The sequence below is a fragment of the Mobula birostris genome, chromosome 6 (assembly GCF_030028105.1).
Source record: "Mobula birostris isolate sMobBir1 chromosome 6, sMobBir1.hap1, whole genome shotgun sequence".
NCBI lineage: Eukaryota > Metazoa > Chordata > Chondrichthyes > Myliobatiformes > Myliobatidae > Mobula > Mobula birostris.
Window position 1 is genome coordinate 97,645,782 of NC_092375.1, and position 288,358 is coordinate 97,934,139.

General features: G+C 43.7%; 2 protein-coding genes and 1 long non-coding RNA gene across 7 annotated transcripts; 2 read left to right on the forward strand and 1 right to left on the reverse strand.

The window, feature by feature from the left end:
* The first annotated feature begins 19,248 nt into the window (after positions 1-19,248).
* Positions 19,249-122,062, forward strand: LOC140199219 (AP-1 complex subunit sigma-2). 3 transcript variants are annotated; one of them, XM_072260913.1, is made up of 6 exons: positions 19,249-19,356; positions 61,906-62,084; positions 78,295-78,403; positions 80,589-80,726; positions 114,087-114,187; positions 121,116-122,062. In XM_072260913.1, the coding sequence occupies exons 2-5, from the start codon at positions 61,906-61,908 to the stop codon at positions 114,132-114,134; spliced, it is 474 nt and encodes a 157-aa protein (XP_072117014.1). In that variant the 5' UTR covers positions 19,249-19,356; the 3' UTR covers positions 114,135-114,187; positions 121,116-122,062. The 3 variants fall into 3 exon arrangements, with proteins under 3 accessions (XP_072117014.1, XP_072117015.1, XP_072117016.1); XM_072260914.1 differs by lacking the exon at positions 114,087-114,187; XM_072260915.1 differs by lacking the exons at positions 114,087-114,187; positions 121,116-122,062 and adding an exon at positions 116,626-121,073.
* A 4,322-nt stretch (positions 122,063-126,384) lies between these two features.
* On the reverse strand, positions 126,385-191,348 carry zrsr2 (zinc finger (CCCH type), RNA-binding motif and serine/arginine rich 2). 3 transcript variants are annotated; one of them, XM_072260907.1, is made up of 11 exons: positions 191,268-191,348; positions 190,904-190,983; positions 188,676-188,742; positions 183,520-183,628; positions 175,756-175,842; positions 161,771-161,809; positions 159,969-160,084; positions 139,190-139,403; positions 136,685-136,740; positions 131,500-131,609; positions 126,385-129,611 (listed from the first exon to the last, which is right to left on the reverse strand). In XM_072260907.1, exons 1-11 carry the CDS (start codon positions 191,300-191,302, stop codon positions 128,728-128,730), a joined length of 1,797 nt encoding a protein of 598 aa, XP_072117008.1. In that variant the 5' UTR covers positions 191,303-191,348; the 3' UTR covers positions 126,385-128,727. The 3 variants fall into 3 exon arrangements, with proteins under 3 accessions (XP_072117008.1, XP_072117007.1, XP_072117010.1); XM_072260906.1 differs by having other exon boundaries at positions 190,904-190,989; positions 191,268-191,340; XM_072260909.1 differs by lacking the exons at positions 183,520-183,628; positions 188,676-188,742; positions 190,904-190,983; positions 191,268-191,348 and adding an exon at positions 178,712-178,854.
* On the forward strand, positions 158,952-161,272 carry LOC140199220 (uncharacterized). Its single transcript, XR_011886377.1, has 3 exons — positions 158,952-159,104; positions 159,490-159,718; positions 160,981-161,272. It is a non-coding gene; the product is annotated as an uncharacterized lncRNA (long non-coding RNA).
* Positions 191,349-288,358: the final 97,010 nt, after the last annotated feature.

Here is a 288,358-nt window from a genome sequence, read left to right on the forward strand (position 1 = left end):
AAACTGCTCAATCTCTCTCAGATTACATGAGTGAACAGCCCTTTTCAAGTCTAGCCACAAAACCTCTATTGGATTGAGGTCTGGACTCTGACTTGGCCACTCCAGGACATTCACTTTGTTGTTTTTAAGCCATTCCTGTGTAGCTTTGGCTTTATGCTTGGGGTCATTGTCTTGCTGGAAAACAAATCTACTCCAAGTCGTGGTTCTCTTGCAGATTGTATCAGGTTTTCCTCCAGGATTTCCCTGTATTTTGCTGCATTCATTTTACCTTCTACCTTCACAAGCCTTCCAGGGTCTGCTGCAGTGAAGTATCACCACAGCATGATGCAGCCACCACCGTGCTTCACGGTAGGGATGGTGTGTTTTTGATGATGTGCAATGTTTGGCTTATACCAAACATAGCATTTAATCTGTTGGCCAAAAAGCTCAAATTTGGTTTCAGAGTCTCCCACATGCCTTCTGGTAAATCCTAGCCAAGATTTTGTGTGAGAATATTTCAACAGTGGCTTTCTTTGCCTCTCTCCCATAAAGCTGCAACAGGTGAAACACCCAGGCAACAGTCATTGTACGTGCAGTCATTTCAACACTGAAGTTTGTAACTCCTCCGTAGTTGTCATAGGTCTCTTGGTGGCCTCCCTCACTAGTACCCTTCTTGCACGGTCACTCAGTTTTTGAGGACGGCCTGCTCTAAGCAGATTTATAACTGTGCCATAGTCTGTCAATTTCTTGATGATTGACTTAACTGTACTCCAAGAGATATTCAGTGACTTGGAAATGTTCTTGTATCCATCTCCTGACTGGTGCTTTTCAATATGCTGTTTGCAGAGTTGCTTGGAGTGCTCTTTTGTCATCATTGTGCAGTTTTTGCCAGGGTGCTAACTCATCAGCAATTGGACCTTCCAGATACAGGTGTATTTTTACTACAATCAATTGAAACACCTTGACTACACACAGGTCTCCAAAAACAGATCTCAATTTAACTAATTATGTGACTTCTAAAACCAACTGACTGCACCAGTGATGATTTGGTGTGTCACATTAAAGACTTATGTAGTCAATTACTTTGTGTTTTATATTTGTAATTAATTTAAATCACCTTGTAGAAATCTGTTTCTACTTTGACATGAAAAAGTCTTTTTCTATTGATCAGTGTCAAAAAAGCCAAATTAAATCCACTGTGATTCAATGTTGTAAAACAGTAAAACATGAAAACTTCCAAATACTTTGTAATCAGCTCTATAACTCCAGGTGTTGATTCATGCCCTGAGCTCACCTGCCTTTCCTATGAAACTTCTTCCATTGAAGTACATTGTTAATGTGAGAAGTAAACGACTCAAATTTTAGACCCTTGGTTACATTTGGATACTTTTTATAGGCACTGTAAATGCATTGACATTTAGAAGTTGCTTTTGTATTCAGGAACCCGAACTGCTCACCAAGAATAAGGCACAGTCTATAGATCATGCTCTTGAAACAGTGTCAGAAAAACATGGAATCTCCTTTCTAAAATCACATTCACTTTCCAAAAGTTTAAATCAATCCATTAGTTGTTAGCCCTTTGCCAAGATCTTTGGTGAGACAAAATAAGTGCATGGATCTTCTCCACAGTTTGGAGTCATCCAGGCAGATCACTCCATAAATAATTACATTGCGGCAATACAAAGGGAAAACAGTGCAGAATGTAGTGTTACAGCAGCTGAGAAAGTTCAGCGCGGGCAGAGGAATAAAGTGCAAGGGCTATGACAAGGTAGATTTGGCGATCGAGAGTTCATCTTTTAGTGTACGAGGGGTTTATTCAACAGAGGGTTAGAGGCTGTCCTTGAGACTGTACATACATTCCCAAGTTCTTGCATCTCCTGCCTGATGGGTGGTGGAAGAAGAAAGAATGGCAAGGGTGGGGTGGGGCAGCTTTGGTTATGTTAACTGCTTTTCCCAGGTGGTGAGCAGTGCAGATAGAGTTCATGGAGAGGAGTCTGGTTTTTGTAATGGATTAGCTGTGTATATAGCTCTCTGCTGTTTTTACAGCCTTCAGCAGAGCAGCTGCCATACCACACTGTGATGCATCTTGAACTGATGTTTATTTTGATGAATATTATGGTGGCGGATACAGAAATGATAGGGAAATAAAAGTCCGGTGCCAACTCTACCTTGAGAGTGATGCCGAGGTACATTTGCCAGTTTGAAGGATGGAGTTCAAAAGCAATAAGCTGCAGCTATAGAAGATCTGAAATAAAAGCGGGAATGCTGCAGGTATCAGCGGGTCAGGCAATATCTGCAGAGAAAGAAATAGGTTAATAAATCAAATCAATAGACAGGAAACAGTGGTTGCAACTAAAATAAGGACAATAAAGTTAAAAGTACACTTACTAACAATGAATACCATACGCTATCAAACTATGAATACTATACACCATCTAACAATGAATACGACACGCCATCTAGAAATCAATACATACACCATCTAGAAATGAATACCATATACCATATAGGAATGAATACCATACACCATCTATCAATACCATCTAGAAATGAATGCCATACACCATCTAGAAATGAACACCATACATCATCTAGAGATGAATACCACACACCATCTAGAAATAAACACCATACACCATCTAGAGATGAATACCACACGCCATCTAATAATGAATACCATACACCATCTAACAATGAATACCATACACAATCCATAAATGAATACCATACACAATCTAACAATGAATACTATGCACTATCTAGAAATGAATGCCATACACCATCCAGAAATGAATACCATACACAATAAAGAAATGAATACCATACACCATATAGAATTGAATACAATACACGGTCTAAGAATGAATACCATACACCATCTTTGTAGAAATGAATACCATGAACCATCTAACAGTGAATACAATACACCATCTAACAATAAATACCATAAACCATCTAGAAATGAATACCATACACCGTTGAGAAATGAATACCATACACCGTCTAGAAATGAATACCATACACCATCTAACAATGAATACCATACACCGTTGAGAAATGAATACCATACATCAACTAGAAATGAATACCATACACCATCTAGAAATGAATACCATACACCATCTAGAAATGAATACCATACACCATCTAGAAATGAATACCATACACCATCTAGAAATGAATACCATACACCATCTAACAATGAATATCATACACCATCTAATAAAGAATAGCATACATGGTCTAGAAATGAATACCATACACCGTTGATAAATGAATACCATACATCGTCTAGAAATGAATACCGTACACCATCTAACAATAAATACCGTACACCGTCTAACAACGAATACCGAAAACTGTCTAACAACGAATATCATACACCATCTTGAAATGAATACCATACATCAACTAGAAATGAATGCCATACACTATTTAGAAATGAATACCACACACCATGGAGAAATGAATACCATACACTGTCGGGGAATGAATACCATGCACCGTCGAGAAATGAATACCCCCATGCACCGTCTAACAACGAATACCATACACCGTCTAAGAACGAGTACCATACACAATATAACAATGAATACCATACACAATCTAACAATGAAATCCATGCATAATCTGGAAATGAATACCATAAACCATCTAACAATGAATACCAAACACCATCTAACAATACCATACTCCATCTAACAATGAATACCATACACCATCTAATAATTAATACCACACACCGTCAAGCAATAAATACCATACACCATCTAGCAATGAATAACATACAGCACCTAACAATGAATACAATACACCATCTAACAATTAATTCCATGCACCATCTAACAATGAGTACCATACACAATCTAACAATGATTACTATACAGCATCTGACAATGAATACCATGCACCATCTAGAAATGAATACCATACATCAACTAGAAATGAATACCATGCACCGTCGAGAAATGAATACCATACACCATCTAACAATGAATACCATACACTGTCTAAGAATGAATACCATATACAGTCTAACAACGAATACCATACACAATCTAACAACGAATACCATACACAATCTAACAATGAAATCCATGCATCATCTGGAAATGAATACCATAAACAATCTAACAATGAATACCAAACACCATCTAATAATTAATATCACACACCATCTAGCAATAAATACCATACACCATCTAGCAATGAATACCATACAGCACCTAACAATGAATACAATACACTACCTAACAATTAATTCCATACACCATCTAACAATTAATTCCATGCACCATCTAACAATGAATACCATACACAATCTAACAATGATTACCATACAGCATCTGACAATGAATACCATACACCATCTTGAAATAAATACCATACACCATCTGACAATCAATACCATGTACCATCTAACAATGAATAACACCATCTAGAAATGAATACCATACACCGTCTAACAATGAATACCATACATCAACTATAAATGAATAACATACAGCATCTAGAAAAGAATACCATTCACAATCTAGAAATGAATACCATACACCATCTAGAAATGAACACCAGACACCATCTAACAATGAATACCATACACCACCTAACAATGAATACCATACACCATCTAGAAATGAACACCAGACACCATATAAGAATGAATAGCATACACCATCTGGAAATGAATACCATACACCATTTAGAAATGAATACCATACACCATCTGACAATGAATGCCATGTATCATCGAACAATGAATAACACCATCTAGAAATGAACACCAGACACCATCTAACAATCAATACCATACACCATCTAACAATGAATACCATACACCATGGAGAAATGAATACCATACACCATCGAGGAATGAATACCATGCACCGTCGACGAATGAATACCGTGCACCGTCTAACAATACCATACACCGTCTAAGAACGAATACCATACACAACCTAACAACGAATACCATACACAATCTAACAATGAAATCCATGAATCATCTGGAAATGAATACCATAAACCATCTAACAATGAATACCAAACACCATCTAATAATTAATACCACACACTGTCTAGCAATAAATACCATACACCATCTAGCAATGAATACCATACAGCACCTAACAATGAATACAATACACCATCTAACAATTAATTCCATACACCATCTAACAATTAATTCCATGCACCATCTAACAATGAATACCATACACAACCTAACAATGATTGCCATACAGCATCTGACAATGAATACCATACACCATCTTGAAATAAATACCATACACCATCTGACAATCAATACCATGTACCATCTAACAATGAATAACACCATCTAGAAATGAATACCATACACCGTCTAACAATGAATACCATACATCAACTATAAATGAATAACATACAGCATCTAGAAAAGAATACCATTCACAATCTAGAAATGAATACCATACACCATCTAGAAATGAACACCAGACACCATCTAACAATGAATACCATACACCATCTAACAATGAATACCATACACCATCTAGAAATGAACACCAGACACCATATAAGAATGAATAGCATACACCATCTGGAAATGAATACCATACACCATTTAGAAATGAATACCATACACCATCTGACAATGAATGCCATGTATCATCGAACAATGAATAACACCATCTAGAAATGAACACCAGACACCATCTAACAATCAATACCATACACCATCTAACAATGAATACCATACACCATGGAGAAATGAATACCATACACCATCGAGGAATGAATACCATGCACCGTCGACGAATGAATACCATGCACCGTCTAACAATACCATACACCGTCTAAGAACGAATACCATACACAACCTAACAATGAATACCATACACAATCTAACAATGAAATCCATGAATCATCTGGAAATGAATACCATAAACCATCTAACAATGAATACCAAACACCATCTAATAATTAATACCACACACTGTCTAGCAATAAATACCATACACCATCTAGCAATGAATACCATACAGCACCTAACAATGAATACAATACACCATCTAACAATTAATTCCATACACCATCTAACAATTAATTCCATGCACCATCTAACAATGAATACCATACACAACCTAACAATGATTGCCATACAGCATCTGACAATGAATACCATACACCATCTTGAAATAAATACCATACACCATCTGACAATCAATACCATGTACCATCTAACAATGAATAACACCATCCAGAAATGAATATAATACACCGTCGAGAAATGAATACCATACACCATCTAACAATGAACACCATACACCATCTAAAAATGAATAACACCATCTAGAAATGAACACCATACACCATCTAACAATGAATAACACCATCTAACAATGAATACCATACACCTTTGAGAAATGCATCTTCTTGCAGGCAGCCATAAAGCAAAGAAGGAATAGAGTCCATGAAAAGCCCCACACCACAAGGACAGACACACATCCATTCCATGAAAAGCCCCACACCACAAGGGCAGACACACATCTAATCTGCGAAAAAGCAAGAACAAATCATGGAAACAGTAAAAAAGCAAACAAGCAATCGACAGAATGTGAACTACAGGATCCCTGAAAGTAAGTTTAGAAAAATAGTTACGGTCTTTGCAAAAACTACATGGAAGAAACTCCTGCTTATCCAGTGTTCGATGTTATAGATAATGGAGGGACTGATTGAGTCAGTGGTAAGTTAAAACTGGCTGCCTTGAATATATGTGTGATGAAAGACACTGTACTCTTCCTTGGGTGACGTAACTGAGGGAACCACATGGATAAAGATGGAATCACCAAACAATTGATATTAGACCGTAGAATCGTCATAGCGATATTTGATTCTGCGCTTTGCGCAGAACTGTACTCCACTTTGTACAAATATAGAATGGTATTAAAGGATTGCAGATTTCATGGTCTCTTCAATATTTTCCTTACTTTACTGGGGAGGTATTATTTGCTGGTGCTGACTAGTATTCCCTCTCATATGTGTCAAGCTTCACAGTAGATTGCAACCTTCTAGCTTGCTATTTTATTCAGATTCAGGGTAACTTCTTCACTGATTCACTGCTGTTTAATTCTTGCCAACCATCATTTACCAATCCAGCTCTAAGTGTGTGCGTTTTCTTTCACATTCCAAAGACAAATGATTCGAGTTACCATGTTGTAGGCATGCTAGGTTGGTGCCAGAAGCATGGCGAAACTTATGGGCACATTTCTTGTGCGTTTGATTCAACACGAGTGATGCACTTCACTGTATATTTAGTACATGTGCCAAATAAAGCTAATCATTAAAATCTTTATCTTTACATGTCTTTAATTTGTTACCCTCTCTAATAACCTCCTTACATTTCCGTACATTAGGAATAATACATTTTAGATTCTGCATCTAGAGTCATGAAAAACTACAGAATAGAAAGAGGCCCCTCAGCCCATCTGGTCCGTGCCGAACTTTCAGTCAGTCTCGTCCCATTCACCTGCACCCGGACCATTGCCCTCCATAGCCCTCTCAACCATGTACCTACCCAAACTTCTCTTAAACCTTGAAGTCCATCTGGCATTCACCACTTGTGCTGGTAGCTCGTTCTGCACTCTTACCGTCCTCTGAGTGAAGAAGTTCCCCCTCATATTCTCTTTAAACATTTCACCTTTCACCCCAACCCATGATCTCTATTTCAGTCTCATCCAACCTCAGTAGAAAAAGCCTGCTTGCACTTAACCTATCTATACCCCTCATAATTTTGTATTCCTTTATCAAATCTCCTCTCAATCCACCACACTCATTAGTGTCCTACCACTTATCCTGTAAGTCCTACCCTGGTTTGTCCTCCCAAAGTGTAATGCTTCACATTTGTCTGCATTAAATTCCATATGGCAGTTTTCAGCCCACTTTTCCAGCTGGTCCGGATCAGTTGCAAGCCATGACAGCCCTCTTCACTGACCTCTACAGCCCTAATCTTGGTGTCATCTACAAATTTGCTGATCCAGTTTACCACATTAACATCCAGATGTCCCGAAACTGGCAACAATGAATATAGAAATGAGTCAGGCTTTATAAACAAATAAGCATTTATTAAACTCTGCTCAAAATTAGTAAAAAGATAAAGAAACGAAAAACCTTAACCGGAAGTAAACTGCTATGCGGCCATTTAACAAACCGCTAAACTCAGTGCTAGTTCTTAAAGCGGTAAATGCGAACACAGTATTAAAGTGGTAAATTGGAACACAGTTCTTAGAATGGTAAATCTGAAAGTCCAAGATATTTATACAGTCAATTAGGAGAGACTTTCCTGAAGTAAAGAATTCCTTGAAGACACGACGTTACTGTCGATCCCAGCCAGACCCTGCCTTGTCCGCAGGATTTATGACAATGGAAATAAAATGGTTTAAGGGCACTGACCTTTTTCTCTGTAGAATAGCCTAGATACTGTACAACCTTTTCTGCTTCTTTTAGCAGAGGTTATCTCATACAGATCATTCTAACTTGAACGAATTCAATAATTGTCGATTCTCTCCAAATCCGCCGAACGATTTCTTCAGGTTCCCGTCTTCACTCTCCAATGTTACTGAAAGGGTACATCAACAAATCTGGCAGCTATTGGTGAAACTGCCGGCCCAACACTTCTGTACCTTACAATAGAAAGTAAAACTCTGTTTTAAAACTATACTGTGTCATGAGACTAATATGCAGCGTAGCGGAGTATCTGATTGACTATTTAAACTGAAAACTAACTGTGTCACCAGCGGTCTACACTCATATACTTGGTGAGAACAGGTCATCACGTGACCTCACATCGGCGGGAAATTTACATCATGTGACATCTGTAAGACCATTACATCACCCTCATAAGACAATCACAAGATATCCATGAAGTATGTAACATAGGGCATTGATATAGATGACAGGATTAAGGAAAGCCCCAAGGCATTCTACAAGTATGGGAAGAGGAAGAGGATAAGATATGAGAGAAAAGGACCAATCAAGTGTGACAGTGGAAAAGTGTGTATGGAACTGGAGGAGATAGCAGAGGTACTTAATGAATACTTTGTTTCAGTATTCACTATGGAAAAGGATCCTGGTAATTGTAGGGATGACTTACAGCAGACTGAAAAGCTTGAGCATGTAGATATTAAGAAAGAGGATAAGCTGGAGCTTTTGGAAAGCATCAAGTTGGATAAGTCACTGGGACTGGATGAGATGTACCCCAAGGTGGAAGGTGAGGGAGGAGATTGCTGAGCCTCTGGCGATTATCTTTGCATCATCAATGGGGATGGGAGAGGTTCTGGAGGATTGGAGGGTTGCAGATGTTGTTCCCTTATTCAAGAAAGGGAGTAGAGATAGCCCAGGAAATTACAGATCAGTTAGTCTTACTTCAGTGGTTGGTAAGTTGATGGAGAAGATCCTGAGAGGCAGGATTTATGTACATTTGGAGAGGCATAATATGATTAGGAATAGTCAGCATGGTTTTGTCAAGGGCAGTCTGTGCCTTACAAGCCTGATTGAATTTTTTGAGGATGTGACTAAACACATTGATGAAGGTAGAGCAGTTGATGTACTGTATATGGATTTCAGCACGGCATTTGATAAGGTACCCCATGCAAGGCTTCCCTTCTTCAGAAGATAACTTGCACTTGGTTCTGTGTGTCCATCAGGCTTCCCCTGGACTTTCACAACAGTCCTTGTCACCAGGATCACCCGATGGGGCAAGAACAATCCAGCAGCCACACCCTGGTCTCTGGAGGTATTTATGCAGCCAGCCCCAATGAAAATCAGCTGCCTCAATTAATGCTGAACAGGAACAGACACAGGGTAGACAGGAAAACGTGGAGCAAGGGTCAATGGACCAGACCGTGAACCGGAATGCAGACTTCACGGACTGGACCATGACAAGTTTGAGTATCATCTTTTCTAGTAGGAAAAGCCTCCACCCATTCCAGGAATGAAACCAATTAGCCAATGCTCTAACCATGCCAGTAACTTCCCCATAATTCCATGGGCTCTTAACTTGGTAAGTAGCCTCAGACTTGCAGCATGGGCAACTGCTGGTCTTCCATACAACCTTGCCCAGGCCTGCGCCCTGGAGAGTGAAGACTTTCCAGGAGCAGATCCGTGGTCTCCCAAGACTAACGGATGTCTTAAAGCCTCGTGTGGCACCTTGTCAAATGCCTTCTGAAAGTCCAAATATACAACATCCACTGCATCCCCTTTATCCATCCTACTTGTAATCTCAAAGAATTCCAAGAGGTCCATCAGGCAAATTTTCCCTTAAGGTCCTATCTTGTCCTGTGTCACCAAGTACTCCATAACTTCAATCTTAACAATGGACTCAAAGATATTCCTAACCACTGAAGTCAGGCTAACTGCTCTATAATTTCCTTTCTGCTGCCTTCATTCTTTCTTAAAGACTAGTGACATTTGCAATTTTCCAGTTCACCAGAACCATGCCAGAGTCCAATGATCCTTGAAAGATCATTACAATCTCTAACGCTACCTCTTTCAAAACCCTAGGGTGCAGTTCATCTGGCTTGGGTGACTTATGTACCCTTATGTCTTTCAGCTTTTTGAGCACCTTCCCCCTTGTAATAGTAACCGCACTCACTTCTCTTCCCTCACACCCTTCAACATCCGGCACACTGCTAGTGTCTTCTGCAGTGAAGACTGATGCAAAATACTCATTTAGTCCATCTGCCAACTCCTTGGCCCCCATTATTATTTCTCCAACCTCATTTACTAGCAATCCTATATCCACTCTCATCTCACATTTATTATTTATATACTTAGAAAACTTTTTTCTATCTACCTTGACATTGTTTGCTAGTTTGCTTTCATATTTCATCTTTTCCCTCCTAATGATTCTTTTGGTTGCTTTCTGTGTTTTTAAATGCTTCCCAATCCTTTATCTTCCAGCTAATTTTTGCTTTGTTGTATGCCCTCTCTTTTGCTTTTACAAACGCAACACGAGAAATTCTGCAGATGCTGCAAATTCAAGCAACACACATCAAAGTTGCTGGTGAACACAGCAGGCCAGGCAGCATCTCTAGGAAGAGGTACAGTCGACATTTCAGGCCGAGACCCTTCGTTGGGACTAACTGAAGAAAGAGCTAGTAAGAGATTTAAAAGTGGGAGGGGGAGGGGGAGGGGGGAGATCCAAAATGATAGGAGAAGACAGGAGGGGGAGGGATGGAGCCAAGAGCTGGACAGGTGATTGGCAAAAGGGCTATGAGAGGATCATGGGACAGGAGGTCCGGGAAGGAGGATGGGGGGGGGGACCCAGAGGATGGGCAAGAGGTATATTCAGAGGGACAGAGGGAGAAAAAGGAGAGCGAGAGAAAGAATGTGCATATATAAATAACGGATGGGGTACGAGGGGGAGGTGGGGCATTAGCGGAAGTTAGAGAAGTCAATGTTCATGCCATCAGGATGAACACTTCCTACTTCTTCGGCAAGGACTCTTCCACCCCCACCGATGACCCCTTCTCCCATCTTCAACCCTCCTCCTCTTCATGGACACCCCGCTCTGGTCTTCTGCCTGCTCTGGATCCCTTTATTGCTAACTGCCGATGGGACATCAACCGTCTCGACTTCACCACATCTTGTTCCAATTCCAACCTCACTCCTTCCGAACGCTCTGCTCTCCACTCCCTCCGCACTAATCCTAACCTTACTATTAAACCCGCCGATAAGGGGGGTGCTGCTGTAGTCTGGCGCACTGACCTCTACGTTGCGAGGCACAGCGACAACTGGCGGATACCTCCTCTTATTTACCCCTCGATTGCGACCCCACTAAGGAGAACCAGGCCATTGTCTCTCACACCATCACCGACTTTATCCGCTCAGGGGATCTCCCATCCACTGCTACCAACCTTATTGTTACCACACCTCGCACTTCCTGTTTCTACCTCCTACCCAAGATCCACAAACCTGCCTGTCCTGGCAGACCTATTGTCTCAGCTTGCTCCTGCCCCACCGAACTCGTTTCTGCATACCTCGACGCGGTTTTATCCCCCCTTGTTCCATCCCTTCCTACCTATGTTCGTGACACTTCTCACGCTCTTAAACTTTTCGATGACTATAAATTCCCTGGCCCCCACCGCTTTATTTTCACCATGGATTTCCAGTCCCTATATGCTTCCATCCCCCATCAGGAAGGTCTCAAAGCTCTCCGCTTCTTTTTGGATTCCAGACCTAATCAGTTCCCCTCTACCACCACTCTGCTCCGTCTAGCGGAATTAGTCCTTAATCTTAATAACTTCTCCTTTGGATCTTCCCACTTCCTCCAAACTAAAGGTGTAGCTATGGGCACCCGCATGGGTCCGAGCTATGCCTGCCTTTTTGTTGGCTTTGTGGAACAAACTATGTTCCAAACCTATTCTGGTATCTGTCCAACCAACACACATCAAAGTTGCTGGTGAACGCAGCAGGCCAGGCAGCGTCTGTAGGAAGAGGTGCAGTCGACGTTTCAGGCCGAGACCCTTCGTCAGGACTAACTGAAGGAAGGTATCTGTCCCCCACTTTTCCTTCGCTACATTGACGACTGCATTGGCGCTGCTTCCTGCACACATGCTGAGCTCGTTGACTTTATTAACTTTGCCTCCAACTTTCACCCTGCCCTCAAGTCTACCTGGTCCATTTCCGACACCTCCCTCCCCTTTCTTGATCTTTCTATCTCTATCTCTGGAGACAGCTTATCTACTGATGTCTACTATAAGCCTACTGACTCTCACAGCTATCTGGACTATTCCTCTTCTCACCCTGTCTCTTGCAAAAATGCCATCCCCTTCTCGCAGTTCCTCCGTCTCCACCACATCTGCTCTCAGGATGAGGCTTTTCATTCCAGGACGAGGGAGATGTCCTCCTTTTTTAAAGAAAGGGGCTTCCCTTCCTCCACTATCAACTCTGCTCTCAAACACATCTCCCCCATTTCACGCACATCTGCTCTCACTCCATCCTCCCGTCACCCCACTAGGAATAGGGTTCCCCTGGTCCTCACCTACCACCCCACCAGCCTCTGGGTCCAACATATTATTCTCCGTAACTTCCGCCACCTCCAACGGGATCCCACCACGAAGCACATCTTTCCGTCTCACCCCCTCTGCTTTCCGCAAGGATCGCTCCCTACACAACTCCCTTGTCCATTCGTTCCCCACCCCCCCATCCCTCTCCCTCCTGACACTTACCCTTGTAAGTAGAACAAGTGTTACACATGCCCTTACACTTCCTCCCTTACCACCATTCAGGGCCCCAGACAGTCCTTCCAGGTGAGGCGACACTTCACCTGTGAGTCGGCTGGGGTGATGTACTGCGTCCGGTGCTCCTGATGTGGCCTTCTATATACTGGTGAGACCCGACGCAGACTGGGAGATCATTTTGCTGAACACCTACGCTCTGTCCGCCAGAGAAAGCAGGATCTCCCAGTGGCCACACATTTTAATTCCACATCCCATTCCCATTCTGACATGTCTATCCACGGCCTCCTCTACTGTAAAGATGAAGCCACACTCAGGTTGGAGGAACAACACCTTATATTCTGTCTGGGTAGCCTCCAACCTGATGGCATGAACATTGACTTCTCTAACTTCCGCTAATGCCCCACCTCCCCCTCGTACCCCACCCGTTATTTATTTATATACACACATTCTTTCTCTCTCTCTCCTTTTCTCCCTCTGTCCCTCTGACTATACCCCTTGCCCATCCTCTGGGTTTTTTCCCCCTCTCCCTTTTCTTTCTCCCTAGGCCTCCTGTCCCATGATCCTCTCATATCCCTTTTGCCAATCACCTGTCCAGCTCTTGGCTCCATCCCTCCCCCTCTTGTCATCTCCTATCATTTTGGATCTCCCCTTCCCCCTCCCACTTTTAAATCTCTTACTAGCTCTTTCTTCAGTTAGTTTGACGAAGGGTCTCGGCCTGAAACGTCCACTGTACCTCTTCCTAGAGATGCTGCCTGGCCTGCTGCGTTCACCAGCAACTTTGATGTGTGTTGCTTTTGCTTTTACCTTAGCTTTGACTTCACTTGTCAGCCATGGTTGTACTATTTTGCCATTTGAGCATTTCTTTGTTTTTAGAATTCATCTATATGCACCTTCTTGATTTTTCCCAGAAACTAAAGCCATTGCTGCTCTGCTGTCATCCCTGCCAGCATCTTTCCAATTTACTTTGACCAACTCCTCTCTCATACCACTGTAATTTGCTTTACTCCACTGAAATACTGCTACATCAGACCTCACCTTCTCCCTATCAAATTTCAAGATGAACTCACTCATATTGTGATCACTGGCTCCTAAGGGTTCTTTTACCTTAAGCTCCCGAATCACCTCCAGTTCATTGCTTATCCCTTCGTAGGGTCAACGACAAACTGCTCTAAAAGCCATCTCACAGGCACTCAACAAATTCATCCTCTTGAGATCCATTATGAATCTGATTTTACCAATCCACCTCCACGTTAAAATCTCCCACGACTATCATAACTTGCCCTTTTGACATGCCCTTTCCATTTCCCATTGTATTCTGTAGTCCACATCCCAGCTACTGTTTGGAGGCCTGTATCTAACACCCATCAGGGTCCTTTTACCCCTGCAGTTTCTTAATTCAACCCACATTTTCCAATTCTATATGACATCAATGCCATTCTTTACCAACAGAGCCACGTTACCCCCTCTGCCTACCTTCCTATCCCTCCGATACAACATGTAACCTTGGACATTCAGCTCCCAGCTACAACCATCCTTCAGCCACAATTCAGTGGTGGCCATAACATTATATCCAACAATCTGTAAGAGTGCAACAAAATCATCCAGCTTATTTCTTACACTCTGTGCATTGAGATATAATGCCCCTCCTTATCTGTCATGTCATTCTGACACTGGAAAAGCCACTTGCAGGACCTCATTAATTCCCCCCCACCATATTATTACACTAAAATATACACCATTACCTGGAATATTCCAATGAGGAACATGTTGCCGGGGAAAGCAACATATGAAAGCAACCTTTAGGAGATATTTAGACAGGCACATGAGCAAGCAGGGATCAGAAAGATATGTATTCTTTACAGGAAGATGGGATTATAGAAGATTGGCATCATAGTTGGCACAGGCATGGTTGGCCCATGGACCTGGTCCTGTGCTGTACCAGGACCAGATTATGATCTCTGTGACCTACGCGTTATGATTTATATTCACCCATCCCCTTCAGTAATGTTATGAGGATGCCTTGTGGTATTCTTAACCCTTAACCTTGATACCAGAGGCAATATATCATCCTGGGATAATGTTTACCATCACAGAAACCCACCTTCCCATCCAACTATAGAATCACTTCTAACCTATAGTCTCATCATTTTGAACGACTGTAATACCCAAGGGGACTCCAAACTGAATTAACAAAAAAAAAGCACAGTGCCATCATTGCTCTCCTGAACTACATGTTTGCACTTTTTCAACCTCCGTTTCACTCCCCACATTAAATCTGAATCTCCTGAAACCTACCCACAAAACACTCCACCTCAAGTGCTCTGGCATGCCTATTTATTTCATTAAGGCCTCTTCTCTCTACAGCATCGATTCCTCTATTTACCAAAATCCGAGTTTTATGCACTTCACTCTATGGAACCCGACTCCACCACCTTCTCTCCGTAGATGTTGCCTGACTCACCTATGCATATTTCCAAATTAATTGGTTCCTCAAGGTTGTTATAGTCAACAGTGGTAATGGGGACAAGCTCCCACTACCTATTAAATGCTCCAAATGGCATGTACCTCTGACAACCAGTCCAGTTCCTGACCTTCACATGTGGCTTAGCTACTAAGCCTGATGGAATAACTAAGCCGTGGTTGATAGGAGAAGGAAAACTCTGATCTCAGAACTCTGTTGCCTTGTGGTTACACCCACTCATGGCTTTGGGAGAAACCCCCAAGGGAAAAGTCTGGAGCTGGAGTCCCTAAAGCAGTCCTACATTGAATTCAATGCTGACTGTCAACTCCTGCAACACTGCTGGTATCCAACTGTATCAGTCTCTGCCATTCCTTTGGGTTCATCAGATGCATGGCGAGGGGGAGCTTGCTACACGGGCACCAGCTTGGTCTCCATGCCATTCTGCTCAGGTTTGCGTATCTAGGCAGCTGGGATGCAATATCCATGGTTAACTCTAACCAATGAAGGCCTCGACAATATTTAGTGAAATATTCTGGGGAACTGGAGGTAAAAAAGGACAGTAAATGCTCAGCAGCTCAGGCAGCAGCTGTGGAGATGGAGAATTGGCCATTACTCACAAGTGAAAGAGGCAAGTCATAATGATTATTCACATATATCAGGATACAGTTAAAAGCTTTTGTTGTATACCAACCAATCAGATTATTCTGTACATATATATCTCAGTAATAAAAAGGCAATCAGCATCCAGAATGCAGTACTACAGTTAAAACGTTCAATTCCGCTAGATAAATAAAGTGCAAGTACAAGAGGTAACGAGAATTAAACGTTTATCTGTCCTTTCAAAAATCTGATCCAGTGCCGAAACCATCCTTGAACCTGGCAGTACCTGTTTTCTGTCAGCAGTCAGGGGAGAAGACAGAATGACTGGGCTGGGAGGGGTACTTGATTATAAGATCAAAAGACATAGGAGCAGAATGAGGCCATTCAGGCCATCGACTCTACTCTGCCATTCCACCATGGCTGATCCCCGATCCCACTCAACCCCATACACCTGTCTTCTCACCATATCCTTTGATGCTCTGACCAATCAGGAAACTATCAAATTCTACTTTAAATATTCCCACAGACTTGGCCTCCACCACAGTCTGTAGCACAGCATTCCACAGATTCACTACTCTCTGACTAAAAAAAAACTCCTTACTTCTGATCTAAAAGATCACCCCTCAATTTTGAGGCTGTGCCCTCTGGTTCTAGATACTCCCACCAGAGGAAGCACCCTCTCCACATCCACCCGATCTAGTCCTTTCAACATTCAGTAGGTTTCAATGAGATCCCCACTGGAATTCTTCTAAATTCCAGAGAGCACAGGCCCAAAGCTGACAAATACTCCTCATATGTTAACACCTTCATTTCAAGAATCATCCTGATGAATGTTCTCTGGACGCTCTCCAACAGCAACACGTCCTTTCTGAGATATGGGGCCCAAAACTGTTAACAACACTCCAGGTGCAGCCTGACCAGTCTCTTATAAAACTTCAACATTATATCTGCTTTTATGTTCTATTCCTTTTGAAATGAATGCCAACATTGCATTTGCCTTCTTTACCACAGACTCAACCTGTGAATTGACCTTCAGGGAGTCTTGCACAAGGACTAAGTCCCTCTGCACCTCTGATGTTTGAACCTTCTCCCCATTTAGATAATAGTCCGCACTATTGTTCCTTTTACCAAAATGTATTATCATACATTTCCCAACACTATATTCCATCTGCCACTTTTTTGCCCATTCTTCCAATTTGTCTAAGGCCTGTTGCATTCGCATTGCTTCCTCAGCACTAGCTACCCCTCCACCTATCTTCGTATTATCCATAAACTTTGCCACAAATCCATCAATTCCATGATCCAAATCATTGACAAACAACGTGAAAAGTAGCAGTCTTAATACTGACCCCTGAGGAACACTGACGGATTATAGTAGCTGAAAGCGGGAAATGCAGAATCGACAGAGCAACACACACAAAATGCTGGAGGAACTCAGCAGGTCGGGCAGCATCCATGGAAACGAACAGTCAACGTTTCGGGCCGAGACCCTTCATCAGGACTGAAGAGGGAAGGAGCAGGGGCCCAATAAAGAAGGTGGGAAGGAGAAGGCTGGTAGCTGCCAGGTGAAAAACCAGTAAGGGGAAAGATAAAGGGGTGGGGGAGGGGAAGCAGGGAAGGGATAGGCAGGAAAGGTGAAGGAGGAATAGGGGAAAGCACAATGGGTAGTAGAAGGAGGCGGAACTATGAGGGAGGTGATAGGCAGCTGGAGGAGGGGCAGAGTGAAACTGGGATGGGGAGGGAATTACCCGAAGTTGGAGAATTCAACGTTCATGCCAAGGGGCTGGAGACTACCGAGATGGTATATGAGGTGTTACTCCTCCAACTTGAGATTGGCTTCATCATGGCAGTAGAGGAGGCCATGTATGGACATATCCAAATGGGAATGTGAAGCAGAGTTGAAGTGGGCGGCAACCGGGAGATCCTGTCTGTTGTGGCGGAGCGGAGGTGCTCGACAAAGCGGTCCCCCAATCTGCGTCGGGTTTCACCGACTTAGAGGAGGCCGCACCGGGAGCAGCGGATGCAATATAAGACCCCAACAGATTCATAAGTGAAGCGTTGCCTCACCTGGAAGGACTGTTTGGGGCCCTGAATGGTGGTGAGATAGGAGGTGTAGCTCTTACACTTGCAGGGATAAGTGCTGGGTGGGAGATGTGGATCAGGGAGTCGCGGAGGGAACGATCCCTGTGGAAAGCAGAGAGGGGTAGAGAGGGAAAGATGTGCTTAGTGGTGGGGTCCTGTTGAAGGTGGTGGAAGTTGCAGAAGATAATGTGCTGGATCCGGAGGCTGGTGGGCTGGTAGGTGAGGACAAGGGGAACTCTGTCCCTGTTGTGGTGACGGGAGGATGGGATGAGGGCCAAAGTGCGGGAAATGGAGGAGAAATGATGTGAGGACATCATTTATATCGGCAGAAGGGAAACCACGATCCTTAAAGAAAGAGGAAATTAAATTAAATTAACCCCTCCCCGTCTCCATTAAATAGAACGGAAAGCCTCATCCTGGGAGCAGATGCAGCGGAGACGGAGGAACTGGGAATAGGGAATGGCATTTTTGCATGTGGCAGGGTGGGAAGAGGTATAGTCGAGGTAGTTACGAGAGTCAGTGGGCTTGTAGAAGATGTCAGTGGACAGTCTGTCTCCAGAGATCAACATGGGATCTGACAGGATTCAACAGGGGAGAGGCTAGTTTGATGTATTAACAGGTGTGAAGCAGAAACTCCCCTCCAACAGCTGCTTTCGACATCAGAATGCTGCTCAAACTCTTGCAAGACCGTTGACCATTCGGCTCATGGATCGAAACTAGCCCGACACATCCCAGCCCCGATTATCCACAGACCACGTGAGCGGCTATGGCACCGCCCCCTCCGCAGCATATGACCAATCATGCTCCTTCTCCGACTCGCCAAGAATTCAATCAACTCCAACCTTCGTGTGACACTGACGGGTATCCACCCCAACCAATCATAGTGCGGAATGCTGCCGGTTGTCCAATTGATCCAATGAGATGAAGGAATACGGAAGCGTAGGCTGTTCTGTTACGGGCAGACGGAGGAGTACCGTCGGTTGAGGGGTGATTGTGGGAGAAACTCTTTGTGAGGTAAATCGGTTGGTTGTGGCTGACAACTCTCGCTGCTGAACTGAGCGCGTCGTGTGGAGGGCTGTCTAGGTGTCTTCCTGGCTGAGTCGTGAGTTGGGACTAGGCCCCAGATTGGTGGCCGTTGAGGGAGCAGCTGAAATCTCATGGCCTCCATTGGTGGTACACTGAGGGGAGGGGAGCGGCGTGTCGTAGTTTGTCATGGGCTGGGCATCAGCGGGGGGACTTGTTTCACTGGTATCAGCCCAGCTTAATTTGAGGGGCCTCGGGTCCCGGAACGTGTGTGTGAGAGATCCGGGAACCTATGGCTGCCCTGCCCTTTGTCCTGATGTTGAATTATACAGATCAGTGATAATTAGTCGGATTCTGATTAAGCTATATTTCCATAGCCTTGTTGCTATTGTAGCAAGTGGAGTTGTTTATCTAGTTGAGTTTCCACCGTTGAATGTCAGAAGCATTTGCGAACTTCATGGCTCTTCTTTTCATGTCTTGATTGTAAGCTTGTTGACATGTGCCTGACAGACTTTCTGGGAGGTAAATACACACAGTTCTCTTTTTATCTAATTATTTTGAATTATAAACAGGCTGAAGCCACAAGAGACTCTCTTGCATTCTCAAGCAACAAGGTGTTGGAAGAGCTGTGGATCTGGCGGGAGGGAACTTAACAGCTGGACATTTTGTGTTGAGTTTCTGGACAGAAGGGAGATGGCCAGTATAAAGAAGAGAAATAACGGAGCAAGAGTGACCAAGTGATAAGTGGATCCCTTCTGTTGTTTCCACTTTTCCCTCCTTTATCTGCCTATCACACCTCACATATCACCTATTCCTTGCTAGCTCTTGATTGAGTTTTTGACAAGGTGATGAGAGATGGATGAAGCTAGAGCAGTCAGTGTTCTCTATATTGATTTTATTAAGGTGCTTGACAAAGTCTGTCATAAGAGGCTGATCCAGAAGATGAGAATGCATGAGGTCTGTGGTGAATTGGCTGTTTGGATTTGGAACTGGCTTGCGCATAGAAGACAGGGAAATGGTCAAATGGTTACTTGAGCTGAGATCTGTAATTAATGGTGTTCTGCAAGGATCTGTGCTGGAACCTCTGTTTGTAATGCATATAAATTACCTGGATGAAAATGTAAATTGATAAGTAAGTTTGTGCATGATACCAAGATTTGTGGAATTGTGGATAGTTTAGAAGTCTGGCAAAGAATACAGCACAATACAGATCAGTTGCAGATATGGACAGAAAAATGGCAGATGGCGTTTAACCCGTATAAATGTGAGGTGTCGCACTTGGTAAAGCAAATGCAAGGAGACAATACATTGTTAAGGGCAAGACCTTTAACAGTGTTGCTAAGTAGAGAGATCTTGGGATCCAAGTTCATAGCTCTTTGAAAGTGGCTACACAAGTCAATAACGTGGTTACGAAGGCCTATGGAATGCTTGCTTTTATTAGTCAAGGCATTGAGTTCTAAAGTCAGGAGGTTATGTTGCAACTTTATAAAACTCTGGTTCGGTCACCTCTAGTGTATGTACAAGTCGAGTTGCCCACGATAGGAAGGATGTTGAGGCTCTGGAGAGGGTGCAGAAGAGGCTCACCAGGTTGCAGCCTGGTTTAGAGGGCATGTGCTGTTATATTCATACTTTATTGATCCCGGGGAAAATTGGTTTTCATTACAGTTGCACCATAAATAATTAAATAGTATTAAAACCATAAATAGTTAAATAGTAATATGTAAATTATGCCAGGAAATAAGTCCAGGACCAGCCTATTGGCTTAGGGTGTCTGACCCTCCAAGGGAGGAGTTGTAAAGTTTAATGGCCAAAGGCAGGAATGACTTCCTATGATGCTCTGTGTTGCATCTCGGTGGAATGAGTCTCTGGCTGAATGTTCTCCTGTGCCCAACCAGTACATTATGTAGTGGATGGGAGACATTGTCCAAGATGGCATGCAACTTGGACAGCATCCTCTTTTCAGACACCACCATCAGAGAGTCATGAGAGGCTGGGCAAATTTGGGTTGTTTTCTCTGGAGCAGCAGAGACTGAGGGGAGATGTGACAGATTTATAAGATTGAGAGGGGTAGATAGAATAGATGGGGTATAGCGTTTTCCCAGGTTAGGAAGTTATAATACCAGAGGGTTTACATTGAAGTGAGAGGGGGTAGGTTGAAAGGGGATGCGAGGAGTAAGTTTTTTACTCTGAGAATGGTGGATGCTTGGAATGTGCTCCCTGTCGGTGGTGGAGGCAAATGCATTAGAGGTTTTTAAGAGACATTTAGATAGGCACATGAAAATAAGGAGACGGAGAAATATGGACATTGTGTATGTAGGAGGGATTAGTTTTTGGGGTTTTTTGATTTACTTTTTAGGTGGTTTGGCACAGCATTGTGAGCTGAAAGGCCTGTTCCTGTGCTGTACTGAATTGAATTGGCTTTATTCACATACATGAGGGGTAAAGATCTTTACGTTATGTCTCCATCTAAATGTGCAGTCATAGTCATTTATAATAAATAGAACAGTCAGTGTAATATAGAGTACACTCAAGTCAGCATGAGTTCATCAGTCTCTTGGCCTGGTGGAAGAAGCTGTCCCGGAGCCTGTTGGTCCTGGCTTTTATGTTGCGGTACCACTTCCTGGATGGCAGCAGCTGGAATAGATTGTGGTTGGGGTGACACGGGTCCCCAATCATCCTGTGGGCCTTTTTTACACACCTGTCTTTGTAAATGTCCTGAATCATGGGAAGTTCACAACTGCAGATGTGCTGGGCTGTCTGCCCCACTCTCTGCAGAGTTCTGCAATTGAGGGAAGTACAGTTCCCATACCAGGCAGTGATGCAGCCAGTCAGGATGCTCTCAATTGTGTCCCTGTAGAAAGTTCTTAGGTTTTGGGGGCCCATACCAAACTTCCACAACCGTCTGAGCTGACAGAGGTGTTCCCTCACTGGCTATTTTCCTTCTGTCTTTTAGTTGAGATGAAGTGTCTCAAGCTGAAATATCAACTGTCCATTTCCCTCCACAGATGCTTCTGTCATCTTGGTGTTGCATGAAGGGTGTTAGTTATTTCTGGTACAGGTGTCCCCCGCTTTTCGAACGTTTGCTTTATGGAACTTCACTGTTATGAAAGACCTACATTAGTTACCTGTTTTCGCTAACAGAAGGTGTTTACACTGTTAGAAAAAAAGGCAGCGCGCAAAAAAAAAGCAGCGTGCGCCCCAAGCAGCCGCTCTCCCCCTGATTCGGAACGGCATTCTCACCGGCATTGCTTAAACACGTGCCTGTGAGCAGCCGTTAGCAAGATAAGTTCTAAGGTATCGGGTGAAAGAGCTCGTAAGTGTGTTACGCTTAGTGTAAAACTAGAGATAATTAAGCGTTTCGATCGTGGTGAGCAAAGTAAGGACAACGTGAGTTTGGCTTGTGGAAGTTGACGAAGATGATGTTGAAGAGGTTTTGGCATCTCATGACCAAGAACTGATAGATGAAGAGCTGATGCAGTTGGAAGAGGAAAGGATAACAATCAAAACCAAATGCAGTAGCGAATGAACCGAAAGTGAAGTCGTCCAGGAACTGAACGTGAAGCAGCTGCGTGAGATTTTCGCTGCAATGATAAAGTATGATTTTAATTTTGAAAGGGTACATCAGTTTAGGATATATTTGCAGGATGGTTTGAGTGCTTACAAAGAACTGTATGATCTAAAAATGCGCGAGGCTAAGCAGTCAAGCAAGCCTTCCACATCAGCCACAGCAGACGACGAACCTCGACCTTCGACATTGAGGCAGGCAAACAAAGAAGAAGATGACCTGCCTGCCCTGATGGAAACAGATGACATTCCGGTCTCCCACCACCCCAACCCCTGGGCCGTGGACAGATACTAAGTCGCCAAGAATGAAGCGGTGGCCGGGACGCACCCAGCACATCTTTAAGAAAAAAAGCCAAAATAAACAAGCTAATTAATTAGGTGCCGCCTGGCACGTAAATGTCGGCCCAGATCAGAGGCGACACAATCGGCAATCGCCTCTGATCTGGGCCAACATTTGCGTGCCAGGTGGCACCTAATTAATTAGCTTGTTTATTTCGGCTTTTTTCTTAAAGCTGTGTTGGGTGTGTCCCGGCTCCCGCTGATTCTCTGTGGTAATGTATCGGTCCGCAGCCCGGGGGTTGGGGTGGTGGGACACTGGGGTGTTATCTCATCATCGTCTGTTTCCATCAGGGCAGGCAGGTCATCTTCTTCTATGTCTGCCTGCCTTGATGTCAAAGGTCGAGGTTCATCATCTGCTGTGGCTGATGTGGAAGGCTTGAAAAACAACAATATGCTTGCCTGCTTAGCCTTGCGCATTTTTCTATCATACAGTTCTTTGTAAGCACTCAAACCATCTTGCAAATATGCCCTAAACCTACGTACCCTTTCAAAATTAAAGTCGTACTTTTCTGCAATCAATGCAGCGAAAATCTCATGCAGTTGCTTCACGTTGTGTTCCTGGACAACTTCACCTTTGGTCTGTTTGCTACTGCATTTGGTTTTGATTGTTATCCTCTCCTCTTCCAATTGCATCAGCTCTTCACCTATCAGTTCTTGGTCATGGGATGCCAAAACCTCTTCAACATTATCTTCGTCAACCTCCACAAGCCAAACTCACTTTGTCCTTACTTCGTTCACCACGATCGAAAAACTTAATTATGTCTAGTTTTAAGCTAAGTGTAACACCCTTATGAGCTCTTTCAGGCTTTCCTGATACGTTAGAACTCATATTGCTAACGGCTGCTCACAGGCACGTGCTTAAGCAATGCCGGCTAGATTGCAGTTCCGGGGGAGGAGCTTGGCTGTTCGGGTCGCGCGCTGCCTTTTTTCATATCAGTAAAAACACCTTCTGTTAGCGAAAACAGGTAACTAATGTAAGTCTTTCGTAACAGCGAGGTTTCATAAGGCGAACGTTCGAAAAGCGGGGGACACCTGTACTGGGCTGTCAAATGCTTGGCTCAGATGTGGGGTCTTGACTTGAAATGTTGACCATCGGTTTCCTTCCACCGGTCCTGTACTGTTAGACCTGTTGGGTACCGTCAGTAGCTTTTTGCTCTTAGTTTGTCAGTTGTCTGTGGATTATTGTGAACTAAACAAATAGGTTGTCTTTGTGAATAAAGTTAGTTACATTTACTATTCTAAAAGAGTAAGTTGGTTTTTTTGTTTAAACAAAAATGGAGCTTTTTCTCCATTTTCTTCAGTTTTCTTGAGTTTCTTCACTCAATTTTCTTCAGTTGTATATTTTTCTGAATATGGCTGTATTGTCCATCCTTAATTGCCTTTGAAGGTGGTGAGGCAACTGCGTGAACCGTGGTGATCCTATAATAGTTGCCAAATTTTTTTCTGTGTGTTGTTTCTGGGTCTTGATGGCATTGGCTTCCAGTTCATTCCTTTGCCAGATACAGACTGTTAAGCAAAGTACTGGCCAGCCAGACACAGTAATACTGACAACACACAAAATGCTGGAAGAACTCAGCAGGCCAGGCAACACCTATGGGGGGAGAAAAGTACAGTCCACGTTTCGGGCTGAAACCCTTTGGCAGGACAGGAGAAAAGAAGGTGGCGGGATGGGAGAAAGAAACACCGGGTGATAGGTAAAACTTGGAGGGGGAGGGATTTAGTAAAGAGCTGGGAAGTTGATTGGTGAAAGAGACAGAAGGCCATGGAAGAAGGGAAAAGGAGGGAGAAGCCCCAGAGTGGGTGATGGTCAGACAAGGAGATGGGAAATGGTGAAGGAATGGGGGGGATGGTGGGGGAGGCATTACCAGAAGTTTGAGAAATTGATGTTTATGCCATCAGATTGTATTTAAAATTTGTTTCTCGCTTCTTAAATGGATGTCCTATTGTTTTTGATGACCTCATCATTGGTAAAAGTTTTTCTCAACTCTATCTATGCCTCTTATCTTGTATTCTTCTATCAGATTATCCCTCAACCATCTCCACTTAGGGAAAACAAGCCCAGCCTATCCAGTGTGTCTCCATTATGCATGTCTTCCAATCCAGGTGAACCTCCTCTGCACTTGCAATCATGACCTTCCTACTGTGCAACGCTGTGTTCTATCTGTGTTTTGTGAAGTTGTAACATACTAATTAACTGTTATTTTCAATATGCCAACTAATGAAGGCATGTGCCATTTGACCTATGGTGCACTTTTTGGAAACTTTGCCTTTGAACTTTAATATGTCTCTGTTTAATGATATTCCTTAGTGTTCGACTTTGCCACGTATGTAGACCCCTATTTGACTTATCAATTTATTTGTTGATTTAAATTCCGCCTGCTAACACTCTGCCCAACTTTCCATCCGATTGATAGCCTGTCGTTGCCTTTGACAATCTTCCTTGCTATTCACAACAATTTTAATGGGCAGACTTGTGTGTTTACATCCAAGTTATTAACATATCTGAAGTGCTATACACTACTGGTCAGTCTTTCCATCCAGGGTCAGACTTTAGGCAGGGCTAGGCTGGGCTGCAGACCAGGAGCCAGAGCTGCAGAGGGGCCCAAAATATGTAGCTATCATCATGGCGGACAAAAAAAAATACGAGAGTGGAGCACAGAAAAGAAAAAAGAAACAAGAAAAAGAGGACCATGAGAAAGAAGCATTTAAAAAGTCATTGAAATTGACAGAATTTTTTAAACCTGTTCTCGATGATGCAGCAGTACTATCGCTCTTGTCACAGTCTGAGACCAGTGGACAAATGGAGACTTGTTCAACAGCTAGTGCTAGCACCAGCGTTAGCACAGGACCACCGTCCTTGCCACAGTTAGCAGCTAACGTTGAAGAGGCAGAGAGCATGACCTTGGGATTCCTGACCACAGAGGCCTCTGACCAACCAGGTCAGGCCGCCATTAATGTTAACGTTACCGCTACTGAGGATCCTTATAGCACTGATCCTGCTTGCTGGGGAAAGGAAACGTTAGATGATTCAGTCCGAGCATACTGGGCTAAGAAAGGGCCGGAGTGCTGCCAGAATAAGGATGTGTATATCAAAGCTTTGGAACGAGTATACATACAGCAGAGACGTTTTTTCTCCAAATTTCACTTCAAACGCAAGCTTGTAAATGGTGAGTACATATCAAGGCAATGGCTCTTATATTCCCCTTCCACCAGCTGTGTGTTTTGTTTTGCATGCTGCATCTTCAGTGATGGTAACTGTCAGTCCATCTTCGAAACTGGCTTTTGCGACTGGAAACATGCCGCTGAGCGCATGGGAGAGCATGAAAATAGCGAACACCACAGGAAATCGATACTGACCTATGTTACACTAGCGTCTGAGAGCGGAAGAATAGATACAGAACTGCAAAAACAGTTCGAATCAGAGTATGTCTACTGGACGAAGTCTGACATATTGAGAAGAGTGGTGGCGGTTGTGAAGTTTTTGGTCGAGAGGGAACTGGCTATCTGAGGTTCCAGTGACATATTTGGCAGGCCTGATAATGGCAACTACATGGGCATTCAAGAGGTAATAAGTTAGTTTGACCCATTTTTGAAGGCGCATATACAGAAATTTGGAAATGCAGGATCAGGTACCCCTTCATATCTTTCACCTAAAACATGTGAGGAGTTTCTTGAGCTCATGAGCGATCGAGTTCTGTCAGAGATCATCAGTGAAGTCAAAATGGCCAAATACTTTTCTATTAGCATCGATTCAAGCACAGATGTTGCACACGTAGATCAGCTCACATTCATTTTACATTATGTGTCAACTGATGGAAACATTCAGGAGTGATTCTTACGATTTTTACCCGTTGAGAGCCACACAGGGGAGGCTTTATGTGAGTCTGCGCTCAAAGTTTTGGGAGAGATGAATATTGACGTAAGCAACTGCAGGGGGCAGTGCTATGACAATGCTGCAAATAAGGCCGGTGCATACAAAGGCTTACAATCTTGCATCAAGGAAATCAATCCACTTGCTGAGTGGGTTCCATGTGCAGCGCACACATTGAATCTCATTGGAATCAACAGTGTCAACTGTTGTGTTGAAACAGATGATTTTTTTCAGCTTCGTGCAGAAAGTGTTCAACTTCTGCTCCAAGTCAACTTCTAGGTAGAAGGTGGTGACCGCAGGACTTCATCTAATGTGAACAAACGCATTGAAACTCTGAAGTCTCTCTCTAATGCTAGATGGGCTGCACATGCAGAAGCCACACAGGCATTGTGCCAATATTCAAGAGTTGTTAAAGAGCATTGTAGATGACATTAATCAGAATGTGGCAACTAGAAATGAAGCAAGGTCTCTATACAAAAAAATGGACAAGCTTGAGACAGCTTTTCTGAGCAAATTGTGGCATTGCATTCTTCAGTGCTTTGAAAGTGCAAGTGTTGCATTGCAAGTTGTAAATCTAGACCTGTAATGCGGTGGATTTGATGAGATCACTACGGGGATACATAGCAAGCTTTCGTGATCAATTTGATGCTTTTGAGACCCAAGCTAAAACAATGTCTCCAACAGTCTCACAAGTGTACAAAGAAGCCACCCAATGAAAAAGAAAACGTAAAGCCATAACATTTGATGTTGGCTTGTCAGCCAGAGAAAAATTCTCAGCTACTGTTTTTTTTGGTCGTGATTACTTGCAGATTTACATCATATCATGACCTTAACAGCACATTTGGCATCCTAAACAATATCCCTTCTCTGTCTGTACAAGATCTGCGCAAGAGAGCATCTGATCTCCAAAGCAGATATTCAGCTGACCTGGACTTGGACTTTGTGGAGGAGGTTGTCCATTTCAGGGAAGTTGTAAGTGGCAAAGATATTTCATCCGCAACAGAGCTTTTATGCTTCCTCAGAGAGAAAAAAAACCTTGCAGGTCATCTTCCCAAATGTAAGCATTGCTTTGAGGCTTTACCTGACTCTCCCTGTCACAAATGCAAGTGGTGAGCCATCTTTCTCCAAGCTCAAGCTAGTAAAGAATAGGCTCAGATCCACAAAGGGACAGGACAGGCTGAATCATCTTACTCTGATGTCACTTGAAACTGATCTTGTTCGGAAACTGGATTTTAGTGATCTGATCAAGGACTTTGCTACGAAGAAATCCAGAACTGGGCTTTAATTTCGAAAAACAAACATCTGACTTTGTAAATATCCAGGCTTGTGTGTCAGTGCTGTTTCTGTTTTCTTGGCAATAGGCTAACAGTTGACTGTTTACAAACCTAGTAAGTAATAAGTAGTCTTTACTCTGCAAACCACACAGCACAGCAATAAGTTAGTATGTGCTAGATCTCATTTTTCGAAAAGATTGTTGGAATATTGTCAAGTTTCCTAGTTTGCCATAGTGCCATCTTTCTTGGCCTTTTTGTCTCTCATTTTCATTTTACTTTCTCAGAACATACGGTTGAGGAAAAATACCTAGATAAAAATGCTTTGGCATTGTTAGAGAAATAAGGCCTATGGTATGTGCAGCAATAGCTAAGTAAAGATTTAAGATTGGGTACATCATACTTCGTCTCCCTCATAACTTTACTAAGACAACTAAGCCTAGGTCAATTTTTGAGTGCTTTAGATGCTGTCCTTCAATGTAAGAATCTGCATTACTTTCTGTCCTCCCTGTCAAGGCCTGTAAGTTTATAGCCTACGTATTGTACTAAACCAATGTCTTGGTCTACAGCTTTGATAGTTAGACCAATACGACCTTTGCTCTTTCCGTACAGCCCTGAAAGGAATCATTAAATATTCCCATTCAGGACTACAGCTGAAATCCACAGTTGCAGCCATGGGTACATCAGATGTTTAAAAATTGTTTCGACCCTCAAAATCTGTGTACCCTGGACTGCAGACATAGGTTGTGAATGTATTTTCCCTAAAGGGAAAAAGGAAATGTGGAAAATGTGCTGGGTTGCAAATAAGATTGAAATGCAAGACCCCCACTTCCTACCATCTTGCTAATGAAAATAGTCTCTGGAAAATAAAATTTGAGACCTTGAAGCAACATTGCAGTACCAGAGGGACATCAGGAGCTGTTGTGTACTTTTCTTCACAGAAATTTTTCGTCTCTACGAGCCCTTGGTATTACAGGAAAGATTCCAGCATGGATAAAACAGTGGCTGGTTGGCAAGAGGCAAAGAGTGGGAATAAAAGGATCCTTTTCTGTCTGGCTGCTGGTGACTAGTGTGTTAGGACTGATTCTTTTTATGTTAAGTGCCAATGATTTGGATGATGGCATTGATGGCTTTGTTGCAGTTTGCAGACTATATGAAGATGGGTGGAAGGGCAGGTAGTTTTGAAGTAGAGGCTACAGAAGGACTTAGACAGATTAGAAAAATGGGCAAAGAAATGGCAGATGGAATACAGTGTTGGGAAGTGTATGGTCATGCACTTTGGTAGAAGAAAGGAAAATGACTGTTTTCTAAATGGAGAGAAATACAAAAACTGAAGTACAAAGGCCAGGATTCCCTAAAGGTTAATTTGCAAGTTGAGTCTGGTGAGGAAGGCAAATGCAATGATAACATTTATTTAAGTAAAACTAGAATATAAAAGCAAAGATGTAATGTTGAAACTTTATAAAGCAATGGTGACACCTCACTGGGTGTATTGAGAGCAGGTTTGGGCCCCTTATATTAGAATGTGTTGAAACTGAAGAAGGTTCAAAGATTCACAAAAACTATTCTGGGATTGAAAGGCTCTTTGCCTGTATTCACTGGAATTAAGAATAATGAGGGGTGACCTAATTGAAATCTATCAAATGGTGAAAGCCCTTGATAGAGTGGGTGTGGGGAGGATGTTTCCTGTGGTGGGAGAGTCTAAGATGAGGCCACAGCCTCAGAATAGAGGGGCGTCCTTTTAGAATGGAGTTGAGGAGGAATTTCTTTAGCCAGAGAGTAGGGAGCACGTGGCCAAATGGTTAAGGCATTGGACTAGCGACCTGAAGGTCGTGAGTTCGAGCCTCAGCCGAGGGAACGTGTTGTGTCCTTGAGTAAGGCACTTAATCACACATTGCTCTGCGACAACACTGGTGCCAAGCTGTATGGGTCCTAATGCCCTTCCCTTGGGCAACATTGGTGTCGTGGAGAGGGGAGACTTGCAGCATGGGCAACTGCTGGTCTTCCATACAACCTTGCCCAGGCTTGCGCGCTGGAGAGTGAAGATTTTCCAGGCGCAGGTCCATGGTCTGGCAAGACTAACGGATGCCTTAAAAGTGAATCTGTAGAATTCTTTGCTACAGACAACTATGGAGGTCCAGCCTTTATGTATATTTAAGGCAGAGGCTGATAGATTCTTTATTGGTCAGGACATGAAGGGATATGGGGCGAATGCAGGAGTTTGGGTCTGAGGAAAATTGGATCAGCCTTGATGAAATGGCAGAGCAGACTTGATGGGCCAATTGCTCCAATTCTGCTCCTATATTTTGTAGTCTTGTGGAAACTTGGCTCACCCCTCCCATTTCAGATGCAGCACTGGAGCCTGAGGGCTTCACCATCCACTATATGGACAGGACAGTGGAGTCTCTTAAAGGTAAAGGAGACAGTGTGCTTCACGATAAACTCATCATGGTGCACAGACGTAGTGATTTTGTCTCGATCCTGCTCACCCGACCTGGCAGTCAAGTGAATTCCATTTTGTCTTCTGGGGGAGTTTCCACCATTATCCTGGTAGGAGTGTACATTCTACCCCTGCCAATGTCAGGCAGGCACTGGAGGAACTGAACATGATGATCAGCAGTAACAAACACTGCACTCTGAAGCCTTTCCAATCCTTGCAGGGACTTTCAACCAGACAAGCTTGAAGTCTGACCAACTACCACCAGTGGAACTGGAGTAGCCAACGTACTTGACTACTGTTAAACCACCATCAAGAATGTTTACCGTGCCATTCTACACCTGCATTTGGACAAGTCTGATTACCTGGCTGTACTACTTCTCCCAGCATACAGCGAGAAACTGAGGACTGCAGTACCTGTGGTGAGGACGGTGAAAGTGTGGGCAAGGGAGGTGGAGGAGCATTTAAAGGACTGCTTTGAATCGGTGGACTGTACAATGTTCAGGAATTCATCTTTGAATCTGAATATGCCACATTTGTCACTGACTTCATTAGTACCTGTGTGGACGATTGTGTGCCTTCGAGAGCATAACGGATATACCCAAACTAAAAGCTGTGGATGAATAAGGAGATTTGCAGTCTGCAGGCTTGTGGCGTTCAAGACTAGTGATCCAGAACTAAACAAGAAGTCCAGGTACAAACTTATGAAAGATTCTTCTAAGAGTAAGAAGAAACAATTCTGATTGAAGTTGGAGACTGAATCACTTGCAAGTCAGCACTGACATAGTTTGCAGACCACTACTTTCTACAAGGCATAACCTAACATCATGAATGGCTATAATGCTTTACTCTCAGATAAGCTGAACACCTTTTGTGCATGCTTTGAAGGGAAGAATAAAACTACAACTGTACAAATTCCTACAGCATCTTGCAACCCTGCAATCTGTCTCAGGGGCTGACGTCAGAACAGCTTTCAAGTGGGTGAACCCTTGCAAGGCATTAGGCCCCAATGGTGTATTTGGTAGGGCACTGAAAACCTGTGCAAACTGGGAGTGTTAAAGGACATTTTCAACTTCTTTTTGCTGTCAGAGGTTCCCATCTGCTTCAAATCCTTCCAATGCCCAGGAAGAGCAGGGTAAGCTGCATGAACAACTATCAGCCAGTTGCACTGCCGTCACTGAAGTGCTTTGAGAGGTTGGTCATGACCAGTGTAAATACCTGTCTAAGCAAGGACCTGAACCTGCTGCAGTTTGCTGATGGGCAAAATAGGTTTACAGCAGATGCAATCTCACTGGCTCTCCGCTCTGCCTTTGACCACCCAAACAACAGTAATATGTACCTCTGACTGCTGTTTATTGATTACAACTCAATGTTCAACACAATACCTCAGTACTAATTAACAAGCTTCAAAACCTGGGCCTCTGTACCTCCCACTCCAGCTTGACTCCCTCATCAAGAGACCAGTCAGTGAGGATTGGAAATAACATGTCCTCGCTGACAATCAACACCAGGTTAAGCACACTCAAGGATGTGTGATTTTCCCACTGCTCTATTCTCTCTACACCCATTACTGTGTGGCTAGGCACAACTCAGATGCCATGGATATATTTTCTAATGACACAATTGTTGGCAGAATATCAGATGGTGCTGAGGTGATGTACAGGAGTGAGTTAAAGTAAATTTCTTATGGAAGTACATTTTTCAGCATGTACAACCCTGAGATTAATTTCCTTTTGTTAATAAAAGAAACAACAAAAAAACCAATCAATATTAATAAGTAAGCAATAAATATCGAGGACATGAAATATTGAGTTCTTGATGGCGAGAACAGAGGTTTTGGGAGCAGTTCAGTGTTGGTGTGAGTGAAGTTGCATGAAGTGAAGTTACTCCCTTAGGTTCAAGAGCCTGATAGTTGAACTGTTCCTGAACCTGGTGGCATGTGTCCTGAGGCTGCTGTACCTCCTTCCTCATGGCAGCAGTGAGAAGAGAACATGGCCTGGATACTGGAGGTCTCTGATGATGGATGCTGCTTTCCTGCGACAGCAGTCCACATTCAAGTCTGCTGTTGAAGTGCAGCAGCTCAGTGGCTTTAATTGTGGACTGGGCTGTATCCACGACTTTTCATAGACTTTTCCATTCCTAAGTATTGGTGTTTCCGTTCTAGGCTGTGGTGCGGCTAGTCACAGTATTCTCCACTGCACCAGAGATGTTTATCAAAGTTTTAGATGACATGCCGAATCTTGCAAACTTTTTAAAAGGTAGAGGTGCTTCTGTGCTTTCTTTATAATGGCACTTGCTTGCTGGACCTAGAAAACATCTTCTGAAATGATAACATCAAGGAATTTAAAGCTGCTGCCCCTTTCCACCTCTGATTCCCTGATGAGGACTGGCTCATGGACTTCTGGTTTTCTCCTGAAGTTGATAATCAGCTCCTTGGTCTTGATATTGAGTGAGTAGATGTGGCAACAGTCAGCCAAATTGTTCATCTCCTTCACCACCTTCGATTTGGCTAAGAACAGCAGTCTTGAATATGCCATTGGAGCTTTGCTTTTCCTCAGTCACAAGTATAAAGCGAGTGGAGCGGAGGGCTAAACATATAGCCATCAACACACGTGCACAAGGCTATTGTGGAGGAGATGTTGCCAATCCAGACTGACTGGGGTCTGCAAGTGAGGAGATCAAGGATCCAAGTGCACAAGGAGGTATTAAGGCCAATGTCTTAGAGCTTAGTTTTGAGGGGATAATTGTATTAAATGCCAAGCTGTAATTAACGGAAAGCATCCTGAAGCATCTTCACTGTCCAGATGTCCCAGGGTTAAGTGAAGAGCCAAAAAAAAAGGCATTTGCGGTTGACCTGTTGTGATGGTAGGCAAATTTCAGCAGTTTCAAGTCTCTCTTTGGGCGGAGTTGATGCTTTCATCACCAACCTCTCAAAGCATTCAGTCGATCTAAGTGTTACTGAATGATGGTCATTGGAGCAGGTTACCATGTGCTTCTTAAGCAAAGGTAATAATTGAAGCCTGCTTGAAAAAGGTGGGTACCTCACTCACTGCTGATGCAAGAGGCTAAAGATATCAGTGAATACTCCAGCTATTTGATCAGTACAGTCTTCAGTACTCGACCAGGTAGCGTGTCTGGGCCAGATGCTTTCTGTGGGTTCACCCTCCTGAAGAAGCTGTCACAGCAGCATGAGGGACTGAAATCACTGGGTCATTGGGGCTGTGGGAGTTCATGACGATGCCTCTGTGTTTTGATGGTCAAAGGGAGCCTTAAAGGCATCGAGCTCACCTGGGAGTGAAACATTGTCAGCTCACACTTGGTCATCACCATTCAACCAGTTGATGAACGCTGTCACAACCTTGCACTCAAGTATCTGTAAGACCAAGAAATTGATTGTGGATTTCAGGATGGTAAGGTCAAGGAAATACGCACCAGTCCACATTGAGGGATCAACAGTGGAAAGGGTGAACAATTTCAAATTCCTGGGTGACGGCATCTCTGTAGATCCATCCTGGGCCCAGCACATTGATGCAATTACTAAGAAAGCATGGCAGCAGCTGTATTTCATGAGGAGTTTGTGGAGATTTGGTGTCTCACCAAAGACTCAAGTTTTTACCGATGTACCATGGGGAGCATTCTAACTGGTTGCACCACCATCTTGTATGAAGGGGCCACTGCACAAGATTGGAAAAAGTTGCAGAAGGGTGCAACAGAGCCAGCTCCATCATAGGTTCTAGTCTCCTCAGCATTAAGGACATCTTCAAAAGACAGTACTCATCATGAAGGACCCAATATATGCCGCCTTCTCATTGCTGCCATCAGGAAGGAGGTACAGGAGCCTGGAGAGACCATCAATGTTTGAGGAACACCTTCCCCTCCACCATTGGGCAATGAATCAACGCATGATTACTACCTCAAACACGAGGAATTCTGCAGCTGCTGGAAATTCAAGCAACACACATCAAAGTTACTGCTGAATGCAGCAGGCCAGGCAGCATCTCTAGGAAGAGGTACAGTCGACGTTTCGGGCTGAGACCCTTCGTCAGGACTAACTGAAAGAAGAGCTAGTAAGAGATTTGAAAGGGGGAGGGGGAGATCCAAAATGATAGGAGAAGACAGGAGGGGGAGGGATGGAGCCAAGAGCTGGACAGTTGATTGGCAAAAGGGATATGAGAGGATCATGGGACAGGAGGCCCAGGGAGAAAGAAAAGGGAGAGGGAGGAAAACCCAGAGGATGGGCAAGGGGTATAGTGAGAGGGACAGAGGAAGAAAAAGGAGAGAGAGAAAAAGAATGTATAAAAATAAATAATGGATGGGGTATGAGGGGGAGGTGGGTCATGCCCCCCATCCCTCCCCACTGATCTCCCTCCTGGCACTTATCCGTGTAAGCGGAACAAGTGCTACACATGCCCTTACACTTCCTCCCTTACTACCATTCAGGGCCCCAGACAGTCCTTCCAGTTGAGGCGACACTTCACCTGTGAGTCGGCTGGGGTGATATACTGCGTCCGGTGCTCTCGACGTGGCCTTCTATATATTGGCGAGACCTGACGCAGACTGGGAGATCGTTTTGCTGAACACCTACGCTCTGTCCGCCAGAGAAAGCAGGAGCTCCCAGTGGCCACACATTTTAATTCCACGTCCCATTCCCATTCTGATATGTCTATCCACGGCCTCCTCTACTGTAAAGATGAAGCCACACTCAGGTTGGCGGAACAACACCTTATATTCCGTCTGGGTAGCCTCCAAACTGATGGCATGAACATTGACTTCTCAAACTTCTGCTAATGCCCCACCTCCCCCTTGTACCCCATCCGTTATTTATTTATATACACACATTCTTTTTCTTTTTCTTTCCCTTTCTCCCTCTGTCCCTCTCACTGTACCCCTTGCCCATCCTCTGGGTTTTTTTCCCCCTCTCCTTTTTCTTTCTCCCTAGGCCTCCCGTCCCATGATCCTCTCATATCCCTTTTGCCAATCAACTGTCCAGCTCTTGGCTCCACTCCTCCCCCTCCTGTCTTCTATCATTTTGGATCTCCCCCTCCCCCTCCACTTTCAAATCTCTTACTAGCTCTTCTTTCAGTTAGTCCTGATGAAGGGTCTCGGCCCGAAACGTCGACTGTACCTCTTCCTAGAGATGCTGCCTGGCCTGCTGCGTTCACCAGCAACTTTGAGATGATTACTACCTCACTTGCTTTCTTTTTGCACTACTTTTTAAATTTAATTTCTTAATATATTTCTTATTGTAATAAGAGTAGAGTTCAGGATCATCTACTTTTGAGTCTATGAACTTGACCATTCTTTTGGATATTGAGAAAGAATGTAATGCTTGAAATGTGGTCTGATTGTGTTGATTTAGTTTCTTATACTAGCTCCTTTGTAGAAAATGAAATGGTGTTATTTGGTGACTGAAGTCCTGTGAGAACTTCAAAGTTTCTGCTGTGAATTCTGATCCATTGTTTGTGATGCCATGTCTACTAAAATCACCTTCGACCATGCAGATGTTTGCCAACAAAAATGTTTTCAGATCTTTATCAGAAATGTTTGGGGGAAGAAAAATCATTGAATGCATCATTCCAGTTAGGTGAAACGCCTCTCATCTAAGTTTTATCCACGACTTGATGAGAAGGGGCATTTTCTATGCTTTCCTTTTCAGAAATTTAGAAGTCTTGTACAGCAACTTTGCAAATACTGCCTAATCTCCCTGTTCATCTTGGCAAATATGTGATTTTGCTTGTATTGCAAAGGCAATACTTATTCCCAGATGTGAGGATTAGTTGGATTACATCACCTTGCTGATACACTGGCATACATCAAAGATATGTCTTTAGCCCACTGCTGTACTCTCTATACCCATGACTGTATGGCTAGGCACTGCTCAAGTGCCATCTATAAGTTTGCTTTTTCTTGCAACTATATATCAATAGTAGGGGTATAGAGGGCTATGCTCCTGGTAGAGGTGGATGAGAGTAGGCAGTTTAAATTGTTTTAGCATGGACTAGGTGGGCTAAAGGGCCTATTTCTGTGTTGTATTTCTGAGTTTTTGTCTTATTCCTTAATACCGATGAGTTGTTCAAGGGGCAGGCTTGAATAATTTCATGTTTTCTGATTCAAAGCTGTGGAAGTTTCAACAAACTACAGCCAGTTCAATGATTCACCTAAATTATGCGGCCTACAAGCTTTTGCAATTAAGTTCGAAATCTCATAAGATGCAAGTAAACCTTTATCTTACCTGCTTTTTCACTAAACATTTGCTTTACTGTTGGTCTTGATTTAAAAATTATCAGGTAGTTTTTTTGAAGTAAATCAGTGTCGTGTTGGTCTTGTCCTTGTACACTGTCTCCAAGTTCTTCAGCTTACATGGCCGCATGCTTTCATTTGAAGATGTGGTCATACAAATTAGACATAGTGGTATCCTTTTGTCTGTGAGGATGGAATAAGATCATGGTTAAGATACTCAATGCATGTGTATGTATGTATATACAATGGCATGCAAAGGTTTGGGCACCCCTGGTCAAAATTTCTGTTACTGTGAATAGCTAAGCAAGTAAAAGATGAACTGATTTCCAAAAGGCAAAGTTAAAGATGACACATCTCTTTAATATTTTAAGCAAGAAAATTTTTATTTCCATCTTTTACAGTTTCAAAATAACAAAAAAGGAAAAGGGCTTGAAGCACACCCTGCATGGCAGTACTTAGTAACACCCTCTTTGGCAAGTATCACAGCTTATAAATGCTTTTTGTAGCCAGCTAAGAGTCTTTCAATTCTTGTTTGGGGGATTTTCGCTCATTCTTCCTTGCAAAAGGCTTCCAGTTCTGTGAGATTCTTGGGCCATCTTGCATGCGCTGCTCTTTTGAGGTCTAAATACAGATTCGATGATGTTTAGGTCAGATGATGTAAAGGCCATGGCAAAACCTTCAGCTTGCGCCTCTTGAGATAGTCCATTGTGGATTGAGGTGTGTTGAGGCTCATCATCCTGTTGTAGAAGCCATCCTCTTTTTCATCTTTGGCTTTTTTTTAAACAAAGTAAATGGCAGGATACTTGTGGAGGAGCAGAGGGATCTGAGGATACATGTCCACAGATCACTGAAAGTTGCCTCACAGGTAGATAGGGTAGTTAAGAAAGCTTATGGGGTGTTAGCTTTCATAAGTCGAGGGATAGAGTTTAAGAGTCGCGATGTAATGATGCAGTTCTATAAAACTCTGGTTAGACCACACTTGGGTACTGGGTCTAGTTCTGGTCGCCTCACTATCGAAAGGATGTGGAAGCATTGGAAAGGGTACAGAGGAGGTTTACCAGGATGCTGCCTGGTTTAGAGAGTATGGATTATGATCAGAAATTAAGGGAGCTAGGGCTTTACTCTTTGGAGAGAAGGAGGATGAGAGGAGACATGATAGAGGTATACAAGATATTAAGAGGAGTAGATAGGAGTGGATAGCCAGCGCCTCTTCCCCAGGGCACCACTGCTCAATACAAGTGGACATGGTTTTAAGATAAGGGGTGGGAAGTTCAAGGGGGATATTAGAGGAAGTTTTTTTAACTCAGAGTGGTTGGTGCGTGGAATACACTGCCTGAGTCAGTGGTAGAGACAGATACACTAGTGCAATTTAAGAGACTGCTAGACAGGTTCTATTTAAAAGGTTCAAAGGAACATCTAAACAAGCCTGATGCATTTTGGAAACAAGTCCTGTGGACTGATGAAGTTAAAATAGAACTTTTTGGCTGCTATGGGCAAAGGTATGTTTGGAGAAAAAAGGTTGCAGAATTTCATGTAAAGAACCCCTGTCCAACTGTTAAACATGGGGGTGGAGCGATCATGCTTTGGGCTTGTGTTGCAGCCAGTGGCACGGGGGACATTTACTGGTAGAGGGAAGAATGAATTCTATTAAATACCAGCAAATTCTGGAAGCAAACATCACACTGTCTGTAAAAAAGCTGAAGACACAATGGACTACCTCAAGAGACGCAAGCTGAAGGTTTTGCCATGGCCCTCACAGTGCCCCGACCTAAACATCATCGAGAATCTGTGGATAGACCTCAAGAGCAGTGCATGCAAGACGGCCCAAGAATATCACAGAACTAGAAGCCTTTTGCAAGGAAGAATGGGTGAAAATCCCTCAGACAAGAATTGAAAGACTCTTAGCTGGCTACAGAAAGCATTTACAAGCTGTGATACTTGCCAAAGGGGGTGTTACTAAGTACTGCCATGCAGGGTGCCCAAACTTTTGCTTTGGGCCCTTTTCCTTTTTGTTATTTTGAAACTGTAGAAGATGGAAATAAAAGTTTTCTTAAAATATTAAAGGAATGTGTCATCTTTAACTTTATGCCTTTTGTGCTTTTCAGAAATCAGTTCATCTTTTACTTAGCTATTGACAGTAAGAGAAATTTTGACCAGAGGTGCCCAGATATATGTATATGTGTGTGTGTGTGTGTGTGTGTGTGTGTGTGTGTGTGTGTGTGTGTGTGTGTGTGTGTGTGTTACGTAACCTGTAACTGGGTTGCCAAACCAGCAGAAATGGACCACTCAGTTGGAGTCTGGATTACTGGAACTAAGAAAGTTTTATTAAAGAAATAAGCAACACAGTACTCTAATAGTAAGGATATAAATGCAACAGGTTAGCAATGAATAAACACACATGTACACAGAACGAGGATAATAGGATCAATCAAGCTCTATCGCAGACTAGGGGTAAATGACCAGTTTCAAGTGACGCAAAGTTCAGTTCAATTGAGTTCAGTTCAGTTTGCAGTAATCACTGTTGTGCCGTTGGGCGGGGAAAAGGAGAGAGAGCGAAAGCGAATGAATTTTCAAAACGGATTCCACACAGACCTTCGATATTCCTCGCAGTTAGCTTTCGGGCGAGTCCTTGGTAATGTCTTCTGAGGTCACCGACTGTGACCCCTCCGTTCCAGACACGATCGTTCTTCAGCGGTGAACCTGGCACCCAGGCAAGGGCGAACACACACCAGGTTCCCGCCGACCGTATCTTTCCACCCTGTGCGTCTCTGGCTGGTACCGCGAGCAGACCTCCAAAAACTCCCACCGACTTGTGGGGGTGCACCGCTTCCAGGGTCTCATTACCTCGTGGTGTCGTGTATGGTGTCTTAGCGAACCTGCCCCTTTTTATCCCCCTGCTGGGGTATCACCTGTCCATCACACTTCAAACAGTTCAGGGTTCAAAAGGAGATATATATATATATACACACACACACTGAACATTTTCAACACCTCACTCATCCAGGCTGCTATCCCTACATGTTTCAATTCTGCCTGTACCAAAGAACTCCACACCTTCAGATCTAAGTGGCATCTGCTTGTAAACTTAAATTTTGACGGACCAAATAATCACACCACACTTAAGTCTTTACTTTAACCTTTTCACTAGTTTATTGTTTGAGCGCAGCCGGCGAGAAAACTCGAAGCGGAACATCAAAGAGACAGATTCTACCTGTCTCTCTGGCGGTTCAAATGAGCTTCTGATTTAAAAAGCTGGAATGCTACAATTTATAGGACTAACAGACAAAGAACACTTAGTTACCATGATATTCCCACCAAGTCAGTTAGAGCAAACGTACTTAATTAGATGAGAGTACACTAAATCACGGGTTTTAATTACAGACAAATTCTTGCCTTATCAGTAAATTTGAATAGACAAAAGGTGGGAACATAGATTAATCTGTGAACTCATAAGACATGATGTATGCAGCATGTGTGAATACAGCCCACAGATTGTTCTCAAAGGGACAGCTGTGAGTTGTTAAAAACACTGAAGGCAGGTTTTTTTCAGTCAAGGACAGTCTCTCCAACTTTTCACAGAACAGAGCATACACAAGCTGGCACCTAATTTTAACCCGCTATTTACCAGAATCAGAGAATCATTTCTTGCTTTCCCAACACCCTTAACCTTCATGCCCAGTGGGACTGATGCCAATTATCATGAAATGCTTCAAATGGCTAGTAATGGCACATATCAAAAACTTCTTTCCAGCCAGGTTGGACACTCACCACCATATCTACCAATAGAACCTTTATGATGATGCCACACGGTCTGTCTTTTACATGGCCCTAACACACCTAGAAAATGAGGACACTTGTGTCATAATGCTGTTTCTGTGCTTCCGTTCAGCATTCAACATGATTGTCCACAGACCCTGATGAACAAATTCCTATTCCTCAGTCTAAATACACCACTGTGCAACAGGTACACTCCCAGGGCTGGGTGCTGAGCCCTTTGCTATACATTCTGCTCACACGTAACTATACTGCCAAACTCCCAAGTAATTAACATTGTCAAATTTGCTGATGACATGACAGTGGTGGGGCTTGTAATTACAAGCTTGAGGCCTGGTACCAGGCAAATACTCTCTTCTTCAGTGTTAACAAAACAAAGGAGATGGTTATCTACTTGACAACTCGCACTACTCACACAATAGTAAAGTAGTTTCAAACTCCTGGGAGTGCACATTTTGCACAAGTTCTCATGGTCCCACAATGCATTCTCTGCAATCAGCAAAGCTCACCAATACCATACTTTCTGAGGAGGCTGAAGAGAGCTGGACTATGCACATCTATACTCACATCATTCTACAGATGTATAGTAGAAAGTGTTATGACATGTTGCATAACTGCAAGGTACGGGAACTGCATTGCGGCAGCCAGGAAGGCTCTACAATGGGTAATCAAAACTTCCCAACACAACACTGATACCAGATACCGACTTGCCATCAAGGACACATGTATAGAAAGGGATGGAAAAGGGTTAGTAACATCATGAAGGATCCTACCCAACCTGCTTATGGACTATTTGTTCCACTTCCATTAGGGAGGAGGGTACATATAGTGCCTATAAAAAGTATTCATCCAATGTCTCCCATCCACTACATAATGTACTGGGTGGGCACAGGAGTACATTCAGCCAGAGACTCATTCCTCCGAGATGCAACACAGAGCGTCATAGGAAGTCATTCCTGCCTGTGGTCATCAAACTTTACAACTCCTCCCTTGGAGGGTCAGACACCCTGAGCCAATAGGCTGGTCCTGGACTTATTTCATAATTTACTGCCATAATTTACATATTACTATTTATCTATTTATGGTTCTATTACTATTTATTATTTATGGTGCAACTGTAAAGAAAACCAATTTCCCCCGGGATCAATAAAGTATGACTATGACTATTAGAAGTTTTCATGTTTTATTGTTTTACCACATTGTATCAATGCATTTAATCTGGCTTTTTTGACACTGATCAATAGAAAAGGCTTTTGTCTCAAAGTGAAAACTCTACAAAGTGATCTGAATTAATTACAAATGTAAAACACAGAATAATTGCTTAAGTATTCACCCCCTTTAATATGACACACCAAGTCATCACTGGTGTAGCCAATTAGAACCATAGAACACGAAAGCCAGAAAACAGGCCATTCGGCCCTTCTAGTCTGTGCCGAAACTTTATTCCGCTAGTCCCCTCCAGACCTCTCCCATCCATGTATCTATCCAATTTATTCTTAAAACTTAAGAATGAGCCCGCATTTACCACGTCAGATAGTAGCTCGTTTCACACTCCCACCACTCTGAGTGAAGAACTTCCCGTAATGTTTCCCCTAAACCTTTCCTCTTTCACCCTAAAGCCATGTCCTCTCATGTTTATCTCTCCTAATCTTAGTGGAAAGAGCCTACTCACACTTACTCTGTCTATACCCCTCATAATTTTGTAAAACTCTATCAAATCCCCCTTCATTCTTCTACGCTCCAAGGAATAAAGTCCTAATTTGTTCAATCTTTCCCTGTAACTCAACTCCTTAAGACCCAGCAACATCCTAGTAAATCTTCTCTGCACTCTTTCAATCTTACTGATATCCTTCCTATAGTTAGGTGACCAGAACTGCACACAATACTCCAAATTTGGCCTCACCAATGTCTTATATACTTTGTACTTTATTGTCGCCATACAATTGGTACTAGAATGTACAATCATCACAGCGATATTTGATTTTGCGCTTCCCACTCCCTGGATTACAAATATTAAATATTAAAAATAGTAAAAATTAGTAAATATTAAAAATTTAAATTATAAATCATAAATAGAAAATAGAAAAATGCAAAGTAAAGTAGTACAAAAAAACTGAGAGGCAGGTCCGGATATTTGGAGGGTATGGCCCAGATCCGGGTCAGGATCCGTTCAGCAGTCTTACCACAGTTGGAAAGAAGCTGTTTCCAAATCTGGCCGTACGAGTCTTCAAGCTCCTGAGCCTTCACCTGGAGGGAAGAGGGACGAAAAGTGTGTTGGCTGGGTGGGTCGTGTCCTTGATTATCCTGGCAGCACTGCTCTGACAGCGTGCGGTGTAAAGTGAGTCCACGGACGGAAGATTGGTTTGTGTGATGTGCTGCGCCGTGTTCACGATCTTCTGCAGCTTCTTTCGGTCTTGGACAGGACAACTTCCAAACCGGGTTATTATGCACCTGGAAGAATGCTTTCTACGGTGCATCTATAAAAATTAGTGAGGGTTTTAGGGGACAGGCCAAATTTCTTTAGTTTTCTCAGGAAGTAAAGGTGCTGGTGGGCCTTCTTGGCAGTGAACTCTGCTTGGTTGGACCAAGTCAGGTCATATGTGATATTGACCCCGATGAACTTAAAGCTTTTGACCTGTTCCACTTGTGCACCACCGATGTAAATTGGGTCGTGCGGTCTGCTACTCCTTTTGAAGTCAACAACCAATTCCTTTGTCTTGCTGACGTTGAGGGATAGGTTATTGTCTTCGCACCATGCCACCAGGTTCTTAATTTCCTGTCTGTACTCAAACTCATCATTACCCAAAATACGGCCTACAATTGCTGTGTCATCAGCAATTTTATATATTGAGTTTGATGGAAACTTGGCTACACAATCATGGGTGTACAGTGAGTACAGCAGGGGGCTGAGTACACAGCCTTGTGGGGCACCGGTGCTCAGAGTGATTGTAGAGGAGAGCTTGTCCCCTATTTTTACAGCCTGGGTCCTGTCTGTGAGGAAGTTGAAGATCCAGCTGCAGACCTGAGTGCTAAGGTCCAGGTTCCGGAGCTTAGGAATCAGTTTATTTGGAATGATGGTATTAAAGGCAGAGCTGTAGTCAATGAAAAGGAGCCTTACGTATGCGTCTTTATTCTCCAGGTGTTCTAAGGAGGAATGTATCCAACCTCACCATAACATCCCAACTCCTATACTCAATACTTTGAATTATTAATGCCAGGATGCCAAAAGCCTTTACAACCCTGTCTACCTGTGATGCCACTTTCAGGGAATTATGTATCTGAACTCCCAGATGCCTTTTTTCCTCTGCACTCCTCAGTGCCCTACCATTTACTGTGTATGTCCTACCTTGATTTGTCCTTCCAAAATGCAACACCTCATACTTGCCTGCGTTAAATTCCATCTGCCATTTTCTGGCCCATTTTTCCAGTTGGTCCAGATCCCTCTGCAAGCTTTGAAACCCTTCTTCGCTGTCCAGAATACCTCCAATCTTAGTGTCATCAGCAAACTTGCTGATCCAATTTACCACATTATCATCTAGATCATTGATATAGACAACAAACAGCAATGGTCCCAGCACAGATCCTTGAGGCACACCACTAGTAACAGGCCTCCAGTCTGAGAAACAATCATCCACTACCACTTTCTGTCTTCTCCCACACAGCCAATTTCAAATCCAGTTTACAACCTCCCCATGGATACCTAGTGTCTGAACCTTCTGAACGAACCTCCCAAGCGGGACCTTGTCAAAAGCCTTACTAAAGTCCATGTAGACAACATCCACAGCCTTTCCTTCATCTACTTATTTGGTAACCTCCTCGAAAAACTCTACAAGATTTGTTAAACACGATCTACCATGCACAAAGCCATGCTGACTATCCTTCATCAGCTGTTGGCTGTCCAAATACTTGTATATCCGATCTCTCAGAACACCTTCCACTAATTTACCTACTACTGATGAAAGGCTCATCGGCCTGCAATTACCTGGTTTTCCGAAATATCGCGGATCCTGGCACCAGGGAGGCAACAGACCATCCGGGATTCTCGATCTCTCCCACAGAACCTCTTATCTGTCCCCCTAACTATCAAATCCCCTATCACTACTGCTCTCCTCTTTTCCCTCCTTTCTTTCTGAGCTGAGGGTCCAGTCTTGGTGCCAGAGACACAACCACTACAACTTGTCCCTGGTAGGTTGTCCCCACCAGCAGTATCCAAAATGGTATACTTATTGTTGATGGGAATGGCCACTAACAGGTGTGACCAATTAGTGTGGTCACACCTTTCCCGTTCCTCCAGTGGATGTGGTATATTTGGATTTTCAAAAGGCTTTTGACAAGGTCCCACACAGGAGATTAGTGTGCAAACTTAAAGCACGTGGTATTGGGGGTAAGGTATTGATGTGGATAGAGAATTGGTTGGCAGACAGGAAGCAAAGAGTGGGAATAAACAGGACCTTTTCAGAATGGCATGCAGTGACTAGTGGGGTACCACAAGGCTCAGTGCTGGGACCCCAGTTGTGTACAATATATATTAATGACTTAGATGAGGGAATTAAATGCAGCATCTCCAAGTTTGCGGATGATACGAAGCTGGGCAGCAGTGTTAGCTATGAGGAGAATGATAAGAGGATGCAGGGTGACTTGGATAGGTTAGGTGAGTGGGCAAATTCATGGCAGATTCAATTTAATGTGGGTAAATGTGAGTTTATCCACTTTGGTGGCAAAAACAGGAAAACAGATAATTATCTGAATGGTGGCCGATTAGGAAAAGGGGAGGTGCAAGGAGACCTGGGTGTCATTATACACCTGTCATTGAAAGTGGGCATGCAGGTACAGCAGGCGGTGAAAAAGGCGAATGGTATGCTGGCATTTATAGCAAGAGGATTCGAGTACAGGAGCAGGGAGGTACTACTGCAGTTGTACAAGGCCTTGGTGAGACCACACCTGGAGTACTGTGTGCAGTTTTGGTCCCCCATCTGAGGAAAGACATCCTTGCCATAGAGGGAGTACAAAGAAGGTTCACCAGATTGATTCCTGGGATGGCAGGACTTTCATATGATGAAAGACTGGATCGACTAGGCTTATACTTGTTGGAATTTAGAAGATTGAAGGGGGATCTTATTGAAACGTATGAAATCCTAAAGGGATTGGACAGGCTAGATGCAGGAAGATTGTTCCCGATGTTGGGGAAGTCCAGAACAAGGGGTCACAGTTTGAGGATAAAAGGGAAGCCTTTTAGGAGCGAGATTAGGAAAAACTTCTTCACACAGAGAGTGGTGAATCTGTGGAATTCTCTGCCACAGGAAACAGTTGAGGCCAGTTCATTGGCTATATTTAAGAGGGAGTTAGATATGGCCCTTGTGGCTAAAGGTATCAGGGGGTATGGAGGGAAGGCTTGTATAGGGTTCTGAGTTGGATGATCAGCCATGATCATACTGAATGGCGGTGCAAGCTCGAAGGGCCGAATGACCTACTCCTGCACCTATTTTCTATGTTTCAGCTCCACCCAGATGGTCTCTGTAGACAAGCCCTCTGGGCTGTCCTGTCTACACACAGCTGTGATATTCTCCTTGACTGGTAATGCCACTCCTCCCCCTTTCACGTCTGAAACAATGGAGCTCCGGGACATTAAGCTGCCAGTCCTGCCCCTCCTGCAACCAAGTCTCACTAATAGCAATAATGTCATAATCCCATGTGCCAATCCACGCCCTAAGTTTACCTGCCTTACCTACAATCCTCCTTGCATGAAATAGATGCACCTGAGAACATTTCTATCACGTACAAACTTTTGATTTCTGTCTGTACATGCAGTCCTCGCATGACCTTTATCCTCTTCCACCTCACTATCTGCTCTAACACTGTTTCCCCTCCCACTGCAAATCTAGTTAAACCCCCCCCAGAGCAGCACTAGCAAATCTACCCGCAAGGATGTTAGTCCCCCTCCAGTTCAGGTGCAAACGGTCCTGTCGGAACAGGTCCCACCTTCCCTGGAACAAAGCCCAGTTGTGCTGAAACATGAAGCCCTCCCTCCTGCACCATCTCCTTAGCCACATATTTAGCTGCATTATCTTCCTCTTTCTAGCCTCACTAGCACGTGACACGGGTAGCAGTCCTGAGATTGCAACCCTAGAGGTCCTGTCCTTCAACTTTGCACCCAACTCCCTAAACTCTTTGCAGGACCTCCTCCTCCTCCTTATCCATGTCATTGGTCCCTACATGGACCACGACATCTGGCTGCTCACCCTCCCTCCTGAGGATACTGAGAACTCGATCCGAGATATCGCAGACCCTGACACCAGGGAGGCAACAGACCATCCGGGATTCTCGATCTCTCCCACAGAACCTCTTATCTGTCCCCCTAACTATCAAATCCCCTATCAGTACTGCTCTCCTCTTTTCCCTCCTTCCCTTCTGAGCTGAGGGTCTAGTCTTGGTGCCAGAGACACAACCACTACAACTTGTCCCTGGTAGGTCGTCCCTGCCAACAGTATCCAAAATGGTATACTTATTGTTGATGGGAATGGCCACAGGGGTGCTCTGCTCTTTCTTTCTGTTCCCCTTCCCTCTCCTGACAGTCACCCAGCTACCTGCCTCCTGACTTTTAGGGGTGACTGTCTCCCTGAAACTCCTGTCTATTTCTGCCTCTGCCTCACGAATGATGCGAACTTCATCCAGCTCCAGCACCAGTTCCCTAACTCGGTTTGTCAGGAGCTGCAGCTGGATGCACCTTTTACAGGTGTAGTCATCAGGAACAATTGTGCTGTCCCTGACTTCCCACATACTGCTTACGGAGCACTTGACTGCCCTAACTGCTGCCTCCATTACCTACTCCGAAGTTAATTAAATTAATTAAAGGAACTTACCCAGCCTTACCTCACTGGGAGTGGGCTCGTCCTCAGCCTCTGCTCGCTGAAGCCTCTCAAGCCAAAGCCTCAAAGCTCCACTCCTACCCTGAGCCTCTCACACGCTGGCCACTCGTCCTCTTCTTCTTCTATTTCCGGCAGTTTAGGCGCATCCAGGCGTATCCCTTACTGCCCTCCGGAGGATGTATAACTAATGATAGCACTTCAAGGAACTCAAATTCTCGAATATAACCTAGAGGCAATATCGAGCCAAGTTGGAAGCCCAGGCTAACCAAAGGGATGCGAGTAGACTATGGCAGAGTCTAAATGAGATCACTGGGCACAAAGAAAAGGCTGGGAATATCAATAACTGTGGCGCTTCTCTTCCTGACGAACTTAACGTATTCTACGCAAGATTCGAACAGAAGAGGAGCGTCCCGCTCCCTCCGGATGAACCGGACCTGGTGGCATCGAGATTCATAGTCACGGAGGAGGACATTAGAAGGGCCTTCCTGAAGATAAATCCGAGGAAGGCGACGGGCTCAGATGGCGTCCCAGGACAGGTTCTCCGGGCCTGTGCAAGCAAGCTAGCTAGAGTGTTTGCTGACATCTTCAACTGCTCCTTGGTTCAGTCTAAGATCCCCTCGTGTTTTAAGAAGGCAACGATAATCCCAGTGCTGAAGAAGAGCAAGGTGGCATGCCTGAATGACTGTCGACCTGTGGCTCTGACATCAATTGCTATGAAGTGCTTCGAGAGATTGGTTATGGCACACATCAACCACAGCCTACTGGTCAACCTCGACGCTTTGCAATTCGCCTACCGGAGCAACAAGTCAACGGCAGATGCCATCTCTCTGGCCCTACATTCCTCCTTGGAACACGTGGAGAATAAAGACGCATACGTAAAGCTCCTTTTCATTGACTACAGCTCTGCCTTTAATACCATCATTCCAAATAAACTGATTCCTAAGCTCCGGAACCTGGGCCTTAGCACTCAGGTCTGCAGCTGGATCTTCAACTTCCTCACAGACAGGACCCAGGCTGTGAAAATAGGGGACAAGCTCTCCTGTACAATCACTCTGAGCACCGGTGCCCCACAAGGCTGTGTACTCAGCCCCCTGCTGTACTCACTGTACACCCATGATTGTGTAGCCAAGTTTCCATCAAACTCAATATATAAAATTGCTGATGACACAGCAATTGTAGGCCGTATCTTGGGTAATGATGAGTTTGAGTACAGACAGGAAATTAAGAACCTGGTGGCATGGTGCGAAGACAATAACTTATCCCTCAATGTCAGCAAGACAAAGGAATTGGTTGTTGACTTCAAAAAGAAAACGACCCAATTTACATCGGTGGTGCGCAAGTGGAACAGGTCAAAAGCTTTAAGTTCTTCGGGGTCAATATCACAAATGACCTGACTTGGTCCAACCAAGCAGAGTTCACTGCCAAGAAGGCCCAACAGCACCGTAACTTCCTGAGAAAACTAAAGAAATTTGGCCTGCCCCCTAAAGCCCTCACTAATTTTTATAGATGCACCGTAGAAAGCATTCTTCTAGGTGCATCACAACCCGATATGGAAGTTGTCCTGTCCAAGATCGAAAGGAGCTGCAGAAGATCGTGAACATGGCGCAGCACATCACACAAACCAATCTTCAGTCCGTGGACTCACTTTACACCACACGCTATCGGAGCAGTGCTGTCAGGATAATCAGGGACACGACCCACCCAGCCAACACACTTTTCGTCCCTCTTCCCTCCAGGAGAAGGTTCAGGAGCTTGAAGACTCGTACGACCAGATTTGGGAACAGCTTCTTTCCAACTGTGATAAGACTGCTGAATGGATCCTGACCTGGATCTGGGCCATACCCTCCAAATATCCGGACCTGCCTCTCGGTTTTTTTGCACTACCTTACTTTCCATTTTTCTATTTATGATTTATAATTAAAATTTTTAATATTTACTAATTTTTACTATTTTTAATATTTAATATTTGTAATCCAGGGATTGGGAAGCGCAGAATGAAATATCGCTGTGAAGATTGTACATTCTAGTACCAATTGTTTGGTGACAATGAAGTGTAAAGTATAAGTTTCACGTATAAACTGAATAATAAACTCTTCAATTAGATGTTGGTTCTCTTGATGGCCAAACAAGGATTTAATAGAAAACCAAAATACATTTAAGCTAGACAGCCTCTTGAACAATATGCTTCTTTCAATTTTATATCGGTGACAGCTCAGCAAAACATGTTAGACTGTCTCTGGACTACCACAGTCACATAATCCAGTAGGATGTTTTCCTAATACCTTTAAATAATAGTTTAGCCCACAATGCCTCAACCTAAGTCTTGTTAATTTTACCATATCTCTATGATTTAAAAGGTAACAGTCTGAGATCTTTTTGATTAATGAGTGACTGGAAAACTAATGCCTGCCCCTTAATTCATTTTTCCAATCTTCCTGCCACTTCTCAAAACCTTATTTTTAATCCTACTGCTCAATTCTGCTCTGCCTAGGGGAACTCTAATTTCTACTTGCCTGCTCTGTAAGGAAGACTTTGCAATGCCATCCACAATTTCATTTCCCTCCACCCCAGCATGCCCAGGTATCCATGGAAATCTGACTGCACAACCCATCTTCCCTACTCTAAACAACACTAAGAGAATCTCAATAACTATGTCAGGATGAACTTTCGATTTATTCCCTTTTATAGAACCATAGAACCATAGAAACTACAGCACAGAAACAGGCCCCTTGGCCCTTCTTGGCTGTGCCGAACCATTTTCTGCCTAGTCCCACTGACCTGCACACGGACCATATCCCTCCATACACCTCCCATCTATGTATCTGTCCAATTTATTCTTAAATGTTAAAAAAGAACCCGCATTTACCACCTCGTCTGGCAGCTCATTCCATACTCCCACCACTCTCTGTGTGAAGAAGCCCCCCCCCCAATGTTCCCTTTAAACTTTTCCCCCCTCACCCTTAACCCATGTCCTCTGGTTTTTTTTCCCCCTTGCCTCAGTGGAAAAAGCCTGCTTGCATTCACTCTGTCTATACTCATCATAATTTTATATACCCCTATCAAATCTCCCCTCATTCTTCTACGCTCCAGGGAATAAAGTCCTAACCTATTCAACCTTTCTCTGTAACTGAGTTTCTCAAGTCCCGGCAACATCCTTGTAAACCTTCTCTGCACTCTTTCAACCTTATTTATATCCTTCCTGTAATTTGGTGACCAAAACTGAACACAATACTCCAGATTCGGCCTCACCAATGCCTTATACAACCTCATCATAACATTCCAGCTCTTATACTCAATACTTCGATTAATAAAGGCCAATGTACCAAAAGCTCTCTTTACGACCCTATCTACCTGTGACGCTACTTTTAGGGAATTTTGTATCTGTATTCCCAGATCCCTCTGTTCCACTGCACTCCTCAGTGCCTTACCATTAACCCTGTATGTTCTACGTTGGTTTGTCCTTCCAACGTGCAATACCTCACACTTGTCAGTATTAAACTCCATCTGCCATTTTTCAGCCCATTTTTCCAGCTGGTCCAAGTTCCTCTGCAGGCTCTGAAAACCTTCCTCACTGTCTACTACACCTCCAATCTTTGTATCATCAGCAAACTTGCTGATCCAATTTACCACATTATCAACCAGATCATTGATATAGATGACAAATAACAATGGGCCCAGCACTGATCCCTGTGGCACACCACTAGTCACAGGCCTCCACTCAGAGAAGCAATTCTCTACCACCACTCTCTGGCTTCTTCCATCGAGCCAATGTCTAATCCAATTTACCACCTCTCCATGTATACCTAGCGACTGAATTTTCCTAACTAATCTCCCATGCGGGACCTTGTCAAAGGCCTTACTGAAGTCCATGTAGACAATATCCACTGCCTTCCCTTCATCCACTTTCCTGGTAACCTCCTGAAAAACTCTCAACAGATTGGTCAAACATGACCTACCACACACTCTCCCTAATAAGCCCCTGTCTATCCAAATGCTTGTAGATTCTGTCTCTTAGTAACTCTCCAATAACTTACCTACTACTGACGTTAAACTCACCGGCCTATAATTTCCCGGATTACTTTTTGATCCTTTTTTAAACAATGGAACAACATGAGCCACTCTCCAATCCTCCAGCACTTCACCCGTAGACAGCGACATTTTAAATATTTCTGCCAGGGCCCCCGCAATTTCCTTATAGCCTCTAAGGCAGCAGCAGAATCTGAACAGATGATAACTGTACATGGTTGAGAGTCTCCCATCCACCATAAGGCCCAGAGGATTGCTAATAATTCTGTTGCAAAGACAGAAACACCATCTGAAACCTGGTGACCAATCTTAACTCCAAGTTGAGACACATACATCCCAAATCCTGCAGTACTTCTCTCTGGGTCCACTGAGCCATCAGTAAAAATCTTCAGATAAGATCCCTACTTATTATTTAAATATTCATTTGTGATCAACGCTGATGAATTTGCTCTGTTTCCTTGAAGCTGAAAAAGGAGGAATAGGTCTACTTCTCGTTCTGGCAAGCAAATTTGGTCAACTATTGTCTTCCTCAGTCATTTTCAATTTCACAGCCCAGTTATTAACCAAATCTAAAAATGGATATCTTTGCTTGTTCGAGTTTTTATGGCACTTGGCATCCACACTGTTGCATTACTGCCATCTTCAGGATTTATTGTCCCTCATTGTCCATTCGCTTTAAGGCCGTCTTTCCAGTCCCGTCACCCCTAAAAAACTAAACATCTATTTCCTCCCCTGATTACTCTCCCCACATTCCAATAAACCTGTAACACTGTTCTCTACTAGTCCTATTTTGCGTAATTGTTGTAACATCTGTTGCCTTTCCTGTGCAAATTTCCGGCTTGAAATAAGGATATGCTCTACTGTTTCAGTCTCCTGACATAGATCGCAAAAACCTGTTGGATGCTTATTTATAATGGCCAGAGTGCCACTAAGGTTGCTGTGCCCAATTCTCAGTCTACCTTTAATTACTTGCTCTTTCCACTTTACTCCCCTACTTCTTCCCATATCTACTCTGTTCTGAATTGAATGTAAATGTCTTCCTTTTATTGCTCTATCCCAGTGCTGCTGCCTCTGTTGATTTATCCTTCTCCACACTATGCTCTCCCCCTCTGATTTTGATAGTTTAATATTGACCTCTATAGATCCTTTTTTGACTGCTGCATTTGCCAGCCTATCTGCTGTCTCATTTCCCATAATACCGGAATGTGCTGGAACCCACATGAATGCGATATTTTTGCCTTGTCTAGCCAGTCTTGAATTTGCAAACAGGATTTCATAAAGCAGATCCTGGTGACCTCTAGCTGTACCCGCCTTAATACTTGCAAGGGCCGATACAGAATCACTACATATCACAATATTATTACAATCAACCTGCTCACTCCATTCTGGTGCTAACAATATGGCAAACATTTCAACTGCATATACGCTCAAGCAATCAGGTGTTCTCTTGCTAATTTCCACTTGATAACTTGGTACAACAATTGCAGACCCTGTTGCACCTCTTCGTGGATCTTTTGATCCATCTGTAAAAATCTGTACGCCTTTGTACTTACATTCTCTATAACTATGATATTCACCTAGTCACTCCTCTTCAGTTACCCCTCCTTTTATTTGTCCCTGCCAATTATCTCAAGTACTCCCTCTAATCAACTAATCAACAATCTGTTTAACCCTTCACGCTCCTTTTAAAGCACACTCACCTCAGCTCCTCAGCTGCTTCCCAGCACTCAGCGCTCTCCCGAGTCCCCGCTCCTCCTCCTGCTGTGACAGTCCCGCGATCGCACAATTCACAGTTGGTGTACAAAATTACTTAAATGGAGACTACACCCTATCCTTGTTATATATGGGGGATATGTTTCTTGCAGTCGACGCATAGTATGGACAACGCATAATGTGAATAATTATTTAAATGGAGAAAATAGGGATGCGTTCTGGAGGGCTTCCTAAATATGTTTTATCTGTAATTTATTCACGTTTTCATACCAATATGATACAAAAGCAGTACCACAAGGCAACATTCATATTACATTTCATCAATTTAAGGTAATATTCAACGTAATAAATCATAGAAAGTTAACATACTAGGGTGTACAGTACTCACCAACAGTGGCAGGTGTGTTGGCTCTGGGAGATGAGTGGTTGTGCAGTGGTGTCGGGCAGCTTTACATGGATGAGGTGGATGGTTATGTGTCCTCAAGATCATTAAGGACAGCAAGGGGTGAAGGAAGACTCTCAGAACTACCGGCAGCAGGAGATAACACCAGTTTGAAGAAAGTGGTGAGGGTTGTTTGCTTGGCAGAATTTTGTTTTTCAGCATAAATTTGCTTGTAGGGAAGAAGGATTGACTGCAGGGAATGACTGAAATGCTGACTCAGTTCTAAACTTGGGTCCATGTCCTTGAAACCTGACGCAGTCTTTTCATCCTTAGTTATGGCATACGCTTCCAAAAAGCCCGGTCTTGTCTGCATTAAACACCTGCTTTGGTGTGATGCCTAACTCAGCTATCATAGCCCGCAACTGCAAAGTTCAGCAGCTTTGTGGTCAGCACTAGCTTGCTCACCACACACAGCTGTGAAGCCTGTGACGATTAATAAACTTAGAAAACCATCCCCTACTTGCATTAAAGCTAAGAATATCACTTGACACTTCCTCACTAGCCTCTGAACAAAGGCGACCATAAATTTCCAAAGCTTTCACATGAAGATGATCAGAACTGAGTGTTGTTTTTTTCTTTGTTTCATGCTCAATGTACAAACTCAACATTTTCTCCTATTTTTGTCATAATCGGGTTACGCACTTTGGTAACAATCTTTGAAGACACTTGTGATGAATCAATCACTGCACTTTTTATTTTCTCAGCATTTTTCTTTGTTTCTGATCGTGGACTCACCCAGGCCGAAGTAGCATCCCAGAGCTGTGTTACCTTCACCTGATGCGGCCCTGTTTATAATTTCCAACTATTTTTCAAGTGTTAAAGCGGTTCTCTGCCGCTTGGCTGATGGCCCAGGACTTGACATAGGACGCCTAAGAGGCATAGTTAAATATTTCAAGTACAAAATCAGTGCACTGCAGGTAATAACAACAAAAGTTTAAGAGCGCAAGATCGCACATCCACACGCTGCCAAAACCAATGCGAGACTGGCGGGAGTGAGACTGTGAAGCGTGCGCACGTGACTTGTATTGGCAGGAAAGCGGTGCTTCTCATCCCAACAGCCTCGCATAACTGAGAGTTTTGGACGCATATAAGGACAAGGTGGTAGAAATAGGTTCAATGCATAACTGTGAATCCGCATTGTCAAGACACATGTAATGAGGATAGGGTGTATCTGTGTGCCGTCAAGGTGTTTCAACTGATTGTAGTAAGAAGTACACCTGTACTTGGAAAGTCCAACTGCTGGTGAGTCAGTATCCTGGCAAAAGCTACACCATGAAGACAAAAGAATACTTGAAGAAGCTCCGCGTAAAGGTTATTGAAAAGCACAAGTCTGGAGATGGATACAAGAAAATTTCCAATTCACTGAATATCCTTTGGAGTACAGTTAAGTCAATCATCAAGAAATGGAAAGAATATGTCAGCTGTACATCTGCCGAGAGCAGGCAGTCCTCAAAAACTGAGTGACCGTGCAAGAAGAGGACAAGGGAGGGAGGCCACCGTGAGATGTATGACAACTCTGGAGGAGTTACGAGTGGAGATGGGAGAGATTGTACATTCAGCAACTGTTGCCCAGGTGCTTCACCAGTCGCAGCTTTATGGGCAAGTGGTAAAGAGAAAGCCACTGTTTGGGGGGAGGGTTGGGGGGGGGGTGGAACTCATTTGAAATCTCTGCTGGGGTTTGCCAGAAAGCATGTAGGAGACTCTGAAGTCAGCTGGAAGGTTTTATGGTCTGATGAAACCAAAATTGAGCTTTTTGCCATCAGACTAAATGCAGTTTGACATACAAGAGGAGAGGCTGTACTTGATGTGGTATTGGGAAATGAACATAGTCAGGTGTCAGACCTCTCAGTGGGGGAGCATTTTGGAGGTAGTGATCATAATTCTATCTCCTTTACAATAGCATTGGAGAGAGAGAGAGAGAGAGAGAGAGAGAGAGAGAGAGAGGAACAGACAAGTTAGAAAAGCGTTTAATTGGAGTAAGGGAAATTATGAGGCTATCAGGCAGGAAATTGGAAGCTTAAATTGGGAACAGATGTTCTTAGGGAAAAGTATGGAAGAAATGTGGCAAATGTTCAGGGGATATTTGTGTAGAGTTCTGCATAGGTACATTCCAATGAGACAGGGAAGTTATGGTAGGGTACAGGAACAGTGGTGTACAAAGGCTGTAATAAATCTAGTCAAGAAGAAAAGAAAAGCTTACAAAAGGTTCAGAGACCTAGGTAATGTTAGAGATCTAGAAGATTATAAGGCTAACAGTAAGGAGCTTAAGAAGGAAATTAGGAGAGCCAGAAGGGGCCATGAGAAGTCCTTGGTGGGCAGGATTAAGGAAAACCCCAAGGCACTCTACAAGTATGTGAAGAGCAAGAGGATAAGATGTGAGAGAATAGGACCGATCAAGTGTGACAGCGGGAAAGTGTGTATGGAACCAGAGGAAATAGCAGAGGTACTTAATGAATACTTTACTTCAGTATTCACAATGGAAAAGGATCTTGGCGATTGTAGTGATGACTTGCAGCAGACTGAAAAGCTTGAGCTTGTAGATATTAAGAAAGAGGATGTGCTGGAGCTTTTGGAAAGCATCAAGTTGGGTAAGTCTCTGGGACTGGGCGAAATGTACCCCAGGCTACTGTGGGAGGTGAAGGAGGAGATTGCTGAGCCTCTGGTGATGATCTTTGCATCATCAATGGGGACGGGAGAGGTTCCAGAGGATTGGAGGGTTGTGGATGTTGTTCCTTTATTCAAGAAAGGAGAAATAGCCCAGGAAATTATAGGCCAGTGAGTCTTACTTCAGTGGTTGGTAATTTGATGGAGAAAATCCTGAGAGGCAAGACTTATGAACATTTGGAGAGGTATAATATGATTAGGAATAGTCAGCATGGCTTTGTTAAGGGCAGGTCGTGCCTTACGAGCCTGATTGAATTTTTTTGAGGATGTGACTAAACACATTGATGAAGGAAGAGCAGTGGATGTAATGTATATGGATTTCAGCAAGGCATTTGATAAGGTACCCCATGCAAGGCTTTTTGAGAAAGTAAGGAGGCATAGGATCCTAGGGGACATTGCTTTGTGGATCCAGAACTGGCTTGCCCACAGAAGGCAAAGAGTGGTTGTAGACGGGTCATATTCTACATGGAGGTTGGCGACCAGTGGTGTGCCTCAGGGATCTGTTCTGGGACTCTTACTCTTTGTGATATTTATAAATGACCTGGATGAGGAAGTGGAGGGATGGATTAGTAAGTTTGCTGATGACACAAAGGTTGGGGGTGTTGTGGATAGTGTGGAGGGCTGTCAGAGGTTTTAAGGCATCCGTTAGTCTTGCGAGACCATGGATCTGCGCCTGGAAAGTCTTCACTCTCCAGGGCGCAGGCCTGGGCAAGGTTGTATGGAAGACCAGCAGTTGCCCCTGCTGCAAGTCTCCCCTCTCCACGACACCAATGTCGCCCAAGGGAAGGGTATTAGGACCCATACAGCTTGGCACCAGTGTCCTCGCAGAGCAAAAGCAGAGCAATGTGTGATAAGTGCCTTGCTCAAGGACACAACATGTTCCCTCGGTTGGGGCTCGAACTCATGACATTTCAGGTTGCTAGTGCAATGCTTTAACCACTTGGCCACATGCCGACACTGTCAGAGGTTACAGCAGGACATTGATAGGATGCAAAACTGGGCTGAGAAGTGGCAGATGGAGTTCAACCCAGATAAGTGTGTTGTGGTTCATTTTGGTAGGTCAAATTATGCAGAATGTAGTATTAATGGTAAGACTCTTGGCAGTGTGGACGATCAGAGGGATCTTGGAGTCAGAGCCCATAAGACGCTAAAAGGACATGCGCAGGTTGACTCTGTGGTTAAGAAGGCATACGGTGTATTGGCCTTCATCAGTCGTGGAATTGAATTTAGGAGCCGAGAGGTAATGTTGCAGCTGCAGTCGGCCCTCCTTATCAGTGGGGGATTGGTTCCAGGACCTCCCGCGGATACCAAAAAACACGGATGCTCAAGTCCCTTATTTAACCTGTCTCAGTGCGGTGGACTTCAGGACCCGCCGCCCATGGCTGCTGCTGAATCCGCAGTGTTTCTGTTCCATTGATGGAAAACGATCACGATTGAAAATAAAGTGGAAATAATAAAGCGATTGGAAAGAGGTGAAACATCTCTTCATCAGTCATTGGAAAAGCGTTAGACTACAGTCGGTCAACGATCGGAACAATTTTAAAGGATAAAGTGAGAATAATGGAGCATACGAAAGGTCCCTGCCCCAATGAAAGCTACAATTATTACTAAGCAACGCAGTGGTTTAATTATTGAAATACATACGTTTCTTTAGTGTTTTATATGCATAGAAAGGTAAAATATATACTAAGACAAATGTTTGTCTGACGCTAAATAATACTGGATGTACTTGTTCCGACTTACGTACAGATCTAATTTAAAGACTGCCTGTACTTTAAATCATCTCTAGATTACTTATAATACCTAATACAATGTAAATGCTATGTAAATAGTTGTACTGTATTGTTTAGGGAATAATGACAAGAAAAAAAAGTCTGTATCTGCTCAAACAATGAGTATTGGAGAGAGAACTTCTGTGTTTTCTCGATCCGCGGTTGCTTGAATACGCGCATGCGGAACCCGCAGATAAGGAGGGCCGACTGTATATAGGATCCTGGTCAGACCCCACTTGGAGTACTGTGCTCAGTTCTGGTTGCCTCACTACAGGAAGGATGTGGCAGCCATAGAAAGGGTGCAGAGGAGATTTACAAGAATGTTGCCTGGATTGGGGAGCATGCCTTATGAAAACAAGTTGAGTGAACTTGGCCTTTTCTCCTTGGAGCGACAGAGGATGAGAGGTGACCTGATAGAGGTGTATAAGATGATGAGAGGCATTGATTGTGTGGATAGTCAGAGGCTTTTTCCCAGGGCTGAAATGGTTGCCACAAGAGGACACAAGTTTAAGGTGCTGGGGAGGAGTAGGCACAGAGGAGATGTCAGGGGTAAGTTTTTCACTCAGACTGGTGAGTGCATGGAATGGGCTGCCGGCAATGGTGGTGGAGGCGGACACAATAGGGTCTTTTAAGAGACTTTTGGATAGGAACATGGAGCTTAGAAAAATAGAGAGCTATGGGTAAATCTAGTAATTTCTAAGGTAGGGACATGTTCAGCACAACTTTGTGGGCCGAAGGGCCTGTATTGTGCTGTAGGTTTTCTATGTTTCTATAGGCAAAACACCTGACATCACCAAAAACACACCATCCCTATCATGAAACGTGATCGTGGCTGCATCATGCTGTGGGGATGCTTCTCTGCAGCAGGCCCTGGAAAGCGTGAAAGTAGAGGGTAAAATGAATGCAGTAAAATGCAGGGAATTCCTGGAGGAAAACCTGATACAGTCTGCACGAGAACTAACTCGGGAGAAGAATTGTTTTCCAGCAACATGACAACATAGGAAGGGCTTAAAAACAACAAAGGTAATGTTCCGTAGTGGCTAAGCCTGAGTCCAGACCTCAATCCAATTAAGAATTTGTGGCTGGACTTGAAAGGGGCTGTTCACTCACAATCCCCATGTAATCTGACAGAGCTTGATCAGTTTTGTAAAGAAGAATGGAGAAAATTGCAGTGTCTCGATGTAATTGCTGCCAAAGGTGCATCTACTAAATATTGACTTGAAGGGGTTGAGTAATTATGCAATCAATTATTTTGTTTAATAATTGTAATAACTTTAGACCAATTTGTAGAAATTTGTTTTCACTTTGACACGAAACAGCCTTTTCTGTTGATCAGTGCTAAGAAAGCCAAATTAAATCCACTTTGATTCAATGTTGTAAAACAGTAAAACATGAAAACTTCTAAGAGGGGTGAATATTTTTTAGGCACTGTAACATTCATGCCAGCAGCACCAGACTCAAAAATAGTTGCTTTCCCCAAGTAGTAAGGTTGATCAACTCTCCACCCACTAACCCACCCCTCCATGCTCACCATCACTATCAGTTCCTGTCAGTCACCTTGTGTACAGACACCCTCCTGTGCCTAGTGTCACTTCATGGATATGCAATCAATCTTATATATATAGAACAGTACAGCACAGTACAGGCCCTTTGGCCCACAATGTTGTGTTGACCCTTAAACCCTGTCTCCCATATAAGCCCCCAGCTTAAATTCCTCCATATACCTGTCTAGTAGTCTCTTAAACTTCACTAGTGTATCTGTCTCCACCACTGACTCAGGCAGTGCATTCCACGCACCAACCACTCTCTGAGTAAAAAACCTTCCTCTAATATCCCCCTTGAACTTCCCACCCCTTACCTTAAAGCCATGTCCTCTTGTATTGAGCAGTGGTGCCCTGGGGAAGAGGTGCTGGCTATCCACTCTATCTATTCCTCTTAATATCTTGTACACCTCTATCATGTCTCCTCTCATCCTCCTCTCCAAAGAGTAAAGTCCTAGCTCCCTTAATCTCTGGTCATAATCCTGGTAAATCTCCTCTGTACCCTTTCCAATGCTTCCACATCCTTCCTGTAGTGAGGCAACCAGAACTGGACACAGTACTCCAAGTGTGGCTGAACCAGAGTTTTATAGAGCTGCATCATTACATCGCGACTCTTAAACTCTATCCCTCAACTTATGAAAGCTAATACCCCATAAGCTTTCTTAACTACCCTATCCACCTGTGAGGCAACTTTCAGGGATCTGGGACATGTACCCCCAGATCCCACTGCTCCTCCACACTACCAAGTATCCTGCCATTTACTTTGTACTCTGCCTTGGAGTTTGTCCTTCCAAAGTGTACCACCTCACACTTCTGTGGGTTGAACTCCATCTGCCACTTCTCAGCCCACTTCTGCATCCTATCAATGTCTCTCTGCAATCTTTGACAATCCTCTACAACACCACCAACCTTTGTGTCGTCTGCAAACTTGCCAACCCACCCTTCTACCCCCACATCCATGTCGTTAATAAAAATCACGAAAAGTAGAGGTCCCAGAACAGGTCCTTGTAGGACACCACTAGTCACAATCCTCCTATCTGAATGTACTCCCTCCATCACGACCCTCTGCCTTCTGCAGGCAAGCCAATTCTGAATCCACCTGGCCAAACTTCCCTGGATCCCATGCCTTCTAACTTTCTGAATAAGCCTACCGTGTGGAACGTTGTTAAATGCCTTACTAAAATCCATATAGATCACATCCACTGCACTACCCTCATCTATATGCCTGGTCACCTCCTCAAAGAACTCTTTATCAGGCTTGCTAGACACGATCTGCCCTTCACAAAGCCATGCTGACTGTCCCTGATCAGACCATGATTCTCTAAATGCCCAGAGATCCTATCTCTAAGAATCTTTTCAACAGCTTTCCCACCACAGACATAAGGCTCACTGGTGTATAATTACCCAGACTATCCTTACTACCTTTTTTGAACAAGGGGACAACATTTGCCTCCTTCCAATCCTCCGGTACCATTCCCGTGGACAACGAGGACATAAGGATCCTAGCCAGAGGCTCAGCAATCTCTTCCCTCACCTCGTGGAGCAGCCTGGGGAATATTCCGTCAGGCCCTGGGGACTTATCTGTCCTAATGTATTTTAACAACTCCAACACCTCCTCTCCCTTAATATCAACATGCTCCAGAACATCAACCTCACTCATTTTGTCCTCACCATCATCAAGTTCCCTCTCATTGGTGAATACCGAAGAGAAGTATTCATTTGAGGACCTTGCTCACTTCCACAGCCTCCAGGCACATCTTCCCACATCTATCTTATGTATTTATATATTTTATTATTGTGTTCCTTATTATGTTTTTTTTTGTGCTGCATCGGATGCAGAGTAAAATTTATTTTATTTTCCTTTACAGTTGAGTACTGGAAATGCATTTAAACTAGCTTTAATCTTAATGCAGGCCCATTGGGTCAAATGGTTTTGTGCAAAGTGTTAATTAAAGCCAGAAGATTTTGGTAGCTGTGGAGGCTCAAAGCCATGTTACCTTTTAATACTTTCTTTTAACAGATGCAATTTATGCTGCTGTTTAGTCGTCAGGGGAAACTTCGACTACAAAAGTGGTATGTTCCCCTTTCGGACAAGGAGAAGAAAAAAATTACAAGGGAGCTGGTTCAGACAGTCCTAGCACGTAAACCGAAGATGTGCAGCTTTTTGGAATGGAGAGATTTGAAGATTGTGTATAAAAGGTTTGAATTCAATATTCTGTTTTAACTGGTTTGGATATGTGCTCACGATGGAAGTGAGTTACTTTTTTTTTTACATCTCTAAAAATGGTTTTAAATACAATTATTAAGAGTCACTAATGTAAAAGAGATGTGGAGTAAACTTAAATATGCAGTGCAGCTGACAGATAGAAAAGTGGTAGGTGTATGGCAGTAATGCATGGAGAAAAAAATATGTAGCATTACGTGGAAGGATCAGCCAGTGGGCGTAATTGGATGATTGATCTGTTAGAAATACAGCAGTGGGTTACAGACTAGAATTTAATTGAGTGGCTTGGGGTTTGTATATAGAATAAGAGTGCCCGTTATTTTCCTGCTTTGTTCCTAATTAACTGCTGAAGTTATAAACCTACTATACAGTTTTTTTAAAAATTTGGCATGGAACATAGAATGCTGTGAATATACAAGTTAGAGCCGTTATGAACCTAAGGGCTTCACTCACTTGCGTGCCTCTGGATGGATGTGAGATGGATGGCAACAGAATATGTTTTAGAAAAAATGTGCATTACCTGCTGTTGGCAAGGTACCTAGTGACATGTTCATTTATATTAAGGAAACTGAGGCTCCGCCATTGAAAGCCTGGAGTTAAAAGTATTATCTGACAATTATTCCCTAATAAATGTAGAGATATGGCAACATTTTTTAAAAACTAGATACTGGAAAAATTTGTTTTAAAATTAGTCTCAAGGTAAAATATGTTAAAGGAAAAGTTAAGTATGTATGTACAGTATGTCTTGCACTGATGGCAATTATCATTTTTAAGTCTGAAGTAAATGATAGGTGACAAATTCTGGGGTTTATCCACTTCTACAACAGACTAGAATCCTTGAGCAGTTTTCCATAGGACTATAAGATATTAGTCTATTCAGCCCATTGAGTCTGCTCAGCTGTTTGATCATGGCTCGTTTATTTTCTCTTTGCTTCCCCCCCCCCCCCACTAATTAAGAACTTGTCAACTTACTCTTTAAGTATACCCGGTGACTTGGCCTCCACATCAATTTGTGGCAGTGGATTCCAGAATTCGCCACCCTCAGGCCACCCTCAGGCTAAAGCAATTCCTCCTCGTGTTTGGTCTAAAGAGGTGCTTCTATTCTGATCCTAGACTCTCCCACTACTGGAAGCTGTTCTTGATGTTCTCTCTATCTAGCCTTTCAATATTTGCTAAGTTTCCCCTCATTCTTCTGAAGTCCAATGAGTATGGGCCCAAATCTCTCAAAAGTTCCTTACTTGTTGAGAGTACACTGAAAATTCAGAAGGATGTGCTGGGACTGGGAGATCTGAATTATAGGGAAAGGTTGAATAGGTTAAGACTTTATTCCCTAGAACACAGGTAGAAGGAGGGGAGATTTGATAAGAGTTGTACATAATTATAAGTATAGATAGGTTAAATGCATGCAGACTTTTTCCACTAACTAGAAGTCGTAGGTTAAGGGTGAAAGGTGAACTATTTAAGGGGAACCTGAGGGAGGAACATCTTCATTCAGAGGGTGCTGTTAATGTGGGACAGAAATGGTGGATGCAGGTCAGATCACAAAATTTAAGAGCGGTTTGGATAATTACGTGGATGGAAGTGGTATGGAAGGCTATAGTCCAGGTGTGATTTGGTGGGATTAGGCAGAGTAAGTTTGATACAGACCAGATGGGCTGAAGGGCCTGTTTCTGTGCTGTAGAACTCGTAACTCTAATCCTCGTATTTCTGGGACTATTCTTGTAAACTTCCCGTAGACACATTCCAATGCCAGCACATCCTTTCTTAGATATGAGGCCCAAAATTCTTCACAATACTCCCAATTATTTCTGATCAATGCCTTATAAAGGGACGTAATTTACATTCTAGTCCTCCCATAATGAAGGTTAACATTGCATTTGCCTTCCTTACATATTTTCAAACTGCAAGTTGATCTTCTGCACTAGAATTCCCAAGTTCTTTTGCCCCTCTGTTTCTGAATTTAATCTCTGCCTTTATTCCTCTAGCCAAAGTGCATGACCATACACTTCCCGACATTGTATTCCCTCTGCCACTTCTATGCCCGTTCTCCTAATCTGTCAAATCCTTCTGCAGCCTCCCTGCTTTCTCACCACTACCTGTCCCTCCAACTACATTTTAAATCATCCACAAACTTGGCCACAAACCCATCAATTCCATCATCCGGATTGTTAGCATATGAAATGAAAAGTCGTGGACTCAACACTGACCCTTGTGGAACACCACTAGTTACCAGCAGCCAACCAGAAAAGGCCCCCTTTATTCTGTCTTTTTGCCTTGTGCCAGTTAGCTAATCTTCTGTTCATGCTAGTATGTTTCCTGTAATACCATGGCTCTTGCTTAACAGCCACATATGTGGCACCTTGTTAAAGGCCTTCGGAACATCCAAGTAAACAACATCCATTGGCTCTCCTGTATCCATCCTGCCTGTTATTTCCTCCCTAACAGTTCAGGAAAAGTTATTACCCCCCAACCATCAGGCTGTTGAACCAGTGGAGATAATTTCATTTGTCCCATCACTGAACTGTTCCCACAGCCTATGGACTCTTCTCATGTTCTCGTATTTATTGCATTATTATTATTATTATTTTCTTTTGTATTTGTATAGTTTGTAGTCTTTTGCGCCTTGGTTGTTTGACTACCCTGTTGGGTGCAGTCTTTCACAGATTTTATTATGGTTCTTGGATTTACTGAATATGCCTGCAAGAAAGTGAATCTCAGGGTTATACACGGTGGCAAATATGTACTTTGATCATAAATTTACTGTGAGCTTTGAACTTTGAACAGATTTGTCAGGCAAGGTACCCCTTAAGAAAACTATGCTGACTTTGGTCTACTTCATCATGTGCTTCCAAGTGCCCTTGAAACCTCACCCTTAATGTACTTTAACACCTTGCTAGCCACTAAAGTCAAGCTAACTGGTCTAGAATTTGCCTCCACCCCTTCCTGAAAGGTCACTACTAATGCATTCACAATCTCTTTAGCTACCTCTTTCAGAACACTGGGGTATAGTTAATCTGGTCTTGATGATTTATCTGTCTTCAAACTTCAGCTTCCCAAGCTCCTTTTCCTTAGTAATAGTGCCTATACTCAATTCTATCACTCTTGACTTTCTGGCATAGTGCTGGTGTCTTCCACACTGAAGGCTGGTGCAAAGTACTTGTTTTGTTTGTCCACTATTTCTTTGTTCTCCATTACTATCTCTCCAACATTATTATCCAGTGATGTCTGGTCTTATCTCTTTTTTTTGGTTCTTTATACGAAAGAACATTTGGTATCCTCTCTTATATTATTGCTAGCTTACCTTCATATTTCATCCTTTCTCTTATTGCTTTTTTTATTTGCCTTCTGTTGGTTGTGGTTTTTTTAAACTTCCCCCAATCTTCTAGCTTCCCAGTAATTTTTGCTATATTGTATGCCCTCTTGCTTTTGTACTGTCCTTGACTTCCCTCATCAACCACGGTTACCTCATCCTAGTTTTAGAATGCTTTCATTTTGGGATGAACCAATCCTCCATCTTACAAATTACTCCCAGAACCTCTAGCCATTGTTACTGTCATCCTTGCCTGTGTCCTCTTTCAATCAATTTTTGCCATCTGCTCTGTGATTACCTTCACGCATCTGTAATACTGTTCCATATGATTTTAGCCTCTCCCTCTCAAACTGCAGAGTGAACTCTATCATTATGATCACTGCCTTCTAAGGTTCCTTTAACTTAAGCACCCTCATCAAATCTGGGACATTACATAAAATGCAATCCAAAATGGCCTTTTCCCTAGTGGGCTTGACTGCAAGCCATTTCATAAATATTCAATAAATTCTTTCTCTTGGTATCCAAAACCAACCTGATTTTTCCAATCTGCCTGTGTATTGGAATATCCCATGACAATCATAACATTGCCCTTTTACAAGCCGCACAACTTCATACTTGCTGAATTCTAACCGTGCTACAGGATGATCTGTCTTATTTTGTTAACTGTGTGTATTCAGATAGAACCCCTTTAATCCTATATTCAAACCTTTTTCAGTTTCGTCTCCTTGTTGCCTAAAGTTAAATCCTTATCCCTTTCTCACCTTTTTCTCTTATTCTTTGTTCTGGAGACTTTAGTAACTTCTCCTGAACTCTCCTTCCCATTTACTTTATCCAGTAAAAGTTAAAAACTTTTTGGATCAGGACTACAGAGCGACGTGGGAGCTGAATTCTGAAGGAAGGCAGTTTTTTAAAAAACTTCTTCGAGTGCAAGAAGGACGAGACTGTGCAGGCGCGTGACAGAACAGGACAGCGCAGAGAGTTTAAAAATGAAGATTGTTTCCAACAGCTTTCTTTTGGATCGGGACTACAGAGCGGCGTGGGAGCTGAATTCTGAAGGAAGGCAGTTTTTTAAAAAACTTCTTCAAGTGCAAGAAGGATGAAACTGCGCAGGCGCGTGACATAACAGGACAGCACGGAGAGTTTAAAAAGGAGACCACCCTATACAGCGGGCAGCGGAGTGAGTGGTAGCAGAGTGTAGGGCTTTGACTTCAATGGGCTTCGGTGGTAAATGGGAAGAGGCGAGAGCGAAGCACCAACTCTTTTTTTTCTCTTCTCCCCCCTCCGCCACTTTCGCGAATTGGCCCAGACAGACAGGAACAGCAGGGCTCTCACAGCTAACGGTACGAGCTAACGGTTTAAACGGTTTGTCTGTTTGGCGAGGTAAGTGGGTGAGTAGACTTATTTTTCCTGTTTCATTCCTGTAGAATTAGATAGCATGCCTGCAGGGTTAGTACTTTGTTCAGGGTATCAGATGTGGGAATCCTGGGAGATCTCCAGCCTCCCTGATGGCCACATCTGCGCCAGGTGCACCGAGATGCAGCTCCTCAGAGACTGTGTTAGGGATCTGGAGCTGCAGCTTGATGACCTACTGCTTATCAAGGAAAGTGAAGAGGTGATAGACAGGAGCTACAGGGAACTACAGGGTCCTAGGCTACAGGGGTCAGAAAACTGGGTCACTGTCAAGAGAGGGAAGTGAAATGCCTGGATAGCGGAGGGCACACCTGTGGCTGTTCCCCTCAGCAACAAATATTTTGTTCTAGATGCTGTTGAGGGGGATGACCTGACAGGGGACGCCCACGGTGACCGGATCTCTGGCACTGAGCCTGGCGCTGTGTGCAGGTGGGAACGAGGGAGAAGAGGAATGCGGTAGTCATAGGGGATTCCATAGTCAGGGGAACGGACAGGAGATTCTGTGAGCCTGATAGAGATACCTGCATAGTGTGTTGCCTCCTAGGTGCCAGGGTACGGGATATCTCGGATCGGGTCCAGAATATTCTGAAGGGGAAGGGTGAGCAGCCAGTTGTCTTGGTACATGTTGGTACCAATGACATAGATAGGGCAAAGGAGGAGGTCCTGAAGAGAGATTTCTGGGAGTTAGGAAGGAAGCTGAGAAGCAGGACCTCCAGGATAGTAATCTCAGGATTCCTACCTGTGCCATGTGCTAGCGAGGGCAAGAATAGTCGGATCAGGCAGATGAATGCATGGCTGAGCGATTGGTGCAGGGGACAGGGCTTCAGATTCTTGGATCATTGGGATCTCTTCTGGGGGAAGTATGACCTGTTCAAAATGGACAGGTTACACCTGAACCCGAAGGGGACCAATATCCTGGCGGGAAGGTTTAATAGAGCTGTTAGGGAGGGTTTAAACTAATTTGGCAGGGGGATGGGAACCGGAATGATAGAGTGGAGGAAGGGGAAAACAGAAATAAATCTAAAATAGTGAGCAGTAAAGATGTCAGGAAAGACAGACAGGTGATGGGGCAAATTTGTAGCCATTGGGATGAGATGCAGGGCAATGAAGTTGCAGTGAAATCAAAGCGAAAGGTACCAAATACTGGCCTTAAGGTGCTATACTGCATGCAGCATAAGGAATAAGGTGGAAGAGCTTGTCGTACAGCTACAGATTGGCAGGTATGATATTGTGGCCATCACTGAGACGTGGCTAGAGGATGCAAGTCTCTGGGAGCAAACGTCCAAGGATACACAGTGTATCGGAAGGATAGGAAGGTAGGCAGAGGGGGAGGCGTGGTTTTATTGGTAAGAAATGCTATTAAATCATTAGAAAGAGGTGATATAGGATCGGAAGGTGCAGCATCTTTATGGATTGAGCTAAGAAATCGCAGGGGTAAAAGGACCCTGATGGCAGTTATTTATAGGCCTCCAAACAGCTGCAGTGATGTGGACTACAAATTACAACAGGAAATAGAAAAGGCTTGTCAGAAAGGCAGTGTTATGATAATTCTGGGCAATTTTAACATGGGAGTGGATTGGGGAAATCAGATCGGCACTGGATCTCAAGAGAGAGAATTTGTAGAATGTCTGCGAGATGGCTTTTTAGAACAGCTTGTTGTTGAGCCCACTAGGGGATCGGCTGTACTGGATTGGGTATTGTGTAATGAACCGGAGGTGATTAGACAGATTGAGGTGAAGGAACCCTTAGGAGGCAGTGATCATAACATGGTGGAGTTCACTGTGAAATTTGAAAAAGAGAAGCTGAAATCTGATGTGTCGGTATTTCAGTGGAGTAAAGGAAATTATAGTGGCATGAGAGAGGAACTGGCCAAAGTTGACTGGAAAGGGACACTGGCGGGAAAGATGGCACAGCAGCAGTGGCTGGAGTTTATGCGAAAAGTGAGGAAGGTGCAAGACAGGTATATTCCAAAAAAGAAAAAAATTTCAAATGGAAAAAGGATGCAACCGTGGCTGACAAGAGAAGTCAAAGCCAAAGTTAAAGCAAAGGAGAGGGCATACAACGAAGCAAAAATTAGTGGGAAGACAGAGGATTGGGAAGTTTTTAAAAGCTTACAAAAGGAAATTAAGAAAGTCATTAAGAGGGAAAAGATTAACTATGAAAGGAAGCTAGCAAATAATATCAAAGAGGCTACTAAAAGCTTTTTCAAGTATATAAAGAGTAAAAGTCAGATGAGAGTAGATATAGGACCCATAGAAAATGATGCTGGAGAAATTGTAAGGGGAGATAAGGAGATGGTGGAGGAACTGAACGAGAATTTTGCATCAGTCTTCACTGAGGAAGACATCAGCAGTACACTGGACACTCAAGGGTGGCAGGGAAGAGAAGTGTGCGCAGTCACAATTACGACAGAGATAGTACTCAGGAAGCTGAATAGTCTAAAGGTAGATAAATCTCCTGGACCAGATGGAATGCACCCTCGTGTTCTGAAGGAAGTAGCTGTGGAGATTGCGGAGGCATTAGCGATGATCTTTCAAAAGTCGATAGATTCTGGCATGGTTCCGGAGGACTGGAAGATTGCAAATGTCACTCCGCTACTTAAGAAGGGGGCAAGGAAGCAAAAAGGAAATTATAGACCTGTTAGCTTGACATCAGTGATTGGGAAGTTGTTGGAGTCGATTGTCAAGGATGAGGTTACAGAGTACCTGGAGGCATATGGCAAGATAGGCAGAACTCAGCATGGATTCTTTAAAGGAAAATCCTGCCTGACGAACCTATTACAATTTTTTGAGGAAATTACAAGTAGGCTAGACAAGGGGGATGCAGTGGATGTTGTATATTTGGATTTTCACAAGGCCTTTGACAAGGTGCCACACATGAGGCTACTTAACAAGATAAGAGCCCATGGAATGATGGGAAAGTTACATACGTGGATAGAGCATTGGCTGATTGGCAGGAAACAGAGAGTGGGAATAAAGGTATCTTATTCTGGTTGGCTGCCGGTTACCAGTGGTGTTCCACAGGGGTTCGTGTTGGGGCCGCTTCTTTTTACATTGTACATCAACGATTTGGATTATGGAATAGATGGCTTTGTGGCTAAGTTTGCTGACGATACGAAGATAGGTGGAGGGGCCGGTAGTGCTGAGGAAACGGAGAGTCTGCAGAGAGACTTGGATAGATTGGAAGAATGGGCAAAGAAGTGGCAAATGAAATACAATGTTGGGAAGTGTATGGTTATGCACTTTGGCAGAAGAAATAAATGGGCAGACTATTATTTAAATGAGGAGGGAATTCAAAGTTCTGAGATGCAACGGGACTTGGGAGTCCTCGTTCAGGATACCCTTAAGGTTAACCTCCAGGTTGAGTCGGTGGTGAAGAAGGCGAATGCAATGTTCGCATTCAGTTCTAGAGGAATAGAGTATAGGAGCAGGGATATGATGTTGAGGCTCTATAAGGCGCTGGTGAGGCCTCACTTGGAGTACTGTGGGCAGTTTTGGTCTCCTTATTTAAGAAAGGATGTGCTGACGTTGGAGAGGGTACAGAGAAGATTCACTAGAATGATTCCGGGAATGAGAGGGTTAACGTATGAGATACGTTTGTCCACTCTTGGACTGTATTCCTTGGAGTTTAGAAGAATGAAGGGAGACCTCATAGAAACATTTTGAATGTTGAAAGGCATGGACAGAGTGGATGTGGCAAAGTTGTTTCCCATGATGGGGGAGTCTAGTACGAGAGGGCATGACTTAAGGATTGTAGGGCACCCATTCAGAACAGAAATGTGAAGAAATTTTTTTAGTCAGAGGGTGGTGAATCTGTGGAACTTGTTGCCACGGGCAGCAGTGGAGGCCAAGTCATTGGGTGTATTTAAGGCAGAGATTTATAAGTATCTGAGTAGCCAGGGCATCGAAGGTTATGGTGAGAAGGCGGGGGAGTGGGACTAAATGGGAGAATGGATCAGCTCATGATAAAATGGCGGAGCAGACTCGATGGGCCGAATGGCCGACTTCTGCTCCTTGGTTTTATGGTCTTATGGACTTTGAGAAAGGACATCAATATTCTTGTTAAAATGATTAGTTGAAAATCCAACTAAGCTATTTCATTTTTCAAGATGTTTGCTGTATTCCTATAACCTTAAGTTGGGGGCAGGGTGGCCCAAGATATTCTATTCTATTTGAAATTTAGAAAGCACAAGTCTCATTTTGATTAATGACTGATCTTTCAGAAAACTTATTCAATTAAATTGCCCTTTGAAATTTATTCTGAGCTTCTGATGTGATGCACAGGATAATTTAAACACTACGAAATATAATCTTGAATCTTTCTACTTGTGCAAGTGAGAGAGGCATCTTCCTTCACTGAATCAGAATAGTTCAATGTCCGTTCCTTCGAGGGAAGATGGAAATTTAAGACCTTATCACAGAATTGACAAGTATTTCAAATAGTTAGTACTTCCTTGCTGCTTTTCCAGGAATTTGAGAGCTTGGGAGAATAAAAATTAGGAGAGTTATAAATGATATTTGGCACAAACTCTGTTCCTAAGTCATGGTTGGGTGCTGTATACATCAGGAAACTGTTAAATTTAGTTAGTTTGATTTGTCAAAGTTCTTTAGGGTGCTTTCTAATTTTTTTCCATCACGTGTGTTACACATAAGAAGTGTATCTAGCAGCTTTATCCACGTCCTTCAGTTGAATGTTACTTGACCATGTGCTTTAAATACCCTGCCACATCAAAAAATGTGATACAAATTTTCATAAATGTAGGTGTATTAGCAGCTTTCAGAACACATAACATGTGAATAACTACATTTGATTTGCTATGTTCATAGAGAATTTAAGTGTGAAACTTTAAAATTGACTTTGATAGAAACATAGGAACATAGAAAATAGGTGCAGGAGTAGGCCATTCGGCCCTTCGAGCCTGCACCACCATTTATTATGATCATGGCTGATCATCCAACTCAGAACCCCGCCCCAGCCTTCCCTCTGATCCCCGTAGCCACAAGGGCCATATCTAACTCCCTCTTAAATATAGCCAATGTACTGGCCTCAACTGCTTCCTGTGGCAGAGAATTCCACAGATTTACCACTCTCTGAGTGAAGAAGTTTTTCCTAATCTCGGTCCTAAAAGGCTTCCCCTTTATCCTCAAACTGTGACCCCTTGTTCTGGACTTCCCCAACATCGGGAACAATCTTCCTGCATCTAGCCTGTCCAATCCCTTTAGGATTTTATACGTTTCAATACAGTTTCACAGTAGCATTACAAGTACACAGATATACAAGATATTAGAAGAGGAGTAAGAAAGAATAAAAAAAAAGTTGCCTTAAAAATAAAGATTTATGTCAAAGATTATAAGATTTCCAAGTTCATACCGATAATCCTTGCACTTTTACAGTAATGGGTGTGCATTCCCACTATCCAGACAAGAAGTGCTGGTAGTATTGCACAGGGTGTCTGCAATCAGGGTGTGGTAAAGAGGTTAATAAGTCTAACGGGGAGGGGGTTGTTTTCACTTCTTCAGCTATAGATTGAGTCGTTTACAGAGCCTAATGACTGAGGGTAAAAATGACGTCGTATCATGCTCTTTGGAGCAGCACAGTTGTCCTAGTTTATTACTAACAGTGCTCCTCTATTCAGCCAAGGTGGTATGCAGAGGGTGAGAAACATTGTCCAGAATTGCCAGTATTTTCTGTAGGATCCTTTGTTACAGGAATCAAACTGGACACACTGGAGACTGTGGTAGAACAGAGTCAGCCTTTCTAATCAGTTTATTGAGGCTGTTAGCATCACCTGTGATGCCATTGCCCCAGCACATCACCGCATAAAAGATTGTACTGCTAACAACATATTGGTTGAATATTGGATGCAGATGTCAATATTATTGGTTTTTATTCATCATTTTGAATTTTCTTCAAAAGATGTAAAATAGTGTGGTTATAAAGTTGTCACACACCTTTTAGTTTTGCCCTTTGCTGACTGGCTTTTGGTCCAAAATATCTGACTGGTACTCAAAGGGCTATAAAAGATAGAGCCATAGAACATTACAGCACAAAAACAGGCCTTTTGGCCCTTCTAGGCTGTGCCGCATCATTTTTCTGCCTAGTCCCACTGACCTGCACCTGGACCATATACCTCCATACACCTCTCATCCATGTACCTGTCCAAGTTTTTTCTTAAATTTTAAAAGTGAGCCCACATTTACCACTTCATCTGAGCTCATTCCACACTCCCACCACTCCATGTTCCCTTTAAACTTTTCCCCCTTCACCCTTAACCCATGTCCTCTGGTTTTTTTTCTCCCCTAGCCTCAGTGGGAAAAGCCTGCTTGCATTCACTTTATCTATATCCATCATAATTTTATATACCTCTAACAAATCTCCCCTCATTCTTCTACGCTCCAGGGAATAAAATCCTAACCTATTCAACCTTTCTCTGTAACTCAGTTTCTCAAGTCCCAGCAACATCCTTGTAAACCTTCTCTGTATTCTTTCAACCTTATTGATATCCTTCCCGTAATTTGGTGACCAAAACTGCACATAATACTCCAAATTCGGCTTCACCAATGCCTTATACGACCTCACCATAACATTCCAACTCTTAAACTCAATACTTTGATTTATAACGGCCAATGTACCAAAAGCTCTCTTTACGACCCCATCTACCTGTGACACCACTTTTAGGGAATTTTGTATCTGTATTCCCAGATCCCTTTGTTCTACTGCACTCCTCAGTGCCCTACCATTTACCTTGTATGTTCTACCTTGGTTTGTCCTTCCAAAGTGCAAAACCTCACACTTGTCTGCATTAAATTCCATCTGCCATTTTTCAACCCATTTTTCCAGCTGGTCCAAATCCCTCTGCAAGCTTTGAAAACCTTCCTCTCTGTCCACTACACCTCCAGTCTTTGTATCATCAGCAAATTTGCTGATCCAATTTACCACATTATCATTCAGACCATTGATATAGATGACAAATAACAATGGACCCAGCACTGATCCCTGTGGCACACCACTAGTCACAGGCCTCCACTCTGAGAAGCAATCTTCCACTACCACTCTCTGGCTTCTTCCATTGAGCCAATGTCTAATCCAATTTACTACCTCTCCATGTATACCTATTGACTGAATCTTCCTATCTAACCTCCCATGCGGGACCTTGTCAAAGGCGTTACTGAAGTCCATGTAGCCAACATCCACTGCCTTCCCTTCATCCACTTTTCTGGTAACCTCTTCGAAAAACTCCAATAGATTGGTTAAACATGACCTACCACGCGTAAAACCATGTTGACTCTCCCTAATAAGTCCCTGTCTATCCAAATACTTGTGGATCCTATCTCTTAGTACTCCTTCCAATAATTTACCTATTACTGATGTCAAATTTACCGGCCTATAATTTCCTGGATTACTTTTAGAGCCTTTTTTAAACAACAGAGCAACATGTGCTATCTCCCAATCCTCTGGCACCTCACCTGTAGATACCGACATTTTAAATATATCTGCCAGGGCCCCTGCAATTTCAATACTAGTCTCCTTCAAGGTCCGGGAGAATACTCTGTCAGGTCCTGGGGATTTATCTACTCTGATTTGCCTCAAGATAGCGAGCACCTCCTCCTCTTCAGTCTGTATAGGTTCCATGACCTCACTACTTGTTTGCCTTATTTCCATAGACTCCATGCCAGTTTCCTTAGTATATACAGACACAAAAAACCCATTTAAGATCTCCCCCATTTCTTTTGGTTCCATACATAGCCGACCACTCTGATCTTCAAGAGGACTAATTTTATCCCTTACTATCCTTTTGCTGTAGAAGCTCTTTGGATTATCTTTCACCTTGACTGCCAAAGCAACCTCATGTCTTCTTTTAGCCCTCCTGATTTCTTTCTTAAGTTTTTTTTTGCACTTTTTATACTCCTCAAGCATCTTATTTGCTCCCTGTTTCCTATAGATATCATACAACTCTCTCTTCTTCTTTATCAGAGTTCCAATATCCCTTGAGAACGAAGGTTCCTTATTCTTATTCACTTTGCCTTTAATCCTGACAGGAACATATAAACTCTGCACTCTCAAAATTTCTCCTTACCAATCACAACCTTGCCATAGAACAACCTGTCCCAATCCACGCTTTTTAGATCCTTTCTCATTTCTTCCAATTTGGCCTTTTTCCAGTTTAGAACCTCAGCCCGAGGACCAGATCTATCTTTATCCATGATCAAGTTGAAACTAATGGTGTTATGATCACTGGAACCTAAGTGTTCTCCTACGCACGCTTCTGTCACCTGTCCTATCTCATTTCCTAATAGGAGATCTAATATTGCATTCTCTGTAGTTTGTACCTCTATATATTGATTTAGAAAACTTTCCTGAACACAATTTACAAACTCTAACCCGTCTAGACCTTTAACAGTATTGGATTCCCAATCAATATGTGGAAAATTAAAATCCTCTACTATCACAACTTTATGTTTCCTGCAGTTGTCTGCTATCTGTCTGCAGATTTGCTCCTCCAATTCTCGCTGACTACTGGGTGGTCTATAATACAACCCCGTTAATGTGGTCATACCTTCCCTGTTTCTCAGCTCCACGCATATGGCCTCGGTAGAAAGCCCTCTAATCTGTCCTGCCTGAGCACTGCTGTAACATTTTCCCTGACTAGCAATGCCACCCCCCCTGCCCCCACTTCATTCCTCTGCCTGTATCATGTCTGAAACATCGGAACCGGGGAACATTAAGCTGCCAGTCCTGCCCCTCCTGTAGCCAAGTTTCACTAATGGCTATAATGTCATAATTCCATGTGTCAATCCACGCCCTCAGCTCGTCTGCCTTCCCCACAATACTTCTTGCATTGAAATAGACACGTCTCAGAAGATTATTACCACCACTCACAACCCTTCTATTTGTGACTTCGCATGAACTTTTAACATCATTTATTTTCACTCCCATTCCACTATCTGCTCTGGCACTCTGGTTCCCATCCCCCTGCAGATCTAGTTTAAACCCTCCCCATTAGCACCAACAAACCTCCCTGCAAGGATATTGGTCCCCTTGTAGTTCAGGTGTAACCTGTCTCTCTTGTACAGGTCCCACCTGCCCCAGAAGAGGTCCCAATGATCCTGAAATCTGAAACCCTGCCCCCTACACCAGTTCCTCAGCCACGTGTTCATCCGCCAGAGCATCCTACTCTTACCCTCACTGGCACGTGGTACAGGTAGCAATCCTGAGATACCACCCTCGAGGTCCTGCTTTTTAATGTCCTACCAACTTCTCTATACTCACTCTTCAGGACCTCCTCACTCTTTCTTCCTGTGTCATTGGTACTGATGTGCACCATGACATCTGGCTGATCACCCTTCCACTTCAGAATGCTGTGCTTGCGATCAAAGCCATCCCTGACCCTGGCACCCAGGAGGCAACAAACCATCCGGGAGTCTCTGTCATGACCACAGAACCTCCTGTCTATACCTCTAACTATCGAGTCCCCATATCACTGCCGCTCTCCTCTTCTTCCACCCTTCCTTCTGCACTGCAAAACCAGACTCAGTGCCAGAGATCCAGCTGCCGCAGCTTGTCCCAGGTACGTTATCCCCCCCAACAGTATCCAAATCGGTATACTTGTTGTTGAGAGGAATGGCCACAGGGGAACCCTGCTCTGCCTGCCCTTTCCCCTTCCCCCACCTGACGGTAACCCAATTACCTGTGCACTGCTCCTTCAGCGTAACTACCTCCCTGAAGCTAGTATCTATAAACTACTCATTCTCCGAATGATCCGGAGGTCATCCAGCTACTGCTCCAGTTCCCTAATGCGGTTTGTCAGGAGCTGCAGCTGGATGCACTTCTTGCAGGTGTCATTGTCAGGGACACTTTATACTTTATACTTTATTGTTGCCAAACAATTGATACTAAAACATACAATCATCACAGTGATATTTGATTCTGCACATCCCGCTCCCTGAATTACAAATCGATAGTAAATATTAAAAATTTAAATTATAAATCACAAATAGAAAATAGAAAAATGGAAAGTAAGGTACTGCAAAAAAACCGAGAGACAGGTCTGGATATTTGGAGGGTATGGCCCAGATCCGGGTCAGGATCCGTTCAGCAGTCTTATCACAGTTGGAAAGAAGCTGTTCCCAAATCTGGCCGTACGAGTCTTCAAGCTCCTGAGCCTTCTCCCAGAGGGAAGAGGGACGAAAAGTGTGTTGGCTGTGTGGGTTGTGTCCTTGATTCTCCTGGCAGCACTGCTATGACAGCGTGCGGTGTAAAGTGAGTCCACGGACGGAAGATTGGTTTGTGTGATGTGCTGCGCTGTGTTCACGATCTTCTGCAGCTTCATCCGGTCTTGGACAGGACAACTTCCATAGAATGCTTTCTATGGTGCATCTATAAAAATTAGCAAGGGTTTTGGGGGACAGGCCAAATTTCTTTAGTTTTCTCAGGAAGTAAAGGCGCTGGTGGGCCTTCTTGGCAGTGGACTCTGCTTGGTTGGTCCAAGTCAGGTCATTTGTGATAATGTGATGATAATGTGGTAAATTTGTGATTTGGGACACTAGAGGTCTCCCTGACTTCCCACATCCTCAAGAGGAGTATTCCAGCATCCTGCCTGGCATTCTCTCTACTCTAAACAAACAAAAACAAAAATCCTCTGCCTGTTCACGCCGAAGCCTGTTGAGCCAAAGCCGTCCCACTCTGCTCCTTCTCACTCCGCTGCCCGTTGTATATGGTGATGTTTTTTTAAACCTTTGGTGCTCTACGTCACGCGCCTGCACAGTCTAACCTCTTTTCCCCGAGCAGTGTAAAAAAAAAATGACTTCTCTCCAAGATTCCTTTACTCCTTCATTCTCAGCCTCTTGCTCTGATTTTAAAAAAGACCGTTGGAAGTTCCTCTCCTTTTTAAACCTTCCCCTTGGAAGCTGGTCTCACCATCTTTGGCTGTTCGCAATCCAGTCTATGCTTCTCTACAGCCATACAACAGTCTCTGATGCTGGGGATGACTGTTGCTAAAAGGCTTATCTTGAGGGAATGGAAATCATCCTCTCCCCTTCCTTCTGGAGATGGATGGCTGACATGATCTCAGTCATACAGATAGAGAGATTCAGGTTCTTGAGAACCAATTCAGTTATAAAATTTTTGGCTATCTGGGATCTATTTCTTGCCTACCTAGACGAGGCCGGGGGCAGATGAACAATCTTCCCTCAGCTAATCTCTCATGGTCCTCATTTGAGACTTAATGTTTAGCACTTTTGAGCACTCTGTACAGCAGGCATCTCTCTAATGTTATGTCCTTTTTTTTCTTTTTTTTTGCTCATTTTATTTTCACACGTCTGAGCTTATATGTTCTTGTTGATTTTATTGTTTTTTGAAAATTTTGAAAATAAAGTATTTAAAAAAAAATCTGTCATTTGATGGGGTACAGAGGCAATCATGCAATGGATTTAATAATAAGTGATCAAACTGTTTTGTTTGTATAGGTATGCAAGTCTTTATTTCTGCTGTGCTATTGAGGACCAGGACAATGAGCTCATAACACTTGAGATTATTCATCGTTATGTTGAACTTCTAGACAAGTATTTTGGAAGTGTGAGTTGAAATACTTAAATTCATTGCACATCTGACATCAGCCTTCCTTAACTGCAGTTTATCCCTATATGTGTTGTGTGGTGATTTTGGTAAAGAAAAGTCTTAATACAAAGCATTAATATAATACTGGAGGAACAAACTCACTCAGCATGTCATATAGATGGGAATAATTTCGGGCCAAGACCCTCATCAGGACTGTTTATTCCCCTCCATAGATGCTGCCTGACTTGCTGAGTTCCTCCAGCATTTTGTATGTGCTGCTCAAGATTTTCAGCGTCTATAGAATCTCTCGTATTTAATCTTAATTCAAAGCAAGGTTTTCATTAAATTTCTCACAATGCAACATCAGAATGGGCACTAGGAATACTTAGCAGGGCAGATAGCAAATGTGGAGAGTGGAATCTATTTCAGGTCACTGACCACTCATCGGAACAATCACGCTCATTTGTCTCTCCATTGATGCATCTTCTTCTTAGATCATTATGATGTTATTTAAAGCAGGAGAGTTGACCTGCAGACTAAGAATTGCGTTGTGCAGACAATGTACCAGACTCCCTAGTCACAATTCTTGGACTACTGTGTTTCACTGACTGGAAAGAGCCTTCAAGGCAGTTGGTACAAGTACTATTACCTTATTTATGTCCCTAGGGTGTCCTCATGCTGTGCAATAGAGGAAGAAGGAAACTTTTGCCATTCACTGAAATACAAACCTTTACCATAGTAATTGTATCTTGCCCAATATGACTTGGTGGCACCAATACTGAGTGAAATTGGTGGAACTTTGAAAGACGTAGCTGCTGGTTTAGGTATGTGGCAATTGATGAAGACAACAGCAGAACCGACCTGACACTGTCCTTTTTGACTAAATATGGCAGCACTAATAGGAATGGTTATCATCATTTGTATTCTTCACTTTCTATCATGACTGAGCCAGGAAAGTGACCCTACAGTGAAGAATGCTACATCTTCCATGTATAACAATTAAGTTTCAATTTGCTGGAGGTGTTTCTTCTCAATCTCTTTTGCCAATGGAAAACAATGTATCCAAGAATTGTGATAATAGAGTCAGGTATGTTGTCTGTACAGTATGATTCTGTAAGTAAGACTTGTCAGACTATTGGTCATACATTTGTGTATTCACCAAAAATAATGAGTGGCAAAATGATTGCTCAGGTACTGGGTCAGGTCAAAACTCTGCTGTCCTGCGAAATCTGTTTCTATTTCTCAGGATTAAATTCAATTTGCATTCATGTAACCCATTCATGAATGAGAACTGTGATCAGACTTGGAATCAACTGCAAACTTTACCATGCCTTGCACACTTGCTCTAAATCATTAATAGCTATTCACAAAGAAAAGTTCAGGATACTGAGCTGTGTCACTTTCTCGTACCAACCTTCTAGTTTCCTGCCATCAAATTGTCTTTAAATTCCTACTGTTAGTATTTTTCCTTAGATTTTCTTTTTTGATTTGCTTGTCAAGTTGGGATTGTATCAAATCCTTGCTAAAATTCATGCACCCAAACAAAAATTAAGTCATATCTGTTAGGCATTACCTTCCTTTAACAGATCCTTGTTGACTGTGATTAGTTTATGCTTTTCTTAATGGATGTTTATATTGTTCGTAAGGATAGGTTGCAGTAATTTATTCATCACTGAAGTTACTAATTGCCTATAATTGTCTTCTCCCTTTCTGTCTTTAGCATCCACGTTTTAGAATTCTCCTAGGTGTTCAGTGTTGTTTCTCTCGTAGCTAGGGAAGATTGAAAAATTACATTGTGAATCTCCAATTTTTTCCCATACCTTTTAGTACCTGGAAATAATTTCATTTGATTTACCTGTTTTCAAAGATGCCAAAGTTCTTAATACTTTCTTCATGGAACTACTTTTGGAAGTAATTACTATGTTTCTCATATTTCATTTTTCACAATGTTAAAAAGAAAGTAAAACATAACAATGCTCATTGTAATTATGCGCTTTTACATGCACCCTAGAAATTTATCTTTTATTATTTGGTGCTGTGTGAAATATCTGATGTGATCATACACAGCTAATTAAATTGGTAACTGTCTGAGTAGAATAAATGAATTACTGAAATTAAGTTACCTGGACTGAGTTCTAAATACAGTTACATTGTAGTATCTACACTTGGGTAACACATTTATCTTTATTTCCACTTTTTGAAGGTCTGTGAGCTCGACATTATCTTTAACTTTGAAAAAGCTTATTTTATCTTGGATGAGTTCCTGTTAGGAGGTGAGGTTCAGGAGACGTCAAAGAAGAATGTACTCAAGGCAATCGAACAAGCTGATCTGTTACAAGAGGTAAGAATTAAAGAATGTCTTGCCAGGAGAAATTGTCACCTTTAGTACTAACCCAAATTTGAAAGTAGGACTTAGATTGCTGAGCACCATCTTTGTTAATCGCTTTGTTTGGATTTGTGATTTGTGCATGATTTAAAGTTATGTGTTTGTCTTGTGACAAAATATAGAGGCACAAGTAGAATTTATTAAAATTCTTTGTATATGTGTAAAGGGACACGAGTCTGGGTCTGATCAATCGGAGCAGTTGGACCTTCAGATGAGTGCAATTATCTTTGGGGGTGAAGTCTCATTATGGAACAAACAATAGATTGTACTTTTGCCTTTACGTCTGCCGCTATTTATTGTCTTTTCACTAAGAACTTTGCTTTTTTGGATTTGACATGTTAATTTAGTTCCAGTGTAATTAATCTCACTTTGCTGTGTTGTACCAGTGTTGAAATTCGGGAGTCAGATTCCCAGATAGTCTATATTCTGTGCCGTTGAGTAGGGCTACAACTTTTGAGCAAATCAGTCGTCAAGGCAACTTGGTAACTAATCATTACTGCATGCCTTATGCAGAGTTTAGACCCTTCTGTAGTGCAATCCCTTAGTTATTACCACTAGATTTTTGCATGAAAACATTAAAAAAGTGGACTGCAGTCTCATTACTTACTTTCTGCCTGTTGAGGCATAAATATTCTGCTTGACCCAGAACTGTGACAAGTTCTATATCTCATCTATCATTTATTCTTCCTAAGCAGCATCAGCTTCATTGTAACCTGATTAGTGCTAGAAGCTTAATGATTTTGACTGGCTTCTGCTTGCTGAGCTCCAAGGGTTCTATTCTACTGTTCACCCCATTACTCATCCTCTCTCTTTGCCTTTGGCCATTATTGATCTCTAGTTGACTTGGATTGATACAAATACTTCATGACGCTATTCCAAGATGAAAAAGGATCTAGTGCTTTCCCAGTGTATATGACGAATAAACTCTTCTTAGGCTTTCAGCCATGTTCGGATATCAATTATAACTGATGAAGGTGGCAGAGTTTGTCATCGAAACATCAATTATAATTGATACCTGTACCCGGCTGGAAGCCCGAGAAGAGTTTATTCGCTATTCTAAGGTATTTAATTGAATTGACTTTTATTTCTTACTTCCTTCATGAGGAGTAAAAATCTTTATGTCTCCATCTAAATGTACCATTTGTAGTAATTTGTAATAAATAGTATGTACAACAGGACAGTCAATATAACATAGAAATACAGTTATCAGCATGAATTAATCAGTCTGATGACCTGGTGGAAGAAGCTGTCCCGGAGCCTGTTGGTTCTAGCTTTAATGCTACGGTACCGTTTCCGGGATGGTAGCAGCTGGAGCAGTTGTGGCTGGGGTGACTCGGGTCCCCAAAGGTCCTTTGGGCCCTTTTTACATACATGTCTTTGTAAATGCCCTGAATAGTGGGAAGTTCACATCTACAGATGTGCTGGGCTGTCTGCACCACTCTCTGCAGATTCCTGTGATTGAGGGAAGTACAGTTCCCATACCAGGCAGTGATGCAACCAGTCAGAATGCTCTCAATTGTGCCCCTGTAGAAAGTTCTTAGGATTTGGAGGTCCATACCAACTTCCTCAACTGTCTGAGGTGAAAAAGGCACTGTTGACTATGTGAGATCCTCAGTGATGTTTATGCTGAGGAACTTAAAACTGTTCACCCTCTCAACCCCAGATCCATTGATGTAAATAGGGTCCAGTCTGTCTCCCTTCCTCCTGTAGTCCACAACTAGCTTCTTTGTTTTTGCAACATTGAGGTAGAGGTTGTTTTCTTGACACCACTGTATCAGGGGAGGTTCCTCTTGTATCGAATCTTGAGAATTGTTGCTGTACTGTCGTGGGGAGCTTGTTGCACAGTGGTTGGCATATTTCTTGCATAACAGTGATTTTTTTTTGGTTTTATGGCAGTTAAAGATGTGAAAGCATAATTTCACAAATGCATGTGTTTTCAAATAATGGTTGGCAGTGAATAAAGGCCGTGCAATTAATAGTCAGTCCTGACCTTGGGTTAGTATTGTTAAAGATTGATACAAATACACAAAATACTATAGATGCTGAAAAATACTCAGCAGGTTAAGTATCATATGGGAAGAGTGATTTAGAAGTTAATGTTTTAGCACTCATACTGGAGAGGTTGTTTCCTTTTGGTCTAAAAGCTTCTCGACTCTTGGATCACAAACAAAGTCCATAAGCTTAAAAAAAAATAGGAGAAAATTGTTAAATCTAGATAAGTTATCTATTGGCTTTGTTATGCCAGTCTTTGATTTTAGACCAGAGTCAAACCAATACAAAATTAAATGAAAATATATAGTTAACAGCTTAAAGAACTATTTGCGTTCATACTTGCCTTTAACAAAGACACTGAAGAACAGGTTAGATTAGATTATTCGATTAGATTATGAGGACACTGAGTCTTCGTTTATTGTCATTTAGAAATGCATGCATTAAAAAATGATACAATGTTCCTCCACAATGATATCACAGAAACACACGACAAACCAAGACTAAAACTGACAAAACCACATAATTATAACATATAGTTCCAACAGTGCAAAGCAATACAGTAATTTGATAAAGAGCAGACCATGGGCACGGTAAAAAAAAATCTCAAAGTTCCGATAGCCTCATCATCTCACGCAGATGGTAGAAGTGAGAAACTCTCCCTGCCGTGAGCCTCCAAGCGCCGCAAACTTGCCAATGCCACACCATTGGAAGCACCCGACTGCAGCGGACTCTGAGTTAGGTTAGGAGGCAGATTTTGGAAAGGTGCAAAAATAACTGCGTTGTTGTCATCAGTAACTTCCAATTTCCTGAAGATTGATTATTACCTCTTTAGTGCAAAAGGTTAAGATGGAGTGGAATTTGTTAGGTGTTTTCAGAAAGGATTGCTGACACGATATGTAGTTAGATGTACGAGAGGGGAAGCTATACTGGATCTGGTGCTAGGAAACAAACCAGATTAGGTGTTAGATCTCTCAGTGGGTGACCATTTCAGAGACTGTGACCACAGCCCTGACCTTTACCATAGATTTGGAGAGGGACAGGCAGTATGGGAAAGTATTTTAGTGGGGGAGGGTGAATTTTGATGCTATAGGCAGAAACTTGGGAGGATAAAATGGGAATGGATGTATTTGGGGGAAATACACAATGGAAAGATGTAGGTTGTTTAGGGAGTATTTGCATGGGGTTTTGGTTAAGTTTGTCCCATGAAGCAGGGAAAGGATGGTAGCCTTACAGAGCCATGATTGACAAGGGATGTGGAACATGTAGTTAAGAGGAAGAAAGAAGCTTATTTAAGGTTTAAGAAACAAGGGTCAGACAGTGTTTTAGCATTAAAAGTTAGCCAGGAAGGAGGTTAAGAATGGACTTTGGTGAGAAGGCGTTGGCAAGTAGGATTAATGAAAAACCCTAGGATTTCTTCTACATGTATGTGAAGAATAGGAGGATGATTACTGAGGGTAGGGCTAATTAGCTATAGAAGAGCAAATATGCCTGGAATTGGAAAAGCTAGAGGAGGTCCTCAATGAATACTTTGCTTCAGTATTCACCAGTCAGAGGGACATTGACATGAGGAAAAGTCTGATATCATAAAAGCCAAAGATGAAAAGAGGATGGCTTCTACAACAGGATAATGAACCTCAAAATCCACAATGGACTACCTCAAGAGGTGCAATCTGAAGGTTTTGCCATGGCCCTCACGGTCCCCTGACTTAAACATCATCGAGAATCTGTGGATAAAGCTCAGAAGAGCAGTGCGTGCAAGATGGCCCAAGAATCTCACAGAACTGGAAGCCTTTTGCAAGGAAGAATGGGTGAAAATCCCCCAAACCAGTATTAAAAGACTCTTAGCTGGCTACAAAAAGCATTTACAAGCTGTGATACTTGCCAAGGGGAGTGTTACTAAGTACTGTCATGCAAGGTGTCCAAACATTTGCTTCGGGCCCTTTTCCTTTTTTGTTATTTTGAAACTGTAAAAGATGGAAATAAAAAAGTTTTCTTAAAATATTAAAGAAATGTGTCATCTTTAACTTTATGCTTTTTGGAAATCAGTTCATCTTTTACTTGCTTAGCTATTGACAGTAACAGAAATTTTGACCGGGGTGCCCAAACTTTTGCATGCCACTAAGTCCCTGGTGATATACTCTAGTTTACTACGGGAACTGAGGGAAAAGATTGCTGAATCTTGAGATGATCCTTGCATCCTCACTGGGTACAGGAGTAGTACCAGATAATTGGAGGTTGGCAGATGTTATAAATGTTATTCCTTTGTTCAGTAAAGAGAAGGGATGACCCTGGGAGTTGTCACAGCTATAACCTTGCACTCAGTGTCAGTAAGACTAAGGAATTGATTGTGGATTTCAGGAAGGACAAGTCGAGGTAACGCACCCATCCTCATCGAGGAATCAGCAGTGGAAAGGGTGAGCAGTTTGAACTTCCTGGGTGTCAACATCTCTGAGGATCTATCCTGGGCCTGACATATTGATGCAATTATAAGGAAGGCTATATTTGAAGAGATTGGTATGTCACCCAAGACGAGCAAATTTTTACCGATGTACCAGGGAGAGCATTCTAACTGGTTGCATCACTATCTGGTATGGAAGGAACTCTGCACATGATTGGGAAAAGCTGCAGAAGGTCATAAACTCATGCCTTCTTATTGCTAACAATCAAGGAGGAGGTATAGGAGCCTGAAGACATACACTCAGTGACTTCCCTTCAGCTACCTTATTGGATTTCTGAATGGACAATAAACTCATAAACACTACCTTAGTACTTTTTTACCTCTCTTTGCCCTACTTTTTTTTATAAGTGCTTATTGTAATTTGGTTATTTATTTCACTGCTGCTACAAAACATGAAATTTCACAACATATTCTAGTGATATTAAATCTGATTTTTGAATAATAGAGTATTGAGTCTTACTTCAGTGGTGGGCAAATTATGGGAGAAGTTTCTCAGAGACAGGATTTATTTGTCAAAGCATAACCTGGTTAGAAATGGTCAGCATGGCTTGGTGAGGGGCATGTCATGCCTCATGATCCTGCTTGAATTAATTGAGGACATGACAAAGCACATTGATGAAGGTAGAGAAGACGGTGCAGTGTATCTGGAATTTTCTAAGGTGTTTGATAAGATGCTGCATAGTAGGCTTATTCAGAAAGTCAGGAGGCATGGGATCCAGGGAAAGGGAAACACGGCTGTGTGAGTTCAGAAGTAGCTTGCCTATGGAAGGTGGAGGGTGGTAAAATGTGGAGCATCTTCTGCCTGGAGGTTGTTAACCAGGGGTGTTTTGGATCAGAACACCATAAGACATAGGAGCAGATTGTTACAAGGATTTACGCCTTAGTAATAATGATCAGTCAGGCACAGAGAAGATCTGTATTTATTGAAAAGTACCTTTTTTGTCTCAGCTATAAAGCACATAAATTTACATAACCAACTACCTGTGTGCATACCTACCAAGTCTCCCTGATCCTCGTGAACAGTCAAAGAATAGAAAAGGTAATACCCGGGAAAGAAGTCTATGTTCTGATGTGGTGTCCTCCATGTTGATGATGGTTGGCCTCCGCAGAGCTCCCCAAATCATCTATTTTTATACTTTTCCTTATCATGTCAGTCTATGACCTTTCAGTTTTGTTGGCTTGGTCATCTGACTGACCTGTGTCAAATACTCATTGGATGTAGCCTCGGACTACAAGCAGTATTGTTCACCTTCACCTTCAACTTCGTACCATGTGACTACTGTTCTTTTCAACTCTGACTGTTTCAAACTAGTCAAACTGGGTGACAAAGGCATTGGGCCTAGATGAGGAAATTGCTTCTCCCATTTTATGCAAACAGGTTCTTATTTGACAATGGCTCGAGGTTTATCATTAGCAGAAACTCTTTGTGTCCGTGTTCAGTTGCTCTGATTAAGATATCCGAGAGCAAGAATCAGTTCATAAAACAGTTCTCAATATGGCACCTGCAAGGACAGTCTCAGAAAATGAGACTGATTCTTTTCCTGTTCGCTGATTGTCCAACAAGGCTTAGGCCTTTCAGCCCTTTAGGTCTGCTCCATCATTTCATTATGACTTACTTATTTTCCTTATCAACTCCATTCACCTGCCTTTTCCCCGTACCCTTTGATGCCCTTACTAATCAAGAATCTATCAATCTCTGCATAAAGTATACCCAATAACTTAGCCTCCATAGCCGTCTTTGGTAATGAATTCCACAGATTAACCACCCTCTGGCTAAATAAATTCCTCCTCATCTCTGTTCTAAAAGATGTCTCTCTATTCTGAAGCTGTGCCCTCAGGACCTAGACTCCCCCCACTCTAGAAAATATCCTCTCCACATCCACTCTATGTAAGCTTTTCAATATTTGCTAGGTTTCAGTGAGATACTTCCCTCATTCTTCCAAACTCCAGTGAGTACAGACCAGAGCCATCAAATGTTCCTTGTATGTTAGTCCTTTCATTCCCAGATCATTCAAATAATCCTATGGATCCTCTTCTACACGAACAGCTCTTTCCTAAAATATGGGGCCCAAAACTGCTCAGAATACTCCAAGTGTGGTCTGACCAATGCTTTATAAAGCCTTAGCATTACATCCTTCAGCTTCAGACAAGGCTATAAGCAGCACTGAAACCCCCACAGGGGACTGTCTTGGTTCCCTTTCTGTTTACCCTAGATACAACACTGAGTCATGTCATCTGCAGAAATTCTCTGATGACTCAGCAATAGTTAGATGTATAAAAGGAGAATGGGAGAATGAATACAGGGCCCTGATGGAGGACTTGTCAAATGGTGCAAGCTGAATTATCTGCAGCTCAATATTAGTAAGACGAAGGAAGACTAAGCTTGCATTGCTCCCTGTTGATGGTGAGGACATGGATGTGGTGAGGACCTACAAGTACTGGGGAGTGCACCTGGATGATTGACTTGAGTGGAGCAGTAACATAGAGGCTGTGTACAAGAAGGGCCAGAGTCGCCTCTATTTCCTGAGGAGACTTGGGTCCTTTGGAGTATGCAGGCCTCTTTTTCACTGTTGTCGCCAGTACAGACTTCTATATGCAGTGGTGTGCTGGGGCAATGGCATCAACAGGGGTGATGTCAACAGGCTCAATAAACTGATTAGAAAGGCTGGCTCTGTTATAGGAGTCAAACTGGACACACTGGAGGCTGTGGTAGAACAAGGGACCCTATGGAAAATCCTGGAAATTCTGAACAATGCTTCTTGTCCTCATGCCTCCTTGGTGTACAGAGGGGCACCTTTAGTAATAGTCTAAGCCAACTGCACTGCTCCAAAGAGTGCTAGATGAGGTCATTCTTGTCGTCTCCCATTAGGCTCTGTAATGAGTCAACCTATAGCCGGGGAAGTGATGAACCCCCTCCTCTTCGACTGTTTGAGGTAATTTTTTTTATACTTTCTTCTCTTTTGATATTTGTATATCTGTGCACTTGTAATACTACTGTGACACTGTAATTTCCTCAGTGAAGTATCTATTTTGTAGTCTTCGCAAAGTGAATGTTGACATTGCATTTGCCTTCCTTGCCAGCAACTTAACCTGCAAGTTAACCTTTGGGGAATCCTCCTTTTCACCTGCATATAAAAAAAGGAGGGATATGGATATTGTGTAGGCAGAAGAAATTATTTAGCCATGATTATTAATTTAATTGGTTAGGCACAAATTTGTGGGCCAAATGGCTTGTTCCTGTGATGTACTATTCCATATTCTAGCTCTAATTTCTGAATTTTCTCTCCCTTTAGAAAGTAGACTTTGCCTTTAAACCTTCTACCAAAGTGCATGACAATACAGTTCCCAACACTATCTGCTACTTCTTTGTCCATTCTCCTAATCTTTCCAAGTCCTTCTGGAGACTCACTGGTTCCTCAACACAACTTGCCCATACACATATCTTCATATCATCTTCAAACTTGGCCACAAAGCCATCAATTTTGTCATCCAAATCATTGACATATAACATGAAAAGAACAGTTTCCAACATCGACCCCTGTCAAACAGGCAGCCAACCAGAAAAAAAAAACCCTTTATTCCTACCCTTCACTTCCTGCCAGTGAGCAAATCTTCCAGTCATATTTGTATTTTTCCTGGGATACCATGGGCTGTTGTATTGTTTAGCAGCCTCATGTGCAGCACCTTGCCAAAGACCTTCTGAAAATCTAAGAAAGTAGCATCCAGTGACTCTCCTTTGTCTGTCCTACCCGTTATTTCCTCAAAAAATTCCAATAGGTCTGTCAGGCAAAGTTTCCCCTTGAGAAAACCATTCTGACATTATCTTATTTTATAATGTTTCTCCAAGTACTCTAAAATTTCATCCTATGGACTCCAGCATCTTCGCAATCACTGAAGTCAGGCTAACTGGGATATTATTTATCACAAATGAGAGAAAATTTGCATATGCTGGAAATCCAAGCAACACATCTTTTTTCCTCCAACTGTGATGAAGGGTCTCGCTGCGAAATGTCAACTGTTTACTCTTTTCCATAGATGCTGCCTGGCCTGCTGAGTTCCGCCAGCATTTTGTGTGTGTTGCTATTAACGATGATCTTTCAACCACCACTCAGTGATGCCCACAATGTCACACCTGCCAATCTCTAATTGTGCTATAAGATCACCTGCCTTATTCTGTATACTGCATGTATTCAAATATAACACATTCAGTTCTGTATTCATCATCCTTTACATTTTTATCCCCATGTTACACTTCAGTTCACAGGCAAAGAAGTGGCAGATGGAATACAATGTGAGCAAGTGTATGGTCATGCATATAAAATGAAAGAGTTGACTATTTTCTGAATGGAGAGAAAGTACATAAAACTGAGACACAAAGGGATTTGGGAGTCCTTGTACAGGATTCCCTAAAGGTTAATTTGCAGGTTGAGGCTGTGGTGAGGAAGGCAAAAGTGATGTTAGCATTCAATTCATGATTCCAGGATTGAATGGCTTGTCATACGAAGAGCATTTCATTGATCTGGGCCTGTATTCACTAGAACTCAAAAGAATGAGGGACGACCTAATTGAAACCTATCGAATGGTATTGATAGAGTGAATGTGGAGAGGCTGTTTCCTATGTGAGACAGTCTAAGACCAAAGGATATAGCCTCAGAATAGCGGGGTGTCCTTTTGGAATGGAGATGAGGAATTCGTTTAGCCAGAGATTGGCAAATCTGTAGAATTCATTGCCATTGGTAGCAGTGGAGACCTAGTCTTCATGTATATTTAGGGCAGAGGTTTATAGATTCTTGATTTGTCAGGGCATGAAGGGATATGGGGGCAAGGCAGGCGATTGGGGCTGAGAGGGGAAAATGGATCAGCCATAATGAAATGGCAGAACAGACTTAATGGGCTAAATGGCCTAATTGTGCTCCTATATGGTCTTGTGGGATCATCCCACCTACTGCAATCTTGCCCTATCACCATCTGCCTGTTCTTCCTAACAGTCTCACTACACACTGCATCTACTTGTAGACCAACTGCCCCATCCTCAGTCCTATCCCTCCAGTTTCCAACCCCCTGCCAAATTAGTTTAAACCTTGCCCAACAGCTCTAGCAAACCTGCCTCCAAGGATATTGGTCCCGCTCAAGTTCGGGTGTAATCTATCCTTTTTATACTGGTCATACCTTCCTCAAAAGGGTTCCCAATGATCCTGACATCTGAAACTTTGTCACAGTACCAACCTCTCAGCCACTCATTCTTCTGCCAAATCATCCTATTCTTACCCTCACTTGCTCATGGCACAGGTAGCAATCCAGAGATGCTACCTTTGAGGTCCTGTTTTTCAGCTTTCTACCTAACTCCTTATATTCTCTCTCTAGATCTCATCCCTTGTTCTACCTTTGAGTTGGTCCCAATATGTACTACAACTTCCAATTGTATACTTTAGACTGCTGGGACATCCCTGCCCCCTGGGAGCTAACATACCATTCTCTTTCTCGTCCACAGAATATCCTGTCTGCTCCTCCAGTTATGGAATCCCTTATCACGATTGCACTCCTCTTATTTACCCCCCCCCCCCCACCCCTCCTCTCTGAGCCACAGAGACATGTTCAGTGTCAGAGACCTGGTTGCTGAGCCTTCCCCCTGGTAGGGTGTTCCCCCAATGATATTCAGTGTGCTACATTTATTATTGAGGGAAACAGCCACAGAGGTTCTGTGCAATGGCTGCCTCTTCTCTCACCCTCTCTTTACAGTTAACCAGCTACCAGCCTCCTGCAAGTTACCATTGACTTCCATAGAAAACCATAGAAAAACTACTATACTTTATACTTTATTGTCGCCAAACAATTGGTACTAGAACGTACAATCATCACAGCGATATTTGATTCTGCGCTTCACACTCTCTGGATTACAAATATTAAATATTAAAAATATTAAAAATAGTTAAAATTAGTAAATATTAAAAATTTAAATTATAAATCATAAATAGAAAATAGAAAAATGGGAAGTAAGGTAGTACAAAAAAACCGAGAGGCAGGTCCAGATATTTGGAGGGTATGGCCCAGATCCGGGTCAGGATCCGTTCAGCAGTCTTATCACAGTTGGAAAGAAGCTGTTCCCAAATCTGGCTGTACGAGTCTTCAAGCTCCTGAGCCTTCACCTGGAGGGAAGAGGGACGAAAAGTGTGTTGGCTGGGCGGGTCATGTCCTTGATTATCCTGGCAGCACTGCTGTGACAGCGTGCGGTGTAAAGTGAGTCCACAGATGGAAGATTGGTTTGTGTGATGTGCTGCACCATGTTCACGATCTTCTGTAGCTTCTTTCGGTCTTGGACAGGACAACTTCCATACCAGGTTGTGATGCACCCTAGAAGAATGCTTTCTGTGGTGCATCTACAAAAATTAGTGAGGGCTTTAGGGGACAGGCCAAATTTCTTTAGTTTTCTCAGGAAGTAAAGGTGCTGGTGGGCCTTCTTGGCAGTGAACTCTGCTTGGTTGGACCAAGTCAGGTCATTTGTGATATTGACCCTGAGGAACTTAAAGCTTTTGACCTGTTCTACTTGCGCACCACCGATGTAAATTGGGTCGTGCGGTCCGCTACTCCTTCTGAAGTCAACAACCAATTCCTTTGTCTTGCTGACGTTGAGGGATAGGTTATTGTCTTCGCACCATGCCACCAGGTTCTTAATTTCCTCTCTGTACTCAAACTCATCATTACCCGAGATACGGCCTACAATTGTTGTGTCATCAGCAAACTTTTGGCCCTTCTTGCCTGTGCCGAACCATTTTCTGCCTAGTCCCAGTGACCTGCACACGGACCATATCCCTCCATACACCTCCCATCCATGTATCTGTCCAATTTATTCTTAAATGTTCAAAAAGAACCAGCATTTACCACCTCATCTGGCTGTTCATTCCATACTCCCACCACTCTCTGTGTGAAGAAGCCCCCCCTAATGTTCCCTTTAAACTTTTCCCCCTTCACCCTTAACCCATGTCCTCTGTTTTTTTTCTCCCCTTGCCTCAGTGGAAAAAGCCTGCTTGCATTCACTCTATCTATACCCATCATAACTTTATATACCTCTATCAAATCTCCCCTTATTCTTCTACGCTCCAGGGAATAAAGTCCTAACCTATTCAACCTTTCTCTGTAACTGAGTTTCTCAAGTCCTGGCAACATCCTTGTAAGCCTTCTCTGCCCTCTTTCAACCTTATTAATATCCTTCCTGTATGGTGACCAAAACTGAACACAATGCTCCAGATTCAGCCTCACCAATGCCTTATGCAACCTCATCATAACATTCCAGCTCTTATACTCAATACTTTGATTAAGAAAGGCCAATGTACCAAAAGCTCTCTTTAAGACCCTATCTACCTGTGACGCCATCTTGTAGCTCCTGTCTATCACCTCCTTGTTCTCCCGAATGAGCCAAAAGTCATCTAGCTGTATCTCCAGTACCCTAACAACTTGTAAGGAGCTAAAGCTCAATGAACTTTTTGCAGATGTAGTTATTGGAGATGTTGGAGGTCTCTGGGAGTTCCAGCATCTCACATAAAGAACATGCCACTGACCCTGGGCCCATTCTCACTGCACTTGCTATGTACTAATAGAAGAAGAAAAAAGATCTGACGAGAAACTTACTAGAAACTTCTCCTCACCTAAACTTCTTCAGCCAAAGCCTGACCACTTTAATACTGGCACTCACACAATGGCAGCTCCACTTACAACTCGCTTCTTTTTATTGGCCTTTGCCAAGTCTCTAATAGATTGTTTTGATTGAAGCCCACTTAAAAATCACGAAAGATCATGAGCTCTCTTTAAACCTCACGTCACCTCTCCACCCAGCAGTGATCTGTTCTGGGGCTCCTGTTCTTTATTATATTTATAAATAAATTGGATGAAGATCAAAGGTGGGTTGGTAAGTTTGCAAATGACATGAAGATTGTTGATGTTGTGGATCAGACAACACTGATAGCATGGAGTGCTGGACTGAAGTGGCTGATGGAATTCACCCCATAAAAGTGTGAAGTGGTTCGGTGTGGAAGGTCAAATTCGAAGGTAGAATACAGGGTTCATGGCAGGATTCTTAGCAGTATGAGAAACGGGAGATCTTGGGGTCTAGTTCTGGTTGCTTCATTACAGAAAGGATATGGAAGCTTTAGAGAGGGTACACAAGAGATCTACCAGGATGTTACATGGATTAGCAAACGTGAGGCTTTTCTGTTTGGAGTAGTGAGGATGAGATGTGTTCTGATAGAAGTGTACAAAATAAGAGGTGCAGTTTGAGTGGATATCCAGAGCCTTTACCAGGCAGAAATGAATAATATATAATTTTAATGTGACTGGAGGAAAGCATGTGGGAGAGGGGAGAATATCAGATGGTTTTTTTTATACAGATTGTTGCAGGTGCGTGAAATGCACTGCCAGTGGTGGCAGAATCATTAAAGACTAGCTTTATTTGTTACACGTGCATCAAAAAAAACATGCAATGAACTGCGTCGTTTGCATCAAATTAGTGAGGATTGTGCTCTAGGCAGCCCACAATTGTTGCTTCGCTTCTGGCACCAACGCGGCATCCCCACAACTCACTAACTGTACGTCTTTGAAATGTGGAGGAAACAGGTCCACCCAGAGAAAACCCACACCATGATGGGGAGATCATACAAGCTCCTTACAGACAGCAGTGTGAATTGGACCCCGATCGGTGATCACTGGTGCTTTAATGTGATTGTGCTAATTGCAATAGTACTATACTGTTCCATTTAACAATTGGGGGAATTTAAGAAGTTCTTAGATAGGCACATGTTTGATAGAAAAATGGAGGATTGTGTAGGAGGGAAGGGTTAGCTCAATTTTGGAGGAAGTTAAAAGGTGCACTGCACTATGCTGTACTTTGTAAAGGCAGAAATGGACGTAACAGAGCAGTAAAATGTTGACGGCTAGACATTATGAACAATTCTTGATTATGTCCAGACAACGTAGGAAATTATTTTGAAGGGATCCTACTAAATGATCTAATTTAGTAACCTTGTCTCCAGATTCTGGGTGCAGAATTGTGATTTTTTTTTATTATAAGAGAAGATGGCAAGGTGCATAAGAGCAAAATAAACTAACTGCTGGAGGAACTTGGTAGGTAATGCAACTTCTATGGAGGCAGAAGGATGTTGACATTTTGAGTCAAGACCCTTCATCAGAGCTGAGTGTAATTTGGAACAAATGAGAGAACCTGATTGATTTTGTTTGCTTTGTAAGTTGACTGTGGAGAATACAAAGTGAAGAACTAACCCAGCTGAGTGATAAATTCACTCAGCTTTTTAGTGCACTGAAATAAGGGGAACGTCTTTCAAAGTTGTACAGTTGACTATTGAATAATATTTCAAACGGCAATGTCTTTGTTCTAATTTTTTGTTGTGTAGTATCCTCTGATGAATATAACTGCAGCTATTTAATGAATTGTGCTGGAACACCAGAAAAATCCTGTTGCAACACAGCTGTACGCATCCTGCCCCTTAGGGGTTTCATGCACCTTTTCTATAAAGCAGATGTGTTGAATACCATGGAGTAACCAGTGCTAGAGATCAATCTGATTTAATGTGGGCATAATTGTTGTATTATCCTTCTCTTGAGTACTTTGACTATAGTTCTTCCAAATGCAAATTTTAAATCTAAATATCTGAAAGGATTGTCAAAAATCGTCAGTGGCAGAAAACATTTTTTGTATGGTATTCCTATTCAGTTCCCAGTGTTCATCTTTCTATTAACTTTTCCTCCCACGTATATTCTATTCTTTGGCATTTGAAGGACATTGGAAGCAGGAGCAGGCCACTTGGCTCCTTAAGCCTGTTCTACTGTTCAGTAATTGTAATGCTGATTCCATATTCTAGCTGAATGCCCTCTGGCTCTCTCTCAATTACTCCTCATCAAGAATCGGGCTTTAAAAATATTTAAAGACTACTAGACAACTGGGTGACCCGTTGGGGCACCTTTTGAGAGAAAGGTAGTGTGATGTGCTTTGGAAATTAAAGAAGAAGAACTCAGTGTATTTAAGAAGAAAGACACATAGCAAGACAAATATTGCTCTGCTTCGTTTAACGAAGGACACTTTTTATGACCACATTTCTGATTGATCTGCCACCCTTCAGGAATACTCTACCATTTTCATTTTTTCTTCCCCGGCTTAAAGCCACATACAGCTGACCATGCGGGAATACTGGTTTCTCCAGATAAATCAACACATTCTCCATGGTTTGGCCTTGCGCCTTATGTATAGTCATGGCAAAACATGACTGTATCGGGAACTGGCTCCGCTGAAGAGGGTCATTTTCCCCTTCTGATAAATTGAGAGTAATTCTTGGGATCATGACATTTTTGAATGCACCAATGTTTATCTTTGCTACGATGAGATTGTCGTGCAGTTCTTCCACCATCTTTCGCATTCCATTGCAAAGCCTTGGTGGATCCAAGTTCCTCATTGAAATGATGGGAGATCCCCTCTTCAATTCCAGTTTATGTGGTGGCAATCCAGAGTTCGACCGAATCAAGGAATTCGGTAGTGTTTCTGTAAGTGGTGTTCGCTCCTTCACTTATGGCATTGAAGGAACAGTATTCTTTCATGATTCCAGAGAAGTGTCTAATGCATGTGAAGTTTATTTTTCGCATCATTTCATTAAGAGGAACCAAGATAGAATTCCTCGAAGAGAGTTCTGCAGGATTGTCGAATGTCAGATAGATGAAATCAATGCATTCTTCCATAGTTGTTGCTGGCAGAATCATACCTTCAGGTAATTTGATTTCATTGTTTTCATTTTTCTCAACCTTGTCTTCTCCAACATCCAATAAGAACTGAGAATATCATCCCTTCTCCCTCACTCAATCACATGTTTCTCTTCAATTGAAACTTGATGAAGCTTCTCCATAAGTATAATTTTTTTTAATGCATGAATTCTCCACATCAGGATCATTTCCGCATTTCACAACTGCTAGAAGCTGACGGAAATTGCCACAGCAAATGGTTAAAATACTCCTGAAGGCCTCGTTCTTACTGCATACATCACGAAGAGTGTGGTCCACGGCTTCAAAGCTCTCCCTCCTAATCATGGGGCACTCATCCCAGACAATAAGCTTCGCATTTTGGAGTAAATTTGCAGTATTGGTGTTTATATTGATGTTACAAAGGGCAACCTCATTGACTTTGAGTGGTATTTTGAATCGTGAATGCACTGTCCTACCACCAGGCACCTCTGTCTCTTCCTCTCTCCTCCTTCTCTGCCTGTTTTTGTCATTCTGGAGACGTGCAGCCCTTTCATCCTTCGTCTCTTTATCTCTTCTACCATTTGTTCTTTCTTTCTGAACTTGGAGTCGTGCGGCCATGGCCTGATCGGATTCTTGTTCTCTCCTCCATCTGTGCCTATTGTTGTCATTTTGGAGACGTGCATGCCTGTCCTCCTCTGTCTCCTCTTCTCTCATCTTTTTTGTCCTAACTCCTTGATCCTGGAGTCGTGCGGCCCTGGCCTCATCCGATTGTTGTTCTCTCCCTCTCCTTGCCGCTTCCCAACGATGTTTAGCGTCAACTCTTGACCATAATGTCCCCCTTCTCTTTCCACTCGGCGTAATTAGGCTATCCATATATTTTTACCCTAATGCTTGATAGAAGATAGGAAGCAGTAACACCAAAGCCTCCAAGATGCTGTTGTTTCTTGATGATGTGGTTGGCGCTCTACTAAATGGACGTGATATTGTCACCGCTGTCCTTTGACTGCAGCAAAGGGTTTTATGGGTGTCTCGAAGTACGTCATTATTATCTATCTATATACTACTAAAACTCTCATGCTCTGTCTGTCTTTGTTTGTTTGAGACCTCCAATTAGCTCAAACGGTGCATTACAGCGGCACTTTTTTTGGCTAAATCGAATTAAAATATGCTAACTTACAGAATGCTGGCAAAGTGAAGAGTAGGCTATCTGTTGGATGGAAGTGACCAACAGCTCTGATAGAGGCAGATGCCAAGTTTTTAAGCTCACCAGTGGGAGATGGTGCTTTAGCACTGCTGGCCCACCACCTCGAGGGAGTCTTGATCATAAGCGGGCCGAAACTCCTGAAGACAGCTGGCAGATCAACTGATGATCCCACTGGTGATAGCACAGGACAGTTTACACCTTAGTCCACGTGTATTTTGTAACTCTACTAAAACACTCATGCTCTGTCTGTTTGTGACCTCCAATTAGCGCAAACGGTGCATTACAGCGGCACTCTTTTTGGCTAAATCGAATTAAAATGCGCTAACTTACAGAATGCTGGCAAAGTTCAGGGTTATATATTCGTATAAAATTGCTCATTCGCCAAAAATCAACAGGCTGGCTTTCACCTGAGAGCCGATCCGCCATCATGGAAATCGGGACGCGACAGCCCGACGCATGCGCACGGTCAGCCTCAGCAGCGACACCTACCAGAGCAAAAGGGCAGGCCAGCTCTATTTTGAGGGATCACATTCTGCTAATCATCATCAGCATGTGCAGGATTGGGACAGATCTAACTGCCACCCATCAATAAGAGACAATTAAATCTTATTGTAATGACATACTTCAAGACACCCATAAAACCTTTTGCTGCAGTTTAAGGACAGCGGTGACTATATCACGTCCATTTAGGAGAGCGCCAACCACATCATCAAGAATAATCAGCATCCTTTGGTGTTAGTGCTTCGTATCTTCTATCCGGCATTAGGGTAAAAAAAAAAATGGTCAGCCTAATTATGCCACGTGGAAAGGGAAGGGGGACATTATGGTCAAGAGATGACGCCAAACGTTGTTGGGAAGCGGCAGGGAGAGGGAGAGAACAAGAATCAGATGAGGCCAGGGCCACACGACTCCAGGATCAAAGAGTCAGGACAAAAGAAGATGAGAGAAGAAGAGACAGAGGAGGAGAGGCATGCATGTCTCCAGCATCAGAGACAAACAACAAACAGCAGAAGAGATGAAGAGACTGGGGATGAAAGGGTTGCACGTCTCCAGAATGACAACGAGAGGCACAAGAGTGGCAGAGCAACACTCACGTCACGCTGGAGGAACTCAGCAGGTCGGGCAGCATCCGTGGAAATGATCAGTCAATGTTTCGGGCCGGAACCTTTCGTCAGGACTGAAGATGGAGGAGACAGAGGCCCTGTAAAGGAGATGAGGGGAGGGTGGGAAGGAGAAGGCTGGTAACTGCCAGGTGAAAAACCAGTAAGGGGAAAGATAAAGGGATGGGGGAGGGGAAGCAGGGAGGGGATAGGCAGGAAAGGTGAAGGAGGAATAGGGGAAAGCACAATGGGTAGTAGAAGGCGGAAACATGAGGGAGGTGATAGGCAGCTGGGGGAGGGGGCAGAGTGAAACAGGGATGGGGGAAGGGAGGGGGAGGTAATTACCAGAAGTTGGAGAATTTTATGTTCATGCCCAGGGGCTGGAGACTACCCAGACGGTATATGAGGTGTTGCTCCTCCGACCTGAGTTTAGCCTCATCCTGGCAGTAGAGGAGGCCATGTATGGATATATCCAAATGGGAATGGGAAGCAGAGTTGAAGTGGGTGGCAACTGGGAGATCCTGGGAGCGGAGGTGCTCGACGAAGTAGTCCCCCAATCTGCGTCGGGTTTCACCGATGTAGAGGAGGCCGCACCGGGAGCACCGAATGCAATAGATGACCCCAACAGACTCACAAGTGAAGTATTGCCTCACCTGGAAGGACTGTTTGGGGCCCTGAATGATGGCAAGAGTGGAGGTGTAGGGACAGGTATAGCACTTACGCTTACAGGGGTAAGTGCTGGGTGGGAGATCCGTGGGGAGGGACGTGTGGACCAGGGAGTCACGGAGGGAACAACCCCTGTGGAAAGTGGAAAGCGGAGAGGGGTGGAGAGGGAAAGATGTGCCCAGTGGTGGGGTCCTGTTGAAGGTGGTGGAAGTTGCGGAGGATAATGTGCTGGATCCGGAGGCTGGTGGGGTGGTAGGTGAGGACAAGGGGAACTCTGTCCCTGTTGTGGTGACAGGAGGATGGGGTGAGGGCCAAAGGGTGAGAAATGGAGGAGATGCGGGTGAGGGCATCATTGATGATGACAGAAGTGAAACCATGATCCTTAAAGAAAGAGGACATTTGAGATGTCCTGGATGGCAGATAAGCCAGAAATGATGCCATCAAAAGTGTCCTTCGTTAAATGGGGAGCAGCTATATTTGCTTTGCTACGCATCATTCTTCTTTAATAAACTGAGGTTTTCTACTTCAGTTTTCAAAGCAAAGCGATACCAATGGCATTCAGGAAAATTTTTTTTTTAATTTTATTTTTATTTGGATAAGGAATCCACAAATATCATGTACTTTTTTCACACATATAACCTTTTCCATTTTTTTATATGTATAAAACTACAATTATTTATACGTTCTTAAGTACACATTGAGATGATATAAAAGGAAAATAAACATTTAAATAGATAATTATGTACTGTGGTAAATCTAACCTATTAGGCTAAGTAATGGAATTAGTTGTTAAGAAAAATGGTAATAATAGTTTCCATATAACCCTTCTGGACCATTTCCACTGGTCCAAAATGTTGTATATAAGCCTATGTATCAACCATTGTAGGTGTTTATATCCTAATTTGTTCATGCTTGCTCCTGCCCGCAGACATAATTATCCAATCCCTATGTACTTATTTACTTAATTTTTTCATTTTTTTATCCCTTTCCCAAATCTTTCCCTTTACTTGTGTTAATTCTCTATTTTCCAAAAGAAAACAAAAACAAACAAACATTTAGACTAGGGGTGCTTACGTTAGCAATATTACTGTGTTGATGAGAAGAGCAGTATAAATCATTAGGAGAGTCATCTAAAGTCTGTTCGCATTGGGGTTATATATTCAATCCATTTATTCCAGATTTGATAAAATTTTTCTTTTTGAGTTCTCAGGGAGTAAGTCAACTTTTCCATTTTAAATATTTCCAAGATAATTTCGTACCAATCTTCTAATGTAGGTGGTATTGGATTTAGCCATTTTCTAGTGATTGATTTCTTACTTGCCACTAAGAGGGCCTGCAGCAACTTTATATCTTCCTTCTGTTCAAGAAACAATACATGCCCCAAATAGAGCGTCTCAAAGTTCAGAGGTATCTGGGACCTAAGTGCCTTAACTAATGTTCTATGAATACCTTCCCAAAATAGACTTAATTTAGGGTAATCCCAAAAAATATGAAAATGATTTGCCTCCTTGGAGCCGCACCTTCTCCAACACATCACATTTGTATCTTCATATTTTTCCTGATATGGGGTCTTGGAGTATCTTATAATGTTTTTCCAACAATGTTCTCTCCAAGTCAAAGAATTAGTTGAGGACCATTGAAAGCTGCAGATTTTCTCCCAAGCCTCCTCTGAAAGTACCAACCCCGCTTCTTTCTCCCACTTCTCTTTAATATACAGCGTATTTACATTTTTAGCATGGGAGAGTGCATTATATAATCGAGAAACTGATTTACTAGGTATTGAACTGCAAGCCGAATTCAGAATCTTGAAAAATTCTAATTCTACTGTTGATAGGTCTGTATATCTACAACTCTGGTTAACATAGTTTCGTACTTGAAGGTACCTAAAAAAGTCATTATGTTCTAGGCCATGTTTGTCCTGCAGGATTTGGAAACTTTGTAATACTCTTTTATCTATAAATGAGAGGTAGGTTGTAAGACCTTTCTTTATCCATAGCTCAAATCTTTTATCTCCTCTGTTGGGAAGGAATTCGGTATCATATGCACACCATCTAAAGAGTTTTAACATGTTATTAATTCCACATGAATTAACCACCTTCTGCCATACTTTTAATGTAAGATTTATCCAAGCGTTTTTAAATTTTTCCAACTGGGCCATCAATCCTTTGTCAGCTATTGAGGCCTGAAGAGGAAAACTGTCAACTAATCCAAATTCTATTTCCTTCCATCTAGCCTTATATTCCCTATTACACCAATATAACAGAGGGGTTATCTGTGAGGCATAAAAATAATTTCTCAGGCAAGGAAGAACCATACCTCCTCCTTCCTTCCCTAACTGTAAGGTGTTATATCAAATTCTAGGTTTCTTTCCTTGCCAAGTGAAGCGGGAAATTCTGAATTGATTATCATCCACCTCCACCGGTAAAGTACGGAAAAGATACAATAACCGAGGAAGAATATTCATTTTTATAGTATTTATCCTTGAATTTAAACTTAAAAAGGGGATAAGATTCCATCTATGCATATCTGCTTTTATCTCTGAGATTAATGGCCCATAATTTACCTGTGACAGTGTTGAAAGATCCTTCGGCAGGGTTATTCCTAAATATTTTAATGATTTAGCTTCCCACTTAAGATCATATGTATCCTGCAATTTTTTGGATGGTGTTCTTTACATTTATTTTATAACCTGATATTTTCCCAAGTCATCCAACAGTGTAAACAATCCTATAAATGATTTTTCTGGTTCACTCAGATAGACCAAAACATCATCTGCGAATAACGCCACTTTCTGTTCAACCCCTGCCACCTTGATACCTTTTACGATTTCGCTCTGTCTTATTAGTTGGGCAAGCGGTTCAATATATAGCGCAAAAAGGAGAGGAGAAATTGGGCATCCCTGTCTAGTGCCTCTCTCTAAGATGAAGGAGTCAGAGAGGTCCCCATTTATCTTAATTCGGGTTGTAGGGCTGTCATATAGAGTCTGAATTACTTTAATAAACTTTTCTTGAAAGCAGAATCTTCCTAACACTCTGTATAGGAATGCCCAACTAACCGAATCAAAAGCTTTCTCAGCGTCCAATCCTACTACCATTGTCTCTGTCTCGTTCTTATTAACCTGTTCTAATATGTGCAGAGTTCTCCTTATGTTGTCCTGTGTTTGTCTTTGTTGAATAAATCCAGTCTGGTCTAAGTGGATTAGGCCAGGTAAAAGCTTTTCCAATCTGCGCGCTATTATAGATGTAAATAGTTTGTAATCTAAATTAAGAACACTAATTGGCCGATAATTGCCACATTCTAGTTTATCTTTACCCTCTTTAGGAATAACTGAAATAATCGCTTCTCTCCAGGAAGGTGGAGTTTTTCCTCTCTGCAAGATCCAATTAAAGGTGTTAAGTAGTAATGGGGCTAACTGTGTCTTCAGGGACTTGTACCACTCTGAGGTAAACCCATCGGAACCCGGGGACTTTCCAGCCTTTAGCCTGGAGATGGCCACGTTCAGTTCTTTGACAGTTACTGGTTCTAATAAACTTTCATTTTGTAAATCTGTAAGTTTAGGTAGATCTAAAAAATTCAATACACTGTCTATATAGGGCTCATTGGGGGCCCGGGGTTGGGAGTACAGCTCTCGATAATATGTTTCAAAACTCTCTTGAATTTTCCCTATTGTACTCTCCACAAGCTTTGTCTTTGGATTCTTTATTTTATGAATTGTATTGTCTGCTTGTTGTTTTTGTAATTTATATGCTAATAATCTAGCTGATTTACCTCTTACTTCATAATTCTTTTGTCTCAGGTAAAGAAAATTTCTTTGAGTTTCCAACGTATAAATATCGTCAATTTCACTTTGCAATTTCCTAATTTCCTGTTTTCGATTTGAATTACTTTTGTTGCTATCCACAACTTGAAGTTGTTTTAATTTTCCTTGAAGGTCTGCTAATTTTTGTGCATTGATTTTTTTCATGTGAGTGGTAATGGAAATAATTTTCCCCCTCAATACAGCTTTCAATGTATCCCATAAGATCACTGGTGATATTTCTCCCGTGTCATTAAGGTCTAGATATTCTTTGATTTCTCCCCTTAATTTCTCCATTACTTTCGGATTATTGAGTATATGTGAGTTTAGCCTCCATAGTGTTTTCCTCATTTTCCTTTCCAGGATTAGAGACATAGAGACTGGGCTATGATCCGACAGATCAATTGTTGCAATATTACAGTTTTTTATCCTGAGTCTATCTGTATTAAAGATAAAGAAATAGTCTATCCTTGAATAGGCTGAATGAGGGAAAGAGTAATATGTATAATCTTTACTAGTAGAGTGTAATTCCCTCCAGACATCTATAATTCCCAACTCCTCCATCAATGAATTCACTTTCCGAGTCAGAGGTTTATTCTGAGTAACTATTCTTGAAGAATCTAATATAGGATTTAATCTAATATTAAAATCCCCTCCACAAATTACTACCCCTTGAGAACTGACCATTAGGTCAAAAATGTGTCTATAAAATGACCATTCACAACCTGGAGGAGCATAAACATTCAGCAATGTTATTTCTGTACCTTCTATTCTTCCTGTGATTTTTACGAACCGTCCTTCTTTGTCTCTAGTCTCTGAAATATGTTCATAATTAAGAGTACTTGATATTAAAGTAGCTACCCCTCTTTTGTGACTCAATTTATATGATGAATAAAATGCATGCTTAAAGCCCATTCTTTTTAATTTTCCATGTTCAGATTGGCTCATATGTGTTTCCTGGAGGAAAGCTATTTGTGCCCTCTCTTTTTTCAATTTAGACATAATCTTATTTCTTTTAATTGGATTCAAAACCCCATTAACATTATAGGAAATTATTTTTACCAATTCAGTTTGCATTTTTCTCTAGTAGAAAAAAAAAGTCCTTTTCTAACCAAACAGTAAGCAATCCCTTCTCAACAGTAAACCAAGACATATAACCACACCCTAGACATTTTTGAACGTGCAACATTTGAAAATTTTTCCCGACTTCCCACAGTGAGGCCTGAGCACTGACCCGCCTTAGTTCAGAGCGATAACCTCTATCTTCACCCTGTGTTAGAGGGCCCTCAGCAGTTTGAATAATCATAGAGAATTTTCTCCTATTTATGTCTCGACCATATTGCTATCATTCAAGTTATTCCGTCTAGTTTATTTTCAGTTACCAGTTTTCATTTTACCTTTAAGTCCGATTTACTCTTTTCAGTCATTTCTCTTAATTAATCTGTGTTCTCTGTACATTCGCGTCTGAATATTTGCAGCTTTTCCTTGTAGTTTGACACTCTGGTTCGAGTGGAGCGTCCTCGCCCCACTAACTGCCACGACTTCTGCCGAATCCTCTCCAGTAGCGACCCCGGTTGGGTGATAACTTTAATAGGTAGTCCCCGGTCCGCCAGGTCCAATGTTGCCTCCTCCACCGTAGCGTAAGTTTTTGTCCCTTCGTCGTAAAAGACTCTCAGCCGAGCTGGATACAGGGTCTGGAATCTGATGTTGTTTTCCTTCAGGACTGTCCGTGTTTCCGTATATTCCTTCCGTCTGGCAAGAATCCCCGGTGCGTAGTTGTGGTCTAAACTGATTTTACAGTTGTTCCACATGAAACCTTTCTTTTGCCATGCCCTTTTAAGCACCTCTTCCTTCGTTCTGCAACTGAGAAATCTGACCAGAATCGATCTGGGCTGGGCGCCTGCTGGAGGCTGTGGTGCCAACGCGCGGTGAGCTCTTTCTATCTGTAGGTCTTTTGCGGCCGGTATATCAAGGTTCTCTCTAAGTAGCTTCTCCACGAAGGGAATCATCAATCCGGGTTTACCTTCAGTTCCTTCGGGAACTCCGTAAATCCTCACATTTTCCCTTCTCGAGCGGCCTTCTTGATCTATTAGTTTCCACTGGAGCTGGTCTTGCAGCTTCAGCATTTCTGCTATCACCTCCTCTGCGTTTTGTAGCTTCTCTTCAATTCCAACAATCCTCGCTTCAGCTTCATCTATCCGCGAGTTAGTTTTTACTATTTCTCCTTTAATATCTTCCAGCTGTTTGCTGTTATCTTGTCGGAACTCGCGAATCTCTCCGAGAATCAAGGACAGAGTCACAGATTCCCCCTCATTATCTCCGTCCTGGCTTGCCGTGGGGGAACTAGGCCCGTCGCCTTGCTGCGTCTCTTTATGTTTATCAGCCTTCGGAGCGGACTTTTTAATCTTGTTCTTAGACATCATCCTTGCCCCTTTTATTAATATAGTTATGCAATATTAAGTATTTGTCTAAATTCGATTATGGGGCAGTTTACCTTTTTTGTCGAGAGACCTTTTCCTTACGCCGCCATTCCCTTGATGATCCGGAAGTTCCCCCCGGCATTTAGGAAAATTTAATGTTCATTCTGGTCACATCAGGCTGCACTACCCTTCTCTCAAAGGCTGACCCAATCTTAATGATGGGTGGCAGTTAGATCTGTCCCAATCCTGCACATGCTGGTGGTGATTAGCAGAATGTGACCTCTCAAAATCCCTCCCCCTCTCTTCCTCCATCCCAATATCCCTCCCCCTCCCTTCCCCATCCCAGTTTCACTCTGCCCCCTCCCCCAGCTGCCTATCACCTCCCTCATGGTTCCGCCTCCTTCTACTACCCATTGTGTTTTCCCCTATTCCTTCTTCACCTTTCCTGCCTATCACCTCCCTGTCTCCCCTCCCCCACCCCTTTATCTTTCCCTTTACTGGTTTTTCACCTGGAACCTACCAGCCTTCTCCTTCCCATCCTCCCCCCACCTTCTTTATGAAGCCCCTGCCCCCTCCCTGTTCAGTCCTGACGAAGAGTTCTGGCCCTAAACGTTGACTGATCGTTTCCATGGATGCTGCCCAACCTGCTGAGTTCCTCCAGCGTGTTGTGAGTGTTGCTTTGACTCCAGCATCTGCAAATTACTTTGTGCCCTTGAAATAGAGCTGCCCTGCCCTTTAGCTCCGGTAGGTGCTGCTGCTGAGGCTGGCTGTGCGCATGCATCGGGTTGTCGCATCCCGATTTCCAGGATGGCCGATTGGGTCTCGGGTGAAAGCCAGCCTGTTGACTTTTGGCGAATGAGCAATTTTATATGAATATATAACCCTGAACGTTGCCTGCATTCTGTAAGTTAGCACATTTGAATTCGATTTAGCCAAAAAGGTGCTGCTATAATGCACCATTTGCGCTAGTTGGAGGTTACAAACAGACAGACAGAGCATGGGAGTTTTAGTAGTATATAGAAGATAGATCTGTCCATTGTCCTTCAAGAAGTAGTTCCAAAAATGTACTGGACTCCTTTGTGTTTTAAAAGGCAATTCCTTGTTTTTGAACATTGATCCCTAGATCTCTCTGCATTTTCTCGCAAAAGTAAACTGTTTCTATTGATTGGGGCCATTTAAGTCCCCTGTTATTTTCCTTAACTAACATGATAATTGAATTGACTTTATTTCTTACCTCCATCACATACATGAAGAGTAAAAATCCTTATGCCTCCATCTGAATGTGCAATGTGCAAATTATAGTAATTTGTAATAAATTGTATGTACAGTAAGATGTACAACAGAAAGGTTAATATAGCCTAGCGATAAAATTGTGTCAATGTGAATTAATCAGTCTGATGCCCTGGTGGAAGAAGCTGTCCTGGATCCTGTTGGTCCTGGCTTTAATGCTGCAGTACTGTTTCCTAGATGGCAGCAGGGGGAACAGTTGGTGGTTGGGGTGACTTGGGTCCCCAATGATCCTTAGGGCCCTTTTTAACACCTGTCTTTGTAATGTCCTGAACAGTGGGAAGTTCACATCTACGGATGTGCTGGGCTGACTGCACCACTCTCTGCAGAGTCCTGCGATTTGAGGGAAGTACAGTTCCCATACCAGGCAGTGATACAAGCAGTCAGGATGCCCTCAATTGTGTTCTTGTAGAAAGTCCTTAGGATTTGGGGACTTGTGCATAATAAGCCTGGTAAGGGCCTGGTAAGGTTGTCGAAGCAGAAAGGTTGGATTGGATATTCCAGATTTTATAAATTAACAATACTGGTAGGGTGGCCAGGGGATGGGCTGAGAGCAGGCATGTGTGAAATGGAAGAGATGCAGCTGAGGGCAATGTTCATGGTGAAGAAAGGTCCTCCCTTTCTTTGAAGGAGGAGGACATCTGCTTCATTCTGGAATGAAAAGCCTCATCCTGAGAGCAGATGTGGCAGAGACCAAGGAATTGAATCCATTTCACACAGGGGTAGGGTTCCTCTTGTCCTCACCTACCACCCCACCAGCCTCCGTGTCCGACATATAATTCTCCACAACTTCCGCCATCTCTGGGGTCCCATCACTAAGTACATCCCCCCCACGCGACTCCCTTGTCTATTCGTCCCTCCCCACTGGTCTCCCTCCTGGCATTTGCAAGTGCTGCAACTGCCCCCACACCACCTCCCTCACTACCATTCAGGGCCTCAAACAGTCCTTACAGGTGGTGATATTTCGCCTATGAGTGTTGGGGTCATGTACTGTGTCCGGCCTGCCTGTGTGGCCTCCTATATATCGGTGAGATCTGACGTAGACTGGGAGACTGCTTTGCTGAGCACCTACGCTCTATCTGCCAGAAGAAGTGGGGTGTCCCAGTGGCCACCCATTTTACTTCTATTTCCATTTCCCATTCCCATTCCAATTATGTCTATCCATGGCCTGATGAGGCCACACTCAGGTTGGAGGAACAACACCTTGTATTCCAACTGGGTAGCCTCCAACGTAATGGCATGAACATCGACTTCTCGAAATTCTGGTAATGCTCCCACCCCCAGCCCGTCACCATTCCCTATCTCCTTTTCCCTCTCATCTCCCTCTGATGCTCCTCCCGCCCCTTTTTCTCCCATGGCCTTCTGTCCTCTTCTGTCAGATCTCCTTCACCCCCCCCCAGCCCTATATCTCCTTCACCAAAAAACTGTCACCGATCACCTTGTGCTTCTCTCTCCTCTCGCCCCACCTTTTTTAATCTACTTCTCAGCTTTTTTTCCCCCCCAGTCCTACCAAAGGGTCTCGACCTGAAATGTCGACTGTACTCTTTTCCATAGATGCTGCCTGGCCTGCTGAGTTTCTCATTTTGTGTGTGGTGTTAATGTTTTCTGTTTTTATTTTAGATTTGCAGTTTCTGCCGTTTTTATTATTTTTCAATCTAGATATTAATCCATTGGACCTTGTAATGTCATTGTCTAAGATGTTTGAGTCTGTCTAAACTTCAAGCTCAGCAAGTTCTCATCAGATAGATTTTTAAAATTATATTTTCCCTGCCAAATAAACAATTTCACATTTTCAGTGGTACTCACAAATGTGCTGGAGAGGCCAGCAGCTCAGGCAGCATCTATGGATGGGAATAAGCAGTCGAAGTTTCGGGCCAAGACCCTTCATGTGGTATTCCATTTGCCAGATCTTTGAACTATGACTTCTCTGTCCCCTTGTAGCTTTCTTGTGTCCTCTTCATAACCGTGTCATCAACAAATTTAGCAATCATATCTTTAGAACACTCATCCTAATAACTGAGATCCCAGCTGTGACCAGAGGTGTGCCACAGGCAAGCGAAAGGCATGCACTGTAAATGAGAACAGAGACCAAGGGGTACAAATATATACTTTACTCAAAGTGGTGACACAAATAGACAAATTGACACATGCAATACCTGACACTTGTCTGTTTTCAACTCCATCTGCCATTTTTCAGCCCATTTTTCCAGCTGGTCCAAGCCCCTCTGCAGGCTCTGAAAACCTTCCTCACTGTCTACAACACCTCCAATCAGCAAATCATCATCAAATTTAGGATGTAATTTTGGCGATGTAATGGGCAATCGTCTCTGATCTGGGCCAACATTTACGTGCTGGGCGGCACCTAATTAATTAGCTTGTTTATTTTGGCCTTTTTCTTAAAGACGTGCTGGGTGCTTCCCGGCTACCACTGCATTCTCCGCGAATCGGTATCTGCGGCCCGGGGGTTGGGGGTGGTGGGACACTGAGGTGTCGTCTGTTTCCATCAGGGTAGGCAGGTCATCTTCTTCTATGTCTGCCTGCCTCGATGTCGAAGGTCGAGGTTCGTCGTCTGCTGCGGCTGATGTGGAAGGCTTATTTGACTGCTTAGCCTCGTGCATTTTTTTTAGATCATACAGTTCTTTGTAAGCACTCAAACCATCCTGAGAATATATGCCCTAAACCGACATACCCTTTCAAAATTAAGGTCGTATTTTATCATTGTAGCGAAAATCTCACGCTGTTGACTCACGTTCAGTTCCTGGACGACTTCACTTTTAGTCCGTTCGCTGCTGCATTCAGTTTTGATTGTTATCCTTTCCTCTTCCAATTGCATCAGCTCTTCATCTATCAGTTCTTGGTCATGAGATGCCAAAACCTCTTCAACATCATCTTCATCAACTTCCACAAGCCAAACTCGCTTTGTCCTTACTTCGTTCACCACGATCGAAACGCTTAATTATGTCTAGTTTTACGCTAAGTTTAACACCCTTACGAGCTCTTTCAGGCTTTTCCGATACCTTAGAACTCATCTTGCTAATGGCTGCTCACAGGCACGTGTTTAAGCAGTGCCGGCGGGAGTGCAGTTCCGAATCCAGGAGAGGAGCGGCTGCTCGGGGCGCGCGTTGCCTTTTTTGCGCGCTGCCTTTTCTCGTAGCAGTGAAAACACCTTCTGTTAGCAAGAACAGGTAACTAGTGTAGGTCTTTCGTAACAGTGAGGTTTCATAAAGTGAATGTTTGAAAAGTGGGGAACAGCTGTATAAGATTTTTTTCATTAATTCATGCTTAGGATCTAGTGATAAGGTCTGAAAATGGTTGCCTTGAGTGAAAATAGATGGTTTTCCCCTTTCTACTAAGATTTCAAGATAAAATTTTTTTTTAAATGTTAAGACTTTTAAATGTGGGTCACTTTCTCCTAAGTCACAAGTTCTTAACCTTGTTTATGCCATGGGCTCCTTTGACAGTCTGGTCAAATCTATGGACTCCTCCTCAGAATAATAATAATAATAATAATGTTTTTTTATTGATCCTGAATGGGAAATTATTTTGTTATAGCAGCAACATTTAAAAACACACTTGGTAATAATAATAAATATAATAAACTAATAAAGTACAGAATATACACAATAACTTACCACTGCAGTAATGTATGAAATAATAAAACAGACTATTATACTATGATGTGTATTCTCCTGTTGCACAGAATGAGCTGTTGTATTTGCTTATTACATTTGGTAGGAAAGATTTTCTGTAACGATCCTTGTGACAGTAGAGCAAAATGAGTCGGTTCAAGAGACTCATTCTGCTTATTCAGTAGGTCATGGAGAGGATATGCCAGATTGTCCACAATGGATAAGTTTGTTTAGTGACCTCCTCTCCACCACTAACTCAAGAGAGTCCAGGTTAGTGGTCGCCAACCTTTTTAAGCCCAAGATCTCCTACCTCAGCCTTAGTGAAAGGCAAGATCTACCAACTAAATCGTTTAGAGAGAAAACAACTCAGCTTGTACTTCCAATTTGAGGTCTTTTATTTGGGCTAATTGTATTTGAATTACATAAAGTGCTTTTGTCAAACTTTCAAATTAATTCAACCAAGGAAACACTGTAACTAGCATATCAAACAGGCCATAGCTGTCTTTCTTTAAGAATATTACAATACTTCATACCTTTTGTAGTAATTTCTACTTTGAAACAGGACCACTGGACAACTTCATGTCCAAAGGAACAACTTTATCTGGGACAGCAAAACCAATGCAGCGGAGGGGCTTATACACACATGTGCAGGAAAGACCGGAAGTAAAACCCCACAACCCCGGAAACAACCTCTGTTTACAAATAGCTTTCTGTAGCGGGAGTATTGCTATATTACTATTATCCTAATTGGTATTAATTTATCCTTATAATGCTCACATTACAACACTTCTCCCCCTTTAAATTCCAATTTTCCCCAAATGTAAAAGAACTGGGAAACAAAAAACAGTGATGTCATTATCTTGTGTACCTCTGAAACTTATACTAATGTCTCAGTAACAGTTTACCAATACAAAACACCTGAAAAACGTGGCAGATTCAACATTCAGTCTAACAAAGGAAATTGTCCATTCAAATATTCAGTCTGTCAGGAGGTTTGCGAGGGTACTGTGCTGCAACAAATGAAAATTATTAAATCTAAGTACAGGAGCTGTCTTACTGACAGACACCTCACAGACTGTCTCAAACTGGCTGTCTGTAGTTATGAGCCAAATTTCAGGGAACTAGCAGAAAGTATTCAGCTCCAGTCATCACACTGAGTGCAGCAGTCAATTTTTATTCATTTATTTTTCATGTTGAAATAAAATTAAATAATGAAGCATAGAATTAAAGGTGTTGTAATGTGAGCATTATAAAAATAAGTAATACTAATTATAGTATTTCCGGGTTGCGGGGTTTTACTTCCGGTCTTTTCTACCGCAGTGCATGGCGGGGGAACTATACACACATGTGCATTGGGCAGAAAGAACGGAACTAAAACCCCGCAACCCAGAAACAATCTTTCTTTACAAACAGCTTTCAGTAGTGGAAGTATTGCTGTATTACCATTATCCTAATTAGTATTACTTATTTTTATAATGCTCACATTACAGCAGTATTTTTCTTTTTTTTCGGGATCTACTGCGACAGTCTCAAAGATCGACTGGTTGGTGACCACTAGTCCAGGTTATAACCATGGATGGATCCAGCCTTCATGAGTTTTATTTACTCTTCTTGCATCACCAGCACCGATGCTGCTCCCCCAAAATAAAGCCACAAAGAAGATTACACTTGCTACAACAGACAGATAAAGATCTCCAACATCCTGCTGCACACATTGAAGGATCTCAGCTTCCTTAGAAAACAGAGTCTGCTCATCCCCTTCTTGTAAACAGCCTTGGTGTTGGTTTTCCAGTCAAAAGCCTGTCCAGTTGAACACCTAAGTATTTGTACTCCTCCGCCACCGCAACATCTTCTCTCAGAATGTATACAGGACTCGTCACAGTCCTCTTCCTCCTTTAAAAATAAATAGATAGATTGATCACCATCTCCCTGGTTTTGGCCATATTCAGGAGTAGGTGATTTCCCCCCGCACCACTCCACATACTTGTCCAACACTTATCTGTACTCCAACTTCTGCTCGTCTCTGAAGCACCCAACTACCGCAGAGTCATCAGAGAACTTCTGCAAGTGACAGGACTAGATTTCTACTGAAAGTCTGAGGTGTACAGTGTGAACAGAAATGGAGACAAGACAGTCCCTTGTGGGGCTGTAGTGCCACTCACCACCATCTCAGACACAGAACTCCCCAGCCATACAAACTGGGGTCTACCTGTCAGCTAGTCAGTAATCCAAGAGATGGTGGATTTGTCTAATGTATTTAAATATGTAAAATAAAATGCATAAGATTACAAAATAAACTAATTATATTGAAATATAGTTATCAAAATATTTAAAAAATAAATAATTGAAGGAGATGGTAAATCTCAAGGTTAGTGAAAATAAAGAAATAATTTTTTTTCCCTATCCAAGTTCACACACCCCCTGGAATCTATCCATGGATCCCAGGTTAGGAATCCCTGTCCTGAGTTGTATTTGTACTCTGTTTATCATAAAAAATGCTGTCTTGCTCACAGGCCGAGTGAGTGATGCTGTTTACCCATTAAGCTTAAAGTTCAAAGTAAACGTATTATCAAAGTACAAATATGCCAGCATTTACTGTCCAACTCAAGATTAATTTTCTTGCAGGTATGCTCAGTAGGTCCAAGAAGCATAATAGAATCTATGAAAGCCCATACCCAACAGAGCAGACAAACAACCAATGTACAAATACAAAAGGAAAAAGAAATAATAAATAAACAATAAATAGCGAGGATGTGAGAAGGGTCCTTGAAGGTGAGTCCATAGGTTGTGGGAAGTTCAGTGAAGGGGCAAGTGAAGTTGAGTGCAGTTATTTCCACTGATTCAAGAGCCTGATGGTTGAGGGATAGGATTTTCCATTCAAGGGTGTTGGTGATTCCATACCAGGCTGTGATGCAACCAGTCAATATACTCTCAACCTCACATCTATAGAAAGGAAACAAGATCCTGTTAGTCTGCAATGTTTTGAAGTTATTCATAAGGACAATGAATATGGGTTTGAATCCATTAGAGCAAAAACTATGTAAAATGTCCACAAGTAGGAGAGACTTTCAATTGAATAATAGTCTGGTAACAGGGAGATAAGAAAGGAAGATGCATGGCCATTGGAAAATGGGTTCGGGCCAGGTGAACAAGAAAACAAATGATAACGGGAGGAAAGAATTTTTTTTTAATGCAAAAGGTTCAATCCTGGAACACGGGGTTGCATAAAGATACCATAGTGTGGTTAGTGTGGGTTTTCAACCTGGACTTTAAATGCAGTGTGGATTGACACTGTATGGTTTACAGCTGCAGAATAAATTTCTGCATGAGTTTTGGTGCCACAGCAGTGGCAGGTGGTTCTACCCTCTACTCTGAGCTTGGCAGCCTTTTTCTGGAAAATGTATGGGTTGCATCTTTTTTAAATTTGCAGTAATTATTGTTGACCAACCTTTGTGAACTAAGTGAATGCAATCTGAGATGTGTCTTGTGATTTTTTTTGCCATATTTTTCTGTGTTGAAACGTGCAAAATTGATGTCAGATGGTTTGCATGAAATGCATTCCTTGGGTTTGTTACGTAGTGATTCCGACCCAATGTTCCACGTTTTCATCCTCTTGCCTTTTATTTTCTAGATAGCCGGGTGTTTGCATAAAGTTGTGGTTATACCCCAGTTATGCATTAATGTGCAGACCCTAGAATGTTCAAAAATAATTATTGATGGATTAATTTTTCACAGAATGCCAATCCATTCTTCATGTTCTGACTTTAATTGGTATTACTGCAACATGTGTACAATGAAATAAAATGTATAGGATAACTCTCATTCCAGCACTAATGTGAAATACGGCTTCTGATTTATCTTGCTGAAGACTAGTTCAGTTGCAGCAATGTTATAAGGAAAGAGTGTTGCATGATCTACAACTGTATGAGATTTGTTTTTTTTGTGTGTTGATAATGGTACTCCTGTTCCAGGGATGTATTGGAGGAATTTGTTAATTCTCACATGCTGCTTAATTTTGTGTTTTAGAACCAAAATGAAGACTGGGGAAGTTTGTCAGCTGACGATATCTTATGATTGAAAGAAATCTTAGGCTATTGGCCTGTTATGACTCCCCATCCAGACCTTTGGTAACTATTTTCCCATTTGAGTGGCATGGGTATAATTTGGAAGTATAATGAATGATGCACGTTTGCAAAATTGCCATGGCATTAATTGCTAAATTGCCTGATGTAGGGAAAAGCTGAAAATAAAATACTCTAAACCAAAGTAGATGGTGATGGGGTTGATCCTAATTGAAATTTGCATGATTGCAATGCCTTGGTGCTGCTTCTGTTTTTTTGAAGCTAACATTGTTAAAAGGCAGTGCTTAACTTGCAGGCTTTCATTTCAAAGAAAAGCGCTCTTAGCTATTTAACATTATCGTGAAGTAACAGTGCATCGAAATTAAGTATCTGAAATAGTTGCACATAGTTCTACACAAGTGACAGAGATCTTGTTCTTTGATGCAAAAAGGAAAGGCAGGGTTTTGTGTAAAATATAGTTTTTGAACTATTTTGCCATTTTGATTGACCATGAAATACCTCATTGAGGTGGAAAATTAGGGAGGATAATCTTAAACTTGTCTTTGAAATATTGTGATTGCAGAAGATGTGAATCAGTATTGCTGATCTCTTGTTTCCTTAATTTAAAAGGAGTATCTCCTGAGTGGCTATTTTTTGTCAATGTGTACTTGGATGTCAGGCAAAGAAAATAATTTGAAGTTGCTTCCTGCAACAATGTAATTCAGAGTTGGCTTGTGTGTGAGATGTCTTGTTGCTTCGAGACTCTAAAAATGTAAGTTTTGTTAATCAGCCTATCCATATTTCATGAACCCTTTGAACTTGAATAAGAATACTTTGGCTTATTGTGATGGGAATAAACTAGGCAAGATGAAGTGGTGTAGAACTCATCAGTGTAATCTCATTTAAGCTGTGATTTACGGAATAAAAGCACAAGGCACATTTGAAATTCTCATTGCCAAAGTTTGGCTGTTCTGAGAGTCAGTCTAGCTGGTCTTGGATTTTACATAGTCACTAAACGAGTTTTGTTTTTCAAGAAGCAAATTCTGGACAAGGCAAAGCTAATCAACATCAAATTTGGATTTAGCCCCAACAGCGGCATGCGCCATTGTATACTTATCTCCAAAACTAAGACCAGAGTTATGCTAACAGGACAAATTGTTTTATTGCGTGATATTCTGAATCTTTGTGAGATACAGCTTTACTTTGAGTTGTAAGAGCAATGTCGCTATTATTTAATTATTTTAAAGACATTTTAATTATTTTAAAGTGTTGGGTAAACAGCTGCTTGAGCTTTGACTTTGGGTTTTACTTTGTGCCTCTGCTTCTGCATCTGAATGCTTGTAGCCTGTTCCTCTTTCCTTCAATGGAGCTGGGCTAAGATGAATGAATCCACAGTGCTGAGGACCCTAATCAGCTGAAGGAACTCAGTAGGTCAGGTCGAGCAGTATCTGTGGGGAGGAAAGGAATAGTTTTGAGTTCAAACCTTGCATCAGTCCTCTTTCTCCACACCCCACCCCCCAACAGATGCTGCCTGACCTTCTGAATTCCTCCAGCAGACTGTTATTCCATATTCCAGCATCTGCAGTCTATTGTCTCCACTTGAAGCCCTAAACTCTGTAACTACCTAGGATTGCTTCAATGTTTTTTCAAGAATTGACAGAGCAAAAGGAAGCTGTTTATTGCATCACAAGTCCATGTCAGTGGTTATGCTTCACAAGCTCTTTTAAACACCAGATGTCTCATGTTCTCAGCATAGTCATTTATTCTTTTCTCTCTTGTAATTATATAGCTTTCTCACAAGTGTCTGTTGTACTCAACTTTAATCACTTTAAAATTTGCCCTGTGATAATGGCCACCTAGTTTTGGGTTCCTACCAGTAGTAAAACTCCTAGCATTTCTATCATAATCAAACTACTTCATGTTTTAGTGACTTTGATTTGGGCTTGCCTTTATGCATTTTTATGACCGAATACAAATCTTACCTGCACCTTCTCCAGTATCTTATTGACAAATTGTATTTGTGGACATTCTTTTTAGAAGAGACTATTTGAAATTGGTATGAAGTTGTGATGGTGGAAAAAAATTGAGATATTTACTGTTTCCCAGTCTTCTTGCCATTCAACTGCAATGTACCTTCCTGCTGTTGTCTTTTAAATGTGAATGTGGCAAATAACTGCTTGATCATTCTTTCTGTTGGTGATTTGCTTTCTGTTAACTAATGTAAGCTGTTTTTGTAGAATATCTACAAAATACTTTGTGGTTAAGCAGCACCCTTGTCCCAGCATGTTTGTTTGTTGGATGTCATTTAATACTTGCCAATTTGCATTCCAATTTGAGACCCCATGATAATAACCTTCAGCATTCTGTGTATGGATTTGGATGTAACATCCACTTGTTTCTATACTGACACTGAATTTCATTCTACAGTTATTAAGTGTTTTTTTTATGAAGTCTGCATGCTAGAAGATGTTGGCATTTTGTTTTCTCCCCCCTGCCCCCTGTAGCCACGCCATGAATATTTTAATGTTCCTGTATATTAATACCTTGGCTCATCTTGCATGGTGAATCAGAGGAGGTGACCATGTCTGCTTGCTGTTGGAATGCTTTCCTGGGCTTCCTGGGCTCTGAAGTTTACGTCAATGTTGTACAAATGAAATGTGACAGAAACATCAGCACTTTGTCATCTAGCTGCCTGGTGTTGTACTCATATTTGTGTTCAGTTCATTTTAACTTTGTTCACTGCTATCCTAGTTCCAATTGTACACTATAAAATTTGAGTCTGTACCTTTTGGGTTTAACATTTGTTTTATTGTGCATCAAGCAGCTCTGAAATCAAACTAAATTTAATACCAACGTCATTGAAGGAAACTGACTCGTGTGTAACATGCAGAATATAGAAAATGGTGCCTGGAAATGGTCTCAGTTGTAGCTGAAGTAAGAACTGGAAGTCCCAGACTGCAGAAATAACTAGTTACAGATTTGTTAATTATGTAACCTGCTTCAATCAATTACACCCATATATTATTTGCTACGATTATACTAGTGGGGTGAAGAAAAGTTAATCAAACCTTGGGCTGTTTAAATCCATTTCACTCCTATAAGGTGATTTGTAGTTATCATAAACTAATCATTTTTCATGTGTGTATCCAGCTGACCAGGTACATTTAAGATTAATGTTGAAACACAGTTCCACCCCTGTTTATTGCATAAATCAGTATATATTTTGCAATGGATGCTTTTGTGTCTGTATTGTGACCTACCCCTTGCCCATCTGGACAGCAAGTGAGAAGATTGTTGATTTGAGGTCCATGCATACTTAAGGGTAGGTTCAGGTAGGCTGAGGGACAGAAAGATGAAGCTTACAACAGTTTTTGTTTACACATGCTTTTCTTTCGGGGGAAAATAAGGCCATAGTGGGATTCTTTTTACTCTCCGGTGATGGAGTATCAGATTAGAGATGAATGACTCTTTTCTCTATTTGTCACAACTCTGGAATATTTCCCAGTGCAAGGTGTTTCTAATTTTTGCTGATTAGCATTGCAGTATAAATTACTTCTGTTGTAGGAGAAAAGATTTCTGATACAGTTGGTTGTCCAAAGCTTGGCAGTTAGCAATGTTCTGATGCCCACATGGCTGTCATCATGTATGGGTGCTTGTGGTATGTTGAGAATGAGAGAACATGAATAAAGCTGCTTAACAACATGACACCAATTGGAGAATTTGCTGCCACCATTCTATTTTTGGGTTTGATTTTTGAGAGCCATGTTGACTTGCATGCAGTTTAAATTTTAATAAATTAACTCTGCTCTGGTCTTTTCAATCCTAAAGCAATTTCATGTTTATTAGGTGAAATATGAAGCTGGGCAAAACATTTTGTTTTAATGGAGGTTCATAATTTATGCTGCCAGCCAATTTGTTTGTGTAATTTTACAGTGTTAGTCATGTGTCGTTCCTGTGCTTTATGATTTTTCCTCTCCTGACAGAGGAAATGAATATTCTTTCAAGGATGGACAATGGAAACTAATGCAATCAGTGAGTTGCACAGGAGTTCACAAGATGGTGTGATTAAAGTATCAGGAATAGAAAGTTGAAGGGCTAAGCTTAGTAAAAAGCAGAGAGAATGATCAGTGTTAGAGCTGCAATATTAAGGTTAGTTGTCAAGAATTGCTCAACTTGAGCTGTATTTCATACGTGGTCTTTCAGAATAAACATACCATTTGAGCAATTCTACACATTAAACAAGTTTGTAAAACGTTCCAATTGAAGTAGTGTGACAGGAGATGTCCATTTTCCTCCCTGCCTCCTCCTGTGCAAGGGAGCATTAATTTGAACCTGCCCTGACCAAAATTATTAACTTCTAATTTCCTAAAAAAGGATCACAGTATCCAATTGGCAGGAATCATCCCGGCCTATTGTATACATCTTGTATTATGTATTTTTCTTAACTAACATTTTTGGTGCTTGGTGTATCTAGATGTTCTCATTTTGACAGCTTTCATGTATTAACGATATAAACTGAGTCCCATTCTTTTGGAATATGTAATGTAATTGTATTTGTTTGAAATTGCCACCCAGCCCTAGAAATTGTGGATAGAGTTTGTCAAGTTAAATCTAAAGCCAGTTCAAGGGAAATTGCTGCCTTTTCAATTTGATCTAACAACTGGTGCCCTTCAGGAAATCCAACCAGACATGCTTGCCTTTTTCAGGCTGTCATTCAGACAAGTGTCAACAAGTAACCCATGAAAGTGGAAACCTCATGTATATTTTACTGTATTCTGCTCCCACGAGTGTGCCACATTTAGCTCGTTTCCATCTTTTAAGAGACGAAGTGGCCTTGAACTATTTCTATAAATTTACAGACTACATATTCCCATGAAACCCCCAACTAATCAAATGAACACTAAATCATAGCACTTCAATAGTGACTGGCTGTTTAAATATGAATTGTTTGCTGAACATCATTTGACTTTCTGTAGACTTCCATAGTCTGCTGTTTAGAAACATATTGATTATTCCTATGTTTGTAATTTGTGCTTCAGAAACAAGTATATTTAGCTTTAATTATTTGTATTGTGATTGGGGGCAACTCGTTTAGGCACAGTCTGATTAAAAAGATGGCAATACTTCTGCTATCAAAATTCAATAGTTTACACTAACTGGTATGTTGGCTTTTGTTGCTATGCATTAAGCTGACTGAAATTGTGATTTTATTTGTAATTGTAAAATTGCTTGCTTCGAAAGTGCATGTTTCTGGCATGTTATAAATAAAACAGTGCTGCATGCATCAAGGCTGTTTCCTGTGGCTATATTTCCTGTCTCTCCAAACTTCTGATGGCTGATGTATATTTTAGGTATTCTGCTTTTGCTTTAATAGTAAAATAGTAAGAAGATCATAATAAAACAATTAACTGGAAAGTCAGTGATTGAACACCGGCCAAATTCAATGAGTCACCATTAGGTCTGTATCTATATTTTTGCCAATTTGACATTGGCCAGCAGTACCAGTACTGGGTTGTTTCTCTGATTTTAAGCTGGTTATTTCCCTCCCATAAACTTCAGCTTCAATCTTGACTGGATACCAGAATAATTTTTTTAAACAATGTTTATTTACCAAAAGAATTGTGTTCCACATAGCATTTGCTTTACTTTTTGCACCTGGCTGTACATTCTTTCACAGTTTTAACAATTGGATTATAATTTAATGCGATCATATTACACATTCTAGTATATAAAATTGGAAATTTGGCCTGGAGTATAATTTCATGATGAACTGAAGAAGAGAATTTCAATCTTTAGATTGCCTTGGGTTAAATAGGAAAATTAACTGGATTTACACATCAGGGTTACTTGGCGAAAGACTCACAGTAGCAAAGCTGCTAAAACTGACTCATTTATGAAGCAGTTCTCTCTATGATCTGTAATTTCTTCTGCTGTTAAACTAACTGGTTCAATTTCAATTTGGTATGAATTCTTAATGAAGTTTATACTCAATGTTGTGGGTTTGTTTATGTCTTAAACATTTTGGTAACTTTGACTAGACATTTAGAAAAATGTTTTGCTGTGGATGTACCTTACCCTGTCAGCTCTCCAGATTTCATTTGCAGCTCCTGCATTCCAATCTTCTAATTCTGTCTTGGAATTCCCATATTCATGATCTGTCTGTGCCACAGGGAAGAATTGGGTACGCACCATACAGGAGCGTTTTAGATTCTTATTCATCCGGTGATTGTTGCCTACCAGACCATTCAGCCTTCTTTGCCCCTGTAGAAATGTTGCATCCAAGATAGGTCCTTACAGATATTGACACCCAAGAATTTGAAATTACTCTGTCCCCACTTCATCTTTTCCATCTCAAACTGTGTTGAATTTAACTGCTGAGGTGCTAATTAAAGTAGATAATTGGTAACGTTTTCCATCCATCTGCAGCGTACAATTCTCTTTTGCCATACCCTAATTAGGTTGTCAAAGTAAGTTGTAATTATTGCGTTTTAAAAACAAAATTGCACCTTGCTCCTTCTGAATAACTCTAAAATGTTGTTTTTGCAAACCTTTGTTATTTTGTCACATCTACCTTCAGCAATGCATTTAGAGTGCACTGGCCCACCTGTAGCTTCAGTTATATCCAGATTTCAATTCATTTTGGCCAGATCATGCAAGGGGAAAATACAAAGCAAAAACCAGATTCTGAGTGGCTTGAAAGAAACTAATAGGAAATAGCAACACACTGAAGTTTTATACCTCCTGTGGATAAGAAACTTCCCAGCATTCATCAGGAGTTGGTGCTGCATTGCATTAAATGGGAGGAGGTACCCATTAAATTGAAGATGGGTACATTTTTGCAACTGGAAACGACTTCCACAAATGCACAAATCTTTTACTAATGTTTTGCTCTTGTATTTGGCCATTTTTATCTTTTACCTTTTGAACACTGACTGCTATGCTAATTCTTTTTATTTAGTTTTGATTACCAAAGTGTTTAATTTTGCCTCCGCAGGAAGCTGAGACTCCTCGTAGTGTTCTTGAAGAAATTGGACTGACATAAGTCTTCAGTTAAAGTGAACGATGTCCCAAATATTCAAAATTAGATTTCACTGCTTTGATTGTTGATGTATGGCTAACATTGTACGATGCTGCCCTTTTGGATTTTTGTTTAGTTGAAGATGTCATTTATTAATTATGCTTGAAACAAAGGGAAAACTGAAAACAAAATGAGTCAAATAGAGACTTGGTTTAAATTGGGTTGTCAAAACTTATTTTTCCCAAAAATGCAATGAATACAAAATAATTGTAAGTATGACCAATTGCAATGTGGATGAGAGAAGTCACTAATGAGCTGGCATCTCTCCATTGTGTATCATTTGCCAGCTTGAGAAATTGGATCATTTTATCTCACTTTTGATGTAAATGAACATTTTGTTCTATGCTAAAGTGCAAAATCTCTTGAAGTATGGTTAATCATCAGGATTTTGTACATAAAGCACATTTGTTTTAAATCTGTCACTACTATGTCAATGCAGTCAGTGTCAACAGCTATTGAGGTTTGAAAACACAAATCTGTTTTTAGATTGGCATAGTTATACAGTCGTGTACTTAAATTTTGTTTGAACTTTTAATCTAGAACTTGAGTATTGGAAAATCATTGCCTTTTTAAGGATTACTGTGATCATGATGCAATACAAGGATGTGAAAGGGATTTAATTCTGCAATATACTGTAATCATGTAAAACTAAAAGCCAGTTTTCAATGATGTGGAATAACTGCTGGTTTACTACCTGGCATCACTGCCCCACATCAGATATAATTGCTGAGGCTTCATTTAGTGACCAGTGTTCGGATCTCTTCAGTGTAGTATTACCATTCCAAGTGTTCTTCACCAAATATCCTGTAATTATTTCACCTAGACATTTACGTATATCTATAAAATATCTTGGTATTACTGTGGTTTACTTCAACAATGTGTATTCATTTGCAAAAAATCTTATTCCTCAAGTTAAAAAGGTTGATCAACTTGGTTTGTTTGCAGTCACTTAAATGTTATTTTCAGTTTAAAGTAAATTTATTATGGAAGTGCATATTGTCATATACTACCTTCAGATTCATTTTCTTGCAGGCATTTATAGGAAAGAAATATACAAAGACTGATAAACACCACTGTGCAAAAGACAAACTACAAATAAAAATAATATTGAGACCATGAGTTGTAAAGAGTCCTTTAAAGTGATTATGTAGAATCAGCTAGTGGTGACTGAAATTATCCACGCTAGTTCAGGAAAATAATGGTTGTAAGGTAGTGATGGATCCCACACCACCTAGTTCAGGAACAAAGGCCTCCTGTGGTACAGGTTGAGTGCCACTTATCCAAAACCCCCAAAATCTTTGAGTGCTGACATGACATCACAAATGGAAAATTCCATAAGGTGCTGGTTAAGTTTCCCAATGATGTACAGGTCTCTACTCACCAATCAATTCTGAGAAGTGACTTCATGTATGTTATGAACAGGTTAATGAATAATATATAACTGTCTAAAATGAAGATCTCAACCATGTATTGAAAGAGTGGATTTGGCAGCATCACATGAACAGTTGATCATGAAACAATCAAAAATCTATCATGGCATATTAAATATTGAAGATAATGGTGAATATTCAGCAGGCTGGTTGCATAATTTTAAAAGGCACAGCATTAAATTTAAATATTTAAAATATTTCCAAGATGAACATTTGCTGATCACAAAGCAGAAAAACTCATTGCCGCTGATGAAAATCAACACCAGAATAAGTCTACAAAGCTGATTGTGTTTATACCTTACATAAAACCTAAAAAAGTAAAATACAAATAGTGTACTGTTATCCTTTAATCAAAACATGACTATGGGTGAAGACTGAAAGCCTGCTGTTGTTTATTGTTGATCAACAGCCAATTCAGGTATTCTCCCAATGCTACTCTTTTTTTTACTCTGCATCATTATTTTCATTATTATAATAGTATGTAATTTTTACTAAGAACATGTGTGATAAACAAGTGTAAGTGTAAGACTTACCAGTAGCACTGATTTATGATTAAAACGACGAGTGCTTTTATATAGACCCCTTGATTTGCACTTTAATTGTAGGTGGTTTGCCAATTCATTCACTCTGGTAAGTTAATGGACACTTATAAGAATATGCCTCTGCTCTGGTTATTGTAATTGATGTATAATCTCAATAACCAAAAAAATACATATTCCATTGGTAATGGTGAAAAGATACTATAGTTTGTCAAAAGGGACAGACAATGAGTAAAGATGACCATGGACAGCAGGATAAAAATATTGCACAATTCAGGTTGAAGACCCTTGACATCAAGGCTGGGAAGACAAAGGATCTTAAATTGCAGGGAGGAAAATAGGATATAACTGGGGGTGAGGTGTGAAAATAGTTATGAGGTCAGTGAGGGAATGGAAGCAGAGAACACAGACTATCTGGCATGGAAACAGGCCTTTTGACCCATGTACACCTCTAGGTCTTTTCTATCCATGTCTCTTTTAAACATTGTAATTATACATACCATTGCAGTTTGTTCATTACCACAATCATGTATGGAAAAAATTGCCCTTTGGGACAGTTTTAAGTTTTCTTCCTCTTTCACCATAAATCTATGCCCTCTATTTTAAACTGATCTACAAGGAGGAGTTTAAAACTGACCATTTACTTTTGTATGTCACTTATTATTTTATCTAGCTCTATAAGGACACCCCTCACAGTCTCCTACACTCCATCAAAATTTGCTTTGCCCCAATTTAGAAGTTTCTCTTACAGACTAGTTTTGCTTTCCGTAACTAAAACTAATGGAATTGTGGTCACTGGTCCCAAAGAGATTGCCCATTGACAGCCACTTGCCCTGCCTCATTTCCCAATAGAAAGTCCAGTGCTGCCCTTTCTCTGGTAGGGTTGTCCACGGTTTGAGAAAACTTTCATGGACACAACATTCAGCCCCACTCAAGCTCTTCACACTTTGGCAGTCCTGGCCAATATGAGGCAAGTCAAAATCCACTACTATTCAACTATTCCTGCAGCTCTCCACAAACACAGTTGTCCCTCTACTTCTGATGATCCTATAGTATAACCACCTTGCTCATCCCACTCTTATTTCTAGGTTCCACCAATATAGCTTCAAAATATTTTAAGTACTGCTGTGATGTTCTCTGTAATCAAAAATGCTGCTGTGCTTCAGATCTTACCAGTCCTACTCCTGTCTGAACTATCTTTCCATTATGGCAATAGTAGCTCAGTCTCATATACCCAATCCATCATTACTGGTCAGGCTTCTTGTATTAAAATAAATACAGTCTAGACTATCAGGCCTCCCTTGCATGCCCTTCCTCAACTTCCTCATTATAACAGACCAATACATCGTGCGAGTGCGGAGTGTAAAGTGGTAGACAATGGGAAAGGAATCTGCCTGGTTTTCCCCAATATTTACAAAACCAGGTCATGGACACAATTCCAGTACACTAGACTGGAAGTAGTTCAAGTCTATTATCAGCATTTTCTTTATTTTTCAGCAGGAACTCATCAACAGTGTGGAATGAAATATTGCTTATAAGGGTTATTGAAATACAGCAGATGCAGTGGCCCACTCTATCAAGCAAATGCCTTTTTCACCAATTCTGTTGTGCATTTTTTATTCTCCCTATATTGCTTTTAACACTTTACCAATATCTTCTCCCCACCCCCAAAAAAATAAATACACATTAGGAGCAATTTCTAGAAGCCAACTATCTTTGCATCAAGCACATCTTTGGCCTGTGAGGCAACACCACACAGCAGCATAGGTAGAATTGAATTGGGTTGATAGGTAGTGGTAATTCCACATGCAAGAAAGATTTAATAATTATGGAATCAAACATACAGCATAGAAGCAGGACCCTGTAGTCCACATCATTAACTGTTTGCCAACACACCTTGGATCCTTTGTGCCTTAATCTCCTGAACCAGCCTACCATGCAGGACCTTGTCAAAAGCCTCACTGAAGTCCATATAAACCAGTTTTTAACAACTTCCTTAGTTACCCCACTTAAAAACTCATTTGTTAGACATGATCTCCTTTGCACAAAACAATGCTGTCTTACCCTAACTAGTCCCTGCCTTTCCAAGTGACCATAAATCCTGTCCCTCAGAATCTTTCACAAGTTCCCCAACACTGACCTGTTGTTTCTAGGGTTATCCCTACTGCCCCTTTGTCCATCTTTGTGTGCTCCAGTACTTTAACATAGAAACATAGAAAATAGGTGCAGGAGTAGGCCATTCGGCCCTTCGAGCCTGCACCGCCATTTATTATGATCATGGCTGATCATCCAACTCAGAACCCCGCCCCAGCCTTCCCTCCATACCCCCTGATCCCCGTAGCCACAAGGGCCATATCTAACTCCCTCTTAAATATAGCCAATGAACTGGCCTCAACTGTTTCCTGTGGCAGAGAATTCCACAGATTCACCACTCTCTGTGTGAAGAAGTTTTTCCTAATCTCGGTCCTAAAAGGCTTCCCCTTTATCCTCAAACTGTGACCCCTCGTTCTGGACTTCCCGAACATCAGGAACAATCTTCCTGCATCTAGCCTGTCCAGTCCCTTTAGGATTTTATACGTTTCAATCAGATCCCCCCTCAATCTTCTAAATTCCAAGAAGTACAAGCCCAGTTCATCCAGTCTTTCTTCATATGAAAGTCCTGCCATCCCAGGAATCAATCTGGTGAACCTTCTTTGTACTCCCTCTATGGCAAGGATGTCTTTCCTCAGATTAGGGGACCAAAACTGCACACAATACTCCAGGTGTGGTCTCACCAAGGCCTTGTACAACTGCAGTAGTACCTCCCTGCTCCTGTACTCGAATCCTCTGGCTATAAATGCCAGCATACCATTCGCCTTTTTCACCGCCTGCTGTACCTGCATGCCCACTTTCAATGACTGGTGTATAATGACACCCAGGTCTCGTTGCACCTCCCCTTTTCCTAATCGGCCACCATTCAGATAATAATCTGTTTTCCTGTTTTTGCCACCAAAGTGGATAACTTCACATTTATCCACATTAAATTGCATCTGCCATGAATTTGCCCACTCACCCAACCTATCCAAGTCACCCTGCATCCTCTTAGCATCCTCCTCACAGCTAACACTGCCACCCAGCTTCGTGTCATCCGCAAACTTGGAGATGCTGCATTTAATTCCCTCATCCAAGTCATTAATATATATTGTAAACAACTGGGGTCCCAGCACTGAGCCTTGCGGTACCCCACTAGTCACCGCCTGCCATTCTGAAAAGGTCCCGTTTATTCCCACTCTTTGCTTCCTGTCTGCTAACCAATTCTCCATCCACATCAATACCCTACCCCCAATACCGTGTGCTTTAAGTTTGTACACTAATCTCCTGTGTGGGACCTTGTCAAAAGCCTTTTGAAAATCCAAATATACCACATCCACTGGTTCTCCCCTATCCACTCTACTAGTTACATCCTCAAAAAATTCTATGAGATTCGTCAGACATGATTTTCCTTTCACAAATCCATGCTGACTTTGTCTGATGATTTCACCGCTTTCCAATGTGCTGTTATCACATCTTTGATAACTGACTCCAGCAGTTTCCCCACCACCGACGTTAGGCTAACCGGTCTATAATTCCCCGGTTTCTCTCTCCCTCCTTTTTTAAAAAGTGGGGTTACATTAGCCACCCTCCAATCCTCAGGAACTAGTCCAGAATCTAACGAGTTTTGAAAAATTATCACTAATGCCATTAACTTTTCCATTCTGCTGCAGACACACTCTAGAATATCATTAAATACATTTAGAGTTAAAGATGATCTTGGTATCCAAGTTCTTTGAAATTAGGCTTCTTCCCTCGAGTCTAAAATGTTTTTTTTGGATTGGGAATACTAGTCTGTCTGTCCAGTACTGTGGGAATTTTATAGGTTTCTTCCAGATTCTTTCATTCTATAATCAAGGGCTGAGTTTTCCTTTGGGTTAATGTCATCATGCTATGTATTAGTCTTGTGACCCTTTATGACAGGACCAAGACTGTGCATACATTTTCAAGATGGGGCATACCAAGACCTTGCTTTGAATTCAAATAGTCTTGATGGAGGACAATGGAGCATTGGCCTTCCTATCTGCTTTCATTGATTGTTGTGCAAGAACACCCTGGTCTCATTGAATCTTCCTCCTTCCTAATCCATCTGTATTTTACAACTAAGGTTTATAACCCCATATTCTTCAATGTTAACGTCACCTACCATATATTCACTCAATCTAACTTGTCTATTAACATCACCAAAGAACCTAGTAAATTTGTTAAGCATGATTTCCCTTTCAAAAACCTATGCTGTCTTTGCCTATTTCTGTTAGTGCTTACTTATATTCTTTAATTGCATCTTTTCTCAGACTACAGTTCTTTTACCCAATATTGCATGTCGCAATTGCTCTGGGCTAAATAAAATTAAATCTTGTAAATTCAATTTTATAGAGTTCTGGTATTAGATTTAAAATTTACAGAATAGCATAAAAGTTAATTCCATAGCTGTTAGCACAGTTTGGGGTATCAAAGTTCGGAGTTCAATTCCGGCACCCTCTTAAGAAAGCTCGTACGTGAAGCGCGCGGGTTTCTCCCGGTGCTCCGGTTTCCACCCACAGTCCAAAGGCATACTGGTTAGGTTAAATTGCCCTGTGATTAGACTGATGGACAGCATGGCTCAGTGGGCTGGAAGGGCCTGTTTCCACACACTACCTCTAAATAAAAAATACTGAGCACACTGTGGGACACTTATAAGCAAAATGGATATTGAATGAGAAAGATAGCGACGTGTATGCTGGCTATGTAATCCACATTGATAATTAACCATTGAAATAAAGGCCAGCTTCAGTTGCGGCACAAGTCCCAACTTCATTAACAAGACAGTAAGCTTCCTTTATAAATCCATATATACAAGAAACTGACTAAAATATAACATGTATGATTAACAACTGTATTTCAATTTACATTCCATCTATAGTACTGGCAGCCACGGTCCCAGTACTGGTTCAAGCAGGCAAATATGGCACGTGACAGAAGTTTCATCTCATTCTGAAACCGCAATGATAACACACTATTACAGTTGCTCAACATGCGCAACAAAACTAGTGCCAAACTGATCTTAACTCCCAAAATACAAAGGATTCTGCATTCTTTCAAGATACTCCCAAGTGCAAAGAGCATGCAAATTCCGACCAGTCTTTACAGTCCTACAACAGGAGAGCAGTTCCCTATGGGAACCAAAGACAAAGCATCTTGCAGCACTTCACCTGGAAGGAAGATAATGTAATGGAATACTGAATAAAAACTTTACATCAGTACCTATGCTGCAAGTATGCCATTCCCACTTATATCTTTGCTGTTACCCACTCTGCTCAATCCCTCCTTCCACCCATTTCAGCCTCAAGAAGCCCATCAGCTGATCAGTCCACCTCCCTGCCACTTTCACCAGTAGAATCCAGACATCCTGCATCCATTCAAGACAAGGAAAATGAAGGATTTTGCAAAACATTCTGATAGTCCTTGTTTTGTAACCTTGGATAAGTCTGTGTTTAAAAAAAATTATCTTCATTCGTCAACTGCTTCTTCAATTGTTTCATCCAATTTGGCAGGTGTTGTGGTATCACTTTCAGAACTCTTCGCACTAGGGGATGTGGAGAAGCTTCTCAGATCAGGATGATCTAAAGTGACTTGTGTTTCCTTTGCTATTGAACTAGCTGGCAAGTGTTTATGATCACACTCTAGTCTTTTTGTTTTGGAGTCTTTTGATTTGTTTTCAGACTTGTTCTTGGTTTTTTTACCTTTCTTTGCTTTCTTTTTACTTCTTTTCTCTTTGCTTTCTAATTCCCTCTTGCTTTTCTTGTTCCACCCATGATAAGGACTTCGACTTCTTGACCGTGATCTCTCTGTCTCTGGGTCCTTGATATTGGACTGGTCTTGACTATTACTCCTGGATCTAGACCGACTTCTGCTCAATGACCGATCTAGGCTCCTGCTCCTTGACCTATATCGACATCTCTCTCTACTTTTGGACCTCCTTCGGTCTTGACTCCTGCTCCGGGACCTCTGTGATTTGCGAACTTCTTTACTCCAGCTCCTGCAATACCTCTCTCTGCTTCGGGACCGTTTTCTGTCCTGGCTCCTACTCCTGGACCTCTGCAGCCATCTCCTATCTCTGCTTCTGCTTCTCTTCCTTTTCCTTTCAGGCTCTCCAGACCTCTTCTGCTTCTTGTCTGGACTACAACTATACTTCCTCCTGGATCCACTGTGATTATCATAACGATGGCTCATTCGTTCTCGCCTCTCAGAATACTTGTTAGAATGGAACTTCCTGCGCTCCGGTGACATACAAAGATCTCGATCAGCCTCCCAAAATTCACTGTTAGGATTCCTGAACACGTGAAGGAAGTTGCAGTGTTTGCCTCTAGGGCACTTGCGTCTCTCGTAAAGTCCTGTTGAGAGAATTATTAATAGTAACCGTCACAAAAATGCAGCTAGTTCCTGACAGCATGCCAATGTTCAACAAAAATGCAGTCCGTCCTCAGGTTACAAACACCCCACTTAGAGACTTACAGACAAATGAGCTCACATAATGTTATGAAATTCAAGTTGTGTGTACAAATATGTTTGTTCCTCCAAATGGCAGAACTGTTTTTTATTCTCTCCATTTTTAATAATCGTTTAAAAAAAATTTGTGGTATTTTTGATGCCATTCATTATGATACTGTGGAGAAATGATTAACTGTATCAAGTGGCCTGTCAGCATTTCCCAACTTATAGAACATAGAACAGTATAGGTCCTTCGACCCTCAATGTCATGTCCTTTTAACATACTCCAAGATCAATCTAGCCCTCCATTTTCCTTTCATCATGTACCTAAGAATCTCTTAAATGCCCCTTATGTATTTATCTCTACCACCCTCCTGAGCAGTGTGTTCAAGGTACTTCCACTTTGCAAAACCTACCTCTGACATTGCCCCCTATACTTTCCTCCAAAAACCTTACAAGTATGCCCTATTGTATGCCCCATTGCTGCCCTGGGAAAAAGGCACTGGCTGTTTACTATCAAATCATATCTCGTCCTCCTTCACTCCAAACAGAAAAGCCCTAGGTCTCTAGACATACTTTCTAATCCAGGCAGCATCCTGGTAAATCTCCTCTGCACCCTCTCTAAACCTTCCACAGCCTTCCTGTCATGGGACAACCAGAAGTGAATGCAGTACTCCCAGGTGTAATGTAATCAGAGTCATATAGATCTACAATATTACATCATGGCTCTTGAACTTAGAGCCCCCCCCCCCCACAACATCTATAATGCTTTCTTAACCACCCCAACAACTTGCACATCAATCTTGAGGGATCTATGGGCTTCAATCCGCAAGATCCCTTCTTTCTCCACACTGCTAAAAATCCTGCCATTAACCTTATACCTTGACTCATGTTCGACCTCCGAAGCAAATCGCTTCACTCTTCAGACACTAGTGAAATAACATTTACCACTCTCCAATATTCTGAAACTACTTACTCCTATGGCCAGTGAGGACACAAAGATCATCACCAACAGTGCAGCAATCTCTTCCCTCATTGTCCTGTCCGTCCCAATGTTTTCCCAAAAGTTCCAGCATTTAGCCTGCTCTATGCTGTCCTCACATTCATTAAGGCGCCTCTCACTGGTAAACACTGAAGCACCAAGTATTCATTAAGGATCTCCATAATCCCTGTGACTCCAAACACATTTCCTTTAAGTTCGTCTGATGCCCTTTCTAGCTGTAATTCCACTTTTAAACACCCTCCTGGCTACCTTACAACTCTCAAGAGCCCTGTCTGACCTTCCTCTTCACTAGATGTTATACATCTCGTCAACCTCTTGCATTCATCCTTTCCCTGCCTCAATGGAACAAACCTATCCAAAACCCATGCAAGTGGTCCCTGAACAACCTCCACATTTCTATTATGTATTTCCTGGAGGACATCTGTTCCCAATTTACATTCTCATGTTCCTGCCCAATAGCACCATAATTAGCCCTCTCCAAATTAAATACTTTCCCATAGTGCCTGCTCCTATCTCTGTCTAAGGCAATATTGAAGGTCAGGGAGTTATGGTCAGTCTCTGAAATGTTTACTGCTACAAAAATGGAACCTGTTCATCACCTGAGGTCAACCTGTAATTGATTTTGTATGGACAAGCCTAATGAAAACTTATAATACGATAAAATGTTAATCCTATTAGCTAGATTGGCAAATTTTATTGTACAATAAAACAAAATGAAGCTAGACAGCCAATGATAAGATTTAATTGATTATTATGAGAAACTATTTACAAAAACAAACAGAACAAACCACATATTGCTGTTTTCCATCGGGTTACTGGTGAGAATTCACACTGCAACTGTTTGCCTGCGTACCAACGCCCATTGAATAATGCAAAGGCCTGCTGGCATTCCTCCTCTCTGCAGCAAAACAAACTCTTGTTAGCAACATCTGGTGACACTGAGTACATCTTAATATCATACAGGGTTGACAAATATTTTACAAGACAGCAGAATACTGGATATATAAATAGAATGGCAAAATAAGCTTCCAAATGAACAAGGGAGTGACCCATTAATATGTATCTCCCCCGGAGAAAAGAAAATCAACTGAGGAACCAAGCTAGTTTGTCAGTTTTTCTCCCATCTGATTAGAAGCTTCATCTCAATATTGCTGCTAATTCTCTCCCTGATATCAAAGGAATGATACACAATGGGACGAAATCCCTGACAAGATCATAAAATAACAGTAGTTTGCCTGTTCACACCAACTTAAGTGTCCCAAAAAACATCTGAAGGGCAAAGGAGATCACCCAACCCCTCAACATCAACCCCTTCATTGGCTAGTGATTTAACTCAGGTTGCAATAATTCCTCAGTGAATAGAAGTGACTTAACCAAAAGTGACCAGTGTGATAGTCATATACCACAGAAATAGCCCCTTCAGGCCAACTCGTCCACGCTGTGTTGCTCAGCAACCTGGTTCCAGCTGCCCTCTTAACCTGTTTCTATACAATTATCTAAATTGTTTCTAACATGACTGTCAACTACTACTGACAGTTCAACATATACAACCGTTCATCTCTATGAAAAGTGTACATTAGTGTCTGCTTTATTATTTTGTACATTGGTACACTATTATTACTACTTTTATTATTATTCTGTATTTATTATTAAGCACAGTGCGAAGTGTGTTATCAAATGTTGCTGCTGTAATGAAAGAATTTCCCACTTGGGATCAATTAAGTATTATTATTCCAAATACATGCCATCCTATGCATGAAGTTGTCTCTGTTTTCCCTTTTTAACCATATATAACCATATAACAATTACAGCACGGAAACAGGCCATCTCGGCCCTTCTAGTCCATGCCAAACTCTACTTTCACCTAGTCCCACCGACCTGCACTCAGCCCATAACCCTCCATTCCTTTCCTGTCCATATATCTATCCAATTTAACTTTAAACGACAACATCGAACCTGCCTCAACCACTTCTGCTGGAAGCTCGTTCCACACAGCTACTACTCTCTGAGTAAAGAAGTTCCCCCTCATGTTACCCCTAAACTTTTGCCCTTTAACTCTCATGTCCTCGTTTGAATCTCCCCCACTCTCAATGGAAAAACCCCATCCACGTCAACTCTATCAATCCCCCTCATAATTTTAAACACCTCTATCAAGTCCCCCCTCAACCTTCTACGTTCCAAAGAATAAAGACCTAACTTGTTCAATCTTTCTCTGTAACTTAGATGAAACCCAGGCAACATTTTAGTAAATATCCTCTGTACCTCTCTCAATTTTATTGACATCTTTCCTATAATTCAGTGACCAGAACTGTACACAATACTCCAAATTTGGCCTGAACCAATGCCTTATACAATTTCAACATTACATCCCAACTCCTATACTCAATGCTCTGACTAATAAAGGCCAGCATACCAAAAGCTTTCTTCACCATCCTATCCACGAGATTTCACCTTCAGGGAACTATGCGCCATTATTCCTAGATCCCTCTGTTCTACAGCATTCTTCAGTGCCCCACCATTTACCATGTATGTCTTATTTTGATTAGTCCTACCAAAATGTAGCACCTCACATTTTTCAGCATTAAACTCCATCTGCCATCTTTCAGCCCACTCTTCAAACTGGCCTAAATCTCTGCAAGCTTTGGAAACCTACTTCATCATCCACAACGCCACCTTAGTATCATCTGCATACTTACTAATCCAATTTATCACCCCATCATCCAGATCATTAATATATATGACAAACAACATTGGACCCAGTACAGAGCCCTGAGGCACACCGCTACACACCGTTCTCCAATCTGACACACAGTTATCCACCACTACTCTCTGCCGTCTCCCATCTAGCCACTGCTGAGTCCATTTCACTACTTCGATATTAATGCCTAATCATTGAACCTTCCTAACCTTCCATGTGCAACCTTGTCAAAGGCCTTACTGAAGTCCATATAGACAACATCCACCGCTTTACCCTCGACAACTTTCTTAGTAACCTCATCAAAAAATTCAATAAGATTTGTCAAACATGACCTTCCACGCACAAATCCATATTGACTGTTCCTAATCAGACCCTGTCTATCCAGATAATTATATATAACATCTCTGAGAATACTTTCCATCAATTTACCCAACACTGACGTCAAACTCACAGGCCGATAACTGCCAGGTTTACTCTTAGAAACCTTTTTAAACAATGGAACCACATGAGCAATACGCCTGTTTCTAATGACATTTGAAATATTTCTGTCAGAGCCCCTGCTATTTCCACACTAACTTCCCTCAAGGTCCTAGGGAATATCTTGTCCGGACCCAGAGACTTAATCCAGTTTTATATTCCTTAAAAGCGCCAGTACTTCCTCTTCTTTAATTGTCATACTTTCCATAACTACCCTTCTTGTTTCCTTTACCTTACACAATTCAATATCCTTCTCCTTAGTGATACCGAAGAAAAGAAATTGTTCAAAATCTCCCCCATCTCATTTGGCTCCGCACATAGCCGTCCACTCTGATTCTCCAAGGGACCAATTTTATCCCTCACTATCCTTTTGCCACTAACATAACTATAGAAACCTTTTGGATTTGTTTTCACCTTACTTGCCAAAGCAACCTCGTATCTTCTTTTAGCTTTTCTAATTTCTTTCTTAAGATTCTTTTTACATTCTTTATATTCCTTGAGCACCTCATTAACTCCAACCTGCCTATATTTATTGAAGATCCCTCTCTTTTTCTGAACCAGGTTTCCAATATCCCTTGAAAACCATGGCTCTCTCAAACTTTTAACCTTTCCTTTCAACCTAACAGGAACATAAAGATCCTGTACCCTCAAAATTTCACCTTCAAATGACCTCCATTTCTCTATTACATCCTTCCCATAGAACAAATTGTCCCAATCCACTCCTTCTAAATCCTTTCGCATCTCCTCAAAGTCAGCTTTTCTCCAATCAAAAATCTCAATCCTAGGTCCAGTCCTATCCTTCTCCATAATTACACTGAAACTAATGATATTGTGATCACTAGAACCGAAGTGCTCCCCAACACATGCCTCCGTCACCTGCCCTATCTCATTCCTTAACAGGAGATCCAACACTGCCCATTCTCTCGTTGGTACCCTATGTATTGCTGCAAAGAACTATCTTGCACACATTTGACAAACTCCAAACCATCCAGCCCAAGCCCTTTTACAGAATGAGCTTCCCAGTCTATGTGTGGAAAATTAAAATCTCCCACAATCATAATCTTGTACTTACTACAAATATCTGCTATCTCCTTACAAATTTGCTCCTCCAGTTCTCAGTCCCCATTAGGTGGTCTATAATACACCCCTATAAGCGTCACAACACCTTTCCTATTCCTCAATTCCACCCAAATAGCCTCCCAAGACGAGTCCACTAATCTATCTTGCCAGAGCACCACTGTTATATATTCTCTGACAAGCAATGCAACACCTCCCCCTCTTGCCCCTCCTATTCTTTCACACCTGAAGCAACGTAATCTTGGAATATTTAGTTGCCAATCACACCCCTCCTGCAACCACTTATCACTAATAGCTACAACATCATATTTCCAGGTATCAATCCATGCTCTGAGCTCATCCACCTTTCTTACAATGCTCCTAGCATTAAAATAGATGCATTTAAGAAACTTTCCACCTCCCATTCTCTGTTTATCCTTAATGAAGCAAACAACTGTTATTTTTTTCTTCCTTTTCCCCTACATCTTTGGTCTGATTGCTCCTGATCTCTGTCCCCTGCCTAACCTCCCTCACACACCGCGTACCTGCCATCTCCATTTGTGAACCAACCTCCCCTCTCCTAGTCTCCTTAATTTGATTCCCTCCCCCCAATCATTTTAGTTTAAATTCACCTCAGTAGCCCTAGCAAATCTCCCTGCCAGGATATTGGTCCCCCTAAATCTCTTGCCTCTGATCTTAAACCCATGCCCTCTTGTTTTTGCTACCCTTCCCTGGGAAAAAGATTTCATACTTTTACCGTTTGTGCCCCCTCATGTTCTTACATTCACTCCTCAATCTCCTACATTCCAGGGAGTAAAATCTGACTCTACACAACCTCTCCTTGGAACTTAGACCCCTAAGTCCAGGCAGCAAACTGTTAAATCTTTTCTGTACTCTGTCTAGTTTATTAATATCTTTCCTGAAAAGAGGGTAACCAAAACTACACAATAGTCAATGATGAGCGCAGCTTCATTAACATACATCTGCAATACAGCTTGCCAACTTCTATATCCAAGTTGAAGGCCAGCAAATAAAATACTGTCTTCACCACCCTATTTAGCTGCAATGCAGTTTTCTGCAAACCATGCACTTGCATTCCAATGTTCCTCTTCCATTACTCTCTCCAGTGCCCTATCTTGATTTGATCTTCCAAAATGCAATACCTTACATTTATCTAGATTGAAAGCCATTTGCTAACCCTCAGCCCACATAACTGATAAAAATCCCTTGTAATTTTTCGTAACCTACGCTAATATTCAACACCACCTATTTTAGCATCACCCACAAACTTACTAAGCATGCCTTGTACATTCATATCCAAAATGTTCATATAAATTAAAATGTAGCAATAAAATATTTTGGTGTACAGTACCTGGAATAAAGTAAGTAAAGGCATCTGTTATTCTTGCGAGACCATGGATCTGCACCTGGAAAGTCTTCACTCTCCAGGGCGCAGGCCTGGGTAAGGTTGTATGGAAGACCAGCAGTTGCCCATGCTGCAAGTCTCCCCTCTCCACGACACCAATGTTGTCCAAGGGAAGGGCACTAGGACCCATACAGCTTGGCACCACTGTCGTCGCAGAGCACTGTGTGGTTAAGTGCCTTGCTCAAGGACACAACACGTTGCCTCGGCTGGGGCTCGAACTCAGGACCTTCAGGTCGCTAGTCCAATGCCTTAACTACTTGGCCATGTGCCCACATCTGGAATGTATTTACTATAATGCAAAAGTGTATAAACTTACTTTTGATACTGAACATATACATTTCCTCTGAGATGTGGCTCATAATTGCAACTGACCTGGAAAAAGAAGGACATTACAGCTTTAGGTGCAAAAATACTCACTTTGGCTGCCAATGCCTAATGTTATCAACTGGAATTTGGCTACATGACCTAACTGATGGGATCTGAATATGCTTTGATTAAAAAGCATGCCCTCCGGCTCCAGCCCTGATTCCTCAGACCAATGTTTGTATACTACCTGAGCACGTGCTGGGAGGCTAGAAGGCAGCCTTGGGCTGGATAGGTAGGTAAGGAATGTGACTGGGGGCAAGGCAGGGTGCACTGCTGACAGGAAGCACAGTGACACTAATGGAAAACTGCAAACTGATGGAAGCCAAAGCCATAAAGCAGCTCTTCCACTTCACCTGGGGCTACCCAACTCCATCTGACTACATCATTTAGATTCAGTTTAGCAATCAGGTCCTTGGGGACAGGGGCAAGTTCAGACTGACTGTGGCAAGGCCAAGCATTACTTTTGATACTTGAACACTGCCAGAGACCAGTGAGTAAAACTATAGTCATAGTAGCCATAATCATACTTCTATTGATCCCGAGGGAAATTGACTTGATTTCTGAATAACAGTAATTTTGATATAATATCTGCTACCTTATAGATTTTAAGCCATGAAAGCATTATTTCCACTTCTGTGCAGCAAGTGTATGGAAGGTTTTGCAGAAAGAAAATTAACTGGATGTTTCTGGGCTGATTATAGTCACAATAATCTAGGAAGTTAGACTGAAAAAAACATAAGTGGTCATTGCTTTGATAGTAATGGGTTTTAGGTAGTTGGAGTATTGTCTGCAATTCCAATTGCTGTAATAGAAATATGGAAGCACTGAAAATCATTCAATAATTATGAGTGATAACAAAACAAACAGACTAAGGCTGACAAGAATAAGGCTTTTTGGAAAAGGCAGCTGAAACATCACCCAACTGATATAAAATTCTGTAGCTGTGATCAGGTAGATGTAGTATTCTAGTTCCCTGTTTTCAAGTAGAGAATGTTAAAAATTGTTCAAAACACAAAATTAATCACTAATAAATACAACAGGAAACAAAATGAGAATGCAGTGCTGATTATCACAGGTAGCAAAGGCACATAGTGGTCTGCCTTTAATTAGATTAGATTAGATTAGATTCAACTTTATTGTCACTGTGCTGAGTACAGATACAAAGCCAATGAAATGCAGTTAGCATCTAACCAGAAATGCAAAGAATAGTGTTATTTACAAAATAACTGCAAATAAAAAGTAAGTGCTACGTCACAAAAATATAAAAGTACTGAGACAGTACAATATGGATGCACTCTGATGTGAGGTTCAGCAGGGTCACAGCCTCAGGGAAGAAGGGGAGTTGGAAAAACAATGCTTTAAGGAATAGATGCGAGACAAGTAAAACAGAATGAGAACTGCCTGAGAGCATAAATGGCAGCACTGATCAGCTGTCCCAACTATAAATGGTGCGCATGCGCCGGTCGTGCATGCAGCTTGGTACAGCCGTTCCAATCTATTCTTACTTTCTTCTTCTTACTTCTTAATTTACGTTATTTTTTGTATTTTTTTTTTCTCTCACGGTAACATGTCGAAGCTGCACCCTCTCTAACATGCTGGTAGAGAGGGTTTTATTTGGGTTTTCTTTAGTGCTGGAAATGGTTACATCCCGACACGCGGGACAGAAGCAAGGTCGCATTGTGTATTCCACGGACCAGCAAATACCGGCCGGTTTAGCGAGCAGAGCGGCGGACACCCCTGCGGAAATCTGGAGGAAAACACACAGAGGATGCAGAGGAGGATCACAAAGCCGAGGAAAGAGGACCAGGTCGAGACAACAAAGACTTATGGAGAAGAGGAGATCGGTGGGTAATACCGTTCTGGCTGACCGGAAGTGCACTGAGAGCGGTAAGCGTAAAGGAGTTGGGTGCTTACTGATCTGGTTAACAACAGATGGTTTAATCCGGGGCATATTATGATCGAGGAATGTGTTTGCAGACTGGATACTGAACTTTTTAACTGTTGGACTTCGGCCACATTCCACCGTGATACAACACGTGGCGGCACGAGAGGTCGTTCCTGCTTGTGGCCATCGAACGTTCAGCTCCTCCCGTGGACGGTCACACCCTGAGCCAATAGACTGGTCCTGGACTTATTTTCCATCTAGCATAGTTTGCATTTTGTTGTTTGATTGTTTGTGGTTTTTGTATTGCTATATTTATGTTCTATTCTTGGTTGGTGCGGCTGTAACTAAACCAAATTTCCCTCGGGATTAATAAAGTATATCTATCTATCTACATATTAGAACAAATGAATAACTTAAACAACAGGAATTCTGCAGATGCTGGAAAATCAAGCAACACACATCAAAGTTGCTGGTGAATGCAGCAGGCCAGGCAGTACCTCTAGGAAGAGGTACAGTCGACGTTTCAGGCCGAGACCCTTCGTCAGGACCCCTTAGTCATGAATAACTTACCTTGAATTGTATAACTTTTCCAATGCTCTTAAATTCAGGCAACACATCTTCATAGAAATCTATAAACTGCTGGTAAATGTCCTCTTCACTGTGCTCCAGACCAGAATCAGTGTCATAGTCGTCTCGCCTACTTTCCTCCATGCCAAAAGTAATAAACATGGCCCTGATAAGAAGAGTCTGACTTGACGCTGGATAAACATGTTTACGAGAGCATCTGTATGAGGAAGTATATAATCACATATATAAGTGAGCTGTTAAAAAAAAAAATCAGCATTTCTGACCTTTATCATTTTAAATGAAAATGTTAAAAAAAATCAGTAGGGACAGGAAATGCAAAATAAATTAAAAAGCGGGAAACACTCATCAGGCCCTCATAGGATGAAAAAGTGAACAATGTTTCAGACTGAAATCTCTTCAAATCCTTCAGTCTTCAAGCAAATTCCCCCCCAAACTGCTCTGTTCTAAGGAAAATGAGGCCAGCCTGTCAGTGAACATCCTGATGACTCTCCTCTGCCCTTTCTCCAGTCCAATCACTTCTTGTGGTGTGGTGCTCCAAACTGTACATAGTACTCCAGTAGCCTAACCAATGTATTAGAAAGTTGCCCTCTTATATTCTATATCCATTCTGTCAGAGTTTGATTTACATTCATCCCATGCCAATTCTGTGCATTTTTTCTAATCTTTAAACATGTCACTTGAATCCTCCAACCCTTTAAAACCCATTGTGATTCGTCAGAACAATGATTCCAGATTGTTTCAAATGAAAGCTATGACAACAAAATAGCTCTTTCCCCAGTACAGGTGTCAGTTCCCTGTAATCAGAACCAATTTCTCCTTGTGTACAGGGTAAACAGAATGCATATAGGCTATTTGACTGATCAATTAACATATGGAATAAAAGAGCAGCAAGGCCATGCTCAAAGTGCATGAGATCTCCACACTATACTACTAAGAGGACATAATGACAATAAAGAGGGATTTATTGCATATTGCCTACAAAGCACTCTGGATGTTCTGAAAGGATTGAAAGGGCAGAGGAGATTGCAAAGGAAAAGAAGCTCCTAGAATCTGCTAAAATGGAATCAATTGAACTCTGATTTCCTCCCATCCCCAAAGGTATTCTGATAGGATATTTGACTACCCTAAGTTATTATTATTGTAGCTAAGAGGCAAAACCATCAGAATTCTTTCCCATCCATCACCTTCCCACTCAGTCTTCACACAGATCTCACTCTGAACATTACCCAGTACAGATGAAAGGTATCAAGCCGAAGCAAGAACTGTTGGAAAATTTAAACAAATTTGGCAGGTGTATGGGAACCGGAGTGATAGGGAAGAGGACGGGGAAGTTGATATAGAAATAGATATAGTGTGTAGAGAGACTAAGGATATACAGTTGAAAGGGCAAAATTGCAGTCAGTGGAATGGGTTGAAGTGTGTTAAAATTGTAGTTTCAGTTAGGAAAAGTGAGGATAAAGTAAAAGGGAAGGGAGTGCAGAAGAGGTTACGACAGACTCCAGAATAAATAAAAAGGCAAAAAGCTTTGAAAGGCATAAGAATTTAACTTCTGATAACATGGGGGTAAAATTGAAAAGGCTGATAAATACAGGTCTGAAGGTGTTCTGTTTGAATGCACGCAGCAGACGGAATAAGCTAGGTAATTTGTAGCAGAGATTGGTATGGCTCTGTGGGCAACACTGAATCGTGGCTGAAAAAAGGTCACAGCTGTGAGCTGAACATCCCATTGTACTGAAATGACAGGTTGGTAGGCGGAAGGGGTGGGGTGGCCCTGTTGGTAAAAAAAATGAAATCAAACCTTTAAAAAGAAACAACATTGGACCAAAAGATGTAGAATTATTGTGGATAGAGTTAAGAAACTGCAAGGGTAAAAAACTGTATATAAACTCCCTAAAGGGAGATATGTACAGGCCTCTGAACAGCAGGCAGGGTGTGGGGGGTACAAATTACACAGGAGATAGAAGACATGTAAAAAGCGCAGTGTTAAGATAGTTATGGCCAAGTTCAATATACAGGGAGTTCGGGGAAATCAGCTTGGTGCTAGATCCCAAGAGAAGTAGAACAGCTTGCGGTTGAGCCCATAAGAGAAAGGCAATTATGGATTCAGTATTGTGTGATGAACCAGATTTGATTAGGGAGCACAAGGTAAAGGAATCCTCAGGAGACTGATCATAATATGATAGAATCACCCTGCAGTTGGAGAGGGAGAAGCTAAAATCAGATGTATCAGTGCTACAGTGAAGTAAAGGGAACTACAGTGGCACGAGAGAAGAGCTGGCCAAAGTTGATTTGAAGAAAACTCTAGCTGGGATGACAGCATCACAGTAATGGTTGGAGTTTCTGGAAGCAATTCGAAAGGTGCAGGATAAGTGCATCCCAAAGGAGTAGTATTCTAAAGAGAAATGGGGCAACAATGGCTGACAAGGTTTGAACGGGGCATGACTATGCAAGCGTGTGGAGGTCGGCCAGTGAGAACAGCGGGAAGAGTTTAAGAGGAAGACAGATTTACAGAGTGGGCGTCGGAGTAGTGGGAGACAGAGTAGGAAGGCTTTGGCTCAACGGGGCTTAGGCGATAAAGGGTCGAGGCCAGTAGGTTATCTGTTTAAAATAAAGACAAAGTATGCGTGTGAGGCCGGTTTTCTGTGCTCAGTGTCAGATGTGAGAGGTCCTGGAGACTTACATCCTCCTGGATGACCACATTTGCACCAGGTGCGTCGAGCTGCAGCTCCTTAGAGATTGTGTTAGGGAATTAGAGATGCAGCTCAATGACCTTTGTTTGGTCAGGGAGGTTGAGGAGGTGATAGAGAGGAGCTATAGGCAGGTAGTCACCTTGAGACCATAGGAGACAGAGGTGGGTAACAGTCAGGAGAGGGAAGGGCAAGAATCAGGTACTAGAGAGTACTCCAGGGGCTGTCCCCCATAACAATAAGTATTCCTGCTTGAGTACTGTCAGTGGGGGGGGGGGGGGGGGGTGGGGGGGTGGACACAGCCTACTTGGGGGAAGCAACAGTGGCTGTGCCTCTGGCACAGAGTCTGGCCCTGTGGCTCAGAAGAGTAGGGAAAGGAAGAAGATGGCAGTAGTGCTAGGGAACTCTATAGCTAAGGGGTCAGATAGGCGATTCTGTGGATGCAGGAAAGAAACACGGGTGGTAGTTTGCCTCCCAGGTGCCAGAGTCCGGGATGTTTCTGATCACATTCACAATATCTTGAAGTGGGAAGGAGAACAGCCAGAGGTCGTGGTACATATTGGTACCAACTACACAGGTAGAAAAAGGAAGGAGGTCCTGAAAACAGCCTACAGGGAGTTAGGAAAGAAGTTGAGAAACAGGACCTCAAAGGCAGTGATCTCGGGATTACTGCCTGTGCCACGTGACAGTGAGTATAGGAATAGAATGAGGTGGAGGATAAATGCTTGGCTGAGGATTGGAGCAGGGGGCAGGGAGACAGTTTTCTGGATCATTGGGACCTCTTCTGGGGCAGGTGTGACCTGTACAAAACAGATGGGTTGCACTTGAATCCAAGGGGGACCAATATCCTGGCAGGAAGTTTTGCCAAGGCCATTGGGGAGAGTTTAAACTGGAATTGCTGGTGGATGGGAACAGGACTGAAGTGATGGAGGAAAGGAAGGTTGGCTCACAAATAGTGATAGAGAAGGGAGGTGCTCAATCCAACGGTTTGAGATGCGTCTATTTTAATGCGAGGAGTATCATAGAACATAGAATAGTACAGCACAGTACAGGCCCTTTGGCCCACATTGTTGTGCCAACCCTCAAACCCTGCCTCCCATATAACCCCCCCCCACCTTAAATTCCTCCATATACTTGTCTAGTAGTCTCTTAAATTTAACTAGTGTATCTGCCTCCACCACTGACTCAGGCAGTGCATTCCACGCACCAACCACTCTCTGAGTAAAAAACCTTCCACTGATTTTAGAACTATTCAAGGATGTTGTCTATATGGACTTTAGTAAGGCCTTTGACCAGGTTGCACACGGAAGGTAGTTAGGAAGGTTCAATTGTTAGGCATGAATATTGAAGTAGTAAAATAGATTCAGCAGTAGCTGGATGGGAGATGCCAGAGAGTTGTGGTGGATAACTGTGTGTTAGATTGGAGGATGGGGTGTAGCGGTGTGCCTCAGGGATCTGTACTGGGTCTAATGTTGTTTGTCATATATATTAATGATCTGGATGATGTGGTAGTAAATTGGATTAGTAAGTATGCAGATGATACTAAGATAGGTTGCGTTCTGGATAATGAAATAGGTTTTCAAAGCTTGCAGAGAGATATAGACCAGTTAGAAGATTGGGCTGAAAGATGGCAGATGGAGTTTAATGCCGAAAAATGTGAGGTGCTACATTTTGGTAGGACTAATCAAAATAGGACATACATGGTAAATGGTAGGGCATTGAAGAACGCTGCAGAACAGAGGGATCTAGGAATAATGGTGCATAGTTCCCTGAAGGTGGAATCTCATGTGGTTAGGGTGGTGAAGAAAGCTTTTGGTATGCTGGCCTTTATTAATCAGAGCATTGAGTATAGGAGTTAGGATGTAATGTTGAAATTGTATAAGGCATTGGTCAAATTTGGAGTATTGTGTACAGTTCTGGTCACTGAATTATAGGAAAGATGTCAATAAAATTGAGAGAGTACAGAGGATATTTACTAAAATGTTGTCTGGGTTTCATCTCCTAAATTACAGAGAAAGGTTGAACATGTTAGGTCTTTATTCTTTGGAGCATAGAAGTTTTGAGGGGGGACTTGATAGAGGTATTTAAAATTATGAGGGGGATTGATAGAGTTGACGTGGATAGGCTTTTTCCATTGAGAATGGGGGAAGATTCAAACAAGAGGACATGAATTGAGAATTAAGGGGCAAAAGTTTAGGGGTAACATGAGGGGGAACTTCTTTACTCAGAGAGTCGTAGCTGTGTGGAACGAGCTTCCAGCAGAAGTGGTTGAGGCAGGTTCGATGTTGTCGTTTAAAGTTAAGTTGGATAGATATATGGACAGGAAAGGAATGGAGGGTTATGGGCTGAGTGCAGGTCGGTGGGACTAGGTGAGAGTAAGAGTTTGGCATGGACTAGAAGGGCCGAGATGGCCTGTTTCCATGCTATAATTGTTATATGGTTAATATCCCCCTTGAACTTCCCACCCCTTACCTTAAAGCCATGTCCCCTTGTATTGAGCAGTGGTGCCCTGGGGAAGAGGCACTAGCTATCCAATCTATTCCTCTTAATATCTTGTATATCTCTATCATGTCTCCTCTCATCCTCCTTCTCTCCAAAGAGTAAAGCCCTAGCTCCCTTAATCTCTGATCATAATCCATACTCTCTAAACTAGGCAGCATTCTGGTAAATCTCCTCTGTACCCTTTCCAATGCTTCCACATCTTTCCTATAGTGAGGTGACCAGAACTGGACACAGTACTCCAAGTGTAGCCTAACCAGAGTTTTATAGAGCTGCATCATTACATCACGACTCTTAAACTCTATCCCTCAACTAATGAAAGCTATCACCCAATAAGCTTCCTTAACTACCCTATCTACCCGTCAGGCAACTTTGAGGGATCTGTGGGCATGTTCCCTGGATCCCTCTGCTCCTCCACACTACCAAGTAACCTGCCATTTACTTTGTACTCTGCCTTGGAGTTTGTCCTTCCAAAGTGTACCACCTCACACTTCTCCGGGTTGAACTCCATCTGCCACTTTTCAGCCCACTTCTGCAACCTATCAATGTCTCTGCAATCTTCGACAATCCTCCACACTATCTACAACACCACCAACCTTTGTGTCGTCTGCAAACTTGCCAACCCGCCCTTCTACCCCCACATCCAGGTCGTTAATAAAAATCACGAAAAGTAGAGGTTCCAGAACCGATCCTTGTGGGACACCACTAGTCACAACACTCCAATCCGAATGTACTCCCTCCACCACGACCTTCCGCCTTCTGCAGGCAAGCCAATTCTGAATCCACCTGGCCAACTTCCCTGGATCCCATGCCTTCTGACTTTCTGAATAAACCTGTGTGGAACCTTGTCAAATGCCTCACTAAAATCCATAGATCACATCCACTGCACAACCCTCATCTATATGCCTGGTCACTTCCTCAAAGAACTCTATCAGGATTGTTAGACACGATCTGCCCTTCACAAAGCCATGCTGATCAGACCATGATTCTCTAGATGACCACAGATCCTATCTTTAAGAGTCTTTTCCAACAGCTTTCCCACCACAGGCGTAAGGCTCACTGGTCTATAATTACCTGGACTATCCCTACTACCTTTTTTGAACAAGGTGACAACATTTGCCTCCCTCCAATCCTCCGGTACCATTCCTGTGGACAACAAGGACATAAAGATCCTAGCCAGAGGCTCAGCAATCTCTTCCCTGGCCTCATGGAGCAGCCTGGGGAATATACCATCAGGCCCAGGAACTTGTCCATCCTAATGTATTTTAACAACTCCAACACCTTCTCTCCCTTAATATCAACATGCTCCAGAACATCAACCTCACTCATATTGTCCTCACCATCATCAAGTTCCCTCTCATTGGTGAATACCGAAGAGAAGTATTCATTGAGGATCTCGCTCACTTCCACAGCCTCCAGGCACATTTTCCCACCTTTATCTCTAATCGGTCCTACCTTCATTCCTGTCATCCTTTTGTTCTTCACATAACTGAAGAATGCCTTGGGGTTTTCCTTTACCCTACTTGCCAAGGCCTTCTCATGCCCCCTTCTTAAGCTCCTTTCTTGCTACCCTATATTCCTCAATAGACCCATCTGATCCTTGCTTCCTAAACCTCATGTACGCTGCCTTCTTCCACCTGACTAGATTTTCCACCTCACTTGTCACCCATGATTCCTTCACCCTACCATTCTTTATCTTCCTCACTGGGACAAATTTATCCCTAACATCCTGCAAGAGATCTCTAAACATCAACCACACGTCCGTAGTACATTTCCCTGCAAAAATATCATCCCAATTCACACCCAAGTTCTAGCCTTACAGCCTCATAATTTGCCCTTCCCCAATTAAAAATTTTCCTGTCCTCTCTGATTCTATCCTTTTCCATGATAATGCTGAAGGCCCGGGAGCAGTCGTCACTGTCCCCCAGATGCTCACCCATTGAGAGATCTGTGACCTGACCCGGTTCGTTACCTAATACTAGATCTAGTATGGCATTCCCCCGGTCGGCCTGTCAACATACTGTGACAGGAATCCATCCTGGACACACTTAACGAACTCTGCCCCATCCAAACCCTTGGAACTAATCATGTACCAATCAATATTAGGGAAGTTAAAGTCACCCATGATAACAACCCTGTTATTTTTGCACCCTTCCAAAATCTGCCTCCCAATCTGCTCCTTGGTATCTCTGCTGCTACCAGGGGGCCTATAGAATACTCCCAATAGAGTAACTGCTCCCTTCCTGTTCCTGACTTCCACCCATACTGACTTAAAAGAGGATCCTGCTACATTAACCACCCTTTCTGTAGCTGTAATAGTATCCCTGACCAGTAATACCACCCCTCCTCCTCTTTTACCCCCCTCTCTATCCCTTTTAAAGCACTGAAGTCAGGAATGTTGAGAATCCATTCCTGCCCTGGGGCCAGCCAAGTGTCTGTAATGGCCACTACATCATAATTCCATGTATGTATCCAAGCTCTCAGTTCATCACTTTTGTTCCTGATGCTTCTTGCATTGAAGTACAAGCACTTTAGCCCTTCTGCCTTCCTACCTTTACACCCTTTATTCTGCTTCTCTTTCCTTAAAGCCTCTCTATATGTTAGATCTGACTTTACTCCATGCACTTCTTTCACTGCTCTATTGCTCTGGATCCCACCCCCTTGCAAGTTAGTTTAAACCCTCCCGAACCATGCCAGCAAACCCACCTGGAAGGATATTGCTCCCCCTCGAGTTCGGGTGCAACCTATCCAATATGTACAGGTCCCACCTTCCCCAGAAGAGATCTCAATGATCCAACAATCTAAAACCCTGGCCCCTGCACCAACTCCTCAGCCACACATTCAACTGCCATCTCCTCCAATTCTTACCATCACTATCACGTAGCACTGGCAGCAATCCTGAGAACGCCACCCTTGAGGTCCTGTTCTTTAGCCTTCTGCCTAGTTCCCGAAACTCACACTCCAGGACCTCATCCCTCTTCCTGCCTATGTCGTTGGTGCCAACATGTATCACGACTTCTGGTTGCTTTCCCTCTCGTACCAGGATGTCGTGCACCCGGTCAGAGACATCCCAGACCCTGGCACCCGGGAGGCAACAAACCATGCAGCTGTCCTTCTCACATCCACAAAATCTCCTGTCTGCTCCCCTGACTATAGAGTCTCCAATGACGACAGCTCTCCTCTTCTCCGTCCCACCCTTCTGCACCACAGGGTCAGACTCAGTGCCAGAGGCCCTACCACCGTGGCTCACACCTGGCCGGTCATCCGTATCCAGCAACAGTATCCAGGACGGTAAACTTATTATTCAGGGGAATGGCTACAGGGGTGCTCTGCACTACCTGTCTACTCACCTTTGCTTTCTCCCCTCTGACTGTCACCCAGCGACCTGCTTCTGGCAGCCTAGGTATGACTACCTCCCTGTAGCCCTCATCTATGACTGCCTCATTTTCCCTTACGAGTTGAAGGTCATCTAGCTGCTGCTCCAGATTCCTAACGTAGTCTTCCAGATCGCCCAGCCGCATGCACTTCTGGCAGATGTGACTCTGTGGGAAAGGGGAGTTCCCCCACGACTGCCACATCTCACATGAGAGGCACATCACTGTCTCAGGAGGCATTGTAAAGACCAACTGGGAACAAGCTCGTCCTCCGCCTTTTCTCGTCGAAGTCTCTCGAGTCAAAGCCTCAAAGCTCCACTCCTTCACTAGATGGCTGGCTGGCTGGCTCACTCACTCACTGGCCGCTTTCCACAGGCCGCTCCGCTTGAGCTACCTCTCTATTTATCTGTTTGAGCTTTTCAAAATGCTTGGTCACCTGACCTCAATTGCCCAATCAGCTGCTTTCTGCTGAGTCTGAGCTATTCAAATCTTGATTGACTTGACTGCACAGTCCAACTGCCAAAACTGCCAGAATCTCTTGAGTCAAAGCCTCAAAGCTCCACTCCTTCACTGGCCCACTCACTCACTGGCTGCTTTCCACATGAATAAAGCGGATGAGCTTAGAGTGTGGATCAACACTCGGAGCTATGATATTGTGGCCATCACAGAGACTTGGATGGTGCAGGGGCAGGAATGGCTACTTCAAATGCCAGGCTTTAGATATTTCGGAAAGGACAGGGAGGGAGGCAAAAGAGGTGGGGGCGTGGCACTGTTGATCAGAGATACTGGATGTTTTGTTTTATAGACCACCCAATAGTAACAGGGACAAAGAGGAGCAGATAGGGAGACAGATTCTGGAAAGGAGAAATAATAACAGGGTTATTGTAGTGAAAGATTTTAATTTCCCAAATATTGATTAGCATCTCCCTAGAGTGAGGTGGAGTTGTTAGGTGTGTTCAGGAAGGTTTCTTGACACAATATATAGATAAGTCTACAAGAGGAGAGGCTGTTCTTGATCTGGTATTGGGAAGTGAACCTGGTCAGGTGTCAGGTCTCTCAGTGGAAGAACATTCTGGAGATAGTGATCACAATCCTTCCTCCTTTACCATAGCATTGGAGAGGGATAGGAACAGACAAGTTAAGGAAATGTTTAATTGGAGTAAGGGCAAATATGAGGCTATCAGGCAGGAACTAGGAAACAAATTGGAAACTGATGTTCTCAGGGAAATATACGGCAGAAATGTGGCAAATGTTCAGGGGTTCTGAGTAGGTATGCTCCAATGAGACATGGAAAGGATGGTAGGCTACAAGATCCGTGGTGTACAAAGGCTGTTGTAAATCTAGTCAAGGAGAAAAGAAGAGCTTACGAAAGGTTCAAAAAACTAGCTAATGATAGGAATCTAGAAGATTATAAGGCTAGCAGGAAGGAACTTAAGAATGAAGTTAGGAGAGCCAGAAGGGACCATGAGAAGGCATTGGCAGATAGGATTAAGGAAAACCCCAAGGCATTCTGCAAATATGTAAAAAGCAAGAGGATAAGACGTGAGGGAATAGAACCAATCATGTGTGGCAGTGGAAAAGTGTGTATGAAACTGGAGGAAATAGCGGAGGTAGTTAATGAATACTTTGCTTCAGTATTCACTACGGAAAAAGATCTTGGCGATTGTAGGGATGACTTGCAGTGGACTGAAAAGCTTGTGAATGTAGATATTAAGGAAGAGGATGTGCTGGAGCTTTTGGAAAGCATCAAGTTGGATAAGTCACCAGGACTGGATGAGATGTACCCCAGGCTACTGTGGGAAGCGAGGGAGGAGATTGCTGAGCCTCTGGCAATGATCTTTGCATCATCAATGAGGACGGGAGAGGTTCCGGAGGATTGGAGGGTTGCGGATGTTGCTCCCTTATCCAAGAAAGGGAGTAGGGATAGCCCAGGAAATTATAGGCCAGTGAGTCTTACTTTAGTGGTTGGTAAGTTGATGGAGAAGATCCCGAAAGGCAGGACTTATAAACATTTGGAGAAGTATAATATGATTAAGAATAGTCAGCATGGCTTTGTCAAAGGCAGGTCGTGCCTTACGAGCCTGATTGAATTTTTTGAGGATGTGACTAAACACATTGATGAAGATAGAGCCATAGATGGAGTGTATATGGATTTTAGCAAGGCATTTGATAAGGTACCCCATGCAAGGCTTATTGAGAAAGTAAGGAGGCACGGGATCCAACAGGACATTGCATTGTGGATCCAGAACTGGCTTGCCCACAGAAGGCAAAGAGTGGTTGTAGACAGGGCATATTCTGCATGGAGGCCGGTAACCAGTGGTGTGCCTCAGAGAACACACATAAAAGTTGCTGGTGAATGCAGCAGGCCAGGCAGCGTCTCTAGGAAGAGGCACAGTTGACGTTTCAGGCCGAGACCCTTCGTCAGAGGCTCCCTCTTCCTAGAGAGTCCTGACGAAGGGTCTCGGCCTGAAACGTCGACTGTACCTCTTCCTAGAGATGCTGCCTGGCCTACTGCGTTCACCAGCAACTTTGATGTGTGTTGCTTGAATTTCCAGCATCTGCAGAATTCCTCTTGTGTGCCTCAGGGGTCTGTTCTGGGACACCTACTCTTGGTGAGTAAATGACCTGGATGAGGAAGTGAGGGATGGGTTAGTAAATTTGCTGATGACACAAAGGTTGGGGGTGTTGTGGATAGTGTGGAGGGCTGTCAGAGGTTTGATAGGATGCAAAAGTGGGCTGAGAAGTGGCAGATGGAGTTCAACCCAGATAAATGTGAGGTGGTTCATTTTGGTAGGTCAAATATGGTGGCAGAATATAGCATTAATGGTAAGACTCTTGGCAATGTGGAGGACCAGAGGGATCTTGGAGTCCAAGTCCATAGGACACTCAAAGCTGCTACGCAGGTCCACTCTGTAGTTACGGTGCATTAGCCTTCATCAATCGTGGAATTGAGCTTAAGAGCCGAGAGGTAATGTTGCAGCTGTATAGGACCCTGTCAGATCCCACTTGGAGTACTGTGCTCAATTCTGGTCGCCTCACTACAGGAAGGACGTGGAAACCATAGAAAGGGTGCAGGGGAGATTTACAAGGATGTTGCCTGGATTGGGGTGCATGCCTTAGTTGAGTGAACTTGGCCTTTTCTCCTTGGAGCGACGGAGGATGAGAGGTGACCTGATAGAGGTGTACAAGATGATGAGAGGCATTGATCATGTGGATAGTCAGAGGCTTTTTCCCAGGGCTGAAATGGCTAGCACAAGAGGGCACAGTTTTAAGGTGCTTGGAAGTAGGTACAAAGGAGATGTCAGGGGTAAGTTTTTTTTAAATGCAGAGAGTGGTGAATGCGTGGAATGGGCTGCCGGCAGCGGTGGTGGCGATGGAAACAATAGGGTGTTTTAAGAAACTCCTGGATGGCTACATGGAGCTTAGAAAAATAGAGGGCTATGGGTAAAGCCTAGGTAGTTCTAAGGTAGAGACATGTTTAGCACAGCTTTGTGGGCCGAAGGCCCTGTATTGTGCTGTATGTTTTCTATGTTTCAAGGACAGCATAAAGGTGCTTGGGAAGTTGAAAGGTCTGAAGGCAGGTAAGTTACCTGGACCAGATGAACTACACTCCAGGGTTCTGAAAGAGGTAGCTGAATAGATTGTAGAGGCATTAGTATTCTGGAACTGGAAAATTAATAATGTCGCTGCACTCTTTAAGAAGGTTGGAAGGAAGAAGAAATTACAAGCCATTTAGTCCAACTTCAGTGGTTGGAAAAATGTTGGAGTCTATTATTAAGGATGATGTTTCGATCAAGGGAATGGCGGCGTAAGGAAAAGGTCTCTCGACAAAGAAGAAGGTAAACTGCCCCATAATCGAATTTAGACAAATACTTAATATTGCATAACTATATTAATAAAAGGGGCAAGGATGATGTCTAAGAACAAGATTAAAAAGTCCGCTCCGAAGGCTGATAAACATAAAGAGACGCAGCAAGGCGACGGGCATAGCTCCTCCACGGCAAGCCAGGACGGAGATAATGAGGGGGAATCGGTGACTCTGCCCTTGATTCTCGGAGAGATTCGCGAGTTCCGACAAGATAACAGCAAACAGCTGGAAGATATTAAAGAAGAAATAGTAAAAACTAACTCGCGGATAGATGAAGCCAAAGCGAGGATTGTTGGAATTGAAGAGAAGCTACAAAACGCAGAGGAGGTGATAGCAGAAATGCTGAAGCTGCAAGACCAGCTCCAGTGGAAACTAATAGATCAAGAAGGCCGCTCGAGAGGGAAAATGTGAGGATTTACGGAGTTCCCGAAGGAACTGAAGGTAAACCCGGATTGATGATTCCCTTCGTGGAGAAACTACTTAAAGAGAACCTTGATATACCGGCCGCAAAAGACCTACAGAGAGAAAGGGCTCACCGTGCGTTGGCACCACAGCCCCCGGCAGGCGCCCTGCCCAGATCGATTCTGGTCAGATTTCTCAGTTACAGAACGAAGGAAGAGGTGCTTAAAAGGGCATGGCAAAAGAAAGGTTTCATGTGGAACAACTGTAAAATCAGTTTAGACCACGACTACGCACCGGGGATTCTTGCCAGACGGAAGGAATATACGGAAACACAGACGGTCCTGAAGGAAAACAACATCAGATTCCAGACCCTGTATCCAGCTCGGCTGAGAGTCTTTTACGACGAAGGGACAAAAACTTGCGCTACAGTGGAGGAGGCAACATTGGACCTGGCGGACCGGGGACTACCTATTAAAGTTATCACCCAACCGGAGTCGCTAATGGAGAGGATTCGGCAGAAGTCGTGGCAGTTAGTTCGGCGAGGACGCTCCACACGAACCAGAGTGTCAAACTACAAGGAAAAGCTGCAAATATTCAGACGCGAATGTACAGAGAACACATTAATTAAGAGAAATGACTGAAAAGAGTAAATCTGACTTAAAGGTAAAATGAAAACTGGTAACTGAAAATAAACTAGATGGAATAACTTGAATGATAGCAATATGGTCGAGACATAAATAGGAGAAAATTCTCTATGATTATTCAAACTACTGAGGGCCCTCTAACACAGGGTGAAGATAGAGGTTATCCCTCTGAACTGAGGCGGGTCGGTGCTCAGGCCTCACTGTGGGAAGTTGGGAAAAATTTTCAAATGTTGCACGTTCAAAAATGTCCAGGGTGTGGTTATATGTCTTGGTTTACTGTTGAGAAGGGATTGCTTACTGTTTGGTTAGAAAAGGACAGTGTTTTTTTTTCTACTAGAGAAAAATGCAAACTGAATTGGTAAAAATAATTTCCTATAATGTTAATGGGGTTTTGAATCCAATTAAAAGAAATAAGATTATGTCTAAATTGAAAAAAGAGAGGGCACAAATAGCTTTCCTCCAGGAAACACATATGAGCCAATCTGAACATGGAAAATTAAAAAGAATGGGCTTTAAGCATGCATTTTATTCATCATATAAATTGAGTCACAAAAGAGGGGTAGCTACTTTAATATCAAGTACTCTTAATTATGAACATATTTCAGAGACTAGAGACAAAGAAGGACGGTTCGTAAAAATCACAGGAAGAATAGAAGGTACAGAAATAACATTGCTGAATGTTTATGCTCCTCCAGGTTGTGAATGGTCATTTTATAGACACATTTTTGACCTAATGGTCAGTTCTCAAGGGGTAGTAATTTGTGGAGGGGATTTTAATATTAGATTAAATCCTATATTAGATTCTTCAAGAATAGTTACTCAGAATAAACCTCTGACTCGGAAAGTGAATTCATTGATGGAGGAGTTGGGAATTATAGATGTCTGGAGGGAATTACACTCTACTAGTAAAGATTATACATATTACTCTTTCCCTCATTCAGCCTATTCAAGGATAGACTATTTCTTTATCTTTAATACAGATAGACTCAGGATAAAAAACTGTAATATTGCAACAATTGATCTGTCGGATCATAGCCCAGTCTCTATGTCTCTAATCCTGGAAAGGAAAATGAGGAAAACACTATGGAGGCTAAACTCACATATACTCTATAATCCGAAAGTAATGGAGAGGTTAAGGGGAGAAATCAAAGAATATCTAGACCTTAATGACACGGGAGAAACATCACCAGTGATCTTATGGGATACATTGAAAGCTGTACTGAGAGGGAAAATTATTTCCATTACCACTCACATGAAAAAAATCAATGCACAAAAATTAGCAGACCTTCAAGGAAAATTAAAACAACTTCAAGTTGTGGATAGCAACAAAAGTAATTCAAATCGAAAACAGGAAATTAGGAAATTGCAAAGTGAAATTGACGATATTTATACGTTGGAAACTCAAAGAAATTTTCTTTACCTGAGACAAAAGAATTATGAAGTAGGAGGTAAATCAGCTAGATTATTAGCATATAAATTACGAAAACAACAAGCAGACAATACAATTCATAAAATAAAGAATCCAAAGACAAAGCTTGTGGAGAGTACAATAGGGAAAATTCAAGAGAGTTTTGAAACATATTATCGAGAGCTGTACTCCCAACCCCGGACCCCCAATGAGCCCTATATAGACAGTGTATTGAATTTTTTAGATCTACCTAAACTTACAGATTTACAAAATGAAAGTTTATTAGAACCAGTAACTGTCAAAGAACTGAACGTGGCCATCTCCAGGCTAAAGGCTGGAAAGTCCCCGGGTTCCGATGGGTTTACCTCAGAGTGGTACAAGTCCCTGAAGACACAGTTAGCCCCATAACTACTTAACACCTTTAATTGGATTTTGCAGACAGGAGAAACTTCACCTTCCTGGAGAGAAGCGATTATTTCAGTTATTCCTAAAGAGGGTAAAGATAAACTAGAATGTGGCAATTATCGGCCAATTAGTGTTCTTAACTTAGATTACAAACTATTTACATCTATATTAGCGCGCAGATTGGAAAAGTTTTTACCTGGCCTAATCCACTTAGACCAGACTGGATTTATTCAACAAAGACAAACACAGGACAACATAAGGAGAACTCTGCACATATTAGAACAGGTTAATAAGAACGAGACAGAGACAATGGTAGTAGGATTGGACGCTGAAAGCTTTTGATTTTAGTTGGGCATTCCTATACAGAGTGTTAGGAAGATTCTGCTTTCAAGTAAAGTTTATTAAAGTAATTCAGACTCTATATGACAGCCCTACAGCCCGAATTAAGATAAATGGGGACCTCTCTGACTCCTTCATCTTAGAGAGGCACTAGACAGGGATGCCCAATTTCTCCTCTCCTTTTTGCGCTATATATTGAACCGCTTGCCCAACTAATAAGACAGAGCGAAATCGTAAAAGGTATCAAGGTGGCAGGAATTGAACAGAAAGTGGCGTTATTCGCAGATGATGTTTTGGTCTATCTGAGTGAACCAGAAAAATCATTTATAGGATTGTTTACACTGTTGGATGACTTTGGGAAAATATCAGGTTATAAAATAAATGTAAAGAAAATGCAGGTTATGTCCCTAAATTATACACCATCCAAAAAATTGCAGGATACATATGATCTTAAGTGGGAAGCTAAATCATTAAAATATTTAGGAATAACCCTGCCGAAGGATCTTTCAACACTGTCACAGGTAAATTATGGGCCATTAATCACAGAGATAAAAGCAGATATGCATAGATGGAATCTTATCCCCTTTTTAAGTTTAAATTCAAGGATAAATACTATAAAAACGAATATTCTTCCTCGGTTATTGTATCTTTTCCGTACTTTACCGGTGGAGGTGGATGATAATCAATTCAGGGAATGGGACAAATGGATTTCCCACTTCATTTGGCAAGGAAAGAAACCTAGAATTCGATATAACACCTTACAGTTAAGGAAGGAAGGAGGAGGTACGGTTCTTCCTTGCCTGAGAAATTATTTTTATGCTTCACAGATAACCCCTCTGTTATATTGGTGTAATAGGGAATATAAGGCTAGATAGAAGGAAATAGAATTTGGATTAGTTGACAGTTTTCCTCTTCAGGCCTCAATAGCTGACAAAGGATTGATGGCCCAGTTGGAAAAATTTAAAAACGCTTACATTAAAAGTATGGCAGAAGGTGGTTAATTCATGTGGAATTAATAACATGTTAAAACTCTTTAGATGGTGTGCATATGATACCGAATTCCTTCCCAACAGAGGAGATAAAAGATTTGAGCTATGGATAAAGAAAGGTCTCACAACCTACTTCTCATTTATAGATAAAAGAGTATTACAAAGTTTCCAAATCCTGCAGGACAGACATGGCCTAGAACATAATGACTTTTTTAGGTACCTTCAAGTACGAAACTATGTTAACCAGAGTTGTAGATATACAGACCTATCAACAGTAGAATTAGAATTTTTCAAGATTCTGAATTCGGCTTGCAGTTCAATACCTAGTAAATCAGTTTCTCGATTAAATAATGCACTCTCCATGCTAAAAATGTAAATACGCTGTATATTAAAGAGAAGTGGGAGAAAGAAGCGGGGTTGGTACTTTCAGATGAGGCTTGGGAGAAAATCTGCAGCTTTCAATGGTCCTCGACTAATTCTTTGACTTGGAGAGAACATTGTTGGAAAAACATTATAAGATACTTCAAGACCCCATATCAGGAAAAATATAAAGATACAAATGTGATGTGTTGGAGAAGGTGCGGCTCCAAGGAGGCAAATCATTTTCATATTTTTTGGGATTACCCTAAATTAAGTCTATTTTGGGAAGATATTCATAGAACATTAGTTAAGGTACTTAGGTCCCAGATACCTCTGAACTTTGAGACGCTCTATTTGGGGCATGTATTGTTTCTTGAACAGAAGGAAGATATAAAGTTGCTGCAGGCCCTCTTAGCGGCAAGTAAGAAATCAATCACTAGAAAATGGCTAAATCCAATACCACCTACATTAGAAGATTGGTACGAAATTATCTTGGAAATATTTAAAATGGAAAAGTTGACTTACTCCCTGAGAACTCAAAAAGAAAAATTTTATCAAATCTGGAATAAATGGATTGAATATATAACCCCAATGCGAGCAGACTTTAGATGATTCTCCTAATGATTTATACTGCTCTTCTCATCAACACAGTAATATTGCTAATGTAAGCACCCCTAGTCTAAATGTTTGTTTTTTTTTTGGTTTTCTTTTGGAAAATAGAGAATTAACACAAGTAAAGGGAAAGATTTGGGAAAGGGATAAAAAAAAATGAAAAAATTAAGTAAATAAGTACATAGGGATTGGATAATTATGTCTGCGGGCAGGAGCAAGCATGAACAAATTAGGATATAAACACCTACAATGGTTGATACATAGGCTTATATACAACATTTTGGACCAGTGGAAATGGTCCAGAAGGGTTATATGGAAACTATTATTACCATTTTTCTTAACAACTAATTCCATTACTTAGCCTAATAGGTTAGATTTACCACAGTACATAATTATCTATTTAAATGTTTATTTTCCTTTTATATCATCTCAATGTGTACTTAAGAATGTATAAATAATTGTAGTTTTATACATATAAAAAAATGGAAAAGGTTATATGTGTGAAAAAAGTACATGATATTTGTGAATTCCTTATCCAAATAAAGATAAAATTTTAAAAAAAAGGATGATGTTTCAGAGTACTTGGAGGCACATGATAAAATAGGCCAAAATCCTCATGGTTTCCTTAAGAGGAATTCTTTCCTGACAAATCCATTGGAATTCTTTGGCAAATAATGGCAGGATAAACAAAGGAAAGTCAGTGAATATTGTTTACTTGGATTTTCAGAAGACCTTTGACAAGGTAAAACACCCAAGATGCTGGAGGTACTAAGTGTTCAGGCAGCATCCATGAAAATGAACAACCAGTCAAAGTTTCGAGCCAATACTGGAAAGGAAGGGGAAGACACCAGAATTAAAAGGTGAGGGGTGGGAAAGGAGGATAGCTAGAAGGTGATAGGTGAAGCCAGGCGGGTCGGAAAGTGCAGTGAATTGTATGGTCGTGCATTTTGGTAGAAGGAATAAAGGTGTAGACTATTCTCTAAACAGACAGAAAATTCAAAAATCAGGTAAAAAGGGACTCGGGAGTCCTCATACAGGATTCCCTAATGGTTAAGGAAAATAATTGCAATGCTATCATTCATTTCAAGAGGAGTAGGTAACAGCAAGGACGTAATGCTAAGACATTGGTCAGATCACACTTGGAGTACTGCGATCAGTCCCCCTTATCTAAGGAAAGATGTGCTGGTATTGGAAAGGATTTGGAGGAGGCTGACGAAAATGATTCCAACGAAAGGGTTAATGTATGAGGAGCGTTTGATGGCTCTTGAGCCTGTACTCGCTGGAGTTTAGAAGAATGTTAAGAGTTTGATGCTACGTTTAAAGGTTGGAGACCATTTGAGTGATGCAGCACTTTGCTGTCTCCGAGAAGATTCCACGAAGCAAACACATACTTGGATGACCTCAATGCGAAGAAATTTTGAGATGGGGCATGAGCTGATGTTCAACTCCATTTCACTGTTTACAGCATCTATTAATCGCCAATTAAAGCATTGATGCAGATTGAGACATTGAAGCAAACGCGGCAGCGAGAGTTTCAGCGCCGACTGCCTGCCTTTTGATTGCTACTGGAGAAGGAGTCTGTGAGTGGCCTATGGCTGTGTGGCTCAATGAGACAGGTGGGTAGGCCTCTCTGCCTCGTGTAGTGTCCCTCTCTTTCGATGAATGTTGGTGATATCAGAGGATGGTATCATGTTTCTGCGTTTATGGTTTGGACTATTGTGTTTATGAACTGTGGCCTTTTCCAGACTTGTGGTTTTTATATTCTGTTTTATTATAAATTGCTCGTCCCTGTTCCATTTTGTTGTGCAAGGGGAAGGTGCTCGGGTGGTAATGTTCTGTTAGTTTTTTGTGTGGGGGGAGGGGTTGTTTGGGGTCTATGTTCCTGTTCTATTTTGAGTGGGGAGGGTTTTTGGGGGGGGGGGGGGGGAATGATGATTGTGATGCCATTTGTTTTTGTGAAGGAGAGTGGATTTGATGTTTCTGAACGACTTTCACATTCTTTGCTTTTGTGGCTATCTGGAGAATACAAATTTCAAGTTATATAGACGCATGATTTGATAACAAATGAACTTTTGAATGGGGTAGGGGATCTCATTGAAACCTATTGAATTTACCCATGGACCTGCCCTCCACTGCAGTCTGTGGCAGAATATTCCACAGATTCACTACTTTCTGGCTAAAAATATTCCTCTTTACCTCTGTTCTAAAAGGTCGCCCCTCAATTTTGAGGCTGTGCCGTCAAGTCCTGGATACCCCCACCAGAGGAAACATCCTTTCCACATCCAGCCTAGCTAGTCCTTTTAACATGTGGTAAGACTTCTGTTATTCTAAATTAGAGGATCTTGTTGATAGTAAAGCAAAGAATTATAAAGAGATCTTTATCAGTTAACGAATGGGCTGAGGAATGGCAAATGGCTTTCAACTTTGGTTAAGTGCAAGAAGGTGCATTTTGGACAGTAAACAGAGCAGGATGAATGGCAGAGCACTGTCGAGTGTTGTGGAACAAATGGACCTGGGAGTACAAGAGCAGTCTTCACTGAAAGTGGCAGCACAAGCAGACAAGGTGGTGAAGAAGTAGTTTAGCAAGCTGGCATTCATCAGTCAGAGCACTGAGTTTAGGAGTACAGACATATGCTGCAGTTATACTATACAAATACTTGGAGCACTGTGTACAGTTTTTGTCATCCTGTTATAGGAAAAACATTATCAAGCTGGAGAAGATACAAAAGAAATTTACGAGAAAGCTGCCTGGACTAGAGGCCCCAATTTGTGGAGAGAGGTTAATCATGCTGCAGCACAGAACAAAAGACGTCCTCATAGCAGTTTTTAAAATCATAAAGGTGGACCGCCGTAGTCTTCTCTCCAAGCTTGAGAAGTACAAATCTAGAGGTCACAAAAGGAGCAAGATTTCAGAAACCCAAGAGGTAATATCTTTACACAGAGGGTAGTAAGTATTTGAAATGAGCTGCCAAAGGAAGTGGTTGAGGTGGGTGTAACTGCAATATTACGAGGCATTTGGATAGGTACATGAAGGAGAGGGGATTTGGAGGGCTGCGGGCATAATGCAGGCAACTGATCTAGTAAGGAAGATGCTGTTGTTGGCATGACCGTACGATCTGTTTCCATGCTCTCTTACCTTACTGACTTTCGAAGCACAAGAAACATTTTACTCACCTATCACCAAATCTGCAAGACCCAGTCTTAAGAAAGAATGGACAATATGACTTATCCTTTTCTGTCCCATAATCTTCTGGTGCTTCTGGATTATGCCACATGCCACCATTCTCAATCTTTTAGCAAAATAAATAGCAATAATGCAAGTGGTTAAGGATGAGCATTTTTGAAAAATTAATAAGGTAGCATGATGGTAATTATAGTGATAGACAGAATTAACATGCATGTGATCAGACTGAAAGCAGAGGCACGAATAAACAGCGAGTTATGGTCCACAAGATGACTGCTCTTACTTCTTCACAGATGTTCAAGGTTCAGTCCCAGGGCCACAGCTTAATGATTTACACCTGGCAGTATAGGTCAGCCCATCTGCTAGCCCTCCTGACCCTTGTCAGAAGGTTGCAGGTTCAAGTCCTAACCAACAGCATGTTAACAAATGTACACTTGTTAAATCAAGGTCCTGTTGACTTTTAGGCACTATTATTAATAAGGGAATTTAAGTTTCAGTGAACATCAAATAGTCAATGAGATTACAGATAGGGCAGAATGTTGTGGTAATGGGAAGTTTAATCAAACAGAATGAGAAAGCAGTAGGAATAAAGTAGGACTATTGCAGGTACTTGATGGTCGGCGCAGTGGGCTGAGGGCTCCTTATCATTCTGTATGATTCATGACTTGACATGGAGAAGATGAAGCTTGGGACACATCAGTCGTGATCACTTTGAATTGTTGTCCAGGTTTGAGGCCAAGTGGCCTATTCCTGTTGTTGAGTATCCTTGTGATTATTATGCCTGCATCGGTGTTAATGACAGCTTGCCATGCATTTCCCATATCACACTTTCAAGCTACCCCATCAATTATTAAATGCTTTATGGACAAATTTGGTATTTTGAATGACTTTTCATTACAGACCTTTAAAATAAATGTTGGAGGACATAAAATTTAGAAAAGGAGGCAGCTGTGGGAGATTTCAGTTGAAGCGAATAATCTTATGAATAACCTATTTCTCTAGGAAGAAGAGTCAACTAGGAGGCAAAGGTTTAAAGCAATTGGAAGGATTTAAGGAGATCTGAAGAGGGTGGTGTTTGATCAAATGGTTTTAATTGTCATTTTCTTTGCAGTTTAACAATTAATTATCTGTTTGTATTTTAAGTAGCCTTTATATACACAACAGTTTAATATGCCTCTAGTGGCTATACAAAGTATAACTCGAAAGCGTTTTTGTTTTTTCATTAAGTGGCTGGTATTTTCTCATTGATCAATTTTACCACAGTATTAAATAAGTATTTTCTAATTGGAATATTGTTATCTATGGAATTTTCTTATCTTTTTGGTATAAAAGTAGCCAGCCGTTTTATGCTTGGCACCATCTTTAGATCCTCTCTTCAAGTAGTAAGACCCCCTGTCATTGTTCTATTCTTATTCTCTTTGTTCGATTAACCCTTAATAAAATGATTATGAAGTAACAAGTTTTATGCCTTGTTCCTGACTTCTAAAAGAACATTGGATTTAAACATCAGAATCCAACAGTAGTAGGGTTTTGTAGAGACACAAACCATCATTAAACTAGCTGAAATACCATGGCCTGCAGGGCTATGGATTCACAACTATAAAGTGGGATTGCTTGATAGTGCTTTGATCAATGCAAATACCATGGGCTGAAGAGCCTCCCAGTGTAGATTAGATCTTTTAATATCTATTCAACTATAAATAAGACTTTACCAAATAGTTTCCATTGTAACTTAAAATACAAGTTCAAATAACAGTTCAAATTGCATAATTGTTCAAAAACCAGACAGTACCTGACTTTCCGCCTGATCCAGCATTTTCTGAACAGCTTCCTACAAATGGTGCAAACATAGTACTGGTAAAAATCCTACAGTATGTCTGCTACATATCTGATTATACTTGTTAAGATTGCGAGTTTTATAAAGTGAATTCCCGACCGTCAAAATGCCCGTTACTTTAAAAGAACAAAATTAAAAATACAAATACAAAAATACTATCATTTCAATCCATTTACCAAAAAGTGAAACAAAGAAAAGTCCAGCCATATTGCTACAAAGTGCCTGGTATTAAGACTAGCTCAGACCTTATTTGCTAGATGCTCAATATTGCAGCACAGATCCATTGAAAAATACCAAAATCACAACAGGAAATGATTTCCTTTATTTATGCATATATGACAGAACCACTTCTGTATAAATTTGGCTCCAGCAGTTAATATAAAGCACATTGCAAGATTTGACTAAACTGGTCATAATTAAACACCAAGGTTTGAGACAAAAATGTTTCCGCAGGTAAATCTTTCACAGTTTACATGGGGCAAGGTGACATTTTAAAGAAAGAATCTAGGAAACAATTGCTAATTGCATATTAAGTATTTTGAAAAAGATACGTCTTGATGAATTAGTAAGAATGAGCGGTGGATGCTCTTTTGTACAGGACTGTTAAGGAATATTGTTTGTTTTGGTCCAGATAATTTTCATTATGTAAATACAATGCTGATACAAAAAAACTAAATTGTAAGGAATATTGCAGTTTCTATAAAATTGCTAAGGTTCTTTGTACTACATTAGCATAACTTTGAAAAACATTGGAATCTTTGCAACTTTTAATCATGATGTTCTCTCAAAACTGAACCACAGACCTACATCTACCAACCATGCTCCCCAATAAAATATGGAATAGTGTCATCTTATGATCACACACTGCACAAGAAAAATGACAGAACTTATTGAAGTATTTCCTGGTGCATTATTTAAAATAAGGTAACTAAGTTTTAACAGACTGCAATTCAAACTTGTTGCTATCAGATTTAATCCACCCAATCCAAACAAATACCTTACAGAGCTAACTAGTTGGCTTTTCACTATGGAGAAACTAAACTAACAGTTCATTATATTTTATTTAACAGATTTTCTGGCTCTATATGACCAAAATTGGAAAAAACTGTTCCATAATAAATTCGAATTACAATAGATTTAAAATGCAATCTATCCAACTCATGTTTATCTCCTGGTTGTCAACATTTCTGAAGATCTATCCTACTAGCCCAACATATTGATGCAATTATGAAGACATCAGGAGTCTGAACAGATTTGGTATGTCACCCAGATGTACCGTGGAGGGCATTTTGACTGATTACATCATGACTGGTACAGAGGCACTAACGCACAACACTGGAAAAAGTTGTAAACTCAGCCAGCTCCATCATAGGTACCAGCCTGCCCGCTATCCAGAACATCTTCAAAAGATGATGCCTCACGAAGGACACTCATCATCCAGGATATGCCCTTTTCTCATTACTGCCATCTGAGAGGTGGTATAAAAGGTACCTGAAGACACAGCCAATGTTTCTTTCCCTCTGATATCACAGATTTCTGAACAGTCCACCTCACTATTTTGCTCTCCTTTTCTGCTACTTTTTTTATATTTATTGTAACTTGGCAATATTTTATGTATTGCACTGTACTGCTCGTGCAAAACAAAACAATTCGTGACATATGACAGTGATAATAAACCTGATTTTTATTCATTACTACACACTGAGACATTCCTACCACTATTGCCTTTGACATGATGAAAATACCATTACCAAATTCACCTGTTGTTCAAAACAATGGACTGAAATGGATATACTTTATCTCAAAATTTAAGAACAATTCGTAAGTACAAAAGTGGTATGTTAATTCAATCAGAAATGAAAAGATCATGCCGACCTGAAGCTCAGTGGTGGAAATGAAACAAAATCACTGCAAACATCAAGTGGATTTATTTCTCAAAAGTAATTTTGAGATACAATAATTTGGCATTTTAATGAGTATTCCACTAATGTTAATTGCTAACAGGCTGTTCATTAGACTGGTTGAACTGTGAAGCAGGAAAGTATTCACTCTTTTAAAGGAAAAGTCTTTTAAATATTTTGGAACAACCCAGGTCAATGCTCTGAATGAAAGCCTTTTTACTTGCCTCAACCGCATTCAAATTCAGTTAGAACTAATAGACAGCAGCCCTGACTGGAGTCTTGACTGCTTGAAGGCCTGTGAAAGAATACGGCTCCCAAGATGGCAATCTCACACTGAATAGGTGGTGAGAGATAACACTAATGTAGGACGTTACTAGAGCTGAATTAGGTTATTCGGCCCATCAAGTCTGTTCTGCCATTCAAACATGTCATTTTCATATGACCCATTCTCCACGTCTCCCTGTAACCCTTAACTACCTTACTAATCAAGGACCTCTCAATTTCTGCCTTATAAGCAGAATTACTGCCATAATAAAACTCTTTATCGGTCGGCGATGACTATGGATGTTGTGTCCTAGCTGTCCAAAGTAATATACAAGCCAGGCCTGTATGATATGCAGAGCAAGCTGTTGCCCGTGCAGTAGGCTCCCCACTCTCCATACAGCTGATGAATCCAAAGCAACAGCAGAGACAGATAGTCTGGCACCAACAGCATTGCAAGAGCTGCCAGTCAGTATTGAACTCAACATAGAACTGCCGTAGGGATTCCCGCTTCAGATTTTTCCATAGGGTTTACTCCCGAAGGCTTCCCCTTGGGTGGATATAGCCGCAAGGCGGTGGAGATTTTCCTTCTCCCAGATGAGCTGCCAACAACACCTAACCCTCATAATCTCAAGGTCTTATTCAGTACCACAAATTCTGTCATTTGTCCCGCCCCTAGCATCAGCTTAGATGTGTCCCCTGCTAAGTGTGTAGAATTTTAAAAATTCCCCATTGGCAAAGTTGAGGACATTAGAATGAACATTTCCCCTCCCCCCACCCAGCTGTCTCACTGGTTTGTTCATCTAAACTGGTCTGCTTCCAACCCATCACACTTCCCTTCCTTACAAAGATTGTGTCCACCATGAAACCTGCAACCCGTCCCCTTGACATTGTTCCTACTGCCCTCTTGAAGGATGTCTTTGACATAGCCGGTCAATAGACAATAAGTGCAGAAGTAGACCATTCGGCCCTTCGAGCCTGTACCACCATTCTGAGATCATGGCTGATCATCTACTATCAATACCCGGTTCCTGCCTTGTCCCCATAACCCTTGATTCCCCCATCCATAAGATACCCATCTAGCTCCTTCTTGAAAGCATCCAGAGAAATGGCCTCCACTGCCTTCTGAGGCAGCGCGTTCCACACTTCTACAACTCTCTGGGAGAAGTTGTTCCTCCTCAACTCTGTCCTTAATGACCTACCCCTTATTCTTAAACCATGCCCTCTGGTACTGGACTCTCCCAGCATCTGGAACATATTTCCTGCCTCTATCTTGTCCAATCCCTTAATAATCTTATATGTCTCAATCAGATCCCCCCCAATCTCCTTAATTCCAGCGTGTACAAGCCCAGTCTCTCTAACCTCTCTGCGTAAGACAGTCCGAACATCCCAGGAATTAACCTAGTGAACCTACGCTGCACCTCCTCCACAGCCAGGATGTCCTTCCTTAACCCTGGAGACCAAAACTGCACACAATACTCCAGGTGTGGTCTCACCAGGGCCCTGTACAAATGCAAAAGGATTTCCTTGCTTTCGTACTCAATTCCCTTTGTAATAAAGGCCAACATTCCATTAGCCTTCTTCGCTGCCTACTGCACTTGCTCATTCACCTTCAAAGACTGATGAACAAGTACTCCTAGATCTCTTTGTATTTCTCCCTTACCTAACTCCACACCATTTAGATAATAATCTGCCTTCCTGTTCTTGCTCCCAAAGTGAATAACCTCACACTTATTCACATTAAATGCCATCCGCCAAGTTTCTGCCCACTCACCCAGCCTATCCAAGTCACCTTGAATTCTCCTAACATTCTCATCACGTCACACTGCCACCCAGCTTAGTATCATCAGCAAACTTGATGTTATTCACAATGCCTTCCTCTAAATCATTGACGTAAATCGTAAACAGCTGTGATCCCAATACCGAGCCCTGTGGCACCCCACTAGTCACCACCTGTCATTCCGAGAAACACCCATTTACTGCTACACTTTGCTTTCTATCTGCCAGCCAGTTTTCTATCCATGTCAATATCCTCCCCCCAATGCCATGAGCTCTGATTTTACCCACCAATCTCCTATGTGGTACCTTATCAAATGCCTTCTGAAAGTCAAGGTACACCACATCCACTGGATCTCCCGCGTCTATCTTCCTGGTTACATCCTTGAAAAACTCCAATTGATTAGTCAAGCATGATTTGCCCTTGGTAAATCCATGCTGGCTCGGCCCAATCTTATCACTGCTATCAAGATATGCTGCTATGTCATCTTTAATAATGAACTCTAGCATCCTCCCCACTACTGATGTTAGGCTAACAGGGTGATAGTTCCCTGTTTTCTCCCTCCCTCCTTTCTTAAAAAGTGGGATAACATTAGCCATTCGCCAATCCTCAGGAACTGATCCTGAATCTAAGGAACATTGAAAAATGATCACCAATGCATCTGCAATTTCCAGAGCCACCTCCTTTAGTACCCTAGGATGCAGACCATCTGGACCTGGGGATTTGTTAGCCTTCAGTCCCATCAGTCTACTCATCACCGTTTCCTTCCTAATGTCAATCTGTTTCAGTTCCTCTGTTACCCATGTCCTTGGCCCATCCATACATCTGGGAGATTGCTTGTGTCTTCCCTAGTGAAGACGAATCCAAAGTATTTATTAAATTCGTCTGCCATTTCTCTGCTTCCCATAACAACTTCTCCCAATTCATTCTTCAAGGGCCCAACATTGTTCTTAACTATCTTCCTTCTCTTCACATACTAAAAAAACTTTTGCTATCCTCCTTTATACTCCTAGCTAGCTTGCGTTCATACCTCATTTTTTCTCCCCGTATTGCCTTTTTAGTTAAGTTCTGTTGCTCCTTAAAAATTTCCCAATCATCCGTCTTCCCACTCGCCTTAGCTCTGTTATCCTTTTTTAATGCTATGCTATCTCTGACTTCCTTTGTCAACCACTGTGGCCACTTTCCCCCCTTTGAACCCTTCCTTCTCCGGGGGGATGAACTGATTTTGCACCTTGTGCATTATTCCCAAGAATACCTGCCATTGCTGTTCCACTGTCTTTTCTGCTAGGATATCCGACCAGTCAACTTTGGCCAGCTCCTCCCTCATGGCTTCATAGTCTCCTTTGTTCAACAGCAATATTGACACTTCTGATCTGCCCTTATCCCTCTCAACTTGCAGATAAAAACTTATCATATTATGATCACTACCTCCGAATGGCTCCTTTACTTCAAGATCACTTATCAAATCCTGTTCATTGCACAACACTAAATCCAGAATAGCCTTATCTCTGGTCGGCTCTCATCCAAGCTGCTCCAAAAATGCATCCCGTAGGCACTCTACAAACTCCCTATCCTAGGGTCCAGTACCAACCTGATTTTCCCAGTTCACCTGCATGTTGAAATCCCCCATAACTACTGCGACATTTCCTTTGCCACATGCCATTGTTAACTCCCTGTTCAACTTGTACCCAATATCCATGCTACTGTTTGGGGGCCTGTAGATAACACCTATTAGGGTCTTTTTGCCCTGACTGTTCCTCAGTTCTATCCACACTGACTCTACTTCTCCTGATTCTATGTCCCCCCTTGCAAGGGACTGAATCTCATTCCTCACCAACAGGGCCACCCCACCCCCTCTGCCCATCTTTCTGTCCCTTCGATAGCACGTATACCCCTGTACATTCTATTCCCAGGTCTGATCCCACTGCAGCCATGTCTCCATTATCCCAACAACATCATAGTTACCCATTCGCACCTGAGCTTCACTTCGCGCATTCAGATATAGAATTTTTAACCCATTTCTCCTCTCTCTGTTTAAATCGCTACCTGTTGTGCATAACCCAGCTCCCCGAACTCCCAGCATCCTCTCTATTATCAACAGCTCCCTAGCCACTGGTACCGTTCCAACCTGCTTTAAGCATGCCGTGGTCCAGCCCCTCCTGAATAAAACCCAACTTAGACCCTATCTTACCTAGTAACTACAGACCTATTTCTAAACTTCCATCCCTGTCAAAGGTTCTCGAAAAGGTTATTCTCAGTCAATTGCTGCCCGACCTACACCAAAACAACATCTTGGAAAGATTTCAGTCAGGTTTTAAGGCTTATCATAGCACAGAGTCTGCCCTGCTGAAAGTGTACAATGACCTGCTCCTCTCTATTGACTCAGGCGACTGCCATTCTAATTCTTCTTGACCTCAGCGCAGCTTTCGATACCGTGGATCATGCCATTTTAATAGACCGTCTCCAATACGGGGTTAGTGTTGATGGCACTGCCTTGACCTGGTTTATATCCTACCTCAAAAATAGAAGCTTCTCTGTCAACATAGGCAAATTCTCTTCTCCCCCAGCTAGTCTCTCCTGCGGGATCCCACAAGGTGCCATCCTAGGTCCCATTCTTTTCTATATATTTGCAATAACACGAAGCTGGGAAAAAAAATATACATACATACACACACACTTCCCCTCAGCCAAACTATTCAAAAATATGACATTTCATTCCACTGTTATGCTGATGACACACAGCTTTATCTCCCCCAAACGACCAGTCAAAACTAGTCAGCCTCATGACAAAGTTTTGGATGGCACAAAACTTCTTACAGCTGAATGAAGGCAAGTCTGAAGTTGTCTTATTTGGCCCCCCTGACTCCATCAAGGTGATTACCAAGTCTTGGTAACTTGTCCACCCTTGTCAAACACCATGTTAAATTCCTTGTTGTGATACTTGATTCCACCTCTTAAGTTTGACAAGCAAGTTAATGTAGTAGTAAAAAGCCAGTTTTTTTCAAAGTGAATGCATGAAAAGATAATGTCTACCCTCCCCCCTGATATATACACCTACCTGAAAAAAAAAGAAAAAAAAAAAAAACTGCCTGGATATTGGAAGATTTACACATGCTCCATGGGATTCAAAATAAATTTAGTATATTTATTTATTATTTTCCCCAAGGGACCAAGATCTTTATCATTGGAGCAACTAAATATGCCATCCTATCTTTTGTAAATAAGGGCGCCAAATATTCAAAGATGTTTCATATTTATCTCTTAAATTACAAGTAATTTTTTCAAGTGGAATAGAACTAGCCATTTCATTGTTCCAACGATTCATACTTAAATACGAATCGGATTTTCAAGTAACTGCTATAGCCTTCTTAGCTACTGCCAATGCAATTTTTATGAATTCTTTCTGATATTTATTCAATTTAAGTTTTGGCTTTATCCCTTCAATATCACAAAATAGAAATACAGGGTTATGTGGAAGTTGAGTTCCAGTAATTTGTTCCAATAAGACTCTTAAATTTATCTAAACAGGTTGAATTTTAGAACAAGACCAAGTAGAATGTAAGAAAGTACCAATTTCTTGATTACACCGAAAGCATTGATCAGATAAATTTGAACTTAATCTATTTATTTTTTGTGGTGTAATATATAATTGCTGTAAAAAATTATATTGTACTAATATAAGTCAAACGTTTACTTTATTTGTCATACTGTCAAGACAGTCTTGACCAATTTGTTTCATCAATATTAATATTCAGATCCGTTTCCCATTTGTTTTGACTTGTGGATTCCTTGTTTAATTGTCTGTTTTTGAATCAAATTATACATACAAGAAATAAATTTTTTAATTTTTCCTTTTTGAATTAAAATTTCAATTTCATTGGGTTTTGGCAAAAACATTGTTTGACCGAGTTTGCCTTTTAAGTAAGCCCTTAATTGAAGGTAACAAAAGAAAGTGTTATTTGATATTTTATATTTATTCTTTAGTTGTTCAAATGACATCAATATACCTCGTTCATAACAGTCTCCTATAGATTTAATCCCTTTTTGGTACCAATTATATAAAAGTTGATTATCCATTGTAAAAGGACTAAGTCTGTTTTGGAACAAAGGTCTCCTTGCTAATAAAGATTTCTTTATTTCATTATCAACATTTATCTTATTCCATAGATCAATCAAATGTTTTAATATAGGAGATACTTTCTTTTCCCGTATCCATTTAGATTCCCATTTATATATAAAATCTTCAGGTATATTTTCTCCTATCTTATCTAATTCTATTCTAATCCAAGCCGGTTTTCGATCATCAAAGAAAGATGCAATAAATCTGAGTTGATTTGCTTGATAATAATTCTTAAAGTTTGGACGTTGTAATGCTCCTAACTCAAATTTACATGTCAATTTTTCCAATGATATTCTTGACATCTTACCTTTCCAAAGAAATTTTCTCACACATTTATTTAACTCTTGAAAAAATTTCTGTGGCAATTGTATTGGTAATGTTGGAAACAAATACTGTAATCTAGGAAATATATTTGTTTTTTACAACATTGACTCTACCCGCTAATGTTATTGGTAGTATCATCCATTTGTCACGATCTTCTTGAATTTTTTTCAATAGCGGTAAATAATTAAATTTATATAAATTCTTTACATCATTATCAAGTCTTATACCTAAATACTTTATACTATTTACCGGCCATCTAAATTGGGTTGCTAGTCGACATTGGCTATAGTCTCCTTTAGTAAGAGGTAAAATTTCACTTTTATCCCAATTTATTTTATACCCTGGTACTTTCCCATATTCATCCAATCTAGAAGATAATTTATGTAACGAACGCTGTGGTAAATCAAAACATCATCAGCAAAAAGATTAATTTTATATTCCTCCTGATTAACTCTAAAACCCATAATATCTGGATCAATTCTAATTAGTTCTGCTAATGGCTCTATCGCCAGTACAAATAAAGCAGGTGATAATGGACAACCTTGTCTAGTTGACCTTTTTAATTGGAATGGTGTTCAAATTTGAGTATTTGGCACTACTTTAGCGTTAGGGTTAGTATTTAAAGTTTTGATCCAGTTTATAAAAGATGTTCCTAACCCATATTTTTCTAATACTTTAAATAAACATCCCATTCCAATCTATCAAATGCTTTTTCTGCATCCAAGGCTACTACTATACTCATCTCGTCCCTTTTTTGTGCCAAATGAATTATACTGAGTAGCCGAGTTACATTATCTGCCAATTGTCTATTTTTAATAAATCCTGTTTGATCCACATGTATTAATTTTGGTAAATATTTAGATAATCTATTCGATAAAATTTTTGCTATTATTTTATAATTCGTGTTCAACAAAGAAATAGGCCTGTATGATGCTGATTTTAAAGGATCTCTGTCTTTTTTCGGCAATACAATTACAATCGCTGTTGGAAAAAGATTCTGGGAGTTTGTATTTTATCTGCTTGACGTATTAACTCCATGAACGGAGGAGATAATAAATCTTTAAACTTTTTATAAAATTCAGGTGGAAAACCATCTTCTCCTGGAGATTTATTACTTTGGAGTGATCCGAAAACTTCTTCAACCTCTTTTAATGTAAAAGGCATATCTATTCCCTTCTGTTCTTCCGAATTCATTTTTGGAAGAGTTACTTGTGATAAAAACCTTTCTATCTCATTAACATCATTTTGTGATTCTGATTGATATAATTCAGAATAGAAACTTTTGAAGGTTTCATTAATTTCTACAGGTTTATAAGTAATTTTATTTGCACTTGTTCTAATTGCATTTATCGTTTTGGAAGCTTGTTCTGTTTTCAACTGCCAAGCAAGAATTTTATGTGCTCTCTCACCTAATTCATAATACCTTTGCTTAGTTCTTATGATTGCTTTTTCCATTCTATATGTCTGAAGCGTATTATATTGTAACTTCTTATTGACAAGTCGCCTTCGTTTTTCTTGTCGTTATCTTTGAGATTCTTTTTCTAATTTTGTAATCTCTTTTTCCAATTGATCTAGTTCTGCCATATATTCTTTCTTAATTTTAGACATATAACTTATTATCTGACCCCTCAAATATGCTTTCATCGCATCCCATAGTATAAATTTATCATCCACTGAGAGTTTGTATCCAAAAAAATTGGATCTGCTTTTTCATAAAATCACAAAAATCTTGACGTTTTAATAATGTTGAATTAAATCTCCATCTATAAGCCACTTCTTCCTTATCAGTCATTATTATTGTCATTAATAGAGTAGAATGATCTGACAATATTCTTGCTTTATATTCCATATTTTTCACTCTGTGTTGAATATGCATTGATAATAGGAAGAGATCTATCCTTGAATAAGTTTTGTGTCTATTAGAATAGAACGAATAATCTCTTTCTTTAGGATTAATTCTTCTCCATATATCAGTCAAATTTAAATCTTTCATCAATGATAAAGTTAGTTTTACTACTTTCGATTTTGTGACAGCCTTAGTTGATCTATCTAAGACTGGGTCTAGGCAAAAATTAAAATCTCCTCCTGTTAATATTTTTTCACGTGCATCAGCCAAATTCAAAAAAGCTTCTTGTATAAATTTTGCATCATTTTCATTTGGTGCATAAATATTCATGAAAGTCCATAATTCAGAAAAAAGTTGACAGTGTATAATCACATATCTCCCCGCAGAATCGGTTATTACATTTTGTATTGTAATTGGTAACGTTTTATTGATCAAAATTACTACTCCCCTCGCTTTTGAATTAAATGAAGCTGCAACAACATTACCCACCCATCTCTCTTTAATTTCTGATGTTCTGTTTCTGTTAAATGCGTTTCCTGTAAGAAAGCTAAATCTACCTTCATTTTCCTAATATGTGTTAAGATTCTTTTTCTTTTCACCGGTCCATTAAGCCCGTTAACATTAAAACTCAAAAAATTCAATAAATGAGTCATTATTCTTAACAAAGTTACTCCAATCTAAAACATTACTTAGCTTCTCAACTCTCATAGTTCCTTGGGGAATCTCTTTAAACTTCACCATGTTGCTATGTGTTTCCCTCCCAATCATCCAGGCAAGAAGAAATAAAAGATAGATATGATACAAAAAGAGAAATAACAAACTACCCCCCTACTAATGTTGTGAATGAAAAGATACACAACACTATCCCCTCTCCATTTTGCAGGTCGTGGCTATTGCCACGCTTGCACACATGAATAGCGTAGCGATTGGTCAGTATTTCTTCCAGCTCCCCCGTAACAAAAAAATTGTGTGTATGTGTGTGTGTGTGTATGTATATTATATATTATATATATATATAAAAATATAAATTAATGTCACTATTCCCAACTAATATTCCTCAAGTTTTAACCTTTCTTCTCCTCCCTCATATAATTAGTAATAATTATAATTATTATAATATATATAATTATTTATATATTTATCCACCTTTAAAAATCCAGGTCTATTCCTTGACCCAGTCTTCATCTTCAATCCATCTCATTCCCCTGGGTTTGTTCTTGTATCTGGTGAATATTCAAAGAATCTCACACAAACTCCTCCGCTTTCCGGTAATCGTCAAAAAAATCTTTTTTTCCGCCAGCCAAAAAAATGTTCAAGGTTGCTGGATAGCACAGTATAAATTGATAACCGTGATCCCATAGGACTTTTTTCACTGGATTAAATTTCTTCCTTCTCTTCAAAAGTTCATAACTTATGACAGGGTAGAAAAAAGTTTTGTTCCCTTCTGTCATCAATGGCCCTTTTCTATTCTTGGCAGCTTGGGCTGTCGCCCGTAGGATCCTTTCTTTGTCTTGAAATCTTAAGAATTTTATTAAAATTGATCGTGGATATTGGTCATCTTCTGGTTTTGGTCTTAGAGCTCTACGTGCCTGCTCAATTTCAATTGATCGGTCTTCCTCTTTCATTTGCAAAGTTTCCAGGATCCATCTTTGAAAAAATTTCTATTGGATTGTCTCCTGCTATACCTTCTTTAAGACCAACAATTTTAATGTTATTTCGTCTACTAAAATTTTCCAACATGTCCACTTTCTCCAACAGTCGATTTCTTTCCGTTTTCCAAACATATCATTTTCTGTTTTTTCCACTCTATCGTTAATATGCTCCACTGTTCTTTCCAACTTTTGAAGTTTCTCATCCATTTTGTCCTGTCTTTTCATAGCTTTATCATAGCACATCTTCATGTCTCTAAGCTCTGTTCTTAATTTTCTTAGCTCAGCCATTACTTGCAATAAAGCCTCTCTAATATCTCCATCGCATCCTTTACTTCCAGTTCTTCATCCTCTTCATCTGTATTCTCTGCGGAATCCAATTCTGACTCCGAGTCACTTTCACTTGCAGTGGCCATCGGTTCTTGTAGTTTGAGTTGTATCGATTTGCGCATGCGCAATTCCGGCATCTTCTTCCCAGGGACCGCTACCATTGCTCCCTGTTCTTCTATGCCAGAGACAAAGTGCGTCTCCTCCGAAGGAGATCCAACCTGAATCCGAGGCTCCATCGCTGCCGTAGGCCTCTTTTTCTTCCCATCTTGTGGCGACTTCGCAACAACAGATTTCTTCTGTTGCGGCATATCGTAAAATAGTCTTGAGAAGCTTATAAGTAGTTTTCGGAAAGTATTTATTAACTTTGCTTTGTTTAAACAGTACTTTGCTGATTTTTTACGGGAAAGCTGGATTTACACGTCTCAATCCCATGTCATCACGTGACATCCCTTGGTGTGATATTTGATTCCACCTCTTAAGTTTGACAAGTTAATGTAGTAGTAAAAAACCAGTTTTTTTCCAGCTTCGTGTTATTGCAAAAATCAAGCAGTTTCTCTCTTTCAGACATCTTCAGAAAGTCATCTACGCCCTTATATCCTCCCGCTTGGACTACTCCAACTCTCTGTATACTAGGATTAGTCAGTCGTCCCTGTCCCATTTGCAAATGGTCCAGAGTGCCACAGCCAGGCTCCTGACAGGTGCCCGGAAGAGAGACCATATTACTCCTATCCTGTCCTCCCTCCACTGGCTGCCAGTACAGTCCAGGATTGATTCTAAAATTCTCCTGTTTGTTTATAAAGCCCTAAATGGACTGCCCCCCTTTATATCACCGACTTTCTAACTCCTTATTCTACTTCCAGATCCCTCAGGTCAGCTGACTTGGGGCTCCTGGCTGTCCCGCGATCTAAACTTAAGCTCAGGGGTGACCGCGCCTTTGCTACTGTAGCCCCAGACTGTGGAACAGCATTCTCTTCCCTATCAGATCTTCCCCTTCCATCGACTCTTTTAAATCCAGGCTCAAAACTTACTTCTATTCACTAGCGTTTGAACCCTCCTGACATGGCTGATTTTTGGCTTGTGCCTAGGCCTTTGTGTTGTTTCTTTTGTACCTACAAGCTGTTTGCCTTGTTGGTTATGTCTGTGTTTCTTGTATTTGTGATTTTAGCTATCTGCTCTGATCTGTACAGCACTTTGGCCAACATGGGTTGTTTTTAAATGTGCTCTATAAATAAATTTGACTTGACTTACGTTCCCTCATCTGTGCAAAGTGACTGGTTTTAAGTCATGATTAGCCTGCTTTTGCCCCTTCTCCTCTCAGTAAAAATGTTTCTGCCATCTTAGTAACTATGCCGCACACGAAGGCCAGCAGCTAGACTTCTTTGTCAGAAGCTATTTGAGATACACAACATTAGGAGCATTTAGTAGATAGCGGGAGCTTATTCCCACTACCCACCCTTCTTGGTTATCGCAACTTTAAGGAACCACTATCATAACAGGACATTGAAATGTATCCTGCTACTAAATATACTTTAAGTGACTTTGAAGTTCTTAAGTTCTGACCTCAGATACATGAGCTATTCCATTTGCAGGACCCAGTTTCAAAAGTATGTACTGCATTATCTTTGTCCACAAAGCCCTATTTCAAGTCTAAATGCAGAAATGTTAAGATCCCAAAATACATTTTAAAGAGGATATATATGATGTGAATTTATCCTCCAAGTGCTGGAATCACCTCTCGTTCTCTTCGCTCCTGACGTTTGTGCTCTACTTCCTCCTTTTCTCTCATCTGCTGCTGTTCCCATTCTTCTCGAATTTTCCTCTGGAGACAGAAAATAAGCACATTGGTGGCAGACCACATTGCACAAACATACATTAATGATGAAAGTATCATGTTTAAGGTACATGTCACTTTTCATTTTCTAAATACAAATTTGAATTTTGAATTTGAACAGAGCAGGGGTTCCCAGCCCGGGGGCCATGGACCCGTTGCTTAATGGTACTGGCCATTGGCATAGGAAAGGTTGGGAGCCCCTGGACTAGAATATTTTGTCATTCTCTAGAACAGTATTACTATAATGGAAATAACTTAAACTTAGGTTTTTTTCCTGGTACAAAAAGACTGACAAAGCTGGGAATGACAATATAAAGTGACTAATTGACACCATTAATCCATGTACAAAAGCAAGATCTCCTTTCATGATTGAATGCATATTGCATTCTTCTCTGCAGAGACATCATGATTAGTATTTCATTTATTAAGATATTTTTTCCTCCCAAGACACTATTCATGAAACTTAATAGTCAGTCCTTTTTGGAGCTGATCTGATGCCTGGAATTACTGCCAACAGTCACTGCCTACCTGCATTTGAAGTTCAAAGTAAATTTTTAGCAAAGTAAATATATGTCACCATATACAACCCTGACATTCATTTTCTTGTGGGCACACTCAATAAATCTATAAATAAGCATAACAGAATCAATGAAAAACTGCACCAAATTGGGCATCAACCTGTGTGCAAAAGACATTTGCAAATACTAAAAGAAAGAAATATTAATAAATAAGCAATAAACAGAGAACATGAGATGAAGAGTCCTTAAAAGTGAGTCTACTGGTTGTGGGAACATTTTAATGATGGGATGAGTGAAGTTGAGTAAATTTCTAGCCTCTGGTTCAGGAACCTGATGGTTGAGGGGTAATAACTGTTCCTGAACCTGGTGGTGCGAGTCCTGTGGCTCCTGTACCTTCTTCCTGATAGCAGCAGCCAGAAGAGAACATGGCCTGGATGTTGGGGTTCCCGATGATGGATGCTGCTTTCCAGTGATAGCGTTTCATGTAGATGTGCTCAGTGGCGGGGAGGGCTTTATCTATGATGGACTGGGCCATATTCATTACTTTTTGTAGGATATTCCGTTCAAGGGCCTTGGTGTTTCCGTACCAGGCTGTGTTGCAGCCAGTCAATATACTCTCATTTATAGAAGTTTGTCAAAGTTTTAGCTTGTCACGCCGAATCTTCACAAACTCCCTAGAAAGTAGAGGCACTGCTGTGCTTTCTTCATAATTGTGCTTACCTGCTGGGCCCAGAACAGATCCTCTGAAATAATAACATTGAGGAATTTAAAGTTGTTGACCCTCTCCACCTCTGATCCTCCAGTGAGGGCTGGCTCATCAACCTCTGATTTTCTTCTCCTGAAGTCCTTGGTCTTGCTGACATTGAGTAAGAGGTTCTTGTTATGGCACCACACAGCCAGATTTTCATCCTCCCTCATCTATGCTGATTCATCCTTTGATTTGGCCTACGACGGTAGTGTCATCAGCACACTTAAATATGGCATTGGAGCTGTGCTTAGCCACACAGCCATAAGCATAAGATGAGTAGAGCAGGGGCAAAGCACAGAGCCTTGTGGTGCACCTGTGCTGATGGATCGTGAAGATGATGTTGTTGCCAATCTTAATTGACTGAGGTCTGCAAGTGAGGAAATAGGGGATCCATTCGCACAAGTAAGTACAAAAGCCAAGGTCTAGGAGCTTACTGGTTATGTTTGAGGGGTTGATGAGCTGTAGTTGATGAAGAACAGCCTGATGTATGCATCTTTGCTGTCCAAATGTTACAGGGTTGAGTGAAGGGCCAATAAGACAGCATCTGCTGTGGACCTGTTGCTCCATTAGGCAAATTGGAGTTGATCTAAGTTACTTGTCAGGTAGGAGTTGATATGTTTCATCACCAACCTCTCAATACTCCAAGGATGTAAGTGCTACTAGATGATAGTCATTGAGGCAGGTTATCACATTCTTCTTAGGCACCATTATAATTGAAGCCTGCTAGAAACAGGGGACCGCAAACTGCCGAAGTGAAAAGGTAAAAGATCTCAGTGAACACTCCAGCCAGTTGATCACAACAAGTCTTGGCCATGAACCCAATTTTTAGGCCAGGTGTTTTTTGTGGGTATACCCTCCTGAAGACCGCTTGCACGTTGGCCTGAGTCTGAAATCATAGGATTTCAGTCATAGGATGGAGGCTGTGGGAGTTCATGATTGTTCCTCCATGTTTTGATGGTCAAAACAAGCATCTGGAAGTGAAATCCTGTTGTCACCTATGTCGCTTGATTTATAAGAGGTGATAGTTTTTAAGCCCTGCCACAACTGCCGAGCATCCTTCATTGATTCAAGTTTAGTCCAGAATTGCCACTTCATCCATGAGATGGCTTTCTGGATATCGTACCTGGACCTCTTGTAACTTCCTGGTCAGCAGACTTGAATGCCCCTGACCTGGCTCTCAGCACCCATGGTTCATCCAGAGCTTCTAATAGGGGAAGACCGAATGATTTTGTGCGGACACACTCATCTACAACTATTGTATTAAAATCTGTTACAACCATAGTATATTCATTCTCTGGAACATGGCCCAGTCCACTGACAAGATGCAATCCCTTAGCTGCTCCTCTGCCTCCCGCAACCACTCCTCGGCTGTCCCCATCTCTGGAGTTTTGCTCTTTACTCTCTGCCTGTCTGCAGGAGGGCAGTCAAGTGATCAGATTTACCAAAGTGCAGTCTGGACATACAATAATAGGCATTTCTTATCTTAGTATAATAGCGTCTAGTGCTTTGGGACCTCTAGTGCTACAAGTTATATGCTGATGGCAAAACTGCCATTTTGAAGATCATTGAGAGTTTATCATGAAACACTCACCTCTACCTTTTGCCTTTTCCAAACCAGCAGTTTGGTCCTTTTGGTAAAGTTCAAAGTACATCTTATTATCAATACGCCATCATAAACAACCCTGAGATCCATTTTCTAGTGGACATAGTCAATATATCTATAGAATAATAACCATAACAAAATCAATGAAATGTCTTTTCCAAATCAGCAGTTCAGTCCATATGGAAAACCGAGAAGTCCTCTGGTTTGACCACTGTGTCTGGCACGCTGGGAGACAACCAAGCTCGGTGAGAGAGTACAACAGTCCCTCATTTCCACTCAATAGAGCAATCTCGCCCTCAGGTCCATCGACTGCACATTTGCTATCGAGATGCTGGGTAGAGGAGACATAGAACATAGAATAGTACAGCACAGTACAGGCCCTTCGGCCCACAATGTTGTGCCGACCCTCAAACCCTGCCTCCCATATAAGCCCCCACCTTAGATTCCTCCATATACCTGTCTGGTAGTCTCTTAAGCTTCACCAGTGTATCTGCCTCCACCACTAACTCAGGCAGTGCATTCCACGCACCAACCACTCTCTGAGTAAAAAAACCTTCCTCTAATATCCCCCTTGAACTTCCCACCCCTTACCTTAAAGCCATGTCCTCTTGTATTGAGCAGTGGTGCCCTGGGGAAGAGGCGCTGGCTATCTATTCTATCTATTCCTCTTATTATCTTGTACACCTCTATCATGTCTCCTCTCATCCTCCTTCTCTCCAAAGAGTAAAGCCCTAGCTCCCTTAATCTCTGATCATAATGCATACTTTCTAAACCAGGCAGCATCCTGCTAAATCTCCTCTGTACCCTTTCCAATGCTTCCACATCCTTCCTACAGTGAGGCGACCAGAACTGGAGACAGTACTCCAAGTGTGGCCTAACCAGAGTTTTATAGAGCTGCATCATTACATCGCGACTCTTAAACTCTATCCCTCGACTTATGAAAGCTAACACCCCATAAGCTTTCTTAACTACCCTATCCACCTGTGAGGCAACTTTCAGGGATCTGTGGACATGTACCCCGAGATCCCTCTGCTCCTCCACACTACCAAGTATCCTGCCATTTACTTTGTACTCTGCCTTGGAGTTTGTCCTTCCAAAGTGTACCACCTCACACTTCTCTGGGTTGAATGCCATCTGCCACTTCTCAGCCCACTTCTGCATCCTATCAATGTTTCTCTGCAATCTTTGACAATCCTTTACACTATCTACAACACCACCAACCTTTGTGTCGTCTGCAAACTTGCCAACCCACCCTTCTCCCCAAAACATCCAGGTCGTTAATAAAAATCACGAAAAGTAGAGGTCCCATAACAGATCTTTGTGGGACACCACTAGTCACAATCCTCCAATCTGAATGTACTCCCTCCACCACGACCCTCTGCCTTAATAAAAATCACGAAAAGTAGAGGTCCCATAACAGATCTTTGTGGGACACCACTAGTCACAATCCTCCAATCTGAATGTACTCCCTCCACCACCACCCTCTGCCTTCTGCAGGCAAGCCAATCCTGAATCCACCTGGCCAAACTTCCCTGGATCCCATGCCTTCTAACTTTCTGAATAAGCCTACCGTGTGGAACCTTGTCAAATGCCTTACTAAAATCCATATAGATCACATCCACTGCACTACCCTCATCTATATGCCTGGTCACCTCCTCAAAGAACTCTATCAGGCTTGTTAGACACGATCTGCCCTTCACAAAGCCATGCTGACTGCCCCTGATCAGACCATGATTCTCTAAATGCCTATAGATCCTATCTCTAAGAATCTTTTCCAACAGCTTTCCCACCACAGACGTAAGGCTCACTGGTCTATAATTACCCGGACTATCCCTACTACCTTTTTTGAACAAGGGAACAACATTCGCCTCCCTCCAATCCTCCGGTACCATTCCCGTGGACAACGAGGACATAAAGATCCTAGCCAGAGGCTCAGCAATCTCTCCTCTCGCCTCGTGGAGCAGCCTGGGGAATATTCCGTCAGGCCCTGGGGACTTATCCGTCCTAATGTATTTTAACAACTCCAACACCTCCTCTCCCTTAATATCAACATGCTCCAGAACATCAACCTCACTCATATTGTCCTCACCATCAAGTTCCCTCTCATTGCTGAATACCGAAGAGAAGTATTCATTGAGGACCTCGCTCACTTCCACAGCCTCCAGGCACATCTTCCCACCTTTACCTCTAATCAGTCCTACCTTCACTCCTGTCATCCTTTTTTTCTTCACATAGTTGAAGAATGCCTTGGGGTTTTCCTTTACCCTACTCGCCAAGGCCTTCTCATGCCCCCTTCTTGCTCTTCTCAGCCCCTTCTTAAGCTCTTTTCTTGCTTCCCTATATTCCTCAAAAGACCCATCTGATCCTTGCTTCCTAAACCTCACGTATGCTGCCTTCTTCCTCCTGACTAGATTTTCCACATCACTTGTCACCCATGGTTCCTTCACCCTACCATTCTTTATCTTCCTCACCGGGACAAATTTATCCCTTACATCCCGCAAGAGATCGCTAAACATCGACCACATGTCCATAGTACATTTCCCTACAAAAACATCATCCCAATTCACACCCGCAAGTTCTAGCCTTATAGCCTCATAATTTTGCCTTTCCCCAATTAAAAATTTTCCTGTCCTCTTTGATTCTATCCTTTTCCATGATAATTATAAAGGCCAGGGAGCGGTGGTCATTGTCTCCCAGATGCTCACCCACTGAGAGATCTGTAACCTGACCCGGTTCATTACCTAGTACTAGATCTAGTATGGCATTCCCCCGGTCGGCCTGTCCACATACTGCGACAGGAATCCATCCTGGACACACTTAACAAATTCTGCCCCATCTAAACCCTTGGAACTATTCAGGTGCCAATCAATATTAGGGAAGTTAAAGTCACCCATGATAACAACCCTGTTATTTTTGCACCTTTCCAAAATCTGCCTCCCAATCTGCTCCTCTGTATCTCTGCTGCTACCAGGGGGCCTATAGAATACCCCCAGTAGAGTAACTGCTCCCTTCCTGTTCCTGACTTCCAACCATATTGACTCAAAAGAGGATCCTGCTACATTACTCACCCTTTCTCTAGCTGTAATAGTATCCCTGACCAGTAATGCCACCCCTCCTCCCCTTTTTCCGCCCTCTCTATCCCTTTTAAAGCACTGAAATCCAGGAGTATTGAGAATCCATTCCTGCTTTCATACCTCATACTCCTGCTTTTCAGCCTGGCTTGGAGTCCTCCCCTCCTGCCTAGCCTCCAGCCGCGGCAATGAACCTTCGTCCCCTTAAAGGTGCCATGCCTGATGAGGCCTTCAGACAATAGTGAAATCTGTAGATCATTAAGTTGATTTAGAGGGAAACTTCATACTGCAGATTGTAGAGAGTAATTCGAAATAGGTGTATTTAACAGTATATTTAGAAGTATTGTCCTCAATCCACAGAACTTCGTTGTGGTTCACCAGTGCCAGAGTGATGATGTCATTCTACATTCACTTGCACTAATAGAGCACAACAAATCCTGCTGGCTTCTGCATCTAGGACTAAGGGAATAAAATCTAGACAGCCAGCAAGTTCCAGACACCATCCTGGAATGTCCATGTTAGAATACAACGATGGGGTATCAGGAGAGGTTGTTTAGTCCTTGGAGCTTAGGAGATGGAAGGGTAAACTTACAGAGGTATTTAAAGTCATCAAGAGAAAAGAGAATCAAAAACTAAAGTACAAAGGCTTAAGGTGAAAAGGGAAATATTTGAAAGGGACCTGAAAGACAACCTTTTTCCATCCAGAAGGTAGTTCTTACATGGAATGAGGAAATGGGGAAATGGGAAAATTGTGTTGTGGTGATTTACTATGATACCAACACAAGACCATACATAACAGTACTGCTGAACTGAAATCTGAAATACAACTAAACCCACATCGTTTTCACCCTATGGCTAGTTACAGTTTAAGTATAATTAACTTTTCATTCAATGCTTAAATGGAATGAGATGCTAGAGGAAATGGATGAGGCAGATACAATATCACTTAAATGACTCTTCGACAACTACATGGATAGAAAGGTTTGGAATGTCAACAGCTCAGATGAGCATCTCGGTCAGCATCAACAAATGAGACCGAAGGGCCTGAATTTCTCCATCATTCTACAAGGCATTCCAGACCCTAACCAATCACTGTAAAAATTATTTCTTCACATCACTTTTTGCTTTTTTGCCTAACACCTTTATTCTGAGCTCAATTCTTAACCCTTCCGCCAATGGAAATAGCCTCTCACTACCAACTTCCCAATTTCAAAGGCATTAACTCCAGCTTCTCCAGTTTGTCCTCATAAATAAAGCCTGAATTCCTATTATAATTTTGGTAAATTTTCTCAGCTATGGATTGCTCCCATTTTTGACAGGCCTTATTTCTGAGTGGAATGTATATTTATTAGAATGTTGGCAAGCATTTAAATATGTTTATTTCTAAGCAAAGTTTTGCATCTAATTTTCCAAACTACTTTAGACATTACATTCTTCATACTAACAATGTTAAATTCCTTTCCAACTGACTCATTGTCAAATTCCATTTAAAATTAAATTATTTATGCATATAAGCATTAGTCCTCCCTACAAGATCCCTTATTAACTAACCCACACTTTGTGCAACAGCAGGAAGTTTATACAATCTGAAGCCACAAGCAGTATTTGAATTATGAACTACACATCCAGTTTTACCCAGTTTATCCTCCGAGCAAATGAGGTAGAATGCCATTCTAATCCCACTGTTCTCAAAGTAATCATTTCAAGGAGTTGAAATCAGATTACCTCCTCCTCTTCCTGCCTTTTCTGTGCTGCTGCTTCCTTTTCCTTTTTTAGTTGGAACTCCTCCTGTGCCTTCTTTTCTTTCTCCAACCATTCTAAATGCAAACGCTCCCTAGAGGGGGAAAGATGTGTTGTGGTAATTTACTACAGCTATCAACACAAGACCATAACAGCAGTGCTGAACTGGAATCGGAAATACAACTAAACCCACATCATTTTCACCCTATGGATAATTACAGTTTTAGTATAATCAACTTTTCATTCAATATAATTTATTTCAATTGAAACAGAAAATATACATTACTTAATTACTCACATGGAGACAGAGAAGAATTGATGGAGATGATGAATACTGATAGTAGGCACTCATCTATTATTTCTGAAACCCAAGACTACAAGAATATATTGCTAAAGGAGTCAATATGGCCCTTTATCACTATTTAGCAAGATGATGCTGATCCTGGAAGACAATTACCCCACCCAATCCTTTGATCACTCAATTCCCCTTGAGTCTAAGAAATCTCCTGATCTTAAGTGAATGTACGCTATACCTGAAATTCCAAAAAAATTCCCAAAGTAATTTTTCATCTTGCTTCTAAAATGTTCAACTATGTTTTCTAATTTTATACGCTCAGCACCCATTTATCCTTTTTAAAACTAAGCTTTAATGATATCTTCTCACATTCTTCTGAACCCTAAGCATGCTGTATCATTCTATTAAATATTGTAGATATGAATTACCCTCATCCAGTTATCAACCCAATGATACTCTACTCCTCCACTTTGAAAGCACACTTGGACATCAAAACTAAATTCACCATGCTGTCCAAGCCATAATAATCCCTGTAGATTAAAAATCTATCACGACTTTATATATAAACAACAGGAATTCTGCAGATGCTGGAAATTCAAGCAACACACATAAAAGTTGCTGGTGAACTCAGCAGGCCAGGCAGCATCTCTAGGAAGAGGTGCAGTCGACGTTTCAGGCCGAGACCCTTCGTCAGGACTAACTGAAGGAAGAGTGAGTAAGGGATTTGAAAGTTGGAGGGGGAGATCCAAAATGATAGAAGAAGACAGGAGGGGGAGGGATGGAGCCAAGAGCTGGACAGGTGATAGGCAAAAGGGATACGAGAGGATCATGGGACAGGAGGTCCGGGAAGAAAGACAAGGGGGGGTGGGAACCCAGAGGATGGGCAAGGGGTATATTCAGAGGGACAGAGGGAGAAAAAGAGTGAGAGAAAGAATGTGTGTATAAAAATAAGTAACAGATGGGGTACGAGGGGGAGGTGGGGCATTAGCGGAAGTTAGAGAAGTCGATGTTCATGCCATCAGGTTGGAGGCTACCCAGACAGAATATAAGGTGTTGTTCCTCCAACCTGAGTGTGGCTTCATCTTTACAGTAGAGGAGGCTGTGGATAGACATGTCAGAATGGGAATGGGATGTGGAATTAAAATGTGTGGCCGCTGGGAGATCCTGCTTTCTCTGGCGGACAGAGCGTAGATGTTCAGCAAAGCAGTCTCCCAGTCTGCGTTGGGTCTCGCCAATATATAAAAGGCTACATCGGGAGCACCGGACGCAGTATATCACCCCAGCCGACTCACAGGTGAAGTGTTGCCTCACCTGGAAGGACTGTTTGGGGCCCTGAATGGTACCGGACGCAGTATATCACCCCAGCCGACTCACAGGTGAAGTGTGGCCTCACCTGGAAGGACTGTTTGGGGCCCTGAATGGGACCCTCCTGGCACTTATCCGTGTAAGCGGAACAAGTGGTACACATGCCCTTAAACTTCCTCCCTTACCACCATTCAGGGCCCCAAACAGTCCTTCCAAGTGAGGCAACACTTCACCTGTGAGTCGGCTGGGGTGATATACTGCGTCCGGTGCTCCCGATGTGGCCTTTTATATATTGGTAAGACCCGACGCAGACTGGGAGACCGCTTTGCTGAACATCTACGCTCTGTCCGCCAGAGAAAGCAGGATCTCCCAGCGGCCACACATTTTAATTCCACATGTCTATCCACGGCCTCCTCTACTGTAAAGATGAAGCCACACTCAGGTTGGAGGAACAACACCTTATATTCCGTCTGGGTAGCCTCCAACCTGATGGCATGAACATCGACTTCTCTAACTTCCACTAATGCCCCACCTCCCCCTCGTACCCCATCCGTTACTTATTTTTTACACACACATTCTTTCTCTCACTCTCCTTTTTCTCCCTCTGTCCCTCTGAATATACCCCTTGCCCATCCTCTGGATCCCCCCCCCCCCACCTGTCTTTCTTCCCGGACCTCCTGTCCCATGATCCTCTCGTATCCCTTTTGCCTATCACCTGTCCAGCTCTTGGCTCCATCCCTCCCCCTCCTGTCTTCTCCTATCATTTTGGATCTCCCCCTCCCCCTCTCAAATCCCTTACTCACTCTTCCTTCAGTTAGTCCTGACGAAGGGTCTCGGCCTGAAACATCGACTGCACCTCTTCCTAGAGATGCTGCCTGGCCTACTGCGTTCACCAGCAACTTTTATGTGTGTTGCACGACTTTATATATACTTACTGTATTAATAGGATCAAACATTCTCCCAGGTACAAGTTGTCAATTTTCAGCTTCATCTCAATTGTAAACTGCTGATCCCTTGTACTAACACCTACCATCATAGTACTAATCTCCTCCACTAGAAGTATTCAGATAACACCCATCTTGTCATGCCCTCTCTGAATCTTATGAATATCAGATACCTCCAGAGCTTCTGCCATTCAATTCAACTTATCCCCAAGGGACAATCCCATTCACTGTAGGAAGTGAATTTGCTGAAACTATTGCTTGCTGGCTGCCTCAAAGCAAGGTTAAAAAAGTTAAAGTCTGTCCCGAGCCTTTTAACCCTGAATATGGAGGCCACAAAAATTTATCCAGTACTCCAACACAGTATTGCTGTGGGGTAACTTCCTAAGCACTGTACCTACATCCTAGGCCTCAATTACTGGGAACACCAGCTTTACATTCATCGTACAAGAATATCTGGGATTTCTGAACATCAATATTTTAATAACACACACTGGAGGAGCTCAGGTCAGATAGCATAAACAGTCAACGTTTCAGCCCGAGACATTTCATCGGAGCTGGAAAGGAAGAAGAAAGAAGGTGGAGAAGGGAGTAGTACAAGGTGGAAGGTGATAGGTGAAACCGGGAGAGTGGGAGGGGTGAAATAAAGAATTGGGATGTTGATTGGTGAAAGAGATAAAGGGCTGGAGAAGGGGGGAGCCTGATCAGAGAGGACAGAAGAACATGGAAAAAAGGTAAGGGGGAGGAGTGTGAGAGGGAGGTGATGGGCGGGTAAGGAGAAAAGATGTGAAAGGGAAACAGGAATGGGGAATGGTGAAGAAGGGGCAATTACCAGAAGTTCAAAAGTCAATGCTCATGCCATTAGACTGGAGGCTACACAGATGGAATACAAGGGTGTTGCTCCTCCAACCTGAGTGTGGCCTCATCGTGGCAGTAGAGGCGGCCATGGACTGACATGTCGCAATGGGAATGGGAAGTAGAATTGAGATGGCTGGCCACCAGGAAATCCTGCTTGTTGTGATGTAAAGTGGAGATGCTCAAAGCAGTCTCCCAATCTACAGGAGGCCTTGCTAGAAGCATTGATACAGTATATGACCCCAACAGACTCACAGGTGAAGTGTCGCCTCACCTGGAAGGACTGTTTGGGTCCGAAATGGTAGATGGTAGTGAGGGAGGAAGTGTAGAGACAGGTGTGGCACCTGTTCAGCTTGCCGGGAGGGAGATCAGTGGGGAGCAACAAGTGGTCAAGGGAGTCACATTGCGAGAGATCCTTATGAAAGGCAAAGGGAAGGAAAAATGTGCTTGGTTGTGGGATTCCGTTGACAGATAGCAGAAGTTACATAGGATTATGTGCAGGATACGGAGGTTTGTGTGGTGGTAGGTGAGTACATGAAGAACCCTATCCCTGGTGGGGTGGCGTGTGGATGGGGTGAGGGCAGATATATGTGGAATGGAAGAAATGCGGGTGAGGGTAGCGATGATAATGGAGGAAGGGAAGCCCTTTTTTTGAAAGAAAACATCTCAGTAGTTCTGGAATGAAAAGCCTCATCCTGAAAACAAATGCAGTGGAGATGGAAGAATTGAATTCTGGAATGCAAAGGATCATCCTGAGAACAGATTCTGGATTAAAAGCTTTATCAGTTCCTTCATCTCCACATCTGTCAATTGCCACCCCACTTCACCATTCCCCATTCTTGTTTCCCTCTCATACCTTCTCTTCTTACCTGGCCATCACCTCCCTCTGGTGCTCCTCCTCTTCCCCTTTTTCCCCATGCCTTTTACCTCTTCCACCAATCAACTTCACCCCTCCCCCCTCCCATTTTCACTTATCACCTGATACCTTGTACTCCTTCCTCCCCCCACCCCACCTTTTTTTTTGTCTTCTTCCTTCTTTTCCAGTCCTGAAGGGCCTTAGCCTGAAATGTCAACTGTTTATTCTCATCCACAGATGTTCCCTGGCCCCCAGCACCATGTTTATTGCTCTAGACTTCCAGCATCTGCAGTACCAAGTGTCTAACATTTTAATAACACTGTTTTCTATTCTAATCAAATGTTCACCACCTCATATTTTATCACTTTATAAGCCTTTGGGCTTAAGCTAAAACCATCCTTAACAAACAAGATGATGGAGCTCCAGATTCCAGCATCTGCACTCTCATGTGTCTCAGGTTGATACAAATGGAACAAGAGCTCCTTATTCCTCAGATGTTATTGTGTGCACAGAGAGTACGATGAAACTAGGGTAGTGAACAGAATACTGATATAGATTACTCCTAGCTGATTCCCATATTCAGACATTGCTGACACATAAAAAGGTACAGAGGATTACATTTTGGTCTTTACACTGTAATGCTACAAAAATCACCTCAATTTAACTATCAGGCCTGCTCTGGCAAGTACAGTACACAAAGTACAAAAGAATGACAATGCCAATCATCCGGTCTTTTTAAAACAAAAATTAGTTACTGATTTGCTTTTAAAGTAGTTTTCTACTAATATTTCCAATAACTTGATAACTCTCTCACTTTAACAAAAGTGAATGTAACTCAGTTTTTGCATTAAAAATGAAAATATCTTCTTCACCACAGAAGACCACTTACCTTTCAGCCTCCAACTCTTCTTCTTCAGGCTCTTCTGCCTCTTCTACCTCATCTTCACAAACTAATTCTGTAATTTGTTGAATATAATTAGATTCTTGAAACTTTACAAGCAGATGCAAGTATAAAATTCAAATGCACAGCTCAACAGTGTTAGTAATTTTATATCTAGGCCACTAGTGACGAATAAATCTGCAATCAGGCATTTTACAAAATCCACTGAAATCACAGTTCCATAGAAATTCTCAAAAAGGTACTAAAATGTTAATATTTTGCAACATGCCAGAGTTATAGAAAAGTACATCACAGAAACAAACCCTTTGGCCCATCTATTCTATGCCAAAACCACTTAAACTGCCTACCATTATTACTGTTGAGCCGAGTGCACCCTGTCACACTCACCTCAATAAGCAAATGCTTTGACAGGCTGGTCAAGGATTACATCTGCAGCTTGCCACCACCCACACTGGACCCCCTACAGCTCATCTACTGACATAACCGATCAACAGATGATGCATAGCCACAGCTCTACACTCTTTCCTTATACTTCTGGAGAAGGAGAATGCTTATGTGAGAATATTGTTCTTGGACTACAGTTCAGCATAAAACACCGTAATTCCCTCCAGACATGACAAGAAGCTCAGCGACCTCGGTATTCACCCTGCCTTGTGCAGCTGGATCCTGGAGTACCTGTCAGGTCACCAGCAGGTGGTAAGAGTGGGCTCCCTCACCTCTGCCCCTCAACACAGGAGCACCCCCCCCCCCCGGGCTGTGTCCTAAGCCCCCTCCTTTACTCTTTATGCACCCATGACTGTGTTGCCACCCACAGATCTCAACTGCTAATTAAATTTCCAGGTGACACTACACTAATTGGCCTAATCTACAGAGAAGTAGTCATCACCCTGATGCAGTGCTGTCAAGATAACAACCTCTCCCTCAACGTCGCAGAACAAAGGAGCTGGTTGTGGATTACAGGAGGAACAGAAACAGGCTAGACTTTATTGACATCAATGGATCTGGGGTTGAGAGGATGAACAGCTTCAAGTTCCTCAGCATACACATCACCAAGGATCTCACATGGTCTGTACATACCGGCTATATGGTGAAAAAGACAACAGTGCCTCTTTTACCTCAGACAGTTGAAGTTCAGCGTGAGTCCCCAAATCCTAAGAATTTTCTAAAGGGGCACAATTGAGGGCATCCTGACTGGCTGCATCACTGCCTGGTACGGGAACTGTAACTCCCTTAATCGCAGGACTCTGCAGATAATGGTGTGGACAAGTTAATGTGAACTTCCCACTATTCAGGACATTTACAGTGACAGGTGCATAAAAAGGATTATTGGGAACCCAAGTCACCCTACCCAAGAACTGTTCCAGCTGCTACCATCCGGGAAACAGTATCATAGCATAAAAGCCAGGACCAACAGGCTCCGGAACACACAGTTATCCACCACAACTCTCTGGCGTCTCCCATCCAGCTACTGCTGAATCTATTTTACTACTTCAATATTCATGCCTAACAATTGAACCTTCCTAACTAACCTTCCGTGTGCAACCTGGTCAAAGGCCTTACTAAAGTCCATATAGACAACATCCTTGAATAGTTCTAAAATCAGTGGAAGGCTTTTTTTACTCAGAGAGTGGTTGGTGCGTGGAACGCACTGCCTGAGTCAGTGGTGGAGGCAGATACACTAGTGAAATTTAAGAGTCTACTAGATAGGTATATGGAGGAATCTAAGGTGGGGGCTTATATGGGAGGCAGGGTTTAAGGTCGGCACAACATTGTGGGCCGAAGGGCCTCTACTGTGCTGTACTATTCTAAGAAAGATAATCCCAAATTTAAGACAATTACTTCATAGTGATGAATGGGTGTTACTCGTGCACTAACTTATTAAGTCATACTAAATCTAGATGAGGGTCTAGGCCCAAAACGTCAACTGTTCGTTCATTCCATAGACGCAGCCTGACCTGCCGAGCTCCTCCGGCATTTTGTGTGTTACTCTGTACCTATATATTTACCCAAGTAGTAAATCATAATTATAATCTTACAGTAGCAACCAATCCAAATAAATTCTCACTGTTACAGAAAAGTTATTATATGTTAACGCAGAAAACTATTTGACACCCCCATCCCATACTAATTGACGGGGAATTGAGTATTTAATTTGGATTGACATTCTTAATTTTCTAGTGAACTGTAAGCCTAAAATAAGCATGACGACCACCGACCTTCGTCTCTCTGTTTAGCCGCTGCCTGGCGCTTTCGCTTACGTTTTTCTTTCTTAAGTAAGGCTCTGAACTTCTTGTGACTGTAACTAAAACAAAACAATGAAAGAAAGAGGCACAGAATCCAAAAACTCTCCAATCATCTTCAGTTCCACCCACATCTCCATTCCCATTCTCACCGACTCCACTTTCCCTCACGCATACCAAAGACCAGCCTTCAGTGCTCACACGGGCTTAATTCTGAGAACCACAACCATCACCGGTGTTGCTAGGTTACCCCACTCCGACCGCCACATAACTAAGCCCCTGCGACCCAACCAGTATGCTTCTCCTGCCAGCAGGAAGACTAAACTAGAAACTCCCGCACCTCAGCCTCTGAATAGGCCCCGCCACTGCCGCCATCTTGCCGCTTCGCTCGGCGTGAGTCACGTGGGGCAGAGACGCTGGCTTTAGGATCACGTGAACGACGCTGCCGTCTTCGGAGCCACGTGAACAAAGACGTCGTCTTCATGGTCACGTGAACAACGGCGGCGTCTTCGCGATCACATGAACAATGAGACGCAAACATTAGAATCGTTTGCCTAGAATAGGCCGTCTGGCCGGCAGGGAAAGAGTGGAAGGAGCGCGGGTTTGGAAAGAGTGAGCTTTGTAGGTCCGGTACCGGGAAAAACGGGTGTTCGAGTGAACGAGCGAAAAAAATTGATTGCCAGGAAAAGCAAGTGTCGGGTTGAGGGAAAGAGTGGAGAAGGAGTGTGATAGGGATTTGGGATCAGAGGTAGGCAGCTGAGGAGAAATGGATTATTGTGAAGGGAATGAGGAGATAGTGAGGGGACGGATGAATGAAAACCGAGACAAAGGGAATAAAAGAATAAGAAATGACAGTGGAGGGAGCTCTGAAAGTGAGGAAGATGAACAAGTTCAGTTATGCTGTCATAATTAGGTTTAATGAGAAGGCTCAGGGACATATGAAGAAAATTAACCCCTTTGTGCTAACAACAACTCTGGCAAATAAGATAGGGGAAATAGTATTTGCAAAAGTCCTTAATGATGGCAACCTATTGGTGAGATGTGCGAATGAGGAACAACTTGAGAAAGCACTCAAGCTAAGAGAGTTAGGAAAATGCAAGGTGGAATACACAGGGAGGGTGGGAGCACGAAATAGTGGTTGTAAAGGAGTGATCACAGGGGTACCATTGAGTATAAATATGGAGGAGTTAAAGAGGACTATCAAAGGAGGAAACGTAATGAATGTTCAAAGACTGAAAACAAAGGAGAGAATGAAAAAGGAAAGTGAAACAGTATTGATTGAATTTGAAGAAGAAAGAGTGCCAAGGAAGGTGTTCCTGGGTTTCATGAGTTACCCAGTAAGGGTGTATGTGCCAAAGCCATTGAGGTGCTATAATTGTCAAAGGTTTGGACACATAGCTAAAAACTGTAAAAGGCAGAGGAGATGTGCTAGATGTGGGGGTGATCATGAATATGGAAAGTGCAGAACGGGAGTGCAACCAAAATGCTGCAATTGTGGAGGAGCCCATTATGTGGCATATAGTGGGTGTGAGGTTATGAGACGGGAGAATAAAATTCAATAAATAATAGTGAAAAGAAAGATCACTTATGCAGAAGCTATAAGAATGTCAAGAGAACAGAATAATGCTCCTAATGAACAGGGAGCAATAGGGATGCGGGAGATGCAACAAAGAACAAATGACAGGATTTATGTAGACAAAAAGGCTCTTGTAACACTCATTGCAGGAGTGATTAATAGTATGGCTGAGGTAATGTCAAAAAGTGACAAAATTCAGCTGGTGGTCAAAGTAGCAGTGAACCATTTAGGGTTAGTAGGACTGACATGGGAAGAAGTGAGGGAGAACCTCACTAATCAGTCAAGCCAGGAAGTGTCATGGGTTGGTTAATACTAATTATGGCGATTGTTTTGCAATGGAATGCAAGGAGCTTACTGGCCAATAGCCAGGAATTCAAGCACTTTATTAAAGAAATGGTTGTAAAACTGGATGTAGTGTTTATTCAGGAAACTTGGTTGAAACCAACTTTAGACTTTGTGGTATATGGGTATACAATGATAAGGAAAGATAGAAATCTAGGGAGGAGGGGGTTGTGCTATGTTGATCAAGCAAGGTATACCATATAGGGTACTGGAAAAAGGAGATGATCAGGAATACATAGTGGTGGAAGTGTGGGAGAGAGGGGAGGGAGTGGTTATAATTAACTACTACAATCCCTGTAAAAGGTTGAATTTGTACAGCCTATTAGGATACAAGGACAAAACAGACATAAAGTAGTGTGGTGTGCAGATTTCAATGCTCACAGCACAATGTGGGGGAATCCGATTACAGATTCAAAAGGAAAGGTAATTGAAGATTTGATGGAAGAAAGGAATTTAGTGTGTATGAATGCAAACAACAGGAATTCTGCAGATGCTGGAAATTCAAGCAACACACATCAAAGTTGCTGCCTGGCCTGCTGCGTTCACCAGCAACTTTGATGTGTGTTAGTGTGTATGAATGACGGAAGAGGAACAAGGATAAACATAATAACAGAACTGAAGTCAGTATTAGATATTACGTTAGTGTCTAATACCTTGGCTGGCATTAGTAACTGGGGAGTTTGGACTGCTTCAACAGTAGGCAGTGATCACTACCCAGTTTTTTGTTCAGTGGGTGAAAGAGTTGAAGTAAGACCAGGTGGTGGAATCTCAAAAGTGGGTGTTTGGAAAAGCAGATTGGGCTAAGTTCCAGAAGTTGAGTGAAGAAGCATTGACAAAGAGTGACATTGCTGGAAATATAAATTAAACAGTCAGGTGACTTCAGCAATTATGGCAGCAGAAGGAGCTATACCCAGGAGTAAAAATAGGGTGAATAGAAAACTGGTACCATGGTGGACAGAGGAATGTTGTCAGGCTGTAAAAAAAAAACAGAAATAGAGCATTCGGGCTAGTTGAAAGAACCCATAATATGCAGCATTTGATTCAATATAAGAAGGCACAGGCAGTGGTAAGAAGAGCTATACATCAAGCTAAAAGGGAGGAGTTTTTGCAACAAAATAGGAAGAGCAGCACCTGTGGGAGAGTTATGGGGAATGATTAGAAGGATGGGGGGAGATAGAAGGGAATGGGAATATCCAGTAATGACATCTGAGGAGGAAACAGCAGTCTCCAGTAGGGATAAGGCTGAGATCATGGCCAAGTCGTTTGTACAGATACACTGTTCAGAAAATTTTTCTTGAAGAAGGGAGAAGGAGAAGGGAAAGAACAATGAGTCAACACCCAGGTGTGTTAAACAGGAGGGAAGAAACTGATGATATAATTGATGATCCATTTAGGTTGGCAGAAATGATGAGAGCAATAAAGAGATTGAGACCAACCTCCCCAGGGAAAGATCTGATACGCTATGTTATGCTAAAAAATCTAGGAGAAGGAGCGCTCTTGAAATTGCTGCATTTTTATAACTGAGTGTGGAAAGGGGGAAGATTACCAAGTGCATGGAAAGAAGCAGTAGTAATTCCAATAAGGAAACCTGGCAGGAATCCGTCAAAACCCACCAGCTACAGACCAATAGCATTAACAACAAATATATGTAAGATATGAAAGGATGATAACAGAAAGGTTATCGTATGAGCTTGAGAAGAGGGGAATGCTGGCAAGTTACCAGGGTGTTTTAGGAAGGGAAGGAGTTCCATGGACCTAGTGATAAGGTTAGAGACTGAAATAAGAAAGGCCCAGGCAAATAAAGAGTCAGTAGTTGCAGTGTTTTTTGACATAGAAAAGGTCTACGATATGATGTGGAGGGAAGGATTGTTAATTAAACTGCACAAGATAGGTTGGTGGGAAAGTTTTTAATGGGATTAAAAATTTTTTGTTTGGTAGAAAAATTCAAGTTCGGATTGGATCAGAATTATCAAATCAGTACACAGTGGAAAATGGCACACCTCAAGGTAGTGTGATTAGCCCGTTACTTTTCAGCATTATGATCAATGATGTCTTCACAAAGGTACCAGTGGACATAGGTAGGTCACTGTTGCGGATGATGGGGCCTTGTGGAAAAGAGGCAGGAACATGAAGCATGTAATCAGGAAACTACAAGGAGAAATTGATGAAGTGGTGGAGTGGGGTTATGATTGGGGATGTAGATTTTCAGTAGAAAAAACTCAAACTGTATTTTTTATTACCAGGAAAAGAATTGAGGTAGGGAAGAAGTTAAGGATGTATGGGATTGAATGAGAAAGGGTTGGATCATTTAAATTTCTGGGAGTTATATTTGATTCACGATTAACATGGTGTGACAAAAAACCAAGTTAACAGAAAAATTGATGCTGATGAGAGAGATAAGAGAGACAAAGGGAGAAGCGTTCAAAATGTTAATGAGAGATGAGAGAGATTAACGGAAAGAGACACAGTTCCGAGTATTGACAGACCGGTTGCTTTGAACCTGAACTGTTTGAAGTTTGATGGACAGGCGATACCCCAGCAGGAGGATAAAAGGAACAGGTTCGCTAAGGCAAGAGACACACCACGAGATAATGAGACCCTGGAAGTGTGGTGTGCCCCCTCAAGTTGGTGCGAGTTTGGAGGTCTGGTCGCGGGACCGACCATAGACGCACAGGGTGAAAAGGTACGATCGGCGGGAACCTGGTGTGTGTATCCGCCCTTGCCTGGGTGCTGGGTTCACCGCGGAAGAACAATCGTATCCGGAACGGAGGGGTCACAGTCGGTGATCCGAAGACATTAAAAGGGCTCGCCCGAAAGCTAACTGCGGGGAACATCAAAGGTCTGTGAATCGAAATTTGCATTCTCTCTCTCTCTATCTATCTCTCTCTCTCTCTCTCCATCTCTCTTCTCTCCCCCCCCCCCCCCCCACGGCACAACAGTGATTACTGCGAACTGTACTCAGCTGAACTGAACTCTGTGTCACTTGAGACTGAACATTTTACCCCTAGACTGCGATAGAGCTTGATTGATTCCTATTATCCTAGTTCTGTGTACATGTGTGTTTTATCATTGCTAACCTGTTGCATTTATATCCTTACGATTAGAGTACTGTGTTACTTATTTCTTTAATAAAACTTTCTTAGTTCCGGTAATCCAGACTCCAACTAAGTGGTCCATTTCTGCTGGTTTGGTAACCCAGTTATGGGGTACGTAACATAAGTGCGGTTCTCGTCCGCGATTTTGAACGCTAAATTTGGGACTGGGTAAATTGATTGGGTTAAAATTCCTGAGAGAAAGAAAAGGCAAACAGCAGAAATGGAGATTGAGGAATTTCTAAAAGCACCAACCTTGGAGGCATTAGAGGATGCCAGGAAACCAGAATTGGCAACTGTGGCCAAATGGTTGAATCTTTTTAAGGGCAAGTCGACAATGAGGAGAGCGGAGATGCACAGAGCTATCATAGAGCATTATGTATCTAAATGTGTGTTTCCCCAAGGGGAGCTGGAGGTGATAACTATTGGAAAACCTGGTGGAGACGCAGTACAGCTGCAGATTGAAAAATTGAGACTCGAGCACGAGTTCTGGGTAAAACAGTTGGATCGAGAAGAGAGGGACAGGCAGTTAGAACGCGAAGAGAGGATAAAACAGCTGGAGCGAGAGAAGAGGGACAGGCAGTTGGAGCGAGAGGAGAGGGACAAGCAGTTGGAGTGAGAAGAGAGGGACAGGCAGTTAGAACGCGAAGAGAGGATAAAACAGCTGGAGCGAGAGGAGAGGGACAGGCAGTTACAGCGAGAAGCGAGAGAGAAACAGAGGGAAAGGGAATTTGAGCTGGAGAAGTTAAAGATGACGATAGTGCAGGGGCCCATGCCAAACCAAGGTGGAGGGTTCAGGGCGACCCAGGAGGTTAGGCTGGTTCCCCCGTTTGAGAAGACCGATGTTGATCAGTACTTTCTCCATTTTGAAAAAGTTGCTGCAAGTCAGGACTGGCCGAGGGATAAGTGGGCTGTTTTGCTTCAGAGTGTACTTAAAGGAAAAGCCCAACAAGCTTACTCGGCCTTGTCCGCGGAAGATGCCCAGAGATATGATGTGGTGAAAGAGTCCATACTCATGATTTATGCGTTGGTCCCGGAGGCATACCGGCAGAGGTTCTGGAATGCGAGGAAGTAGTGGGGCCGCACGTATTTAGAGTTTGCCCCTGAGATGTAGACATATTGTGAGCGTTGGTGCACCTCGAAAGGGGTCAATGGGGATTATGACAGACTGCTACAGCTAATCCTGATTGAACAGTTTAAAGGTTGTGTCCCGGAAGGTATGAGACCCTACCTAGATGAGAAAGAGGCAGACACTTTAGCCGCAACTGCTAAGTTAGCGGATGAGTACACGTTGACACATAAAACGAAGTTTACCCCGAGTAAAGGCTACCAGAAGGGTAGTCAATACGGCGGGGAGAATCCACCAGAAAAGCCAGGAAGTAAGCCGGGGACTAGTGAGAGGGATAAGGTAGACAGGAAGCAGTTTGGTAGGAAGTCTCCTGGGGTCGTATGCTATAATTGTGGGAAAGCCGGTCACTTTGCGTCCAGGTGCTTCGCCCCAAAGAAGGAGACGGAGAAAGGAAAAATGATGGTTCCGACTGGCTGTATTGAGCTGGTAAACAAACCGCTAGGGGAGGAGAGGTCTGATAAAGTTCAGGAAGGGCGCGAGAGGTTTATCTCGGCCGGATTGGTGTCGGTGAAGGAGGGGTTAAACCCAGTTCCAGTACGGATCTGGAGAGACACTGGAGCTTGTCAGTCATTGATATTAAACAGTGTGTTAGACTTTAGTTCAGAGACCCAGACTGGGGAGGTCAGGGTGATAAAAGGCCTTGGGAAAGGGAGTGAAGCAGTACCTTTGCACCAGATACACCTAGAAAGCGACTTGGTCTCCGGACTGGTCACGATCGGGGTGAGGCCCGAACTACCGATAGAAGACGTGGAGTTCTTACTCGGTAATGACCTCGCCGGTGGAGAGGTGTACCCAGCAGTAAGATTGACAAGCCAGCCTGCCAGCATTGAGACCCCACCCATGGACTCAGAGGTTTATCCTGTTTGCGCAGTGACTCGGCGCATGTCCAGAAAGGCTGCAGAAGTGAATATAGATTTAGCTGAGACGTTTTTACCAGCATTGTACCGGGGGGGGGGGGGGGGTTAGGAAGTGAGAAGCAGCGTAGTGAAACGGAAGTTGAGGTAGACTTATCATTAGCAAGGAAGGATTTTGTACAGGCACAGGAACGAGACGAGGAGCTGATAGTTTTGACGGAGTCAGCTCTCTCCAAAGCAAAATTAAAAAGGGAGCCAGTGGGCTATTATGTGAAGGAGGGAGTACTAATGAGGAAATGGAGACCACGTACCGTGCCCACAGACGAGGAATAGGGGGTTGTACACCAGGGGTGGTGGTGCCGAAAATTTATAGGGGCGAGATTTTTAACCTGGCCCACAAGATACCCCTCGGTGGACATTTTGGGGTGAGGAAAACAGTCGGTAGAATCATGAAGGAGTTCTACTGGCTGCACAGGAGGAAGGATGCTATTGACATTTGTAGATGTGAGCTAACACAATTACAGGCTATTGATATGCTAACAGCTTACCATGATCAGAAAACAGACCTAGTCAGTGTTATCACGAAAATTAATGAGGCTAAGGTGCTACCTGATAAGGGGAAAACCCATTTCAAAAAGATAAGTATGGTGCTGACCAGATGGGAGAAGTCTATTGTTTTGGCCAGCTTTGCTGATAAGGTCTCTCCCTTAACCCCCGAACAGAGCGACCCACCAATAAAGCTAATTAAACGGTATGCACACGTATGTCCGGATGTCCTGAGGTGATGCAAAGAGCCGGGACATGGTGTTGTTGTCACATCAGGTCAGCCTAGTGAGCAACACCCCTATAGGATGATTAATTCAGTGACAATAGGGCTACAGAATGCAGAAGCATATATTGGTGATGTAGTGGTCTGGAGTGACACGTGGGAGGAGCTGTTTAAAAAGCTGTTTGAAGCCAGCCTGACAGTGAACCTCGCAAAAAGTGAATTCGGCCATGGAAAGATCACTTATCTGGGATTTGTGGGAAGACAGGGGCAGCTGGCACTGATGCAGGCTAAGGTGCGGGCTATCTCTGAAGTCCCCACCCCGACAGACAAGAGAGCCCTGAGAAGGTTCTTGGGGATGGTGGGGTACTATTGGAAGTTTTGCAAAAACTTTGCGGATATTACCCTCCCTCTTACTAAGCTCTTGCCAAAGAATGCTAAGCTGGTGTGGGACGACCCTTGTTATCTTTGTCCGGGACAAAAACCACTGAGAGGTTACACTGATCACAACTCATTAGTGTTTTTGGCCAGTATGAAGTTTGCTAAGTTGGAGCCTGGTCTTAGAGGATATCAAAATAACACATATAAAAGGAACGGAAAGGTGATTGCTGACTGTCTGTCAAGGTGTTGACAACTTGAAATTCTCTGTATTAGCCAAATAGCTGATGACCATGTATATTTGTGTGTATCTAATAATGTATTCATGCCTATAATTTTTACCCCGGTAAAAATCCTTTGAAGGATAGGGGTGTGACGAAAAACCAAGTTATCAGAAGATTGATGCTGATGAGAGAGATAAGAGAGACAAAGGGAGAAGCGTTCAAAATGTTACTGAGAGACAAGAGAGATTAACGAAAAGAGATACAGTTCCGAGTATTGACAGACCGGTTGCTTTGAACCTGAACTGTTTGAAGTTTGATGGACAGGCGATACCCCAGCAGGAGGATAAAAGGAACAGGTTCGCTAAGGCAAGAGACACACCACGAGATAACGAGACCCTGGAAGTGCGGTGTGCCCCCTCAAGTTGTTGGGAGTTTGGAGGTCTAATCACGGGACCGGCCATAGACGCACAGGGTGAAAAGGTACGATCGGCGGGAACCTGGTGTGTGTGTCCGCCCTTGCCTGGGTGCCGGGTTCACCGTGGAAGAATGATCGTATCCGGAACGGAGGGTCACAGTCGGTGAATCGAAATTTTCTTTTTCTCTCTCTCTCTCTCTCTCTCTCTCTCTCTCTCTCTCTCTCTCTGTCTCTCTCTCTCTCTCTCTCTCTCTCTCCAACAGCGATTGCTGCGAACTGTACTCAGCTGAACTGAACTCTGCGTCATTTGAGACTGATCATTTTACCCCTAGACTGCGATAGAGCCTGATTGATTCCTATTATCCTAGTTCTGTGTACATGTGTGTTTTATCATTGCTAACCTGCTGCATTTATATCTTTACGATTAGAGTACTGTGTTACTTATTTCTTTAATAAAACTTTCTTAGTTCCAGTAATCCAGACTCCAACTAAGTGGTCCATTTTTGCTGGTTTGGCAACCCAGTTACGGGGTACGTAACAATGGGCAGACCATATCAGGAAAGTTGAGAAATGTAAAAAAGTAATAGATGTGATGAGATGTTTGACTGGTAGGAAAGTTGAGAAATGTAAAAAAGTAATAGATGTGATGAGATGTTTGACTGGTAGGGAATGGGGAGCAAGTTGTTCAGCGTTGAAGAGAACATATGTGGCTTTAGTAAGATCTGTTTTGGACCATGGAAATATAGCATATGGATCAGCAGCTAGGTCTCTTATAAGGAAACTGGATATGATTCAGGCTCAGGCTTTGAGAGTGTGCAGTGGGGCTTTTAAAACGTCACCAGTGTCAGCCCTACATGGGAATAATGCCTTTGGAACTAAGAAGGATGCAATTGATGGCAAACTACTGGGCTAATTTGCAGGGGCACAATGATTCTCACCCTGCAAAAGGAGTGTTGCAGGAGTACTGGGAAAATGGGAGGTTTCAGAGAGATAACTTTAGTTGGGTAGGGGATGATATTGTTAAAGAATGTGGAGTGTTTGATCTAAGGATAAGTCCTTCAGTAGTTTAGCCGGTTGTAGCTGCATGGAAGATTGTATGGCCTGACATAGACTGGCATTTGTTAGAGGTAAAAAGGAAAGGAAAATATAAAACTGATTTGGTAACTGCATTTAATTGTCATGTGATGGAAAAGTACAGTGATTATATTCAGATTTATACGGATGATGCGAAGGAACCTGAAACAGAAGTGACAGTTTGGGGTGGCAATACCAGCAAAAGAAATTGGAATCAGCAGAAGAACATCTAATAAGTTATACTTTATACTTTATTGTCACCAAACAAGTGATACTAGAATGTACAATCATCACAGCGATATTTGATTCTGTGCTTCCCGCTCCCTGGATTACAAATATTAAATATTAAAGACAGTGAAAATTAGTGTAGCCCCCCTGGCCAGCCTCAGGGTCGCTCAGCTCGCTGTCGTCTAGGGAAACAACCCTCGGCCCCGCCAAAATGGGTAATAGTTTGTGTGGATGCTGTGTGATGTGCCCCACCCCACCCAAATAACAGACAATACACCAGATACAATTAACTGATTTACAGTTTATAGTTATTACTGGAACTATATAATTAATAGAGAATCAAATATAAAAGGAAAATAAAAGGCACCACACTTATCAAAGTTCAACCTCTTTGTGCACAGTTGGAGCTTGGGACCCTTCTTCTTCACCCTGCGACCCCTCGGACCACCTCAACCGGCCGCCTGGGACCAACAACGGTGGTCGACCAGACGCTCCACATGAGTCCGTCTCCGTCTCCTCGCCAAACGCCCTCCTTGGGGTCCGACCCTGTTAGCGGACATCACAGCACCTGGTCCATTCTCTGTCTCTCTCTCCCACCTTTTGCCCCAAAACCCCACGCGAACAGTATCTTCAAATACACCAAAACCATAACAACTGTCCCAATTGGTTCATAACATCTTCTTATCAGTAACGTCATTCAACAAACTGCTAGCGGGAAGGACTTCCTCAGCGTTTAGCATAACAAAGAAGCCATTTTAAATTTAACATACAAAAAAGAAAGACCCCGTACATTAGTAAATATTAAAAATTTAAATTGTAAATCATAAATAGAAAATAGAAAAATGGAAAGTAAGGTAGTGCAAAAAAACCAAGAGGCAGGTCCGGATATTTGGAGGGTACGGCCCAGATCCGAGTCAGGATCCGTTCCGCAGTCTTATCACAGTTGGAAAGAAGCTTTTCCCAAATCTGGCCGTACGAGTCTTCAAGCTCCTGAGCCTTCTCCTGGAGGCAAGAGGGATGAAGAGTGTGTTGGCTGGGTGGGTCGTGTCCTTGATTATCCTGGCAGCACTGCTCAGACAGCGTGCGGTGTAAAGTGAGTCCAAGGACGGAAGATTGGTTTGTGTGATGTGCTGTGCCATGTTCACGATCTTCTGCAGCTTCTTTCGGTCTTGGACAGGACAGCTTCCATACCAGGTTATGATGCACCCTAGAAGAATGCTTTCTACGGTGCATCTATAAAAATTAGTGAGGGTTTTAGGGGACAGGCCAAATTTCTTTAGTTTTCTCAGGAAGTAAAGGCGCTGGTGGGCCTTGGCAGTGAACTCTGCTTGGTTGGACCAAGTCAGGTCATTTGTGATATTGATCCCAAGGAACTTAAAGCTTTTGACCTGTTCCACTTGCACACCACCAATGTAAATTGGATCGTGTGGTCCGCTACTCCTTCTGAAGTCAACAACCAATTCCTTTGTCTTGCTGTCATTGAGGGATAGGTTATTGTCTTCGCACCATGCCACCAGGTTCTTAATTTCCTCTCTGTACTCAAGCTCATTACCCGAGATACAGCCCACAATTGTTGTGTCATCAGGAAACTTATATATTGAGTTTGATGGAAACTTGGCTACACAATCATGGGTGTACAGTGAGTACAGCAGGAGGCTGAGTACACAGCCTTATGGGGCACCGGTGCTCAGAGTGATTGTAGAGGAGAGCTTGTCCGCTATTTTTACAGCCTCGGTCCTGTCTGTGAGGAAGCTGAAGATCGGCTGCAGATCTGAGTGCTAAGGCCCAGGTTCCGGAGCTTAGGAATCAGTCTATTTGGGATGATGGCATTAAAGGCAGAGCTGTAGTCAATGAAAAGGAGCCTTACGTATGCGTCTTTATTCTCCAGGTGTTCTAAGGAGGAATGTGGGGCCAGAGAGATGGCATCTGCCTTTGACCTGTTGCTCCGGTAGGCGAATTGCAAAGCATCGAGGTTGACCGGTAGGCTGTGGTTGATTCGGAGAAGGAAGTCTGAGAGTGCGGAGGAAGCCATTTTTGAATTTTTCATTTTTTTTTCCTTCGGCGTTCAGAGAGGCGGGACTGCGCAGGTGTGTGATGTTGGGCAGTGAAGCGCGGAAGTTTTAAAAGGAACAGAGCCTTATACAGCGGGCAGCATAGTTTGTGGGCTGCGGAGTGAGCCGGGAGCAGAGAGAAGGCTTAAGGGCTTTGGCTCAACGGGCTTTGGTGGAAACGGGCGAGGCGAGGAAGGTTTGGTATTCATTTTTTGTTATTTGAAGAGAGGGGTGGTATGAATGTAAGGGCAGCTTGTTGTTCTCGGTGCCAGATGTGGGAGGTCCTGGAGCCTCCAAGCCTCCTGGACGTCCACATCTGCGCCAGGTGCACTGAGATGCAGCTCCTAAGGGACCGCGTTAGGGAACTGGAGCTGCAGCTCGATGACCTTCATCTGGTCAGGGAGAGTGGGGAGTTGGTAGACAGGAGTTACAGGCAGGTGGTCACACTGGGGCCACGGGACGCAGATAAGTGGGTCACGGTTAGGAAGGGGAAGGGTCAGGTACCAGAGAGTACCCCAGTGGCTGTGCCCCTTGACAATAAGTACTCCTGTTTGAGTACTGTTGGGGGGACAGCTTACCTGGGGGAAGCGACAGTGGCCGTGCCTCCTGCACAGAGTCCGGCCCTGTAGCTCAGAAGGGTAGGGAAAGGAAGAGGAGGGCAGTAGTAATAGAGGATTCGATAGTAAGGGTGATTCTGTGGACGCAGTCCAGAGACCCGGATGGTAGTTTGCCTCCCTGGTGCCAGGGTCTGGGATATTTCTGATCGCGTCCAAGATATCCTGAAGTGGGAGGGTGAGAAGCCAGAGACCGTGGTACATATAGGTACCAATGACATAGATAGGAAAAGGGAAGATGTCCTGAAAGGAGAATATAGGGAGTTGAGAAAAAGGACTGCAAAGGTAATAATCTTGGAATTACTGCCTGTGCTACGCAACAGTGAGAGTAGGAATGCAGTGAGATGGAGGATAAATGCGTGGCTGAGGTATTGGAGCAGGGGGCAGGGATTCAAGTTTTTGGATCATTGGGATCTCTTTTGGCGCAGGTGTGACCTGTACAAAAAGGACGGGTTACACTTGAATCCTAGGGGGACCAATATCCTGGCGGGGAGATTTGCGAGGGCTACCGAGGTGACTTTAAACTAGAATGGTTGGGGGGTGGGAATCAAATTAAAGAGACTCGGAGAGAGGAGGTTAGTTCACAACAGGGGGATGGGAACAAGTGCAGAGAAACAGTGGGGTGTAAAATGAGGGTAGAGGCAAAAAGTAGTAAGGTAAAAAGTGAAAGTGGCAGGCCGGCAAATCCAGGGCAAAAATCAAAAAGGGCCACTTTTCAACATAATTGTATAAGGGCTAAGAGTGTTGTAAAAGCAAGCCTGAAGGCTTTGTGTGTCAATACAAGGAGCATTCGTAACAAGGTGGATGAATTGAAAGTGCAGATTGTTATTAATGAATATGATATAGTTGGGATCACAGGGACATGGCTCCAGGGTGACCAAGAATGGGAGCTCAACATTCAGGGATATTCAATATTCAGGAGGGACAGACATGAAAGAAAAGGAGGTGGGGTAGCATTGCTGGTTAGAGAGGAGATTAATGCAATAGAAAGGAAGGACGTTAGCCGGGAGGATGTGGAATCGATATGGGTAGAGCTGCATAACACTAAGGGGCAGAAAACGCTGGTGGGAGTTGTGTACAGGCCACCTAACAGTAGTAGTGAGGTTGGGGATGGCATTAAACAGGAAATTAGAAAAGTGTGCAATAAACGAACAGCAGTTATAATGGGTGACTTCAATCTACATATAGATTGGGTGAACCAAATTGGTATGGGTGCTGAGGAAGAGGATTTCTTGGAATGTATGTGGGATGGTCTTTTGAACCAACATGTCGAGGAACCAACTAGAGAGCAGGCTATTCTAGACTGGGTATTGAGCAATGAGGAAGGGTTAATTAGCAATCTTGTCGTGAGAGGCCCCTTGGGTAAGAGTGACCATAATGTGGTGGAATTCTTCATTAAGATGGAGAGTGACATAGTTAATTCAGAAACAAAGGTTCTGAACTTAAAGAAGGGTAACTTTGAAGGTATGAGACATGAATTAGCTAAGATAGACTGGCAAATGACACTTAAAGGGTTGACGGTGGAAATGCAATGGCAAGCATTTAAAGATCGCATGGATGAACTACAACAATTGTTCATCCCAGTTTGACAAAAGAATAAATCAGAGAAGGTAGTGCACCTGTGGCTGACAAGGGAAATTAGGGATAGTATCAATTCCAAAGAAGAAGCATACAAATTAGCCAGAAAAAGTGGCTCACCTGAGGACTGGGAGAAATTCAGAGTCCAGCAGAGGAGGACAAAGGGCTTAATTAGGAAAGGGAAAAAGGATTATGAGAGAAAACTGGCAGGGAACATAAAAACTGACCGTATAAGCTTTTATAGATATGTGAAAAGAAAAAGATTGGTTGAGACAAATGTAGGTCCCCTACAGACAGAAACAGGTGAATTGATTATGGGGAACAAGGGCATGGCAGACCAATTGAATAACTACTTTGGTTCTGTCTTCACTAAGGAGGACATAAATAATCTTCCGGAAATAGTAGGGGACAGAGGGTCCAGTGAGATGGAGGTACTGAGAGAAATACATGTTAGTAGGGAAGTGGTGTTAGGTAGATTGAAGGGATTAAAGGCAGATAAATCCCCAGGGCCAGATGGTCTGCATCCCAGAGTGCTTAAGGAAGTAGCCCAAGAAATAGTGGATGCATTAGTGATTAGTTTTCAAAACTTTTTAAATTCTGGACTAGTTCCTGAGGATCGGAGGGTGGCTAATGTAACCCCGCTTTTTAAAAAAGGAGGGAGAGAGAAACCGGGGAATTATAGACCAGTTAGCCGAACATCGGTGGTGGGGAAAATGCTAGAGCCAGTTATCAAAGATGTGATAACAGCACATGTAGAAAGCGGTGAAATCATCAGACAAAGTCAGCATGGATTTGTGAAAGGAAAATCATGTCTAGCGAATCTCATAGAATTTTTTGAGGATGTAACTAGTAGAGTGGATAGGGGAGAACCAGTGGATGTGGTATATTTGGATTTTCAAAAGGCTTTTGACAAGGTCCCACACAGGAGATTAGTGTGCAAACTTAAAGCACATGGTATTGGGGGTAAGGTATTGATGTGGATAGAGAATTGGTTGGCAGACAGGAAGCAAAGAGTGGGAATAAATGGGACCTTTTCAGAATGGTAGGCAGTGACTAGTGGGGTACCGCAAGGCTCAGTGCTGGGACCCCAGTTGTTTACGATATATATTAATGACTTAGATGAGGGAATTAAATTCAGCATCTCCAAGTTTGCGGATGACACGAAGCTGGGTGGCAGTGTTTGCTGTGAGGAGGATGCTAAGAGGATGCAGGGTGACTTGGATAGGTTAGGCGAGTGGGCAAATTCATGGCAGATGCAATTTAATGTGGATAAATATGAGGTTATCCACTTTGGTGGCAAAAACAGGAAAACAGATTATTATCTGAATGGTGGCCAATTAGGAAAAGGGGAGGTGCAATGAGACCTGGGTGTCACTATACACCAGTCATTGAAAGTGGGCATGCGGGTACAGCAGGCGGTGAAAAAGGCGAATGGTATGCTGGCATTCATAGCAAGAGGATTCGAGTACAGGATTAGGGAGGTACTACTGCAGTCGTACAAGGCCGTGGTGAGACCACACCTGGAGTACTGTGTGCAGTTTTGGTCCCCTAATCTGAGGAAAGACATTCTTGCCATAGAGGGAGTACAAAGAAGGTTCACCAGATTGATTCCTGGGATGGCAGGACTTTCATCTGATGAAAGACTGGATTGACTAGACTTATACTCGTTGGAATTTAGAAGATTGAGGGGGGATCTTATTGAAATGTATAAAATCCTAAAGGGATTGGACAGGCTAGATGCAGGAAGATTGTTCCCGATGTTGGGGAAGTCCAGAATGAGGGGTCACAGTTTGAGAATAAAGGGGCAGCCTTTTAGGATCGAGATTAGGAAAAACTTCTTCACACAGGGAGTGGTGAATCTGTGGAATTCTCTGCCACAAGAAACAGTTGAGGCCAGTTCATTGGCTATATTTAAGAGGGAGTTGGATATGGCCCTTGTGGCTAAAGGGATCAGGGGGTATGGAGGGAAGGCTGGTACAGGGTTCTGAGTTGGATTATCAGACATGATCATACTGAATGGCGATGCAGGCTCGAAGGGCCAAATGGCCTACTCCTGCACCTATTTTCTATGTTTCTATGTGTGCCATAACCAATCTCTCGAAGCACTTCATAGTTAGTGGTGTATACAGTAGAGATGCTGGCAGTGTTGGTTGCGTTGCAATGGGTGGAGAAAACTAGACAAGTCAAAGTGTTGATATGCTCAGATTCATCCTCAGTTCTAACAAGTTTAAGGTCTTTTCACTCAAACAGTTGGCAAGATGTACTTTGTGAAGTCCTTCAGTCAGTCACAAGAATTGCAAATCAGAGAGGTCAGGTAAAATTTCTATGGGTTCCAGCACATGTCGGGGTGAAGGGGAATGAGAGGGTGGATGAGTTGACAAAGAGGGTGTTAAAGAAAGAAAATATAGAAATGCACATTTGTATCAGTAAAGCAGAGGTTAAGTGTGTAATCTGGGAGAAAAATCAACCAAATGTGGTAAGAAAGATGGGACAGGGAGTGGAAAGGGAGGCACTTGTATCAAATACAAAAAGTGTTGCAGGTACTAGGGTAGGTAGTGGATACAGAAGAGAGGAGACTGTGTGGACTGGGTTAAGGCTGGGGCACTGTACATTAAACAAAACATTGAAAATGATAGGGAAACACCAGACAGGATAGTGTGAGGAATGTCCGGAAGAGGAGTCAGTAGAACATGTAGTTCTGAGCTGTAAGAAGTATGGGATACAGAGAGAGATGATGAGGATTAATCTAAGGGAATTGGGGGTGCAGGAATTCACATTAAAAGGGTTGCTGGGCATGGGTGAGAGGGCACAGGTCAGGGTATTTTTAGCTTTCTTAAGGGATACAGGGTTTTTTTTATATGGGATATGATGGGTAAACAGGAATAGGGTACTAGAATGGCCAAAGATGGGAGAATAAAGTGTAGGTTAGGGTGTGTGTGTGTACGTGGATTTAGCATGTAAGTCTATTGTACATTCCGGAGCAGAAGGTGGCAGTAATGCACCATTCAGCTGGGTGCCAACCACTGTAAAACAAGACTGAGAAGAAGGCCAATCAGCCCAAAAAAGCTTGCAAAATTCCTGTTCACATAGAGTGTTGAAATAACTATCTAGTTTAGGTTTGAACATCTCTAAGGTACTACTCAACTACACAATTAGGTAGTTTGTTCTATGTGTCCACAACTCGCTGTGTAAAGAAGTGCTTCCTGATGTTAGTCTGAAATCTCCGTTTAACCTGTCTCCACCTATGGCCCCATGTCCTTGGCCGGACCTGCCTGTCCTGTATTGTCCTCGTCAGCCACCAGCGAGCCTGCAGCAGACGTGGCAGCCCCCTTCCTAAATCTTCGCTCGCGAAGCCAAGCCATGATTATGATGAGCAGCTGGCATCCACCTTACTTATACCCTTAATGATTTTGAGTTAAGTGTATCCACTATGTTCTTTTCCGCATAACTTAACACTCTACTATTATTCCTAATACACTTAACTTTCTCCTTGACTTTTTTCCCTACTAAAGCATTGAAAATATCCCTCAGAATCAATGTTAGCATTATCAGCAATATCCTTCTCAACCTACCTTTTGGCAATCCAAATTTCCCTTTTGATTATAGCTTTCATATATTCATATGTCCTATGGTTAACATCATTACTATTTTTTCTGTATTCCTTATATAGGTGTCTTTTCCTCAATAATTTTTATGAATATCTTTATTCATCCATGTAGTTGATTTATGGGTTTTTTATTGCTTCTCCTGACCTTGGGTATGAACATTTCCTGCAGTGCGCATATTAACTGTTTAAATTGACCCTGTTGTTCCTTAACTGACTCAATGTCAAGCAGTTCCTTCCAGTTTACCTTCTGAAGTCTTTGTAGGTAAAGAATTTCAAACCTTGCCTTTTTGAAGATCAATTTAATGGCTTTGGTTTTTACTGATAGACTCTCCCAAAAAAATTCAAGACTAACAATGTTATCATCACTTGTTCCTAAAGGCTCAACAACTTCTGTACTTAAAATTCTATCCCGATTGTTACAGAAAATCAAATCTAGACGGGCCTCCCTTCTTGTTGGTGTAGAAACAGGCTGGATCAAAAAACAATCATTCAACAGTTCGATGAATTCACTTTCCTATAATTCACTAGGTTCTCCCACTCAATATTTGAGAAATTAAAGTCTCCCAAAACTATAACATCACCCTTAGAATTTGCTTTTTCAATATTCCAAAGGAGTTTTTACTAAACTCACTATCAGCATTGGCGGGGGCGGGGGGGGGGGGCTCTATAACATACATCCAATGTTATTCCTTTATCCTCATAGCTTTCAATTCTCACCCAGATATCTTCTCAGTATATCTAAGAAGATATCTTTATATCTTAAGTCTCAATTCACTCCCTATCATAACCAGCCTCATGTTTTAATTCTCTCATGTACATGGCTACTCCTCCACCTTTATGATTCCTATCTTTCCTTTAATACTATATACATCAGCATCCTTTGAGGTCTGCCAGGTCTCAGTCATTGCTATTATATCACATTTTTACACACTTACATATAATTCCAGCTCGGTTATTTTACTCTGCCGGTGATCTAACAGGAAGTCCAGGAACCAGCTACACAAGGCAGGGTGAAGGCCAAGGTCTCGAGCTTGAAGGAAATTATGGTGTCGAATGCTGAACTGTAGTCCAAGGACAGCATTCTCACATAAGCATCCCTCTTCTCCAGGTGAGTGTGGCACTGCAGAGAGTTGTGTGGACAGTCCAGCACATCTGTGGTTGTGAACTTCCCTCTATTCGGGACATTCACAGAAGCAGGTGTGTAAAAAGGGCCCGAGGAATATCCAGCCACCCCAACCACAGACTGTTCAGATGCTTCCATCTGGCAAATGGTACCACGGCATTAAGGCCAAAACAATTATGTATACGATCTTAGTGTGTGGGCAATATCCTCCCACATTTCCCTTCCCTATCACTTGTACATAGCTATGGAGACACACCATAAAGATTTTTACTCCCTCATGCTGTGAGATGGATGTAAGAAATAAAATTCTAATTCTTATTGCATTTATACAGGTCATCCTTACTGATGCTTTTCATCCTATTCCGACCCATTTTTACAATTTTGAAGCCTATAATGGGTTTATATTCTGATGTGTTATTCTCCACTAAAGTGTTTAAATAGTTGAATCTGGTCTGTTCTAATTCTCCCTCTCCCCCCCGCCCCCCCGCCATCTATTTCCTAGTTTAAACAGTCCTCAACTAACTGAAGCATACGCCTGCTCAGAGCATTAGTGCCCCTCCGGTTCAAATGCAGCCTGCCCCGGCAGTACAGGTTCCATCTGTCCCATAAACCCACTCCCCTCCAACCAACACCATGATTAGAGCCATACATTCAACCTTCTGATCTCCTCCATCTTACATGGACTGGCGCAGGGCACAGGCAGAACTTACGAGAAGACTACCTTGTCAGTTCTGTCCCAAAGTTTCCCCCCAAACTCCTTAAATTTGTCTGGCAGAACTGACAGCCTGCCCTTTACCTATGTCATTTGTTCCAGTGTTGGCAATGACTACTGATCCACCCCAGCTCTGGCCAGGAGCTTATCTACTCGTCCAGGGAGCTCTCCTACTTGTGGCTCCTGCCCAGGGAGGCCTCCTACTTGTGGCTCCTGCCCAGGGAGGCCTCCTACTTGTGGCTCCTGCCCAGGGAGGCCTCCTACTTGTGTTGCTGCTAGGCAATACACCATAGCAGACTCCTTGTCAGTACACACCTGATTCTCAATCTCCCTGATAACTGAGTCCCCGACTATCAGTACTTCCTTTCTACAGGGTTTAGGATTGGAGAGGGTCCTGCGGGACTCCTCTGTCTTGCCTACCACCAGAGTTTCATAGTTGTTGTCGTGAATCGCTAGTTGTTCAAAATGGTTGGAAACTTCCAGCTCTGGGTTGATGCACCCAGACAGTGTGCACCTCTTACCTGCGCTTTCATTCTGGTCCAGAGTCTCAACCCGTGGCTCTCTTGGTGTGCGCATCATCTCCCTAAAGGATATCTGGAGCTAAGCTGCCAATTCTCTATGACATCGCAGGTCAGGCACCTTGTTGGATTAGCTGACTATTTCTCACATACGACCGACCTCTTGGGGGGTGGGGGTTCATGAATCCGAGCGTAGGCAAGACTGGCAATGCAGAGGCTACATTATTATAGTTTTAGGGGGAAGAACTATTGAACGACTTAAGATTAAGTGATTGTATTTATTTAAATTCTTAAAAGTAAACTACTATTTATTCCACTGTTTCTACTTTGCTCATGATGTACCAGATGTGCTGACCTTCCCCGGACTTCCTAGGTTTGTGTTCCTGATCGATTTGCTTTTTCTGCCGATAAACCAGAGCGCGAAGCGAATCTTGGTCATGTCTTGTCAGGCCTACAACTTCACCAATTTCACCTGCTGTTTTGTCGAAAATGCAACACTCACAACATGCTGGAAGAACGCAGCAGGTTGGGCAGCATCCGTGGAAACAATGAGTTGATGTTTCGGGCCGGAACCCTTCATCAGGACTGAAGAGGGAAGGGGCAGAGGCCCTATAAGGAATGTGGGGGGAGGGTGGGAAGGAGAAGGCCGGTAGGTTCCAGGTGAAAAACCAGTACGGGGAAAGAGAAAGGGGTGGGGGAGGGGAAGCAGGGAGGTGATAGGCAGGAAAGGTGAAGAAGGAATAAGGGAAAACACAATGGGTAGTAGAAGGAGGTAGAACTATGAGGGAGGTTATAGGCAGCTGGGGGAGGGGGCAGAGTGACATAGGGAGGGGGAGGGAATTACTGGAAGTTGGAGAATTCTATGTTCATACCAAGGGGCTGGAGACTACCTAGACGGTATATGAGGTTTTGCTCCTCCAACCTGAGTTTAGCCTCATCATGGTAGTAGAGGAGGCCATGTATGGACATATCTGAATGGGAATGTGAAGCAGAGTTGAAGTGGGTGGCTACCGGGAGATCCTGTCTGTTGTGGTGGACGGAGCGGAGGTGCTCAATGAAGCGGTCCCCCAATCTGCGTTGGGTTTCACCGATGTAGAGGAGGCTGCACTGGGAGCACCGGATGCAATAGATGACCCCAACAGATTCACAAGTGAAGTGCTGCCTCACCTGGAAGGACTGTTTGGGGCCCTGAAAGGTGGTAAGAGAGGAGGTGTAGGGACAGGTGTAGCACTTACGCACAGGGATAAGTGCCGAGTGGGAGATCCGTGGGGAGGGACGTGTGGACCAGGGAGTCGCGGAGGGAACTATCCCTACAGAGAGGGGTGGAGAGGGAAAGATGTGCTTAGTAGTGGGGTCCTGTTGAAGGTGGCGGAAGTTGCGGAGGATAATAAGATAATGTCTTATTGAATTTTTTGATGAGGTTACTAGGAAAGTTGAGGGTAAAGTGGTGGATGTTGTCTATATGGACTTCAGTAAGGCCTTTGACAAGATGCCACACGGAAGGTTTGTTAGGAAGGTTCAATCGTTAGGTATTAATATCGAAGTAGTGAAATGGATTCAGCAGTGGCTGGATGGGAGACGCCAGAGAGTAGTGGTGGATAACTGTGTGTCATATTGGAGGACGGTGTCTAGTGGTGTGCCTCAGGGATCTGTACTGGGTCCAATGTTGTTTGTCATATATATTAATGATCTGGATGTTGGGGTGGTAAATTGGATTCTTAAGTATGCAGATGATACTAAGATAGGTGGAGTTGTGGATAATGAAGTAGGTTTTCAAAGCTTGCAGAGAGATTTAGACCACTTAGAAGAGTGGGCTGAAAGATAGCAGATGGAATTTAATGCTGATAAATGTGAGGAGCTACATTTTGGTAGGACTAATCAAAATAGGACATACATGGTAAATGGTAGGGCATTGAAGAATGCTGTAGAACAGAGGGATCTAGGAATAATGGTGCATAGTTCCCTGAAGGTGGAATCTCATGTGGATAGGGTGGTGAAGAAAGCTTTTGGTTTGCTGGCCTTTATAAATCAGAGCATTGAGTATAGGAGTTGAGATGTAATGTTGAAATTGTATAAGGCATTGGTAAGGCCAAATTTGAAGTATTGCGTACAGTTCTGGTCACTGAATTATAGGAAAGATGTCAATAAAATTGAGAGACTACAGAATTTACTAGAATGTTGCCTAGGTTTCATCTCCTAAGTTACAGAGAAAGGTTGAACAAGTTAGGTCTTTATTCTTTGGAGCATAGAAGGTTGAGGGGGGATTTGATAGAGGTATTTAAAATTATGAGGGGAATAGATAGAGCTGATGTGGATAGGGTTTTTCCATTGAGTTTGGGGGAGATTCAAACAAGAGGGCATGAGTTGAGAGTTAAAGGTCAAAAGTTTAGGGGTAACATGAGGGGGAACTTCTTTACTCAGAGAGTGGAGGCTGTGTGGAATGAGCTTCCAGCAGAAGTGGTTGAGGCAGGTTCGATGTTGTCATTTAAAGTTAAACTGGATAGGTATATGGATAGGAAAGGAATGGAGGGTTGTGGGCGGAGTGCAGGTCAGTGGGACTTGGTGAGAGTAAGAGTTCAGCATGGACTAGAAGGGCAGAAATGGGCTGTTTCCATGCTGTGATGGTTATATGGTTATATGGATCCGGAGGCTGGTGAGGTGGAAGGTGAGGACAAGGGGAACTCTGTCCCTGTTGTGACGGGAGGATGGGGTGAGGGCCGAAGTGCAGGAAATGGAGGAGATTTGGGTGAGGGCATCACTGATGATGGCCACGAATCCATATCCAAACTGTCCTGTACTGTACTGCTCCATGACTCCATAACCACACTGTCCTGTGCTCCACTGCTGCATGACTCCATATCCACACTGTCCTGTACACTACCTCTCCATGACTCCATAATCACATTGTCCTGTACTCTACTGCTCCATGACTCCATATCCACACTTTCCTGTACTCCACTGCTCTATGACTCCATACCCACACTGTCCTATACTCCACTGCTCCATAACTCCATATCCACACAGTCCTGTACTCTACTGCTCCGTGAATCCATATCCACACTGCCCTGTACTCCACTGCTCCATGACTCCATATCCACACTGTCCTGTACTCTACTGCTCCATGACTCCATATCCACACTGTCCTGTACTCTACTGCTCCACGACTCCATATCGAACCTGTCCTGTGCTGCACTGCTCCATGACTACATATCCACACTGTCCTGTATTCTACAGCTCCATGACTCCATATCCACACTGTCCTGCACACTTCTGCTCCACGACTCTATATCCACACTGTCCTGTGCCCTACTGCTCCATGGCTCCATATCCACACTGTGCTATACTCTACTGCTCCTTGACTCCATATCCACACTGTCCTTCACTCTACTATACCACGACTCCATATCCACACTGTCCCGTACTCTACTGCTCCATGACTCCGTACCCACACTGTCCTGTAGGCTACTGCTCCATGACGCCATATCCACACTGCCCTGTACTCTACTGCTCCATGACTCCATATCCACACTGTACTGTGATCTACTGCTCCATGACTCCATATCCACACTGTTCGATACTCTACAGCCCTATAACTCCGTATCGACACTGTCCTGTACTGCTCCATTACTCCATATCCACACTGTCCTGTGCCCTACTGCTCCATGGCTCCATATCCACACTGTGCTGTACTCTACTGCTCCATGACTCCATATCCACACAGTCCTGTACTCGACTGCCTCATGACGCCTTATCCACACTGTCCTGTACTCGCTGCTCCACAACTCAATATCCACGCTATGCTGTGTTGCTCCATAGTTCCATATACACAATGTCCTGTTCTCTACTGCTTCACGACTCCATACCACACTGTCATGTACTCTTCTGCTCCATGACACCATATCCACACTGTCATGTGCTCTACTGTTCCTCAACTCCATATCCACACTGTCCTGTACTCTGCTGCTCCATGACTCCATATCCACACTGTCCTGTACTCTACTGCTGCATGACTCCATATCCACACTGTCCTGTACTGTACTGCTCCATGACTCCATATCCACACTGTCCCTTGCTATACTGCTCTATGACATGATATATCAACACTGTCCGGTGCTCTGTTGCTCCACGACTCCATATCCACACTGTCCTGTACTGCTCCATGATTACATATCCACAATGCCCTGTTCTCTACTCCTTCACGACTCCATATCCACACTGTCCTGTAGGCTACTGCTCCATGACGCCATATCCACACTGCCCTGTACTCTACTGCTTCATGACTCCATATCCACACTGTACTGTGATCCACTGCTCCATGACTCCATATCCACACTGTTCTGTACTCGACTGCTCCACGACTCCATATCCACACTGTCCGATACTCTACAGCCCTATAACTCCGTATCGACACTGTCCTGTACTGCTCCATTACTCCATATCCACACTGTCCTGTGCCCTACTGCTCCATGGCTCCATATCCACACTGTGCTGTACTCTACTGCTCCATGACTCCATATCCACACAGTCCTGTACTCGACTGCCTCATGACGCCTTATCCATACTGTCCTGTACTCGCTGCTCCACAACTCAATATCCACGCTATGCTGTATTGCTCCATAGTTCCATATACACAATGTCCTGTTCTCTACTGCATCACGACTCCATACCACACTGTCATGTACTCTTCTGCTCCATGACACCATATCCACACTGTCATGTGCTCTACTGTTCCTCAGCTCCATATCCACACAGTCCTGTACTCTGCTGCTCCATGACTCCATATCCACACTGTCCTGTACTCTACTGCTGCATGTCTCCATATCCACACTGTTCTGTACTGTACTGCTCCACGACTCCATATCCACACTGTCCCTTGCTATACTGCTCTATGACACGATATATCAACACTTTCCGGTGCTCTGTTGCTCCACGACTCCATATCCACACTGTCCTGTACTCTTCTGCTCCATGATTCCATATACACACTGTCCTGTACTCTATTACTCCATGACGCCATATCCACACTGTCCTGTACTCTACAACTCCTCATCCACACTGTCCTGTGCTCTACTGCTGCATGACTCCACATCGAGACTGTCCTGTACTCTCCTGTTCCATGACTCCATAACCACACTGCCCTGTACTCTACTGCTCCATGACCCCATATGCACACTGTCCTGTACACTACTGCTCCTTGACCCCATATCCACCCTTTCCTGCACTCCACTGCTGCACGACGCCATATCCACACTGTCCTGTACTCTACTGCTCCATGACTCCATACACGCACTGTCCTGTAGGCTGCTGCTCCATGACGCCTTATGCACACTGTCCTGCACTCACTGCTCCACAACTCCATATCCACACTGTGCTGTATTGCTCCATGGTTCCATATACACAATGTCCTGTTCTCTACTGCTTCACGACTCCATACCACACTGTCATGTACTCTTCTGCTCCATGACACCATATCACACTGTCATGTGTTCTACTGTTCCTCGACTGCATATCCACACTGTCCGGTACTCTACTACTACATGACGCCATATCCACACTACTGTATTGCTCCATGGTTCCATATGCACAATGTCCTGTTCTCTACTGCTTCACGACTCCATACCACACTGTCATGTCCTCTTCTGCTCCATGACACCATATCCACACTGTCATGTGATCTACTGTTCCTCGACTCCATATCCACACTGTCCGGTACTCTGCTGCTCCATGACTCCATATCCACACTGTCCCTTGCTATACTGCTCTATGACACGATATATCAACACTGTCCGGTGCTCTGTTGCTCCATGACTCAATATCCACACTGTCCTGTTCTGCTCCATGATTACATATCCACAATGCCCTGTTCTCTACTCCTTCACGACTCCATATCCACACTGTCCTGTACTCTGCTGCTTCATGACTCCATACCCACACTGTTCTGTACTCTACTGCTCCACGACTCCATATGTACACTGTCCCTTGCTATACTGCTCTATGACACGATATATCAACACTGTCCGGTGCTCTGTTGCTCCACGACTCCATATCCACACTGTCCTGTACTCTAATGCTCCACGACTCTATATCCACGCTGTACTGTACTGCTCCATGATTACATATCCACAATGCCCTGTTCTCTACTCCTTCACGACTCCATATCCACACTGTCCTGTATACTTCTGCTCCATGATTGCATATCCACACTGTCCTGTACTCTACGACTACATGACGCCATATCCACACTGTACTGTATTGCTCCATGGTTCCATATGCACAATGTCCTGTTCTCTACTGCTTCACGACTCCATACCACACTGTGATGTCCTCTTCTGCTCCATGACACCATATCCACACTGTCATGTGATCTACTGTTCCTCGACTCCATATCCACACTGTCCGGTACTCTGCTGCTCCATGACTCCATATCCACACTGTCCTGTACTCTACTGCTCCACGACTCCATATCCACACTGTCCCTTGCTATACTGCTCTATGACACGATATATCAACACTGTCCGGTGCTCTGTTGCTCCATGACTCAATATCCACACTGTCCTGTTCTGCTCCATGATTACATATCCACAATGCCCTGTTCTCTACTCCTTCACGACTCCATATCCACACTGTCCTGTGATCTACTGTTCCTCGACTCCATATCCACACTGTCCAGTACTCTACTATTACATGACGCCATATCCACACTGTACTGTATTGCTCCATGGTTCCATATGCACAATGTCCTGTTCTCTACTGCTTCACGACTCCATACCACACTGTCATGTCCTCTTCTGCTCCATGTCACCATATCCACACTGTCATATGATCTATTGTTCCTCGACTCCATATCCACACTGTCCGGTACTCTGCTGCTCCATGACTCCATACCCACACTGTCCTGTACTCTTCTGCTCCATGACACCATATCCACACTGTCATGTGCTCTACTGTTCCTCAACTCCATATCCACACTGTCCTGTACTCTGCTGCTCCATGACTCCATATCCACACTGTCCTGTACTCTACTGCTGCATGACTCCATATCCACACTGTCCTGTACTGTACTGCTCCATGACTCCATATCCACACTGTCCCTTGCTATACTGCTCTATGACATGATATATCAACACTATCCGGTGCTCTGTTGCTCCACGACTCCATATCCACACTGTCCTGTACTGCTCCATGATTACATATCCACAATGCCCTGTTCTCTACTCCTTCACAACTCCATATCCACACTGTCCTGTAGGCTACTGCTCCATGACGCCATATCCACACTGCCCTGTACTCTACTGCTTCATGACTCCATATCCACACTGTACTGTGATCCACTGCTCCATGACTCCATATCCACACTGTTCTGTACTCGACTGCTCCACGACTCCATATCCACACTGTCCGATACTCTACAGCCCTATAACTCCGTATCGACACTGTCCTGTACTGCTCCATTACTCCATATCCACACTGTCCTGTGCCCTACTGCTCCATGGCTCCATATCCACACTGTGCTGTACTCTACTGCTCCATGACTCCATATCCACACAGTCCTGTACTCGACTGCCTCATGACGCCTTATCCATACTGTCCTGTACTCGCTGCTCCACAACTCAATATCCACGCTATGCTGTATTGCTCCATAGTTCCATATACACAATGTCCTGTTCTCTACTGCATCACGACTCCATACCACACTGTCATGTACTCTTCTGCTCCATGACACCATATCCACACTGTCATGTGCTCTACTGTTCCTCAGCTCCATATCCACACAGTCCTGTACTCTGCTGCTGCATGTCTCCATATCCACACTGTCCTGTACTGTACTGCTCCACGACTCCATATCCACACTGTCCCTTGCTATACTGCTCTATGACACGATATATCAACACTCTCCGGTGCTCTGTTGCTCCACGACTCCATATCCACACTGTCCTGTTCTGCTCCATGATTACATATCCACAATGCCCTGTTCTCTACTCCTTCACGACTCCATATCCACACTGTCCTGTACTCTGCTGCTTCATGACTCCATACCCACACTGTTCTGTACTCTACTGCTCCACGACTCCATATGTACACTGTCCCTTGCTATACTGCTCTATGACACGATATATCAACACTGTCCGGTGCTCTGTTGCTCCACGACTCCATATCCACACTGTCCTGTACTCTAATGCTCCACGACTCTATATCCACGCTGTACTGTACTGCTCCATGATTACATATCCACAATGCCCTGTTCTCTACTCCTTCACGACTCCATATCCACACTGTCCTGTATACTTCTGCTCCATGATTCCATATCCACACTGTCCTGTACTCTACGACTACATGACGCCATATCCACACTGTACTGTATTGCTCCATGGTTCCATATGCACAATGTCCTGTTCTCTACTGCTTCACGACTCCATACCACACTGTGATGTCCTCTTCTGCTCCATGACACCATATCCACACTGTCATGTGATCTACTGTTCCTCGACTCCATATCCACACTGTCCGGTACTCTGCTGCTCCATGACTCCATATCCACACTGTCCTGTACTCTACTGCTCCACGACTCCATATCCACACTGTCCCTTGCTATACTGCTCTATGACACGATATATCAACACTGTCCGGTGCTCTGTTGCTCCATGACTCAATATCCACACTGTCCTGTTCTGCTCCATGATTACATATCCACAATGCCCTGTTCTCTACTCCTTCACGACTCCATATCCACACTGTCCTGTGATCTACTGTTCCTCGACTCCATATCCACACTGTCCAGTACTCTACTATTACATGACGCCATATCCACACTGTACTGTATTGCTCCATGGTTCCATATGCACAATGTCCTGTTCTCTACTGCTTCACGACTCCATACCACACTGTCATGTCCTCTTCTGCTCCATGTCACCATATCCACACTGTCATATGATCTATTGTTCCTCGACTCCATATCCACACTGTCCGGTACTCTGCTGCTCCATGACTCCATACCCACACTGTCCTGTACTCTTCTGCTCCATGACACCATATCCACACTGTCATGTGCTCTACTGTTCCTCAACTCCATATCCACACTGTCCTGCACTCTGCTGCTCCATGACTCCATATCCACACTGTCCTGTACTCTACTGCTGCATGACTCCATATCCACACTGTCCTGTACTGTACTGCTCCATGACTCCATATCCACACTGTCCCTTGCTATACTGCTCTATGACATGATATATCAACACTATCCGGTGCTCTGTTGCTCCACGACTCCATATCCACACTGTCCTGTACTGCTCCATGATTACATATCCACAATGCCCTGTTCTCTACTCCTTCACGACTCCATATCCACACTGTCCTGTAGGCTACTGCTCCATGACGCCATATCCACACTGCCCTGTACTCTACTGCTTCATGACTCCATATCCACACTGTACTGTGATCCACTGCTCCATGACTCCATATCCACACTGTTCTGTACTCGACTGCTCCACGACTCCATATCCACACTGTCCGATACTCTACAGCCCTATAACTCCGTATCGACACTGTCCTGTACTGCTCCATTACTCCATATCCACACTGTCCTGTGCCCTACTGCTCCATGGCTCCATATCCACACTGTGCTGTACTCTACTGCTCCATGACTCCATATCCACACAGTCCTGTACTCGACTGCCTCATGACGCCTTATCCATACTGTCCTGTACTCGCTGCTCCACAACTCAATATCCACGCTATGCTGTGTTGCTCCATAGTTCCATATACACAATGTCCTGTTCTCTACTGCTTCACGACTCCATACCACACTGTCATGTACTCTTCTGCTCCATGACACCATATCCACACTGTCATGTGCTCTACTGTTCCTCAACTCCATATCCACACTGTCCTGTACTCTGCTGCTCCATGACTCCATATCCACACTGTCCTGTACTCTACTGCTGCATGACTCCATATCCACACTGTCCTGTACTGTACTGCTCCATGACTCCATATCCACACTGTCCCTTGCTATACTGCTCTATGACATGATATATCAACACTGTCCGGTGCTCTGTTGCTCCACGACTCCATATCCACACTGTCCTGTACTGCTCCATGATTACATATCCACAATGCCCTGTTCTCTACTCCTTCACGACTCCATATCCACACTGTCCTGTAGGCTACTGCTCCATGACGCCATATCCACACTGCCCTGTACTCTACTGCTTCATGACTCCATATCCACACTGTACTGTGATCCACTGCTCCATGACTCCATATCCACACTGTTCTGTACTCGACTGCTCCACGACTCCATATCCACACTGTCCGATACTCTACAGCCCTATAACTCCGTATCGACACTGTCCTGTACTGCTCCATTACTCCATATCCACACTGTCCTGTGCCCTACTGCTCCATGGCTCCATATCCACACTGTGCTGTACTCTACTGCTCCATGACTCCATATCCACACAGTCCTGTACTCGACTGCCTCATGACGCCTTATCCATACTGTCCTGTACTCGCTGCTCCACAACTCAATATCCACGCTATGCTGTATTGCTCCATAGTTCCATATACACAATGTCCTGTTCTCTACTGCATCACGACTCCATACCACACTGTCATGTACTCTTCTGCTCCATGACACCATATCCACACTGTCATGTGCTCTACTGTTCCTCAGCTCCATATCCACACAGTCCTGTACTCTGCTGCTCCATGACTCCATATCCACACTGTCCTGTACTCTACTGCTGCATGTCTCCATATCCACACTGTTCTGTACTGTACTGCTCCACGACTCCATATCCACACTGTCCCTTGCTATACTGCTCTATGACACGATATATCAACACTTTCCGGTGCTCTGTTGCTCCACGACTCCATATCCACACTGTCCTGTACTCTTCTGCTCCATGATTCCATATACACACTGTCCTGTACTCTATTACTCCATGACGCCATATCCACACTGTCCTGTACTCTACAACTCCTCATCCACACTGTCCTGTGCTCTACTGCTGCATGACTCCACATCGAGACTGTCCTGTACTCTCCTGTTCCATGACTCCATAACCACACTGCCCTGTACTCTACTGCTCCATGACCCCATATGCACACTGTCCTGTACACTACTGCTCCTTGACCCCATATCCACCCTTTCCTGCACTCCACTGCTGCACGACGCCATATCCACACTGTCCTGTACTCTACTGCTCCATGACTCCATACACGCACTGTCCTGTAGGCTGCTGCTCCATGACGCCTTATGCACACTGTCCTGCACTCACTGCTCCACAACTCCATATCCACACTGTGCTGTATTGCTCCATGGTTCCATATACACAATGTCCTGTTCTCTACTGCTTCACGACTCCATACCACACTGTCATGTACTCTTCTGCTCCATGACACCATATCACACTGTCATGTGTTCTACTGTTCCTCGACTGCATATCCACACTGTCCGGTACTCTACTACTACATGACGCCATATCCACACTACTGTATTGCTCCATGGTTCCATATGCACAATGTCCTGTTCTCTACTGCTTCACGACTCCATACCACACTGTCATGTCCTCTTCTGCTCCATGACACCATATCCACACTGTCATGTGATCTACTGTTCCTCGACTCCATATCCACACTGTCCGGTACTCTGCTGCTCCATGACTCCATATCCACACTGTCCCTTGCTATACTGCTCTATGACACGATATATCAACACTGTCCGGTGCTCTGTTGCTCCATGACTCAATATCCACACTGTCCTGTTCTGCTCCATGATTACATATCCACAATGCCCTGTTCTCTACTCCTTCACGACTCCATATCCACACTGTCCTGTACTCTGCTGCTTCATGACTCCATACCCACACTGTTCTGTACTCTACTGCTCCACGACTCCATATGTACACTGTCCCTTGCTATACTGCTCTATGACACGATATATCAACACTGTCCGGTGCTCTGTTGCTCCACGACTCCATATCCACACTGTCCTGTACTCTAATGCTCCACGACTCTATATCCACGCTGTACTGTACTGCTCCATGATTACATATCCACAATGCCCTGTTCTCTACTCCTTCACGACTCCATATCCACACTGTCCTGTATACTTCTGCTCCATGATTGCATATCCACACTGTCCTGTACTCTACGACTACATGACGCCATATCCACACTGTACTGTATTGCTCCATGGTTCCATATGCACAATGTCCTGTTCTCTACTGCTTCACGACTCCATACCACACTGTGATGTCCTCTTCTGCTCCATGACACCATATCCACACTGTCATGTGATCTACTGTTCCTCGACTCCATATCCACACTGTCCGGTACTCTGCTGCTCCATGACTCCATATCCACACTGTCCTGTACTCTACTGCTCCACGACTCCATATCCACACTGTCCCTTGCTATACTGCTCTATGACACGATATATCAACACTGTCCGGTGCTCTGTTGCTCCATGACTCAATATCCACACTGTCCTGTTCTGCTCCATGATTACATATCCACAATGCCCTGTTCTCTACTCCTTCACGACTCCATATCCACACTGTCCTGTGATCTACTGTTCCTCGACTCCATATCCACACTGTCCAGTACTCTACTATTACATGACGCCATATCCACACTGTACTGTATTGCTCCATGGTTCCATATGCACAATGTCCTGTTCTCTACTGCTTCACGACTCCATACCACACTGTCATGTCCTCTTCTGCTCCATGTCACCATATCCACACTGTCATATGATCTATTGTTCCTCGACTCCATATCCACACTGTCCGGTACTCTGCTGCTCCATGACTCCATACCCACACTGTCCTGTACTCTTCTGCTCCATGACACCATATCCACACTGTCATGTGCTCTACTGTTCCTCAACTCCATATCCACACTGTCCTGTACTCTGCTGCTCCATGACTCCATATCCACACTGTCCTGTACTCTACTGCTGCATGACTCCATATCCACACTGTCCTGTACTGTACTGCTCCATGACTCCATATCCACACTGTCCCTTGCTATACTGCTCTATGACATGATATATCAACACTATCCGGTGCTCTGTTGCTCCACGACTCCATATCCACACTGTCCTGTACTGCTCCATGATTACATATCCACAATGCCCTGTTCTCTACTCCTTCACAACTCCATATCCACACTGTCCTGTAGGCTACTGCTCCATGACGCCATATCCACACTGCCCTGTACTCTACTGCTTCATGACTCCATATCCACACTGTACTGTGATCCACTGCTCCATGACTCCATATCCACACTGTTCTGTACTCGACTGCTCCACGACTCCATATCCACACTGTCCGATACTCTACAGCCCTATAACTCCGTATCGACACTGTCCTGTACTGCTCCATTACTCCATATCCACACTGTCCTGTGCCCTACTGCTCCATGGCTCCATATCCACACTGTGCTGTACTCTACTGCTCCATGACTCCATATCCACACAGTCCTGTACTCGACTGCCTCATGACGCCTTATCCATACTGTCCTGTACTCGCTGCTCCACAACTCAATATCCACGCTATGCTGTATTGCTCCATAGTTCCATATACACAATGTCCTGTTCTCTACTGCATCACGACTCCATACCACACTGTCATGTACTCTTCTGCTCCATGACACCATATCCACACTGTCATGTGCTCTACTGTTCCTCAGCTCCATATCCACACAGTCCTGTACTCTGCTGCTGCATGTCTCCATATCCACACTGTCCTGTACTGTACTGCTCCACGACTCCATATCCACACTGTCCCTTGCTATACTGCTCTATGACACGATATATCAACACTCTCCGGTGCTCTGTTGCTCCACGACTCCATATCCACACTGTCCTGTTCTGCTCCATGATTACATATCCACAATGCCCTGTTCTCTACTCCTTCACGACTCCATATCCACACTGTCCTGTACTCTGCTGCTTCATGACTCCATACCCACACTGTTCTGTACTCTACTGCTCCACGACTCCATATGTACACTGTCCCTTGCTATACTGCTCTATGACACGATATATCAACACTGTCCGGTGCTCTGTTGCTCCACGACTCCATATCCACACTGTCCTGTACTCTAATGCTCCACGACTCTATATCCACGCTGTACTGTACTGCTCCATGATTACATATCCACAATGCCCTGTTCTCTACTCCTTCACGACTCCATATCCACACTGTCCTGTATACTTCTGCTCCATGATTCCATATCCACACTGTCCTGTACTGCTCCATGATTACATATCCACAATGCCCTGTTCTCTACTCCTTCACGACTCCATATCCACACTGTCCTGTAGGCTACTGCTCCATGACGCCATATCCACACTGCCCTGTACTCTACTGCTTCATGACTCCATATCCACACTGTACTGTGATCCACTGCTCCATGACTCCATATCCACACTGTTCTGTACTCGACTGCTCCACGACTCCATATCCACACTGTCCGATACTCTACAGCCCTATAACTCCGTATCGACACTGTCCTGTACTGCTCCATTACTCCATATCCACACTGTCCTGTGCCCTACTGCTCCATGGCTCCATATCCACACTGTGCTGTACTCTACTGCTCCATGACTCCATATCCACACAGTCCTGTACTCGACTGCCTCATGACGCCTTATCCATACTGTCCTGTACTCGCTGCTCCACAACTCAATATCCACGCTATGCTGTGTTGCTCCATAGTTCCATATACACAATGTCCTGTTCTCTACTGCTTCACGACTCCATACCACACTGTCATGTACTCTTCTGCTCCATGACACCATATCCACACTGTCATGTGCTCTACTGTTCCTCAACTCCATATCCACACTGTCCTGTACTCTGCTGCTCCATGACTCCATATCCACACTGTCCTGTACTCTACTGCTGCATGACTCCATATCCACACTGTCCTGTACTGTACTGCTCCATGACTCCATATCCACACTGTCCCTTGCTATACTGCTCTATGACATGATATATCAACACTGTCCGGTGCTCTGTTGCTCCACGACTCCATATCCACACTGTCCTGTACTGCTCCATGATTACATATCCACAATGCCCTGTTCTCTACTCCTTCACGACTCCATATCCACACTGTCCTGTAGGCTACTGCTCCATGACGCCATATCCACACTGCCCTGTACTCTACTGCTTCATGACTCCATATCCACACTGTACTGTGATCCACTGCTCCATGACTCCATATCCACACTGTTCTGTACTCGACTGCTCCACGACTCCATATCCACACTGTCCGATACTCTACAGCCCTATAACTCCGTATCGACACTGTCCTGTACTGCTCCATTACTCCATATCCACACTGTCCTGTGCCCTACTGCTCCATGGCTCCATATCCACACTGTGCTGTACTCTACTGCTCCATGACTCCATATCCACACAGTCCTGTACTCGACTGCCTCATGACGCCTTATCCATACTGTCCTGTACTCGCTGCTCCACAACTCAATATCCACGCTATGCTGTATTGCTCCATAGTTCCATATACACAATGTCCTGTTCTCTACTGCATCACGACTCCATACCACACTGTCATGTACTCTTCTGCTCCATGACACCATATCCACACTGTCATGTGCTCTACTGTTCCTCAGCTCCATATCCACACAGTCCTGTACTCTGCTGCTCCATGACTCCATATCCACACTGTCCTGTACTCTACTGCTGCATGTCTCCATATCCACACTGTTCTGTACTGTACTGCTCCACGACTCCATATCCACACTGTCCCTTGCTATACTGCTCTATGACACGATATATCAACACTTTCCGGTGCTCTGTTGCTCCACGACTCCATATCCACACTGTCCTGTACTCTTCTGCTCCATGATTCCATATACACACTGTCCTGTACTCTATTACTCCATGACGCCATATCCACACTGTCCTGTACTCTACAACTCCTCATCCACACTGTCCTGTGCTCTACTGCTGCATGACTCCACATCGAGACTGTCCTGTACTCTCCTGTTCCATGACTCCATAACCACACTGCCCTGTACTCTACTGCTCCATGACCCCATATGCACACTGTCCTGTACACTACTGCTCCTTGACCCCATATCCACCCTTTCCTGCACTCCACTGCTGCACGACGCCATATCCACACTGTCCTGTACTCTACTGCTCCATGACTCCATACACGCACTGTCCTGTAGGCTGCTGCTCCATGACGCCTTATGCACACTGTCCTGCACTCACTGCTCCACAACTCCATATCCACACTGTGCTGTATTGCTCCATGGTTCCATATACACAATGTCCTGTTCTCTACTGCTTCACGACTCCATACCACACTGTCATGTACTCTTCTGCTCCATGACACCATATCACACTGTCATGTGTTCTACTGTTCCTCGACTGCATATCCACACTGTCCGGTACTCTACTACTACATGACGCCATATCCACACTACTGTATTGCTCCATGGTTCCATATGCACAATGTCCTGTTCTCTACTGCTTCACGACTCCATACCACACTGTCATGTCCTCTTCTGCTCCATGACACCATATCCACACTGTCATGTGATCTACTGTTCCTCGACTCCATATCCACACTGTCCGGTACTCTGCTGCTCCATGACTCCATATCCACACTGTCCCTTGCTATACTGCTCTATGACACGATATATCAACACTGTCCGGTGCTCTGTTGCTCCATGACTCAATATCCACACTGTCCTGTTCTGCTCCATGATTACATATCCACAATGCCCTGTTCTCTACTCCTTCACGACTCCATATCCACACTGTCCTGTACTCTGCTGCTTCATGACTCCATACCCACACTGTTCTGTACTCTACTGCTCCACGACTCCATATGTACACTGTCCCTTGCTATACTGCTCTATGACACGATATATCAACACTGTCCGGTGCTCTGTTGCTCCACGACTCCATATCCACACTGTCCTGTACTCTAATGCTCCACGACTCTATATCCACGCTGTACTGTACTGCTCCATGATTACATATCCACAATGCCCTGTTCTCTACTCCTTCACGACTCCATATCCACACTGTCCTGTATACTTCTGCTCCATGATTGCATATCCACACTGTCCTGTACTCTACGACTACATGACGCCATATCCACACTGTACTGTATTGCTCCATGGTTCCATATGCACAATGTCCTGTTCTCTACTGCTTCACGACTCCATACCACACTGTGATGTCCTCTTCTGCTCCATGACACCATATCCACACTGTCATGTGATCTACTGTTCCTCGACTCCATATCCACACTGTCCGGTACTCTGCTGCTCCATGACTCCATATCCACACTGTCCTGTACTCTACTGCTCCACGACTCCATATCCACACTGTCCCTTGCTATACTGCTCTATGACACGATATATCAACACTGTCCGGTGCTCTGTTGCTCCATGACTCAATATCCACACTGTCCTGTTCTGCTCCATGATTACATATCCACAATGCCCTGTTCTCTACTCCTTCACGACTCCATATCCACACTGTCCTGTGATCTACTGTTCCTCGACTCCATATCCACACTGTCCAGTACTCTACTATTACATGACGCCATATCCACACTGTACTGTATTGCTCCATGGTTCCATATGCACAATGTCCTGTTCTCTACTGCTTCACGACTCCATACCACACTGTCATGTCCTCTTCTGCTCCATGTCACCATATCCACACTGTCATATGATCTATTGTTCCTCGACTCCATATCCACACTGTCCGGTACTCTGCTGCTCCATGACTCCATACCCACACTGTCCTGTACTCTTCTGCTCCATGACACCATATCCACACTGTCATGTGCTCTACTGTTCCTCAACTCCATATCCACACTGTCCTGTACTCTGCTGCTCCATGACTCCATATCCACACTGTCCTGTACTCTACTGCTGCATGACTCCATATCCACACTGTCCTGTACTGTACTGCTCCATGACTCCATATCCACACTGTCCCTTGCTATACTGCTCTATGACATGATATATCAACACTATCCGGTGCTCTGTTGCTCCACGACTCCATATCCACACTGTCCTGTACTGCTCCATGATTACATATCCACAATGCCCTGTTCTCTACTCCTTCACAACTCCATATCCACACTGTCCTGTAGGCTACTGCTCCATGACGCCATATCCACACTGCCCTGTACTCTACTGCTTCATGACTCCATATCCACACTGTACTGTGATCCACTGCTCCATGACTCCATATCCACACTGTTCTGTACTCGACTGCTCCACGACTCCATATCCACACTGTCCGATACTCTACAGCCCTATAACTCCGTATCGACACTGTCCTGTACTGCTCCATTACTCCATATCCACACTGTCCTGTGCCCTACTGCTCCATGGCTCCATATCCACACTGTGCTGTACTCTACTGCTCCATGACTCCATATCCACACAGTCCTGTACTCGACTGCCTCATGACGCCTTATCCATACTGTCCTGTACTCGCTGCTCCACAACTCAATATCCACGCTATGCTGTATTGCTCCATAGTTCCATATACACAATGTCCTGTTCTCTACTGCATCACGACTCCATACCACACTGTCATGTACTCTTCTGCTCCATGACACCATATCCACACTGTCATGTGCTCTACTGTTCCTCAGCTCCATATCCACACAGTCCTGTACTCTGCTGCTGCATGTCTCCATATCCACACTGTCCTGTACTGTACTGCTCCACGACTCCATATCCACACTGTCCCTTGCTATACTGCTCTATGACACGATATATCAACACTCTCCGGTGCTCTGTTGCTCCACGACTCCATATCCACACTGTCCTGTTCTGCTCCATGATTACATATCCACAATGCCCTGTTCTCTACTCCTTCACGACTCCATATCCACACTGTCCTGTACTCTGCTGCTTCATGACTCCATACCCACACTGTTCTGTACTCTACTGCTCCACGACTCCATATGTACACTGTCCCTTGCTATACTGCTCTATGACACGATATATCAACACTGTCCGGTGCTCTGTTGCTCCACGACTCCATATCCACACTGTCCTGTACTCTAATGCTCCAGGACTCTATATCCACGCTGTACTGTACTGCTCCATGATTACATATCCACAATGCCCTGTTCTCTACTCCTTCACGACTCCATATCCACACTGTCCTGTATACTTCTGTTCCATGATTCCATATCCACACTGTCCTGTACTCTACGACTACATGACGCCATATCCACACTGTACTGTATTGCTCCATGGTTCCATATGCACAATGTCCTGTTCTCTACTGCTTCACGACTCCATACCACACTGTGATGTCCTCTTCTGCTCCATGACACCATATCCACACTGCCATGTGATCTACTGTTCCTCGACTCCATATCCACACTGTCCGGTACTCTGCTGCTCCATGACTCCATATCCACACTGTCCTGTACTCTACTGCTCCACGACTCCATATCCACACTGTCCCTTGCTATACTGCTCTATGACACGATATATCAACACTGTCCGGTGCTCTGTTGCTCCATGACTCAATATCCACACTGTCCTGTTCTGCTCCATGATTACATATCCACAATGCCCTGTTCTCTACTCCTTCACGACTCCATATCCACACTGTCCTGTGATCTACTGTTCCTCGACTCCATATCCACACTGTCCAGTACTCTACTATTACATGACGCCATATCCACACTGTACTGTATTGCTCCATGGTTCCATATGCACAATGTCCTGTTCTCTACTGCTTCACGACTCCATACCACACTGTCATGTCCTCTTCTGCTCCATGTCACCATATCCACACTGTCATATGATCTATTGTTCCTCGACTCCATATCCACACTGTCCGGTACTCTGCTGCTCCATGACTCCATACCCACACTGTCCTGTTCTGCTCCATGATTACATATCCACAATGCCCTGTTCTCTACTCCTTCACGACTCCATATCCACACTGTCCTGTGATCTGCTGTTCCTCGACTCCATATCCACACTGTCCGGTACTCTACTACTACATGACGCCATATCCACACTACTGTATTGCTCCATGGTTCCATATGCACAATGTCCTGTTCTCTACTGCTTCACGACTCCATACCACACTGTCATGTCCTCTTCTGCTCCATGACACCATATCCACACTGTCATGTGATCTACTGTTCCTCGACTCCATATCCACACTGTCCGGTACTCTGCTGCTCCATGACTCCATATCCACACTGTCCCTTGCTATACTGCTCTATGACACGATATATCAACACTGTCCGGTGCTCTGTTGCTCCATGACTCAATATCCACACTGTCCTGTTCTGCTCCATGATTACATATCCACAATGCCCTGTTCTTTACTCCTTCACGACTCCATATCCACACTGTCCTGTACTCTGCTGCTTCATGACTCCATATCCACACTGTCCCTTGCTATACTGCTCTATGACATGAAATATCAACACTGTCCGGTGCTCTGTTGCTCCATGACTCCATATCCACACTGTCCAGTACTCGACTGCTCCACGACTCCATATCCACACTGTCCCTTGCTATACTGCTCTATGACACGATATATCAACACTGTCCGGTGCTCTGTTGCTCCATGACTCAATATCCACACTGTCCTGTACTCTACTGCTCCACGACTCCATATCCACGCTGTACTGTACTGCTCCATGATTACATATCCACAATGCCCTGTTCTCTACTCGTTCACGACTCCATATCCACACTGTCCTGTACCCTGCTGCTCCACGACTCCATATCCACACTGTTCTGTACTCTACTGCTCCACGACTCCAAATGTACACTGTCCCTTGCTATACTGCTCTATGACACGACATATCAACACTGTCAGGTACTCTGTTGCTCCACGACTCCATATCCACACTGTCCGGTACTCTGCTGCTCCATGACTCCATACCCACACTGTTCTGTGCTCTACTGGTCCATGACTCCATATCCACACTGTCCTGTACTCTACGGCTCCACGACTCCATATCCACACTGTCCCTTGCTATACTGCTCTATGACACGATATATCAACACTGTCCGGTGCTCTGTTGACCATGACTCAATATCCACACTGTCCTGCTCTGCTCCATGATTACATATCCACACTGTCCTGTTCTCTTCTGCTCCATGATTCCATATCCACACTGTCCTGTACTCTACTACTCCATGACGCCATATCCACACTGTCTTGTACTCTACTGCTTCACGACTGCATATCCACACTGTCCTATACTCTACTGCTCCATGACTCCATACACATACTGTCCTGTAGGCTGCTGCTCCACGACTCCATATCCACACTGTCCCTTGCTATACTGCTCTATGACACGATATATCAACACTGTCCGGTGCTCTGTTGCTCCATGACTCCATATCCACACTGTCCGGTACTCGATTGTTCCACGACTCCATATCCACACTGTCCCTTGCTATACTGCTCTATGCCATGATTTATCAACACTGTCCGGTGCTCTGTTGCTCCATGACTCCATATCCACACTGTCCTGTACGCTACTGCTCCACGAGTACATATCCACACTGTCCTATACTCTACTCTCCATGACTCCATACACATACTGTCCTGTAGGCTGCTGCTCCATGACGCCATATCCACACTGTCCTGTACCCGACTGCCTCATGACGCCTTATCCACACTGTCCTGTACTCACTGCTCCACAATTCCATATCCACACTGCTGTATTGCTCATGGTTCCATATACACAATGTCCTGTTCTCTACTGCTACACGACTCCATACCACACTGTCATGTAGCCTTCTGCTCCATGACACCATATCCACAATGTCATGTGATCTGCTGTTCCTCGACTCCATATCCACACTGTCCTGTGCTCTTCTGCTCCATGATTCCATATCCACACTGTCCTGTACCCTACTGCACATTGAATCCATTCCACACTGTACTGTACTGTACTGCTCCATGACTCCATATCCACACTGCCCTGTAGTCTACTGCTCCATGACTCCATATCAAGACTGCCATGTACTCTACTGCTCCATGACTCCATAACCACACTGTCCATTTCTCTGCGGCTTCACCACTCCATATCCACACTGTCCTGTACTCTAATGCTTCACGACTCCATATCCATACTGTCCTGTACTGCTGCATGACTCCATATCCACAGTGTCCAGTACTCTACTGCTCCACGACTCCATATCCACACTGTGCTGTATTGCTCCATGATTACATATCCACAATGCCCTGTTCTCTACTCCTTCACGACTCCATATCCACACTGTCCTGTACTTTTCTGCTCCATGATTCCATATCCACACTGTCCTGTACTCTACTACTCCATGACGCCATATCCACACTGTCCTGTGCACTACTGCTGCATGACTCCATATCGAGACTGTCCTGTGCTCTACTGCTCCACAACTACATAACCACACTGCCCTGTACTCTACTGCTTCAAGACTGCATATCCACACTGTCCTATACTCTACTGCTCCATGACTCCATACACATACTGTCCTGTAGGCTGCTGCTCCACGACTCCATATCCACACTGTCCCTTGCTATACTGCTCTATGACACGATATATCAACACTGTCCGGTGCTCTGTTGCTCCATGACTCCATATCCACACTGTCCGGTACTCGATTGCTCCACGACTCCATATCCACACTGTCCCTTGCTATACTGCTCTATGACACGACATATCAACACTGTCCGGTACTCTGTTGCTCCACGACTCCATATCCACACTGTCCTGTACTCTAATGCTCCACGACTCTATATCTACACTGTACTGTACTGCTCCATGATTACATATCCACAATTCCCTGTTCTTTACTCCTTCACGACTCCGTATCCACACTGTCCTGTACCCTACTGCTCCACGACTCCATATCCACACTGTCCCTTGCTATACTGCTCCATGACACGATATATGAACACTGTCCGGTGCTCTGTTGCTCCATGACTCAATATCCACACTGTCCTGTTCTGCTCCATGATTACATATCCACAATGCCCTGTTCTCTACTCCTTCACGACTCCATATCCACACTGTCCTGTACTCTGCTGCTTCATGACTCCATACCCACACTGTTCTGTACTCTACTGCTCCACGACTCCATATTTACACTGTCCCTTGCTATACTGCTCTATGACACGATATATCAACACTGTCCGGTACTCTGTTGCTCCACGACTCCATATCCACACTGTCCTGTACTGCTCCATGATTACATATCCACAATTCCCTGTTCTTTACTCCTTCACGACTCCGTATCCACACTGTCCTGTACTCTTCTGCTCCATGATTCCATATCCACACTGTCCTGTACTCTACTGCACATTGAATCCATTCCACACTGTACTGTACTTTGCTGCTCCATGACTACATATCCACACTGCCCTGTAGTCTACTGCTCCATGACTCCATATCCACACTGTCCATTTCTCTGCAGCTCCACGAGCCCATATCCACGCCGTCCTGTACTCTACTGCTCCACGACTCCATATCTGCACTGTCCTGTATTGCTCCATGGTTCCATATACACAATGTCCTGTTCTCTACTCCTTCTCGACTCCATATCCACACTGTCCGGTACTCTGCTGCTCCATGACTCCATACCCACACTGTTCTGTGCTCTACTGCTCCATGACTCCATATCCACACTGTCCTGTACTCTACTGCTCCACGACTCCATATCCACACTGTCCCTTGCTATACTGCTCTATGACACGATATATCAACACTGTCCGGTGCTCTGTTGACCATGACTCAATATCCACACTGTCCTGTTCTGCTCCATGATTACATATCCACAATGCCCTGTTCCCTACTCCTTCACGACTCCATATCCACACTGTCCTGTACTCTACTACTCCATGACGCCATATCCACACTGTCTTGTACTCTACTGCTTCACGACTGCATATCCACACTGTCCTATACTCTACTGCTCCATGACTCCATACACATACTGTCCTGTAGGCTGCTGCTCCACGACTCCATATCCACACTGTCCCTTGCTATACTGCTCTATGACACGATATATCAACACTGTCCGGTGCTCTGTTGCTCCATGACTCCATATCCACACTGTCCGGTACTCGATTGCTCCACGACTCCATATCCACACTGTCCCTTGCTATACTGCTCTATGACATGAAATATCAACACTGTCCGGTGCTCTGTTGCTCCATGACACCATATCCACACTGTCCAGTACTCGACTGCTCCACGACTCCATATCCACACTGTCCCTTACTATACTGCTCTATGACACGATATATCAACACTGTCCGGTGCTCTGTTGCTCCATGACTCAATATCCACACTGTCCTGTACTCTACTGCTCCACGACTCCATATCCACGCTGTACTGTACTGCTCCATGATTACATATCCACAATGCCCTGTTCTCTACTCGTTCACGACTCCATATCCACACTGTCCTGTACCCTGCTGCTCCACGACTCCATATCCACACTGTTCTGTACTCTACTGCTCCACGACTCCAAATGTACACTGTCCCTTGCTATACTGCTCTATGACACGACATATCAACACTGTCAGGTACTCTGTTGCTCCACGACTCCATATCCACACTGTCCGGTACTCTGCTGCTCCATGACTCCATACCCACACTGTTCTGTGCTCTACTGGTCCATGACTCCATATCCACACTGTCCTGTACTCTACTGCTCCACGACTCCATATCCACACTGTCCCTTGCTATACTGCTCTATGACACGATATATCAACACTGTCCGGTGCTCTGTTGACCATGACTCAATATCCACACTGTCCTGCTCTGCTCCATGATTACATATCCACAATGCCCTGTTCCCTACTCCTTCACGACTCCATATCCACACTGTCCTGTACTCTTCTGCTCCATGATTCCATATCCACACTGTCCTGTACTCTACTACTCCATGACGCCATATCCACACTGTCTTGTACTCTACTGCTTCACGACTGCATATCCACACTGTCCTATACTCTACTGCTCCATGACTCCATACACATACTGTCCTGTAGGCTGCTGCTCCACGACTCCATATCCACACTGTCCCTTGCTATACTGCTCTATGACACGATATATCAACACTGTCCGGTGCTCTGTTGCTCCATGACTCCATATCCACACTGTCCGGTACTCGATTGCTCCACGACTCCATATCCACACTGTCCCTTGCTATACTGCTCTATGCCATGATTTATCAACACTGTCCGGTGCTCTGTTGCTCCATGACACCATATCCACACTGTCCGGTACTCGACTGCTCCACGACTCCATATCCACACTGTCCCTTGTTATACTGCTCTATGACACGATATATCAACACTGTCCGGTGCTCTGTTGCTCCATGACTCAATATCCACACTGTCCTGTACTCTACTGCTCCACGACTCCATATCCACGCTGTACTGTACTGCTCCATGATTACATATCCACAATGCCCTGTTCTCTACTCCTTCACGACTCCATATCCACACTGTCCTGTACTCTTCTGCTCCATGACGCCATATCCACACTGTCCTGTACTCTACTGCTTCACGACTGCATATCCACACTGTCCTATACTCTACTGCTGCATGACTCCATACACATACTGTCCTGTAGGCTGCTGCTCCACGACTCCATATCCACGCTGTCCCTTGCTATACTGCTCTATGACACGATATATCAACACTGTCCGGTGCTCTGTTGCTCCATGACTCCATATCCACACTGTCCAGTACTCGACTGCTCCACGACTCCATATCCACACTGTCCCTTGCTATACTGCTCTATGACACGATATATCAACACTGTCCGGTGCTCTGTTGCTCCATGACTCAATATCCACACTGTCCTGTTCTGCTCCATGATTACATATCCACAATGCCCTGTTCTCTACTCCTTCACGACTCCATATCCACACTGTCCTGTACTCTTCTGCTCCATGACGCCATATCCACACTGTCCTGTACTCTACTGCTTCACGACTGCATATCCACACTGTCCTATACTCTACTGCTGCATGACTCCATACACATACTGTCCTGTAGGCTGCTGCTCCACGACTCCATATCCACGCTGTCCCTTGCTATACTGCTCTATGACACGATATATCAACACTGTCCGGTGCTCTGTTGCTCCATGACTCCATATCCACACTGTCCGGTACTCGATTGCTCCACGACTCCATATCCACACTGTCCCTTGCTATACTGCTCTATGACATGATATATCAACACTGTCCGGTGCTCTGTTGCTCCATGACTCCATATCCACACTGTCCAGTACTCGACTGCTCCACGACTCCATATCCACACTGTCCCTTGCTATACTGCTCTATGACACGATATATCAACACTGTCCGGTGCTCTGTTGCTCCATGACTCAATATCCACACTGTCCTGTACTCTACTGCTCCACGACTCCATATCCACGCTGTACTGTACTGCTCCATGATTACATATCCACAATGCCCTGTTCTCTACTCCTTCACGACTCCATATCCACACTGTCCTGTACCCTACTGCTCCATGACTCCATATCCACACTGTTCTGTACTCTACTGCTCCACGACTCCAAATGTACACTGTCCCTTGCTATACTGCTCTATGACACGACATATCAACACTGTCAGGTACTCTGTTGCTCCACGATCCATATCCACACTGTCCTGTACTCTAATGCTCCACGACTCTATATCTACACTGTACTGTACTGCTCCATGATTACATATCCACAATTCCCTGTTCTTTACTCCTTCACGACTCCGTATCCACACTGTCCTGTACCCTACTGCTCCACGACTCCATATCCACACTGTCCCTTGCTATACTGCTCCATGATACGATATATCAACACTGTCCGGTGCTCTGTTGCTCCATGACTCAATATCCACACTGTCCTGTTCTGCTCCATGATTACATATCCACAATGCCCTGTTCTCTACTCCTTCACGACTCCATATCCACACTGTCCTGTACTCTGCTGCTTCATGACTCCATACCCACACTGTTCTGTACTCTACTGCTCCACGACTCTATATCTACACTGTACTGTACTGCTCCATGATTACATATCCACAATTCCCTGTTCTTTACTCCTTCACGACTCCGTATCCACACTGTCCTGTACCCTACTGCTCCACGACTCCATATCCACACTGTCCCTTGCTATACTGCTCCATGATACGATATATCAACACTGTCCGGTGCTCTGTTGCTCCATGACTCAATATCCACACTGTCCTGTTCTGCTCCATGATTACATATCCACAATGCCCTGTTCTCTACTCCTTCACGACTCCATATCCACACTGTCCTGTACTCTGCTGCTTCATGACTCCATACCCACACTGTTCTGTACTCTACTGCTCCACGACTCCATATGTACACTGTCCCTTGCTATACTGCTCTATGACACGATATATCAACACTGTCCGGTACTCTGTTGCTCCACGACTCCATATCCACACTGTCCTGTACTCTAATGCTCCACGACTCTATATCTACACTGTACTGTACTGCTCCATGATTACATATCCCCAATTCCCTGTTCTTTACTCCTTCACGACTCCGTATCCACACTGTCCTGTACTCTTCTGCTCCATGATTCCATATCCACACTGTCCTGTACTCTACTGCACATTGAATCCATTCCACACTGTACTGTACTTTGCTGCTCCATGACTACATATCCACACTGCCCTGTAGTCTACTGCTCCATGACTCCATATCCACACTGTCCATTTCTCTGCAGCTCCACGAGCCCATATCCACACCGTCCTGTACTCTAATGCTTCACGACTCCATATCTGTACTGTCCTGTATTGCTCCATGGTTCCATATACACAATGTCCGGTTCTCTGCTCCTTCTCGACTCCATATCCACACTGTCCGGTACTCTGCTGCTCCATGACTCCATACCCACACTGTTCTGTGCTCTACTCCATGACTCCATATCCACACTGTCCTGTACTCTACTGCTCCACGACTCCATATCCACACTGTCCCTTGCTGTACTGCTCTATGACACGATATATCAACACTGTCCGGTGCTCTGTTGACCATGACTCAATATCCACACTGTCCTGTTCTGCTCCATGATTACATATCCACAATGCCCTGTTCCCTACTCCTTCACGACTCCATATCCACACTGTCCTGTACTCTACTACTCCATGACGCCATATCCACACTGTCCTGTACTCTACTGCTTCACGACTGCATATCCACACTGTCCTATACTCTACTGCTCCATGACTCCATACACATACTGTCCTGTAGGCTGCTGCTCCACGACTCCATATCCACACTGTCCCTTGCTATACTGCTCTATGACACGATATATCAACACTGTCCGGTGCTCTGTTGCTCCATGACTCCATATCCACACTGTCCGGTACTCGATTGCTCCACGACTCCATATCCACACTGTCCCTTGCTATAGTGCTCTATTGCATGATATATCAACACTGTCCGGTGCTCTGTTGCTCCATGACTCCATATCCACACTGTCCGGTACTCGTCTGCTCCACGACTCCATATCCACACTGTCCCTTGCTATACTGCTCTATGACACGATATATCAACACTGTCCGGTGCTCTGTTGCTCCATGACTCAATATCCACACTGTCCTGTACTCTACTGCTCCACGACTCCATATCCACGCTGTACTGTACTGCTCCATGATTACATATCCACAATGCCCTGTTCTCTACTCCTTCACGACTCCATATCCACACTGTCCTGTACTCTTCTGCTCCATGATTCCATATCCACACTGTCCTGTACTCTACTACTCCATGACGCCATATCCACACTGTCCTGTACTCTACTGCTTCACGACTGCATATCCACACTGTCCTATACTCTACTGCTCCATGACTCCATACACATACTGTCCTGTAGGCTGCTGCTCCACGACTCCATATCCACACTGTCCCTTGCTATACTGCTCTATGACACGATATATCAACACTGTCTGGTGCTCTGTTGCTCCATGACTCCATATCCACACTGTCCGGTACTCGATTGCTCTACGACTCCATATCCACACTGTCCCTTGCTATACTGCTCTATGACATGATATATCAACACTGTCCGGTGCTCTGTTGCTCCATGACTCCATATCCACACTGTCCAGTACTCGACTGCTCCACGACTCCATATCCACACTGTCCCTTGCTATACTGCTCTATGACACGATATATCAACACTGTCCGGTGCTCTGTTGCTCCATGACTCAATATCCACACTGTCCTGTTCTCTACTGCTCCACGACTCCATATCCACGCTGTACTGTACTGCTCCATGATTACATATCCACAATGCCCTGTTATCTACTCCTTCACGACTCCATATCCGCACTGTGCTGTACACTTCTGCTCCATGATTCCATATCCACACTGTCCTGTACTCTACTAGTACATGACGCCATATCCACACTGTCCTGTACTCTACTATTACATGACGCCATATCCACACTGTACTGTATTGCTCCATGGTTCCATATGCACAATGTCCTGTTCTCTACTGCTTCACGACCCCATACCACACTGTCATGTCCTCTTCTGCTCCATGTCACCATATCCACACTGTCATGTGATCTATTGTTCCTCGACTCCATATCCACACTGTCTGGTACTCTGCTGCTCCACGACTCCATATCCACACTGTCCCTTGCTATACTGCTCTATGACACGATATATCAACACTGTCCGGTGCTCTGTTGACCATGACTCAATATCCACACTGTCCTGTTCTACTCCATGATTACATATCCACAATGCCCTGTCTCTACTCCTTCACGACTCCATATCCACACTGTCCTGTACTCTTCTGCTCCATGATTCCATATCCACACTGTCCTGTACTCTACTACTCCATGACGCCATATCCACACTGTCCTGTACTCTACTGCTTCACGACTACATATCCACACTGTCCTATACTCTCCTGCTCCATGACTCCATACACATACTGTCCTGTAGGCTGCTGCTCCATGACGCCATATCCACACTGTTCTGTACTCTACTGCTCCACGACTCCATATCCACACTGTCCCTCACTATACTGCTCTATGACACGATATATCAACACTGTCCGGTGCTCTGTTGCTCCACGACTCCATATCCACACTGTCCTGTACGCTAATGGTACACGACTCCATATGCACACTGTACTGTACTGCTCCATGATTACATATTCACAATGCCCTGTTCTCCACTACTTCACGGCTCCGTATCCACACTGTCCTGTACTCTGTTGCTCCATGACTCCATATCACACTGTCCTGTACTCTACTGCTCCATGACTCCATATCCACGCTGTACTGTACTGCTCCATGATTACATATCCACAATGCCCTGTTCTCTACTCCTTCACGACTCCATATCCACACTGTGCTGTACACTTCTGCTCCATGATTCCATATCCACACTGTCCTGTACTCTACTAGTACATGACGCCATATCCACACTACTGTATTGCTCCATGGTTCCATATGCACAATGTCCTGTTCTCTGCTGCTTCACGACTCCATACCACACTGTCATGTCCTCTTCTGCTCCATGACACCATATCCACACTGTCATGTGATCTACTGTTCCTCGACTCCATATCCACACTGTCCGGTACTCTGCTGCTCCATGACTCCATATCCACACTGTCCTGTACCCTACTGCTCCACGACTCCATATCCACACTGTCCCTTGCTATACTGCTCTATGACACGATATATCAACACTGTCCGGTGCTCTGTTGACCATGACTCAATATCCACACTGTCCTGTTCTGCTCCATGATTACATATCCACAATGCCCTGTCTCTACTCCTTCACGACTCCATATCCACACTGTCCTGTACTCTTCTGCTCCATGATTCCATATCCACACTGTCCTGTACTCTACTACTCCATGACGCCATATCCACACTGTCCTGTACTCTACTGCTTCACGACTACATATCCACACTGTCCTATACTCTCCTGCTCCATGACTCCATACACATACTGTCCTGTAGGCTGCTGCTCCATGACGCCATATCCACACTGTTCTGTACTCTACTGCTCCACGACTCCATATCCACACTGTCCCTCACTATACTGCTCTATGACACGATATATCAACACTGTCCGGTGCTCTGTTGCTCCACGACTCCATATCCACACTGTCCTGTACGCTAATGCTACACGACTCCATATGCACACTGTACTGTACTGCTCCATGATTACATATTCACAATGCCCTGTTCTCCACTACTTCACGGCTCCGTATCCATACTGTCCTGTACTCTTCTGCTCCATGATTCCATATCCACACTGTCCTGTACTCTACTGCTTCAAGACTACATATCCACACTGTCCCTTGCTATACTGCTCTATGACAGGATATATCAATACTGTCCGGTTCTCTGTTGCTCCATGAATCAATATCCACACTGTCCTGTTCTGCTCCATGATTACATACCCACAATGCCCTGTTCTCTACTCCTTCACGACTCCATATCCACACTGTCCTGTACTCTTCTGCTCCATGATTCCATATCCACACTGTCCTGTACTCTACTACTCCATGACGCCATATCCACACTGTCCTGTACTCTTCTGCTCCATGATTCCATATCCACACTGTCCTGTACTCTACTGCACATTGAATCCATTCCACACTGTACTGTACTGTACTGCTCCATGACTCCATATCCACACTGCCCTGTAGTCTACTGCTCCATGACTCCATATCAAGCCTGCCATGTACTCTACTACTCCATGACTACATATCCACACTGTCCGATACTCTACTGCTCCATGACTCCATGCACATACTGTCCTGTCGGCTGCTGCTTCACGACTCCATACCACACTGTCCTGTACTCTACTGTTCCACTACTCCATATGCACACTGCCCCTTGCTATACTGCTCTATGACACGACATACCAACACTGTCCAGTGCTCTGTTGCTCCACGACTCCATATCTACACTGTCCTGTACTCTTCTGCTCCATGATTCCATATCCACACTGTCCTGTACTCTACTACTCCATGACGCCATATCCACACTGTACTGTACTGCTCCATGATTACATATCCACAATGCCCTGTTTTCTACTCCTTCACGACTCCGTATCCACTCTGTCCTGTACTCTTCTGCTCCATGATTCCGGATCCACACTGTCCTGTACTCTATTACTCCATGACTCCATATCCACACAGTCTTGTACTCGACTGCCTCATGACGCCTTATCCACACTGTCCTGTACTCACTGCTCCACAACTCCATATCCACACTGTCCCTTGCTATACTGCTCTATGACACGATATATCAACACTGTCCGTTGCTCTGTTGCTCCATGACTGAATATCCACAGTGTCCTGTTCTGCTCCATGATTACATATCCACAATGCCCTGTTCTCTACTCCTTCACGACTCCATATCCACACTGTCCTGTACTCTTCTGCTCCATGATTCCATATCCACACTGTCCTGTACTCTAATGCTTCATGACTCCATATCCACACTGTCCTGTACTCGACTGCTCCACAACTACATATCCACACTGTCCTATACTCTACTCTCCATGACTCCATACACATACTGTCCTGTAGGCTGCTGCTCCATGACGCCATATGCACACTGTCCTGTACCCGACTGCCTCATGACGCCTTATCCACACTGTCCTGTACTCACTGCTCCACAATTCCATATCCACACTGCTGTATTGCTCCATGGTTCCATATACACAATGTCCTGTTCTCTGCTGCTACACGACTCCATACCACACTGTCCTGTACTCTTCTGCTCCACGACTCCATATCCACACTGTCCTGTACTCTCCTGCTCCATGACTCCATATCCACACTGTACTGTACTGCTCCATGATTACATATCCACAATGCCCTGTTCTCTACTCCTTCATGACTCCGTATCCACTCTGTCCTGTACTCTACTGCTCCACAACTCCTCATGCACACTGTCCTGTGCTCTACTGCTCCATGACCCCATAACCACACTGTCCCTTGCTATGCTGCTCTATTGACACGATATATCACCAGTGTCCAGTGCTCTGTTGCTCTACGACTCCATATGTACACTGTCCTGTACTCTAATGCTCCACGACTCAATATCCACACAGTACTGCACTGCTCCATGATTACATATCCACAATACCCTGTTTTCTACTCCTTCACGGCTCCGTATCCACACTGCCCTGTACTCTTCTGCTCCATGACTCTATATCCACACAGTCTTGTACTCGACTGCCTCATGACGCCTTATCCACACTGTCCTGTACTGGCTGCTCCACAACTCCATATCCACACTGTGCTGTATTGCTCCATGTTTCCATATACACAATGTCCTGTTCTCTACTGCTTCACGACTCCATACCACACTGTCATGTACTCTTCTGCTCAATGACACCATATCCACACTGTCATGTGTTCTACTGTTTCTGGACTCCATATCCACACTGTCCTGTACTGCTGCTCCATGACTCCATACTCACACTGTTCTGTACTCTGCTGCTCCACGACTCCATATCCACACTGTCCCTTGCTATACTGCTCTATGACATGATATATCAACACTGTCCGGTGCTCTGTTACTCCATGACTCAATATCCACACTGTCCTGTTCTGCTCCATGGTTACATATCCACAATGCCCTGTTCTCTACTCCTTCACGACTCCATATCCACACTGTCCTGTACTCTAATGCTCCACGACTCCATATCTACACTGTACTGTACTGCTCCAGGATTACATATCCACAATGCCCTGTTCTCTACTCCTTCACGACTCCATATCGACACGGTCCTGTACTCTTCTGCACCATGAATCCATTCCACACTGTACTGTACTGTACTGCTCGATGACTCCATATCCACACTGTCCTGTTCTCTGCAGCCCTGCAACTCCATATCCACACTGTCCTGTACTGTAATGCTTCACGACTCCATATCCATACTGTCCTGTACTGCTGGATGATTCCATATCCACACTGTCCTGTACGCTACTACTACATGACACCATATCCACACTGTACCATACTGCTCCATGATTACATATCCACAATGCCCTGTACTCTTCTCCTTCACGACTCCGTATCCACACTGTCCTGCACACTTCTGCTCCACGACTCCATATCCACACTGTCCCTTGCTATACTGCTCTATGACACGATATATCAACACTGTCCGGTGCTCTGTTGCTCCATGACTCAATATCCAGACTGTCCTGTACTCTACTGCTCCACGACTCCATATCCACGCTGTACTGTACTGCTCCATGATTACATATCCACAATGCCCTGTTCTCTACTCCTTCACGACTCCATATCCACACTGTCCTGTACTCTTCTGCTCCATGATTCCATATCCACACTGTCCTGTACTCTACTACTCCATGACGCCATATCCACACTGTCCTGTACTCTACTGCTTCACGACTACATATCCACACTGTCCCTTGCTATACTGCTCTATGACACGATATATCAACACTGTCCGGTGCTCTGTTGCTCCATGACTTAATATCCACACTGTCCTGTACTCTACTGCTCCACGACTCCATATCCACGCTGTACTGTACTGCTCCATGATTACATATCCACATGCCCTGTTCTCTACTCCTTCACGACTCCATATCCACACTGTGCTGTACACTTCTGCTCCATGATTCCATATCCACACTGTCCTGTACTCTATTAGTATATGACGCCATATCCACACTGTACTGTATTGCTCCATGGTTCCATATGCACAATGTCCTGTTCTCTACTGCTTCACGACTCCATACCACACTGTCATGTCCTCTTCTGCTCCATGACACCATATCCACACTGTCATGTGATCTATTGTTCCTCGACTCCATATCCACACTGTCCGGTACTCTACTATTACATGACGCCATATCCACACTGTACTGTATTGCTCCATGGTTCCATATGCACAATGTCCTGTTCTCTACTGCTTCACGACTCCATACCACACTGTCATGTCCTCTTCTGCTCCATGTCACCATATCCACACTGTCATGTGATCTATTGTTCCTCGACTCCATATCCACACTGTCCGGTACTCTGCTGCTCCAGGACTCCATACCCACACTGTTCTGTGCTCTACTGCTCCATGACTCCATATCCACACTGTCCTGTACTCTACTGCTCCGCGACTCCATATCCACACTGTCCCTTGCTATACTGCTCTATGACACGATATATCAACACTGTCCGGTGCTCTGTTGACCATGACTCAATATCCACACTGTCCTGTTCTGCTCCATGATTACATATCCACAATGCCCTGTCTCTACTCCTTCACGACTCCATATCCACACTGTCCTGTACTCTTCTGCTCCATGATTCCATATCCACACTGTCCTGTACTCTACTACCCCATGACGCCATATCCACACTGTCCTGTACTCTACTGCTTCACGACTACATATCCACACTGTCCTATACTCTCCTGCTCCATGACTCCATACACATACTGTCCTGTAGGCTGCTGCTCCATGACGCCATATCCACACTGTTCTGTACTCTACTGCTCCATGACTCCATATCCACACTGTCCAGTACTCGACTGCTTCACGACTACATATCCACACTGTCCCTTGCTATACTGCTCTATGACACGATATATCAACACTGTCCGGTGCTCTGTTGCTCCATGACTTAATATCCACACTGTCCTGTACTCTACTGCTCCACGACTCCATATCCACGCTGTACTGTACTGCTCCATGATTACATATCCACATGCCCTGTTCTCTACTCCTTCACGACTCCATATCCACACTGTGCTGTACACTTCTGCTCCATGATTCCATATCCACACTGTCCTGTACTCTATTAGTATATGACGCCATATCCACACTGTACTGTATTGCTCCATGGTTCCATATGCACAATGTCCTGTTCTCTACTGCTTCACGACTCCATACCACACTGTCATGTCCTCTTCTGCTCCATGACACCATATCCACACTGTCATGTGATCTATTGTTCCTCGACTCCATATCCACACTGTCCGGTACTCTACTATTACATGACGCCATATCCACACTGTACTGTATTGCTCCATGGTTCCATATGCACAATGTCCTGTTCTCTACTGCTTCACGACTCCATACCACACTGTCATGTCCTCTTCTGCTCCATGTCACCATATCCACACTGTCATGTGATCTATTGTTCCTCGACTCCATATCCACACTGTCCGGTACTCTGCTGCTCCAGGACTCCATACCCACACTGTTCTGTGCTCTACTGCTCCATGACTCCATATCCACACTGTCCTGTACTCTACTGCTCCGCGACTCCATATCCACACTGTCCCTTGCTATACTGCTCTATGACACGATATATCAACACTGTCCGGTGCTCTGTTGACCATGACTCAATATCCACACTGTCCTGTTCTGCTCCATGATTACATATCCACAATGCCCTGTCTCTACTCCTTCACGACTCCATATCCACACTGTCCTGTACTCTTCTGCTCCATGATTCCATATCCACACTGTCCTGTACTCTACTACTCCATGACGCCATATCCACACTGTCCTGTACTCTACTGCTTCACGACTACATATCCACACTGTCCTATACTCTCCTGCTCCATGACTCCATACACATACTGTCCTGTAGGCTGCTGCTCCATGACGCCATATCCACACTGTTCTGTACTCTACTGCTCCACGACTCCATATCCACACTGTCCCTCACTATACTGCTCTATGACACGATATATCAACACTGTCCGGTGCTCTGTTGCTCCACGACTCCATATCCACACTGTCCTGTACGCTAATGCTACACGACTCCATATGCACACTGTACTGTACTGCTCCATGATTACATATTCACAATGCCCTGTTCTCCACTACTTCACGGCTCCGTATCCATACTGTCCTGTACTCTTCTGCTCCATGATTCCATATCCACACTGTCCTGTACTCTACTGCTTCAAGACTACATATCCACACTGTCCCTTGCTATACTGCTCTATGACAGGATATATCAATACTGTCCGGTTCTCTGTTGCTCCATGAATCAATATCCACACTGTCCTGTTCTGCTCCATGATTACATACCCACAATGCCCTGTTCTCTACTCCTTCACGACTCCATATCCACACTGTCCTGTACTCTTCTGCTCCATGATTCCATATCCACACTGTCCTGTACTCTACTACTCCATGACGCCATATCCACACTGTCCTGTACTCTTCTGCTCCATGATTCCATATCCACACTGTCCTGTACTCTACTGCACATTGAATCCATTCCACACTGTACTGTACTGTACTGCTCCATGACTCCATATCCACACTGCCCTGTAGTCTACTGCTCCATGACTCCATATCAAGCCTGCCATGTACTCTACTACTCCATGACTACATATCCACACTGTCCGATACTCTACTGCTCCATGACTCCATGCACATACTGTCCTGTCGGCTGCTGCTTCACGACTCCATACCACACTGTCCTGTACTCTACTGTTCCACTACTCCATATGCACACTGCCCCTTGCTATACTGCTCTATGACACGACATACCAACACTGTCCAGTGCTCTGTTGCTCCACGACTCCATATCTACACTGTCCTGTACTCTTCTGCTCCATGATTCCATATCCACACTGTCCTGTACTCTACTACTCCATGACGCCATATCCACACTGTACTGTACTGCTCCATGATTACATATCCACAATGCCCTGTTTTCTACTCCTTCACGACTCCGTATCCACTCTGTCCTGTACTCTTCTGCTCCATGATTCCGGATCCACACTGTCCTGTACTCTATTACTCCATGACTCCATATCCACACAGTCTTGTACTCGACTGCCTCATGACGCCTTATCCACACTGTCCTGTACTCACTGCTCCACAACTCCATATCCACACTGTCCCTTGCTATACTGCTCTATGACACGATATATCAACACTGTCCGTTGCTCTGTTGCTCCATGACTGAATATCCACAGTGTCCTGTTCTGCTCCATGATTACATATCCACAATGCCCTGTTCTCTACTCCTTCACGACTCCATATCCACACTGTCCTGTACTCTTCTGCTCCATGATTCCATATCCACACTGTCCTGTACTCTAATGCTTCACGACTCCATATCCACACTGTCCTGTACTCGACTGCTCCACAACTACATATCCACACTGTCCTATACTCTACTCTCCATGACTCCATACACATACTGTCCTGTAGGCTGCTGCTCCATGACGCCATATGCACACTGTCCTGTACCCGACTGCCTCATGACGCCTTATCCACACTGTCCTGTACTCACTGCTCCACAATTCCATATCCACACTGCTGTATTGCTCCATGGTTCCATATACACAATGTCCTGTTCTCTGCTGCTACACGACTCCATACCACACTGTCCTGTACTCTTCTGCTCCACGACTCCATATCCACACTGTCCTGTACTCTCCTGCTCCATGACTCCATATCCACACTGTACTGTACTGCTCCATGATTACATATCCACAATGCCCTGTTCTCTACTCCTTCACGACTCCGTATCCACTCTGTCCTGTACTCTACTGCTCCACAACTCCTCATGCACACTGTCCTGTGCTCTACTGCTCCATGACCCCATAACCACACTGTCCCTTGCTATGCTGCTCTATTGACACGATATATCACCAGTGTCCGGTGCTCTGTTGCTCTACGACTCCATATGTACACTGTCCTGTACTCTAATGCTCCACGACTCAATATCCACACAGTACTGCACTGCTCCATGATTACATATCCACAATACCCTGTTTTCTACTCCTTCACGGCTCCGTATCCACACTGCCCTGTACTCTTCTGCTCCATGACTCTATATCCACACAGTCTTGTACTCGACTGCCTCATGACGCCTTATCCACACTGTCCTGTACTGGCTGCTCCACAACTCCATATCCACACTGTGCTGTATTGCTCCATGTTTCCATATACACAATGTCCTGTTCTCTACTGCTTCACGACTCCATACCACACTGTCATGTACTCTTCTGCTCAATGACACCATATCCACACTGTCATGTGTTCTACTGTTTCTGGACTCCATATCCACACTGTCCTGTACTGCTGCTCCATGACTCCATACTCACACTGTTCTGTACTCTGCTGCTCCACGACTCCATATCCACACTGTCCCTTGCTATACTGCTCTATGACATGATATATCAACACTGTCCGGTGCTCTGTTACTCCATGACTCAATATCCACACTGTCCTGTTCTGCTCCATGGTTACATATCCACAATGCCCTGTTCTCTACTCCTTCACGACTCCATATCCACACTGTCCTGTACTCTAATGCTCCACGACTCCATATCTACACTGTACTGTACTGCTCCAGGATTACATATCCACAATGCCCTGTTCTCTACTCCTTCACGACTCCATATCGACACGGTCCTGTACTCTTCTGCACCATGAATCCATTCCACACTGTACTGTACTGTACTGCTCGATGACTCCATATCCACACTGTCCTGTTCTCTGCAGCCCTGCAACTCCATATCCACACTGTCCTGTACTGTAATGCTTCACGACTCCATATCCATACTGTCCTGTACTGCTGGATGATTCCATATCCACACTGTCCTGTACGCTACTACTACATAACACCATATCCACACTGTACCATACTGCTCCATGATTACATATCCACAATGCCCTGTTCTCTTCTCCTTCACGACTCCGTATCCACACTGTCCTGCACACTTCTGCTCCACGACTCCATATCCACACTGTCCCTTGCTATACTGCTCTATGACACGATATATCAACACTGTCCGGTGCTCTGTTGCTCCATGACTCAATATCCAGACTGTCCTGTACTCTACTGCTCCACGACTCCATATCCACGCTGTACTGTACTGCTCCATGATTACATATCCACAATGCCCTGTTCTCTACTCCTTCACGACTCCATATCCACACTGTCCTGTACTCTTCTGCTCCATGATTCCATATCCACACTGTCCTGTACTCTACTACTCCATGACGCCATATCCACACTGTCCTGTACTCTACTGCTTCACGACTACATATCCACACTGTCCCTTGCTATACTGCTCTATGACACGATATATCAATACTGTCCGGTGCTCTGTTGCTCCACGACTCCATATCCACACTGTCCTGTACTCTAATGCTACACGACTCCATATCCACACTGTACTGTACTGCTCCATGATTGCATATTCACAATGTCCTGTTCTCCACTCCTTCACGGCTCCGTATCCACACTGTCCTGTACTCTTCTGCTCCATGATTCCATATCCACACTGTCCTGTACTCTACTGCACATTGAATCCATTCCACACTGTACTGTATTGTACTGCTCCATGACTCCATATCCACACTGCCCTGTAGTGTACTGCTCCATGACTCCATATCAAGCCTGCCATGTACTCTACTACTCCATGACCCCATATCCACACTGTCCTGTGCTCTACTGCTGCATGACTCCATATAGAGACTGTCCTGTACTCTACTACTCCATGACTACATATCCACACTGTCCGATACTCTACTGCTCCATGACTCCATACACATACTGTCCTGTAGGCTGCTGCTCCATGATGCCATATCCACACTGTCCTGTACCCGACTGCCTCATGATGCCATATCCACACTGTCCTGTACTCACTGCTCCACAACTCCATATACACACTGTGCTGTATTGCTCCATGGTTCCATATACACAATGTCCTGTTCTCTACTGCTTCACGACTCCATACCACACTGTCCTGTACTCTACTGTTCCACTACTCCATATGCACACTGCCCCTTGCTATACTGCTCTATGACACGATATACCAACACTGTCCGGTGCTCTGTTGCTCCACGACTCCATATCTACACTGTCCTGTACTCTTCTGCTCCATGATTCCATATCCACACTGTCCTGTACTCTACTACTCCATGACGCCATATCCACACTGTACTGTACTGCTCCATGATTACATATCCACAATGCCCTGTTTTCTACTCCTTCACGACTCCGTATCCACTCTGTCCTGTACTCTTCTGCTCCATGATTCCAGATCCACACTGTCCTGTACTCTATTACTCCATGACTCCATATCCACACAGTCTTGTACTTGACTGCCTCATGACGCCTTATCCACACTGTCCTGTACTCGCTGCTCCACAACTCCATATCCACACTGTCCCTTGCTATACTGCTCTATGACACGATATATCAACACTGTCCGGTGCTCTGTTGCTCCGCGACACCATATCCACACTGTCCTGTACTCTAATGCTCCACGACTCCATATCTACTGCACTGTTCCATGATTACATATCCACAATGCCCTGTTCTCTACTTCTTCACGACTCCGTATCGACACGGTCCTGTACTCTTCTGCACCATGAATCCATTCCACACTGTACTGTACTGCTCGATGACTCCATATCCACACTGTCCTTTTCTCTGCAGCCCCGTAACTCCATATCCACACTGTCCTGTACTCTGCTGCTCCACGACTCCATTTCCACACTGTCCCTTGCTATACTGCTCTATGACACGATATTTCAACACTGTCCGTTGCTCTGTTGCTCCATGACTGAATATCCACAGTGTCCTGTTCTGCTCCATGATTACATATCCACAATGCCCTGTTCTCTACTCCTTCACGACTCCATATCCACACTGTGCTGTACAATTCTGCTCCATGATTCCATATCCACACTGTCCTGTACTCTACTAGTACATGACGCCATATCCACACTGTACTGTATTGCTCCATGGTTCCATATGCACAATGTCCTGTTCTCTACTGCTTCACGACTCCATACCACACTGTCATGTCCTCTTCTGCTCCATGACACCATATCCACACTGTCATGTGATCTACTGTTCCTCGACTCCATATCCACACTGTCCGGTACTCTACTATTACATGACGCCATATCCACACTGTACTGTATTGCTCCATGGTTCCATATGCACAATGTCCTGTTCTCTACTGCTTCACGACTCCATACCACACTGTCATGTCCTCTTCTGCTCCATGTCACCATATCCACACTGTCATGTGATCTATTGTTCCTCGACTCCATATCCACACTTTCCGGTACTCTGCTGCTCCATGACTCCATACCCACACTGTTCTGTGCTCTACTGCTCCATGACTCCATATCCACACTGTCCTGTGCTCTACTGCTCCATGACTCCATAACCACACTGTCCCTTGCTATGCTGCTCTATTGACACGATATATCACCAGTGTCCGGTGCTCTGTTGCTCTACGACTCCATATGTACACTGTCCTGTACTCTACTGCTCCACGACTCAATATCCACACAGTACTGCACTGCTCCATGATTACATATCCACAATACCCTGTTTTCTACTCCTTCACGGCTCCGTATCCACACTGCCCTGTACTCTTCTGCTCCATGACTCTATATCCACACAGTCTTGTACTCGACTGCCTCATGACGCCTTATCCACACTGTCCTGTACTGGCTGCTCCACAACTCCATATCCACACTGTGCTGTATTGCTCCATGTTTCCATATACACAATGTCCTGTTCTCTACTGCTTCACGACTCCATACCACACTGTCATGTACTCTTCTGCTCAATGACACCATATCCACACTGTCATGTGTTCTACTGTTTCTGGACTCCATATCCACACTGTCCTGTACTGCTGCTCCATGACTCCATACTCACACTGTTCTGTACTCTACTGCTCCACGACTCCATATCCACACTGTCCCTTGCTATACTGCTCTATGACATGATATATCAACACTGTCCGGTGCTCTGTTACTCCATGACTCAATATCCACACTGTCCTGTTCTGCTCCATGGTTACATATCCACAATGCCCTGTTCCCTACTCCTTCACGACTCCATATCCACACTGTCCTGTACTCTAATGCTCCACGACTCCATATCTACACTGTACTGTACTGCTCCAGGATTACATATCCACAATGCCCTGTTCTCTACTCCTTCACGACTCCATATCGACACGGTCCTGTACTCTTCTGCACCATGAATCCATTCCACACTATACTGTACTGTACTGCTGGATGACTCCATATCCACACTGTCCTGTTCTCTGCGGCCCTGCAACTCCATATCCACACTGTCCTGTACTGTAATGCTTCACGACTCCATATCCATACTGTCCTGTACTGCTGGATGATTCCATATCCACACTGTCCTGTACGCTACTACTACATGACACCATATCCACACTGTACCATACTGCTCCATGATTACATATCCACAATGCCCTGTTCTCTTCTCCTTCACGACTCCGTATCCACACTGTCCTGCACACTTCTGCTCCACGGCTCCATATCCACACTGTCACTTGCTATACTGCTCTATGACACGATATATCAACACTGTCCGGTGCTCTGTTGCTCCATGACTCAATATCCAGACTGTCCTGTACTCTACTGCTCCACGACTCCATATCCACGCTGTACTGTACTGCTCCATGATTACATATCCACAATGCCCTGTTCTCTACTCCTTCACGACTCCATATCCACACTGTCCTGTACTCTTCTGCTCCATGATTCCATATCCACACTGTCCTGTACTCTACTACTCCATGACGCCATATCCACACTGTCCTGTACTCTACTGCTTCACGACTACATATCCACACTGTCCCTTGCTATACTGCTCTATGACACGATATATCAATACTGTCCGGTGCTCTGTTGCTCCACGACTCCATATCCACACTGTCCTGTACTCTAATGCTACACGACTCCATATCCACACTGTACTGTACTGCTCCATGATTGCATATTCACAATGTCCTGTTCTCCACTCCTTCACGGCTCCGTATCCACACTGTCCTGTACTCTTCTGCTCCATGATTCCATATCCACACTGTCCTGTACTCTACTGCACATTGAATCCATTCCACACTGTACTGTATTGTACTGCTCCATGACTCCATATCCACACTGCCCTGCAGTGTACTGCTCCATGACTCCATATCAAGCCTGCCATGTACTCTACTACTCCATGACCCCATATCCACACTGTCCTGTGCTCTACTGCTGCATGACTCCATATAGAGACTGTCCTGTACTCTACTACTCCATGACTACATATCCACACTGTCCGATACTCTGCTGCTCCATGACTCCATGCACATACTGTCCTGTCGGCTGCTGCTCCATGATGCCATATCCACACTGTCCTGTACCCGACTGCCTCATGATGCCATATCCACACTGTCCTGTACTCACTGCTCCACAACTCCATATACACACTGTGCTGTATTGCTCCATGGTTCCATATACACAATGTCCTGTTCTCTACTGCTTCACGACTCCATACCACACTGTCCTGTACTCTACTGTTCCACTACTCCATATGGACACTGCCCCTTGGTATACTGCTCTATGACACGATATACCAACACTGTCTGGTGCTCTGTTGCTCCACGACTCCATATCTACACTGTCCTGTACTCTTCTGCTCCATGATTCCATATCCACACTGTCCTGTACTCTGCTACTCCATGACCCATATCCACACTGTACTGTACTGCTCCATGATTACATATCCACAATGCCCTGTTTTCTACTCCTTCACGACTCCGTATCCACTCTGTCCTGTACTCTTCTGCTCCATGATTCCAGATCCACACTGTCCTGTACTCTATTACTCCATGACTCCATATCCACACAGTCTTGTGCTCGACTGCCTCATGACGCCTTATCCACACTGTCCTGTACTCGCTGCTCCACAACTCCATATCCACACTGTCCCTTCCTATACTGCTCTATGACACGATATATCAACACTGTCCGGTGCTCTGTTGCTCCATGACTCCATATCCACACTGTCCGGTACTCGACTGCTCCACGACTCCATATCCACACTGTCCCTTGCTATACTGCTCTATGACACGATATATCAACATTGTCCGGTGCTCTGTTGCTCCATGACTCAATATCCACACTGTCCTGTACTCTACTGCTCCACGACTCCATATCCACGCTGTACTGCACTGCTCCATGATTACATATCCACAATGTCCTGTTCTCTACTCCTTCACGACTCCATATCCACACTGTGCTGTACACTTCTGCTCCATCATTCCATATCCACACTGTCCTGTACTCTACTAGTACATGATGCCATATCCACACTGTACTGTATTGCTCCATGGTTCCATATGCACAATGTCCTGTTCTCTACTGCTTCACGACTCCATACCACACTGTCATGTCCTCTTCTGCTCCATGACACCATATCCACACTGTCATGTGATCTACTGTTCCTCGACTCCATATCCACACTGTCCGGTACTCTACTATTACATGACGCCATATCCACACTGTCCTGTACTCTACTGCTTCACGACTCCATATCCACACTGTCCTGTACTCTACTGCACATTGAATCCATTCCACACTGTACTGTACTGCTCCATGACTCCATATCCACACTGCCCTGTAGTCCACTGCTCCATGACTCCATATCAAGCCTGCCATGTACTCTACTACTCCATGACCCCATATCCACACTGTCCTGTGCTCTACTGCTGCATGACTCCATATAGAGACTGTCCTGTACTCTACTACTCCATGACTACATATCCACACTGTCCGATACTCTGCTGCTCCATGACTCCATGCACATACTGTCCTGTCGGCTGCTGCTCCATGATGCCATATCCACACTGTCCTGTACCCGACTGCCTCATGATGCCATATCCACACTGTCCTGTACTCACTGCTCCACAACTCCATATACACACTGTGCTGTATTGCTCCATGGTTCCATATACACAATGTCCTGTTCTCTACTGCTTCACGACTCCATACCACACTGTCCTGTACTCTACTGTTCCACTACTCCATATGGACACTGCCCCTTGCTATACTGCTCTATGACACGATATACCAACACTGTCCGGTGCTCTGTTGCTCCACGACTCCATATCTACAGTGTCCTGTACTCTTCTGCTCCATGATTCCATATCCACACTGTCCTGTACTCTGCTACTCCATGACCCATATCCACACTGTACTGTACTGCTCCATGATTACATATCCACAATGCCCTGTTTTCTACTCCTTCACGACTCCGTATCCACTCTGTCCTGTACTCTTCTGCTCCATGATTCCAGATCCACACTGTCCTGTACTCTAGTACTCCATGACTCCATATCCACACAGTCTTGTACTCGACTGCCTCATGACGCCTTATCCACACTGTCCTGTACTCGCTGCTCCACAACTCCATATCCACACTGTCCCTTGCTATACTGCTCTATGACACGATATATCAACACTGTCCGGTGCTCTGTTGCTCCGCGACACCATATCCACACTGTCCTGTACTCTAATGCTCCACGACTCCATATCAACTGCACTGCTCCATGATTACATATCCACAATGCCCTGTTCTCTACTTCTTCCCGACTCCGTATCGACACGGTCCTGTACTCTTCTGCACCATGAATCCATTCCACACTGTACTGTACTGCTCGATGACTCCATATCCACACTGTCCTTTTCTCTGCAGCCCCGTGACTCCATATCCACACTGTCCTGTACTCTACTGCTCCACGACTCCATTTCCACACTGTCCCTTGCTATACTGCTCTATGACACGATATATCAACACTGTCCATTGCTCTGTTGCTCCATGGCTGAATATCCACAGTGTCCTGTTCTGCTCCATGATTACATATCCACAATGCCCTGTTCTCTACTCCTTCACGACTCCATATCCACACTGTCCTGTACTCTTCTGCTCCATGATTTCATATCCACACTGTTCTGTACTGCTGCTCCATGACTCCATACTCACACTGTTCTGTACTCTACTGCTCCATGACTCCATATCCACACTGTCCCTTGCTATACTGCTCTATGACATGATATATCAACACTGTCCGGTGCTCTGTTACTCCATGACTCAATATCCACACTGTCCTGTTCTGCTCCATGATTACATATCCACAATGCCCTGTTCTCTACTCCTTCACGACTCCATATCCACACTGTCCTGTACTCTAATGCTCCACGACTCCATATCTACACTGTACTGTACTGCTCCAGGATTACATATCCACAATGCCCTGTTCTCTACTCCTTCACGACTCCATATCGACACGGTCCTGTACTCTTCTGCACCATGAATCCATTCCACACTGTACTGTACTGTACTGCTCGATGACTCCATATCCACACTGTCCTGTTCTCTGCGGCCCTGCAACTCCATATCCACACTGTCCTGTACTGTAATGCTTCACGACTCCATATCCATACTGTCCTGTACTACTGGATGATTCCATATCCACACTGTCCTGTACGCTACTACTACATGACACCATATCCACACTGTACCATACTGCTCCATGATTACATATCCACAATGCCCTGTTCTCTTCTCCTTCATGACTCCGTATCCACACTGTCCTGCACACTTCTGCTCCACGACTCCATATCCACACTGTCCTTTGCTACACTGCTGTATGACACGATATATCAACACTGTCCGGTGCTCTGTTCCTCCATGACTCAATATCCAGACTGTCCTGTACTCTACTGCTCCACGACTCCATATCCACGCTGTACTGTACTGCTCCATGATTACATATCCACAATGCCCTGTTCTCTACTCCTTCACGACTCCATATCCACACTGTCCTGTATACTTCTGCTCCATGATTCCATATCCACACTGTCCTGTACTCTACTAGTACATGATGCCATATCCACACTGTACTGTATTGCTCCATGGTTCCATATGCACAATGTCCTGTTCTCTACTGCTTCACGACTCCATACCACACTGTGATGTCCTCTTCTGCTCCATGACACCATATCCACACTGTCATGTGATCTACTGTTCCTCGACTCCATATCCACACTGTCCGGTGCTCTGTTGCTCCATGACTCAATATCCACACTGTCCTGTTCTGCTCCATGATTACATATCCACAATGCCCTGTTCTCTGCTCCTTCACGACTCCATATCCACACTGTCCTGTACTCTGCTGCTTCATGACTCCATATCCACACTGTCCTGTACTCTAATGCTCCACGACTCTATATCTACACTGTACTGTACTGCTCCATGATTACATATCCACAATTCCCTGTTCTTTACTCCTTCACGACTCCGTATCCACACTGTCCTGTACTCTTCTGCTCCATGATTCCATATCCACACTGTCCTGTACTCTACTGCACATTGAATCCATTCCACACTGCCCTGTCGTCTACTGCTCCATGACTCCATATCCACACTGTCCATTTCTCTGCAGCTCCACGAGCCCATATCCACACCGTCCTGTACCCTACTGCTCCACGACTCCATATCCACACTGTCCGGTACTCTGCTGCTCCATGACTCAATATCCACACTGTCCTGTTCTGCTCCATGATTACATATCCACAATGCCCTGTTCTCTGCTCCTTCACGACTCCATATCCACACTGTCCTGTACTCTGCTGCTTCATGACTCCATATCCACACTGTCCTGTACTCTAATGCTCCACGACTCTATATCTACACTGTACTGTACTGCTCCATGATTACATATCCACAATTCCCTGTTCTTTACTCCTTCACGACTCCATACCACACTGTCATGTCCTCTTCTGCTCCATGTCACCATATCCACACTGTCATGTGATCTATTGTTCCTCGACTCCATATCCACACTGTCCGGTACTCTGCTGCTCCATGACTCCATACCCACACTGTTCTGTGCTCTACTGCTCCATGACTCCATATCCACACTGTCCTGTACTCTACTGCTCCACGACTCCATATCCACACTGTCCCTCGCTATACTGCTCTATGACACGATATATCAACACTGTCCGGTGCTCTGTTGCTCCACGACTCCATATCCACACTGTCCTGTACTCTAATGCTACACGACTCCATATGCACACTGTACTGTACTGCTCCATGATTACATATTCACAATGCCCTGTTCTCCACTACTTCACGGCTCCGTATCCACACTGTCCTGTACTCTTCTGCTCCATGATTCCATATCCACACTGTCCTGTACTCTACTGCTTCACGACTACATATCCACACTGTCCTTTGCTATACTGCTCTATGACACGATATATCAACACTGTCCGGTGCTCTGTTGACCATGACTCAATATCCACACTGTCCTGTTCTGCTCCATGATTACATATCCACAATGCCCTGTTCCCTGCTCCTTCACGACTCCATATCCACACTGTCCTGTGCTCTTCTGCTCCATGATTCCATATCCACACTGTCCTGTACTCTACTACTCCATGACGCCATATCCACACTGTCCTGTACTCTACTGCTTCACGACTACATATCCACACTGTCCCTTGCTATACTGCTCTATGACACGATATATCAACACTGTCCAGTGCTCTGTTGCTCCACGACTCCATATCCACACTGTCCTGTACTCTAATGCTACACGACTCCATATCCACACTGTACTGTACTGCTCCATGATTGCATATTCACAATGTCCTGTTCTCCACTCCTTCACGGCTCCGTATCCACACTGTCCTGTACTCTTCTGCTCCATGATTCCATATCCACACTGTCCTGTACTCTACTGCACATTGAATCCATTCCACACTGTACTGTACTGTACTGCTGCATGACTCCATATCCACACTGCCCTGTAGTCTACTGCTCCATGACTCCATATCAAGCCTGCCATGTACTCTACTACTCCATGACTACATATCCACTCTGTCCGATACTCTACTGCTCCATGACTCCATACACATACTGTCCTGTAGGCTGCTGCTCCATGATGCCATATCCACACTGTCCTGTACCCGACTGCCTCATGATGCCATATCCACACTGTCCTGTACTCACTGCTCCACAATTCCATATACACACTGTGCTGTATTGCTCCATGGTTCCATATACACAATGTCCTGTTCTCTACTGCTTCACGACTCCATACCACACTGTCCTTTACTCTACTGTTCCACTACTCCATATGCACACTGCCCCTTGCTATACTGCTCTATGACACGATATACCAACACTGTCCGGTGCTCTGTTGCTCCACGACTCCATATCTACACTGTCCTGTACTCTTCTGCTCCATGATTCCATATCCACACTGTCCTGTACTCTACTACTCCATGACCCATATCCACACTGTACTGTACTGCTCCATGATTACATATCCACAATGCCCTGTTTTCTACTCCTTCACGACTCCGTATCCACTCTGTCCTGTACTCTTCTGCTCCATGATTCCAGATCCACACTGTCCTGTACTCTATTACTCCATGACTCCTTATCCACACAGTCTTGTACTCGACTGCCTCATGACGCCTTATCCACACTGTCCTGTACTCGCTGCTCCACAACTCCGTATCCACATTGTCCCTTGCTATACTGCTCTATGACACGATATATCAACACTGTCCGGTGCTCTGTTGCTCCGCGACACCATATCCACACTGTCCTGTACTCTAATACTCCACGACTCCATATCTACTGCACTGCTCCATGATTACATATCCACAATGCCCTGTTCTCTACTTCTTCCCGACTCCGTATCGACACGGTCCTGTACTCTTCTGCACCATGAATCCATTCCACACTGTACTGTACTGCTCGATGACTCCATATCCACACTGTCCCTTGCTATACTGCTCTATGACACGATATATCAACACTGTCCGGTGCTCTGTTGCTCCATGACTCAATATCCACACTGTCCTGTTCTGCTCCATGATTACATATCCACAATGCCCTGTTCTTTACTCCTTCACGACTCCATATCCACACTGTCCTGTACTCTGCTGCTTCATGACTCCATACCCACACTGTCCTGTGATCTACTGTTCCTCGACTCCATATCCACACTGTCCAGTACTCTACTATTACATGACGCCATATCCACACTGTACTGTATTGCTCCATGGTTCCATATGCACAATGTCCTGTTCTCTACTGCTTCACGACTCCATACCACACTGTGATGTCCTCTTCTGCTCCATGACACCATATCCACACTGTCATGTGATCTACTGTTCCTCGACTCCATATCCACACTGTCCGGTACTCTGCTGCTCCATGACTCCATATCCACACTGTCCTGTACTCTACTGCTCCACGACTCCATATCCACACTGTCCCTTGCTATACTGCTCTATGACACGATATATCAACACTGTCCGGTGCTCTGTTGCTCCATGACTCAATATCCACACTGTCCTGTTCTGCTCCATGATTACATATCCACAATGCCCTGTTCTCTACTCCTTCACGACTCCATATCCACACTGTCCTGTGATCTACTGTTCCTCGACTCCATATCCACACTGTCCAGTACTCTACTATTACATGACGCCATATCCACACTGTACTGTATTGCTCCATGGTTCCATATGCACAATGTCCTGTTCTCTACTGCTTCACGACTCCATACCACACTGTCATGTCCTCTTCTGCTCCATGTCACCATATCCACACTGTCATATGATCTATTGTTCCTCGACTCCATATCCACACTGTCCGGTACTCTGCTGCTCCATGACTCCATACCCACACTGTCCTGTTCTGCTCCATCATTACATATCCACAATGCCCTGTTCTCTACTCCTTCACGACTCCATATCCACACTGTCCTGTGATCTGCTGTTCCTCGACTCCATATCCACACTGTCCGGTACTCTACTACTACATGACGCCATATCCACACTACTGTATTGCTCCATGGTTCCATATGCACAATGTCCTGTTCTCTACTGCTTCACGACTCCATACCACACTGTCATGTCCTCTTCTGCTCCATGACACCATATCCACACTGTCATGTGATCTACTGTTCCTCGACTCCATATCCACACTGTCCGGTACTCTGCTGCTCCATGACTCCATATCCACACTGTCCCTTGCTATACTGCTCTATGACACGATATATCAACACTGTCCGGTGCTCTGTTGCTCCATGACTCAATATCCACACTGTCCTGTTCTGCTCCATGATTACATATCCACAATGCCCTGTTCTTTACTCCTTCACGACTCCATATCCACACTGTCCTGTACTCTGCTGCTTCATGACTCCATACCCACACTGTTCTGTACTCTACTGCTCCACGACTCCATATGTACACTGTCCCTTGCTATACTGCTCTATGACACGATATATCAACACTGTCCGGTGCTCTGTTGCTCCACGACTCCATATCCACACTGTCCTGTACTCTAATGCTCCACGACTCTATATCCACGCTGTACTGTACTGCTCCATGATTACATATCCACAATGCCCTGTTCTCTACTCCTTCACGACTCCATATCCACACTGTCCTGTACTCTACGACTACATGACGCCATATCCACACTGTACTGTATTGCTCCATGGTTCCATATGCACAATGTCCTGTTCTCTACTGCTTCACGACTCCATACCACACTGTGATGTCCTCTTCTGCTCCATGACACCATATCCACACTGTCATGTGATCTACTGTTCCTCGACTCCATATCCACACTGTCCGGTACTCTGCTGCTCCATGACTCCATATCCACATTGTCCTGTACTCTACTGCTCCACGACTCCATATCCACACTGTCCCTTGCTATACTGCTCTATGACACGATATATCAACACTGTCCGGTGCTCTGTTGCTCCATGACTCAATATCCACACTGTCCTGTTCTGCTCCATGATTACATATCCACAATGCCCTGTTCTCTACTCCTTCACGACTCCATATCCACACTGTCCTGTGATCTACTGTTCCTCGACTCCATATCCACACTGTCCGGTACTCTAGTATTACATGACGCCATATCCACACTGTACTGTATTGCTCCATGGTTCCATATTCACAATGTCCTGTTCTCTACTGCTTCACGACTCCATACCACACTGTCATGTCCTCTTCTGCTCCATGTCACCATATCCACACTGTCATATCATCTATTGTTCCTCGACTCCATATCCACACTGTCCGGTACTCTGCTGCTTCATGACTCCATACCCACACTGTCCTGTACTCTAGTGCTCCACGACTCCATATCCACACTGTCCCTTGCTATACTGTTGTATGACACGATATATCAACACTGTCCGGTGCTCTGTTGACCATGACTCAATATCCACACTGTCCTGTTCTGCTCCATGATTACATATCCACAATGCCCTGTTCTCTACTCCTTCACGACTCCATATCCACACTGTCCTGTACTCTACTACTCCATAACGCCATATCCACACTGTCCTGTACTCTACTGCTTCACGACTACATACCCACACTATCCTATACTCTCCTGCTCCATGACTCCATACACATACTGTCCTGTAGGCTGCTGCTCCACGACTCCATATCCACACTGTCCCTTGCTATACTGCTCTATGACACGATATATCAACACTGTCCGGTGCTCTGTTGCTCCATGACTCCATATCCACACTGTCCTGTACTCTAATTCTACACGACTCCATATGCACACCGTACTGTACTGCTCCATGATTACATATTCACAATGCCCTGTTCTCCACTACTTCACGGCTCCGTATCCACACTGTCCTTTACTCTACTGCACATTGAATCCATTCCACACTGTACTGTACCGTACTGCTCCATGACTCCATATCCACACTGCCCTGTAGTCTACTGCTCCATGACTCAATATCAAGACTGCCATGTACTCTACTGCTCCATGACTCCATAACCACACTGCTCTGTACTCTACTGCTCCATCACTCCATATGCACACTGTCCATTTCTCTGCGGCTCCACGACTCCATATCCACACTGTCCTGTACTCTAATGCTTCACGACTCCATATCCATACTGTCCTGTACTGCTGCATGACTCCATATCCACAGTGTCCGGTACTCTACTAATACATGACGCCATATCCACACTACTGTATTGCTCCATGGTTCCATATGCACAATGTCCTGTTCTCTACTGCTTCATGACTCCATACCACACTGTCATGTCCTCTTCTGCTCCATGACACCATATCCACACTGTCATGTGATCTACTGTTCCTCGACTCCATATCCACACTGTCCGGTACTCTGCTGCTCCATGACTCCATACCCACACTGTTCTGTGCTCTACTGCTCCATGACTCCATATCCACACTGTCCTGTACTCTACTGCTCCACGATCCATATCCACACTGCTGTATTGCTCATGGTTCCATATACACAATGTCCTGTTCTCTACTGCTACACGACTCCATACCACACTGTCATGTAGCCTTCTGCTCCATGACACCATATCCACAATGTCATGTGATCTACTGTTCCTCGACTCCATATCCACACTGTCCTGTACTCTTCTGCTCCATGATTCCATATCCACACTGTCCTGTACTCTACTGCACATTGAATCCATTCCACACTGTACTGTACTGCACTGCTCCATGACTCCATATCCACACTGCCCTGTAGTCTGCTGCTCCATGACTCCATATCAAGACTGCCATGTACTCTACTGCTCCACGACTCCATATCCACACTGTGCTGTATTGCTCCATGATTACATATCCACAATGCCCTGTTCTCTACTCCTTCACGACTCCATATCCACACTGTCCTGTACTCTTCTGCTCCATGATTCCATATCCACACTGTCCTGTACTCTACTCCTCCATGACGCCATATCCACACTGTCCTGTACTCTACTGCTCCACAACTCCTCATCCACACTGTCCTGTGCACTACTGCTGCATGACTCCATATCGAGACTGTCCTGTGCTCTACTGCTCCACAACTACATAACCACACTGCCCTGTACTCTACTGCTCCATGACTCCATATCCACACTGTCCTGTACTCTACTGCTCCACAACTACATATCCACACTGTCCTATACTCTACTCTCCATGACTCCATACATATACTGTCCTGTAGGCCGCTGCTCCATGACGCCATATGCACACTGTCCTGTACCCGACTGCCTCATGACGCCTTATCCACACTGTCCTGTACTCACTGCTCCACAATTCCATATCCACACTGCTGTATTGCTCCATGGTTCCATATACACAATGTCCTGTTCTCTGCTGCTACACGACTCCATACCACACTGTCATGTACTCTTCTGCTCCATGACACCATATCCACAATGTCATGTGATCTGCTGTTCCTCGACTCCATATCCACTCTGTCCTGTACTCTGCTGCTCCATGACTCCATTATCCACACTGTCCTGTACTCTACTGCTCCACGACTCCATATCCACACTGTACTGTACTGCTCCATGATTACATATCCACAATGCCCTGTTCTCTACTCCTTCACGACTCCATATCCACACTGTCCTGTACTCTAATGCTCCACGACTCCATATCTACACTGTACTGTACTGCTCCAGGATTACATATCCACAATGCCCTGTTCTCTACTCCTTCACGACTCCATATCGACACGGTCCTGTACTCTTCTGCACCATGAATCCATTCCACACTGTACTGTACTGTACTGCTCGATGACTCCATATCCACACAGTCCTGTTCTCTGCGGCCCTGCAACTCCATATCCACACTGTCCTGTACTGTAATGCTTCACGACTCCATATCCATACTGTCCTGTACTGCTGGATGATTCCATATCCACACTGTCCTGTACGCTACTACTACATGACACCATATCCACACTGTACCATACTGCTCCATGATTACATATCCACAATGCCCTGTTCTCTTCTCCTTCACGACTCCGTATCCACACTGTCCTGCACACTTCTGCTCCAAGACTCCATATCCACACTGTCCCTTCCTATACTGCTCTATGACACGATATATCAACACTGTCCGGTGCTCTGTTGCTCCATGACTCAATATTCAGACTGTCCTGTACTCTACTGCTCCACGACTCCATATCCACGCTGTACTGTACTGCTCCATGATTACATATCCACAATGCCCTGTTCTCTACTCCTTCACGACTCTATATCCACACTGTCCTGTATACTTCTGCTCCATGATTCCATATCCACACTGTCCTGTACTCTACTAGTACATGACGCCATATCCACACTGTACTGTATTGCTCCATGGTTCCATATGCACAATGTCCTGTTCTCTACTGCTTCACGACTCCATACCACACTGTGATGTCCTCTTCTGCTCCATGACACCATATCCACACTGTCATGTGATCTACTGTTCCTCGACTCCATATCCACACTGTCCGGTACTCTGCTGCTCCATGACTCCATATCCACACTGTCCTGTACCCTACTGCTCCACGACTCCATATCCACACTGTCCGGTACTCTGCTGCTCCATGACTCAATATCCACACTGTCCTGTTCTGCTCCATGATTACATATCCACAATGCCCTGTTCTCTGCTCCTTCACGACTCCATATCCACACTGTCCTGTACTCTGCTGCTTCATGACTCCATATCCACACTGTCCTGTACTCTAATGCTCCACGACTCTATATCTACACTGTACTGTACTGCTCCATGATTACATATCCACAATTCCCTGTTCTTTACTCCTTCACGACTCCGTATCCACACTGTCCTGTACTCTTCTGCTCCATGATTCCATATCCACACTGTCCTGTACTCTACTGCACATTGAATCCATTCCACACTGCCCTGTCGTCTACTGCTCCATGACTCCATATCCACACTGTCCATTTCTCTGCAGCTCCACGAGCCCATATCCACACCGTCCTGTACTCTAATGCTTCACGACTCCATATCCGTACTGTCCTGTATTGCTCCATGGTTCCATATACACTATGTCCTGTTCTCTACTCCTTCTCGACTCCATATCCACACTGTCCGGTACTCTGCTGCTCCATGACTCCATACCCACACTGTTCTGTGCTCTACTGCTCCATGACTCCATATCCACACTGTCCTGTACTCCACTGCTCCGCGACTCCATATCCACACTGTCCCTTGCTATACTGCTCTATGACACGATATATCAACACTGTCCGGTGCTCTGTTGACCATGACTCAATATCCACACTGTCCTGTTCTGCTCCATGATTACATATCCACAATGCCCTGTTCCCTGCTCCTTCACGACTCCATGTCCACACTGTCCTGTGCTCTTCTGCTCCATGATTCCATATCCACACTGTCCTGTACTCTACTACTCCATGACGCCATATCCACACTGTCCGGTACTCGACTGCTCCACGACTCCATATCCACACTGTCCCTTGCTATACTGCTCTATGACACGATATATCTACACTGTCCGGTGCTCTGTTGCTCCATGACTCAATATCCACACTGTCCTGTACTCTACTGCTCCACGACTCCATATCCACGCTGTAGTGTACTGCTCCATGATTACATATCCACAATGCCCTGTTCTCTACTCCTTCACGACTCCATATCCACACTGTGCTGTACACTTCTGCTCCATGATTCCATATCCACACTGTCCTGTACTCTACTAGTACATGACACCATATCCACACTGTACTGTATTGCTCCATGGTTCCATATGCACAATGTCCTGTTCTCTACTGCTTCAGGACTCCATACCACACTGTCATGACCTCTTCTGCTCCATGACACCATATCCACACTGTCATGTGATCTACTGTTCCTCGACTCCATATCCACACTGTCCGGTACTCTACTATTACATGACGCCATATCCACACTGTACTGTATTGCTCCATGGTTCCATATGCACAATGTCCTGTTCTCTACTGCTTCAGGACTCCATATCCACACTGTCCTGTACCCTACTGCTCCACGACTCCATATCCACACTGTCCCCAGCTATACTGCTCTATGACACGATATATCAACACTGTCCGGTGCTCTGTTGCTCCATGACTCAATATCCACACTGTCCTGTTCTGCTCCATGATTACATATCCACAATGCCCTGTTCTCTACTCCTTCACGACTCCATATCCACACTGTCCTGTACTCTGCTGCTTCATGACTCCATACCCACACTGTTCTGTACTCTACTGCTCCACGACCCCATATGTACACTGTCCCTTGCTATACTGCTCTATGATACGACATATCAACACTGTCCGGTACTCTGTTGCTCCACGACTCCATATCCACACTGTCCTGTACTCTAATGCTCCACGACTCTATATCTACACTGTACTGTACTGCTCCATGATTACATATCCACAATTCCCTGTTCTTTACTCCTTCACGACTCCGTATCCACACTGTCCTGTACCCTACTGCTCCACGACTCCATATCCACACTGTCCCTTGCTATACTGCTCCATGACACGATATATCAACACTGTCCGGTGCTCTGTTGCTCCATGACTCAATATCCACACTGTCCTGTTCTGCTCCATGATTACATATCCACAATGCCCTGTTCTCTACTCCTTCACGACTCCATATCCACACTGTCCTGTACTCTGCTGCTTCATGACTCCATACCCACACTGTTCTGCACTCTACTGCTCCACGACTCCATATGTACACTGTCCCTTGCTATACTGCTCTATGACACGATATATCAACACTGTCCGGTACTCTGTTGCTCCACGACTCCATATCCACACTGTCCTGTACTCTAATGCTCCACGACTCTATATCTACACTGTACTGTACTGCTCCATGATTACATATCCACAATTCCCTGTTCTTTACTCCTTCACGACTCCGTATCCACACTGTCCTGTACTCTTCTGCTCCATGATTCCATATCCACACTGTCCTGTACTCTACTGCACATTGAATCCATTCCACACTGTACTGTACTTTGCTGCTCCATGACTACATATCCACACTGCCCTGTAGTCTACTGCTCCATGACTCCATATCCACACTGTCCATTTCTCTGCAGCTCCACGAGCCCATATCCACACCGTCCTGTACTCTAATGCTTCACGACTCCATATCTGTATTGTCCTGTATTGCTCCATGGTTCCATATACACAATGTCCTGTTCTCTACTCCTTCTCGACTCCATATCCACACTGTCCGGTACTCTGCTGCTCCATGACTCCATACCCACACTGTTCTGTGCTCTACTGCTCCATGACTCCATATCCACACTGTCCTGTACTCTACTGCTCCACGACTCCATATCCACACTGTCCCTTGCTATACTGCTCTATGACACGATATATCAACACTGTCCGGTGCTCTGTTGACCATGACTCAATATCCACACTGTCCTGTTCTGCTCCATGATTACATATCCACAATGCCCTGTTCCCTACTCCTTCACGACTCCATATCCACACTGTCCTGTACTCTTCTGCTCCATGATTCCATATCCACACTGTCCTGTACTCTACTACTCCATGACGCCATATCCACACTGTCCTGTACTCTACTGCTTCACGACTGCATATCCACACTGTCCTATACTCTACTGCTCCATGACTCCATACACATACTGTCCTGTAGGCTGCTGCTCCACGACTCCATATCCACACTGTCCCTTGCTATATTGCTCTATGACACGATATATCAACACTGTCCGGTGCTCTGTTGCTCCATGACTCCATATCCACACTGTCCGGTACTCGATTGCTCCACGACTCCATATCCACACTGTCCCTTGCTATACTGCTCGATGACACGATATATCAACACTGTCCGGTGCTCTGTTGCTCCATGACTCAATATCCACACTGTCCTGTACTCTACTGCTCCACGACTCCATATCCACGCTGTACTGTACTGCTCCATGATTACATATCCACAATGCCCTGTTCTCTACTCCTTCACGACTCCATATCCACACTCTCCTGTACTCTTCTGCTCCATGATTCCATATCTACACTGTCCTGTACTCTACTACTCCATGACGCCATATCCACACTGTCCTGTACTCTACTGCTTCACGACTGCATATAAACACTGTCCTATACTCTACTGCTCCATGACTCCATACACATACTGTCCTGTAGGCTGCTGCTCCACGACTCCATATCCACACTGTCCCTTGCTATACTGCTCTATGACACGATATATCCACACTGTCCGGTACTCTGCTGCTTCATGACTCCATACCCACACTGTTCTGTACTCTACTGCTCCACGACTCCATATGTACACTGTCCCTTGCTATACTGCTCTATGACACGACATATCAACACTGTCCGGTACTCTGTTGCTCCACGACTCCATATCCACACTGTCCTGTACTCTAATGCTCCACGACTCTATATCTACACTGTACTGTACTGCTCCATGATTACATATCCACAATTCCCTGTTCTTTACTCCTTCACGACTCCGTATCCACACTGTCCTGTACCCTACTGCTCCACGACTCCATACCCACACTGTCCCTTGCTATACTGCTCCATGACACAATATATCAACAGTGTCCGGTGGTCTGTTGCTCCATGACTCAATATCCACACTGTCCTGTTCTGCTCCATGATTACATATCCACAATGCCCTGTTCTCTACTCCTTCACGACTCCATATCCACACTGTCCTGTACTCTGCTGCTTCATGACTCCATACCCACACTGTTCTGTACTCTACTGCTCCACGACCCCATATGTACACTGTCCCTTGCTATACTGCTCTATGATACGATATATCAACACTGTCCGGTACTCTGTTGCTCCACGACTCCATATCCACACTGTCCTGTACTCTAATGCTCCACGACTCTATATCTACACTGTACTGTACTGCTCCATGATTACATATCCACAATTCCCTGTTCTTTATTCCTTCACGACTCCGTATCCACACTGTCCTGTACCCTACTGCTCCACGACTCCATATCCACACTGTCCCTTGCTATACTGCTCCATGACACGATATATCAACACTGTCCGGTGCTCTGTTGCTCCATGACTCAATATCCACACTGTCCTGTTCTGCTCCATGATTACATATCCACAATGCCCTGTTCTCTACTCCTTCACGACTCCATACCCACACTGTTCTGTGCTCTACTGCTCCATGACTCCATATCCACACTGTCCTGTACTCTACTGCTCCACGACTCCATATCCACACTGTCCCTTGCTATACTGCTCTATGACACGATATATCAACACTGTCCGGTGCTCTGTTGCTCCATGACTCCATATCCACACTGTCCGGTACTCGACTGCTCCACGACTCCATATCCACACTGTCCCTTGCTATACTGCTCTATAACATGATATATCAACACTGTCCGGTGCTCTGTTGCTCCATGACTCCATATCCACACTGTCCGGTACTCGACTGCTCCACGACTCCATATCCACACTGTCCCTTGCTATACTGCTCTATGACACGATATATCTACACTGTCCGGTGCTCTGTTGCTCCGTGACTCAATATCCACACTGTCCTGTACTCTACTGCTCCACGACTCCATATCCACGCTGTAGTGTACTGCTCCATGATTACATATCCACAATGCCCTGTTCTCTACTCCTTCACGACTCCATATCCACACTGTGCTGTACACTTCTGCTCCATGATTCCATATCCACACTGTCCTGTACTCTACTAGTACATGACACCATATCCACACTGTACTGTATTGCTCCATGGTTCCATATGCACAATGTCCTGTTCTCTACTGCTTCAGGACTCCATACCACACTGTCATGACCTCTTCTGCTCCATGACACCATATCCACACTGTCATGTGATCTACTGTTCCTCGACTCCATATCCACACTGTCCGGTACTCTACTATTACATGACGCCATATCCACACTGTACTGTATTGCTCCATGGTTCCATATGCACAATGTCCTGTTCTCTCCTGCTTCACGACTCCATATCCACGCTGTACTGTACTGCTCCATGATTACATATCCACAATGCCCTGTTCTCTACTCCTTCACGACTCCATATCCACACTGTCCTGTACTCTAATGCTCCACGACTCCATATCTACACTGTACTGTACTGCTCCAGGATTACATATCCACAATGCCCTGTTCTCTACTCCTTCACGACTCCATATCGACACGGTCCTGTACTCTTCTGCACCATGAATCCATTCCACACTGTACTGTACTGTACTGCTCGATGACTCCATATCCACACTGTCCTGTTCTCTGCGGCCCTGCAACTCCATATGCACACTGTCCTGTACTGTAATGCTTCACGACTCCATATCCATACTGTCCTGTACTGCTGGATGATTCCATATCCACACTGTCCTGTACGCTACTACTACATGACACCATATCCACACTGTACCATACTGCTCCATGATTACATATCCACAATGCCCTGTTCTCTTCTCTTTCACGACTCCGTATCCACACTGTCCTGCACACTTCTGCTCCACGACTCCATATCCACACTGTCCCTTGCTATACTGCTCTATGACACGATACATCAACACTGTCCGGTGCTCTGTTGCTCCATGACTCAATATCCAGACTGTCCTGTACTCTACTGCTCCACGACTCCATATCCACGCTGTACTGTACTGCTCCATGATTACATATCCACAATGCCCTGTTCTCTACTCCTTCACGACTCCATATCCACACTGTCCTGTATACTTCTGCTCCATGATTCCATATCCACACTGTCCTGTACTCTACTAGTACATGATGCCATATCCACACTGTACTGTATTGCTCCATGGTTCCATATGCACAATGTCCTGTTCTCTACTGCTTCACGACTCCATACCACACTGTGATGTCCTCTTCTGCTCCATGACACCATATCCACACTGTCATGTGATCTACTGTTCCTCGACTCCATATCCACACTGTCCGGTACTCTGCTGCTCCATGACTCCATATCCACACTGTCCTGTACCCTACTGCTCCACTTCTCCATATCCACACTGTCCCTAGCTATACTGCTCTATGACACGATATATCAACACTGTCCGGTGCTCTGTTGCTCCATGACTCAATATCCACACTGTCCTGTTCTGCTCCATGATTACATATCCACAATGCCCTGTTCTCTACTCCTTCACGACTCCATATCCACACTGTCCTGTACTCTGCTGCTTCATGACTCCATACCCATACTATTCTGTACTCTACTGCTCCACGACCCCATATGTACACTGTCCCTTGCTATACTGCTCTATGATACGACATATCAACACTGTCCGGTACTCTGTTGCTCCACGACTCCATATCCACACTGTCCTGTACTCTAATGCTCCACGACTCTATATCTACACTGTCCTGTACTGCTCCATGATTAAATATCCACAATTCCCTGTTCTTTACTCCTTCACGACTCCGTATCCACACTGTCCTGTACTCTTCTGCTCCATGATTCCATATCCACACTGTCCTGTACTCTACTGCACATTGAATCCATTCCACACTGTACTGTACTTTGCTGCTCCATGACTACATATCCACACTGCCCTGTAGTCTACTGCTCCATGACTCCATATCCACACTGTCCATTTCTCTGCAGCTCCACGAGCCCATATCCACACCGTCCTGTACACTAATGCTTCACGACTCCATATCTGTATTGTCCTGTATTGCTCCATGGTTCCATATACACAATGTCCTGTTCTCTACTCCTTCTCGACTCCATATCCACACTGTCCGGTACTCTGCTGCTCCATGACTCCATACCCACACTGTTCTGTGCTCTACTGCTCCATGACTCCAAATCCACACTGTCCTGTACTCTACTGCTCCACGACTCCATATCCACACTGTCCCTTGCTATACTGCTCCATGACACGATATATCAACAGTGTCCGGTGGTCTGTTGCTCCATGACTCAATATCCACACTGTCCTGTTCTGCTCCATGATTAAATATCCACAATGCCCTGTTCTCTACTCCTTCACGACTCCATATCCACACTGTCCTGTACTCTGCTGCTTCATGACTCCATACCCACACTGTTCTGTACTCTACTGCTCCACGACTCCATATGTACACTGTCCCTTGCTATACTGCTCTATGACACGATATATCAACACTGTCCGGTACTCTGTTGCTCCACGACTCCATATCCACACAGTCCTGTACTCTAATGCTCCACGACTCCATATCCATGCTGTACTGTACTGCTCCATGATTACATATCCACAATGCCCTGTTCTCTACTCCTTCACGACTCCATATCCACACTGTCCTGTATACTTCTGCTCCATGATTCCATATCCACACTGTCCTGTACTCTACTAGTACATGACGCCATATCCACACTGTACTGTATTGCTCCATGGTTCCATATGCACAATGTCCTGTTCTCTACTGCTTCACGACTCCATACCACACTGTGATGTCCTCTTCTGCTCCATGACACCATATCCACACTGTCATGTGATCTACTGTTCCTCGACTCCATATCCACACTGTCCGGTACTCTGCTGCTCCATGACTCCATATCCACACTGTCCTGTACCCTACTGCTCCACGACTCCATATCTACACTGTCCCTAGCTATACTGCTCTATGACACGATATATCAACACTGTCCGGTGCTCTGTTGCTCCATGACTCAATATCCACACTGTCCTGTTCTGCTCCATGATTACATATCCACAATGCCCTGTTCTCTACTCCTTCACGACTCCATATCCACACTGTCCTGTACTCTGCTGCTTCATGACTCCATACCCACACTGTTCTGTACTCTACTGCTCCACGACCCCATATGTACACTGTCCCTTGCTATACTGCTCTATGATACGACATATCAACACTGTCCGGTACTCTGTTGCTCCACGACTCCATATCCACACTGTCCTGTACTCTAATGCTCCACGACTCTATATCTACACTGTACTGTACTGCTCCATGATTACATATCCACAATTCCCTGTTCTTTACTCCTTCACGACTCCGTATCCACACTGTCCTGTACCCTACTGCTCCACGACTCCATATCCACACTGTCCCTTGCTATACTGCTCCATGACACGATATATCAACACTGTCCGGTGCTCTGTTGCTCCATGACTCAATATCCACACTGTCCTGTTCTGCTCCATGATTACATATCCACAATGCCCTGTTCTCTACTCCTTCACGACTCCATATCCACACTGTCCTGTACTCTGCTGCTTCATGACTCCATACCCACACTGTTCTGCACTCTACTGCTCCACGACGCCATATGTACACTGTCCCTTGCTATACTGCTCTATGACACGATATATCAACACTGTCCGGTACTCTGTTGCTCCACGACTCCATATCCACACTGTCCTGTACTCTAATGCTCCACGACTCTATATCTACACTGTACTGTACTGCTCCATGATTACATATCCACAATTCCCTGTTCTTTACTCCTTCACGACTCCGTATCCACACTGTCCTGTACTCTTCTGCTCCATGATTCCATATCCACACTGTCCTGTACTCTACTGCACATTGAATCCATTCCACACTGTACTGTACTTTGCTGCTCCATGACTACATATCTACACTGCCCTGTAGTCTACTGCTCCATGACTCCATATCCACACTGTCCATTTCTCTGCAGCTCCACGAGCCCATATCCACACCGTCCTGTACTCTAATGCTTCACGACTCCATATCTGTATTGTCCTGTATTGCTCCATGGTTCCATATACACAATGTCCTGTTCTCTACTCCTTCTCGACTCCATATCCACACTGTCCGGTACTCTGCTGCTCCATGACTCCATACCCACACTGTTCTGTGCTCTACTGCTCCATGACTCCATATCCACACTGTCCTGTACTCTACTGCTCCACGACTCCATATCCACACTGTCCCTTGCTATACTGGTCTATGACACGATATATCAACACTGTCCGGTGCTCTGTTGACCATGACTCAATATCCACACTGTCGTGTTCTGCTCCATGATTACATATCCACAATGCCCTGTTCCCTACTCCTTCACGACTCCATATCCACACTGTCCTGTACTCTTCTGCTCCATGATTCCATATCCACACTGTCCTGTACTCTACTACTCCATGACGCCATATCCACACTGTCCTGTACTCTACTGCTTCACGACTGCATATCCACACTGTCCTATACTCTACTGCTCCATGACTCCATACACATACTGTCCTGTAGGCTGCTGCTCCACGACTCCATATCCACACTGTCCCTTGCTATACTGCTCTATGACACGATATATCAACACTGTCCGGTGCTCTGTTGCTCCATGACTCCATATCCACACTGTCCGGTACTCGATTGCTCCACGACTCCATATCCACACTGTCCCTTGCTATACTGCTCTATGACATGATATATCAACACTGTCCGGTGCTCTGTTGCTCCATGACTCCATATCCACACTGTCCGCTACTCGACTGCTCCATGACTCCATATCCACACTGTCCCTTGCTATACTGCTCGATGACACGATATATCAACACTGTCCGGTGCTCTGTTGCTCCATGACTCAATATCCACACTGTCCTGTACTCTACTGCTCCACGACTCCATATCCACGCTGTACTGTACTGCTCCATGATTACATATCCACAATGCCCTGTTCTCTACTCCTTCACGACTCCATATCCACACTCTCCTGTACTCTTCTGCTCCATGATTCCATATCCACACTGTCCTGTACTCTACTACTCCATGACGCCATATCCACACTGTCCTGCAGGCTGCTGCTCCACGACTCCATATCCACACTGTCCCTTGCTATACTGCTCTATGACACGATATATCCACACTGTCCGGTACTCTGCTGCTTCATGACTCCATACCCACACTGTTCTGTACTCTACTGCTCCACGACTCCATATGTACACTGTCCCTTGCTATACTGCTCTATGACACGACATATCAACACTGTCCGGTACTCTGTTGCTCCACGACTCCATATCCACACTGTCCTGTACTCTAATGCTCCACGACTCTATATCTACACTGTACTGTACTGCTCCATGATTACATATCCACAATTCCCTGTTCTTTACTCCTTCACGACTCCGTATCCACACTGTCCTGTACCCTACTGCTCCACGACTCCATATCCACACTGTCCCTTGCTATACTGCTCCATGACACGATATATCAACAGTGTCCGGTGGTCTGTTGCTCCATGACTCAATATCCACACTGTCCTGTTCTGCTCCATGATTACATATCCACAATGCCCTGTTCTCTACTCCTTCACGACTCCATATCCACACTGTCCTGTACTCTGCTGCTTCATGACTCCATACCCACACTGTTCTGTACTCTACTGCTCCACGACTCCATATGTACACTGTCCCTTGCTATACTGCTCTATGACACGATATATCAACACTGTCCGGTACTCTGTTGCTCCACGACTCCATATCCACACTGTCCTGTACTCTAATGCTCCACGACTCTATATCTACACTGTACTGTACTGCTCCATGATTACATATCCACAATTCCCTGTTCTTTACTCCTTCACGACTCCGTATCCACACTGTCCTGTACTCTTCTGCTCCATGATTCCATATCCACACTGTCCTGTACTCTACTCTCCATGACTCCATATGTACACTGTCCCTTGCTATACTGCTCTATGACACGACATATCAACACTGTCCGGTACTCTGTTGCTCCACGACTCCATATCCACACTGTCCTGTACTCTAATGCTCCACGACTCTATATCTACACTGTAGTGTACTGCTCCATGATTACATATCCACAATTCCCTGTTCTTTACTCCTTCACGACTCCGTATCCACACTGTCCTGTACCCTACTGCTCCACGACTCCATATCCACACTGTCCCTTGCTATACTGCTCCATGACACGATATATCAACACTGTCCGGTGCTCTGTTGCTCCACGACTCCATATCCACACTGTCCCTTGCTATACTGCTCTATGACACGATATATCAACACTGTCCGGTGCTCTGTTGCTCCACGATCCATATCCACACTGTCCGGTACTCGACTGTTCCACGACTCCATATCCACACTGTCCCTTGCTATACTGCTCTATAACATGATATATCAACACTGTCCGGTGCTCTGTTGCTCCATGACTCCATATCCACACTGTCCGGTACTCGACTGCTCCACGACTCCATATCCACACTGTCCCTTGCTATACTGCTCTATGACACGATATATCTACACTGTCCGGTGCTCTGTTGCTCCATGACTCAATATCCACACTGTCCTGTACTCTACTGCTCCACGACTCTATATCCACGCTGTAGTGTACTGCTCCATGATTACATATCCACAATGCCCTGTTCTCTACTCCTTCACGACTCCATATCCACACTGTGCTGTACACTTCTGCTCCATGATTCCATATCCACACTGTCCTGTACTCTACTAGTACATGACACCATATCCACACTGTACTGTATTGCTCCATCGTTCCATATGCACAATGTCCTGTTCTCTACTGCTTCAGGACTCCATACCACACTGTCATGACCTCTTCTGCTCCATGACACCATATCCACACTGTCATGTGATCTACTGTTCCTCGACTCCATATCCACACTGTCCTGTACTCTACTAGTACATGACTCCATATCCACGCTGTACTGTACTGCTCCATGATTACATATCCACAATGCCCTGTTCTCTACTCCTTCACGACTCCATATCCACACTGTCCTGTACTCTAATGCTCCACGACTCCATATCTGCACTGTACTGTACTGCTCCAGGATTACATATCCACAATGCCCTGTTCTCTACTCCTTCACGACTCCATATCGACACGGTCCTGTACTCTTCTGCACCATGAATCCATTCCACACTGTACTGTACTGTACTGCTCGATGACTCCATATCCACACTGTCCTGTTCTCTGCGGCCCTGCAACTCCATATGCACACTGTCCTGTACTGTAATGCTTCACGACTCCATATCCATACTGTCCTGTACTGCTGGATGATTCCATATCCACACTGTCCTGTACGCTACTACTACATGACACCATATCCACACTGTACCATACTGCTCCATGATTACATATCCACAATGCCCTGTTCTCTTCTCTTTCACGACTCCGTATCCACACTGTCCTGCACACTTCTGCTCCACGACTCCATATCCACACTGTCCCTTGCTATACTGCTCTATGACACGATATATCAACACTGTCCGGTGCTCTGTTGCTCCATGACTCAATATCCCGACTGTCCTGTACTCTACTGCTCCACGACTCCATATCCATGCTGTACTGTACTGCTCCATGATTACATATCCACAATGCCCTGTTCTCTACTCCTTCACGACTCCATATCCACACTGTCCTGTATACTTCTGCTCCATGATTCCATATCCACACTGTCCTGTACTCTACTAGTACATGACGCCATATCCACACTGTACTGTATTGCTCCATGGTTCCATATGCACAATGTCCTGTTCTCTACTGCTTCACGACTCCATACCACACTGTGATGTCCTCTTCTGCTCCATGACACCATATCCACACTGTCATGTGATCTACTGTTCCTCGACTCCATATCCACACTGTCCGGTACTCTGCTGCTCCATGACTCCATATCCACACTGTCCTGTACCCTACTGCTCCACGACTCCATATCTACACTGTCCCTAGCTATACTGCTCTATGACACGATATATCAACACTGTCCGGTGCTCTGTTGCTCCATGACTCAATATCCACACTGTCCTGTTCTGCTCCATGATTACATATCCACAATGCCCTGTTCTCTACTCCTTCACGACTCCATATCCACACTGTCCTGTACTCTGCTGCTTCATGACTCCATACCCACACTGTTCTGTACTCTACTGCTCCACGACCCCATATGTACACTGTCCCTTGCTATACTGCTCTATGATACGACATATCAACACTGTCCGGTACTCTGTTGCTCCACGACTCCATATCCACACTGTCCTGTACTCTAATGCTCCACGACTCTATATCTACACTGTACTGTACTGCTCCATGATTACATATCCACAATTCCCTGTTCTTTACTCCTTCACGACTCCGTATCCACACTGTCCTGTACCCTACTGCTCCACGACTCCATATCCACACTGTCCCTTGCTATACTGCTCCATGACACGATATATCAACACTGTCCGGTGCTCTGTTGCTCCATGACTCAATATCCACACTGTCCTGTTCTGCTCCATGATTACATATCCACAATGCCCTGTTCTCTACTCCTTCACGACTCCATATCCACACTGTCCTGTACTCTGCTGCTTCATGACTCCATACCCACACTGTTCTGCACTCTACTGCTCCACGACGCCATATGTACACTGTCCCTTGCTATACTGCTCTATGACACGATATATCAACACTGTCCGGTACTCTGTTGCTCCACGACTCCATATCCACACTGTCCTGTACTCTAATGCTCCACGACTCTATATCTACACTGTACTGTACTGCTCCATGATTACATATCCACAATTCCCTGTTCTTTACTCCTTCACGACTCCGTATCCACACTGTCCTGTACTCTTCTGCTCCATGATTCCATATCCACACTGTCCTGTACTCTACTGCACATTGAATCCATTCCACACTGTACTGTACTTTGCTGCTCCATGACTACATATCTACACTGCCCTGTAGTCTACTGCTCCATGACTCCATATCCACACTGTCCATTTCTCTGCAGCTCCACGAGCCCATATCCACACCGTCCTGTACTCTAATGCTTCACGACTCCATATCTGTATTGTCCTGTATTGCTCCATGGTTCCATATACACAATGTCCTGTTCTCTACTCCTTCTCGACTCCATATCCACACTGTCCGGTACTCTGCTGCTCCATGACTCCATACCCACACTGTTCTGTGCTCTACTGCTCCATGACTCCATATCCACACTGTCCTGTACTCTACTGCTCCACGACTCCATATCCACACTGTCCCTTGCTATACTGGTCTATGACACGATATATCAACACTGTCCGGTGCTCTGTTGACCATGACTCAATATCCACACTGTCGTGTTCTGCTCCATGATTACATATCCACAATGCCCTGTTCCCTACTCCTTCACGACTCCATATCCACACTGTCCTGTACTCTTCTGCTCCATGATTCCATATCCACACTGTCCTGTACTCTACTACTCCATGACGCCATATCCACACTGTCCTGTACTCTACTGCTTCACGACTGCATATCCACACTGTCCTATACTCTACTGCACAATGACTCCATACACATACTGTCCTGTAGGCTGCTGCTCCACGACTCCATATCCACACTGTCCCTTGCTATACTGCTCTATGACACGATATATCAACACTGTCCGGTGCTCTGTTGCTCCATGACTCCATATCCACACTGTCCGGTACTCGATTGCTCCACGACTCCATATCCACACTGTCCCTTGCTATACTGCTCTATGACATGATATATCAACACTGTCCGGTGCTCTGTTGCTCCATGACTCCATATCCACACTGTCCGCTACTCGACTGCTCCATGACTCCATATCCACACTGTCCCTTGCTATACTGCTCGATGACACGATATATCAACACTGTCCGGTGCTCTGTTGCTCCATGACTCAATATCCACACTGTCCTGTACTCTACTGCTCCACGACTCCATATCCACGCTGTACTGTACTGCTCCATGATTACATATCCACAATGCCCTGTTCTCTACTCCTTCACGACTCCATATCCACACTCTCCTGTACTCTTCTGCTCCATGATTCCATATCCACACTGTCCTGTACTCTACTACTCCATGACGCCATATCCACACTGTCCTGTAGGCTGCTGCTCCACGACTCCATATCCACACTGTCCCTTGCTATACTGCTCTATAACACGATATATCCACACTGTCCGGTACTCTGCTGCTTCATGACTCCATACCCACACTGTTCTGTACTCTACTGCTCCACGACTCCATATGTACACTGTCCCTTGCTATACTGCTCTATGACACGACATATCAACACTGTCCGGTACTCTGTTGCTCCACGACTCCATATCCACACTGTCCTGTACTCTAATGCTCCACGACTCTATATCTACACTGTACTGTACTGCTCCATGATTACATATCCACAATTCCCTGTTCTTTACTCCTTCACGACTCCGTATCCACACTGTCCTGTACCCTACTGCTCCACGACTCCATATCCACACTGTCCCTTGCTATACTGCTCCATGACACGATATATCAACAGTGTCCGGTGGTCTGTTGCTCCATGACTCAATATCCACACTGTCCTGTTCTGCTCCATGATTACATATCCACAATGCCCTGTTCTCTACTCCTTCACGACTCCATATCCACACTGTCCTGTACTCTGCTGCTTCATGACTCCATACCCACACTGTTCTGTACTCTACTGCTCCACGACTCCATATGTACACTGTCCCTTGCTATACTGCTCTATGACACGATATATCAACACTGTCCGGTACTCTGTTGCTCCACGACTCCATATCCACACTGTCCTGTACTCTAATGCTCCACGACTCTATATCTACACTGTACTGTACTGCTCCATGATTACATATCCACAATTCCCTGTTCTTTACTCCTTCACGACTCCGTATCCACACTGTCCTGTACTCTTCTGCTCCATGATTCCATATCCACACTGTCCTGTACTCTACTCTCCATGACTCCATATGTACACTGTCCCTTGCTATACTGCTCTATGACACGACATATCAACACTGTCCGGTACTCTGTTGCTCCACGACTCCATATCCACACTGTCCTGTACTCTAATGCTCCACGACTCTATATCTACACTGTAGTGTACTGCTCCATGATTACATATCCACAATTCCCTGTTCTTTACTCCTTCACGACTCCGTATCCACACTGTCCTGTACCCTACTGCTCCACGACTCCATATCCACACTGTCCCTTGCTATACTGCTCCATGACACGATATATCAACAGTGTCCGGTGCTCTGTTGCTCCATGACTCAATATCCACACTGTCCTGTTCTGCTCCATGATTACATATCCACAATGCCCTGTTCTCTACTCCTTCACGACTCCATATCCACACTGTCCTGTACTCTGCTGCTTCATGACTCCATACCCACACTGTTCTGTACTCTACTGCTCCACGACTCCATATGTACACTCTCCCTTGCTACACTGCTCTATGACACGATATATCAACACTGTCCGGTACTCTGTTGCTCCACGACTCCATATCCACACTGTCCTGTACTCTAATGCTCCACGACTCTATATCTACACTGTACTGTACTGCTCCATGATTACATATCCACAATTCCCTGTTCTTTACTCCTTCACGACTCCGTATCCACACTGTCCTGTACTCTTCTGCTCCATGATTCCGTATCCACACTGTCCTGTACTCTACTCTCCATGACTCCATACACATACTGTCCTGTAGGCTGCTGCTCCATGACGCCATATCCACACTGTCCTGTACCCGACTGTCTCATGACGCCTTATCCACACTGTCCTGTACTCACTGCTCCACAATTCCATATCCACACTGCTGTATTGCTCATGGTTCCATATACACAATGTCCTGTTTTCTACTGCTACACGACTCCATACCACACTGTCATGTAGCCTTCTGCTCCATGACACCATATCCACAATGTCATGTGATCTACTGTTCCTCGACTCCATATCCACACTGTCCTGTACTCTTCTGCTCCATGATTCCATATCCACACTGTCCTGTACTCTACTACACATTGAATCCATTCCACACTGTACTGTACTGTACTGCTCCATGACTCCATATCCACACTGCCCTGTAGTCTACTGCTCCAGGACTCCATATCAAGACTGCCATGTACTCTACTGCTCCATGACTCCATAATCACACTGCTCTGTACTCTACTGCTCCATCACTCCATATCCACGCTGTCCATTTCTCTGCGGCTCCACGACTCCATATCCACACTGTCCTGTACTCTAATGCTTCACGACTCCATATCCATACTGTCCTGTACTGCTGCATGACTCCATATCCACAGTGTCCAGTACTCTACTGCTCCACGACTCCATATCCACACTGTGCTGTATTGCTCCATGATTACATATCCACAATGCCCTGTTCTCTACTACTCCATGACGCCATATCCACACTGTCCTGTACTCTACTGCTCCACAACTCCTCATCCACACTGTCCTGTGCACTACTGCTGCATGACTCCATATCGAGACTGTCCTGTGCTCTACTGCTCCACAACTACATAACCACACTGCCCTGTACTCTACTGCTCCATGACTCCATATCCACACTGTCCTGTACTCTACTGCTCCACAACTACATATCCACACTGTCCTATACTCTACTCTCCATGACTCCATACACATACTGTCCTGTAGGCTGCTGCTCCATGACGCCATATGCACACTGTCCTGTACCCGACTGCCTCATGACGCCTTATCCACACTGTCCTGTACTCACTGCTCCACAATTCCATATCCACACTGCTGTATTGCTCCATGGTTCCATATACACAATGTCCTGTTCTCTGCTGCTACACGACTCCATACCACACTGTCATGTACTCTTCTGCTCCATGACACCATATCCACAATGTCATGTGATCTACTGTTCCTCGACTCCATATCCACTCTGTCCTGTACTCTCCTGCTCCATGACTCCATATCCACACTGTACTGTACTGCTCCATGATTACATATCCACAATGCCCTGTTCTCTACTCCTTCACGACTCCATATCCACACTGTCCTGTACTCTAATGCTCCACGACTCCATATCTACACTGTAATGTACTGCTCCAGGATTACATATCCACAATGCCCTGTTCTCTACTCCTTCACGACTCCATATCGACACGGTCCTGTACTCTTCTGCACCATGAATGCATTCCACACTGTACTGTACTGTACTGCTCGATGACTCCATATCCACACTGTCCTGTTCTCTGCGGCCCTGCAACTCCATATCCACACTGTCCTGTACTGTAATGCTTCACGACTCCATATCCACACTGTTCTGAGCTCTACTGCTCCATGAATCCATATCCACACTGTCCTGTACTCTACTGCTCCACGACTCCATATCCACACTGTCCCTTGCTATACTGCTCTATGACACGATATATCAACACTGTCCGGTGCTCTGTTGCTCCATGACTCCATATCCACACTGTCCGGTACTCGACTGCTCCACGACTCCATATCCACACTGTCCCTTGCTATACTGCTCTATGACATGATATATCAACACTGTCCGGTGCTCTGTTGCTCCATGACTCCATATCCACACTGTCCGGTACTCGACTGCTCCACGACTCCATATCCACACTGTCCCTTGCTATACTGCTCTATGACACGATATATCTACACTGTCCGGTGCTCTGTTGCTCCATGACTCAATATCCACACTGTCCTGTACTCTACTGCTCCACGACTCCATATCCACGCTGTACTGTACTGCTCCATGATTACATATCCACAATGCCCTGTTCTCTACTCCTTCACGACTCCATATCCACACTGTCCTGTACTCTAATGCTCCACGACTTCATATCTATACTGTACTGTACTGCTCCAGGATTACATATCCACAATGCCCTGTTCTCTACTCCTTCACGACTCCATATCGACACGGTCCTGTACTCTTCTGCACCATGAATCCATTCCACACTGTACTGTACTGTACTGCTCGATGACTCCATATCCACACTGTCCTGTTCTCTGCGGCCCTGCAACTCCATATGCACACTGTCCTGTACTGTAATGCTTCACGACTCCATATCCATACTGTCCTGTACTGCTGGATGATTCCATATCCACACTGTCCTGTACGCTACTACTACATGACACCATATCCACACTGTACCATACTGCTCCATGATTACATATCCACAATGCCCTGTTCTCTTCTCCTTCACGACTCCGTATCCACACTGTCCTGCACACTTCTGCTCCACGACTCCATATCCACACTGTCCCTTGCTATACTGCTCTATGACACGATATATCAACACTGTCCGGTGCTCTGTTGCTCCATGACTCAATATCCAGACTGTCCTGTACTCTACTGCTCCACGACTCCATATCCATGCTGTACTGTACTGCTCCATGGTTCCATATGCACAATGTCCTGTTCTCTACTGCTTCACGACTCCATACCACACTGTGATGTCCTCTTCTGCTCCATGACACCATATCCACACTGTCATGTGATCTACTGTTCCTCGACTCCATATCCACACTGTCCGGTACTCTGCTGCTCCATGACTCCATATCCACACTGTCCTGTACCCTACTGCTCCACGACTCCATATCCACACTGTCCCTTGCTATACTGCTCTATGACACGATATATCAACACTGTCCGGTGCTCTGTTGCTCCATGACTCAATATCCACACTGTCCTGTTCTGCTCCATGATTACATATCCACAATGCCCTGTTCTCTACTCCTTCACGACTCCATATCCACACTGTCCTGTACTCTGCTGCTTCATGACTCCATACCCACACTGTTCTGTACTCTACTGCTCCACGACTCCATATGTACACTGTCCCTTGCTATACTGCTCTATGACACGACATATCAACACTGTCCGGTACTCTGTTGCTCCACGACTCCATATCCACACTGTCCTGTACTCTAATGCTCCACGACTCTATATCTACACTGTACTGTACTGCTCCATGATTACATATCCACAATTCCCTGTTCTTTAGTCCTTCACGACTCCGTATCCACACTGTCCTGTACCCTACTGCTCCACGACTCCATATCCACACTGTCCCTTGCTATACTGCTCCATGACACGATATATCAACACTGTCCGGTGCTCTGTTGCTCCATGACTCAATATCCACACTGTCATGTTCTGCTCCATGATTACATATCCACAATGCCCTGTTCTCTACTCCTTCACGACTCCATATCCACACTGTCCTGTACTCTGCTGCTTCATGACTCCATACCCACACTGTTCTGCACTCTACTGCTCCACGACTCCATATGTACACTGTCCCTTGCTATACTGCTCTATGACACGATATATCAACACTGTCCGGTGCTCTGTTGCTCCATGACTCAATATCCAGACTGTCCTGTACTCTACTGCTCCACGACTCCATATCCATGCTGTCCTGTACTCTACTGCACATTGAATCCATTCAACACTGTACTGTACTTTGCTGCTCCATGACTACATATCCACACTGCCCTGTTCTTTACTCCTTCACGACTCCGTATCCACACTGTCCTGTACTCTTCTGCTCCATGATTCCATATCCACACTGTCCTGTACTCTACTGCACATTGAATCCATTCCACACTGTACTGTACTTTGCTGCTCCATGACTACATATCCACAC

Bases quoted from the DNA above. Each gene is read 5' to 3' on its own strand.
- LOC140199219 (XM_072260913.1), top strand. From the start codon at position 61,906: ATGCAATTTATGCTGCTGTTTAGTCGTCAGGGGAAACTTCGACTACAA. The intron at 62,085-78,294 runs GTTTGAATTCAA...TTGTTTGTATAG, and splicing joins TTGAAGATTGTGTATAAAAG to GTATGCAAGTCTTTATTTCT. The intron at 80,727-114,086 runs GTAAGAATTAAA...TTTGTGTTTTAG, and splicing joins AAGCTGATCTGTTACAAGAG to AACCAAAATGAAGACTGGGG.
- zrsr2 (XM_072260906.1), bottom strand. From the start codon at position 191,302: ATGGCGGCAGTGGCGGGGCCTATTCAGAGGCTGAG. The intron at 175,843-183,519 runs GTAATCTGATTT...TTCTGTCTCCAG, and splicing joins AAAGGCAGGAAGAGGAGGAG to AGGAAAATTCGAGAAGAATG. The intron at 131,610-136,684 runs GTAAGTTTATAC...GTTTTGCTGCAG, and splicing joins GTATATGTTCAGTATCAAAA to AGAGGAGGAATGCCAGCAGG.